Below are 277,632 nucleotides of genomic sequence, written 5' to 3' on the forward strand. Positions count from 1 at the left end.
AGGTCAGTTGATTTTATGTAATTCAATTTCTTGTTTTCTGTCCAAGTTTGTATGGAGAGTTCACAACATCAGCTTGGCCTTCAGGCTTCAGGCTTCCTGCCAGAGACAAAGCTCTGTGCCATCAGTCCAAACCTGCCCACACACACAGTGCGCTGCAGCGAAGTTAAAGTTCGGACAATAGACAGGAGAAACCAGGGCGCTTGACTTGCCTACACACTGACTGAAAACTTTTTCAATGCCACTGGGTTCATTCCATATCCTTCTTTGACTTTTCGTTAAGCTACCTGAGTTTGATGGCTTTTACTCTGAAATTTAATTATATTGAGAACAATATTCCCATATACAACACGTTTATGACTATGAATTTAAATCTTCATATTATAAAGCCACAGTGCAGCCGACCAGCAGTTCACATTTTATTTCATTTGATGCAGAAGTTGTCGGGAATTTTTGATATACTTGAAAACGAAAAGATGAAAAAAAAAACACCATCAAAAAATTCTACAAAAAGAATACTTTATCATTTTAAACTCTCACCTTTTGCTGTGAAGACATCAGACATTCATTCTTACTGTGCCTGTGTTAACTCATTACCCTGCTGTCTCGTCTTCATTATACCGCTCACTCCTCAAGGGCTCCTCGAGGAAAAGTCCTTTACATTCTGTCGCCTTGAAACTGAATCACTGTCCTTTGTCATTAAAACGCATCACGAAACAGCCAGCAGGAATCCATAACCACGTTTGATAATAAGAAAAAACCTTTGCATCACCATTTCCATCATTTAAAACACCACAGTCTCACAGAATGATGAGAGAACAGAAAGAGACACTGTTTCCAGATGACACAGTTTTAAATCAAGATATGGTGACATTTTATAAATGGGTATGATAAGCATCTTTTTCTCTCGTGTCAGATACCAATTGTTCATTCATTAAAAGTGGTCACGTATAATGAGAGAATAACAAACAAAAAGAAAGAAGTTAGTCAAGATTCACCAACATTGCAACACCTTTCTCTCTGTTTTTTTTCTGTATGAATTCACTCATAGCATATTAACACTCTGATGCAGTAGAGTCAGTAACAGCTCTCAGCAGAGTCTTTTGTCTGGGTTAATGGTAAAGGTGATTGTCTAATGGGTGCAGGATGGAACCGCTTCTCCCAATTCCACCCTCAGCCAATGAGCTGCTCCGTTCTCTGGTATGCAAATGAGAGGCACAAGGGCAAGCAGGGATTGTGAAGGACACAGTCTTCGGACCAGGAGGAGACAGAGCCACCCTGGAGGACCAAGCATGCCTCATTTAGATTCTACACTATCATTTCACTTGGGCAGGTGAAATCTAAGTGCGATGCTCGCTCTCCATACAGTGCCAAGAAAACAAGCAGGCATTTCTTGAATAAGCTACAGAGAAAATTGTGTGTGACCTGTTTTCCTTTTCTTTTTCCTACAAGTCTTGTAGAGGCTATCAACCCAGAATTTAAAATGCCTTACCATAATGTGCTATCCATGCTGTAAATGCATATAACTCAGAATGGCCAACTCGGTTTAGCAAGTCACCGTAACCTCGCCAAAAAAGGCACACAAAAAGGGGCAGAAGACCTTCCTTCATCTAAGTGGCTGGGATGGCAAAGCCTGCTGCTAGAATGTAATGTTAACATGAGCATGGTGCAGAAATCAATTTAGATGTTATTCCCACGACAGCGCCCGGGCATGACTGTCCAGGGTTTTTCTATTTTGTATTACCTTCCCCATCTTGTTTTTCCCAAAGCTATCATCCCAAATAGAATGGTGTCTGTGTCTCAAGGCGATGGCCATTGATCCACATTGGAAGTGAGATACTACTGCCTGAGCCACCAGCGCAATGCATTTTATTCGTCAGACCACATTGACGAGTGCAAATAGACAGAAAGACCATACAGAGAAAGTCCTGCAGGAACACGTGGCTGTGGTACAAACCGGCTGCTACAGTATGCATCAAGATGCTCTGACAACACAGTCTGGTTGAATACTCGATTCTGGTTGGCTGCAGGGTGTCACTTACCTCCTGATAAATGGACACCCAGGGTAGAACTAAGAAAGTACTCGCCATGCCCAACAGAAGTAGCTTAAGTAAAGAACGGCAGCACTTTCAAGGCTTTAGAAGCGTTACAAAGCAAGCTAAGCTCTAATAATAATAGGGTTGATAACTCAGATCTTTGTGAATTAATCACATGCACACCCTATTCGTGCAAGGGTTTATGGAGGGTTGGTATAAGGTGGACAGCCTGGTTCTAATCTGAAGACTTTATTTACAACACGGAGTGTAATCCTCCACCACAACATCCACAGCATGCCGATAACACACAAGCTGCAGGAGGTCGCAGTCCCTCGGAACTTAGTGATATCAGGCAATCATCTCAAACCAGTTCACAATTCATTTAGGTTCCTTTTTTTGTACTTGGAAATCTTGAAATTGATTTGGGGACAATGAGCCAGCCAGTCTTGTTGTCAAACATGTTGTCATATCATCTTTACTGTTAGTCCACTAAATAAAAAGTTAATGACTTTGAAACTTGCTGGCATATCATTAGCTGTCAGGCTAATATCTGAGCCAAATTGCTTCTATGAGCTGAGTGGACTAGTTCATCTCCCTTTGCTAAGTCTGGTTATTTACTGGAGTAGTGAACAACATTTCCATTAAGAGCTATAAAGGATTTTACCAAACATTGCAGGTTGTAGTCAGACCCTCAGGATTTGCCGGGGAAACAGATATAAGGCTTTTGAAAAACACGACATTTTGATTGCAAAATGAAACTGACACTAGAAATTAACGCTCACGTTAATTTATTTTATTTGTCAAGTGCTCATGGTATTGGCAGGATAATACCTGATGAAGTCTAGTGGACAAGCAGATGATGTGGAAGCCAGAGCCGGTTGCAACCTATATTATTAAAAAGTACTGCAGAAACATACAAAATACGAGCTGTTCCTTTTTACTATGGTGTAGGTTAGAACTAATTCATTAGTCTTGATTACATCTCACAAGCATGGTATTCTATAGCTAACGCAGAAATGAAGTGGCAATGATGCTGAAGCTGATAGTATAAATGTATCAGCATATGAATGCATGCAACTGATGTCAAACACCCACAATGCAAAACAAAGAGTGCCCTGTTCACTCATAGTCCCTTGTGGATCTATTAGGGAGAAAATAGTTGACAGCCGTCTGGATAGATGCGGTCCACTAGGACGTCTCAATATGATCTCATAGCTTCAAATGCCAAGTAAACTTGTAGCACATGCACATTCACAACCAGTTACACTCACACTGCAACAAGACAATAATCATTTGCATTAGATCTGCCCAGAACAACTTAGTACAGTTGTTTTGCAATGCTACAAGATGGAAAACTGGTGACTTTGGACACCAAGTGACTCATGCAGTGTAAGAATTTGTCTGTATTAGCCTTTGTGTTAGCTGTCACAATGTTAACTTCCAATCATGTACTAAACTCCCTGGCAGAAAGCAAATAGAACACAAATAGGCCTTTGCATATGAGCTGATAGTGATAAACAAGCAAGCATACAGCAAACTGACAAACTCAATAAAGGCACTGCAATATAAACATAAAGGTGAGTTATTTTTTTCCCACAACATAAAGTATGCTTATTTGGAGGTAGTCATCCTTATTTGAGTGTTGTGGCTAATTTGCAGTGTGTGAAAAAATACAGAGTTTGTTAAAGAACACTATGCCAAAGAAAAGCTGCTTATAACAAACAGAGCACTTGCAACTTTTTCATCGGTATTGTAATACACAAGATGCTCCAGATGTTGTCTTGCAACATTTTGAAGTTAGTTTTATTTGTCTTGTCACCAAAGCCTCTCAGGCCATGATGTCTTCCTGAGACAAAGAAACTGAAACACACTTCCACAATATGCCTATGTGTTTGCATGTAGCAGAAAAGGTTTGGTGGGGTGCACCTTTAAACCCTGACAGACTACCTGTGTTAATAAATCAATCAACAAAACTGTATTTGCAAAACAGTTAACATACTTCAAAGTAGTATGTAGTCTGTGCAAAATCCATGTCCCCCCAGCACAAGGATACCCCCTAGGAGATGCCTGTGACGAAACAGAACGCCCAGCACCTCAGCTGCCAAGCATCACCGAAAATGTCCAATAGGACCGAGGCCAGCCAGGAGTCCCCAGGGACCTCCAGCACCCAGGCAGAACAAAGCCGCCGCAGGACAATGACCCGAGACACCCCAAAGTCCCACAAGAGGATATTAAGCTACCCCATCAAATGATCCCCTGGCATGAAATCTACTGACTGGCTATCAGATCGTGCATCATAACGTAACATATAATGCTCTTACGACAGCAACAACAATGCTTCACGGAAGCCATCTAGAACACATGAAAGCATTTCTGTCATGGGGCAGTTTTCAGTGCTGCAAAGCTGTAATGTGAGAAGTTCAACTAGAGCGAAACTCTTATCCCTGGACACAGTACACTGCGGGCTGTTACGGGGACGTCCCCTGCCACCGCTCTCATTTCATATAGCACTGGCACTGCATTTTCCCTCACTGCTCAGAGCAAAAACTATTTAAACTCGCTCCCCAAATGAACAACTTAGTAAATGAATGCCCGGACTGTGTCATCGATTAAACAGCACAGTCTTTCTCCTATGATTCATAGGCAGGGTGTGTGCACTCAGCCACATAATCTCTCTTTTTCATTTCAGCACCTCCAGAATTGCCTTCTAAACACAAATAATGACAGTGGCAGCAAAGCTCCACGAGCCTATCCACAAGCTCAGATGAAATGTGTTGATCATTTGGCTGATTCATAATTTTCCGCCACCCCGAAGCGCAGTTCGGTGCTGTAGTCAGATATTTGTTTCACTGCATGCTAAATAGCAATATTTTGATATAACCCAGGCTACATATTAGAGACAATGAAATTACACCCTTTAATAACGCTGTGGGACACTAACGAAAAGGGGAGATGGTGGATGGTCCAATGTGCAAATATGACTACGCAGCTGAATATAATCTTTTAGAATGCTTTAAGTCTGAAGGATGTGAGGTTGTCTTGTTTCAAGCACCACGGAGACCACAGAAAGAATTTATGTTTGGTCAAAATAGAGAGCTCCAGCTCCGTCAGAGGATCCATCTAAGACCTCCAGCTTGGTAGAAAACATATCAAATCAGGCAAAGATGGTCTGTTAGTATGCTTTTTTTTCCTAATCTGTGATCCAGTTTTGTCCGACATTAAGCAAACTAATGTTAATACAAATGGTAGCAACCATTCATTAGCCACACTCACATTGGCCCTAAAACAGCTTTTAAAACCTTACCTGTCACACAAATGATTTGATGCCGGAGTTCTCAGGTCTTGGCACTTTTTCTCTCTCTCCACAGGCCCATAGATGGGTTAGCTTTGTGTCTCCTGTTACAGTTCTGCTTCGCTTTCAGTTGTGGTACAAAGTCTTTATGCTAGTGGTGCATATTATTCATATTAAATCATTTTTGACTGTTTTTTCTGGACACTGAATAACTTGGACGGGCTCTATCATTGGGAAAAACTCTGATTTCTCCAAAGCTTCATCAAGCAGTTGGGAAAACAAAATCAATTCAAAAACAACATTTAATTTAGCTTTTGTATAGATGCTCATTCAGCCATTTGATTATGCTTTATACTGAGTGGTTAATAATGGTTTTGCCTTTTTGACTTATCTCTTACAAAAAGACTTAAACGGACTGTCTTTACATCTGGTGTGTACATGTTTTGTCAAAAGCTTCAAAAGGTTGGAAATATCAAAATATGTAATAATAATAAAAATAAGAATAAGAATATATTTAAATTAAAATGGGGGTAAATAGGAGTTAAAATGTGGTGATGCACTGGCAAAACAGTTCACAGAAGCTTATGATATTCATAACAAGCACATCCATAACATGAACTAATGTTAGAAAAGTATTCAAATAAGAAAGAAAAGTGATAGTTGCAAAATTATTCCTCTGCCACTTTTCAGGCCTCATTAAATGTCTGCTGTATCGAGCTCTTACATCTGTTTTTTTTTTCTGTCTTTTTTTTGGTTGATATTGCTGAATTCCACACAACCTCATACAGAAGCCTGATTTATTCCCCCGCACCTAATCCCCTCGTTATTTTACTTTGTATTTAAAGCCTGTGATGTTCACTTACTTTTTGTCGGTTTGTCTGTTTCCATCCACACGTCTCCTGTTCATGTTCCCCGGTCCTGGTGTGTCCCTCGTGTTCCTGATTTGGTCCTTGTGGTTTTCTGGTTTTGTCCTCAATTTTGTATTTTACTTTAGTTTTCTCCTCCATGGACATACCCACCTTTATTTATCTTGCTTTTCAGAGGTTTTGGACTTTGACTTTTGGATTTCATTGGACGTCAAAACTGTAAAGCTTACTTTTTGTTTCCTACCTGCCTGCCTCACCCAACACCAGCAACAGCTGTACCTTTGTTGTATCAAAACATACTTTAATTTTATATTTACTTTAATGTTATATTTAAGAAAAGTTTGTGGCTTGGGTTGAAATAACTTAACTTGACTTGACTTGCTTACATACACAGTGCATTTGATATAAATCAACTAGACTGCTAAATTAAATTTACTCCCCATTGTACTGGTTTAACACCGGTTGCCGCCTAACAAGATGAAAACAACTGTTATTGTACACATTGCTAACATACAGTATCAGTCATGAAGAAGGGTTCTAACCAAATATCCTTAATAGATTGACTATTTCAGCCATGGTGTGTTACACGGCGTGCACTGTAGTTTTCAAGCCTCTCCCTGACTCTCCGTTGTGTAGCGAATGTAAGACCTGAAAACCCTCCACCTGAACCCCCCCATCAGTATAACATTAATCACGCTCGCCTATATTAAATGAAATCCATTTAAATACCCCTGGTTGCACAAATAATTTGTGTAGCCAGGTTGAAAGAGTTGGGAGTCAAAGGCGGCATAATTAGACGGGACGATTCTGAAACCTAATACAAGATGTAATTAAGGAAATTAATAAGGTGCCAGCCCCCTTTCACTGGGTGCTCTGCCTGATGATTAATCACAGCCTGGGCTAATTTGATTTGTGACAAGGAAAGGGATGACTTGCTAAGTCAGTTAGGAGAGCCCAGTTCGACAGCATATGACATTAATAAAACATGAACAGTAGGGGCTCAGAGAGGAACGAAAATCCACTTGCGATCTACATGAAGCGATCAGATTAAAGAAGTCTTTGGATAGATAGCCCTGTGACAAAGTCACTGACAGGGGAGTGACTAGAATTTAATCAATGCCTCTGATGTCACATTATTGTCATCACTGAGTAATTGGACACAACACCTTTTATAAATAAAGGTGTCGACCAAGATTTTCTCTTCGGGAGGTGAAGACGAGGTTAAACCAAACTACATTCTAGACGTAATGTGAACTTTTAATAAGCCGGGAACAGTCTGTGACAGATCTGAGCAGCAGATGATGAGGGCAGGGCATTCATCGCTGCACCCCAGGCTTGGAGGACGGGCGGTGCAGTACCTCTTTCGGGAACACAAAGAGCCTGCCCCGTGGCTCCAAAAGGTCACAAATCCTTAGGCATCCACGAGCATGGAGATTAAGGTTAGCCCTGTCCATGTTGTCACTGTAATATGACACAATTCAACTCGTGCTCCCTCCAGGTGCTGCTGAGTGAAGCTTAGTTGAGGCAGGCAAACTGTACCTAATTCATTTTATCGACTGAATTCAAATTATGTTTGGGCCCCTAAGTCAGAGGAGAGGTGTGTAGATTGCTTATAATTGTGTTTACCCATGCAGAGTGTAGCCATAACAGAAAACACCTGTATTATGATGCAACAGCCTCGCAATAAACTCTATCTCTGAATGGCATTTGTGTTTAAGCTCAGTCCTCTGTGCCTCAGGGTTGTTAACTGACAGATGTTATTGAAGATCGGGGTGTTAAGGGGATAGTTCGGGCCTTCTGGTGCAGTGGGGTTTTTTATGAGGTACCTATCCCTGGTCAGTGTATTCCCCGCAGTAGCTGACCATCAGCTCTCTGCCTGTGTGGAGAGGCAAAGCGTGGAGCCGACAGGAAGCAGAGCATTGTACCGCTGTAAACGAAAGCAGCAGCAAGACGTATTTTAGCCACCTAAAATAACCTGAATAATATTAATATCCATTAAAGCGTACGCCTTTTTTTGAGCATCTTTGGCACACGTTGCCATCAAACAGCCTTCTTCTTTGGCACGACCACTTCCTCAACCGTACCATGTCCATATTCCTACAGCACAGGCACAATGTACTGAGGTTGGACTTATTTCAGGTGGCTAAAGTACATCTTGCTGCTGCTTTTGTTTACAGCGGTACAATGCTCTGCTTCCTGCATTACGTGCTGGCTCTCCACACAGAGGGAGAGCTGGCAGCTGTCTACTGCAGGTAATACACTGACAAGGCACTTCAGGTGTGAGTGAGTGCATATGTACTAAGCATGGGTATCTATGGGCATTTAACGATTTGATTTGGCTCCGAGGACTACTATGTGATTACTGATTGCCGAGGTATGTTGATGCATCAAAATGTTCTGACTTCTGAACACGACGTATTTTTCTCACCGCGTGACTGCCTAAACAACTGCGTAATTGTATGTTTCGATAGATAAAAACAAACAGATTAATTGATTTCCATTGTCTTTCAGATGCTCATGCTCAGCCATCATCTCCAAAAGAAGTATCCTAGATTAGAATGTAAACACGATGTTACCATCTGTTACATTTCACCTTCCAGTTGGTTCAGCCGCAGGGAACATTCAGCACATTCAAACGATTGTTACAGGAGATTGTGTCAAGAATTTAGAATGAATTATTTCACAGTCACATTTTTCTGCATTACCTTTGATGTAACAAACTAAGATAACGTGCTACTTATATTATTATCATTACATTTACAGCATCAACTTAAATGTTGCAACTCGACTTTGTTGTTAGGGAGGTGTATACAATGTCAAAATATGTTGGGGAGGACGTAATAAATATCTCTGGAAATCTGCATGTTAGTTACAGACTGCTGTGCTAACAAGGTCTTCGGTGCGACTGTATTTCTTTGACCAGCTTTGTAATCCAGCCTTGAACTGCAGTGCCGCTTCAGAGACTTAAAAGGAAAAATGAAATAAACAAAATCGATCCGTAATATTAAATCTGAAGTCGAATACCTTCTGTAAATATTGATCCATTTTTCATGTTGAAAACAGAGCTCTTATTGTTGCTGGCTGACCACTGGTAATCCCACGATGCATTGGGTTTAGACAGTTGACGATTCAGAGGCTGTGTTAATGACTTGTTGACCAATTGCTGGCAGAGTAGAGTGGCTCTTGCAAGAAAAGCAGTAGAGTCCATAATAATGCAGCTTTGTATGGAACATCACCCTCCATTTTATTTAAAGCTAGATATAGTGAAATGGTGCATTGGTGGAGTTAACTCTTGTGGGAGTTAGCTCATGTTCCCGCTCTTTAAGCACGTTCATTCAAACCACTGCTGATTATTGACTTCAATAAGAGAGAATCAAAATGCCTCAGAGAATCGATTTTTCTCCCCCCTCCTGGCCTGCACATTAACACATTATCTCCCAGGAGTCTTCAGAGTCCTACATTGTTGCCAAACCTCAAGTCCCCCAATGTGTAATCCTCCAGATTGACAAGGTCATGGCCTGACCCATGAATGTGCACTAGGCCAGTCCTCTAAGGACTCCAGCGAGACCAGACACAGAATGACAAATAGTCCCCAGCCATTACAACAAAGTCCCTGAAGACTGTGGTGACTTGGGGAGTTTGTCATACACACTTACCGCTGTGATGCAGCGCAGATGCTGCTAATTAAGGTGCCATAAGCAGGGCGCGTTATGCGCAGCAACATCGGCTCTTTATCCATTTAATATATAGGATGTCATGTATGTGCTGAGACATGCCTACAGTGTGTTGTAATTGCATATTCATAGGTATTTATAGAAGGGACATTTACCAAGGTTGAATCAAAGCTTTCTGCGATCCAGACAGGAAGTGCATTCATTGAATCATAGCAATACAAATACAATACTCTTTCACAAAATAATGTCTTTCACAATGACATTATGATTTCACGCTGTGTCTGACGTTTTATTAACTGGTTAGTTTGTGTGCAGGATTGCCCAAAAACTACAGAACATATTTCCACAAAACTTTACTGGAGGATTGGTCTCAGCCCTGAACAGATCTCAGTAACTTTTGGTCTGGACTGAGATAAGATATGGACCTGCACATTTTTCCTCACTTTCTTTAAAATTTGCGATTTCTGGTATCTATAAGGAGCATGACTTGATGCAGGTCCAACTTTAAATCTGGAAATCATCTGCTGTGTGCCATTCTAGTTTTCCTTTATCTGTCATAATTCTACTAATTCTATTGATGGGATCATTTAAGTCATCGTTTTAACTCTAAAATATGGGGACAGAGCTTTTCAATAGCCTGCAGCACAGATGAGTGTTAAATACATACATGATCTGTATTTCATGATGCCTGTCCACTGATTTGTAAAGCCGTGTCTGCAAGTCTTTGCATATTTTAGCAGTAAAGCTGCCAAAGGAAGAATGTTATCTTATGCATGATTGGTGTGGCCTTAAAAAGCCAGATTGGTTCAAACTGCAAATCTAAAAACATGCACTGAAGGACTGATTTGGCCTGGTCAGATATCTTCTGGACCTCTCTGCAAACTTTGGAGTGTTTGTATAGCCTTGGGTTGATGAGATGTGTGCAATTCATTCACCTGATGTACAAATAATTTGAAGAGATACTGTATGTCTTGGGCTACTTTACCCATGGCCTTGCCAACCTCAGTGAAATAAGCCACCATGTGGGCTGGCACTGACAGGTTTGAAATAATGGCAGGACCTGTGGGGGGGAAAAAAAATAATGGTGAGGTTATATAAAGAAAATGTTGCTGGACATAATTAAATGTATTGACTCGACATGATGATACATATTGTACGTCTGTCCACATATTTTCCCCAAGAAACAGATGAAGCTGGAGGTGGAACAGGGCAAGCTGTCAGAAATACGGTACCTAGGATGTGAGTGGGTATAAATAGCAGTCAGGCTATCTGGCTGAGTTGTGTCGTGCCCTGCCAGTTGTAATAGAGATGTGAATGTCCTGCTGACAGCCAGTAGCTACCTGGCTGGGGTTGCTCATGAGGGGAATATTTACTTTAGTTTGAGGGAGATCTACAGCATCAGTCAAGCATAGTCATAGCTCTAACATTTACCCTGAGCAAACGGTGAAATATGTCCTGTGAATGAAAGTCAATATACCTGTCTGTGAGACAGACAGACTGGCAGACATACAGTCGGAATCTCGCCATGACTCAGTCCGCTGCCTCCAACAGCTTCCTGCAAGTGATGCACAAGGTGCGCTGGCAGACACTAAAAGGTCGATAGAAGTAATGACTTCAACTCATTTCATGCAGTGAGGAGCACCGGTGCCTCCAATAAGGATGTAAGTGAGTGAAAATAAACTATGCATTAGGCTACATCTGTTTTACCTCAGACTGTCTGCGAGCGTGTTCGGGGCCGAATGTGTTCACCTGTGCTGTCTATTTTTTCCTCTCTCCCAGATGCCAGACACCGGGGCTGCTGCTTGGCAGTGGATGCAGATGCTGCCATTGACTCGTTGGTCACTGCCGCCAGCTGAAGCTCTTCATCAACACAGTGCTCTTCCTGGCAGCGGCTGCAGTCGCTGCCCTTACTGATGTGTACAAAAGTTCTTTCTTTTGCCAGACTGTGCGGCGTTACACTGGAGATGTTGTTCAGGTGAATGTTGCGCCGCGACCTTGTCAGAGACTCTTTGTGTTTGTTCTTCTCTGTTACTGTTCATTTGCGGATCTGCTGCACTGTCATATTACGTCCTCCTTTTGCTTTTTTTTTTTAATTCTCCTTATGAAGCACACTTTTTTTTCATGCGTACACTGATTTTCTCTATTTCACTGTCGCGCCCGAGTTGTCTTCAGGTTATGTTTTTCTCACCCTAGTGAAAGGGATTTGATTTTGTTTCCATGTCCAAAGCCAGCCTTTGAAGACCTTTGAGACTGTAACTGTGATGAAAATAAACTTGACAACTCAAGAGTCCTCAATTGAAATATTGAATCCAACAGTGTACACAACCCAGACCAAAGGCGTGGGCAGGCCACTGGAAAAAAGCTCTCCTGGCAAAATCCAGCCAACTATTGGTCATTGTACGTCTCAATAATTCTTACCAGTATCAGCATTATACACAGAGGTGATTCAATAAATCCATGTTCAGTAATTCAAGATAGTTGGTGGATGCTTAAAGGTGCAATATGCCAGAAATGGTCCCCTGTCAAACTCATTCTATGAACGACTCCAAACATAGCCGCTAAGTGCTCCTGCTGTAGCTGCCATTAGCTAGTAAGCTCAGTCGACCGTGCAGCCAGCAGTCTTATTAGCTGGCTCAGCCTGGATTGGGAGCTCAGAGCACTGGCGAGTGTTGGTGTTGTGTACTAGCGATATGTCATCACTCAGAAAAGAGGTTGAAAATGGCTAGAGGCCAGCTGGTTAGCATGCTAACTTCAATAGATGTCTCTCCAACTTAAATCACAGTCTCTGACATGATTTCAAGACTGTTATTTCTTCATATTCTATTAATGATTTTGCTTTTTGAGCATTTTAAGAGGGGATTTGTAAGAATTTTAGTTTAAAATGTTTAGAAACTTAACAGAATGTGAAAAAAACATATAATAATGGGTCTAAAGAACTGTGTTGCAGAGCTATTTATTGAAGTTAGCATGCTAACCAGCTAACCCTGAGCCACTTTGTACCTCAAGAGGTGATGAATAACACCCGCACTCCCCTGGTACTCTGAACTCCGAGTCCAGGCAGGCACAGCTAATAGGACCACTAGCTGCACTGGTAATTGACCTAATTAGAATAACGTCAGTTACTCTTTGCAGCAGTTAGTAGTTACTTTGGTGATGTGCTGCCCCATTTTTGTTTGGAGTCGGAAAATGTGGCCAGTTCTTAGATATTGCATCTTGATGGCTACTCAAAACTAAAAACGTGAAAGTGTTTGGTTTGTCTGTCCTGGGTTACTGTAGAAGAATAAACCCAAGAGGCTTTTTAATTACTTTTTAATATTATATTCCGTTTCTGTTCTCAAATCTTACACACTGTACCTTTGAGCGTCTTGTACCTCTCTGTGTCGCTCTTTCAACCATCCTGCACAAGAATTATGTTTTGCATTGCTTTGTTCCTACAGTACATGTTGCTGCTTGTTGCTGCAATGTGTTTTTTAAAGGCCACATCGGTTTTCACATTAATAGATGTTTTCATAGCTTAATTGTCCAAATAGTATCACATGTAGTATATATATGGAAATGACCTGCTTAGGTCTATGCAGCCAACTTTATCTCAAGCTAGAGTCCATTTTAGTGCAGTCACGTAAAAATAATGAATTCTCAACTATATCAAATCCTTGCTTGTGAGAGTTATTGTGATCCAAATACCTTTTGGGTATTTTCATTCATTTCAACGGTGTTGGTCAGTGTCTAAAATCTAGACTTTGATGCATTTGCTCTCTGAATGTTTAAAACTACAGCACCATGGGTGATCAGAAGCAAACATGACAGGCTTTTCAAATAAAGCCTCAAACTCTCTGAAGGACTCTTCATTTCCTACAGCTTACATCATATACAGCCACATATCCCCCGACCCACTGGAGGTTTACCCAAGGACAATCGTTCACATGTTGACATCTGTCAAGGCAGCTGAGAACAGGGCCGACAGTCTGATCCCTGGGGCTTTTCCCACATTTACTCTGCTGTGGACGACACCGTTTCACACAAGCAAAGGTGTGCAGGAGTAATAATGAGGAGATGGTTTATGACTTTCCCTGTGGACATCTTATGCTATTACACTATAATGAGCCTTTATAGTTCCCTTGATCACGGCCCAGGGTTTCCTGTGTTCTACCTGCCAAGCCCACAACAATCTATTAGAAAGGACCCTCCTCTCATGGGTTTAAATTACCAGCAAGATGGATACTACAGAGTGGAATTCATGACGGAATGCCAAAACAAAAAAAAAAAACAAAGATAATTAGTGGCATCTATTATAGGATTCATTTTTGCCACTTCATAAAGAGACATCAATATGGCTTCCTGTCATGCTGTTATGTGGGCTTTAACATCTTGCCTGGGACTGCTCGTTAATGAGATTGTGATGGCTGTGGGGCATCTGTAAAACAAAAAAAAAAAGCAAACACATGGACTTGGCTTTAACTCCACCAATGAATCTTTATTCCAAACATGTTTTCATGTACACTTGTGAGTGTGTATATGTACATGAATGTAGTTCTAAAGCAGAAATGATACATAAGAGGAAACAGATCACTTCCACTGCATCGATGTTAAATGAGGCAAATTGCTGTAACAGCCACTGATACATCTGCTAAACTTAAATGAGGCGAAACGGCTGCATGTAGCAGGTAAACACATGAGCGCTTAGTGAAACAAATGCAAAAAACTTGGTAATGTAACTGCAGTTCAGCTTTTAGTTTAACATCTGTATCTCTCATGAACTAAGCAAAAACAAATTCCTTAAATAATATAAATAACATTCAACTTAACACTATAGCAAAACTGGACTTATAGCTGCCTGCACAATATGAGGAAAGATCAAGTCTGTTATAAACAGAACCCTCAAACAACTTGTGAAAGAACATCCTTGGCTCAATCTCCAGGCAGACAAAAAGACTGTGTGCTGCCTCTGCACAGTCAACTCTCTGTAGCTCTTTACAAGTCAATCCAATATGAAAATGAAGTGTGTTGGCCCATTCACTGTGAAAGGATTGGATACATAATACTCTAGTATGCGGTATTGAAAAACAAACCTAAAAAATTAAACTAATGACCAATTCAGAACCTATTGGTACTTCCTTGATCTTATACATAAATATATATTGATACTGCAAACAAATAGGGGCTTGCTAGTTAACGCTGGTGATAGATGGCACCCTAACTTCAGTAGATGTCTCTGCAACATGAGACATGGATGTCTTTCACAAATTGTAAAAACTGTTTCTTCACATTCTGTACAAAGCTTTAGTTTTTTGGGGGTTTTTGCTTGTTTTTTTTGTATCTTAATCAAAAATTCTCACATATTGCCCCTTCATAGGTACAAACAATGATCCGGATGTAAACATAGACCCGCCACCATTTCAAATTTGACAGTTTGGTCAACACACATGCTGAGACTAAACTAACTCAGTAATTATTGTCCTTTTTGCCACAGACTTCATTCTCTTTTGTTTCTCTAAACACTCTCCCACTCTTTACTGTGCCGCAGTCCACTGAAATTTGCATGTACTAGTTTGGCCATCAGAACAAACCCACCAAATCCCAGCCCCGTACCAGCTGTATAAACATCTGTTACACCTACAGATGGGATTTTTTTTTTCAGCCTAAAGAGCAATGCAACAACTAAGATGACTTACCTGAAGCCAAGGATGACCTTGTCTTCTGCCCGAGTCTTGTATGACATCCACAAGGGATCCAGCTTCATCAGTAAGGTGCCTAAAGGGTCTTGGACTGATGAAATACTTTGCAGGCACAGACTAAGACAGAACAGTTATGGTAAATATCATAAAATACATTAAGCTTAGGAAGTTATTGGTATTTTTCATTCCTAATCACTAACATCAGCATTTAGACCAACTCTACCTCTCAGATGGCCCAAATTTTCCAGGTCTGTCATCTCCCATTACAGAATTGCTGATTGTATCAACTCAGTAATAAGCTATTAGCTGATGACTGTGTTCTCAACACTCCTTTTGTTACAATAAGTGTATTAATTATTGCAGATGTAATTATCAGCCTATTGTTCCACTGTAATTAGGCTGTCACTAATGAATTTTAAGAACTTCACCCAATCCAGAGCTAATTGATTCCTCTGACTCTCACTAACCTCTTTAACTGAAAACATTGCCTTTGTCGCGGCTGAGAACATTCTCCAAACCCCATCTGTCTCTGCGGCTCTACAGTGACAGCAGCCTCCATTTTGTCATGAGCTCAGCTTTCACTTTCAGTGACCCAGAAATGTTTCCAGGCAGCTCAACGGCCTGAGCGACAGTTGTGTTTTTTGTAAACCGACCTTGCACTTCCCCATCATCACCACCGAGGTTAATAAAGGATGTTCATACTCATCGGAAACACGCCAGCAGCAATGTGTGAAACATCAGTCCCTTAGATATTGTGAGGGCTTCTCTCAAGTTAATGTTATTGCTTGTCACTAATTTGCTGCCATTGTGTCAATTCCCTGTGAAATTCTCATTTTGATTGGGTGACTCTGCAAATGAAGGTGAGGTTTGATGAAGACTTTCTTGTCTGCTACGTGCTTGACGTCCTTCACTGGCTGTGTGCATGTTTCTTTGAGGACCCGGGCTTCGATGGAGCCTCTCTGTATGAGCATAGTTCTTGTTAATGAGTCTGGCTACGGCCAGTTAGGGAAATGAAACAGATGCTTAATTTTCTCTTTCTCCTCAGTGGATTGGCTGACTTTGGGATATTACACCCAAATTAGCACTGTGAAGTGACAGTTTTTTTTCCTCTCATTAGCTCTGTGTCAAGTGTGAAACAAAGCCTCCACGAACCCTTCTCCCAGTTTTATCCCGAAACACCTCTCTACACACACACATACACACACACACACACGGATTGTGTGTCATCTGACCTTTGGCTGGAGGTGTGAGCCCTTTCATGCAGATTCCTACTACCAAGCTAACCTCTGTGTATACTGAGTCTGCAGCACGAGCAGCCCGAAACGGCCACAGCTCAGATATCCTTGTCATGTAACACCTAAAGACAGTCAAAGGTCAGGTAGTGAGGGAACAGAAGGGCCACAGATGGAGCTGCACCGAGTGGCCCTGCCCTGCCCCAGCGCTGTCACATCACCACGCGCCTAGCCCCCAACCATCCCACCATTCCACCCCCTGGGGGGCCAGGCCAACTTTTTCATGCACACACAAGGACACGCCAGACCATACATGCACCGATAGCCACACACTATCACATGTAATTGCGCACAGTGTCGCACACACTTGCTGAGTGGATTAATGAGAGTGAACGTGCACTTCAGTCAGATTCCAAGGAGTTTAACTGGAGGTCTGCTGAGAGTCCACAGTGACCCCCAGGCAGGATGGCAAGGAAGGAGGGGAGAGCAGGTGGTCAGGGCTCTGGATAGCATGGTCTCTCTTGCTAGCTCGCTCTCTCATAATGTCACTCCTCTGGCTCTCTTCCAGTGTTAAATGCAAAGTCCATTACTACACCTGTCGTCATGACATTTCTGTGTGACAAAGAGAAACGTTTTGTTCATTACAATTTAACAGTGAAACAGTTTCAAAGCAAACCATCAGTGTGAAGACTGGCTATTCTTATATGATAAAGAGAATTATTCCTAGAACTATAACAGCCAGAGTACTTTACTGAAAGCTAACGTTAGGCCGAGGGTGTGTACATCTGTGTTTAAACTGCGGTAAACTGTCAGTGAATGCACTCACCAGAGACTCTAGTTCTGTCTCTTCTCCTCTCCACTCTTCTCAGTAAGGTTACGTTAATGAAGTAAAGCACATTTCCCCTCCAGCTCCAGTTAGCAGTCAAGATTATAGAGGGTCAACACTGGACAGTGGAGGTCAGCTCCACAGATCATTGCTGCAGTCAGGCTGATAAATAGGAGCGAAGACAAAAAAATCCACTTTTTAATCCTAAAAGTGAATAAGTAATCTCTGACCCCTCCTCCCGTCAGAAACATTGCTCTGGACTGGATCAGAGCAGAGGCCAATATGACTCTGGGTATATCCTTTCTCCAGAACGTCTGGCTCGGTGCCCGACCCTTTAGCCGCCTATGAGCAGCTGAGCATCTGAGCAACAGCTTTGTTATCTAGTTGTACGTATGGCAGTATTTGCTTCATTATGTTACAGCTCTTAATATCATATAACCACAATGCATCCTGTAAATAGCTGTATCTTTAGACAAGAGGCCTCGCAAAACACCAGACTCATCACAAAATGACAGTACTTTGTAGATGCTTGAAACTAAAAACTTGCTTAAAAAAAATGCTTCAACACTGGAGTACAATGTCCAGTGCACAGCAAAACACTTTCCCATCATTCCAAAGGAACACTGAAAAAAAAGCACATCTGTCATGGCATGAATAGTAGTGTTTATCATACATTGTTAAGAAAATGTTACTTATTAAGGTTTAGGTTCTCTTCTGTTTGCATAATCCCAGAGCGATTAGTCAGCTGTCAAAACAGTGGTCAGCTGAGAAACTCTCCAAGGACATGGGTCTCTGTGCGGGTGGTCCAGGGTGTAAATGAATGATACATTAGCGCTGGCCACACTCTTATTTTGAAGTGTGCTCTGGACTACATATGTCAAGTGCATTTATCATTAGCAGAGGGCTTAGGCTGTAAACAGGCCACATCATTACCAAGTCTAATTACATTTGGGTCCGAGGTCTCTCTGCAGACAGACACAGGCACTCATACAAGGACACACTTCTAAATAAATACACACAGTTGTCCAGGGCAAGAAACGGGGCGAGAATAGGCAGAAAAACAGCATGGCACTGGAACAATGGTTTAAAGAAGGGTAAACTTGGTTGCTGGGGTACTGGAAGCTGCTGCAAATATGATCTTTTGTTACATTTGGACTGCTGATGCTAATCTTATAGTGATAAAGCAGATACATTATACTCTGACATCATTCAGAGTCCCATGTTGCAACTGGGAGCCAATCGCAGTTTCGAGCAAGAGATCGGAGTGCAGCAGTGCAAATTCAGCCGGTGTAACACCTCAGCATGATGCTCTCACATCCCACTTGCAGCGCTGACTCTCTTGGCAGGAACTATGATCTCCAGTTCAAGCGGGTGATGCCATCAGAACCGGGGGCAGGCTTTGACAGGACCGCCCTGTATTACACCTCAGACCTCATCAGAGTGAACGGTCCGGATAATGATCTGATGCACAGTGATTAGCAGCGCCGTGATTAGCACTGACAGCCTGATGACAAGATCGCTGTGACAGCTAAAGTGTTGGTGTGAGACAGGAGAGGGAGTTAGGTAGACAGAGAGAGAGAGCGATAAGAAAGAGGGGGAGGAGTGGAAGAAGTCTGTAACAAGCAACAAGAACAGGCCCTTTAACAAAGTCGGACACGAAAGCATCTTAATCAATGAGAAAAAGTGAGAGGAAGAGTGATTGGTGGAGTTGTTTGGGTGGTAAACACGAGCGTGCGTTACAGCAGAGAGCATAATCAATATGCCCCATAGAGCAAGCTAGCACACAGCGGCTTGGATAATGCCACCCAAATTATTTTCCCCCTCCATTTCCCTTTTTTCTTTTCAGCCCCTCTCCTCTGTTCCCCATCTCATACACCCTCGCCGCGACAGTATGTCATGCAATGGATATAATTGTAATAATGCAATTTGGTTTGGAGGCGGATTGAGAGAATAATTGGACTCAACCCCAACGAAGTGACAGGCTAATGATTTAGCATGGCCACTGGCTATTGTGAGAAGCGAGCGCTTTCAACGCTACTGAGCTAATTTCCTCTGATGATGGTCTTAGCGCGTTGTCTTTGTGTCGGCACAGAGGAGCGCATGGCCATGAGGCGGACAGCTAGATGATGTAACCCACCCACCCAATGCCAAACAAACACATGTCTCTTGTCTGGCAGAAGCCACCCACTGTTCTCAGTTACTTCATGCAAAAAAAAAAAAAAAAAAGGTGGGGGGGGCCTCATTTGAAGTAAAGATAAAGCAAATCCCGGAGCAAGAAAAAGTCCAAAAAAAGGCCTCATCTTTTTTTCACTTTCCCCAGACAGATGAGCTCTGTAGGAAACCAAAGAGAGATGCCAAGAGGAGAGAGAGCATTAGCATAGCCATCACGGCTAATTGCAAAGTGTTACGGTAAGGCAAGGCGAGGATTACTGCAGCAACTGCAGTCACTTGGGCACAGCGACAAATGCGAATATGTATGACTTTGAAGTTGAAATGATTCTGGTGTCCTACTGTCCACAACATTTGTGATGTATTCTGATACAAAAACAGGCAATATATTGTCAAAGCACCTGACGGTACAGCTGTACAGCTTCCTTCAAAGAGAAATTTGCATTTGAATGGCGCGAGTACCCGTCACTTCCACAACAATAACAAGGCAGCAGTGCTTTTACCAGTGACCAGTGTGGAGAAATGTCACATCTTGATACCTTTTTCTCTGTTAGATAAGACGAGAATGAGACTTCAAGACATTTTCTCCCACTTCTGCAAAGTACGGCTCAAGTGAAGCAACCGCAGATAAGCTTGTTTCTCCGTCTGCGGACATGATGGGAATGTGAAGTGTGCAAAGTCAAAAGAGGCTGCGAAACAGTGCGTGCTTGTGTCTGCGTTCGTGTGCATGCGTGTGTGCGTCCGCGCGTGTGCGTGTGTTTGTTGGCAGACTGAGGCTTGAAACCAGGCTGGTGCATTTATTTATATCAGCACGTTTTTTTAGCCCTGCAGCTGGCAAGATGAAAGGGTTACCGCAGTATAGACGACGCGTGTGTCTCTGTGTGTGTGTGTGTGTGTGTGTGCGTGCATGTACATATGATTGGTGCGTGTGAGAGCGGATTATTAATGACTTTCATCCAGGTAACGTGAGGCAATCTCACACACTTACATTTGCTGTTTTCTGACATTTTGTGCCAGAGGGGGACAGAATGAAATGTTTTGCTGTGACAGTGTTCCTCTCTCTACCCTTTTACTGACACAGATTTCTCCTCTCTATCCCTCCATCCTCTTCCTGCGTATCTGTTTTGTTTCCTTCTTCTTCTTCTTCTTCTTCTTGTGAAGTCTGTCCTGCATCTTTCTTATTTTATCTTTTCTTTCTTTTATGTCTCTCTCTTGCTCTCTCTGCAGCCATCTGCTCTTTTGTTTCTCTCTGGCTGTGTTGTTGCCATACACTGGCATGATGGCTTACCCTTCCATTCCGCACAGAAAAGCATTACAAGAGGAAAACATGGAGAGTGGCTGAAAGGGAATGGAAGCCAGCAGGGAAAAAAGAACTATACCTGGCAAGTGTTGAATCGCCACGGCTGGCCGAGGCGAGGACTGAAGGAAAGAGAAAAGCATTAATAAAGGTTAGCACCAGGAAGGCCTTCCTCTCCCCCCCCATGTGCTCTCACTCCCTCTCAGCCAGAATCAATGCTCCAAAATCCCCCAAAGCCAGATCCTCTTACATCCTATCAATTATTCAACCTGCCTCTTTTGTACAACCACTCCTGTTTACAAGGACTGCCTGGCCAATTGTAAATGTTTGTGTGCCCGCTGAGCCCCCATCACCTCGCAGCCACACACGTTGATTACACAGTGATTTAGCTCCACTCTGCCATCCCCCGCCGCCCCCTCGCCACTCACATCTGTGCTGACGGCGCATCTGTCAGGCTGGCACAGCGGCAGCCGTAGAGGCGGCTAGCCCTGGGCGCTCAGGGCAAGTAGGGTAGAGCGGCACGAGAGACGCCAGTCACCGCCTGTGGAGCTTGTCGTCTGGGCTGGGGTCTGGCTGAGGGCACGGCATCTGGCTGCCAGGCCCAGCAGATGTGCTGCCACGCTCAGGAGGCTCTGAAAATATGCGTCTGGTCTACAGCACCCGCAAAATAGCTGGTGGACAGAAAACAGTGCCATTTCCAGAGAAATGCCTTGAATGCGTAAAGAGAGGAAGTCGTCCATATAGCTTGTGTTTTGTATTGTTATACTTTTTAAAAAGTTTGAACACGTTCTTCCGGCTTTCTGTTCATATCCTAAGCTCAATGGGTATCTACTGCTATACAGGAGGGTTGCTTTTGAGTGTCTGTTATTTCCATCGCTCACGTATTGTTTTGTTCGCAACATATCCAACAACCACAGTGGCACAGTGAAAACCATCAGAGAGAGCTGACGTCCTGATGTCGTTTCCTCTTGCCTCTGTAATGGCTGTGTAAAGCTGTCTCTTTTACTGAGGGTTTCTTAAATATCCATTTTCTGAAAAAGTCATATCTTCTATACAGGACTTGCTCTTAGAATTAGAACTCTTTTGTAATTCAACAAAAAACAATAATTCATTTTGAGAGCATGTAAAAACTACAGCTGCCATGAAAAATTTCCAGCGTGGTTGGGAGGATTTCTTTCCACCGTATCTACAAACACCCTCGTGTCATTTTTTCCAGCTTCTTCACAGTAATTTCTGCTGTCTTCAAAAACTGCCAGCGGTCCTGTCCATGGCCGAATTAAACCATGGATGGCAGCTTCATTATATTTTTGCACAGAGACTCAGACACCAACCAGCACTCCTGTACTGATACACTATTTAGCCCTAAGGTTTTCTGTATGCCAGTTGTGGTTTTAGAATAAAACCTTGCGTTATTTATGAAAATTCATCATGTGGGCACAATTTAAACAGGATTCTCTGCGGGGCAGAACATCTACTTACACAAGACCCCAGTGATGTTTTTTTTTGTTTGTTTTTTTAACTAAAGTGAAGCAAATTCTGAAACAAATTTGCAGTTAATTAAATTAAAAATGAAGTGAGACCTGTTGAACCTGGAGCTTTTGACTTTCCAGCCTTGTCCGTCCTCATGTCTCATCATGGATGGATTCAGTCTTCTTGTCGCTGAAAACTGAAATATTAGACATACATTTCATGTTTCCCTTTCAGTAATATTAGGGTGTTTGGTTGTAGTTATATCCCAAGGGGGTAAAAGAGATAAGCAATAGTGTTGCAGGGATGACATATTTGTGTAAGCTTACCCAGATGTTAGCATTGTCCTGATTCCCTCAAAATAAAGCCTTGCCGCAGCGGCCCCAGGTGGCCCTTTACTGCATGTTATCCCTCCCTTTTGCGTTTCCTGTCACTGAGTGTTTCCTGACGCTCATCTATTTTATGTTGTGCAACAAAACTTGAAAATGTTTTGGGGATCTCACCAGAAACCTGTTAAAAAAACAACAACAACAACAACAACAACGCTGAGACTAGGAGCAGTAGAGCAAAAATGCTAACTCATTTCTTAGTTTTAAGGCTCATTCCTGATGCACTCTCATAGGGTTAGTGCCCCGTTGGGTTCAGGTTGAAGCTCTTGAATGCTACCACTTACTGGAACAGCCTTAGCATGGCCATGGCAGCATTTTATGATTTGAAAAATAACAATGTACTCAAGTTTCACTGTCCAGTACGCTAGCTGAAGTCCATTAAGCTTAAAATGTGAACAAAAAACCACTGAAAGATGTTTCAGGTTCGCAGAAAGATGAATGAGAGACAAACTGAGTCACAGGTGCGAGCGGGAACAGGGCTTTTATGCCAGAAGCACCTCAACAGTGTAGAACTTGTGGAGTCTCTCCTTGTAACTATTTTAAACGTGTAGCAGCGGGCCACAGACACAGCGGAACTAATGGTTTCTGTGTGTTTGATCCTCCCTTGTTATCTCTCATCACTCTCTCCGTACCTCACCTGCCAGGGAAATTTATGAGGCCGCTGTTTCTCCACCCAACGCACCAGACAAGAGATACTTCTCAGGCAAACAAACCATTAATTTGGTAAATAAGGAAGGAGTAGCACATTTGGATAATTAATTATGAATAATGCATGCAAACTTAGCTGCTGTTGTCATTGGCATAAACACTGAAAACACTTACTAGGTCATTTCACCAATTAGCATAAACGGGGCCCGTTTGACAATTAAATTCATATGTGTCATCTGAATGTGTCTCTCTGCTCGCGTGTTCCCACATGTCGGGGGGGTGCTCACCACATTGTTGGCGGTAATACAGTGTGACAGTCAAGTAAATGCAATTTCTCCAGATTAGAGACAGGCTTTAAATAGCGCTGTTCCCATACCATATTTGCTAGCTGAGAGCCACAGGCCACGCGCCACACTGCAGTCGCTATAGTTATATCCTCAGCGGCGACGGGCGAGCAACGTTTTGTTCCCATAAGCATGGCGACTAATCACGCTGTCATGTGAGTGAGTGTGTGTGTGTGTGTGTGTGTGTGTGTGTGTGTGTGTGTGTGTGTGTGTGTAATCTTATAGCTTCAGTACTCAAAATTAGATCTGTCACCTCTGCCCAATGTAATGGAGATATTGTGTATTGAAACATATATTTCTGCCGTCTGATAGCGGCATTACAACATCAGTGTAACGGTGAGATTTTTTTGCATGGCGCAGCATAAAGGCAGACGAAAATTGAATTTACATACAAATATGAATTGCTTACATGGACTGTTCAGTTATTCACACCCCCTTGTGCAAACAGGGATACAGCACACACACACCCTATTGCACACAAATACAAGTATGGAAGTGCTCAATAGAAATGGTAGCTGTCAGTTAAATGCATGTATGTAGGTCCTGTACCCTCCCAAACACACACACACACACACACACACACACACACACACACACACACACACACACGTGCACACGCACACCGCAGGGCTCCTCTTTATCAGCACCGCTCACATTGGCACCGACACATGCATTGCCAAGACTGCCAGGCTACGGCCATGCTAATGTAGCCCGTTAGTCTAACAAAGGCTCAGGTCAATGGAGCCTCCAGTGGCTAATTGCTTCAGAGAGATAAGTGAGTTTGACGACGCAGCAAGGAATGGCTCAGCGAAAGGAAGCAGTGAGGGAGAAGATGTTAATGAATCCCCTGTTCACTCCACCATCAATATCGGGCCGTCGCAGGCCCGCTGCAAAATGAATATTAAAGACACTTTTGATTGTTTGCCCTTTTTTTCCCATCGGTTTCATTGAATTTTAATGGGCTGTGTTGTGGTGTTTTTGTCACATATTCTATGCTGGGTAAGAGAGTGGAGCTAATGCAATTAATCCCCCCACCATCACCTGACGGCTAACCAGCTGCGGTAGCCAATAAACTCACGTGACCGTGTTTCACTAATCCAACGCGCCGCGCCAGAATACTAAATGAAGGGGACCGACTTCATTGTGTTTCCGAGAGAGCTGAGTGATGATAAAAACGCCTGAGTACAATTAGACGGAGTTTGAATGAGGTATTTTTTTCAAGAGCGTTTTTGCACATCTGATCCAATTTGTGTAATTACATGTCATGGTTGTCAGGAGAAAGATTTGATCTATGAAGGGAAACATTTTGGCTTGAGTTGATTCGTTTTCCTGTGAAGTGACAGTGACAAGACCAGTGGCTGCCGTGTGGCGCCGATAACCCGATCAGATCTTCTTCGTCAGCTAATCTCCCTCTGACGTATATTAAATCAATGTCAGTTCCAGACAGTGGGACTTGGAGCCCATCTCCACTACAATGGCAAAGCTCTCTTCTCCTAGAGCCGACTCAAGTTGTCACACATCTCTCTGCCTCTGACAGACTCACTTCATCTGAAGATTACCGTTTTCACTGAACATGAATCCTGAACCCATATTTCCTGAATATGGCTGGAGGCTAATACAAATTGGACTTGACAAAAGATGATGCATAAGCCAAGACAACGGTGTTTCATCCCTTTATTTCTCCCTCTCCAGGTACCGACTGTGTAAATTGCCGACGAGTGTGATGATGGACTATTGGAGGCGTTTGGTTTGACGATGCAAGTGGCCTCTCGGGAGCCACCTAGGCCTAGCGCATAAACAAAGACGTACTTAAAATACTCTTCACACACGCCCCCTCTCTCAAACGCTACAGCCGTACCTCTGTGTCTCTGCTTTTTCTTAAAGGTGGTTCATTGTTCTTCTGCTTATTGCTCTCGCTCAAACTGCCTGGCCAGTCTCATTAGCATGTTCTTCTGCAGTCTTGTCCTGCATGCTGTGTGTTTGCTTTCTTGCCCTCCAGGTCCCACCAGTTCCCATCGAGATCAAAGTAGCCAGTCTCCGTGGGATGTTTGGGAGGTTAGAGGCCTGTTGACACACTACAGACAGATCCGCTTCAAGTTAAAAAGAAAATTATATCTTACACTGAACAATGTTTCATACAGGGAATACATAGCCTTCATTATTTTTGAGGGCGACTGGTAAACAGGATGTTAGAGGTGGTTTTGAGAGTTTTTTTTTATGCCAAGAATGGACCGTGTATTAACTCGTGGATAGGCGTTTATGCCCGCTAAATTTGCACACTATGTAACATCTCATTAAAGGTGAAAATGGTAATTCAAAATCCCTCCAAGACACCTTGAGGCCTCTAGACGAGTTCAGTCGCCTTCCCTCTCCTAAATTGGCAAAGGCAGAGGAGTGTGTATCTGCTCTGCTGCAGGGCTGGCCAGCCTGCACAGCAGTGGTAAATGTATGTGCGGTGCACTTTGCAGATTTTCTTATAGTGGCAACCTGAGATGAGCTGTGAATCTGTCCTTAGCAGGTCTAACTGTGTTTGGAACTGAAGGTGGAGCTGCAGCGTCAAACCCCAGCCACCAGGGAGCAGCGCAGCGCAAATTGTCCTCAAATATTGATTCTGCTGCAGAGAGTGATGTAGGACGGAGGGAGCGAGGCGCCAGGCTTATCTGCAGAACACCAAACCTCTGGGGGGGGAGAGAGAGAAAGAGGTGGGAGGAGAGGGAGGGAAGGAAGGAAGGGAGGAGAGAGGGCGAGGAAAGGAAACATATCCCTCCTACGGTTTGATGTTGCACAGCTCTGGAGCGATTTAGCTTCATGTTGGCTGTAATTAAGAATTTCACTTCCTCTGCTGATGCCAGTGTGTGCACGTGAGTGTGAGTGGGCCCGGTGGGAGGCCGCTCAAAGTTAAATGTGTGTTCATGTAGGTGTGTTTGCTTATGTGCCAATGCAGGTGCTGAATGTCATCCTATCCCCACTGTAAATGGACCGTTGTTGCTGAGACGCTGCTCAAGGAAAGAGGGCACTGTGGTGTGACTGGCCTAACTGCAGCGCTGCACTGTAGGCCTAAAAATATTCCATGTCAGCGGTCCCGGGAGAAGCCGAGTGCTATCCAGGCCTCTCAGTAATGAGAGAGTGGAGCTGCCTGCCACTGGTAGCCCTGCTGTCCCCCAGCTCCCTCCGGCTCAGAGCTCGGCACTGGAGAGGCAGCGGCTCAGCTCCCACAGATTTATCATAGCTCACAAAGCAGCATGTCTGAAAGCGGAGGCTCTCGTTCACAGAGGAGCAGCCCCCCGGCGGGCTAACCCCTGGGCACACTGACCCAGCACACTCACATATCAGAAGGGGCAGACAGATACAGTTTGAGAAAGACTCACACTTGGATGTGGGAAAAAAATGGATTTGGAAAGCATGAGAGCAAAAAGGCAACACGCTTGTACAAACAGCTGAGAAATAAAGATTTAGTGTGGGACAGAGTGTGTGAGGACTAGTATGACTGTGCCTCCTTTTGTATGATAGGCACAAATGGGCAGAAGACAATGCGAGAGAGGGCCGGAGAGATTCAAAGTAAAGGGGAGTGTGAGAGGGAGAATGGACAGAGATAATTGAGAGATGTAAGGTGGTTGTTTGGGGCACTGCGCTGTCGTACTCTGTGCAGTAATGATCGAGCCCTGAAGGGAAAAAAAAACATGTTTGCAAAGGGTTGAGCTCCCATTATCAGATGCAATTATTTCAGTATATCTCAGTGAAGAATTCAGGGGGATTGTGGAGGCAATCAATGGGCAATGTGTGCACAAAAGCATACTTCATCTCTCACTTAGGGTAGTTAAAAAGGCTCCTATTCATGAGGTTTTCTTGCATTTACGGTGTACTCATCGACTGGGAACCTGAAAGTTTTGATAGAATAAAGTGAAATAATAACATAAAGACAACTCAACCTCCTTGTTAGAACATTTTATGGGCCTCCTTTTAACAGTTAACATAAGAGATGTCACAGACTGAATATAATAGGTCAAAGATATATAACTTTGAAGGCTGAGCTTGGAAATGTTTCTGGGCAAAAATGAGACGGATGAATCACACTTTGCTAGTTGATATCATACCAAGCTGCATATAAGCAAGGCTCAACAGTCTGAGCCGTTTTTACCAATAACTACTCAGGAGTAATGGGGCATGATTATATATATATATATATATATATATATATATATATATATATATATATATATATATATATATATATATATATATATATATATATATATATATATATATATAACTTCAAGTGTCAGACATTTTACAAAATGCTCACCTTCAATTTCATGTGACATCCACAGCAAAAGATGGGAGATATCTAGAAAAACAAAACATTCCCAAACGGTTTCAGCTAGTGCAAATATCTTACATGAATTTTTAATATGTTGTTATGATCCTACACTGCAGTTCCTAATTAGAACTGCAAAATGACTCCCGCAAAACAGTCGTCATGGTAGTGACTTGACCCACAAGAGCAATTTGATGCTAATTTGCTATTTTCTAGTTCTGAGCTTGCTACCCCCTTTTCATGTCTCCCAAATCATCTGAAACTGCCTCCATTATAAGCTCTAAATATTGACAGCAGGTCAGCAGCACTCTAATAACAGCTTTTAGTTCACATCTCACGCTCATCCACAAATGCTTTGTTGAAATATATACTTTGAAATGCTTAATCAGTAAATGAAATTGACCAGTTTTTTGATCAATCCACACTTTGTCCATTGTGGGAAAATAAGAGTCCATTTGTGTCCAGATGTACCCTGGGCGTCCATCATTGTAGGCCATTGGTCTCACCAGCCAGCATACTGTATATGCTTTACGCGTGGCTCCATGTAGACAAGTGTACAAAGTTTGCGATGAGTACGTTTTATCCCATTTTTTTGATGGATAGCCTGACAGTGGTCCTTTCCTTGATAATTTCCCCTTTGTACGGTAAATATGTGTGAGTCATCCATCCTTTCCACATGGAGAGTTTCAGGTTTCCTCGTGGCACAGTGGCTCCCTCGCTATCGTGTGACCTAAAGAAGAAACAATATCACAGATAAGAGAAGCCAATCAGCGTCATGGAGACATGTAATCACAAGGCGTGACCTCTGTGTCCCGGCTCACAATCACTGAGTGAATTCTTCCCATTTGACAGCGCCAAACAGAGGTCAGAGACGAATATTCCAAACCAAATCGAATCATTTACTCTCTGTTTTCTGTATTTATTTATTTTTTTCAATGTCTTTTTCATTGGATTCAAAATGTTTGTTTGCAGTCTCGCTGGCTGACTGATTGCAGGGACCAACGGTGTCTTCACATGTCTCAGAGCCAGTAATGGTTTGTTTACGCTTTGGCAGCGAGTTGAAGGCGTGTATGTATAGAGCTTGTTTTCCCATCAACAAACTCTATCCCATGTGCACTTATAATGAATAGATATGCCCATGAAAAAAAAAAAAACCTGAAAAAGCTGTAAATGTTTTCCCATAAAGACAGACGTATGAAACGGGATATGTGAAAATGTGTATCTCATGGTGCGGCGTCTTTGCTCTCCCTTGTTAAACAGTGTTCCAGTGCCTCTGTAAGGCAGTCTATGCATCTCTCTACTGCACACCTACGCTGTGTGGGAGGGAAACAGATGGACAGATACAGATCATCATGGTGAATGAGACGCTGAGGTGGAGAAAGGAGGTCATGGGTAGAAAAAGAGAGACGCAGGAGAAAGAAAAAGAGACATGGGGGGGGGCTGAGAGTGCAGGGCCGCTCGAGCAGTTGCCAGGGAATCGATGTCTCGCTGCAGCTGTCTTCGGTGACATCTGCTACGAAGTCTCCAAGTAACTGCTCGCCGCTCCTAAAGCACCTTGCAAAGGCACAATTAATGTCCACTGATGTAGTCAGCCAGCGGCTCCTCATTGCACTCTCAGCTGATCGGCTAGTCAGACAACGGCGGAGGAGACACAACAAAGAGAAGAAGAGGAGAGAAGAGGAAGAAGAGGTGGGAACATGCAACAGAATGGGTGTAATTGCACCTATCAGTCCCAGAGTTTGTGTTTGGCCCAGGGTCATTAATTCCACTGCCTGCAACTGAGCGCAGCAGTGCCTCAGTTCCTCAGTCTATCCCACTCACCAATTTAATTATGACTCTTAATTGTAAAGCCTCAGTGGAAGGCCCCAGCCATAATGCATTCTAATGAATGCGACAGATGTTGTGCTGTTATGCCATCTCTCAAGCAATTACTCTTATGGCGCCTGCACCGCTTCCCTCGCAACTGTTTCAGTTTTTTTTAATTTATTTTTTTTATACCGCACCTGTAAATAAACTGCACCTGCTGCATCCTACGACATGCACTCTGGCGCATACATACACACACCCCGGTCGTCAGTCCCGCAAATTAACTTTCACACTTCAACAGCTTACAAAGGGCCATGAAGGACCCTCATTTAAATCAATTTATCTCATCTGAGCAGCGTCAGTTTACACGGCGTCACACGGTGGTTGTGTGGGGTGTGCTGTGTACAGAGGTCTCGTGCTTTCACCATCAGTTGCCTGAGAAGATACAGTCGCAGCAGATTAACAAACAAGGCTCACAGAGGTGTTGGTATGTTGATTAGCTCCGTATTTTCTTTGCAGTTTTGTACTGATGTTTGAAATAACTCCTTTGACTACTCTCATCTGTGGGTGTCTTGAAGATCCAAACAACCTTTGTTCATAAGATTATTTTTTAATTTGCTTGCAGTCAGTACTTCTAAGAGCGTTCTTCTCATATGCGGTTATATATAATATGAAAAACACCAGACGCTAATTGAGGTAAGATGTATCATGACAAAAAGGAAATCTATTCAAGGGAAGATCATGGTCATTTGTAGCTACATCAAATGGAAGCTCCTAGGTAACATATTTTATATTATTTCTGGACATCCTTTATTTCTCAGCAGACCCTTTAATGTGAACATTAAAATGTTTACATGCTTTCTTATTGCTTAGAAATCAGAAGACAGTGATAATTCTGGTTGACTAGATGCACATGTAGGCTAGTCTTCTCACCTTGGTGGTTTTGACTTTGTTGCCAGTGCTGCAGGACCAGCCGGTCAGGTCAGGCAGGACCTTACACTCCTCACCATCCATACACGGATGCATCTGGCACCACCACTTCTGGGCTACAATGGAGGCTGGAGCAGCAAATGGAGGTTTGGAGGAAAAGAAAGACAGCAGGTTACTAAAGGGGCGTAAGGATGTGGTGAAGCGCACTGAATTACCTATGTGCAGAAAGATGGGATACATTTATAGTGAAGAGGAAGGGCACCCTAGAGGGAACTTTATCAGGTTTTGGCACCCTGAAAGGACACCACACAACATTAGCTCCTGCAGCATATTCTTAGTGGAAATGTGACGAGCGCTGTCCATGGTGCTGATCATAGAGCTGGGACCATCAACACCATGAACAGCACTTATGACTCTCGCTCTGTTCAAGCCTCCTGTATGTCTCAGCACTCATATGTTTATCCATCTGTAATGTGGTTACTCTGAGATTCACAGGAGCTTAAATGTATAGCAGTTGCCTTTTTAAAAAAGAAAAAAAAAACCATGTGAATAGATTAATGTAATCCCTCAACATGGGATCCTAAAGCCTGCACAGCATTGGATAAGTCTGTCATCCGCAGGATTAAAAAAAAATAATAAGGTAGACAGAGCGGGGGAATACGACACAACATCACATGGCTACCGTGTGGATTTGTATCTATTTTTGCTTTTGTGCAGATGTGTGAGTCACCACTTAATTTTAAATGTATCACCTTACTTCCCAATTGTTTGTATTACTCCGGTTGTATCATACAGAGTAAAAGCAGGATTATGATGAAGCAAGGCCATCAATTAAAACAGTGTGCTCTCATGCGATTGACACTCAAGTTTATGATGTAGCGTAAGATTTGTTTTGTATGATGCAAAATGCAAAGTGAGTGAACAAAAGAAAAATCTAAATCTAAATCAAATCAGTATTTGGTGCTACCGTTTGCCTTCAAACCAGCATCAATTCTTATAGGTACACTTGCACAAAGTCAGGGATTTTGTAGGATTACTGTTAGGTGTATGATCAACTAGTTATACCGGTATATACACGTGCTATATGATCATCAGTTTCATATGGAGGCTGAAACACAGCCGTTAACTGAAACTGAAACAGCTGTGTAGGAGGCTAAACACTGGGTGAGGAGCAGCCAAACTCTGTTCCTACCGAGACAGGGTTGTGTAAGACAGTTTCATATCAGAGGTCATACGCCATGGCAAGACCAAGCACAGCAACAAGATACAAGGTAGTTAAATTTCATCAGCAAGGTCTCTCCCAGATAAAGATTTCAAAGCAGACTGGGGTTTCACAATGTGCTGTTCAAGCTCTTTTGAAGAGGCACAAAGAAACGGGTAACACTGAGGCCAAGCAAACTTTGTGCAGCAGATGAAAAACAGATCAAGCTTATTTCCCTTTCGAAATCGTAAGATATGGGTACAACCATCTACTGTCCATGGAAGTCTGGCCAGAAGTCTTTATGGAAGCAGCCAAAAAGTCATTCATCCGACATGAAATCAAGGCCAAGCTACTCAGCCATGCACAAGAACATAGGAACTGACGTGCAGACAAATGGCAGCAGGTGCTCTGGACTGATGAGTCAAAACTTGAAATGCTGGGCTATAGCAGAAGGCAGTTTGTTCACCGAAGGATTGGAAAGCGGTACACTAATGAGCGTCTGCAGGCAACGATGAAGCTCGGTTGAGGTTCCCTGTGAGTTAGGGTCAGCATTTCTGCAGCCAATGGACTTGGAGATTTGGTCAGGACTATTGGTGTCCTCAATGCTGAGAAATATAGCAGATACTTATCAATACCATCAGGGAGGTGTATGATTGGCCCCAAATGTATTCTGCAGCAGGACATCCAACCCAAACATACAGCCAATGTCATTAAGAACTATCTTCAGTGTAAAGAAGATCAAGAAGCCCTGGAAGTGAAGGTATGAACCCAACAGAGCCCTGATGTCAACATCATCCAGTCTATCTGGGATTACATGAAGAGAAAGGTGGATTTGAGGAAGCCTGCATCCACATAAGATCTGTTAGCAACCTACCAGCCGAGTTACTTCATAAACTGTGTGCAAGTGTACCTCAAAGAATGGATTCTGCTTTGAAGGCAAAGGGTCGTCACACCAAATATTGATTTGATTAAGATGTCTCTTCTGTTCATTCAATGTATTTTGTCAATTGATAAAATTATTAGCACTTTTATTTTTAAAACCATTCTTGGTTTACAGCATTTTTTTTACACCTGCCTTAAACTTTTGCACAGTACTACATATAAAAAGAGTTCGACAGAAATCAAATTTCCCAATTTGTGTCTCATTTTTTTAAAATGAAGTACTGATTTGTCGTGTCTGTGCCAGAAAATGGATATTCAAACACAGCTTGAGAACTGGGCCTGATCTACAGTTGATCCTGTGTCAAAAGCCAAAGTTTTCTCAGGTTTTAGCAGCTGACACTCAAATCTTCCAGATCATCTGACCCACTGTCTAGACAGGAGACAGCCCCGACAGCTGAGAATAACTCAATTCCCTCTCTCCTAACTCATCAGCCATCCGTCCTTCTGTCTCAAGTGTGGAGGCAGGGAGGGATAAAAGAGCGCACACATTTCTCCAACTTCATTAAACTCTTGGATTGATGGTTCTCAGAGAGAAATTTTGATCTCTAGTGACTATTGTTTCTAACAAAGGGAGATGATGAGGAGCTATTGGGGAGAAAATGGGCTTTCAACTGCATAATGCAAAAGAACACGGACGAATCGTCTCAAGCATCATGTAGGAAGAAAACACTGAAAGAAAGGGAGGAAAAAGAAGTGGGAGAGGGAGGCTAAATAAAAAGGTGTTCACAGAGAAAAAAACTTCTTTAGTGTGGAAATGAGCGGCGAGGGGGGAACGGGAGAGGCAGAGAGAGAGAGAGAGCTGGGGGTGGAGAGAGGCTGTTTGAGGATGGCTATCACTGAGTCCAGCAGAGAAAGAAGCCGATTAAACAAAGGGAACAGAGAGACCTTTGTTTAATCGGCTCCTTTCTCCGGTGGTGCTTGTAGCGAACTGAAGCAGAGCGGAAAACAGACAGCACAAGTGCAGTTACAGACACAGAAAGACGTGAAGGGAAACAAGGAAAAGCCAAGTTGCCAAGTCACTGCAAAAAAAAGTCACAGCTTTCACGGGGCGCGATGTTGAACACATTGTTATGATGCATGAGCTCAGTGGCAGTAAGCGGTTCTAAAAACCAATGGCTGTGTAATGCTCGTTAATGTGGCCATTATGGTGTCGACGACGGCGCTTTGCACTGCAAGACTGTTATTTAGAGCTAATGGGCATGGCCTCTGAGTGCTATTATGGAGTTAGCGTTCCCCGCAGCTTATCTCACTCTGTACTGGGAGGGCGGGGCAGGCGTGACACAAAAGCACCTGCCTGTCAAGTCACAGAATGAACGGGAGCCAGCACGAGGCCTGTGATGTCATGGGTGGTTCAGATGTTAGACAGCACTCACAGACAGGTCTCAACAGGTCAATGATAAAAAGATTACCTAGGTACTTAGTGTGTGCAGTAGTTCATTCTGAGCTCACTGCCTCTGGGACTATATGTTCTTCCAAGCCCTACTCATAGTAAATGCGCAAAGGTTGGTGGTGGGAGCTGGTCGGATTCGTCCCATAGCTGTGATACCTTCGAGGTCTGTTTCTGCTCTGATGGCAGACTTTATAAGACTACGTCTAAGTATAAACATTTAATTTCAAGTGTGAATGGATGTCTTTCAATTCCATTTTAAAGAAATAGTTATATAGTTAAATAAGTTATTCAAAGTGCCTGTTACCCTTACCTGTAGTGTTTTTTTTTATCTATCTAGATTGTTTTGGTGTGTGTTGCCAGGTTTTAGAGATACTAGCCACAGAGATGTGTAGCTTCTCTCCAATGTAATGGTACTCGGCACTCCGCTTGTGGTGCTCAATGTGACAATAGGTAATAACGTTTGGAAAAACTAGACAATTATGGCTCCTTTAAAATGATTCCCAGACCTTGCTGTGAGCAGTTGTCTGGAGGGACTTTTTTTTTTTCTACAGAACCATGGTCGAGAGGCCAGCTATCTAAGCCTGCTAACATGACAGCACAGCCAAGCCATTAATGTTTACATCCTGTACAGTCACTAGCAGGACCTTTGATTTTGGGGTGAACTGAAAAGTTTGATACCTCCCTCGTAAGCTAGTTAGCACGGCTTTGTCCAACTCCCAGCACCTTTAAAGCTCATTAAATGGCGTGTTGTATCTTGTAATTGCTTGGGATCCGTACCACAACTGAAGTGTAACAATTTGAAGCTGTGGTTTCAACACAGAACCTCCAGTGAAACACAACTTACCATTTTTACATTTTTGGCATTGCATTGTTGAACTACATATAAGTAAAGTAGTGGCCTACTGCTCGTTCAAGCACATTTATATAAGCAAATTGATTCCAGTTGTTGAATATGTGTAGTTAACTAGTGAAACTACAAACTATTTTTTAAAAAGAAGGGAAACTTGTATTATGGGTCAGTTAATCACATCTTATGATTACTTATTTACAGCAAATATTCAGAGAACTTTTAATTTCAAAAGTTACCTTTCTGAGTTGTCCTGCTTGATGCAATACTCCCAGCTAGGTAACCCTAACCCACAAGAGAACATCACATGCTCACATATAGCACATGACAAAACACAGAACATCTGTGTTTATTTCACAGATGTATGTCACGTGAACAAGCTGGCACATGTAAAGACTTTTTGCTCAGTTAAAGCTGTAGTCTGTAACTTTTTGGTTATATTTGCTAAAATTGTTATTATAATCTGACAGTATAAGAATCAGATATAAGGTCAGCTGTGTCAAAATCCACTCTGTGTCGCCACCCAGTGGCTGTAATTTAATTTGCAAGAACGTACCACTGCTGGCTAAATACAACCAATCAGAGCCAAGGAGAGTGTCCGAGAAGTGTCAATCACTCTCAAGCATACCCTCCTGGCAGCCCCCCTCCCTCACGCAGCGTACTGGGCAGTGTTCCTCCCCCACGCAGGTGCGGTGCCTGCTCTTACCTTGTCAGATACCTTCATGCCTAAATTATAAACAATGACGTCGAACAGACAACAACAACAGAGCAGAAAAATGCCCCACCATTGCCCATGTCAAAGAGAAGAAATGAGAAAAATGACAAAGAAAAGCAGTGTAAAAACAAAGAATTGGACCAAGCCAGAGAGAAAACAAGGATAAATATGGGCGTGTCATTTCAGAGGTGGAGGGAGCTGCGGGATTTGTAACCACTCAAGAGCGACCCAGAGTTAGCTGTTTTTCTCCTGGATAAGTAAGGACCCCTGCTAAATATATGTTTACTTCTCTATTTAACATCAAGGCTATGGTGGTGGCAGTTACAGTAATACTCACAATATCGCATATCGTCGTACAATGTTGAAGCCGAGCTATGTAGCTTGTTGCTAAATCTAGCTTGTTAGCTTGTATGCTAACTCCGGTGGTTAGCTTTGTCTCTATAGCTACTGGTTAGCAAAAGTGTCTTTCAAGTGACTGGGCAGTTATAATGACATTAGTTTGTCTTCAGGACACTCTGAAGTGGTTGAATTGAACATTACTCAGGCTTTAGAAGGCAGCATGGTGATGATGATAACCTGAATGATTAGCTGGTAACTCCGTCTACCGTGATATGAGGAATAGCGTTTGTTACTTGGAAGGGTTATATGAGGCACTCGTAACTGTAATTCAGTTGTATTGCATTGGGCTTATGTTTTATTATACGATATATTATGTTATATTATACTTATATTTTGAATGTGCTGTCTTGGTTAGCTGGCTTCCTCTGTTACCATGGTCACAAGCCTGCTCTGCCCAGCAGGCTCCTCTGTGGGGAGGGGCTTTGAAGGCATGCAGCAGAGAGGAAGGAGGAGGGACCTGGGAGCTGTATCATTCAAATAGAGAAGCCCTGCAAGTCGATTACCGAGTGCAGTAGAGTTCCGCAGCTCAAGGATGAAAATGCATGATTATTACTCCATGGAAATGCAATCAAAGTTCATATGTGTCTTATCTTCCAGTTTATAACAGTTATTATCGACAGCAGACAGGGAAAAGAACAGAAGCATTTCTAACCACACTTGGTAATCAACTCGTCAGGGCTTCCCCACAACAGGAAACTTTCAGGAGAGCGGAGAGTTGTGTCCACTTTACAATTACAATTCGGTCAGTGGAGGTCGGATGCTGAGACCGTATTTGTACTGTTGCTGAAGTTCGGTGCTGTTCTGAGCATTATTTGTGGCTTTTTGACTGTAGTTTCTTGTTGGAGGCGTATACTGCAATGTATTGTTATCGTGCGCTCATTTCTGAAGTTGCTAAAACTACGTAAGCTAGCGGTCTGCAAACTTGATCTCTCGAGGGTCTTACTCGGTATCACAGTGTGTTAGACAATGGATTAAACATACACCGGAATATCCCTTTAACTCACAGCTGTTTCATTTACATCGGCAATTACATTTGGGGCATTTGGCAGACACTGATGTCGGTGGCTGCAAGCAAGGTGCCACATCAGGAGCAGTTTGGGGTTCAGTATCTTGCCCAAGGATGCTTCAATATGCAGACTAAGGGACTCGAACCAGCAACCTTCCAATAACAAGACTGGCTCTACCCATGAGACCACAGCCACCCTGTGTTTCCAGTGTTTATGCTAAGATAGATAGATAACTTTATTAATCCCCGAGAAGAAACCAGGATATCATGGCAGCACTTATTTTCAAGTAAGTTACAAATACTATCAAAATACAAGGGCAAATATAGAAACAATAAAGTACTATATACAATATATAAAAAACAATAAAGTACCATATAAAAAAATAGAATGATTAGTAGTTAAAGTAGTTAAAGAATAAAATAAAATACTGAAGTAAATAAAATTAAATGTTGATATTATGCTAACCAGCTTTCCATAAACCAGAAACTCATGACTGTGGTACCATAAATGTCAGAAAGAAAGAACATAAGTATTTAATGTTGAGTTTTCTCATCAACATGTTGTCATGACTCATATACAAGTTGTTTACTATCCATGTCATACTGGGCGACTCTCCACAAGCTTAAATACTTGAAAAGCAGTATTAGCTCAGTTGCCTTTAAAAGGATTGAGCTAATTTATTTTCTCTGCAAAAAACGCCCTATACAGAACTATAGTATACTATTTTCAGTTGAACATTCAATGAGTAGGTGTGAAAATGAATCCCTGCCAAGCACTTGAAATAGAAATTGGATGCATATTCGCCAGGAAAAATGTGTATAACACACGAAGTATCTCTCAGGCTACCAACTCTAATTGGATCAGTCTCATTAAGAGTCTACATTTATATTCACAAAAGGTGCACATGCTAATTAAAACAGGTTTGCAGCTCAGGCATACATTTCATCACAGTTACTATCAGCTCATTACGACAGAGTTTTCACCCAAAATGGCTCTCTTTCAAGTTCTCTCTCCAACTTTCAGCGCGGTCTCAGCTGAGGGCAAACGTCTAGACGGTGCTTTGCTTAAGGTGCAGGTGATTAGGCAACGCGGGGGACTGAGGCTATGTTATTCCCCTGGTTCCCACCTAGTCTCTGGGGTTCTCTAAATAAGGTGTGCAGAGGTTTGACACTACGAGGCTGCCTACAGCTCTGTCTCTCCTTCTGCTGATCACAACACGTCAATCTAACACACACCTGAAAAATGTCACTCATCCATATGCCTGTTGTGGGTACAGCTTTTCATTTCTGTGTGTGTGTGTGTGTGTGTGTGTGTGTGTGTGTGTGTGTGTGTGTGTGTGTGTGTGTGTGTGTGTGTGAGAGAGAGAGAGAGAGAAAGTATGCCAGCTGTTTGTTTCCTCCTGCAATGCCGCCTGCATTGTCATTGTAATGTTTGTGACATCAAGTGGACAAAGCTGAAACTGCAGGTCCCCTCAGCCACATGTCAGTTGTGTGACTTTACATGAACACATAACTGGTGTATTGCTCAGACTCCTGTGACCAAATATAAGCCTGTAAACTGTGTATTATGCCTTGCTCTAGGCCACTTAGCACTTTGAGGATGTTGCCTTCAGTTGCTGATAAGTGTTGATGAAGAACACAAGACCTCCCCAGGGAAAAACTGCAAACTTGATACAGTATATAGCATTTTGTGCAGTGGGAGAAAATTGCTTTAAAATTAAACACAATAAACAAGTTGACGCTGTTCATCTAGGGATACAAGAAACAAGTGTAAATTAAACTCATGCTACATTCATCAGTACTGGAAGAAGATCCTTTACTTGAGTAAATGTACTTATACCACACTGTGAATGAATTTGGGTGATATAGTATCATCAGATCTACTTTGCTTTAAATACTCACTCTGCAGAAAAATGGTTTACTGTCACTGTTTTAGTATTATATATATTAATGCGTTTTTGTATTAATAATACTGCTGCATCATATTATACTGCTGTGGTTGTTTAAGGTTAAGCTCATTTTAACTACTCTGTTTAAAACCTCTACGCACCCACCCGCCCGCCGGCGGGCGATTTCAGATAACTGACTGTTTTCTATACTGCGCAGTGACGTATCTCGCTTCAACTTTCATCATTACGGACATACTATACATCGTTGGAAAGGGTAGAATCTCAGCAATTCATTCATCCAGTTGATTTTGCAGAAATCATGAGCACTAAACCATTAATCATTGATATTTACCAGCATGGTAAACGTGAGATACAAGAAACGCACGGCGACTCCCTACCTTTGATGCGGCCATAAAGCCGTAATATGTGTCCGATCCTCAATTATTTATATTCCAGTTGTCCGTAAGAATCCACTGATAAAAAGCATCAAAATGGTTTTTCATAAAATTATTCCAGCTTGTGAATATCGTCCTGTAAAGTCCATTTGTTTACCGTCTACCAACTTTGTTTGTCAAATAAAATCCAGACTTCGCCGGCCGTATGTTTATTTTCTCTAATTCCTGTATGGTGTTGTTGGGTGTGCTTGTTTTCATCACTTTGCTGGCTACAAAATAAAAGTGTCCCCATTTTTCTCTGTTCAGTTTTCACCCCAGCACAGCCCGTGAAGTACATGGAGCGCTCCTTGTTTAAAGGGCCAATCGGCTTTTTTTTACTGTTATTTGCCGCCTTAGTACAGGGATAGCGTTTTGGCTATCAACATGTCAATCACTCAGGCTTCTAGCCAATTATTTTACCTTTCCAACGATGGTAGGCGTGCCCAGGTCCGTTATGTACGAGCCGAGTAATATCGCTGCGTCTGGCAGCTAGCGGCTAACTTTGCGCAGCAGACGCACTCGCACCGGACATTTAAATTTTTTTTGACGGCAGTTTTCACAGTTTACAATGGCGAAAGCCACAAAAAACACTAAATATGTCCGAGAAGAAGACCTGGAATGGATCATGGCATCATCTGATGAAACTGTAGACAGTGAGTAGGACTCTGAGAGAGAGGAGATGTTTGCTAAGGGCCTCGACGACATCTTAGATCGGTGAGTACCGTTATCTTTGATGAAGTTTGATTGATTTATTTAGCCATGAGTGAAATTTGAATGAAAGTTAGTGGGAAGGGGTTCTTATGCTTACAGTGAACAGTACAGTTTACATTAGCATTTCATAAATGACGCTAAATGTTTAGGGCCCCAGGGGCTAATTAGCCTAGCTAGCTAGGCTCAACTACTCAACCAAAGCTATGTAATCCTTGTAATTCTGTTCTATGATGTAATTCTCTTTGAGCCTCTAATTCCTTTTTATTTAGATTTTTTTTTTTTATCAAGCTTGTAAACAAATAGAATTAGATCTTTTTCACTGACCGGACACTGGGAATATTCCCCCAATTCTGTTTATTCTGTTTATGTACGGCTACTTTTCCTGATGTTTTTGTGTAATATGTAATATCATATATCTGTGTTTATTTATTTCCTATGTAAATAGCACCCTATTAATTGCATTTATATATTTTTTCATTATATTTTTTCATTATTAACATTTGTGCATTGCATTGTGTTTTGTAGGTCACAGTCTGAAGACAGTGATGTGGATTGGGAGCCTGAAAGTGAGGCAGTCAGATGCCCAACCCCCTCTCCTGCTGAAGGCGGTCATCAGAAGTGCCAACGATCCTCCTCTGCATCCACCAGTGCTACCTCCCCCGCTGCATACATACAGTATTAGTATATTGAAAGATAATAAAATCCTTGTTTGAAATTCACTTCAGTATGTCATTTTTGTATAATGCTTACTATTCTGTAGTGTCTTGTCGCATGACAATATCTCAATATGGCCACCTAGAAGTGTGTGGAAACCCCTCCGACCACCCATCAAATGAATGTGTGAAAACATTATGTTTTGAATCATGGAGGAAGGCTTTATAGTCACCAAAATGCTTCAGTAATGTTTCCAGTGTCACAGAAGTGAGAAAAAGCATTTGGCACAATTTGGCCATTTGGAGACGTTTTGGAGAGGTTTGTGGACGCCAGTGACACCACAAACTAAAAACTCCATAACTCCCATAAGGTTAGGCCTAGAAGTCTGAAATTTCATCCAGGTGTAGTTGACAAGATGTAGAAGGCATGTGGTATATTGCCATATGCCTTACCCAAAGCACATCTGAGTTATTGTTATTCAAAAATGACCTATTTTTTTTCGAAGAAAAAAAAATGTTTTAGAGCCATGTTTGAACTGATGTCATTTAGGTTGTGTGTATGGTACATGCTGGCACATTTTCAGAAACTAGAGGTTCTCAGCTTTCAAGTGAAGTATCATACATCCATCTTGGACTTGTAGTTGTTGTGTTATAAGCTTTTCCATTTGAGTATGCTAATTAGGCGAAAATTACCAACAAAGGTGGGTGTGAAGGGGATAAACAGATAATCTAATCTTGATTTCCAGCATTGAATTATATACTAAAAGATCATCACATGTTTCTTCATGTCTTTTTTGACAATGGGGCAGCTGTGGCTCAGGAGGCAGAGCAGGTTGTCCACTGATTGGGAGGCCTGTAACCTGTGGCACGACTCCCAGATCCCCCCAGCTGCACGTCAAGGCAAGATACTGAACCACAAGTTGCTCCCTATGGCTCTTCCATCAGTGTGTAAGTGTGTGTGAATGACTTAACCTGGAAATATTGTGGGACACTTTGGAAAGGAGTTGCTGTATGGCTACCTACCTATGAGCAGGTTGGCACCTCGCATGGCAGCCTCTGTCATCAGTTTATGAATGTGTATGTGACAATAGGTGAATCTGAAAATCACCATTTTATCACCGCTGATTATTTCAGAACTCTGAAGACTGTTCGGAATGTGAGTCAGTCTGCTGTTATTAGTGATAGAAGGGAAATTGCCTCCTCTTTTTTGTGAGCCGTTGCTAGGCGAGTTACCCTACAACCTCACTGCTCTTTCAAAAATTGAACCCGCTTGTTATCAAACATGCTCACAAGAATTTTTATCCCTTGAAATTCTGCGATAAATACTGAGCTGGCAAAATTTGCTTGAAGTTTTTCACACCAAATAAATGGATCAACTTACAAGAGCTATTCAAATTAGCCACATACATGTTGGTTGTTCATTTACAGGGTTTACGAGATGCAGTGGTTGTTGTGGAGCGTTACTGCTATCTATTTTATTGTTTTTTTATTGCAGTTGTTTACTATATCCTCCCTGCTTCCAGACTAGTTTCAAATTCCTTTGTTGTTGTTAACTTTTCTTTTCCCTCCTTGTGCTGTTTTTATTGTTGCACCATTAGACATGTTTGCTGATTCTAGCTTTTATTGAACTATTTGCTCTTATTTGGGCTTGTTAATTTCTTTATTGCTATTCTGTATTGCCTTTATTGCCATGTTTGTGTCCTTTCTAGCCAGTATGAATGTGATTTTGGGCATTGCTGTAAAATAGGTTGATGATCATCTTTCCCTTATAAAACAGTGGTTAGTGAAGAAGAAAAATACAAATGTAAAAAAACTCAAAATTACAAAATACTTCAAAGTGTGACATGTAACTTAAGCTGCTGTCAGACGAGTAGAAAGTCATGGTTATACCCAGCATTAAGGTCAACTCTGTATAAAGTCATAAAAGTTATCCAATAATTGCCAAAACAGAACTCTACTTGAAATAAGCAAAAGCATTTTAAAGTGCTAAGATAACCGATTTTATCATCTGACCAGCGGCACCAGAATAATGCCAGTGTATTAGCCTACATATAGAGAATATCATTTTAGTAGCCTCCGAATTAAAATAGTGGTTAGTAGCCCCATTCATACTGCCGTTTGGATGCAGGGATCATGCGCCGATTCTCCGCCTCCGCCTCTGTGTGAATGTCTCGGAGGTGGCGAGGGGTTAAATTTCACTCCGTCGCTGATACGCCTCTGGAGGTAGTATCAGGTAGTGTGAATGGATAAGCCGGCTGCACGTATCAAGGATGTGTTGATCAGAGAGTCTAAATTCCTGTAGTTGCAGGGAGATATTGATATGGAATTCTAACCAACTAACCTTCGTTTTGAACCACTTTGTCCATTCAGACTTCATTTCCTGTTATTTCACGACCTGATAGATGGCCCTTGGACAGTTTTGGAAATAGTTTGGATAGTCTTGGACTGTTGAAAATCCACATGAGATGCACACGAGAGCCATCCACTTAATTAACAGTATGATGATCAAACTATATCCACTTCTTCCTCTGTTTCCTGGCGGGTGGCAACCAGCCAACAACCAGTCAGCGTCAAGGTAAATTACGTAGGTGAAAACATAGGTGCTGATTGGCCAAAGAGGAGTCCTAGTTATCTGCACTCGATTGTTCTTCCTCAACTACCCGGATGTCAGTCACAGTAAATTGAAACTGAATTGTGAGAACTGAATTTGAATTGTGAGAACTGAATGTGAACATATATAGAGTTGAATTTTCCATACTAATAAATTCAATTTCAAAATATAATATTCAGATTCAGTTTTTTAATGCAATGATTCAAATTTAACAATACACATTCAAATTATGTGATTCAAATTCAGTTTTTTTTTGTTATTAAACTTTTTTATTCATTTGAGAGAACAAGAGAGGAAAAACAGAACAAAAATACATGTTGCACTTTTGTATACCTGACAAACAGAAAGAAAAGAAAGGCATATATACATTTTTACTTAAAAGTCATTATAATGGAAACAATTAGGCCACACGACAGAAAGACACCTCAGCTTTAAGATCTTTTAAATAATGATATATAAGTAAAGTAACAAAGGTATCAATCTACAGACATATTAATTATAATGTCAGTACACATTTTGTGCAAAAATGAAAAGGCATAAAGAAAAGAACATAAGAGAGGAAAACAAATACCAAAAAACAAACAAACAAAAAAAAAACAACTGTGAGTGGAGTCTGAGATTTTTTCTTCTTTTTTCTCTTTCCCCTTCTTTTTTTCCTTCTTTTCTTCCTTCCTCTTTTTACCCATTATTTTCCAAGTGATCCTCAGTGTAGTTTGTCCAGGTTTTCCATAGACTCTCAAACTTGTCATTTTCAAGTCTAAGAATGAATGTTAGCTTCTCCATGTCAAATATATCTTGGACCACCTTAATCCAGTCCTTGGCTGAAGGAGGATCTTTTGTCAGCCATCTCCTTGTAATAAAAGTAGAAGAATATTATACATATATTTATTCTCCAACCCCTTTACAGCATCTGGTCTTATCCCCAAATATAAGGTCTCAAACTCTAGGGGGATCACTACTCTCAAGATTTTTTCCATGATAATCTTGGTGTCTTGCCAATATTTTGAAATTATAGGGCAGTCCCAGAACATGTGGAAATGAGTTGCCTTGTTGTTGCCACAGAGTCTCCAACATGATGTATTTTGAGAGATCATTTGAGCTGGAGCTCCACCCAAATTCTCTCCAAGAGATTGACGAAGTACTTTTCCATTGTTGTACAAATATTTTTTCCCATGTCTCCGGGTGTATTGTTATACTACTCTCTTTCTCCCATTTCTCCTTTATGTATACAGTGTCCGCCCCCACTAACTCTTGTAACACCTTGTATATCTTTGATATGTTTCCACGGCCAGGGTCTGACCTAAAACTGAGTAGAAAAATCTTCAGAATACCCCATTTGGTTGTTTGCCACTCTTCTCTATTCATTTTTTTCTATACATAATGCCTAAGTTGTAAAAATGTATAAAAGTCCTGATTGGTTAAACCAAAACAATTTTTAAGGTCCTGGAATTGTCGCAGTGTGCCTCCCTCATAAAGGTCATTGTATTTAGTTAACCCTTTGTCTGCCCACTTTTTGAAACCTGTGTCTAGTCTATTTGGTATGAATTCAGAATCATATCCTATCCATCTCAAGATCCAGTATGGTTCTTTAGCTTTATTTTCACTGTTTACTTTGTGCAAAATATTAGTTGAAATCCTTAACCACGGATTAGTGTCTTTAAGATGACAAACCAGCCCATTGTCCATTATAATTGCTTGTAACGGTATATCACTGGAAATTTGAAGTTCTATCTCTTTCCACCTGGCATTATAAGACGGATTACAAATGTCAACCAAAACTTTAATTTGTGCTGCTCAGTAGTAATTGTGGATGTTCGGGAGAGAGAGGCCCCCTTTGTCTTTGGCTAGTTGGAGAGTTGAGAAGCGAATTCTTGGCCTCTTCCCCTGCCAAACAAAACGTGATATTAATTTGTCTACTTCCTGACATTTTCCCCTTGGAATTTCTGCAGGTACATTTTGGAATAGATAGAGTAATCTAGGAAGCACATTCATTTTTATTGCTTCCACCCTCTGTCCTAACCCTAAGAATGGCACTAGGTCCCATCTAGTCACATCAGATTTAATTTTAGAGATTAGGAGGTCATAATTTTTTGATACAATCATGTGTAGATCTTTTGGAATATTCACACCTAGATACCTAATTAATTTTAATTCCCAGTTAACGTCGAATTCCGCTCTAATTTTTTGACTAGGAGAATAATTAAATGTCAAAATTTGAGATTTATGGGTGTTGAGTTTATATCCTGAGAATAGTCCATATTCCCGCAGGGTTGAGAGCAGTTCTTGAAAAGAAGTGGATGGGTGTCCCAAGTATATCAAAATGTCGTCTGCGAATAGGGCAATTTTGTGTTCTACCTGAGCCACTCTGATCCCCCTTATCTTCTCGTTCTGTCTTATCCACTGACTGAGGGGCTCTATAAAAATAGCAAATAAGAGCGGGGAAATAGGGCAGCCCTGTCGACATCCCCTTTCTAATTTAAAAGAATTTGATAGTCCTCCGTTAATCCGTATTCTAGCACATGGTTTGTCATCTAAAGTTTGTATTATCTTCACAAAATTTTTATGAAATTGAAATCTTTCTAATGCCTTATAAAGGAAAGACCAATTGACTGAGTCGAATGCCTTTTCCACATCCAACCCCACCAAGACAGCTTCCAAGTTGTATTTATTTATATGATTAATTATGTGTAATGTCCTCCTTACATTATCCTGTGTTTGCCTTTGTCTGATAAAACCTGTTTGATCTAGCTGTATAATATCTGGGAGTATGTTTTCTAGACGTTTTGCTAAAATTGATGTGAAGATTTTGTAGTCCTGATTCAAAAGACTAATAGGGCGGAGATTGGAACAATCAGTCTTATCTTTTTCTTCTTTTGGAATTACAGTGATAATTGCCTCCTTCCAGGAGGGGGGCATCTCTCCTTTCTCTAGGACCCAATTGAGTGTTCTCAATAATACTGGGGATAAACAGTCACTAAATGTTTTGTACCAGCCTGAGGTGAACCCATCAGAGCCTGGGGACTTATCTGGTTTGAGCCTTGAGATTGCCTTTTGTAGTTCCACCATGGTCACCTTAGATGTTAAGATTCTATTCTGATCTTCAGTAACTGTTGGTAGGTTGAGTGAAGCAAGCATAGAATCAGGTGATTTGTCCCCTTCATGGACCGTCTGGGAGTATAGGTTCTTATAATACTCTTCAAAACAGCTACAAATTTCCTGGAAGTCATGCTTCACTTGTTTGGTTGTTGGGTCTTTAATTTTATGCACAGCTCTCTCTGCTTGTTGTTTTCTTAGTTTGTATGTAAGTTTTTTGCTGCTTTGCTACCCGCTTCATAGTACCTCTGTTTCAAAAATGTTAATTTCTTCTGAATATCTGTCTCATAAATTTCTTTTATCTGGTTTTTAATTTCACATTTGTTTTTAGTAATATCTAGTTGGGTATCTTTTTTGTGTTGTCTCTCTAATTTACTCAAGTCCTTTTCTAGATTATGCAATTTTTCCTGCCTGAGTTTCTTTTGTAAAGCCAATTTTGCAATGATTTTCCCTCTTAAAACAGCCTTTCCAGCATCCCATACCATGACTGGGGATACTTCCCCATTGTCATTCTCAGACAGGTACAGCAATATTTCGTGTTTAATTTCTTCCTTCAGTTAAGTATCCAGGTAGTTCTAGTTTTATTATTTCTTAAATTAAGATCCATATAAACTGGGCTATGGTCCGATAAGTATATTATTCCAATTTTGCATGTCCTTACAGAACCGATATCTTTATTGTACATAAAAAAATAGTCAATCCTAGAATATGTTTTGTGGGGTGTGGAGTAAAAAGTATAATCCCTGGATGTTGGATTGAACTCTCTCCATACGTCACAGATACCTATTTCTTTAATCATCTTTCTCATCTTTTTACCCACTGTGGTATTCTGTGACTGAGTTGGTCTGGATACATCCCACTTTGGGTTTAATCTCAAATTAAAGTCACCTCCACAGATGACCATTCCCTGTGCTTTTGTAATCATAAGGTCTAAAACATGTCTATAGAACCCCCATGTTGCACCAGGAGGTGCATAAACATTAAGTAGGGTAATTTCTAGTCCTTCTAATTTACCCATAACCATATTATATCTTCCCTCCTTGTCTATGATTTCTGATGACTTTTCAAAAATTACTCTTGTAGATATCAGCGTTGCCACCCCTCTTCTGTGTCCCTTCTCATTGGATGCAGAGAATACCTGATTGAAGCCCTGTCTTTTAAGTTTAACATGTTCAGAATTAGTTAAGTGGGTCTCTTGAAGGAATATTATGTCTACCTTGTCTTTTTTCATTTTGCTTATAATTTTACTTCTTTTAACTGGATTAAGAACGCCTTTCACATTGTAAGAAGCCAGTCTAAGTGGTACTTTGGAGCTTTCCATCAAAGATCATGTAGAATCCCTTGTTTTACAATCCCCCCTCCACTCGAACTCTGAAAAAACTGAAACATCATAACTAACACAAACAGAACAGTCCCAAAAAAATATGAACTTGGTAGTTTTCACCATTATCTTGCACCATACTTCCTGCTTTGAGGTCTTGTTCATGACCCTGATGGAGCCTAGATCTTCTATTGGCTCTGAGGGAAAGCCTCCACATCTCTGTGAAGGGCCCTCCTTCAAGTGTGTGAAGTGTTGCATGTCCATGGAAGGTCTGGTCCTCCTCGATCAGACACGTAATATTCCAAAAGTCTTTTGCTCTTGCCCAAGTGTCTCACATAGTAATGTCTCCTTAGTCCGTGGAATCCGCCGTTAATGTGAATCTGGTTCAGTTGTGTGCCCGTCTGAAAACATCGAGTTTCTTCTTAAAGTCATCCCGCTGCGCCTCAGGCTGCTGCTCCTCTCCTCTCGGGGGTCGGGTTTTATGCCACATCAAGTTCTTAACTCTGTCTATCCAGCTCGTGGGTGGTTTGTATATCGCTACGGGCAGACCTCTTTTCACCATATCTTTAGTAGCCTCCTGCGCCGAGTTGTACATGCACGTCTCTCCTTCGTAAAACACTCTCATCCTGGCTGGGAAAGGGGTCTGAAACCGTATTTTGTTCTCCCTCAACACTCTTTTAGCCTCAGCATATTCCCGGCGCTTCCTCAGGGTCTCTGGAGCATAGTCATGATCCACATAAACTTTCTTTTCTTTGTACAGAAACCCCCTTTTGCGCCATACCTGCTGCAGGATTTCTTCTTTAGTTTTGCTGTGGGAGAATTTCACCACTATGGACCTCGGGGGGGGAGTCTGCGGGGGGTTTAGGACCAAGTGCGCGGTGCGCGCGCTGGATGTTGAGTTCGGCATCGGGGGGCAGCTCCAGCTTTTCCTTCAGCATATTCTCCACAAATATTAACATAGATGCTGAGTCATTCTCCGACCCCTCCTCGATGCCATGAATTCTTATATTATCCCGTCTTGCTCGTCCCTCTTGGTCCGTTAGCTTGTCTTCTAATTTAGCCTGTAGCTTCAGTAGCTCCCTCGTAGCCTCCTCCAGCCCCTGCACTCTTTCCTCCGTCTCTGCAATTCATGTTTCGGCTTCGTCAATTCTGTTGTTAGTTGCCTTAATGTCACCTCGTATGTCACGGAGGGTGTCTGCGTTTTCACGCCAAAACTCTCGTAGTTCTTGCAGTATCGTTTGCAGGTTAGCCATATTCATATATCCTCCTGTGGTTCCTCAGCGTCAGGGTAGCTATCCGTGTCACCTTCGACTGACTCTTCCTCATCCAAGCATGTTTTTTCAGTCTCTGAAATGCTCCTTAAATTTGATCTATCTTTGTTTAGAGACACTTTGAGAAAATACAGCGTTTTTCCAACTGATCAAGGAGCTCTGTTTTTCTGCTGCCTACCTCATGGTTGCTAAACCGGAAGTCCCCAAATTCAGTTTTTAAATACAATTATTCAAGTTTAGCAATTCAAATTCAAATATTGATGATTCAAATTCAGCTTCTAGTGGCACATATTTCAGCCCATAGAAAAATGTAACTTTGACACTTTCCAGGATGTTTGGTGGGTCAGGATCTCAATCACAACCGATTATAACATCATCCATATGATTGTAAACTGTCTGCAGAGGACCCTGGGGAAACACCTTGAAGACACAGAGTTTAACAACTAGTTTTCACTAAATTCCCCAGAAGTCATCATTTAAAGGGTCATTTTTCACATTTTTCTTTCGAGGGGGCATGCTCCCATCCTTCCTAGCATGAGTGGTGCCAACATTTCTAGTACCCGCTACTACATAATTCTACATTAATTTTAAACCTCAGTATTTATAAAATCCTGCATACAGCCCCGGTGAAGAAGATGTTGTTGTCTGACATTTCACATGTTTCACATGATAACATACAAATATTAATAAAAATGATGGGGTTTTTTTCTTTTTGTTCTTTGAAAATGTTTTTAGAGGCAAAACCTGCTTTATGAATGTGAACACATACAGGAAATTGGACTGAAATAGACACACAGCTCAGGAAAAGGACAACAAAGCTTACAAAGACAGGTAAAAAATAAACAAAACTATTACGTATGATCAACATAAATGTAGCTACATGGATTAAAATCAAATCATACTCTAATAATTAGTATTATAAGGTGTATAAGTGGCTAGCTGTCTTATCGTTTCATTACTGTGAGGTTGTGTGGTTCCTGTAGTTGCCACGGTGACATGACCAGCACACACAAGAAAACCTTCAAAGCTCAACTTTTAGTGGCAAAAGACAATTACTGTTGAAATCTTAAAGAAATGATTGATTTATATATTGACATGTCACTTTTCAACAGTCAGTATCATGAGTCGTGGAGGAAGTACTCAAATCCTTTATTTATGTGCAAATACATAGAACTACATAACACTTTATCACAAGACCTGCATCAAAACTTTAGTTACCTTAAGGATTTATCTGCTGGTACTTGAAGTATCCAAAGTAAAAGCTCAGGCTCTGCAGTGAAATGACCTCTGCGTAGCTCAAGTGTTACAACAAACTTTAAATTCTCAATAACAACTGACAAACATGACATTATTATTACTATTTATTTATTTATTTAACTATCTATCTATCTATCTATCTATCTATCTATCTATCTATCTATCTATCTATCTATCTATCTATCTATCTATCTATCTATCTATCTTTTTAAGGCTGTTTATCTAATTGTATTTCATTTTTCATGCAATTGTTTTCGTTATGCCCAAACGTGACGATGGAGGACCTTGCAGACCCAGATCAGGAACCAGTACCCAGCCCAAGCTCTCTAAGAAGACGAGGAACAACTCCCCATGAACCTCGCAACAATCTTGAGAGGACACGGGAAGAAACCTCGGGAAAGGCAATTCAGAGAGAGATCCCCTCTCCTCGGACAGCTGGGTGTCTATGCGCATTTGTTCTGGTATGTTAGTGATGTTTGTTTTACGCACTATTTTTTTTTTTTTAATTTAAGAATTTCTTCTTAAATCAAGGTTGGCTAACCGGAGCACCCGGAGGAAACCAGTTGTTGCTCAGGAAGAACAAATGTGTGTTCTTGACTGAGTCTCAGTTCCTGAGCTGTTTATCTAATTGTATTTTATTTTTCATGCAATTCTTTTTGTTATGCCCAAACGTGCGCATTTGTTTTGGTATGTTGGTGATGTTTGTTTTACACACCTGAACTAATTATTATTATTATTTTAATTTAAGACTTTCTTCTTAAATTAAGGTTGGCTAACCGGAGCACCCGGAGGAAACCAGTTGTTGCTCAGGGTAAACAAATGCGTGTTCTTGACTGAGGCACCTGAACTAATTTTTTTTTTTTTTTTTTAAATCTAAGAATTTCTTTTTAAATTAGGAAACCAATTATTGCTCAGGGAGAACAAATGCGTGTTTTTGGTTCAGTTTCAGTTCCTGAGCGTGGATCAGGCCAAACAGAATAACCTTCTGAACCAGTTCCTCTTTCTCTTCTTCTTGCTCAGGAGATCTTCCAGCTGGGACTTCATGCAGCTTTCTTTCTCCTCCCACTCCTGCTCCTTTTCCTGCAGCGTCTTCTTGAGATCCTCTGTGGCCTGAATGAGGGAAGTCTTTTCCTCCTGCCACTCCACCTGAAGACTCTCCACCTTCTGTTCAGCATTCCTCAGAGCAGCTGTGATGGTTTTGTTCTCACATTTCTGCTCATCCAGCTGGGCCTCACAGAAGTCTGTAGATTTCTCCATCTTCTCCAGCAGGGCAATTTTCTCCCGTAGCCAGCAGAGGCGCTCAGATTCCAGAAGATTCTCTGCCTTTTTCAGGGCAGATGTGATCTTCCTGGTTTCCTCTCTGTGCTCCTCAAGCTGGGCTTGATGGGAAGCCTGAAATCTTTCCACAGCCTCCTTTGCTTCCTCTTGCACATCATGCACAGTCTGCTTGAAGCCTTCTGTGGCCTGAATGAGGGAAGTCTTTTCCTCCTGCCACTTCACCTGATGACTCTCCAGCTTCTGCTCAACATTCCTCAGAGCAGCCATGAGGGTTTTGTTCTCACATTTCTGCTCATCCAGCTGAGCCTCATAGAGAGCTGTAAATCTCTCCATGTCCTCCAGCAATGAGAGTTTCTCCTGTAGCCAGCAGAGGTGCTCAGTCTCCAGAAGATCCTCTGCCTTTCTCAGGGCAGATGCAATCTTCCTGGTTTCCTCTCTTTGCTCCTCAAGCTGGATTTGATGGGAAACCTGAGATCTTTCCACAGTCTCCTTTGATTCCTGTACCATATCATGCACAGTCTTCTTGAAGCCTTCTGTGGGCTGATGGAGGGATGTCTTTTCCTCCTGCAACTCCACCGGATGACTCTCAAGCTTCTGCTCAACAGTCTTCCGAGCAGCTGCGATGGTTTTGTTCTCACATTTCTGTTCATCCAGCTGCGTCTCAGAGAGAGCTGTAGATTTCTCCATCTCCTCCTGCACGGGAATTATGTCATCGTCCCCAAAGAGAGGTTCTCCTCTGTCATCCCTTTCCAGCAGGGACATTTTCTCCTGCTGCCAGCAGCGGCGCTCATTTTCCAGAAGATCCTCTGCCTTTCTCAAGGCAGATGTTATCTTCCTGGTTTCCTTTCTGTGCTCCACAAGCAGGGATTTTTTCTCCTGTTGCCAACAGAGGCGCTCGGTCTCCAGAGAATCCTCTGCCTTTTTAAGGGCAGATGCGATCTTCTTGGTTTCCTTTCTGTGCCCCTTAAGGAGGGAGTTTTTCTCCTGCTGCCAGCGGAGGCGCTCTGTCTCCAGAGAATCCTTGGCCTTTTTTAGGTCAGATGCGATCTTCCTGGTTTCGTCTCTGTGCTCCTCAAGCTGGGCTCGATAGGAAGCCTCCACAGGGTCCTTTGCATCCCGTTGCATATCCTGCACATACTTCTTGAAGCCTCCTGCGGCCTGAAAGAGGGATGTCTTTTCCCACTGCCAATCCACCTGATGGCTCTCAAACTCCTGCTCAACATTACCCCGAGCAGCCACAAGGGTTTTGTTGTCATGGCTCTGCTCGTTCAGTTGATTTTCATCGAGAGCTGTAGATTTCTGCATCTCCTCCTGCAGGAACATTTCCTCCTGATCCTCAAAGAGATGTGCGGATTCCTCCTGATCCTCAAAAACAGGTTCAGATTCCTCCATCATGTCCATTGACCAGGTCTCTCGAGTATTTTCCTCGTAGTCCTCCACGTTGTTGCTTTTCTTTCCTCTCATGGCGATAGTCTGATTAGAAATGGCCTAAATCTATACGTCAGAGCTTCTATAACATTTCAACATTCTAGAATTTATGACATCACTGTGGCTTTGACACGTCTTCTTTGATTTCCTACTTTGATGTTCATCTTTCTGTTGCTATAGCAACAATAACAATGTTTGTTATGGTTTAAAATAACTTGAAGGCCTTTTTTCTTTATATGTTACTTCAAAGTGCATATATTGACATTTTTTATTCATTGACTGATTTTCATCTAAATAAACAAACTATAGAAACAAACTATATTTGTTTTCATGGCTGAATAAACAAAGTGACTCTAAATTGCACTTATCCATGACTTTGATGAGACAGAGAAATTCAGTGACACTCATTTTAAAAATCAATAAAGTTATGGCTCATAATAATAATACATTTAATTTATATAGTGCCTTTCAGGGTACCCAAGGACACTTAACAAAGAGGAACAAACAAAACAAAAAATAAATGTATGCCTGTCAGTCCGCACAGAGGGAATAACACTGTACAAATAAACATACATGAGTCTGGAGGCTCCATGCAGACAGCGGGGCAAAGCAGGAGACCGAGAGATCCAATCCCAGCAAGTAAGCCTGGGGTGAAGTGACAATAGAGGTCCAGGAGCTCCTGCGCTGTACACCTGAAGACCCCGCCAGCAACAGCCGAGCAGCGACCATCCAACATCGCCACAAGCCAGGGGAGACCACAGCAGCAGAGGAGAGGGACAAAGGAGCCAGGCAGTGAATAACCCTGAGGTTGTGGTGGATGGAGGAGGGAGGAGCAATGATTGACAGCCCACAGAGCACCGGGCAAGTCAATTTGAAAGTTAGCACTGCCAGGCTAACTGCTGATCCGCGAGGCTAACAGCTGATCGGAGAAAGGTGAGTCCATGGAGCCAATTGTTCAGGAGTGCAGCTTAGTAGCACAGCCCCAGAGCTTGTAAGGACAACTTGGCTTTCTTTTTTCAACAGAAAAAAAAAATTTCTTCTCTTCATTTTCTTCGCATTAAAGATTTCAAGATTTCCAAATCTTCTTATCTTAATATTAACAGGCATGAGCAACCAGTCGATGAAGCCAAGAGGGCAAAAACCTTCATGGATGCTGTGTCAGCTGCACCACTTGTTTTTCAAGTTTTGTAGTCTAGCTCCCCTTGTCCTCAACAAACACATGCGGTGTGATGTAAAGTAGTCCTGGCAAGTGGTGGGGCTAAAGACGAGGCTTACCTAGCCTCTTACATTACATTTTATGGCATCCATCGAAAAGTATGACCTGGGCCGCTGTGGCTCAGGGCCGTGGCCGTACCCAGCATTGAGGTCAATGATGTCCGGACCTCAGTAATTTTTTCCAAAGTACACATCGTAAAAGTTGCCCATTAATTACCTAAACAGAACTCTACTTGAAAGATGAAAAAGCATTTTACCACGCTAAGATAATCGATTTTATTATCCAACCAGCGGCACAACATTAACAGCAGTTTATTAGCCTACATGCACAGAGAGAATCATTTTAGTAGCCTCCAAATCAAATGCTGCAATCAGTGAATCAAAGTACTACTTTGTCACATCTGTCAACTGACAATGGGGGGCAGTGCAAAAGCAAACCAACCACGAACCTACCTAAAGGCAAGAACAAGAAAAGAAAATAATAACAGATCAATACCAGTGTTCAATAAGGGCAGAGACACCAGAATATTTGTAAGTCATCCCTCCCAACCACAGACTGATAAACTATGAAAATCAAAATGGATGTATGTTAGCAGGGAGCCTATCCACTGGCAGAGTTTACGCTTGAGTTTTGTGACGATCCAGATCCACATAAATACTTCAGAACCATGGCTGGTGTAAGGTTAGACTCTAAAAGTGTCTTAAGTTCGACTCACCAATAACATATGTATGATATGAAATAAGTATTCAATCTAAGAAAAAATGTTGACCGGCCTGGTTTGATCAGATGTTTTTGTAAATGTTTATTTGAATCAGTCAGTCCAGCTGGCGTCAGGTAAGTGGTTTTGCCAGAGGAGAGGCAGAGACGTACTTATTAACTCAGTTTGAAGAAGACCAGTGTCTATACAACATCAATCAAAACAGGTATGGTCATAAAGCTACAAAAGCAAACGCACATTTACTGACTGTTACAACAAGTGGTGTAAAAATGCGTTGTTATGGAACATTGGTGCTTTTTCATTCAGTAGCCAGCCTTGGTATCTTCATGACTTAATTCCAGCAGACTGGGGATGTAAATAGCCTTTCAGTTGACCATGTGTTTACTTTGCTCACTGACGGATGAAACTGAAAAGACTATGTCAGGCAAAGCTGAACTTTTGTACTGGAAAGGACACTGACAGAAAGAGAAAGTGAAAGAGACGTGATGGAGGTGAGAGAAAGAGCAGTGTAATTGTTAAGTTCCACTTTACATCTCGCCACTATATGGTTCAGTCTTGCATATATAGACTAGTTTCCTATTATATAAATACGTATATTATTTCAATGTATCAATTAATTTTCACAAAATTAAAAACATCATTTCTACTACATACATATTTTTTTAAAATTTTGGAATCCAGTGTTTCTAAAAATGCTGCATACGGCCCTGTACAAAGTACAATACTTGCCTCCGAGATGTTGTGAAGTAGACACATTTGATTGCAGTACAGTACTTGAGTACATGCAGTTAGTTACATTCAGGCAGGAAATGTAACGCCAGAACAGTCAGCAACCATCGAAGACGTGGAAATGTATTTTGTGTGGTGAAACTGAATATGTCGCTAATTGTGTAGGTTCAAAGGGACTTCCTTCACCTCTCACCCTTTCATCTCAAGTCATCCTATACCAGGTGACTTGATAAGGAATAATACATTAGCCTTTGATGTAAAAAGACCTAATTCAGTGACTGCATATACAATTGTATCATTGGAATATAGCCTATTTGATGTCAGGCAGGGCATGCTAATACAATATGTGCACTGAGGCGTGTATCTGTTAGAGTGTTTGCCCATTAATACTTTACAGAGGCACCGGCTGAACTCGCTCGACGGAGCAACGCAAGCTGCAACAGGGAGTTTACTTTTACTTTGCGTCTGTGCCCATGTGTGTGCACACACAGACGCCTTTGTGTGTTTTGTGTGCGTACATATATGCAACCCCGACTGTGCAGTAAGTGTCAAGCGTAAAAGCACAATCACAAGCAGTCCCGTGCCCTTGCTCCCAGGTCATTAATATTTAAAGGAAATATGATGTACCTTTACACACACACACACACACACACAGATGGACCCAGAGGTATGGATACCCTGAGGCATTGTAACTGTTCCACTCAGTGATCCTGGAGTGCAGAGGCAGTTGGAGAGAGGCATCCATCTCTTTCTACAGTGATTTACTAACACACTGTATCTCTGTTGCCGTGGCTCACACAGCAGCGCCAGCACACCCGGGTATGCATGACGAGAAAACAAAAAGTGCAAAGGTGCAGTGGAAAAACGGTCCGAGAAATAGATTATACACGGCGAGCGGTGACACACATACACAGGAGCGGGGTGACAAAATGATAAAAGCGCGACGCTATCGAGCCGATATAACAGTAAACAACAGCAGGCTGATGTGCGCCGAAACGCCAAACTTGATTTCTTTGCCCAGTAATGAAACACAGTTTGTCCGTCGCTGAGTTTCTCCAAATCAGACACCAAACAAAATCCACTCAGCCCCAGTTTTTATCAAGGTGCTGTTTGTCTTTCTCCACCACCAAACACACTTTGATGACAGAGGTGCCTGTGAACAGATTAAAAACTCAGCAAGTGTGTGTAGGATTTTGAGGTATCTAGCTGTGAGGTTGCAGATTACAACAAACTGACAACAACAATTCTTATTTCCAGGTGATTAAACTAATGAAAACCTAATTATGAATACTGTATTCAATTTCTGTCTCTGAATCACCCCAAATCCTACACACTGTACCCTTAAGTACAATTTGGAGGGACTCCTGACCACAGATGAATGCACCAAGGCTCATTTGATGTGTCAGAGGTTGAATAACGCATCAGAGAATGCAGTGGTTCCAATCAGCTCTGCACATCACACATTTGACACTCCATACTCCATTCAAGTGCCGGAGTTGTAATAGAGGATTTTACGCACTGTTGTATTGATAGTGACATTTACATGAGTAAAAAATATGAGCATTTTAACAGCTGAGCGAGGCGTAATAACCGCATAGTTTATGCGAGGATAGCATTCTTCTTTTTGCGTTGCACAGTCTTACATTCGCTCCCTTGAGGTGCACGCAAGCTCCGGCCAAAACCAGCACATTCCTAACTAACCCTGTGAGCTTAACGAAACTTGGCAGAGCACAAATTGAGACAAAAAAACAAACACTTTATTTATCCTGAATGCTGCTGCAGTGAAACCAAACAGTGGACACACATTTTGTGTTCACTTCGACAAGCTAGTTTGCTCTCCAAATTTAAAATCCACAAGGCACGGACACACAAGTGGAGCCGGTGCAGTCCTCCCACAGAGTAATATTTTAAAGAACGACTTCTGTTTATCAGACATTATTAATTACCCCTCCAGAAAGTCCTCACAGTCTGATTTAGACTTGTCCAAATCGCCTTACCACAAATACTCGCCCTTCGTTCACACATGGCACTCATTCTTGTATAAAAATCGAAACAGAGAGAGCATTCCTCAAGTTTTCTCCCAGTCGCTCATGTTTCGGGAAAAAAGAATATTTGACAAATGGAGCTCACTTGAAGAAGTTAGTCTGACAGTAATGGGCCCCACCGTGCAGCAGTAATATGACCTGCTGCCATTTACTCCTCTTTCAGCCAGCATCAATAATGTAACTCCATTTACACTATGGCTTCTCTACAGAGGCCGGCTACTGAGAAGGGGTTTTGTCTCTTTGCATCAGCGCTCCAGCCTAAAAAGGTGAAAGCGGCATGCGTGGACGTGTGTGTTTGTGTGCCTTGTGCGGTGTGTGGCGAGGTGGGATCTTTTGTAACTGGGAGCTCAGGGGTCAAGCGTGACTCACGAGATAAGTGCTGCTGAGCGAGGGATTTAGAAGTGAGAGGTGATGAGACACAGAGGTGAGATCCGAGTAGGAAATTAGAAAAACCTCCTGACTGGTGTGATGGAGAAACCAAGCTGTTTGTCTGTGTGTGTGTGTGTGTGTGTGTGTGTGTGTGTGTGTGTGTGTGTGTGTGTGTGTGTGTGTGTGTGTGTGTGTGTGTGTGTGCGCGCGCGTCATTTTCAGAGGGAGAAAAAGAAGAAAGCAATAAAAAAGTGATTAAGACGATGAAAAGGAGTTTATCACTGATCGACATTCAGTAACACGGCAGTAAGCGTGAGTCTATTAGCTCCTCATCAGTGTCGTTCATCACTCTTAGCAAACTTATGCCGAGTCTTTAAGGAGAGGAGAGCAAACCAAAGCGTCGGGGCAGTGCCTATTCTGGAAGGGTTAGCCAAGTTTCTCATGATTCCCTATTTATCCCAACTTTCATTACGAGGGCAATCATCTTTGCTATGGTTGCCTGGTTTCATCATTATCAAGCCGATTGTTCCTATCGAGGAACTCATCAAAGAGGTGAAACAACAAATCTACTTTTTCTTATTGGGTGAAAGTGGTGCTGAAATGACCTGGCAAGGTATGCTGCTGGCCGAGTCATTTGAATGGGAAAAGCACCGTCTACTGGCCACACGCAGGAACAACAACACGCCGGATGGGTGCCCAGTGGAGAGTGAACACAGCACAGCACAGCAGGTTGAACACGTGAGGGGTCGCTTGTTTGATTTCAGAGGGACAAAGTCAGTCACTTAAAAAGTCAGAAGCACGTGAAAGTGGACCGATTAGGGTGCAGATGGAAAACAGGACGGAATGATAGTCAATGATGCAAGAAGAGTAAATAACCCAAATGTGAGCCCTCATTTACAGCAAAAAAAACTCACACTGACTATTGTTCTATCAGCTTTATTTTTCTTAAATGTATGAAAATTACTTAAAAACTGTCCAGAACAGAAGAACCACACATCTTTTTCATGAGCCAGGTGTGTCGGTGAGGGAGGAGTGGACCAGAAGTTGTAAGCAAGCTACCGCACATTGTCAGACTTGCAAAAATGATTTTTGTTGATTTGCAACATTTCTGCACCAGACCTTCTAATATATAATATATATATATATATATATATATATATATATAATATATATATATATATATATATATATATATATATATATATAATATTATACTAAATGGTTTGTTGAAGTACGAAGCCTTCCTTAAGTGAATCTAGTAGCAAAACATTCCAAATGAATGTATTTTTTTTCTGCAAGTAACACCGTGTGTGGGAGTTGTGCTTGCAACTAATGAAGTCCACAAAATGCTACAGAAAATGATGCATTAATTCTGCTCAGGGTCTCAGACAGCTCAGCGGTAAAACACTCCTCTTAGAGTTGTCATAACAGTTTGCTTATAAAAGGCTCAACGGCTTGATGACTCTGGTGGATAACATAAAATGTAAGAGTCTTTGCATGCGAATTACTTTTTGTCAATTTTATATATATTCTTTACAAAAAGGCATTCTGTTGATTTGTAGAATATGAGGCTGTTTTTTTATTATTATTGTTTTGGGGGGGTATAAAATCTCTTTAACTATGTATGATCATGATTTCTTTATTTATTTCACAGCTGGACCACAGTAGGCAGAGTGACACTTTGCACAGAAAGTCAGCCAATTAAGGGAACTCAGGATCTGAGTTTTATCTCGCACCTTAGCAATCCAGCACCATAGGTTTCTGCTTTAGTTTTTCAGTTTTGGCCCTCCAAGGGAAAAAGGTGTCATATGTGGAACTTCTGTGTTTTGATGGAAGCTGGTTGTTTATGTTAAAAGAATAATCTAAACTAAATTACTTTGAAACATTGCGGAGAGAGGCGTTCGGACGTCCTTCTCGGCCGAGAAAGTCAGAACAAAAGGTTATTTGTACATGTAAATTGCTACTAATTGTTACATTCAGCCCCTTTAATTTTCTCTTTTTACTGTTCTATATTGAGCCTGGCAGCCAGAGTGAACAAATTAAAGTTGGGGCAGTGTGAATCAAGATTTTTCTTTGTTTTATTTGCCTCCCCCTTGATAATTACCGTATCATGAATCTATCGTAAATAAACCAAAAACTGTGATCAGGTTTAGAGGCTGAGAAAAGAAAATCAGGTCATCATCTGCCCACAAACCTCATCAGCGTCTGTATTTGCATTGTTTTATCACTTATTCAGGCCTGCGAGTGTTTGAATTCAGTTTCCAGACCCTCAGGCTGACCTTAACAGTGTGAATGACCCGTGTACTCCGGAGATTTACTGGCTCTGCTCACATATGAGACAACTACGTTCTTTTCCTCTGGTAGGGGGCTAATACAGCGTGATTGGATCGGGTTGGCTGGCAGTGTGTGTGTGTTTGTGTTTGTGATGTCGGCGGAGCGTCTGTGGATGATAGGGGTCAGTGACACTGCTTGTTTCTTGCTGGGCGGGAGCTCGAACGGTTGGAACAGAGGCCAGTGAAAAAAAATACCCACAGCTTTCATCTGTCTATCATCACTGCGCTCCCGCGTACACGGATAGCATTAACAGGCGCAAACACACACCTGTATGTATGTGCTTGCTGTGTGTGTAAGCAGAAATCCTTGGATGATTAATTGGCTCGATACTGAGAACAGCATCGTGGTTTGATGTGTCCCAAAACTTCCCTCTTGCTAACGCTGGTTCTTTGGTCTTTATCATTTTTTTATGTGAAAACACTGTCTTTATCACCATCTGTCGTATACTCGAGTGGCCCCACTAGATATGACATGGAATGCCGTCCCAAATAAAATCCTGCCTTTTAAACTGGGTTTGAATTTCCATTGTTGAGGCTGAGGCACTGTTGGCTGACAGCTGTTGTGTATTTGCTTCTCCTTTCATACAGCACATGGGGAATAAGGAGGCAAGGAGACACTGGTGATCGGCCCACCAGTACCTGCATTAGTGGCTTTAATCTTTCATGATCTTGTATACAGTGTACACTAGAAAAATATGCATTTTTAACCACTTTTCAAAGTCAAATGGTCAAATATATTTACTTTTTCTTTTACAGAATGAACAAGCTGTTCTCAGGGGAAAATGAGGTCCTCAGAACACTGTTCGAAGCTGGGAGGAAAGGTGGCAGGGTCCGCCACATATAAACAAAGTAAAACAGTACGAAACTGTGCTCTCCTTGAAGGTCAGTTTGTTTATTCGGTTTATGCAGCCACAGTAAAGAAGGGAGTTTGTTTATTTACTTTGTTTAGACATAAAAATCAGTCACTGAAGAACCGTCTCTTCTGATTAAAATGTCCTCCTCCAAACTACACAGTGCACGTCAGAAGTGCTCCGGTGTATGCGTATTAAAATAAAAATAAAGCAAACTCTGACTTATTGGTGTGATTATCATGAACAAAAGAGAAAACACAGCACATGTTTCACGGTGTGACTTTCACCTCCACGCATTTCGTTTCTCTCTTTTGATATTTGTTCCTCCTCTGCCTGTGTTTCTTTCTTGTGTGGCTTTGCTGCGGCAGATTGAAGGGCTGTGTGCCACTTTCACTTTAGCTTTTCATGTCTTCAGCCACCTTAAAAAGGTTTAGCTCTTGTTTGTGCCAGAGCGAGAGCAGATACCCCATTTGTGCCATAAAAAGAAAAAAAAAACTTCTCACACAGAATCCAGCCTGAAAGCAGTTTAAAATAAAGTGCAACCGATTAACCTCTCCCGCAGTGGACTTCTCATTTATCTGACTAATGTCTCAAACTGAATATGTTATGTGAGGTGGTTTCATGTAGCAACTTTAATGATGCAAAATGCTTAAAAACGGGACACTGTCGGATTCAGTCGCGTGTCAAACATTACAAAAACAAATCTACACAACATAATTTTGTATTCCAGTCATGTTCCCAGGGTTTGACAGAATTGCAGAGGCCTTGCGGCAGAGTTGTGGGAAAACGGGTAAAGAATGTTGCACAAGACGGCTTGAATATTTCTGTTTGATTTGATTGTGCAGCACTTTGGGTGAGAATATTTTCCGTACTGTGTGTGTTATATAGCTTTGGTGTGGTGCATGTAAAACCCTCTGTGATGTCACCCATTTGTTTGTGGACTCGAGTTTGGCATTTTAGCCACCGCCATCTTGTTTTTTGTTTTTTAGAGATAGATAGATAGATAGATAGATAGATAGATAGATAGATAGATAGATAGATAGATAGATAGATAGATAGATAGATAGATAGATAGATAGATAGATAGATAGATAGATAGATGAGTTTGCTGAGTTTGAGTAGACTGCTGGTCAGTGAGCAGCTCATCAAGAATCAGTGTCATGTGGGTGATTCACTGAAGGAAATAGCTGAAGTCCTGTTTTTACAACTTAGTTTCGTTATCTGCTGGACATTTTTTTTCTCTCACATGTATACAAATTGATATTTCTACAAAAAAGTGAACAGTGCTGGCACCTATTCTTACTGTGTGGATACATTTGTGTTTGATTAATGGTCCAAAAAGTGTTTACATCCATACATCCCCTTCGACGGGATGTATGGATGTAAACATTCACACACACAAACAAAGACACAGGGTCGTGGTGTTTTTTTGTTTTTTTTTTTACCTTCCACACAGGAGGGTCTGGCTCTGGTGGTGCCCGCCACCTGCCCGGGGAAACAGGAACACTTGACGGTTTGAGAGCGCTCCTCAATCTTATTCTTATTACAGCAGCGATGGATGGCCACCACCTCACACGTCCCCTGCTTCACCTGGTATGAGACTGAGAGAGACAGAGAAGGAAAAACTGAGCAGCGGGGACTGCTTCAAATAGACTTTTAAGATGACTTACAGTGACGGTTTCTTTCTCCACAACATTAAAGTTCAAATTGGAATGAATGTGCACCGAAAACAACAATCAAATAAACACCACGGTGGCTTCTCCGTGGATTAAACAAATCTGCTGAATTATTTACCTTTGCATAAACCCCTCAGTTTATTCTGGTCTCACACTCCTTGATTCATAAGTAAACACTCTTTAGTGATACTTTGCTTTTATTCTCAGCCCGATGCCCTCATTAACTTAGACACAAGAGGCGGCTCTGCTGCTGCCACCGCGTGCGGGAGAGAACAACAAGACGAGCGGGGGGAATGCTGAAAAAATAATAATTTCTTTGGGCTCCTTTCAGTCACAATAAACCTTTTGATCTGAGCAAAGAACAGAAATGCACATTTTATGAGGGAGTCACGCGGCAGAGCAGCAAAAGGATTCACTCAAATCCTTCCGGCCTGAACTCATCGCCACTAAGTGTATCTTTGTGTATGTGTGTATGGATGGCTGCACCTGTATTCTCGCTGCATTTTTATTTTATTTTTTTAATCTCTGTGTGTATGCTTTTGTCTTCCCCGGGTTCGCGCGTCCGCCTGTGTGATCCTGAGAGTCGTAACTCATACGAGGATAATTGCTTTTCACCTGAAACCGCCAACACACAAACAGCGTCTAATCTCCCTTGATTATCTCCACAACTCCCCGGGGACCTTGGTCTGGTTAATTATAACATTGTCTTGACAGTAATGGGACAGAAGGGCACGCTTAACTTAAAGTGAGTTTGAACTCAAAGCTCTGTGCCAGGTGGTGAAATGTGTTTTTATGCGTGTGTGTGTGTGATGTCGCAGGAACAATAGGCTTTTAATTAATTATTTTCTGTTCTATTAAAACGTTCTTTATCTTCCAGGCTTGTTCCCACATGCATGCAAGATGAATGTAGTTTTAGAACCACACAAGGAACATGCAGGCGCAGTCGCAGACATGCTCACACAACAACAACAGTGCGAGGATGCTGTGTAAAAGGCTTATGTTTAGAAGTGTGTCCTGCATAATGTCGACGCTAATGTCACATTTCACTCAGCACATTTAACCAGTGAATCTCTCTGGAGCGGGCTTTTGTGGCCTCCGAAAGGGGGAAAAAAAAAAACCGCGCCAACCACAAATGTTGGGTAAAATGTTCACTATATCTAATCTTTGCTTATGGCTTCTGAACAGATTCCAGACACCTTATCGTCGCTCTCAAAGCTTGTTGTGCACTCCTGAGAGTCTCTGGCAGCGTTTCCCGAGCGCAGCAAACCCTCCTGGCGACATTACTACCTATAAGCCTCTTTACAGCCCTGGAAAAAACCTTGGTTATACTGTACCATAAGCCCAGATTTCATTTGTGTATGTGACTTTACCCACACGCCAAAACTTTTCATGCTCAGCTCAATGAGCTTTGCAGGCAGACACAAAAGTGTACACACATACACACACACACACAGAGCTGCAAACACACAAACACAGGGGCAGACAAGGAGCGCGCACACACACACACACACGCACACACACACACACACACACACACACACACACACACACTCTGTTGAGGCTTCCATTTCTGCAGGCCATGGCCCCTCTCATCCTTTCTGATTTAAAGTTTGTTTGTTCTCTTCTCCAGAGAGCCCCATCAATGATCCCCGGCTCTCTGAGGGCGCCCCTCCGCTATCATCCCTCCACTTTCATTTCCCTCACTCTTCTGTCTCGGGCTCTCCTGAGGCGGGAGCAGCTGCTGGATTACGCCTGCGCGTGCACACGTGTACTCGCAAACACATATCGCCTATATCTATTGATAAAAGGCCTGGAACATAATGGAATAGGAGGAAACTCAGCAGGAGAAAAAAAAGAGCCTTCCGTGCAGCTGTAATTGCAAGAGTAATAATCGCTATGAAATCAACGGGTAATGATGTTTAAAAAGAAAAAAAAAAGAAAAAAATGAAAGCCTAATTCAAACACAATCAAATTGCCTTTGTTCTAATGGGAAGCGCGCCCTCATTATCATTACTCTGTACTGAGAATTAATTCCTCTGTTAGTGCAGAGCGGGGACTGGTCACTGGACTGCCCCTATCTCAGATACAGGCAGCTTGTTAGCTAGAGAGAAAGAAAGAAAGAAAGACAGACAGAAAGAGAGGGAGGCAGGGAGGGAGTCATACGGGAGGAGAAGTGGTGTCACAGGCAGCGGAGAGAACAAAGAGTGGATCTCCTCCTGCCGACATAATGAGGTCAGAAGGTTCACAGGTCTCCTCTCTTAATTGCCGACATCAGACCTGCACCGGGGCTGTTTGTGTTCTAAAGCTTTGAGGATGTTGGTGCGAGCAGCGGAGGATAAACCCACCCGAACTTCGGTTGTGCTCGTTTTATGTGTCTGTCCAGCTCTGTAGGTTAATTTGAAATCTGAAAGGAGTAGTATATTAGTTTGAGGTGAAGTAAAGTATACATGAGAAAAGGCTACGTGGCTGTCTAAAGAGTTCCGTGGTTTAAAGAAGAGAGGTTGGAGGGTCTCCGCTGTGGTTTTTCACGTGGTTCACTGTTGCAGCTGAATGAAAAAAAGAGAGTCCAAGGTGCTCTTCAAGCAAATATTTTTAAAAGCCTGTCTTTCAGTGCCGGCTCAAAGGGACACTCCAAACGACTTCAGTGTGTCTCAGATGTTGCCGGCGCGGCCTTCATCGGTGAGCAGCGCAAAAAACTGCATGCAGAAACACCCTTTTCACACCGATGACGGTATGTTGCCCTGTAACTGGAGTAAAATGAATGAAATTTGACAAACGTGGTTCTTTTCACAGCTGGCAAACTCTTTCTAAACACATCAATGTAAACGTTCATGTGGGAATGAAAGCCAAGGAATGTACTTCAATAGGATTTTTATCAAACTGAAAAAGTTCAAGGGTAAGGTCGCCCAAAAATGAAAATGCAGTCATTAGCTACTCCTCGTAATGCCGATGGAAAAGCAGGTGAAGGTTCAGAGTCCATAAAACATTTCTGAAGATTCACAGCATAACAGCTTTGGAGCGTTCTACTAAACAAATGAAGTAGATGGGCTCAAAAACAGCTCAAAAAGAAAAAGCCTAAAATGGTTCCACACAGCTCATCCAGCATGAGCCAAGTCTCCAGGAGTCCCGAGAGAAGCCAGAACCTTTACTGTCGCCACTAAGCTAAAAGTGTTAGCGTGCACCCGGTCTTTTCCAATCAACTTGGGCTTCTGGAGACTTGGATTACATCAGAATCCAATCAGCTGAATGGAACCATCTTACGTTTTTTTGTTTGTTTGTTTTTGTTTCTTCAGTTTTATTTACATTTAGGAGAATACCTCAACTCTGTTTTGCTGTGAAGCTCCAGAAATGTTTTGTAGATTATGAAACGTCACCTGCATTCCATCAACATGTCGGCTGTAAAGATAACGGTATGTAAGATTATTTTAGGGCAAACTCATCTTTTTAAGTCAATCATATGCAGCTTTAAGGCTTTAAAGACAGTGTTTTATTTTACTAGCTGAGTGTGCACAAACTGCACAAATAAGCTACATTCAACTGATGTATCACATAACCTTGTATCTCACACTACTGACCTCCATGTTTCTACTGGAGAATACATAAAAGTCTCATTAGTTTGTGGTTTTGCTCCTTTGAAGGAAGAGGAAACGTCAGACTATTGGACCGTGAAAAACTGAGTAAAAAATGAAACCATGGTGCGAGTTACATTAGTGTTTTTAGTATCAAATCCTGACCTCTGGCATTTTTCTCCCTTGCCGAGGAAAGTTTTATCATAATGCACCAATAATAATGTGCTTGAGATCAAAACATCTAAACTAGTGTCTGAAATATGCAGTAAAAGTAGGCGGATACGTCAATATGCGCATGAATTTAGGCCGCCTGTAAGTTTAAATGATATGTTTTGAGTCTGTAACTGGGGCCTGTTTGTGAGCAGAGCTGTACGTCTTTGAAGGAGCAGCGTAGCTATGAATTGTGCCCTTGAGCATCCAAGGTATATAATCAATCAATAGAGGTTAGAGCCATACAGCCAAAATCTATTTAATGTGGGAGAAATGAACTCAAAACATCCCACTCTTGTTGCTCAGAAACAAGAGGTTCACAGCAAGTTCTTGTCTTTTATAGCAAACAATCTGGCAAGACTCTCAAACTGTAATGCTGATCTTTTTTTTTTTCTTTTTTACTGCATAATAAAAACATATCCCTGTATTGTGTTTGTGGTAAAGTAAAGATCACAGATGTGGCTGGAACATTTTTTTTTATATTCAGCACATGACACGGGGGGGTCGATGTAGGCGACAAGGCCAGTGACCACCGTTCAAGACCGCGTTTCAACATTTGCTAGAGTGAATTTGCTAGATATTTTCAATATTTCAATGGAGACCTCGGAAATATATCCAGCCGTGTTTGTGGTGGCATAAACATGATAATTTGGATGGAAAGTCGATACATCTCCAGCAGAATTAGCGCCAAATTAAAACAGGTATTTTCAGCTTAAAAGTGATGACTTTCTAAAACAGAGTTGTCACAACATAAAACTGAATATTGGAGTTAGGCGGAAAACTTGGGCTGCACTGATATACACATCACGTTCCCCACTCGCCACAATCGTCGACCAAACGCACCCTGTCCTCGACATCTCTATGTAAATATATCTGCGGGGGAGCGTTGAGGTCGGAGCCTGGACGCTAAACTCTAAATATGTTTTGCTGCCCCAACAAAACATGTCAAACCTGAGTTGTTTGACTGCGCTGTCACTTGCAGACATGTTCACTGCGAACACTTATTCGGGCCACCGGGTTGTTTCAGGTGACACGCGTTCATCGACAGCGCTGCAGTAGTCACTTTTTTAGATTGTCCTTAAATTCAGTGTGAGTCATGACATTTGTATTATGTTTCTATCACTGCCAATCAGAGCTGGGGCCGATCAATACAGTCATTTCAACTGGGAATGAATGCCCTTTCCCATTAAAAGCAACAGCCAGGTTTAAGTGGGTTTTTGTGCAGTGTGAAAGAAGTAACAGACTGAATAATTAATAGAAAATGTCAGCATGCTAACAATGGCAATGGTAATATGCTGGTGTTGAGCTGGTCAAAAGAGTCTCCGTTTTCAAGGTGCTGCACAAAGTAGATTTATTTAATTCAGAACATTTCCCACAAATGTGTTAGTGAAGCCATATACTGTATGTTAACACAGTCAAATACACTATATGATAATCTGCAGTGAAACGTTACTGGGAAGTGAGTTTTCGGAGCATTTTTATAGTTCCAGGGGTGAACAGCATAAAGATGGTTCAATATCAAGGACAGCTCTGAATCGAAACACAGCTATTACAAGTTCCCGACGTGAGAAACCAGGTCCAGAGTGCCGACTTGTGTTCAGTTCTGTCTTTCCTCCGCTGGTCCCTGTTCGGGGCACCGCTGCCTCTCGCCCCTCATCTGCTTACTATTCATGTGTTAAGCAGTCAACCTCCAGCTATATACACATAATAACAGTGTATCTAATGTCTCAATGTTGCCTTTAAACCGTTCTGTTATGGCCATCTCAATGTAATAGAGCCTGGCGCACACTGAGATGAAAAGACTTCTCAAGCATGGCTAAATGCTTCTATTCCCACGGCAGGCAAAGGGGAGGTGGGGGGGTGGCACGGGAACTGGGCAGCCAACAAACCAAGCTACCTTGAACTGATGGGTTAGTCAGGCGATTGATGTAGTCTGACAGACACAGGCAAGCAGGAGCGTTGTGCAATTTATCAAAAAGCTGTGTCTTCTCCCTGTCAATACCTGACAAGCATGTCCACCGCTATGAAAGGGCAGATATCTGGCAGATCTGTCTGAGACAGCAAAGTCAGTGTGGCGGGGACATGCTGCATGTATCAGGAACATACTTTCCAGACAGCACAAAGTGAAGCAGGGTGAGATAGCATGTCGAACATGTCATCCTCTCTAATCTTTCTAATGCGAATCAACATATTTATATATTACACGTTGATTTTTATTTATTTCGTACCCTTTCTCCTTCCTCTCCTCATTTCCCCTATTGGATCACTCGCTGCCCTTCGTGCCCCTCCTCCACTTTGCTCCGTCTCCCTCTCACCCTGATCTTACACCACCCATCAATCCTCCTGACATTATCGGTGTTTAACAGGCCCGAAGGCTTTATGCTAATTATCGTTAACAGGTCGCCAGTGCGGCTGAGCGTTCCTGCGCAACAAATCTATCCCCAATAAAACTTGCTCTCTGGGACCTCACCGGTGCTGTTTATTAAGGGGCTGTCTTTTATAAGCGGCCTCAGACGAGAACATGCAGACTGGTGTGCAGAGTGCTCAAATATGAGCACGGACGCACAAGCACGCAGTTGTTTCTAAAGAGTCAAAAGTGACACTTGTGACACACCTGAAGTGCGTGAGTGTGACAGAGGGCTTTTTCATGCAGAGATGAGGAGGACACACAACATGTATCTTTGTGGACATTTTTAGATATGATTTGTAATCATCAGCACATTCAGGGATTAGTGGTTAGTCCAAGAAACAAATTTCAAGCCTTCAAAAAAGATGAGGTAAAGGCTTTTTATGAGAATCTCGGTGCCTAAAATATAATTATCAGATACAGGAGAGAGTTGCTGAACTCCTAGAATGTAACGTTTTTTCTGTGACTGTTTATGAATCGCTCCATGTGATTGTGATGAAATGCAGCAAAAGAATAAATGAAATACATCAAAGATCTTGTGTGTGCGCTGGAGCATTTGTTTCTGCCTGTTTGGCAACAGATTTAATATTCTTTTCTCCACAGCACTGATCTATTTGTGAAAGGGCCAACTGTAAACAAAAAAAAAAGGCGGTAAGAGTAATGAATTATCTGGCTGATCATGTTTGTGTGCTGCACGTTTTAATGTTGAGATGTGAACCCGGAGAGGGAAAAGCTCTTTTCTGTGTGTGAGATTTCTCACAAGGTGTCTGTAAGGATGTTTACGGTGCTTGCCATCCGCAGGTCAGAAGAAATGAAACAATAACTGTTTGTTTTCAAGGACCTCATGTGACACCTGCCAGGTGGTCATGCGTTGGAAATATAGAATCCCGAGCAGAAACACATTTGGTGGCTCAATCTATGTCTTGTATTCCCACAGGAGCGCTGCCAGGAAATAAAAAAAAAGGAAGTTTCTTTTTCTTCCCCACACTTATTTGAAGTGACAGTTGTCAGTCATCTAAGCTCCGCTTGGTTAGTTGACATTCATCACTTCCTTTTCCAACTATAGATTCTGAGTTGTTTTTGAGGTGATTTTCTGTAAAATGATAGAATAATTTTACATAATATTATTGCTCCTCTAGAAGTATGTTACCACATACTTCGAGAGGAGCATTTTTTGACCTCTAGAGCCACCATGTGGCAGCAGCCGGTACACCAGCAGCAGTGCGGATCAAACGAACACCTCTCTGACCTGCCAACAAAAACAGCACCTTAGTAGAAAACATGGAAAACACATCTAACAGTCACAACGTGCAGCCAATTATTTTTCAGCCTTAAACTGCTGTGTGTGTGTGTGTGTGTGTGTGAGAGAGAGAGAGAGAGAGAAACGTTGGTATTCAGAGCCAACAAGTCCTAAACTTCCACCAATTAAGAGTAAGCCCTCTAATAAAAAGCACCAGTCAGTTTGGGAGCGACTCATCTTGTTCCACAGCGCGAGGGTGAAGTAAAAAAAAAAAAAGGGGCGGGCACCCACGCTGACCTTCACAATACACAAGGCCGGCAATTAGCGGTGTCCCCGCCGTAAGCAGGCTGCCTCCTCTCCATCAAAAGGAAACTAATACAATCACTCAGCACACAGGCTGGATGCTGGTAGCATTTCTGTGGCACATAAAGGTCACCTTGCAAAACACAACGCGGAAACCAAGAGATAATTAAGGAAATTGTCGCAATTAAGCGCGAGGATGAGGTGACTTGGGAGGTCGTCTCCAAGAAAGTTGAGGCGCAAGATGCTGTGACTCAGCACCACGTTCCCAATGAAATATTAATAACACTGTGTTGGTCATTTTTTTGGTTATGTGTTCATGACATGGAAATGAAACACAGAGAATAGATTTAGCTTGTGGGCCTCAGTGAAGTCGGAGCTGACGATGGTTTCCATCTCGTTTCATGGATTGCTCAGGGAGCAAGTGAAGTGGTTGAAGGGGGCACTGCAGAGCTATGCATATTAATGTAAGCATTATGAGCCGAAGAATTAAAAGTCCTCTCCGCCCTACTCCATGGCAACCCTAAACCCGCTTGAGAACAAAAGCATCAGGCCTGAGCTGCTGGATGGATCGGATCACACCCACACTGATCTATTTGTGTTGACAGCTCCTGACAGCTTAAGTGCCATTTGTAGCTGTACAGACTTGATCACTCAAACAGGGGTGTGTGTTTTCATCCCAGCCCAAAACGAGGTCTCGTCTACATTACATTACGTCACGCTGAGGGACCGAGACCCCGCACAGCCCACTCCTCCTGGACCGGGACGACTCAGGCAGCGCCAGGCTCAGGGAACATGTGTTGTACCTCTGCAGTGACAGTGTAATTAACCTCTCGTGGTGTTGGAAGGGGGGTTTCAGAGCAAGACCTGGTGTACCTGTCGGTCCCCGATGGTTACGGCTGCCGGAGGACACCGGGTCGACGCAGAGCATCACCAAGGCAACAAGGAAGGCCGCCTGCAAAGGCCAAGATGACCTCCCCCACAGTTTCATCCTGAGAGGGGGAAGGAGGAGAGAGAGGGCCAAAGAGGGGGACAGGAGAGAGCGCACGAGAAGAGGTTAGAACCGCACAGCAAACAGGAAATATTGCATATGTGAGAGGTGAGTCGACAAAGGTCAAAGGAAAAAACGACTTGCTCGAGAGCAGAATAGACCGCAGGAAAATATTCTCCCAGCACGGAGACACAGGAAACGCAAAGGCGGTGAGGCAATGCTACCAGCATCTTTTAATGCGTGTTAGTATGTCATTAGGATTAACTCTTCCAATTTTCTTCTGGCAGCAGTCAATTAGAAAAGAGACTTCATGAGCAACGACAGGTTGCACAGAAACATGAGCCTCAGAAATTATAACATGCAGATCTGGACTGCAACTTATCATGATTCTAATAAGTGATCATTCTGTAGATTATAGTCTTGATTAGTCGGTTAATCAACATTGTCTAAAAAATTACTTTCCAACTGACCAACAGTTCAAAACCAAAATCATTCAGGACCAGCAGTGAGTTATCATATTTCAGCCTGTCAGAAAAATTACACATTTTCATAACAGTTGCTGACTTTTTCTCTACTGATCAGCTGGTTCAGCTCCACTGTGGTTTGGATGTTGATGTTGCTGGGACCATTATCTGCTTATTGGATTTAATTTAACCAGAAAACTAACAGACAGTAGTTGTTGTAATGGATTCATTGTTTAAGTTACATTTTCAAGCACAATTTGGTGGGTGTTATTTATTTGGGGCTCTGGCATAGACTAAGACTCTTCATGGGGGTGAAACAGTCGGAGACCAGGAAGTGTCAGAACCAGCATCACACTATGTAACTACATGGACTGTTGGGCCCATTTTCCTCGACCTAGCGTCATTACAATACTTCAACATAAGGCATCACGTCTTCTTAGTCTCTTTTCTCACATGGGTTGAGTTCACATGAAGAAAAATTCATCAACAGGTTTGAGGTCTTACAATGTGAAAATGTGCTGCTTTTCTCTGTTTTATATCCATACAAATGCTGTATCTGTGGGTTTGAGACTGTTTTTTTTGGACCAAACAAGCTATTTAAAGATGTCGACTTCTGGGAACTTGCGATGAGCATTTATAGTTGAAACAATGAATCATTTAATTAAATAAAAGATGGATGATGATAATAATCGATAGTTGCAGCACAAGGGCTTGTTTTTCTCTTGGCTCTATCTTTCCTGCCATCAGGATGTCGTCTCACCTGACGCTCGTCTTTGATCTCTCTTCCACTCAGTAGCTCCTCTATGGACAGGGTGTACAGGCCATGGCTGCATTCACGCGCACCTCAGCCCTCCTCCTCTTCTTCTTCTTCTTCGTCTTCTTCCTCCTGCTTCTCCTCTTCCTCACCTCAAACAGAAAAAGCCCCTGAAGAGAGGAGGTACAAAGACATTCGGTCAGAGAGGCCAGCCTGCCCTGGGGTTCCTCAGTGGCCTCCAATGGCCTTGTATGAAGGTCTACACACACATAGACACACCTACGCACACAGACAGACAGACAGACGCACACACACGCATACACACACACACACACACACACACACACACACACGGGTAGAGATGTGAAGGCCTAGATTCTGTCAGATCCATTGTTTACAATAGGTTCACCTACCCCCAGGCTGAATGTGATCCCCACTCTAGACATCACACACAGCTCTCCCTCTTTCTCTCTCGCGCAAACACACACACACACACACACACACACACACACACACACACACACACACACACACAGGTGGACACACTAAAATAGTGTCCATAATAGAAAACTTCAAGACTGATTCCAAAATGGGTACAATAGAATAAACCTGCAGAATATCCTCATAGCGAAAACATTCACCAACTGCAATCAGATGGTCACAACACAACCACACGCACACGCACGCAGGCACGCACGAGCACAGTGTTTGCAAGGTAAATTCAAACACTGTCGGAGGACGGCAGCAGAGACTCTCCCTAATTACAACTGAGTGACAGCTTCTGATGCGTTGGCACCTCTACACACACTCTCTTTCTCTCTCTGCACACACACACAGAGTAAATTAACATCTCCCTGTAATGGTGTGTCAACACACCTCTCTTGACAAAGGGACTAACTCCACAAGCTAAATGAAAGACAACAGATTCACATTAATAACAAAATGTTCTCCCCTCCTCGAGCCTTCATTATTCATCAGGACTCATTGATATGCGGCTCAGTTCACTGTTATGATCAGGAACTTCCTGGGAATGTGTCAGCTCCAACCAGCCCTGATGCAGCTCCGCTCAGCCATCAGTGTAGTGCCACTGCCCCCTGGTGGGGAACAAGCCAACAGCAGCGGTCACGAATGAGCCAAAGATCGAGAGGAGATACTTCAAGAGCAAGAGCTTATTTCTACAGGTCAGGAACCGGCAGGTCAATGACAGTGAGCCAAAGTTCATGGAAGCTGTTTGTGATTATTAACAAAGATGACCAACCTTTCAAAAAAAGAAAAACATCAAGAATTGTGACACAGCTCAGAGAGTTAAAGATCAGAAAGAGGGCAAAGGACAGGGTGAGATAATGAGAGGGCAAGGAAAGACTGCTTCTAAAAAAAAAACAATTTCAGAGGCAGTGGGGAAAGTTATAGATAGTACATTATGTTTGCAGAATGTGACACACACACGTACTGATGTGTTTGTGTATACAGAGTGCCTCTTCTGTATGCTCTCCTGCAGAGAAAGTGGAATGCAAATGCGGATGTCAGAGCCATCCTGTACAGCAGAGTGTTGAACCCACATTGACATGCACAGGATTTATATAATTGTGCAGTTCAAATTTGCATTTGTGTGTTTATTTGTTTGTGTGCAGCATCTATAATATGTCCATGAATATGTGTGTGTGTGTGTGTGTGTGTGTGTGTGTGTGTGTGTGTGTGTGTGTACTGGGTACAGTATACGGAAGTATGTGCGGTTCATGTGTGTGCAGTGTGATTAGGCATGCTGCATGGCAGCACTGTAGCCCATTTCTTATTCTCTTTTTAAAGGCTGGGCTGTGGTACGCATTTTTATCAGCTTTGTTCTCTGATACACTCATTAAAAGAGCACAATAGTGCATACCGGTGTATGAATAGGTGTGTGTGAGTGTGCGTGTGTGTGTGTGTGTGGTCTCCGGCTACAGCTGAGTCTCGTTAGGACTTCAGGGACAAAACGTCCCATCAGTCATAGCAATGTTGTCACCTCTACTGGGTCTTACACACAGATTGCGGCCTTATAACAGAGCAATAAATAGATGGAAATAAATCTGTGCTGATGTGCATGAAGACACAATTTCACGCACACACATTTAAGTCTCAAGGGTCCCGGAGGACATTAGGATGAAGGAAGCAGAGGTGTGTATGTGTGTGTTTGTGTTTGTGTTTGTGTGTGTCGTGGGGGGGGGCTCAGCTGGTCGTCAGCTGTGAGGAGACGTTGGATCTGGCAGCAGTGAGGACACACACACTCACACACGTGGACAAACATGTTCAAGATTACCTGAGAAAATCACGACTCTAAGCTGATCCCTCCTCCTATATCACCCTCTCCACCTCATCCTCTCCGTCAGTCTCAGCGGGCTGAAGGGCTGATTCATGTCATTTTCTTGGAGTAATCACACAGGAGTGACACGGCGGCTCATTGACATGCAATGAGACAATCCCACCTCGGCCACAAATATAACAGTGTGCCCTGCATCCAAACAACATCATCAGCCAGAGCACACAAACACGCTCAGATGAATCTGTCAAATGACTCATGGAGAAAAACTGTGACCTTATCTGACACGTCAGGGAACATGTATGACATCTGAAACTGAGAGGTGAGACACGTTCTGCATGATGGGGATGTCACTGACAGTGACAGAGATTATATGATTGGTCAGGACAGGACAGGAAGTTCAACAGAACGTAGCTCCTGCTAAAAACCGAAGCGTTCCCTGATAATCTCTGCGGCCCTCGTTTGGTGTGTAAAAGTACTCTGCTGTGGGATTTGGTGAATATTTGCAGTTTATATCTAACATCTAATCTATCTATATCTAATTTGCTATGACAGTGATGACAAAAAACAACATCAGCTTCATCGACTTAGGTTGATCCAGGTAACACTTTGGTCCGGAGCAAGATTTATTAACAACTGCTGACCAAAGTGGCAGATTTCTGAAGGTCAATCATGATCTTCAGTGACCTTTGACATTTTTTTCCAGCACATGAGTAGGCCAGAATTTAGACCAAAAGAGGAAATACGGCATGAAAACAAAGAGTTCCTGTATGATACTTTTTTTTTTTTAACTTGTCATTTGGTGATCTTTTGTATTGTTTGCCACATGTCATTTTGTTGGGCAAGAAATTACTAAAACAAAGTGGCCAGGATAAAATGAGCAGGAGAAATAACTAAGCATATACTCACACTATGGTCAACCCTTTCAATAAGAATGACCCTGTTCTCTGTCTCCTCAGGCCAAGGACCCCATGACTGATGAGAGTCAGAGCAGATACAGATACAAATATCACATAGAATTCTGTTAAATATTAAAGTGTGCCTGCGATAACGTGTGAGCACTATACAGTGTTGTGTATAAAAAACAAACCCTATCTCACAATGTAAAAGCAAGTGAGAAAAAAAAAATCCTGGATCCGTCTCTTTATCTGGATCCGCACCTAAAGCTTAGCTCTTGTGTAATCCTGCTGATTGACCAACCAACCAACATATGGACATGAGTGACAACATTACCTCATGGGCAGAGGTAACAGTGATCTGGAGTGCTGCTAAAATAACTCAATTCTGTTTTGGAGGCTTTACACTTAATAAGAACAGTCTTCCTGAATACTAGTGGATTGTATTTTGAATTAAAATCTTTTCACATTAAATGAAATCAATGAAACAAGTCACGAAAAATAAAATAAATGTATGGCTCCCAGATACAGGATCAAAAATGTCAGTATGAGTTTTGCTCGAGCTGCGGTGTGCCTCTGTGTGAGTGTGTGTGCATGTGTGTGTATGCGTGTGTGAACAAAACAGAAAGGCAGCGAGATTGAAGGCCACACAAGCATCTCACCAGTCTCTCAGTATGCTGATTTTCTGTGCCCAGACACAGCCCGAGCAGACAAAAAGCATATCAGTGTAAAACAAAGCGCATCTCCCTAAGGCGGAGAGATATTGAAAATGAAACGGGCGAGAGCACAAAGCCCGACGGAATCTGATGTGAAGCGTTTCAGATTTCTGCCGATATGCAGAGTATTAACATTCAGTTAGGGTGTGTAATGTTCTGCTTCTATATATTTGTCTGCCTCCGACTCGAAACCATTACAGCATTCTGCACCTCGCCATTTCCTCTGGGTCGCCGGGCAGATAGAACAGTTGACAGCGATCGCACATTTATATTACTGAACAACGTTATACTTTTGTTGTTTTTCATACAAGAAAAGGTCAGAAGTCATCTGAGGGACACACAATAACACTGCACCCGTCTACTGCCATCCATCTGCCCCCCCACAACTCCGCCACTGTATTGTTTCCTCCAATAAACCAACAAACAATAAAGTGGAGGATCCTCTGTTTGGTGAAATGGCCAGGTGGGGAGAAAGAGAGGAGAGAGAGTGTGTGAGTGAAAGTCTGAATTCAGGACCATTACCTGGCTCTGGTATTGACTGCAGAGTTCAGAGAATGGCCTTGACACTAAGGTACCATTACAGCTCAATTGATCGGCCTGCACTTAAGTCCAAATCCCACCTTGTTGCACAAGCCGGCGTCTCAGGATCCGGTGACCACGGTGTGTGTGTATGTGTGTGTGTGTGTGTGCGTGTTTATTTGTGTGGGGCTTGGTGTGCGTATGTGGAAGTGGAAGTGCTCAGAAAATGTTTGTCTCTAGTTTTGTGCCATTTTCCAAGGTTGCATCCCCTCATCTCCTCATTCTCCCTCTACCAAGTCATTCTTTTCTTACCTCCCTCCCCATATGGATAAAAAGACAGAAATGAGTCCCAGTGTGTGTTTCATGTGTCAAAGCAGGGTGTCTGGACCACCTCTTCAGCTGGTGCATGCCAAAACACAATTGCAGACTCATGCTGCATTCCCGCAAATATCACACATCTCATGTACCTACGCACTGACTAATAGAAACATTTCCACCTAGACTCACACGCCTATACAGATCACTCTTCTTTCCACAGAATGAAGAAGAGCGTTTGTTTAACAGGCGACCTTTGCTGGATGTACCTGTCACATACGCACACTGTGAGCAGGTCTCATTAAAGTCTCTGAACAGCTTCCCCCACTGAAGCAGAGAAGGTGGAGAGGTAGATGTAGGCTGTAACTTGTTTTATGGAGAAGGAAAAAAGCAGACGCTAAAAGGCTAATAAACATTAGCTCGCTAACGCGACAAGTCTGCGGCCCCAGCCCTGTCCCTGTCCCCTCTTTACAAGTCTGCCAGCATGTGAGGATCAGAGTGAGCCTCCTCAGAGCCGCTGACAGACGGAGGCAGGGCCCAAGCCGTAAATCCGGCACACTCTAATAAAGCAATAAAAGGCCGTTAAAAGTCAGTGTCCCTCAGCGCTGCAAGATGGATGGAAAGGTGGAAAGCAAAGGAGACACTTTCAGACGGCTGCACACACCCACACACGTTTTGGCAGGTTTGTTTCCCCTCTCCGCTCCAGACAAACTACGGTAGGTATCTGCAATATTGATGCCTTTTTTTCCTGCCGTTACTCCGCTTTTATCTTCTGCTGGCTGCGGCTCGCTTTTGGTGACGGGGGAAGAAAAGCAAACACTGTGATTTAGCATGGCGAAGCGCGATCTTTATGTACTGCTCTGTTCACTGAGTAAGCTTTCTGTCTCCGTCACTGATCTTCCCTCCATCCCCACGAGGTCTGCCGCAAAGTTTCCCCACTGTGATGATTTCACGCACCAGCCCATGTTCATACAAGCTTATGAACACAGACTTAGAGATTTCACTCACATTGTCATGCACAATCGCAAGTTTAGTTGCTCCTCACACCCTGTCGTCACCATTTGTTACGGGGTCTGAAGTAGCAATGCTAGACTTTCTTATCAGGGCTGGGATTATGTAATGGAGACATATTGTGCAAATTTTCAGGTTAATCAGTTTATTTTGGATACTACAGGGATAGGTTTACATGCTTTAATGCTCAAAAGTCTTCTCATCCTGTCCGCTGCAGCAGTGCTGTTATCTCCCTCTGTCTGGAAGGCTCTGTTTTACTCCCTGTCTCTTTAAGGACCCAGTCTGCTCCGATTGGTCAGCTCTCGCACGACTGAGCCACCACCACTAACAACAACCCCGAAGCGGCCGTGTTAAATCAATGCTTCTGTGCCAAACTAGACGCTAGGCATAAATTATGCAAATGTTTAACATGCTGGCGTAGTGTGATGTCTGATGTATGTGTGATGGGAATAAAGGCGGGACTACTGACGACGTGTTTCAGGCACTTAAGGAGCCGTGTCATCTGTGGGAGAGCGGCGCTTCTGTTGGTGCAGACATTGGCCTTTTTAACCGGCTAGATCTTTTACTTGCACAAGAGAGAGAAAAAACCTAATAGGTCTCTTTTATTTGAGTTTCCGGAGGGAAACTCTTCTGATAATGGGAAAGCGCCCCTTTGTCCCACTTCATGTTTATTTCCTCTCCGTCTTTATCTACCCACTCGTCATTGTTTCACGGCAAGCATCTGTCCTCCCCAGTTTTCATTCTGTCCCCAAGCTTTTCTTCCCTTCCCCACCTGTAGATGGATCCAAAGGAGCAGACAGTTAGATGAGAGAAGCGGTGAACCACAGCAAGACGGGCGAGAGGATGACAGCGCGACCAGGCCAAGTAAAAAAAAAAAAAAGAAAGACATGGTTTCCACACACCCAGTCACTGATCCTTGCTCCTTTTTTTGGAGGCCTACAAAGGATAAGAAAAAGGTGCGCGGGTGCACATGTCTGTACGTGAGTGTGGCTGGGCCCTTCCTCAGTGGCTGCTGGTATCGAACGGCGGCCCGGAGCCAAACAAAAGCAGGCCGAGGCCCTGACAGCGAGTCTCCGGAGAGAAGCGGCCGTTCATTGTGCTTTGTGCCCAAATTATGATTAATGGAAAATAAACAACCTTGATGTGGAGCCCACTTTGATTTTTTTTTTTTTTCTGTGAGCCTCGGCCTCGGCTCGAGTTGTAGCTACTCCGCCCAAGAGAAAAGTGCCGGACGGCCGCTCAGTGGAGCTCAACTCTGGGCCTCATGGCACTCTCACACAACAGCTTTAAATCAATGGACTCACAGATGAAGAAGCTGCTTTCACGACCTCCCCTTCTGTCTCTCTCTCTCTCTCACACACACACACACACACACACACACACACACACGCTGTCTTTCGCTATCTCCGCACATCCGTATACGCACGGAAACTCGTATATGCAGACAAACCGACATCTTGATTTTATCAGTCCCCTCAGCTGCTAATGACCAGCTTGCGCGTAATTATATTAATTACCGTACGTGCGACGCCTGTCAATTGGCGAGCCGGAGCAAAAGGAGAGCTTGATACTGATAGGAAGGAGAGAAAAAGGGCATGAAGGGAGAAACCTACAAACGAGGGAGTTGGAGAGTGGTCAGGGTGGGGAAATGGCAGAGGAGGAGGGAGGAGAGGAGAGAGGGAGAGGTCAAGAAAATAGAGTGAGAGAGAGGAGGAGAGGGAGAGAGACAAAGACAGAGAGCGGGGAGAGAGAGAGGAAGCCTGATCAATTGTTCATTTTACAAAGTCACTGAGACGTGTCAGCAGTGTCAATAAGTGAATTAATTTGTCTGTGGGTCTCTGGAGCATGACACCATATCACTCTGCTCCCCCGAGACAAGCAGGGCCTCTAACCCTCGCTCTAACACACACACACACACACACACACACACACACACACACACACCTGCACAGTCTTACAAAGCAATTCCATACAAGGATCATCTGCGGATATCAGAGAACAGATATGCTGATACAAAAACCTTTTTCATATAAATGTTCTCATTCTTGTAGATGCATGTTCTCAGCACACATGCGCTTTGTTTTTGTCATTTGAGAGGATGTTGCAGTGACTTACCCACACCTTCAGTTTAACCACCACATACATAATCCTACACCAGGCATTCTTAGTTAAATTTTGATGACTGAATGGCAATTAAGGGAGCCAGCATATGATTGAGGGCTGCACATGAGAAGCCATGAACTTGACTGGTCTCATAATAAAATCATTCCTGGAGCAATTCACCCGCTTGCAGATTTGGCAGATTGGCCAACTGTCCCCCAAAGTCTGACAACATAAAAGCTGATCCATTTTTGCTGCAGCCTCCTTCTCTCTCCTCGACCGTTCTTCTCACTTCCACATTAAAAACCGCAAAGGTCCTCACCGAAATTGGTAGCTTTAACTAACAGCACTAGCAGCGATGACAGATTAAGAAGCAATTCCTGTGACACTGAAGAGGTACAGTAGTTGTTAGTTGCCATGCAACCAGAAGTTTTCGACAACTTGTCATTCTTAACCTGATAGATGCTCGTTCAAGGGGGGCAGTTTGATGGAGTAACTGTCTAGTGTATTGAACGTAGGCTATAGGAAATCAAAGTATTGAAATGGACCATGGATGATGAAGAAGGAGAAGAAGAAGAAGACAAAGAAGAAGAAGAGGATTCCCGGGCATCGTACATTGCTGGCTTAAAAAACAGAAAAAACTGACTGCATTGTATGTTGTATAATTGTATGTGATGAATAAAGATTATTCTTCTTTCTCTTCTTCTTGAATCTTATCCCCACAGTGTAATTAATGCAGGAACCAGTTCACCTGAATTCAAGTCTAAGTAAAAGCTGTTGCTCGCTGGCAAACCATCACATTTCACTGTGGATAGGATATACATTAAAATGTAAAATTCTTTCGCTGGATGATTTACAGAAAAGTTGAATTCACTATAGATATATACACACAATCCAACACACACACACACACACACACAGTCCAACAGAAATAATGATTCACCCTCGTCTGAACAATCATCCCTAAGGGAGGCAATTGTCCGCTGGTGACTGACATCAGTCAGCCACAGAGAGGGGCCCTCGACCGCTGGCTGCCTGCTGTTTTCATTACAAAGCCATCACCTCCAGCACACACACTCGCACACACACAAGCTGTGCACAGGCATACACATTTACACACGCTGCTGACAGATCTCCCCTCAGTCCTGACTACCCGTACTCCTCTCTGTTGAAGCCTTTCTCTTACACAACCATTCAATCCAACTCTTCCGTCCGGCGAACCCCCACATTGGGCCAAGGCGCCCTCTCTTCCCTCTCTGGTGTTTTCTATCTCTTCCTCCACCCCTCCACCCCTCCACCCCTCCGCTTTCATCCTCTGCGTCCCATGGGGTTGAGCCCTCTTCTCCCCCCTCGTGAGGCGCAGTGTTGTTTTGAGGGCTGCTGTGATGACCGCCCCAGGATACGCCACCACCACACCGCCTCCTCGCCGCGGCTGCACAGTGGACGCACGCTGCAGAGCATGCTGGGAGCTTTTCATAATCCCACAAACACACTAACACTCCCACACACTCACACTGTTGCTCACAGATACCAGCACATCTGCCAGCTGCCGGAGGGGAGCGAACAGGGACGCACACATGGATACATACAAGCACACACACACACACACATAGTGGAAGCAGCAGATTGTATCCAAGGTGATAGATGGAGCACTGTGGGAAGGGACTGAGCCTGTTCAATTACAATCATTACAATCACTTTGGGAGATTTGTCATGGTCAGAGTGAGTCGGAGCTGTGGAGGAATCACCTTGAGGTCCGTGAAGTGACGTTATTTTGAGCTCCCACAAGATGGTCATGACGTCCTCAAAACTCTTCCCCGATCGAAAATGACTTAAATTAAACATAAATTAATTACTCCAAAATTTCTAACAGATGTTTTAAAAAAAAAATCCCTCAACGGGACAAGACCGACTCCAAAAAGCACTTGGCACATGAACACCAATAATCCACTAACCTGGAACCCGTCAACTACTTTTAAGACACGATGAGTGCAGTAAGTTTGGACGTGTCTGCTGGTGCCTTTGACTGTCTTCTCTGGGTTGGACGAGGGGGAGGACACGTGGCCGGGCGGGCTGTCAAAGCGGGGCCCGTTGGATGGAAGTAGAGGGAGTCTGCAGGGTGTGAGGGCGCCACACAGGGGAGCGAGGCCTTGCTGTCACCGAGTGACTGACAGAGGGGAGAATGGAAGACACACAGCTGTGGAGGTCCAACACGAGACCTCCACTGTCGATGGAGCAGGTGGAGGCAAAACGACTGCCGTGCGAGGGCAGAGCTCAGTGCTGGAAACCTTTGCTCAGAGGAAACTTTAAAGAGTGGATCAGCTGAGGTTTTTTAAGTTCAGTTTTGTGGATAGGTACATTGATGTGGCTTTGACAGGATAAAGATTTTAAGTGAGCTCACGTCCCTGTTCCAGTTCCGCCAGGTAGGTACGATAACAGGAGGATCCTGCTCTCTGCCTGAGGACAGGACCGTCTTTGGATGAAGTTTTCATTCCTGACTGGATTAAGTGGGCAGGGATACCCGAAAATGTATCTTCTTTACTCATGCAGGGGCAGGGGGAGGAGAAACATGGCGCAAATAAAGGAATAGGAGCACTAGCTACTACAAGAAAAGAGAAAATATGAATTACAAGGAAATTTAAACAATAGCACGACAAATACTGTTTTTTTTATTGCAATTTTTAATATTTAAGGATTTTTAAAAATCTGATAACGACATGTAAGCAAATGTTTTTTTTTTTTTTACAATCCATCATAATCCATTTAGTTTTTTCCGCATACATATTAAGTGGGACATTTCACACTAAAACTGTGATGTGATGAAAACACTCTAGCGAAATTACCTCAAACCTAAATTGGAATCTCTGCACTCCAGGTTGTTAATTAGCAGCCAGCGTGTACATTGATACTTCCATGGCTGCAATAAGCTGATAACGAGGGATTTATCGGCCTAGCTTTAACTCTAAGACATTAGTGTCATCTGTTTTATCTCCTTTGGAACCACTGTTTAATCAGGGATGAAAATTATGTATTCATTTATTTATTTATTTTGTCATTACTTTTGGGGGTTTATGCCTTTATTTGATAGGATCGCTGGAGAGTTGACAGGAAAGGGGATGACATGCAGCAGAGGGCCACAGGTTGGATTTGAACCCTCGGCCACTGCAGCGACAACACAGCCTCTGAGCACATGGGCACCTATACACAAAAACAGCATGATTAAAATTCTTACACTATAAGTGGTCCGATCTCTTCCTGAGCTGGTAGACTTACCTATAGACTACAGGCGAGAGGGTGTGTGAGAGTGAAAACCACAGAAAGAAGTTTATGGTAATATATACAATATTATATGAGACTAAATATCATCTTAGATTTTGGATATCAATATATTTTGATAAAACACAACTGCAGTCAATTCCTGGGGGGGGTGGCATGTGGTTTTTTTTTTTTGTTTGTTTGTTTTTGACATTATATCCACATTACTGGTGAGTACTGATAAAAAAAAAAAAATCTCATTGTGTGTTTATGTCATGTAAAACTACCGATATTGCTGCAATACCAGATTCTGGTTGAAAACATTGCGATATTTGAATTTGTCCCTTGGTCCTAGTGCTGTGGAGGAGATTTACAAATATCAGGACATATATTGTGTATCATGTAACATTCGGATATTATCCTGAGACTAATCTAATGAGGTATCACATGTTTCCACTCCGGCCTGTCAGCATCATCTGACCTTTACCCTTTTTTATTCGACCGGGGGTCGTGACCTCTGTCCAGCTGTGGTTTTGTGGTTGAGACAAGAAACAGATACAGGCTGCCGCGCACACACTCGCTGATCTAATATCTCCCTGTCCTCCATTAGAGTCATGGATCTCCTGTTTGAGGAGACACGTCAAGTCCCCAAGTGTATTTCCTCTGAACCTGATTTCATGAGGATGAGTGAAGGCGTTATTGTCCACTGCTTCCGCATCGGGCCTGTTCATGCTCTCCGACTCAGTACACCCAGAAACTGCCCCGAGATGAAAAGCTGTCCAGGATGCAGTCGTTTACAAATGAGAGGCCTCCCTCCATCTTTCTGCCCATGACATGAAAGAATGCCTCTCCTCCTCTCTTCTCCTTTCTCCTCTCCTCCTCCTCCTCTCAGTCGGGAAGTATCCATTCATCACAGTCAATCTCTTAATGCCAGTGCGTGTGTGTGTGTGTGTGTGTGTGTGTGTGTGTGTGTGGAGGTGATCTCCAGTCTGTCGTGATGCTGTCACCTCACCAGTCCTACATGCCTGATCCCTGCTTATTCATCTTGCACGCACACACACACACACACACACACACACACACACACACACACACCATCATCATCATCTCACAGTGTTTCCTCACCGTCACACATGAACAAGCACACACAGATGCACAAGATCCCATTGTGCAGAGTTCCCCTGATTACTTACACACAGGCACACACACAGGTCATTTCACATATAGGCTGCCTCTTTCTGTCTCTCTCTCTCTCACACACACACACACACACACACACACACACACACAGACACACACACACACTACTATCTCCTTCCCTCGCCTCATCTCTCGCAAATATTTTTCCTGGCTCTCCAGCTCATTTCTCTCGCCTCCTTCGCTCTTCCCTGCTCCTCGCCGCCTGTACGTCGCTTCGCCGCTTGGCTGTGTCCTCATGCGCAATCACAAATGCACACAATTCATTCCCCCTCATTCCCAGCCAGTCATCCTCAACAGCCCTCTGTGGGGTAAGTAGATAGGAGGCTGTTGAGACATACAGAGCCAGAACGGCCCTCTGAGGATGCCGGCTGTCCCACCGCTGGGAGCTGCTATAGGAGGGAGGGTGAGGAGGAAGGGTCCAGATGAGACTGAGCCTGGAGAGAGGAGTAATTGCTAAGCGTGGGAATGTGTGTGTGTGGGAATGTGTGTGTGTGTGTGTGTGCGTGTGTGTGTGCGTGTGTGAGGGTGTGGATCTGTGAAAAGTGCAGTGGGAGCGAGGGAGGGGAGGGTGGGTGTGAGGAGATGGAAAGAGGTGACAAAGACAGAGGAGAAGTCATCCACTGCGGACAGGAAAACCAGCACAGCCAGACGTCAGAGGAGTGCCACCCTCACACAGGTGTGTGTGTGTGTGTGTGTGTGTGTGTGTGTGTGTGTGTGTGTGTGTGTGTGTGTGTGTGTGTGCGGAGCACGGCTGGGTGACAGGGGGTCAGGTAGGAGAGAGTAATCTCCGCAGGATTAAGAGTGCCGCTCCTGTGTTAATGTGACTGTCAATGAGAATTAAGTCCCCGGACCGATCCTCTCCAGCAGGCCCTCCTCTGCCTCTCTCCCTCCTCTCCTGTCCGCCCCTGTCACACTAATGACACCACTCTTCTTGTGGAGTGCCGGTGCCGGCGCGCTAAAAACAATGGGGAAATAATTACACTCTCTCAATACAGTACAAATTGCAGACCTGAGCAGCGGGACAGCGAGAGATATCAGCAAAAAGGGGAGAGGGAGGGAAGGGTTGGGGGAGAGAGAGAGAGAGAGAGAGAGAGGGAGGGAGGGAGGGGTGGAGACAAGGATGACTAACAATTACAACACGATAGGGGCTGGGTCTCATTACTGCGCCCATTAACATGCAGCAAGTAATTTTCCCCTCTCAGTTTGTGCGTGTGCGCAAGAGAAAGAGAGAGAGGGAGTGTGTGTGTGTGTGTGTGTGTGTGTGTGTGTGTGTGTGTGTGTGTGTGTGTGTGTGTGTGTGTGTGTGTGCGTGCGTACATGCGTGCTGAGTGCGCGCACCCAATAGAGTGTGCCCATTTGGTTCTGCAACACACCTCCCTGCCTCCTGTGCGCAATCTGCCTGGAGAACCCGGCGGCACCTCATTTCTCCCCCCGTATGTCTGAGCTCCGTGCGCTCCCCTCTCCTCTCCTCTCCTCTCCTCTCCTCTCCTCTCCTCCATTCCCAGCCGATCACGAGCCATGCAAAGCGATTAGAAAGGCGCGTGAAAAGAGCCCGGTCAGCGGATCAGCCTCGCAGATCACTCAATAGATACTAAGCAGCGGCGAGCTCCCGACCGATGGCTTATTTAACCCCACAGCGGCGAAACGCTGCATCAATCTCACCTCAGTCTCCACCCGGACCGCCCGCGACACACGCGCTACACACGGTCAGCGGAATCGGTAGGCAGTGAATCGGCTCATCATCGTGTGTTTGATTTTTACGCATCACTCGCCGAGAGGGAGCGGAGTCACCTGGGGACCGGGGGAGGCTTTCAGAGGAAATCCTGTGTTCGCTGCGCTCCGAGCCAAGAGCATCAAAGTTGCTTTCAGCTCGACAGTCGTTCAGTGAGTGTGTCCGCCCGTCACCACCCCCTTCTCACCCTGCTGCCCGCGGAGAAAATGTTCCACATCTCCACGAGCCAAAGTCCCCCTCTGACCCCATCCTCGTTCCATTAGCCTATTGACCGCGCGCCACGGAAACACACAGGGAATTAACATGTGAATGTATTTCAATTAAATGAAAAAGAAACACCACCTTACCCAGATCTAAAAACTCGATGGCATGATCGCGGGGAACTGTAAAGGATCCAGGCGAAGTAGTAGAGCGCTTTGCCACTTTCCGCTTCAACTCCACTGACGTTGCTTCCCGCTAAACTGGGCAATCCCTTTCAGAGCCTCGCGTCCAGCTCCCCGGAGCTCCGCGCACAAGCGCACCGAGGCAGGCAGGGGTGAGGAGGTGCTACAGCCACGCCGGAGCACCAGCCCTCCGGAGCCGGGTGAGACAGCAGCACTCGCGCAGTAGCGACGTGGCCCAACGTGCCACGGTCTCCCCGCGTCCCATCTCAAAACCACACTGAGGAGAAAGTCATGAAAAGTGCGTAATTCCCCCAAAGAGACGCCGGGCGGAGGTTTCTGGCGAACACTCCACACAAGTTCATCCCCCCCTTGCGCCGCGGCTGTCACACAAAAGGCGTTATAGTCGCCGGAGAGACGCTGATGAGAGTGATGGTATAGTGATGCAGGAGTGATAGTTGCGCTCCCGTCGCTCCTCCCGAGCCGGGATCGATTGGACATGAGAAATGCGATGCGAGCCCGTCTTCCCCATTCAGAACACGTGCAACAGCGCCCGCCCAGTTCACCAGCTCCCAAGTACACCCCCTCTTTTTCCTCACTGATGTCATGTAGTTTACAAGTGTGCCTGGACTATTGGGGTGATGGAGGAGGAGGAAGGTGGGGGGAGATTATGTGTTAGTCCAAGGAGAGATGGGGGACATGACTGACTCATGTTAACAAGTCGCTCAGTGTCGTTTTGTCTTCATTTTGGGTCACAAGACACATTTTCACTTGTGCATGACACGAGACAAACTGCACAAGAGGGACAGATACATGATCTTTTTTCCCCCGAGAAATAAGAGAAATGGCCCCCCGCAGATGGACACATTCTTCCAAAGTTCCTGAGATCTGATGTTCAAACTGGCAGCAGTTTTCTCCTGATAGGGATCACAAACTGGAGGCCCCCTCAGGAGGGGCTCTGGTGACTCATGGCCCCCGACTGACTGACTGACTGACTGACTGACTGACTGACTGACAGGTACGCGAGTCAATGAACTCCTCCCCATCACACCAGAGTCAGCCTCGCCTCTACACTTCGATCATGTTAAAGATGGTGTATCAATACATACAGTCGGCTGTATAACCCCCCCAACACACACACACACACACACACACACTCAGCCCCCGCCCTCAGCGAGATGTTAAACAGAATTTAATCACCGCCGCCTCTCCGTTACGCACCAGGAGACAGCCTATCAATTATTCCATCCCTAGAATATTCCAGCGTGTTGATGGCGATTGATTGCCTTGCGCTGTATTTGCAGTCGTTAAGACTTAGAGGAGGTCGATGTCTGCTAACGACCCAAGTTGAGGAGTATCCGATACATTCAGATGTCTTCCTTGCGGCGAGCTCTGTGTCGGTGGAGGCATTAAGATCCGCGCTGTCTTTTCCCTCGCTTTCCTTTCTTTTTTTCTTTTCTTTTCTTTTTTCTTTTCTTTTCTTTAACTTATCCAAGCACAAAACAAAAGAGCCCCGCGCAACGAAACGTGGAGGATCTCATGCAGGCCTTCAAGACTTTTATCTTCGCGGCAATCTCATGCGTCCTTGTCTGGCACGCTCCTCCGCCCCTCGTGACCGTTTTGTCACCTGTGCAGGAGGGGAGAGCGGGTGCCGCCTGTTATTTTCAACCGATTAATTAATTAAGCCTCCAATCTATTGCAAATCGATCCGTCTGACTTTGGACTGAGAGCAGATTAGTCACTGATGAGGGCTCGCCAGGAGAAAAGAAAAGAAAGAAAGAAAGAAAGAAAGAAAGAAAGAAAGAAAGAAAGAAAGAAAGAGAGAGATCCTAATTTCAGCACCATGGACAGAGCCAGGTGCGCCGCGCATGAATCCGGGACGCTGCGCTGCTCCACAACTCTCGTGTCAGCGAGCTTTTCTCTGCTGCCACGTCTCAGACGAATCAGACAAAGTAGCTTGGCTGCGTAAAATTCTAAGTGAACACCAGAAAGTATTCAAACCCAATAGATCCTGTCTGCAGCACGTCTACAGTGCGAGAACCTGCGTGTCGCAGTGGGGATAGGAGGCCTTTTATCTTAAAGTGAGGCAGCTAATGGATGCAACAGCCCGTAGCACTTATCTCATGTCGGCCTCCTCTGAGGGCGCAGATAGTATCGGAGGAAACACATCATGTGACGTAAACACCGACTTCAGAGTGTGAGGCTGATCGGTGATGTTCTTCATTCATACTTCCCATTACTCGTCGTTGTTACAGAGCCACCGGTTATTTCCCAGCACGCTTCATTCACCGTGTGCGCCCACGCAGAGACATCCTGCCGGATTGTGGAGAGGGTAATAAGAGTATATAGGCTGAGGTGGTCCCGGAGTGTCGTGTGTCACAGCAGCGGGGTTATAGGATCTCCTCCGGGAATACTCCCCCCCAATAATCATCGCCCAGGGAAAGAAAAACATTAAGGAGGTATCCGCTCATTACTCGAGGAATATTTCTTTCTCCTGAATCGATATTCTGCTTCAATCCCCACGAAAGACATCGCCTCCCCTGGCCCTGGAAAAGGGTAAAGTGAGAGGGGTTTCTGATTGATTCTGTCTGAGCTCAGTGGCGAGAAAATGTTTGTCTTTTTCTGAGATGAATCAGATTATGCTAACGACCACTTTGTAAAACACAAACAGAAGTGGACGCACGGTTGGCTTTAGGCAACAGCAGCTTGGAGAAGTGGCGCCGACGCGCGCTGCTCCGGGCCGCGCGGCTGCGTGAATAACGGAGCAGAAAGTTCAGAACATATCTGCCGATCCTGTCGCTCCGGTGGAAAATGTCAGACAAACTAGAACGGGACGCGAACAGTCAAACAAAAGCAGCTAGTGAGGCTTCTCGTGCCTGGAAAGCGGAGCGCGTTAAGTGTGAATCTCGGCTCAGGCGCGATCTCATGACTTTACTCGCAGCTTCAACCTCCAGTGATTAAACCTCGCAATCAGCTCTCCTCTCCTGTCCTGATGCCTCTAAAGCCCATTTCTTCTCTCCGCCAGGCCCGCATTAAGGGCCGCGGAGATAAGTAATTTAACATTTCTGGAGGAAAACCACACGATTACTTAAGGCACGACAAAATAAGGCCACCCAAAGACGGCTGCTGAAGACGTGTGTGTGTGTGTGTGTGTGTGTGTGTGTGTGTGTGTGTGTGTGTGTGTGTGTGTGTGTGTGTGTGTGTGTGTGTGTGTGTGTGGTAAACTTCCAGCAGCCTGCGGCGGTAAATGTGGAGCCTGCTCCGAAATGATAGGTGAGACGAAGTGTGCCTGCGACTCCACTAATTACACAAGTGCACATAACGCTGCGCTCTGGCGGCCAACGAGGCAAGTTAAAGGTGATACCGTGCGTAAAAGAAAAAAAAAAAAGAAAAAAGAAGAGACCGAGCCACACACAGGAGATGCTTTTGCACTTAAGACTTTGTGCACTGTGTTTTCTTCACGCTTCATACTTTTAATCGAAAGGTGTGGGGAGTGATCCGATGGGTTTCTGACGTCTTCCATTTTGGATACATCCAGCAGTCAGGCAGCTTTGCGCAAAAAAAAAAAAAAAAAAAAAAAGCCTGGGTCATCGATTTGGAGCCGCCATGAAGGTTAATGAGAACAGACATCTTGGTTCCTCTGCTTTTGATCCCCCCTGCATAGAGATTCTTCATTTCTTTACGAGGTCACTGGCAGTAACCCGAGCAGGGCCATAAATAGTGTCCATCCCAGACAGGCCCGGTGTCTGTCAATACTCAGAAAGTTCAGACACAACATCCGCAAAGAGCGTGCAGGAGGAGCACGGCTGCTGACAGCAAACTTGTGATATTGGAAGGAATACATTTAAACAAACACTGTCTTCTTGTGACCCATTTGATATATTTGTGAATAAATTGTTCTCACTCTCTGCACTGTTTGGAATAAGTCTGTCAGGGACGATCACACCGCGCACGGTGACGATCTGGCCTCATGTGCGGTCTTGCACTGCCCCCATGTGGCCACGATGCGTCACTGTTAACTTGGGCAGCCTTTGAGGTCATCCAGATTTATTATGGTGACAGTAAAAAACTGAACCAGTGCCCTTTCGCGAGGAGCCCTTTCCCTCCTTAGACCTGAACTCACTAAAATAATGAAAGCCACAGCAAAGAGCTGTCTGGAATCAGCAAGAACCGGCAACACAGACGCTTCAGTTTTTTCCCCTCCAAGGTCATACTTCAGAAGATGATTGATTAAATTAAGATGAATTAAATCTCTGATGTTTAATGTGGCCGGTGCAGACGAGAAGACTTGCTTCAGCATTTTTGAGAATTATTTATTTCAAAATATTACACAGCTTCTGAATATGAAATTGCCTACAAGTCTAGCGCAGCCCTGACCAAATAGGTCCGGCCGAGTTCAACATGGTTTCAACTATAAATAAATCATCAAGCTCACTGAGGGCCAAGAAATAAGAAAAATTATCTTCTTAGCACCCCAGATATTCTTGTGCATTGCACCAGACGGCATGCATATTGTGCTTGTTCCTTTTCAGACTAGTCTAATGTAAAATATCTGACTTACAGTATTCAAAAGGCTTAAGGAAAAGTAATGTACATCAGCAGTAGCTCATACTTTGACCATCTTAACAAAGCAGTTCCTTTGGGAAAATGCAAAGGAATGAATAGTTAAAATAGACATCAGTATCAACAGCATCAAACCAACAAGACAAATACACACTGTATGTTTAAATACCAAATGTTAGGAATGTAAACTGTAAATACAGATGCAAATATTAAAAGGTACATATAAAAAGCTGCCAGGTATTTTTGATATTAACATTACTGTCATAGGGTTGCATAAAACAATGGAGTGTTCAATTTCACTGACAAAAAGTTTTTCATGTGTTTCACTGTACTTGGTATCAAATCATTTTAAAAGTGTTCCTGAACTTGCATACACAAGCATGCTAATACTGATAGTAAAGGGATTCCTCTCGGTGGCTTGAGTGTTTTACTTTCTGTCTCCTATTTTTAGAGTTATTTTTGTTAACACTTAACATAAATGAAAACTACACGAGTTCACAAATCCAACTTCCTGCAACAAAAAGTCGAAGTCTGCAATTCAAGTTGTGAATCCAGCATGTGAGCACTGCACCCGTCATATTAGACTGTCGTGTGCTGGATGTGTTCAAAAACTCTGGCGTTGTGATTGTCAACAGCTCTGAAGAGGCGCGCATCAAGGTGACTCTGATCAAATGTGACAAGATGTCGCATGTGAAGGGATGCCGTAACAGCTGCTCATTAGCTAACTTTGTCGGTGTAGAATGAAGTAGACGCAGCGGAGGTAATGAAGAAACATAGGACACATCTCATCGCTCTCCAGATGCTTCAACACTGCACTCTTCTCGTCCTTTAACTGATTTGACACTAATGGAGCTGGTGGGAGCTAACCTCCAACTTGTCCACCATACTGCTTTTGCCCATCCTGACCTATCAAAGCAGCAGACAGGAGGTGACTCTGCCAGACCACTGATACTCACTGGTGGCAGAGGTGACTTTAAAAACAACGGCAGGTTCATGTTAAGAGTTCCTCAGCAGCCTGATGTGTGTGTCCCACATTCACAGAGACTCTAGAGTTCATCATGAAGAGCCCTGCGCTGCCATTTGGGATGGTGTCTGACGTGATCAGCTGCCTCCAGCACGAGACGCATGAACTCCGCCACATCAAAGGAGTAGTTGGTAAACTTGGGATGGTCCCCGAGGGTTGGATGGTGACCCTGGGAGAAGTGAGAGAACAGTGCCCACATTTAGATTAGCTGACAAAATACAAATTACACTTAATCAAATGTGTGTGCATACATATGTAGGATAGGCGAGATATATTGAAAAAGCTCACACCGAGGTGCTGGAGAGCTAATGGCTGGTACGGGAGTTTCCCCTACCTTGTCCTGTGGGAGCACTTTGTCCATTTTCTGCCAAGTCACGTATCGAATGCCCCGCAGCCGAGCCAAATCTCGATAGCAGCTCTCATCCTGACAATTATATCTGGGAGGGACAGATGCAGCCACTTTATCTCCTGCTCTCCTCGGTCTGCCTCACTTTCACTCTTTCTTCCTCCATCTTAACCACTCTCTCGCTGTATAGACACTGTGGTGCTCGCTCGGTGTCACTCACAAAAAATCACTCTCACGCACAGAAACACTTTCCAATCAACTCCTCGGCCCAGGGTAGCGGCCGTGATGAATGCCTGGTTAATTAGACGGTATTTCACAGTCATACACCAAGTGTCTGAGGGGCACTTTGGGCTCAGCGCCCTGCCAAACCCATCGCTCTTCCCTGCTTCCCTCTCTGTCTTCTTCTGTCTGTCACTCTCACACATGCTCACACAGGCAGACAAAAAGTGTCACTCACAGCTCAAAGATGACAGCCCAGTCAGGGAGGAAGAGGAGGTGTGTGAGACCAGCTCCGTGCATCCCTATAAAGATGTCAGAGTTGTGGGTGATCCTCAGCTGCACCAGGAAGGGAACATCCCTTGAAAGACACAGGGAGTCACATATCAATCATTTTCAGTGTGTGAACACTGTCGCTATTACACAATTTAAAAGGCTACACACTTCCTTTGTGCTCATACAGCACTGTTACATCCTTAACCAGTGCTAAGCAGCACTGAATAGCTCATGTAGTAATGTGGCAAGTGCTCCTATAACTCACTTGTATTTGTAGTCCACCACATTGACCTCCAGGGAAGGCACAGTCTTGAGGGCGTTTACCAGCTGTAAAAACAACAGAGGTGCGTGTTCTCTGATCAATGAGAGAGCAAACAAATATCGGCAGTGACCATATAAATCACAAGCCTTTTTTACTTGTACTGTTTATAGCGAATAAGATTTTAAATAGGCACTTAACAGATGTGGGCAGTAAATCAATGGTGGATAGGAGGAGCTGCGGGAGTGGCAGAGCCGCACAGCACGAGGGGAGAGACGGAGAGGGAAAGAGAAAGACAAAGGAGGACAGGTGGATGGAGGGAAAAGAAAGTAAGAGGCAAAAAAGAAGAGAGGGAGGGAAGAAGGAAGGAGGGAGGGTGGTGCTGCTGGACTCACCTCCACTTGGTTTAATATCCTTCTGTATTCTGTGCTGCGAGCCAGCAGGGTGACACGAACACGCCCCTCCTGAAAACAGCAATGCACCCAATAATCAATCAGCCAAGGACAGAAAAGATAGGCGGCTGGGAAAACATGATGCTCATTCAAACTAACTACAAAGCCTCTACTTATAATGTCTCTTTGAAACAGGCACAGAGGAGAGGACACATTAGTTTAAATCACATTACAAAATATTTTTGAGTGGAATAAAAGGTTTTCCTCTCTGAGGAACACAGTACACAGATGCTTCTTTTTTCTATGTTCTCTTACTGCCACCTTGTGTTCTGAAAGAGAATTTAGACCTCTGTAACATATGGGAATAAACACTAATGATCACAATGTCACCATCCTGAAATCAAAGTAATGACACTAACAGCAACTCAGCAATTTACAACCTGGATGCAATAAACCTGACAAACTACAGCTAGGCACTGTACTATAAGCAGTGGACATATGAGTATTCAACACAGGCCTAATTTCTTCTCTTCCACTTCAAAAACATCTTAAACAAGTATTTAAAAAGACCAGACCGGAGCCAATTATGACGAGGGGAAGATAGGAGGAGAAGGGCGGTAGAAGCGGATGAATAGGACACAATAGAGGAGAGCAGCAGTGTCAGTCTCTGGCTGTGCCATTAATCTGGGGATGAAAGGAGGAGCTGGAGAAAGGGTCAGGGCCGAGAAGACCTCTCATTCAGACGCCGCCCTGCTATCGCTAGCAGCCCCATGTCTTGCTGAAAAGCCTCTTAGCATATTTCCAGTGAAGGCCATGAATACCCAATGAGCTGCTCCGCGGGACGTAAGAAAGTTATCGGCCATTGCTGCTCATAAAGATACAGTCAAGCACTTGAAACCTGGGAGTGTAAAACACCTGTGAGAAGCGCCGCTGAGTTATAGGTGTAGGAGATGAATGAGGTGGCAGGAGCATGGCAGTGACAGTATGTAAAAGTGTGAGCGCACAAACAGTCGTTATTCATGTACTCTGTCAAAAGCTAGAGGGCTACTTATATCAGTGAGGAGCTCTTTCTCTGAATTTATGGTAGTAATGAGATGACCAGTAAAGTCAGGCTGAGTGTACTTAACAACTTAACAACCTCAACAACAAAAGATGGATACAGTAAGCATTTGATTTAAGCCTCAAAAGAATGGATTGGTTGTTTTGGTGGATTGGTAGATAGGTAGATGTGCACTTGTGATAAATATACTGTGTGAACTGGCATGTTTGTGATTTGGGGTGATATTTATTTATATTAGTTTTTTGTTGTTTTGATCATGGTTCTTAATATGTTGAACAGCAGTATGCGGATGTGCTATGAGATTGGTTATATTGATGTTTAAAACACAGAAAAGTTAGGAGCAACAAAAATTTGTCACATTCAAGTGGATAAATTATCTGTTACTTGATCTAAATGAGCTGAAAATGTGTATCTATGCTTGCAACATATGCAGAAAGTGGCCAAAAATATACTAATAATATGGCTGCTGAGGAACAAATGCTTTGCTTCGAGTCAGAACCTTGACATCACTTCCTGGAGATAATGTCAGTAAATAGAGGTGAAATACAGACATTGCTTATCCCGTGTGAATGCACCACACAAAACACAAACGTGGCGGTAATGTCTGTCAGGTGAGGTCTAATGGTAATACTACTTCTGCGCAAATAGAGCTTTACCTTGACTTTATACATAACTAACTGGAAAGTAAATAACTTTATAATAGCAATTCGAATAAGGATCACAATAATTGGCTAAGGCACTACCCTGGTTATTAACAAGATACCTGCCAGAATAGAATAGTAGATTTGATTTAACTGTAACAATCGATTTGAAAGAACAGGCGCTCGAGTAACAACAACGTAATTACTTTGAGCTTTGTAATCAAAACATTCAAACATGAACGCAGTAGGGTCAACAATAATTAACCTCTCAGTTCCAGTCTGCCAGTGTAAAATGTCCCAAAAAATGTACCATAAAAGTCCTCTTCCTTATACTACCTAAACCTGTCTCCCTAATGTGCATGTTAGAACACTCTAGTAGGAGTACAAGATGCAAGAAAGAGTGAAGGATTGACATAAAAGTTGAGGATATTAGATAAATTTAGCAAGCAGAGACAGTGGTGGAAAGGATCAATTCCCTTTTCATCACACAGTTAGCAGCTGTCTGCAGTACTATGTTAGAGGAAGAAAGGTGGAAAAAAAGCTAGATTCCCTGACCGGGAATCGAACCCGGGCCGCGGCGGTGAGAGCGCCGAATCCTAACCACTAGACCACCAGGGAGCTGGACGGCAGCCTGATTTCACCAAAAAAAAAACAACAAAGTATATATAAATTGTATATCCAGAAAGCCCAACATACATCTACCTAACTTCTGACCCTTTTCAAATGCAATGATTTGAGCTCACAAAGATTTCTGTCTTCAGGAAGGAAATCCGTGCAGAAATAGTCTACTGCCTTATTTGTCAGTGTACTGCATAAGTCACCAAACATAAATAGAAAACAGACAAATTAAAGAAATTATACAACAAAATGTCTGATTAGATGGAGAACATGTACAGATACAATGACACAACAGATGTGTAAATGTAATGTCAAATGAGATGCGGAGACTACGTTAACGTTATGTGTTATGTCTATGTAGGGGATTGGAGTGTCAGTGAAGTGTCAGTGTGGGTCCCAGGACTTTCTGATGAGGCCAGCTGCACTCTGTGCCAGTTGCTCTTTTCAATCTTGCTATTTTGGTACATGTGCTGAAGGACACACACTTAAAAGAAGACAGTCACTGCTGAGCTAGTGATTAGGTTTTAGTGTTTCTACATAACATGTTTGCAGTGTGTGGAATTGCTTAGGTCAACATGATAATGAGATGTGCAGCCTCTTTCATAAATACATTTACAAGTAATCTTTAAGTCCCTTCGGTAGGATCCATCAATCTCGACATAATGAAATGCAAAGTAAACTGGGAGGCATTCCTGCACAAGCAGGACTGGACATGTTCTACGATTTATATCTATTCCTTTTCGTAACGTGGTATGGCACACTGAATCTCACTGTAAATCTGTGAATTATTCACAGTTAGGACACCCACACAGGTCCCTGGTGGTCTAGTGGTTAGGATTCGGCGCTCTCACCGCCGCGGCCCGGGTTCGATTCCCGGTCAGGGAACTCTCACTTTATGTGCATCTTACAAACTGTGCAAGTCAGTATAAAGTAACTGTTCATCTCTGTCAAAGATAATGAAAATATCATGAAATTTACCATCAAGAACAGGAAAACTATTCAGACAGTTGTGTCTGCTTGACATCACAAATACTATAACCTGGAAAGTTCAGGAGAAATTAAAAAAATGAAAGAAAAAAATATATATATATCAACGACTGGATAATCAGGGCTAATTTTTAGGCCTATTCTATACGTATACATGTATTTTTCAAAACATACTTTTAAAACAAAAACAAGCTCCACCCACCAAGTATTTTAGCACCATTTCATAAATACTTTTGAGTTCACATTTGCTAACAATGCTTCATATACTACCATGTCTCAATCAGGAAGTGAACGTGGGTGTCTGCATCATCATTTCCATCCATCTACATTGCTGCCCATCCAAACGTAAACACAGAGAACAGAGTTCCTGAATATCTTCACCCTGGAGGGAGTTTTCCAAAAGGTCCAATTTCAATGACTAATGCCATTTACGTGTGTATTAAAGGCCAAACTAATAGAATTAGCCTTGTTTAAAGAATTTCCTGAGTGGGCAGGGCCTCAGCACCTAAATTCTACCATATCTGTGTTTAGTCCGTCTTTGATCCGCCACAGCAGTGTGCTGATAGGTTTCACTCTAGTTTATTTGTGTACTTCCGCTGGATCCCCTGCGTTGCGGATCTACTCCATTGCAGCTCCGGCAGTCTGAACCCTTTCATAGATACATAAGGATTCTAATTTTGCCGAATGCTGGAGCACAGCACATCAGTTCAGCCAAAGTCAGCACAAAGCAGAAGAAAGTCAGACCCCAAAACAGCATCATAATAATCCCATAATAAAACACTCAAACCGAGACAAATCCAAGAAAGTCCACCTTTCTGTCTTTCAGCTAAGGAGCATTGCAAAAGTCAGATTTAAAATGCATTTATTTTTTCCTGTCTTGACTAATGCAACTCACTTTTTACTTGCCTTCATCACACTACCCAAACTCTTCTGCAGCTCATTCAAAATGCAGCAGCTTGGCTATTAATCAGGACTGGTAAGAAATCCTACATCACTGCAATTTTAAAGTCGTTGCACGTTGCCAGTCTAGTTTAGCATTGATTATTTGACTCTTTAATTGCTTACAAGGCATTACATGGCTTAGCCCAAGCTTATATTTATGACTTACTGACCCCATGCACCACTGACCAGCCTCTTAGATGAGCTAACCAGAACCTCTTGGGTATCCACGTGCTTAACTTAAAACAAAAAAGGAAACTGCTCTTTTGCAGTCCTGGCACCTTGACTTTCATGATCACATGGCATTTTCTGTCTGTACTTGAATATGTTTTGAATTGAGTGTACTTTGTGCCAGGTACACAGTAATTGGTCATTCTCATGTAAATTACTTTACTTTGTTTTGCTACTGATGTAAGCAATTTGTGAGGTTAGTTTAAAAACGTGCTCTATCACTCAAGTTTTACTTACATAAATCAAGAATTCCCTAAACTAGAATCAAACCGAGGCTGCTGCAATGAGAGCATGAACCCCAGCCACCAGACCACCAGAGAGAAAGTTGTTAAAAACAGATCGCTGACAAAATATGGTCTGTACTCTTGGTTAAATGACAATTAAAACAATATTCTTAACATATAAAGGTCTTGCTATTCATACACTGCATTCAAGCGCTGTCAAACATTCAGTAAAATTAAAATTTCATTCACTCACAAATGGTAACTTCAAACTCACCTTCATTTTGATCTCAACTGCAAACCTGTGAAGTAGTGATGTAACGATCCACCAATCAGGGTTTATATTTTTATTCAATGATCAAAGATCCAATGTAATCAATGCAATATGAAATCATGAATCCACATCATAATTTTTAAGAAAAAACTTTATTTTACAACTACAACCCTATTTTGTGTGTTTAATAATGCAAGACTGTTCCAGGTAGGATTGATTATCTCAATAGAAGGAGGTTCAATGTTGGTGGGAGGGCCCTGCGATGAGCTGGCGACTTATCCAGGGAGTACCCTGCCCTCGCCCTGAGACAAGGCTGGGATTGGCTCCAGCAGCAACACCCCGTGACCCCATGGAAAGGGATAAGCGGTTACGGACAATGACATGACATGACATGACATGTTGGTGGGACTAAAGATAATTTTATGCAATTTGCAATTATTACCATTCACACAGCTCCCTGGTGGTCTAGTGGTTAGGATTCGGCGCTCTCACCGCCGCGGCCCGGGTTCGATTCCCGGTCAGGGAACTCTCACTTTATGTGTCTGACACAGTCTTAGCTTATGAGAGTAAGCACTCGGAACAATTACGGCTTCTGGCCTGCTTCTTTGCCATGATGTGGCAGAGGTGGTAAAGAAGAAATGTTGCAACATCACAAAACAGCTTAAAATGAGTGACAATACGTCAAGAATTTCCAAATGTGTTCATTAATAAAATATTGATACTACTTTCTACCGATTTCCAATTTCTCACTGTCAACTAGCGAGGTAAACGAGGAAATTCTAAAGTGAAACTCTCGCCAAAATGCAACCTAGGGTCTTTTGTGAATGTACCTGAGTCAAATGTTCTTTGAAAATCATAATTATGACAAAAGAGCCACTTTTAAGATTGACCATATTTTCGTTTTCGGGTCGAAATAATTTTCAATGGAGTGCTCGGGGCAAATACTATGTTAGCATCAAAATAGTATTTTTAAAACACTAAGAAGGCTCAATACAACATGAAACATTGCTCACAGTATTACCAGGGTCTCTTCACATTAACACAAGCATTGAGAACATTGTTTGTGTACACAGTGTTTACGAAAAAGAAAGTTTTTGAACAACTCGCGTTACCCATTTGGATTTACTCCTGTTCAGTCTGGTGGTAGAACTTATACCAGTACTTATTAGGCAGAGGGCAGGGAGGCACCTTAGAGAGGCTTCAAGTCAATAATAGTCACTTTTAAATGCATTCACAACAGATGGGATGAATGAATTAGGGGTTCTCTATCTTTTCTTTTCCCAATAAATAAAGAATAAACTTAACCATGATAAAAGGTGATATGTTCCCACGATTTCTATGGCTGCATGTAATAGAGGTGACCCCTTTATGTGTTACCCAAACAGAAATTTTGGCACAAGCAGATGGGACTGAACTTGTTCCGTTAGTATTTACAATATTAATCAAAAACAAAGCTGGTGGTCTACTTTTTGCAATCTAGATCATGTATCCAGTTCCCTGGTGGTCTGGTTGTTCTCATTCTTGGCTTTACCTACTTAATCATTATATCTCTATCACTGACCATGATTTGTAAAATATCCCCCCTTTCAGCTCCCTGGTGGTCTAGTGGCTAGGATTCGGCGCTCTCACCGCCGCGGCCCGGGTTCGATTCCCGGTCAGGGAATGCCAACTTTATGTGTGTCTGTGACAGCTGGATAACACTTCTGCCCAGTGTACCAGCATTTGAGAATGTCATTAAGACATTCGAAAATTACTTTGGTAGAGAGGAAATGTTGCCACAAATCTTGATTTACATAAAATGGAACATTCTGATTGTAGTCAAATTAAGAACCTAGACATAATAAAAGTGCTTCATAAAATCACCTCAACCTGAAAAAAGAATTTGAGGCAATTCAAACCATTTCATGGATGAAGGATGAGGAATGCACAACGTACCATCGCTTTTGCACATGTCACACAGCTGTTATAAATCTACTTAAATTCCCTGCATGCATGTGTGTGTGTGTGCGCGTAGTAAATAGTATAATTTCTATAAGGTAACATTAGAATTCTTCCTACCTTAGGCCCATCTTGTGGGATGTTCAGTCGATGGAGGACATGCTGGGAGAATGCCCTGAACATCCCTTCACTGTAGCAGTCCGAAATCTGTCATCGACACACCACACAAAGTGTAAACTTCCCTCACATAAGCTTTTCATTTTAGATTTGTTCAATTCAAAATATCATATTAAAACTATAATTTTGTTACAACCTGCACATGGTTGCACATAAAGTTGAACAATATTTGTATTTTTTAGAAAATCAACTCTCTGATTTTAAATGAATTGAAGGCAAACAGAATCTGGTCACGCTGGACTGGGATATGATGAAAAATAAGTAACACACAGGGAATCTGACAAATGAAAACATATTTCCTGATCTCCCTCGAATGAATATCATATGAGTCTAAGCATTTCTCACACATACGTCGCTGCTATGCAGCTGTAAATGTGAGCACATGAATATAAACATGACATGTGCTGCAGGGGCAATCAAAAGCATCAGCTTGAGGCTGACCTATCAATATTTCACACCTCAAGGCTGGAACAACGGGGCAACACATATTTACATGGTATCATCTTTATAGTAATCTCCTTGGAATTATCATTTAAATAACGAAAAGCACTTGCTGAGCATTTGAATACATCACATAAATATTTGACCTGAACTGCATCTCTATGATTAAACCGGATATCACTCTGCATGTGGGGAGATAATGGCAGTAAATGAAGAAAACAAATCTACCTCAACATGAAATAAAAACATCTAAAAATGAAAATACAAGCAAGGCAGCATTGAAATTATGTATGAGACACTGCTATTTGCTCAGAGCACATAGATACGTGAAGTATGTTAGGTTAGTGGCTGTACACAGTAACATACACACATAAACATGAGGGTAACTTACGAGTGGAGTGTTGTAAAAGAGGCCATATCTCATTCTCGGGAGGAGGGAGAAGAAGGCGTCTTTGAAACACACCTATGGACAAGTATGAATAAATAAAGTAAGCTACAGTATGGCACATACATCAGTTTGTGCATATGTAATGTGGTATTGTATGCATACGTATTTGACATCTGCAAGTGACTTCAAAATTATTGGAAGGATGATTGGATGTAAATTAACAATTGGGCAATATGCTATTCTCAGGAATCACCAAAGTGCATTTGTTAAGACTATTGTTGCTGTTTCTGGATACAGTAAACACAAAATGTGTTGTGTGCCAGAAGTTCATTCCTTAAAAGAACAACCCAGATTAATTAATAGTTTATATTTCTAAAAAGCCTGTCACCAACGATTACTTTCATTAATGATTGATCTGCTGATTATTTTCATTAATCGATTAATAACTTGATGAAAAATAGCTCATCATAATTTTCCAGAACCAAAAGTGACGTCTTCAAAAGCTCCTTTTGTCCATCCATCAGTCCAAAACCCAAAGACTCTTCATTTACTATTATAAAGGACAAAAAAAGCAACAAATATTTACATTTAAGAAGCTTGTTTAGAAACATGTTTGGTTGAAAAATGAATCAAAATAGCCAATCTTCTTTCAATCAACTTATCAATTGATTCACTAAGCGTAGAAGCTCCAATTCCAAAACAAACATATTTGAGTAATTGATTAATTAGACATCTTTACAGTCAAGGAGCACGCAATGACCATCCCATAGATGACATTAAACCTACTCTTTTTGAGTCATAGGTCTTCAGGTGGATGATGTCATACTGTGAGAAGGCCTGCCATGTTTCACTGAACAGATCTCCATAACCATAAAAACTCTGGAAAAAGCCATAAGAAAGAAGGGGACAAATGTTAATTCAATTAACGTTACACCTTAAATGAAAAACAAAGCTGTAAAATTAAAAACAACTATAGCCTTTAGCAGTGCCAGAGTCAGTCATCTGTTTTCAACCCTGCTGGTTGTAATTTTCTGAAGTTTTGGTTTTGTACAAAGTACAAAGTTACCACACTACTATGTGACAGCCTGCCGCTGTTTGGACTGCAGAGTGCAGATTGTGCTGAAAGCTGAAAGGTCACTGTTTTCCTTCTCCCTGACAGTTTTCTCTCCCTCCCATTTCTCTTTCTCTCTTTCCCCCTTCCTCCTTACCTCTGTGCGAAGCGGAGGGAACAATGGGCGGATAAGGCTGTCCGTAAATGCACTCTGTTTTTCAACTGGTGTTTCCCCTTGATGTCTTCATGAGGCACATATGCCTCTAGCTTGTTAAACAAATCTTTGGCCATAGTGCACTGCTGACAAACTAATACTTGGCCAAAAGCAGAAAAGTAGCCAACTAGGGAGGTCTGGAGGAATGTTTTGGCCACAGAAACACACATTTTACCAAGTTTGCCTAACCAATTGCAACCATGTAATTAATTATTGTAAAGAACAATCAGGCTTCAGACACAACTGTACACTATGTACTGGTTTAGCTTACACAGAAACATTATACTCAGAAATATCTTCATCTTTCCCATCACTAAGGCTGAGGTAGGAGGCATCAGGTACTCACCGTGTCCCACATGATGATGTTGATATCTGAACTGAAGGAGTTATTGATGTGCTGGGAGATGTAGAGGTTGACAAAGTCACAGAAGTGGTGGTACATGTTCACCCCTATTATAAAACACACAGTTATTATCTTTGTCATCATGTCACAAGTATTGCTATCACATATTCTATCAACAACTCCATATATTATTACATGACTTTACTGCAGAAATATCATCATTCAGTGTCAATGTGCAGGAAAGACCATGTGTTTTCTACAATATTAAAATGTAATAAAAATAAAAGGTTTTGTAACTTGGTTCAATTGTCACATAAATCCATTACTTACCAGCATCTAGTTTCATGAAAACTGTGGGTTTTTCAACGATGATGTCACAGTGTCCATCCTCTATGGGATCAAAGTCTAGCTCGGTGTATGTCTGCAGCTCAGCATACCTAAAAAAAAATAGCACATCACATCATCATGATATTGTAAATATAATTGCACACATTGTGCATTAACATGGCACAGAAACAAACCATGGACACTGATACATTATATCATATACTGGTATATTAGGCCTGATAATAACTGACAATGTGGTATTTTGGGTGTGACTATTGATGATTTTATATAAAAGGTCATTTGAAAACTTTAATACTTAATAAAATGCATCCTTCAAGACAAGGTAAGCTTAAATATAATATAATATGAGGTGCAGGTTGTCCCAGGTCCCTTTGATTATTGTAGTCAATTTGTTCACAAATGACAAAAATGCAACTGAGGCAGACAGAAATCGAACAGATAATCTTCTAATTTTAAGTCAAACAAGTTATCAATAGCTCCACTGAGAAACTATTAAGTCCTTTGCTTTACCTAACTCATCATTTGAAGATCTGACTCGGTAAACATGACACATATTACAATTGTTCCTTCTCTAGACAGGACATTAGCCGCTCCTAAGCAGTACAGAACATTAATGCCTGCAGCACAAATCTTTCTCAGTGGTGTAAAATGCACCACCTAGTGATAGTCTGTGTTGCTACATCCAAAAACGGCATGTCCTGCCAGTTGTGAGCTTTGCTATAAAAAACAGCAGTAGATGTATCCCTGGTGGTCTAGTGGTTAGGATTCGGCGCTCTCACCGCCGCGGCCCGGGTTCGATTCCCGGTCAGGGAACAAACATTTGGGCCAACTACACAATCTACAGTCTTTCGTTCGTAGTCCTATTCTTGTTTTAATAAACACGCACAGGGCAAATGTGCAGACCATTCGGTCATTAGTGCCTCCATCAATTTCATCAAGGACAATTCAGTAGATACAACAATATCAAAACTACAATAGCCAACAATATACCTCCACCAAGGCACAACAGTCCCCTTTGATTCAAACAAGCCTAATCCAATATCAAACACGACAGCCCTGTACTCTGAATTGTAAACCATTCATAACTGCTTAACCCAAATTTCTGATCAGATCTATGATATGCATCAAATTATAACAGCCACCTGATTTTTTACCTCCAGATCCATGCATTATTGGCTGAGAAATGGATGTCATTGATTCGGAAAATGGTGCTCAAAAGCTACTATCCAGTATCCACTATCCACTATTTCCAGGTGGTCTAGGATGAAACACAATGTTAAAGTCAGAAAATTCCAGGTCCTTCCTTTCATCCAAATCTGCACCCCAAGTTGATGGGGTCTGTTCTGAGCCAATACCTTTCCTCCATTACATTGTCATGGAAAATCCATTCAGTAGTTTCTGTGTAATCCTGCCAACAAATCAACTAACCAACCAACAAACGGACACGGATGAAAACATAACCTCCCTCGCAGAGGTAATAAAAAGGTGAGACACATTCTACATGATGAGGATGTTGCTGACACTGCACTCTAAAAATCATGGTCAAATCGTATCAGAATATGTGTAGCTCTCCAAGTTCTATGGACATGCAGACCATTTATTCATCAGTGTGTCCAAATAATGAGGAATATGCAGATGACTGTAATTAGGATTGAAAAACACAAACAATTCCCTGGTGGTCTAGTGGTTAGGATTCGGCGCTCTCACCGCTGCGGCCTGGGTTCGATTCCCGGTCAGGGAACACTATTTTCATTTAAAGGGTGACATTTTAAGGTGCCAGGGGTATGATGACATCTTGTCCCTCGAGATGTTGCAATATCAAAACTTGACGAAATTTCTCCTCCAAAAAAATTGTGTGGGTTTGCACTTTAAGTATTGAGTATTTTGGGCCTGTTTAGTAACTAAAACAGGATCAAACCTGGAATGTCGTCCAGATCGATGCATAATTCACGGAGAAATTTACAAAAACTTTGAAAAAAAAGACAATATTAAAGAAAGTGAGAAAAAATTCTTGGGTCTCTTGATCAAGAACCACGCCCCAAGTTTAAGATGTCTATTCTTGGCCAATAGATTTAGATTTAAGGCATTTAGCAGATGCTTTTGGTCAAAGTACACCATTACAGTAACTGCTAAGTAAAACCGGAGTCTCTTCACAGCATTACGTTACCCTGGAAATGCAACATGCAGAGGGGTCTCCTGACCTTTGATCTCTGAGCGACGTCATGGGCATCCTGTTGGCATGCATGTCATTCATCTTCCAAAATTGTGCTCTCGCACTTAATTCCCACTCCCTGGTGGTCTAGTGGTTAGGATTCGGCGCTCTCACCGCCGCGGCCCGGGTTCGATTCCCGGTCAGGGAACATAATTTTATCCCTTTCAGTGGCAATAAACCTATGTTTTCTCCAGTTCCAAATAGACAGTCATTCAGTGCGTTTACATGACACTTAAGAAAACCAAATTACTGGTTTAGTCCGACTGTGATCAGAGAAAGAGCATCATTGTGCATCTAGTTTGTGTAATTATTATGTATACCATATATGAAGCGTACAAAGATGTAGCTTCGTCTCGCTCTTCTTACACCTACTTTCTTGAATGCCAAGGCAGCTGGTGACATAAAGAGGCCAGTCGGGATGTTTCTGTTACCACTATTTGAAATGGGTACAGCGCCACCTAGCCTACCAGGGTGTGACATGCTCCAGCCCAATAATCAAATTTTCTCACTGGCATGTATACTCGGATAATTGCAGTTGTCTGATTGAGTGGCATAGTCGAACTATGGCTGTAATCCGACTAAGATGTGCATGTAAACGCACTGACTGACTTAAGCTCTGTAAGTGAATGTGTGAATGTGTGTGTCACATCTCACCAGGATTGTAAGGGGCTCTTGTGCTCTCCCTCAGCCGCAAGTGCTTTCTTGTTCAGTCTGCAAAGACCACCAATCTCTCCCCTCTGAATGAAGTCTTCCCTGTATCTGCAGCATGAACATGGATGAGTTTTAAAATGTTCCTATCTATATAACTCTTGTGCATTATTATGTACACGTCCCTTTCAAATAGACTGACCTCTCATGGCTTCTACGTGGCTTACGCAGGTCCAGATAAAGGTTGGTTGCCTTACAGAAGCGAGTGTGGCTGCTACATTTTAATGATGAGTCCCCCTGGGAAAAATGTTATGAACAGAAATATTTAGTCTAGAAGTGATAATAATAAACCCTGTACCTTAGAGATCATGAGGGTAGTCTCTATACAATACTCTTCGAATACTACTGTTTTGGAAATTCACATTATGTTCAGGCCTATTGTCTGTGGACTCATTTGTTTACTGCTGTTTCTTTTTCTACCTGTTGTTTTTTTCCTGTTGACTCAGCAGGCCCGTGGGAACTAAGGAAATGAGCAGACTTACTGGCTTGCTGGCCTTGCAGAGTGTTTTGAGCTCAGTGAGACGCTCCTGGACGTAGCCAAAGTCAGCCTGCTTCCAGAAAAGCTCCTGGGCTGCATCCAGTGAACGGGTCCTGACAGGTCAGAGATTCAGGCCGATCAGACCAGCCGAAACCATGATGCTTCATCAATGATGCATGCTTTGAAGGAGTACACTTTTACTTTGTAAAAATTATGGAGGCTGTGGTTCTGTAAATACAAAACTCATGAATAAAAGGTTACTACCATTTGTTATATTTAAGATTACTGAAAACCTGACACATCATGCACAGCCTAAATGCGTGATGGCATAAATTATGTAAACTGTATTATACTTCTGTGAAGGACCAAGTGATAACATAAAATGTGTTAAAGGTAAGGGTTGTAAGTGACAATACCATCCAGAGTCAGCCTTGGTACACACAGGATAGCTGAAACGCTTCCCTGGATCACAGTTCTTCTCATAACCCCAACAGAGTGCCAGATCCTGCAGTGCATCCTGCTGTCAAGACAAGTGTGTATATATATATATATATATATATATATATATATATATATATATATATATATATACACACACACACACACATGCAACATCAAAGTTAAAATGGTAGGGGTGGATTCGATGTGTAACTAACTATGACCAAATCATCAGATTCTGTGGACATGTTATCATTTTCATATGCTAAGAAAGCCAAATCAAACTGATAGAGGATCAGGAATATTTTCAAATCCAGTTCATGAGCTACCTAAATGAAGGACTTGCAACATAGGATACAGATAAAATTTAACAGTAAGTGTCTATATCATTATTTACTCTAATGTTATTGTAGTAATTTCAAGTATAAAGTAAACCCCACTCAATGGTGTAAAACAAAATGCTAGTGCTGTAAAGTAAACAATCGTAACATATTCTTATAGCAGCTTTTAGACATTGGGCTTAAAGTGCTTTACAGTAAAAGAAGAATAATGATCATAACTATGGTTTAAAAAAGTGGAAAATTTAGGTAAAGAAAATAATCCTGATGTTTGAAAAAAAATGTCATAGCCATTTTCAAACTTTTCTAAATCCATCTGAGTGTACCAGTGTGATGCCACAGACAAAGGGCCAGGACAACTTTTCTTGTTTTCTTACTATCCACAGGAGAGCATAAACATGACCATTAACATGAACAGAAAAAACATCTTAAAAAAACTGCATCTGAGTGCAACAATGACAAATCAAACACAGTGTAACCATCTTATTACAACATTCAACAAATTTCATGTTGTTGTTAATCATTGATTTAAACTTTGAGGGACTTGACAGTCGATTAAACAAAAGTTTTGTTCAAGCTTTTTTACAGTGCAGCAAAACGTAAAGGAGCGTGCTTTGTGCTAACACTCTGATCACACTGAAAACATCTTTGAACAGTCACAAGTTGACACAGTGAATATCTTACTTTAAAAGGGCAGAGTGGGTCCAGGCGGCATTGCTTGGCAACCTTCTTGTTGTTGTAGAGGAAGTAGGGTATGTGTTCTGGTGGCAGAGAGATCCAGCTGTAATTGAGCGGCGGTGATGGTGGTTTGTGGTTGGTGTTCTCAACCCTCTCGGTGGTGACCACAGTGAAAGAAAAAACGATACCCAGTGCTACCAAGAGCAGCATAGTCAGAATCACCCAGACATATGAGATAGTCGCCTTCTCTTCACAGCAGCCTGAGGAGAAAGAGAGGGGAGGAGAGACACAGACACAGACTCAGACTTGTTCTCTGTAATCTTGGTTGAAAGCCTAACACCACAGTATACAAGCATGTGGGCACAAGCAAGTGTGTGGGAACTAAGCAGCAGGCGGATCTGAGCGCCACATATGGAAAGGTCCTGTCGCAGGAAGTATTCCTGACCCTTTTTCCGCCTGTTGTCTGAGCAATCATAACTGAGGCTGACGGGTAAGTGTAAACTGCTGGCTGGCAACAATGTGACCTGTGCAGCTCCAGGTGGCCAAACCATTATTTACACACAGCACAGACAGTCATTTTTCCATGAGCCATGTGAGTTTGTGAAGTCGGAGCTTTGAGTGTGCTTGCACAGCCCAAAGCCACTGGCATACTTCAAACCCAAAAATCAATGATCATAGGATATCAGTGTGACTGCTGTTAATGCAGTCACCACACTGTGCTTCTGTACTGTGTCCCAATTGTCTGCACATCTGAAGGTGCTGAGGACGACTGATGTCGCCGTGTATTACAAAATCATAAAACTTTCTTCACAGTGAGTTTGGTGACAGTTGAGTCATCAAAAATCACTAATTACAAGTGTTCTCAAGGAGCAACAACAAGGCTTAAATAACAGCGAAAAACAAGCTTTGGACGGAACACGCTTGATTTGGATGGAAGCAGCAAGTTGTAGCTAAGTTAGCGTGAATTATCATAGTATGGCTTTCATTGTTTCTTACTTACTAATTACTTGACTTAATTGTGCTTGTTTTGAATAGCCATACCCCTGTGCCTTCCTCGTTTTGTCGCACCCGAGCTCTCACAGAAGAAGCAAATTTCCAGTTGACCAGCAAAAGACCTGTGTAACTATTTAACTTCAAGCTAGCGACAAACAACTTAGCTAGCGGTGATTTAACTTGATAAGCGTTAAGATAAGCCGACAGACACTCGGTGACCTGGACATGTGAAGTGAACCTTCACAGTGAGTCTACGCGGAGGTAATAACACCTTACTTAGTCGTTTTTTTTTCTTTTTCATAGTGTAAAATATGTCAATGTTTCACTGTAGGCTAATGTGTGAATTATACTGATATGGTGGCTAACATGTAGCGTCAATTCTTCACAAAGCCAAAGCCCCTTAACGCTCATTTTAACTGTACCAATGTGTCCGCGAAAGCCTTGACAGAGAAAACATACTAAACATGTCCATGGTGAAAAAATTTCGGACGGACAACAAACTCGCTATCACTAGCGGTCTAATGGCTATGAAGATGAGTTACTGTGAGGGGCAGTTCACCTGAATACACAGCTCGCTGTCCTCCACACTGAAGCGAAGATGTTGCCGGTGGTCGCCATAACACCGGAAACCTTATACCGGTCTGTAATATGGAGCTGCAGGCACAAGATGGCGCCATGTGCCTCTCTTTTTCCTTTAGATTACACTCACTGCTAACCACTGTGGGTTTTCTGGAAACTTTTTTAAGGATCATTTTTACACTAACTTTTAAATCATCATAACGTTTTTTCACTTTCATAGACATTTTTTAATCCAAATGTGATGTTTCCCTTTACAGTAAGTAAAACACCTGTTCATGCACAAGCTATGCAGTGTATGTTTTGCATATAAAATGTTTGTCACTATCAATGAAATTAAATTATACCAAACCAAATGTACTCTTTCATAACAACATAGATTGGACGACAATGTGAAATTGTTCAGAAAATCAGCTTTATTTGAAGAGTTTTGTGCACTGATATGAAAATGCAATATTTTCTGTGAATGCATGAAACTCCCATTTCTACTTCCACCGTGATTCCGCACAAGTTAAATAAGAATAACCATACTTTGCACCATCCAAATAAATGTTTATCAATGTACATATGTATATGGTTTAAAATCCAATCATAGGACTTAAGTCACAAACTACTGTGTCTCGGTCTGTGATTTGTAAGGAGTTAAGAACAATACATACATTTTTCTGTACAATATCTTTATATATTTCTTAAATTCTATAATGTATTAAGAAATAAACAAGGGTGAATTTGTATAGTGCAAATAACCTTCACCATCTCCTACAGTTATACTGTCTATACAATACTAAGTGAAAGGTTTTAGTCATGAGAAATAATGTCTAAAGTTGGTACTAGATCCCAAAGATTTCAAATGGACACCCAAATCACAGCCGTGGCAATCCTTCATACTGCCTCAATAATGATTCAATGTATGTTATGCATAACCCCAACTCCTCCACTTAAATATATTATGTAAAAAATATTTAAAATAACATAACAGATAAAGATAAATGGATTTTCTTTTGACAGTGATTAAACTCAGATTTCTCTGCCCTATATTTCCTGTGAATGCTTATATGCCCAAGATGATCAAATGATTGGTTTGTGAATGTCCCAGAAGTAACACAGTGTAATAAAAAACTGTTTATTTCTGGTTCTGCAGCAGTTCATCTATCTGGGTTTTGTACATGTTCTTCACATCTTCAAGATCCAGTCTCAGTTCCTCTGCCTCTTCAGCTTTTTCTCCGTACATCTGCAGGATGGTGTTGTGCCTCTGCTCCAGATCCTGAAATGTACAGGCACACCAATTAGAGGAATCTCTGCAAACACAGGAACATTCAGAAATAACATTTTTCAAAGAACATCCTCTACTACCTTAAATAGCCCTTACCTTGAGCTGAACCTTCAACTTGGGAATCTCCTTCACCTTCTCCTCCATATCATCGTTTTGATTGGTGAGTCGGACCAGCTCTTCTGCCATCACTGAACGACTCCTCTCGAGGCCGGAGATCTCAAGCTGCAACAGCATGAGGAACAAAGAGGTTGTACAAAACGCTGGTGCATAGCTGCTTCTCAGAGCAGGAGATGATTCATTTTTTCTGTGAAAATATTAATTTGGCTTTTGAGGCATGCTGTTTTTTCCAAGACATTCACTTGTAGATTTGACCAACCTTTTGTCTGTACTCAAGTGGGGCTGACATTTATGAGAAAGTAGCTTTATGTGGGTTTGTTCTGAATTCCTACCTGCAGCTGTGCTATCTCTCCTTCTCTGAGTTTGAGCTGAGACTGGAGATTCTCTATGATGTTGGAGCCTCCAGAAAGCCTGGCAGCTTCGTACAGGTTGGTCCCACTCATCGACACAGACATGGCCATGGTACTGAGTGAATGGTCTAAAGAGTCATCCTGTGGACAAATAAAATAACATGTCAGGCAAGTCAAGCTACACATATCCATGCATATACCGGCTAATTTTCATTTTTTAGATTTGAGTATTTTTCTGAGTGTTTACCTGGGAAAGAACAGAAGTGTGCAGACCAGCATTGTCTGCCCCACTGATTGAGCTGGAGCGAGACAGGGAGGGTGTGGAGGATGCTGGGGGCTCGCCAACAGGGTAGGTCATGGCCTTCCGCTCCTGAGAGGAAAAGATTTCACAGCTATTAGGGAACGGAAACATTTAAAACATCTTAACCATTTAAATTAAGACATTTTGATTAAACCAAACAAAACTTGGTGTTAATAATCTCTAAATCCTCCCAAACCTTCTCCTTGAGTGCCTCTTGTGCCAAGTAGCTCTTCTTCTTCTCCTGCTCCACCTTCATCTTCTCCATCTCTAATTGATTGGTCAGCAGCAGCTGGAGGTAAAAGCAAATAGATGCACATGAGGAAGCTGTTTCATAAGAAGATAAAAACAGTAGAAATGAGCATTATTGTACCTTCTCTTTCTTTGCATCCTCTAGCATCCGACTGTGTTCTCCTCGCAGATTTTGCAGCTCAGCGTGCTCCCTACATTGAGAGAACAAGCATTAAGTCTTTACAATGAACAGTTTCAAACTCTCAAGATGAGTGAAATACCTTTCTGACATGCTAATAATTAAATAAAATCTATATCTATATATTTTGATTATTATAATGGCAGCTCAAAAGTCATGATATTGTATTACTGAGATGCATTTTCTTCTTTTGTGTTTCTAAATGTAGGCACAGTACACCATACTTCAATTACTTTACAGCATGAAATAAAAAGCTCTAAAAAGCTTCCGAGCCAGCCAGGAGTCGAACCTAGAATCTTCTGATCCGTAGTCAGACGCGTTATCCATTGCGCCACTGGCCCGTTGCTACCATTGAGCCTTTGACAAAAGATCACAGCATCCCACAAAAGGCCATGTGCACATGCATGGCTGCCTCTGATGGGGGTTGGGGGGGGATTCCCCTGCCTCTTCTTCTCAACCACAAATGCATTTGTTGTGAAACAGACACTCTCCAAAAAGCATTAGCATTACCAGGGAGGATGTGGTTACAAACTCTACCATTTAATCTTACACAGAAAAACTATGCCACTAATTTTCACTTGATATTAAGGATGAAAATCTAGACAGACGGAGGAGCTTTAACGAAGCATAAAATTAACAAAGTTGTGTACTAATGTTGTTTCTGGTGCTTCTCGAAACCCGAAAAAATATAAACTGTAGACAAGACAAAAAAATGCTATTTAGTAAAAATACATTGCTGTCTGCTATAGATTATTATTGATGTTCACCCCTTCTGTCCTGCAACACACTTTGTGAATGGTCTAGTGGTCTGAGTACAATTTAGTGGCATGACATGACTTTTATTTGCCAAACTAATTAAAAGTCGTGTCAAAGTTAAAATTAAACTAACTCTCCCCACACGTGTTAGTCCCAAAGAATATATAACTGAGCATAAACCGTGAAGGCAGTGATGATGGTGACAGCTAGATATACTGTATCACTCAGCCTTGCAGGCTTGAGATTAAGTTAATATGTTACCTGTTGCTCTCATCCTCCAGTTTCTCTCTCTTGTTCTTCTCAGCCTCAAGTTGTGCCAGCAGTCGGGCCTTCTCCTGGCGGACCAATGAATTCTGGGACTCCAGAGAGGTCAGCTGGGACTTGATAGAGAGCAGTTCCTCTGTCGCTGAACGTTCCTTCTCAACAGCAACTGCCAGCTGTGTCTGAGCGTCCGCTGATGAAAGATTAAAAGGAGGACAGATGTAAAGATTTTTGATCACATTGCGCAGTTCTAAATCTGTGTGATCCAGTTAAACTCCTGCCTCTCACCTAGCCTATCAGAGATGTTCTTCTCCAGTTTTTCCCAGGATGCCGTCTGTCCACCCAAAGAAGCTTGTAGGTTCTCAATCTGTCGCAGTAAGGGCCGTGTTGCTGAGGTAACACTCTGACTGAGTTCCTGGTTCCTTGTCTCTGCTTCCTGAAGCCTCTGTGGAAGATGAGAAGAAAAAAAATGGCATGCATCAAATAAATCTCATCCCCAATCCCAAGATTATTTCTGCCTCTAGTCAAACCATCATATTATGTTACCTGCTGTAGCTCACTAATCTCCTCTCTCAAATAATCTTCTTTCCTCGCTTGCTGTTGCTCAGCCCTCTGAAGAGCCAGTCTCAGGTCAGCCACCTGTACACAGCATTGGAAAGGTATCAACCGAATTAATTAATTCAACCTTTACTTACATCTCGAGGAATCATCGAGGCACACACTCATTTTCAAGTCTACACTTAATACAGAAAATACACAGATATGATTGGGAAGAGAAAAAAAACACCACCAGAACAAAGTTTAAGCATTTACATTCAAAAATGGAATAGTTTGTAATCAATGCTTTGAGTTCATGTTTTTATGTATAACTGTGTTAAATTTAAATGCATCTTGTAAAATGATTCACATGTGTGCAGTAAAAAATATAAATTGTTTCTACACAGGAATTCAACCATAAGCCACTTGAGCAGGTCAAATAGTATCTATGGGAGTAGTGTAATGTGGAAGTGATGTATGGTGGTATGTATGTTTCCACTAAGGGCTCTGTAAACAATTAGAAAACCAACACGTGTGTGTCACTGTTGGAGATGCCCGCTGAAGAATATCATACAAGATGTCTGTTGAACCTGGCAGTTAATAAATTAATGTCTAGTGTAGAAAATTATGCAAGGCTGGGTCAGACATTGGTTGCCTCTTATCTACTGCATGTGTAAAATTAAATAAATGACCGTGTCTAAAGGAATCATTACCTAAGAATGTCTATCTGGCTCATGTAGTATTACCAACAAAACGAAGAATATACTGTAAACATTCACTACATGGCTCTTCCTGGTCCTATCCCACTGATCGTGACGTGAATATAAGCAGATGGTTGAACCCAGTGGGACTGATTATACTTCAATATGTCACGTACAATCATAGCAAACACATTTCTCTGGTGCATGTCTGAGCCTGTGTTACCTGATCAGCCAGGGCCTCCTGTTGAATCCTGGCCTCCTCCTGGGCCTTCTCAAGAGCCAAGCTCAGCTGTTCCTTGGCCTGCGTGTTCCTGCTAAGAGCTGCTTCTTCAGCCTCACTGGCTCTGCTGGCATTCAACTTGTGAAGTTCTCCCAGCTCCCTGGCAACAGATATGTAGAAGTAGAGCGTCAACATCATTATAGTGCTGTTCCTATTTGTAAAAACAGTGACGTATTTGTTATTGTTTGGATTTGACCAACACAATGGATCTGAAATTACACAATGATGAAAGAACAATGACAGGTATTTACATATGGTTTCAAGTATTCTATTGTGTTTGTTTGTACTTCTGTCCTATTAAATCTGGTGGACTATGCATAAAATCGCTGTTCACCCCATGTAGATGTAAACACCCTCAAATCAAAGGTGTAAGTCAACATATTAACCTCACTTTGATTGCATCACTTCAAATCCAGTTAGCTGGTGTATTACACAATAAATATGCAACTTTTTAAACACTTGGTCTGCGCCATGTGCTCTGTCAACCATTAACTACTATGATGAAATGAAAGTGAAGTACAATACAAAACAGAATCTGGCTTGTGAGAATGTGACATTTAAAGTAAGTGCACTGGCTGGGAGGATCTGTTAGCAGGGTGCGTCAGTGTTTACTTGTAAGAATTGTCCAAAGCAGCCTGCAGGCTCCTGTTCTTCTCCTGCAGCTCCTCAGATTCAGTCTGCAGCCTGCTCAGCTCCTTCTCCTGACGCTCTACCACAGTGTTCAGCTTCTTGATGTTCTCCCTGTGCTGTTTCTCCACCTCCTCCTTCCCATCTAGAACCTAAACACATGAAACATGGACAGAGCTGTCACCATGATCTTACTTTACATTGTGGTCTAAGTTACCAATAACACTATAATCATGAAAAGTAACAAAGGAAGGGAAAGGACATGAGAAATCCTGTTTCAAGAGATTTATGATTGATGATGAGGATAACAGTCATGACTTGTGGCAACACAATAACAAAGGCACACGTACACAACATTTAAAGGCCCTGTATTATCTAGTGTCCCTGAACAATATCCAGTACGACACAGCAAGAGAGCAAAGGATTTCATCATGTTTTTTCAAGACATATCAAGACACTGTGCTGTGGATTTGTGTTTGTGACCCACTTTTAACTTAATGTATTATACACTCTAGACTCTAAAATGAATTATCTTACTCCACCCAACTTCATATTAAACCTGTACATCTACCATAATCCTTTAGAAAATAGCACTAGCTGCAAGTTTTCATATACTTCACCCAGTGCTAAGTGGTACTAAGTGTCATTAGTATGGTTATAATGGTTGATTCAATTCAGAAGGTGGCAACTTTACACAGAGTGAAGAGCAGCTTTTGGATGATGTCAAAGTCCCATCTGGTGACATTACATCCTGCCTTTTCTAATGAAAAGCTGAAACCATGTCAACCAATGGACCAATAAACTGACTTCAAAGTCATTTTATTGCACCTCCTACCAAAACCGATCCCTGACCGGTCAACCTCACGTCCTCTAATTTTATCCTCCTGAGTGGAGACTTGAGAACTCAAATGCTGCCAACTGAAACAATCTAAGTTCAGTTTGAATATCTTGACTGGACTCAGACCTAAATTGCCTGTAAGAAAAAATGAGCTGTTAACTTCAGATCCAACCCCTCAAACCATTGATTAAGTCTCTACGACAAATTGCTAATCATACTAAGAACGTTAACAAACTGACTTTAAAATTAAACACGAAATTTAAGTCCAACAACACTGAAAATATTAAAGTAAGTCGAAAACTTCAATATGATTACATTTGTAGAATAGTTCCTACTACCAAGATTCTCCAGATCGAAGAACCTCTCATAAGGCAGTCCATCAAAAATAGCCGGGTAAAAATGTACTGCTGTTAAACTGACACTTTGAACACTGTATGTTGTACAATCAGACCTGCTGCAACTGCCTGAGCTCCTCGTCCTGCTCCTTGATTTTCTTCTGTAGCTTGGTGATCTTGGTGTCACTCTCCTTCTCCTTCACACGCAGTTTCTTGATGATGTTGCTGTGCTGCAACTGCTGCTTGGACAGCTTTTCACCTATCAGTGTTAGGAATAAACACCTACTCAGACAACTTAAAGATAAAAACAGATGCTGAGATGATGCCCAGTACATCTGAGCAACATTTCAATAACATCATACAAAGTCACCTGCCATTTATAATATGCACACTCTACTCCATCAAGATTGACGAATGGAAGATTTCTCAAGTTTTTCAATATTCTCAATATTTTTAAATCAGTTTGCAGATGTTCTTTACATGTATATATCATGTTGGTAAATGACCTGTCTTCTGTGCTACTTTTTGCTAGGTTGCACTTTCTGAAAGCAGCTGTATTACTACTTGAGCCCTATTCTGACAACTGGCTCCATGTTAAACACGTTCTTCATAGTACAGTCTTTTAAGAGGTGAATTTTGTGGGTTGTTAGAAGTGAAGAACAATTGTCTGCTACCTCAACTAGTCTTACCTTCTTCCAGCAGGCCTCGGATCTGCTCTTCCTTCTCTCTGATGATCTCCATTGTGTCACTGGAGTTAAGTCTTGTAGAAAGCTCTTCACGCAAGCCCTTTATTTCCTGCGGCAAATAAAAATGTTGTCTTTGATGCACACACTTTGGACATATCACATTTTACTATCAAAGCAGATAAATGGCTTGTTGTAAAATACATATATACCTAACAGTATAAGTAGAGTCTCTGATCATAAACATGCAAGTTACCTTCTTGGCTATGTCTCTTTCTTTGCAGGCGAGCTGAGCCTTCCTCTCTGTATCTGCTATGCGCTGGGTGAACTCATCCTTTAGGGACTGAACAGTGGAGCTCTCCTCCTTCAGGCTTACCACTTCACTGGAGGATGAACAGAGCCATTACTGTGAGAACCCATTGCCAAAATTTATATAGCCTCAAGGCTGAGACAGCTTATAGACTTATAATCTCTCTCTCATATATACATATACTGTATATGCACACACACACACTCATATCACATACTTTTAAGCATTCATTAATCTAATGAAAACACTGAACTAGGTTTTTAAGAGGCTGGAAGAAAAGACAATACATTTTTGTAGCTCAATTTAAGATTTCCACAAATTTGTGGCATTTACTAGTTTCATAAACAACATGTACAGTAGTACACAATGCCTTGGCTGACCAGGAAATCAACAAGAGCATCAGTCTCTTGGTCAACACAAGTTTCTTATCAGGATTATTGACAGTGCAACTGTTAAAAAGGTGTGTGTGTGTGTGTGTGCGCGCGCGCGCGTGTGTGTGTGTGTGTGTGTGTGTGTGTGTGTGTGTGTGTGTGTGTGTGTGTGTGTGTGTGTGTGTGTGTGTGTGTGTGTGTGTGTGTGTGTGTGTGTGTGTGTGTGTGTACTATATACTCACTCTTTGAGATTGTCACACTCCTCCTCCAGCCTGGCCTTGTCTTTGCTGACTGTCAGCAGCTGAGACTCTCTCTTCTCAAGGCGGCCTGACAGCTCATCAATAATCTACAACGACCCCACAACATTTTTCTGTTAACAAGACTAGATGCACAAAAAAGCCTAAAAAATAAGACAGTTACTCATACAGCAAAAAGTGTGGGATAGTTCACATATACTGGTTTCCTCCCTCATATCATGTTAGTATAAAATATACTGGGAGTTATGGGAGAAATACTGATCTTTGACCAAACTTTTTGAATGAAATTTCTTACCAAGTATTGTCAGATATTTTAAAATGCTGGGACTAAAGCTATTAGACAAGATGGAACACAAAGGATTTCTCTGGACTATCAAATTGGAAGGATTTACATGACAATATGAAAATATCATGTGACAGTCTCACAAAGCTATCTAGTTCAAGTTTGCCTACCAACGAAGGCTATGCAAAGTGCCAGCTTTGTGACTTGTGCACAGTTATAAAAGTTATTTTTCAGTCAATTATTTGCTCAGATATGGCACGACATTCACAACTAGTTCATAACAAGTATCACTCATATTTGTTTAGCAAAGTGTTGTGGCAAAGACTTTCAGTAAATACTGGAGGGTGGTTGTTTTGAAGTTGAACACCAAACTCTGGTGTATTCAACATGACTCGAGTAGCACTGTAGAATTTTTAAACATACATAAATATACATTCAGTGTGTACATATATAATAAATCTTAAATAGTTTTTTTTTTCACAAAAAATTATAATTGTGATGCAAAAATGATCATTCCCAGCAATAGTGACTCATATCGCAATGTCTAACCAAACCAATCTCGATGTGATCTTTTTAAACTACCATGCAGGCCTAATAGGAATACAGTTGCTACCTTTTGAAGCTCCAAAATCTGAACTGTTGAGAAACCTTTCATCTCTTCTGTGATTGGTGGAGTGATTTGTTCTTCAGTTTTGGAGGCGGAGTCACACAGTGTGATGTTAGCCTCAGAACCCTGTTCCTGCTCTGACAGCTCCTCAGGCTGCTCGCTATTAACAGGCGTCGCACTTCGTCCACTCTCCTCCATCTCATCCAACGACTGCTCCCTCATTGTTTCAGTAAAGCCTTCCTCCTCCTCCTCCTCCTCCTCCTCCTCCTCTCCAGCCTTCCCCACCACTCCATCTTCCTGCTTCTGACACACTGATGACACAGTTAAAGGAGCAGGGCCTGCGGTGACAGATGCTAGTGTTCGACTGCCGGGGATGTCATCATCCGAGTTAACCTCGCTGACACTCCGGCTGTCCAGCGACTGCACACTGAATGAATCTATGCGCTCAAATGCATCCGATGAGGAGCCGCAGCTCTCTGTGAGTTTAGAATAGTCCTCCAGACGTGGGAAGTCTCCACAAGTGGAGGCTGTGAGGAGCTGGAAGGAGCCCTGCATCAGGTGAAGACCAGCCTTGCCCTCCCCTGTTTCTTGTCTGGAGCTAGCTGAGCTCTCACTTAAAACAGACTCATGGTCCAGCACTTCAATGTCACTGGTGGTGGAGGTTCCTGAGGAGAAAGCACTGACTGGAGGAGAGGGGGTATCATTTTGACGGTCCTCTACCTTTGAGTCTTTATGCTCTGTGAGTGCTTCCTTAGAGGACGGGGAGGGCGAATGATCAGAAGGGGTAGAGCTCTTGGATTTTGAAGTAACTGCAGTATGTTCAGAGGAATCTGTGGTATCCTGCTCAACCTGGTTCTCAGATGGAGTCTGTGACTCCTCTGTTTTTGAGTCCACAGTATCTGTGGAACCAGCATCTGGTTTTACACTGCTTATTTTGTTGTCAGAGTTATTAGGAAGATCACTGGAAGGAGAATCGGCAGGAGAAACTGGCTCCAGGATGATAGTGTCTGCATAAGGAGCTGCCGGTGAAGACTCCAGCTCAGCTGGCTGGCTCTCAGCAACCATCTGACTCTCATGAATTGTATCAGCAGGTGCTGACTTTAGGGTCTCTGCTTCCTTTTGGACCACTTCCTCTCTGTTTATCTTTTCCTTCTCCTGAGGCCGCCTTTGAGACTTTGCCGGGGGCACAGACACGACCTGGGATTTGGTCACTCCTTGTACGTCTCCAGGTGGCAGAAAGGCACTGAAAAAGTTTTCGGATTCATCCACAACTGTGCGGGTGACAGGAGTAGTAATGGCCTCAGAGGAAGGAGGAGGAGTGGTGGTCTTTTCTTCAGGTGGTGCTTCCCACTGCGTCAAACCCCAACCTCCACTTAATGACAGCTTGCCAGGTAAGGTGACATCTGGGAGAGAAGCAATAGGACAATTTGTAGCAGTTATATGACATTTGAATATGACAACATTGGCTGTCATATTGTCATATTGGCTAGCTGTGTCAGTGCGTGACTTTACTCACCATCATAGGGCATTACAACTGTGTCACTCCACTGGTCCTCTTCTTTGATGTCCAGGACTCGGTCGATTGACTTCTGAGCTGATGTTAAAGCTTGTTTAGCGAAGCTGGACAGGTGAGATGCGTTGAACCAACTCATTTTGACCAGTACGCTAGCTAGCTATCATCAAGTTTATAAAATGTTACGCGGATGTTAAAGGGGATACGGCGTTACCACACAAAGCTCAATTACGTTGACTGTCCTTGCATGTTTCGCTATCAACGAAACAACATCCCGCAGTGTCAAATAACCTTCTGTCCAAGAGAGCTTTCTGGACAGCTAGCGACGGCTTAGCTAGTTAGCAAAGCTGTAAGTTAGCCAAAAGCATAACGTTGGTGTACAGGGACAGCATCCAGATACTGTTACAGCTCACCCTGGCTAGTCTGCGCTGAAGAAAATCACATAACTTCTCTACGATTCAGTCATGTAGAAACACAGACATCTCTAATACAGTGACTACAACTCTATAGCCATCAAAGCGAACGTATTCCCATGGTGAATCCAAGCTGTTTGAAGCTCCTTTGCTCGACCGTCATCGTTTGTTTTGGTCGCTCTCAACTTGTAGCCCGACTAGCATTAGCACGTTCGCTACTTCCTTTCCACGTAGCACTATGACGTCATGATCCGGTCTGACGGGGCCGCTGTGGTGCCAGTCCAGTCAGCAGAGGGAAGTCCTCCAAAATACACAAACCTGTATGGCAAGCCGTTTTAATGTTTAATATCTAACTTAGACTGGATATGTATTGCTGCACTTCTATTCCTAAGTATTTAACGTCCCGATTACAGGAGTGTGGATGTATATACCATAGCCACATGATTTTTGAGCACACTGATTTTCATTTAATTGAATTGTAACTCCACCAATTTCAGACATAAAAGTGGTTTTATAGGTCTTGGAGAAAAGTTGTATAAATCCCTTTGTGGCTTCAGAGAAAACAGCATGTCATCTAACAAGTCATCTAACATGTCATGTCATCTATATATATATATATATATATATATATATATATATATATATATATATATATATATATATATATATATATATATATATATATATATATAAACAATCTTGCCTCCAGTGATGTCACCCAGTGCCATGTTGCATTTTGGGTAATGTAGGCACCAGCTTTTGAAATGGAAGAATGTGTGGAATAAAAACAGCATTATCTTTGGTTATGCTGTATTAAGGTGGTTTGATCTTGTTCTAAGGCTGTCCATAATGAGACCAGAAGTGTTGTAGGAAGTTAAACCAGTGGAGTGCTTTTCAAAACTGCTATCAGCCTTACCCACAATACAAGTCAAGACCATCAGTAGACCTTCAAAATTACATTACATCCAGATTCCTCGAATGCCATAAAAAGCCTTATATTACTTTCCTCACATATGCAGTGGTACTTCCCAATACCTGTAAACACACTAATGTTTTTTAAAGTTACCCTTTAAAGGCCCCACTGTCCATTTTGGTACATGTACACAGACAGCCTCTAAAGCAATGTCTTACTCAATAAGGATTCTCAATCCTAGGTTCGAGACTTGCAAGTAAATATTATTTTGCTCGAACGTTTTGCATAAAGGTACATGAAGAAAACAGAAACTTTGTAAGAAAAAAAATGTTTTATTCCAGTTCACTCATCATTATCAGTGTCTGCTGATACCACGTCAGTGGTTAATGCAACTAAAAAACTGTGTCGGAATAAATAAATATTCAAAATATTCAAAACCGCATCAAGTACATAATAATCTTTTCCAAAGTAACAAATGCTTGTCTTATTTTGCACAGAGCACACTTAACGTTGTAGTGCAGATAACACATTAATGCAATAATCTTTCATGTTAGCAGACAATGTATCACCAAAACATGACAGGTTTTGAACTATGATTTGGCTTTTCAGTGCAAAACATTAGCTTTCGTCAGAAAGTACATTAAAACAATTAAATTTACACTGTGGTTAAATACACTGTAAACTGTTCTAGTTTGTAGGCCATTTTAAATATTTTGTATCTGCATCAAGTCAAGGTTGGCCAAGAAACAAGAATGACATCGACTGGTTGCGGGAGTGTTCATCCTATGAGGTAAAGCAGAGTCTGAACAACATGGTCTGGGGTGTGGTGACATCAGCTACAGCCAACTCTTGCCCGTCAGCCAGCCCCAGCTCTGGAAAAAACACATTAATAACGTAAGTGAGTCAGTATATTCACTGTGGAGAATCGCCATTTCTAGGAGACATATTCAGATGATAAATCATCTCACCCTTCAGCGTTTTTGACAGATTTGGCCGTGTTCTCTGCTCAATTGATGCAACAGACTGTAAAACAAAATACCAAGTAAATCTCAGTTTAAACCACAACTTGCACAATTGCCCAATTGCCCAATCTCCCAGTTTTATAGGGACACACCTCAGACTTGCATTACTATGAGACTTGAACTGCAAACACAAAAACAGTGGGAAAACCAGAGGTTGATTACCTGTAAATATAATGTTTTGTTCTTTCCTTCCACCGTTGCCGTTATTGCCGGTGATTTCATTTGTCTGAAAAATACATTATAGTTGGTTGTTAGTCGATGCGTAATGCACTACTAAAAGTCAAACATTTAGTTAATATATAACCACACACAGAACTTGAGTAGGATGGAAGAGTGCAGTCAGTAACAATATATAATCGCAGACTTACAGAGAGGCACTCTCAGTCAGGTAGTCCAATACCTCCTGGAGTTTGGAAGTTGGAGAAAAGTGCATGTCCAGAGGTACTTGGCTGCAGGCTGAACAGTTTTCCTGCATCACAAGTGAATGAAAAACAAACTTATCAAAAAGGCAATTTTATCAGAGTAGCAAACAAAATGATAGATTCAGGGACAAACCTTCCGTTCTGCTTCAAACGTGTAGGTGTACAGGCCGTCAACATCATTAAAGACCATGTAGTTATTAAGGGGTATGAAGGCACTGCAGATGCAAAAGTTAAAATCATTAAAAAAGGCCTGTGCTGTTTAGATAGATCTTCATTTTGAGCAGATGGCTGACAAGCACACAGGCTCACCTTGATGCTATTTTGAAGACCTCGGTTGCGCAAGCAGCTGAGTCAATAAATCAGAAAGAAAACTGTTAATGTCCGGGAACACATTTCTGTTTACATGTACATAAAGTCAATATACTCAGAACTGTTTGGAAATGATTAACACTTATATTGCAGGGCATGCAATCCCATAAAAGAAAATAAAAACGTCAGGTCCACAGGTTTGTGTGCCATTACACTTCTTTAGTCTCAGCCACTCACCAGCTATGACAGCATTTGTAGACGCTACAGCTGGAATTATCCTCTTAACAACACCTGCAACATTTACAGAAGATCCAAAAAATAAATGTTTGATGCTTACTTCTAAACTTAGACAGTTAGGCACAAAGAAATAAAAGCTCTAAAAGTCTTCTGATCAGAAAGAACATCAATCAGGTATGCTTGCAGTGCTGTTTTACCATCTGTCTTACACAAAGAGAAAAAGTGTTCCATAGACTCTGGCTTAGTAACGAGCTTCTATCATCATCCCGACAGTAACAGCTTGCTGTGTTTTATGTACTTTGGCTCATCTCCCAGCAGAGCTGTGAGAAAAGTAGCTGCGTTCTGGCGTTGACAGACAGATGTGCTGTGTGTGCTCACCCTGGGTTAGTCTGTATGTGACTCCTGTTATGTTGAACTCTGCTGCCCTCTCCAGAGATCTCTGGTACACCCACTGGATGTGCTCTGGGTCATCTCCATCCAGGACAACACCATCTAATCCACATACACAAGGGCTTCTGTTTACTTGAAAAGGTCTCATAAGTCAGTCTGCAGGGTTTATTGCGCCTCAAGCCATGCAAAGTCCATTTCTACAGAAACAACTGTAACTGCAGTGTGATTTCATACCTCCGAAGGGTTTCTCCTTGGGCCACAGCAGCATCCGGGCATACTCAATGCAATGTTCCGGCAAACGAGGCATGGAGGCGATTGTGCACATCGGGAAGTTGACCTGCAGAAACAGCTGTATTTTAGCAACAACAAACTGACCATATACTCTTACTGTGAAACCGCAAAGTAATGGTCGCAGGAATTATTTTAATACGTTTCAAAAATGCAGCCTCACCTGAGGAGGATAAAGCTCAAGTGTACAGTCGATGCAGGCGGTCATACCAGGGAGAATGACTCTGGCGTTGCCTTTAAAGCCCTCAGTCCCACCATCAATCAGAGGAATGATGGAACCTGGGTCCAGTACACCATCGTCGTACACCAGCAAAGACAGCTGCACAGAAACACAGAGGGGAACGTGTTCCTTCAATGCAATACATATCTAATTGAGCAAAAACAGTACACCTGAGCACTGAGATAAAAGGACTGCGATAAAGATCACAGTGAAGAAGAGTAACTTACCAGCATACCATTCATCCACCTCCTGGCAACTACAGAGTCTAGTCCACACACAATTATATGGAACTCTACATGAAAACAGAAAAGATGAATGAATTTAAATCTAATGTCTGATAATGACACAGTTTAAGCAGTGGAGGTGTTATAAAATGCCATGATGCAAAAACCTGCTGATAGAGCAGAAAAATGGAATGCAATATAATTTGAATCGAATCTGTACATCGGTACAGAGTGGGAATGGATTGCCATAAAGACTCTTTGGCTCTTGTTAACTGCTGTTTATAGTGTTTTAATTTGTGTTTACTGGTCACGAATAGTTCAAGTATTGTGAGTGTACCTGTTATGGGCTGCCAAAACATAATGAAGTTTATGCACAATGAAATACATCTGAGAGTGACCAAGGACTAGTGATATTAAATGAAGATCAGAGCCCTTCTCACTGTGTCTTTGTGTGGGTTGTAAAGAAAACAGCCTGAAGAGAGGCTCTTTTCTTTACAGCTCATTCGTGATTGTCTCGTGGGCATCTTTCCTGGACAGATATGGAGGCTCTTGTTTGTGAACAATAAATTATCTTTTGGAATAAGAGACAAAGTCTGACAATGTGTTGCTGTCCTCAATTGCTCTTTCTCACCCTAACTCGCTGCAACAGGTTTTATGTCTGCCACAAAATAATCTGACTGAATATTACTGACTGACTGAAATGTTGTATCCATTAAAACCAGATATCAGAAAGGTTGAAAGAATAGTCCTTATGATACTTACGTCTGTAGAATGTTTCATCTAAGTCTTGAATTTTCTTAAAGTGTCTACAACAAGGCATTCAGGAAAAGACATTCACAAACTGTATGGTGTCTATGTCATACATTCCTAAACTAACATTCCTTACATTCAAATCATGGAAATTGTGATGTGGGTACTTTAACAACTGCATTTATGTCAAGCATCTGAAATCTTACAATAGTTGGTCAATCCAAAGGATACGGGACTACACAGCATCCAGGTATGCGGCTGTTGATGAAATCAGCTGCAACGTCTGCCTTGGGCCGACCCACATCTTTTCCCCTGTTCAGCATTACACACACATTAGAAGAACACATCTCCTCCCTTCGAACATAACACTGACCAATAAAACAGGTCTAAATTCATTCCAGTGTTCCACTGACCTAAAGAGAAACTGTCGATTCAAGTTTGAAACGTCAATGGTGTCCATGTCGACAACATGAATGTTGCGAAAGCCAGATAAAGCCTGAGCCACAAACAAAAAATTCTTTCAAAATTCATTCAAGCACAAAACAGACCTTTCAATTATTCTTAATAGTAGTTAATGCTCATACCAGGTCTTTAAGAAGCTCACATCCCAGGCCACCAGCACCAATGATCAGGATTTTGCAGGTATCTAACATAAACTGCAATGACTGTGAGAAGAAATAAAGATATTATACATTACAGCAGAACAAGATGGCAGACGGCAAATGCAACAAAGAAGCTTGCATCATTTTGCTGTTGGTGTTACCTCTGTGCTGGGTTCAAAGTCAGGATGCGTGAAGGGTCCCGATCTTTCCAGAAACTTTTTGATGTGGTTCCATCGACCCTCCCACTCACAGTTGCGTCCATGGCCTCCATCAATCACCATCCTGAGAACAACAATATACACATTTATAATCAGCAGCATATCTGACAATCTGGCTGGCAAATATGACTGGATGGTTTGATATTATACAAGAAAAGATCATGCAATAAAACGAAAACAAAAACAGACAAACAATTACGACCTTAACTTAACACTGTGATAAAGTATCACATTGTGTAGAGGCTATTTACAATTCACAGCAGATCATGCAAGACTCTCAGAGGTCTAAGAAACTAACTACGATTCGTGTATTCAGATTCACTTGTGTTCTGGTGTCTGCCCTGTGTCTGCTCTAACATGTGTAACCTCTAGCTGTTTAGTTACTCCAGGTGTAAAACTGCATATTTCTGACAGGTGGGCGTTTCTATTCTGACCCCCTCCTTTTACTCCCTTGCCTAAACAGCTCCCGGTAGCTAGGCTAGGTGAGCAGCTAGCATATCATCAGTGAGAAGGTACAGTAAAGACCTCTAACTTTACATAGAGGTGAATGATAGTACATCACTTTTACTGTACAGACGTGTAAGCTACTGACGACCAACGTCAACGTTATTTCTATCTGCAGCCTAGCTGTCAGTGTAATTTGTTGATATCAATATTAGGTTAGCTTCCACAGCTAGCTAACGTTAACCTTCCTCCTGTAACCTCAAACCTTCCGCCAGTTCTACCAATTCATCACTAACTTCTCAGTCAGCTCCACTACTCTCCTTCTTTTCTTCTCCCTAAAAAGAGAGAATAAAAGAAGGTTCATTCATGCTGCGCTTTCGTAGATTAATGAGATTTGAAAGCATCTTTCGAGCAGTTAATGACTGTTTCTTGCTTGTTTTCTTCGGCTGCTACTTACGGCTCATCCGCGTCCGCCATGTTTGGCTACTTATTTGCCTTCAAATGCCGAAGTCTGCGGTTGTAAATACAAAAACTCTCCGGCACTATACAAGATACCCTTTATGAAAAAAAGATCTGCAAACTGTTTTAATCCGAGAAAAACGGTGTACCGTGCCGCTAGGGTCTGAAGACGATAAACGTTTGTAAGCTTACTTGGCATTATCGGTGTAGTTTTAGTTGATTTGTGTTTTTTCCGATAGTAATGAAGGCAGCATTGTCACTGCTAAGCTTTACAGGCTGCAATACACCTCGCATCTGACAGGTGGCAGCATTTACACATATTTAAGCCTCAAATGTCCTACAGTGCAGCCACCGCTGTGAATATTTACTGCAGATAATGTCAAACTGTGTTTCTGTCACAAATGAAAATGATCAGAGAGTGTATTTATCACAGTTGTCCAAGTATTGACGCTTTTTCATGTACGAGTTTGGGCTCTCTCAAGAAATGTAGGGGACTGGAGCAGTAGCTTTAACAATGGCAAAGAGAGTTAAATAATTGACTCTGTTAGTAATTATTTGGTAATTGCTTTGCACAGTGTGTTTCAGCACTATATCTTTTGCAATTATCTATAAAACCAGTTAACAATCAAAGAGAGCGATGAAGACAGAAATGGCATATTTGAGTTAAATAAATCTGTTTCCAGAGTTGAAATTAGTCTTATTGGGCTCATTGGCCTGATCTGTAGCTGGGTCAGTAATTCAGTATCTAATATTATTTACAGCATTTCTTTCTCATGCTTTTATTACGTCCTTGCAAATAAAAACCATAACAAAACAACTGCTAAAACGTCGTAAAATATGTTACAAATGTATTTATTTGACTTGCAGTCATGTGCATTCATGTGAATTGCTGCATGAGGCACTTACCATGAATAAGGCATAAAACTGAGATCCTGTTAGTAAGCTTAACGACTTTAATAGTGAGGACATTTCCCTCCTGTATCTGATTTACTGTGTCCACATTGTACTAATGAATCCTGGTGTTTAATCTCTCATTATAGAATGATTAATAAACCTTGGATGGACTTCTTCTTTGCATGTTAAGAGACCTGCCCGTGGGAACATGAACATAATTAATCCATCTGTCCGCAACCCCCTGAAGGAAATGTGGTGGAGATACCTTTTGCAGAGGTCACCGAAGATCCGCCTAATGTATACACTGAAAGCCTGCCACTCAGAGCTGTGTGTGTGTGTGTGTGCTTGTGTGTGTGAGAGAGGGAGAGAGAGCGAGCATGCACAGCAGGACGTAGAGTTTTTTTTTTTTTCCTCTGACTTTCAGTGATTTGAATGGTTTGATGGAGCATCAAGACGTTTTTTTTTTTTTTTTTTTTTTTTTCTGATTTTTAATGAGATGTTCCGAATGACAGCCTCCGAAAACTGATAACTAAAAATAACTGCTGCGGCCATGTCCTTCATAGCTGACTGACTGCCTGCCATCTCAGCCCTCCTCTCTCTCTTTTTCTATTTGTTCTGTCCTCTGTCATTTAACCTCAGTGACGCTCTTCGCGTTAAACAGCAGGGAAATGTAACGGAATTTCAGCAAAAAAACAATGATAGCTGGAAGCCCAGAAGACACTTAAATATCGCTCATATTATGAATGAGGACCATTGCTGTGGGAGTGTTGCTCATGGGCACTCGAGTTAATTGTGCCCCTCGGGTTGAAGCACGTCTCCTCCATTGGTTTTACCCCCAGTGTTATTTTGAAGGTCTTTAAAGCACTGAGTGATGTTGAAGGTGCACTGGATCTAAAGTAGGGCAGGCGAGGACTACAAGTCAAAACATCTTCCAGTGGTGACACATTTTTATGGATTCCATTGAAATGCCATCTGTCATTCCCCCACCTTAAGCAGGGACGTTCTGAATGTCACTACCGTGCCTTTGAGGTGACCCAGCATGCTGCCATCCATCACAGCCAACCACAGTTAACACAACCATGCAGAGACTGAAGAGTTGAATAGAACATTACTAGAAATACTTGATCATAGCAGCCTGTCAGTAACGTGACACTTTGCCAGGAGGAAAAACCTCAAGAGGTGCTGCTGATGTTCCGTGTCTCTCCCCATCCAGCTCTCCAGAAAACAGAGAAGGAAATCTGTTTTGTTTTTTTTCCGTTCTCAGATTTCCTTTACATGCATTGACGTGGCAATCAGGGTTTGTCAGCTCTATGGCCCCATACATCTTCATATCCATTTGCCATCTGATGGCTTTCCGTCAGGACGTCCAAAGTGGTGTTGATTGTGCTAATGATAATGTGTCACAGCAATATGTCCCATGTTAGGCACGGAGCAGGGCTGCCAGCCAGGAGACAAGCAGAAGCTACAGGCTGATGTTGTGTGTTGTGTAGTAAGTGATTGATGACTCTCCCTGTTGCAGTGCTTTGATTAAGACTCTGGTGATTTATCGCCATTGCTCACAATGTAATTAGACTCTCTATATACACTCAACAAAACAGCTTCGACTTGCTGTATGATCCCAATGTGTGTGTGTGTGTTCGTGCACACGCTCCTGGGGTTATCTTCATATATTATTACATTATATTGTGATGGCGTTCAACTAAACACTCCCCAAGTCAGTCTGAGCAAATTCCAAAGGAAAAAAAACACACCCCTCTGTTCACTTTTTGTGTATTAAAGCAGGAAATGTATTGCACGTGAGCGCTTTTTTCAATTACATAACATGTGATGGATGTGTTTACCTTTAGCTGAAATTGCCTGGAGTGTGTTCACTTCACTATTGCCAAGAAGCTCTATGAATAGATCTTATTTACTGTGAAAATGAGCCCATGCTTTGTTTAAAGGTTCATGGCTCTGGGTTTTGGTTTTGGTCACTTTAGTTTGACTGAAGAAGAGGAAAAACGAGCAAATGAGGGCCAGCGTGTCAATGTAAAGTGTTTTTATCCCAAATTTGAAAAAAAAACAGGCTTTTTTGTGTGTGTGTGTGTGGGATGGGAGGGGGATCTTTCACGGGGTCGCTGCAACATCACCAAGGTGCTCAACAACACAATCCATCTTCCAGGCATGATCGGGTGTGCCGTCACTGCTGGTTTGCACTTTGTTCTTCCTGTTTCTGATGGGCACGGCCCCACAGACGATTTGTGCGCGGCACTTCCTGCCTACAGGGGTGGAGGACTTCATGATTTTGCTACACATAGTTTTTTTTTTCCCCACTGATATTGGTCCCTATGAGTTATTTCTACAATGGAGAGGAGCTGAAGAATTGGCCCAGAAAGTTTTGATCCTGTGACGGCTCTGAGGCAACAGGTCCCAGTGCATTGAGTGATACATGTCCCACTGTAGTCAGATTGTTATTAAACTAAAAGTACATCTTAGAGCTTCAAGGTTGATCCACATCCTACAGTTATGTTTCACATGAATACATTTGTATTACTTTCTGACCATAGTTTGATTAAACCTTAAAGGTCTGGTGTGAAGGATTTAGTGTCATTTAGTGGTGAGGTTTGAGATTGGGACCAGTTGAATACCCCTCGTCTCACGATCCCCTTCAAACCTTGTAGGAGAATCTACAGTGGTAATGCCCTCTCTCAAGCCAGTGTTTGTGTTTGTCTGTTCTGGGCTACTGTAGAAACATGGCAATATTGATTCTTATTTTTGTGTAACTACACACAAATGAAAGCATAATTCTTAATATTGTGTTAAACCTCCGCCCATAGTCCGCTCTAACTAAATCCTACAAACTGGACCTTTATAGGCGACATACCTTTAAACAGATAGTTCTCACTATCACTGTAGCTCTGTATTACTCCTGTTACGACCAAAAGCAGGCTGAGCCAAAACGTGCTCTTTTCTGTTTATATTTGAACTCATATTAGATTGCCGATTACAAGTGAGAATGTCCTCATTCTTAGCAAACCTTCCAAACAATTACAGTGAACAAAATTAATATCCTCCAGCAAACGTGTGTCAGGTTCTCAGGCGGGACTTGCTGTCAGGAGGGGGAGAGATACACATGGATGCATGCAGGGCAAAAAGCTGAGTAAGAGAAAAACAATAAACTACACTGAGATGCCAAAACACCGTGCCAACAAAGACTAATAAAAATACACATCTGATTTTAATTTCCATCATCTGTTGTCAAGATTGAAGTAATAATTCATTCTTTTGGGGGAAGAAGGCTCATTTGCTTTCTCGCTGGATGTTAGATGAGAAAATTGATACCACTCTCATGTGTCCATGGCAAATAGCCTATGAAGCAACTGCCAGCAGGTAATTAGCTTAGCATAAAAGACTAGCAGCTGGGGGAAACACCTATCAAACAAGAGACAATATGTGAATTAGTGAGCTTTTAGGTGTTGGAAGGCAGATATTTTTGTACCTCTGACCACACCCAGGCTACCCTTTTTCCAGTCTTTGTGCTAAGCTGAGCTAACCAGCTGCTGGATCTCAGCTACATACCTAGAGTTGACACATGACATTGGTATCCTTCCAACTACGGGCAAGAAAGAACAAAATGTCAATCTTTTTCCTTTAAGTATCTCACAGCCACATCACTGGATTTGTTCTTGTAGCAGTTTGTACAGTCTGAAAATCACTGCAAGTAGGCCTGGTCATTACGTATATTGCTCATGTGAATCAAAGGTCAGAGTAAGAAGAAATGCATGGACCCATGTCTCCATGATGCTGATTTGTATCAGTGGTAATATCAGCTTTGATATATGTTCCTTCTATCAGATCTCTCATCTTTGGGAGGGGCTCGCTCTCTGTGTCTTTTAAGGACAGCAGAGGAGTTTCTTGCAGCAGAGCCTTAAGACAGCGCAACGGAAATTTCCCTCCGGCTATTTCAACAGCGTTTATTCCTGCTTGCGCTTCCTATTTCCTGTCCTCCTCAGCACGCTTCCTGCTCTGCCATTCCTACTGTTCCTCCATCACCATTGTCCCCTTCTTGCTAAAAAGAGACATTGCGCATTATGGAGACAACATCCAGTCTGTCAGCAAGCACCCAAGAATTTCCTCACAGGAGTGAAACACACCTAGTAGTGAAAACAACAGACACGACAAGGTTCCGAAGTTCCATCTAAGCAGGATACCACACCTGACAGAGACGGTACACATCAGAAGGAAAGTTCCCCTTATTTTCTAAAGTTTTGGTGCAGTGTAGTTTTGATCCAGTCGCATCAGTTGACCGAAGCGCGATGAAAATACAGTGCAGAAGTGCACTTGGCCACAGGGGCGTCCACAACAAGGTCAAAAGTGGAAAGCTTTCTAAGGCCCAGCCACTAGGGGGCCAATGGAGGCTAGCAAGAGTCAAATTCAGCTGCATTGATGACCAGATTTAGTTCTCATCCAAATGAGTCACTATTTAGTTTCTTGAATGTCTTGTTGCTTTAATAAAATGCAGCCTGTTTCAAAATAAAAACCCTCTGTCTGGAAAATGCAGTCAGTTTGAGTCAGACAAGTCAAATGAGATTGCATAATAAAGCATCATATTATCGAGCGTTCATGTCATCAGAGATGTTCATTTAGAGCCAATGCTGATATGTCATTTTAAAGTCTTTATCCACCAATACAGATAAAATGCCAATATTCATCACACAGGCCCAGTCAAATTTGCAATCTAACAAACTGCTAGCTAATGTTGGATGCTAATGTTAATGCAGTGAATTCCTTTGCCGTGCCAATATCCGCAAATAAAGCTAATGTCAGAAAAACAAAGGGGAAGAAAAAGATTGAGCTGGCAAGAGCTTGAGCCCCAAATTATAATGTAATTAGGTGTGTCATCAGTCAAACATTAAACTAGGAGGTAAGAGGTAGTCAGTGAGGCAACCACCACCACCTGTGAGAAGGAGGATCATGTCCATTTCATGGGACCCAGCCATGTCTGTGGCAGGCCTGCTTGGCCAGTAGCACTTTGTCAGCCTGAACACCCCTACAGCCACCTCAAGTGTGACTGGTCATGTCAGCTTCATGCAACAATGACCTAAACCATAACCCAACTGTCAAATTATCATTCCTGTCGCTGCACATGTGAGCACGCATGCACGCTGTGAGATTCCTTTTCCATCAAAAATGTCAAACCTCCCATTGATCCAGTACATTCTGGCTTGACAAAGAAGAGCAATGACTCACTGCTGATCTCATTTGGCCAACGCTGTGCACACATTGAACACTGCTTCAGAGCTTTTCTCTGACGTCTTAATTTGTTGCAGTTAAGTCAAAGTCAAAGCGACAAAATCAAACTCAAGCTCACATTAAGACAAGCCCCACATCATACCTTATCATATAAACCGCCTTGATTTATGATCGAGAAGCAGTCTATGTCATTCCCACCCTCAGGTTTAACCCCCAGGGAGTTCCTTCGCCCTGCATTTTATGTTCTCCTCTTTCCTCTGCAGAGCATGGGGCAGGGTGGAGCTTTAGGAAGTGGGGTATATCCTTCCTCTCCACTGAGAACATGACTGAGGAGAGAGGCTGCAGGCTGGGATGGCTCGGGCTCCGAACCGGTGATAGGACTACAGATACCACTAGAAACTTAGAGTTTATCTCCTGTGTCAGCGGACTCAGGTGTTTACAGGTAATATGCATATGAAACAGTCACAGGAGATAAAGCATCCTGATGTCTTCCACTATCCCCACTCAAGTAATAAACGGCAGTGCACCTGACAGCTCGGCAGCCCTCAGAGTTAAATTGCCTGTGAGATTTGTATTGTAAAAAAAGTGACAACTAAAAGAAAACAGGCTCCTCTGTCACAGCGACTTCATTGCAGCAATATGTTTCCAAGTGTGGTTCAGCCTTGTAATATCGCCATTCTCTCTGGCAAGATTTAAATGTCAAGTCCACGCAAACCATAAGTCTTGTTTATATGCGCGTGTGGTATTTAAGATCAACTATAACACATAATGAAAAGAGCAACGTTTTTATTCATATTTCACTTTGACTTATACACAGTCCAGCCATAATCGTAACTGCACAGACAGTTAGCTTTAAGATCGCAGCTGCACAATATCACTCATGTTGACTAATCACGTACATTAATGAATCATACGCTTATTCATTTGTGTTTTATTGTTGACTTTTAATCTTCATGCTGGATGTAGAGCTGCATGCAGTCTGTATTGCAGGGCATCATTTAATTCATGAACACACTCACAAATTTATCACCACATTAAACAACCATAATGACAATATGATGTGGCCGTTTGTTTGTTACCATCTCTGAGTGTTGGGGGACGCTCAAGGCTGTTTTTGATTTTTAATTCTGCTCACAAATGAATACCACGACAACAGTAGCGCAGTTTAAAAGACAATTCCTAGTTTTTTATAACTTGGATCTTATTGTTGGTGTTTTGGTGATCATTCATGTTAATGGTACTGTACAAGGTTAAATGAGACGACGTGGGAGCCCCGACACAACATTCATTCAAATGATCAGCTCAGCATCAAACCTGATAACCTGTTTAGTTTGAGTGAGGCGTGTTGGGGCAGGGAAACATCTTAAACACACTTGACAGGAGTCCCCATGGAACAGAATTGAAGAGCACCGTTTTAGCATCTTTTTGTTCATTGTTTTGGATTCACGGCCACAGCTTTACTGTTTTGGTTCCCTGTTGACACTCTCATCAAATCTGCCCTCTATGCAAACAACTGAAGACACCCCGTGCACAGCAGCGCTTCTCTCATGTGCGCTGCTACATGGTAAACCCCAGTGGACCAAAATTAACAATATTCCAGCGCACACAAGGATTTGACTGACACTATTTTAATAACAATTACATTGAAAACGACAAGGACCAAACGTGTTCCGCATGTTTGCTACATCAGATTTGCTTTAATTGCCAACAGGTGTTCTTTGAATAATCAGGTGCTGATCAGTGGAGGATTGCGAGGCACTTCAAGGAAACATTGACAGTTTCGCTCCTACGCGAGCTGGTGGCAAGAAGCATATTGGATATACACGGTCAACTCCCTGAAGCCGAATGGGCTTAATGAGACATTAGACATAAGTCCTTCTTTTAAGTATCAAGAATGTAGACCTGTATTCCTTACTCATTTTGTCTCTTTGTTCCTACAAGTGATATATGTAGGTAAAGTTAAGCCACTAAAACCCCTCCTGGCCCAACTCCCTGCCCTCCCCTCCCTTACAATTAGTTCTACTTATGATCTCCTGATTTTGTTGGGATGTATTATCACTTTTGTTTTATAACCTCGTTCTCCAAATATTTACGCTACATTTCTCTGTGCGTCAGGGTTCTTCAGTCCTGGTCCTCGGGCCCCCTGCCCTGCATGTTTTATATTTTTCCCTGCCGTAACACACCTGATTCAAATGATGAGCTCGTCATCAAACTCTGCTGAAGCCTGATAATGACCGTTTCATTTAGATTGGGTGGTCAGGGAGGCATCTTAAACATGGAGGGCAGGGATCCTTGAGAACCTGCATTGAAGACCATTAAATAAGACTTACCTTATTATGCATTTCGTTTCCTGATATTTTTCATGGAACTTTATGTATTCTGTATCTATTTGACCTCTCTAGTATTATGGATGGATCAGGCAGATTTCTGGTATATTTTCCTTATCTCATTATCACATGTTTCAAGTGGAATTTCAGTGGCTACTGACCTTTTGATGTTGACTTTTGTAAGTAGTTTTAGTGGGGAATGTGACTTTGCAAAACAAATTGTCCACTAAAACAAATTGGACACTAAAACAAAGCTGAAAGGACAGTGAGTCTAAGGCAGGTGGACACAACTCCAAATGAAGACTGATATTGGTGCTTGTCCACTGTTTGCCAGTTACTAAGAACTTATTGCCAATACTGCAGCATTGCTCACTTTTAGTTTTTCCTCCCAGTGTAAACCATATGTGGAATTCTGGCTGCTCATTTTTTTATGTTCTGACTGATGCAGTGATATCATAAGTGGCAGAAAAATGCTATGTACCACGGAGAGTGATGGAAATTTTGAAAATATATATTATCATTGAACCATCAGGAGATTCATTACAAAAGTGCAATTTGTGATGATCACTGATTAAGCTGTGTTTGGTGACGCTACAATGGATTCCCTTAAGCGGATGCAAGCAGCTTGCGAGCCGGCACTGGGCGCAGTGTTCTCCCCAAACCGCCATAATGAATTCATTAGAGCGCAACTAAAATGAGATCTTGATTAAAAACAATTTGGGTGCTTACTTATTTATTAAGGTGCTGGCCGAGTGGTGCTTATCTGCTCCTGTGGGCCACTCAGCGAAGTAATGGCCGTCACATGACTCAGTGTACTGTATGTACTATACACACAGAAACACAGGCGCCAACAAAATCATGTCCACGCAGCCTCTTTATCCACAAAGGCTTACGCTCTCTCTCACTCTCACTTTGTTTTTCCACCTCTCTCTCTCCCCCCTGTGAGTGTGATGACTCTGTCGTATGTCACTGTCTCCCAGCATCACCCTGAGTGATTGCCAGTCCTGACGCCCACCTACTTGTGCCACTAACCCACCCCGAATGCCCGGGAAATTAAATGCTCCACTGAGGTAATAAAGAGAGTAAATCCTGGTTGTGTTCTGTGCTGATGGCCAGGGTGTTTTGGGGGCCAGGTATTACCATATTAAGTCCCGGGGCAGACGGGATCACAGCCCAGCACTCCCTCATTACACCTCATCTAGTGGGGATTTACTGCTTTTCCAAAAACAGCTTGCCTACAGCTGTCGTTTTAGCCTCTGCTGTGTGGGTCGTGGGTCGTGCGTCGTTTGAGCACAGATATTCGGATTCATAATCTATAGAGATAGTTTCATACATTTTATTGCAAATTGTTGAAGATTTGGTTAAAGCCCTGCTACTCAAAAGGCGTGTTGGCTTTATCTGTGAGTGGTCTCTCTGGATATGAGATGGAGCAGCCTATTCGCGTCATTAATGCTCATTTGAATCATATGTGATGTCTAAAATGTGTCTTTCTCCTACAGGATGTCGCATATTTGACCATAAAATCCAAAATAGTGGACCATGTATTAAAAAAAATGCAAGTATGGATTTTTCGTGTCAAGTTTTGGAATTTTCATGGTGTCATCATATCACTGTTGGTTAAGTACGTATTAGGCAGTGAGGCAACAGCTTGCACGGCTTCTGCAACGAACATGATAAAACCATTCGTTTTGAACAGATTTTCCCTCCTGATAACAGCTGCCGAGGAACAGATTAATAATGAAGTAGAAAATGAGATTATGCTGAGTCATTAAGTTTATAACTCTCTGTAGAAGTAGATAATGATTCTGCTAGTGATCATAAATGTTGCCACAAAGTCACCAGAATGCTTGATTATAAATGAAGTCCTTGAAATCTTACGCCACTGGAGGCTGGAAAACTTTTCTTTTATTGAAGTGTAAAGCCAGTTTGTCACCAGCAGATGTTTGTGTCTTCAAGGGGAAACAGTAAATGATATCTTCTAAAAAGTTAGAGGCATGATGCGCCTAAATCTGCCACTAAGATATGACAAGAATACATAAATAGTGGATAATTCCTAATAATTATTATTCAAAATAACATAAATAATAATAAAATGGCATAAATGGCTTTCTTCTTTGTGTCTTGCATGTGTAGTTCATGTACTCTACCTATCCCATTTCCACAACAAAGTGTGTGAGTGCGCACAGATATGTAGAATAGAATTGCCATTTCTTAGACAACTGCTTTATTGTCCCTGCAAACACTTGGCAAACATGTAGCACATTTGCATTTTTACACATTGTCTTCCTACAGTTGATCAACCTGGTTGATTTCAGAGTGAAGTAATCTATTGGCACAGCAGGGGACAAATGGTTGTCATTAGCATCAAGCTATATTTTGAACAAATTAATTTACCTGAGAAGATGGGAATTCACTTTTGGTCGTGACTGCGGTAATTGTACTTTCTTTTACAGCAGACCTATTATTCCTCTTTGTTTATTTATTTTCCTTAAGTGTTTTATAAATGTTCTTGTGTGCAAAAAAGATCTTAAAAGTTAAAAAAGGTAAAGGTCCGCACCAACAGAAGCTCCTCTCTCCCATAGAAAATGCTGCTCATGAAACGCCTCTTCAGTGGTCCCACCTTTTTTTTCGGTGACTTTGTGACATCACACTATGACACAGAGTACACATTTGCATAATCAATACATAGCAGCTAGTATGGCAACTGAGAATTGATTTAGCACAGCTGCTGTGTTGGCACGTGTGAGCTGACCAATCAGAAGAGACCGGGTATTCAGAAGGTCGGGCCTTACAGAGACAGGAGATCAAAAAGAGCATGTCAGACAGAGGGGGAATACAGTGCTGCTGCACTGGACAGTACGAGAAAACTGATCAGTTTTGAGCACTAAAGCATGTACACTCACTCTAGTGATGTCCCAAAATAAAATTATGCATCTGAAAATTAGCATTATGTGTGTCCTTTAAACATATGACTACCGGAAAATGTACAGCAACAGCTGTCAAAAATGGAAAGCTTCTGGTCTAAAAATCCCATCTGAAAATTTCAGCTAATTGCCTTGTCAACAAACTGGTGCACATCTGTGCTCTAGTACCCACGCTGCGGCAGATGAACTTAATAAATTCATATTGTAATTCTAAATTTGCATTCTTCAAGCACATGACAGTTTTTGTTCATGCATGTGGCATTTTTAGAGAAAATTGCCTTTTTTATTTAAAGCCATTTCCACTACTGACAATTTGCTCTTTATCACACACAATCCAGTCCACAGGCAAATATCTGTTCAGTGTTCATTCCCTGTGTCAAGATGAGGATTTATCATGTGAGGTGTTGATGGAGGATCAATATAGCTCCGTCATGGCTCCATCACCACTTTATGATGTTCCTGCATAGACTAAATATGGATAAATACATGGATTCAACTCAGAGGGGTGCTTCTGTTTTGCACACTTGGGATGTGATCACACACTTCACAGTTGCTCATCTTGGGATTTTTTTTTTTGTCCGCCTTAAAATATCTCCAACATTTGACGCCTTGCCTGCAGCTATTATCAGCTCCATATCACTGCCATGAATTCAGTGAGTGTTGAACTGATGCATCCTCTGCTGCCATATGGGAAGAACAGTACTGTACATGCCTTGATACGGATGCTGAGAAATCAAATAAGAGCAGGTGCTTCAGTGGCATATTTTTTCGTAATGTGATCATGCAAGGTGTATATCTTTTGAGTGCAGGCCCTTGCTGAAATACGGGAACCCTTAAGCTACTCTAAGATAAAAGCCGTATATCTGTCTTGGTTATATTCTTCCCATGGTGATACCGAGGTTGAAAAAATCCCCCCACATGTTACAGGGGAAGCAATAAAAACATAAATGGGGTAAAAAGGAAAAGATCATTGTTTATTGTGGTTTCGAAATTTTCATATTGCCTGAAACCAGGAACATAAACAGAGATAGCCCCCCGAGATTGCAGGTTAGTTTAGATGAAACAACAGTGTCCTCTCAGGTGGGAGGCCAGAGCTGCCTGTGAGGCCAGCCTCAGGTTGATCCGCACAAGATTGGATTTGTATTTTGATTCAAAGTTGACAGCCATATACTACATTCCTACTCCAACCCCACAAAGAAGCAGCACCTTCTCTAATCCCGTGTGTAGAGAAGAGAAGGTGAGAGACTGTAGCAATTAAAAGACGAAAGGAGGAGCAAAAGAGAAAGTTGCCGACATGAAGCAAACGCATGCATTTTTTTTTAAAAGAAGGAGGCAATGGAAGGTGGTGTTGGAAGAGGGGGGTTACCATCTGTCTGTGGACAAGGTAGGACTTTACTCTTGCATTTAAGCACATGCTCGACTGATCACACATACATGAGATCACGAAGCGAATGTGCTGAGGTGGGATGTTCCTGTGAAATGCTGGTGGCTCACAGGATTTACACCATGTGCGTGACTGCTGCTCCCCTCAGCAGAAGATTGGAAGATCCAATCAGTGGGATGTCAAGCAGATAGAGCATTGTTATAATGCGCTTTAAAAACTCACACTGACTCTGATTAGCCACGGAAATTAGCATAGACTTGCTGTGTTGCACATGTAATTCCAATCCATTTAGGGTTATCTGATTAAAATACAGCTCATCCTGTAATCAGTGTGTGTATTCATATCATATTAATGTGATCAAATGTATAGATGAGGGGATTGTTTTATTGTTTTTATTGCTTCATCTTTCTATTCCTAGATAAACCGAATGTCATTACATATCCTGAGTTGCACATTGTCTCTATGGATGCCATATGCTCAGTCCTTAAGGTAATAATCTCGAAGGAATGAGGTTACACAATGATGATTGAGCCTATGGCCCACTGATGAAAGCCCTTGGATTTGCTGTAATTGCAAAGATGCACAATGGGTGTCGCATTGGCTGGTCAGCGAGAGAGAGGAGAGAGTTTGTATACGACATAACAAACTGATTGTCCTGGTCTCTGCGTTGAATGGTCATGGCAGAACAAACAACGAAAGGACTGATAACAACGGACGATGACATTTCTTATAAAGTTGCATCTCCAAAGAAAGAGAAAGCAATTAGACGTTCAGAAGAAGGCATATGGTCTCTAAAGGAAAGCGACCGCCAGTGAAAAAACAATACAATTCTAATCAAATTCACATGTTCTAGGCCTACGTGCCAGTGATAAGTAGAAAATGATAGAATGCTTACAATCTAAACAAAGATAATGAACATTGCTTGCTTAGTGTATGCATACATGTAAAATGTTACACAGAGTTGTCCCAATGAGCCTCTTTAAGTGGATCCTCACAGAGCTACTAGCATGACTGTCAACTCTTTGTCTTGTTCAATTACAATTCAGGCTCAGGCCTATCACCACCTTACATAATTAAAAGCATTATTACTATTTTCGATATATTTTTCATGTCAAGCCAGAGGAAAGATCTTAGTTTTGCTCCGTGCGGGTTGTCATCAAAATAGGAACCCTTTGGGCCTGTTTAATATGAAATACATCCAGCCGCTTCACAATTTCCATAGCCCAATTACAGAGATGGATGCTAGAAATATCTGCCACAGGTCTCTCACATATAAAACTGTGATTCTGGCTAATTACATTTGCTGACAAAGTGTAAACTGAATGTTGGCATGATGTATTATAGCCTGCCAAATCCCCCCACCCCCAACTCCATGCATCACAGTGATTGAATAGCTTTGGAGGTATCAACAACATTCACCAATCGCTTGTCTGCCAGAAGTGAAAGTCAATGACATTATGTCTATTTATGTGTTTTGATTAATTGTTAGGAATTGCGTTTTCGGTGCGCATCTCCCTGGCGCTTAGGGGAGTAGCTGCTGGCAGTCATTACCATAATCATGTTAGTGTTTGGCTCTGCCCTTGTAGTGGCTCTGTCCCATTATCATTCCACACAGTAATGGATGCACACCGGAGATGAGACTGTGACAGCCTCGTCCTCTGCAGGTGAGGACATTGGTCACGGAAGCATGGAACAAAATCTGATATAAATGAATGTGCTCTAATCGCATCAAATTTGATACAAAACACGCATGTTGCTGATGAAAATGTTTGTTTATGCGCACACCTTAAGCATAAAGTTGCCTGCCAGTGCAAATATGTCTGTCTTATCATTTACATTGTGCTCTGCTGACAGTCTCTGCAGGGAGCCCAGTGTCTCTGCTGTTAGCTCGCTGCCATCTATCTGACGGAGACATCTCCTGCTCCATCTCAACGGCCACCTAAAGCTTCATTTCCCTGCCTGTCACCGCCCGACCCGCTCACTGTCTGCCGCGAGGACGCGCGGTTTGATGAAAACCTCTCCGCCACATATTACATCTCATTTCGATGACACCAGTTGTGCAGCTACAGCTGTGAGACCCGAGCAGACCTCACCCCCTTGACCTCACCTTATGGGAGTAATGAAAAGTGCGGCTGTGGATTTATGTAGACCACCTCCTTGTGTGCACACATACGTTCACACATCCCAAAGGCTGAACGGGAAACTGCTGAAAGGTGATGTTGCAGAACGGAGCGGGGATTCGTTTAGCACAATAAGCATGTGTCCATCCTGAGGTGAACAGGAATCCAATAGCTAGGTTTGCCCCAAGGATGATATCTCCTGTTTTATTGCCTGTTTATGTCGGTGTTAGCACAAACTTTCTAATGGACCTCATAAAATGTGCATACTGCTTGAAGGTACAGATTTAGTCGCAGTGGGGACCGATCGCCGCTCCAGTGGCTGGAGCGCTGGTGCTCGTGCTCTCTGAGTGTTATTTTATCTCTTCACTCTTCATACAGCTCTGCAACACAATCGCAAAATGGGATTATTTTGGAAAGTGCGGCTTTCATAGCTACATTTTGAAATGCGACAATAAAAGCCATTCCAAAGCCAAACCACTCTGGCCTCATAACGTTGACATCTTACACAACTTATTCCGAGGTTAAATCAGTTTAGCGTGGGATGCAGAGAGAGCCGGCGGGACTGTAACGATGATAATGACAGCTGTGTTTCATGACCGTCCGCTGAATTCACTGACAGCGATGCCATTTGAATACACCGAGTCAATTCGATCAGCCACATTTCATTAGTTTAGTCTGAATTGTTGCCTCTATTGCAACATGTATTTCTCAATAACAGTCAGATGTGTTTTGCTATGACTCAGTACTACAGGTTGAATTTGGCTTCACTACAGAGGAACAAAGCCCAGTTGTATCAAACATAACAAAAATGAATGCTCCTAATTATTTTTGTCTGGTGGTCCAGCTTTGACCTCCAGGTGCTACTTAACCTCATTAGAGGAAAATGAAAAAAGAAAAAAAAAACAATTTTTGGTCTACTCTTGCACACATGAAATATAAACAAATATTTCAACCTTTACACACTGAACATTTAAAAGGACACTTTCTCTACAGCAATATGTCTTTATTACCTACTTAAGCTCAAAGTGGCTCCATCACCTGACGTTTAAATCTTGGTTATTGCACCGGCGCCACGGTGCTGGATTCATAAACCGATACGACGCAGCAGAGCCAGGGCCCGGCTCGCGATAACAAGTGCGGGTGTTACAGACAATGGCCACTGGGTCAATGAGGGGTGAGCAGAGAAAGTGAGTCCCGGGAGACGGAGCGAGAGGGATTTTCACCCCGCCAAATAATGACGACTCAGGCAATATCACCCTGCCAATGTGTGGCGACGACAGTAACGATTGATTGCGCTTCATTGTATCAAAGCTGACCCCTCTGACCTCCAGGTTGCCATGGAAACACTCGGCCTCTGTCGGAGTGATAGCTGTCCATTGGCATCAGCTGACCGGGTGTTGAGATTGACACCCATCACCCGGGGCAGATATTGCTTATAGATAATGTAATTATAAGTGTCTTCTGCCTCCTGAGAGACAGACGAGCACGCACGCCGAAGGTCTCCACAGGTCAGCGTCTTTTTTCTTTATCACCACTTTAGGCTGTAGCAACGTTGTGACCCATGCATTGTTGTCGTGCTACATCGTACGATTTCGAATATACATGCTGCAGCGTATTCCACACTTTAGCAGTTTTGCTGCTTCCATAAATGAAAATTGACCGCGCTGTTTCTGCTGATGTTGGTAGAAAAGCCTCCAGTTTGTACACGAAGCATCTGCCCCCCCACCGCCACAACCGTCATCCCCCCCGAGGCTCACTGCGCGTGAGGATACACAAGGGCCGGGCTGAAACCACCTCAGCAAAATATCTGACCAGAGACAGGACAGCTAGACCGCTCATGTCCCTTGAGTGCATTTTACTGTGTGTGTGTGTGTGTGTGTGTGTGTGTGCGTGTGTGTGTGTGTGTGTGTACTGGAGAGAGATAAAGAGAAATAAAAGAAAGGAAAACCATAACGTGAGAATGGGGACGTTACTAAGAATGAAAGAGAAAGAAGACATAGAAGTTCGCAGTCAATTAATTTCAAATTAGCCTGTAATTCCTGCAATAACAGCCTTCCACAGGGTCACCTTGTGTTTACAGAGTAGACATCAATGTCCAGGGAAAAATTGACCTGCCAAAGGAGAATTCACAATGACCTGAAGCAAACCTCAGCGTCATCAGCTGGCACGACATACAGTGCATACAATAACAGACATTCGTTGGATATGAAGACCAAAACCACTCGACAGGAAAGAAGTTAAAGATGTGAGGAGCTGAAATGAGATAGTAATTTAAATTGACAAAGAGTGTGTAAGTCTAGTGTTCATTATTTTCTTGTTTTTCAGTATATACCTCAACAACAAAAAAACAACAACAGTGACGTGGATCGCATTTCTTTATGCAGCAGAACTCTGTTGTCGTCCAAAACCTGTTAAAAAACACAGCAGTGAGCCACACTGTTACTGGGCGACATTTCCTTTTCCATCAATATGGACAGTGTTGATTATTAAGATCCACTCATACTGTCATGATGCTGAAAATACTTATTAGAAAAAAAAAATGTGTTTACAGCCACAGCTGAAAATAGTCCCAGACTAATCCATTATGTACTCCTGCTGTGTAACATTCACTAAAAAACTACAGTGCCCAGCTGTTATAAACATTTTAGACCCATACTGAATTAGTATGCCTTCAGTAAGGACTAATGGGCAGAATAACACACTGTTGGTTTTGGTCTTTTCATCGGATTTGTTGATGGTTAAGAAAAAAAAAAAAACAATAATGCCAGACTTATCCTCTGAGAAATCCCCTAAGTCTTATCTTTAATCACTCAAAAAAAAATCTACATGATCCAAAACTGAAACTGCAAATGTGATGTACAGTACAGATATGCACTGTGTAAATTCAAATACAACAGTGCGCGAAACAACACAACAATCCAAAGTAGAAGCCTCGAATTTTTCTGATTAAAAGTTTCAAACGAGGCTCAGACTTACGATCTGACTGTCCCTTTGACAGCGTGTATTGCAATGTGTCTCATGTGAGAGCTAAATATACACGACCAATGAGTTAGACAGGGTCGCATATTGTTTAAAAGACCACCAACAACCTCATCTTATTCGAATGCACATCTCTCATTTCCTGTCTGTTAGGGACACGTCTTGATTAGAAAGGACTTAATTATTCCAAAACAAAAGCCTGGTGGAGACACAAAGGGGAGGTCGTAATGCTGGCTGTTGATATTGTTCTATCAGACAGCTCGAAGGGAGGAAGTGGTCTGTCTGAGCTGCCAGGACTTGCTGTTTTTTGGGCGGGGGGTCCTGGGGATAAGAGACCGCCCTGTTATCTTTGTGTAAAAGGTCACATAGGTCTGGCGGAAGAAGCAAAAGCAACAACCATCTGTGTTTTCCACACACTCTGGTGCGGCTATCTCGACCACCGAGGGCCCGGCTGAGTGATCACACACATGCACACGGGCATCACATCGCTCACGTATATCTACGCACGCGGGCCGTATGATGAAGGATGCATTGTCAGAAGAAGTTGGAAAGCCCCCAGATATGTTTTCCGTGTTGTGATGTGTGCGTAGGAGTGTCATTGTTTTTGTAAAGCACACAATTTATGTACATGCTATTTCAGAATGAATGGCGCTGATTTATCAGAGGCTCGCCTTGTGGTTTGTGCTGGCATTGTGCAGAATGTTTCTTTTTATTCATGTTACAAACCTTCGAGAGTGATATTTATTTTACAACTCTGTCATATCACAATAGAAATAGTTTAGCCCTCGACACACTGTAGCTAATGAACAAATTTAAAGGGACAGTTTACCACCAAATAAAAAAATATTTTGAGTCTTACTCGTGGTTCTGTTTATCCATCTGGATTGCTTTTGTGTGAGTTGCTGAGTTTTGCAGATGTCTGCGATGGCGCTTTGGTTCCTGACGGCGCTGGATGTAAACATTAATGGTGTCCACCTTGGCAGAGGTGTAACTTTAGCTAGGTTTGTTAGCGTAGTTAGCGAGCCTGTTGTCCATGTCTAGATCCATGTTTCCTTCTGCACGGTGATGTGGTTAGCGGCTCAGTCGCCAGAATAAAATGTTGGCAAGTAACATTTGTAAATCTGACATCACTCGATTTATTAAGACGTCCTCAGAACTATTTCCAGCCATGTTTGTGGTCACAAAAAACACATTTCTATCGGGAGGTCGGAATTCTTCCTAACACTAACCACGTGGCTTTGGTGCCTAAACCTCACTAGACCATAAGCACAAGCGTAATTACAACTTTGAAAATGTTACCTAAAAAATGTAAAGTTGCAATGTAAAGAAAAGTCTCAACGTCCGTGGTTTGCTTTACATTGTGAACATTTTTTTTAGATGAATCTCAGTGAATAAATAGCACAGGTAAGAGGAAAATATATCTTTGGGATTTTGGGGTGAACTGTCACTATAAGCCTTGTATGTAGGTTTATATGACAACGTTTCTTCCCTTGCATGTTGTTACATAAGTCATAACTTGTGCCTACACCTACTCAGCTAGACTTGCGTGAGACTACACAAAGGCTCTGCCAAAGACGTGTGTTTCACTAGCAGAGTATCTGCATCCTCCCGCTCTCCTTTGGCTGAGAAATATGAAAACACTCACAGTGGATTCTGGCCGCGGGGCTTTTTCCTCATGATCCTATTGTTTTTCCCTCCAGATCCTGTAGTGCTGTGCAAAAAAACAGAACGACGGTAGTAGAGGACAGCACACACACTCGCTTTCTGTAAACTCGTATTTATGCATGCACACTACACACCTGCATAAACACAAACACCTTGCATGCTCAGAGCAGGGAATTCATGTTATGCTACCACACGGGACCACGGGAGCGTTCAAGGCTATTAAAATGATAAACAAAAACCTGCAGCAGAGATTGAGGGAATATGTAATGCAATGAAACCTACAGAGACAAACTCAGCCATCTCTTATAATGACAAGCCGCGACAGCATTCATTAATCTGTGACGCCAAAAGTCAGTGTTTAATGTTTTGACTGTGCTATTGTGCTTTACTCAGAGAGGACATAAATGCTCCATTTTTTAAAGGGCTCCCTGAGAATTTAATTTGGGACCAGTAAATCATTGTTTTTACAGTGTAGCTCGGAGGATTGTCTGTGCAGCAATAGAGAAAAAGAATAACAAATTCATCTGTTATCAGAGTCTGACCTACTCTCTTGGCTTCAGGCTAATTAACGGCAATGTGACAGCTATTGTGCCGTGGCCTTCAGAGCTGGGCCTACAGGGCAATAATACTTTGTTTTTGCGAAGGGAGCCGTGCTGACACATCATCTCGGAGTAGGCTAGACTTAAGACAAACAGAACTTCTGAAATTACATTCTAATGTGACCTAATGAGACACCACTCAATCATTGTTTGGCTAAGTTATGTGTCATTTTTTTAGAGAAAGCGCTTACTGCAGTATTAAAACAATACTATACCTGCAACATTTGTTCTGTATTGCTTTTTCTTTGTTATTCAAATGAAAACACTGATACAGGCCAGATTCATTGATCTGCTGTGGACGTCTGAAGGCCCTGCGGGGAATTAAACCTGTATTTGCTGCTTTTTGATGAAGTGCTGACTTCCGTGGTCCACCTGTTCACATGCTGTGGTTTGCATGTGTGTGTGTGAATGTAAAGGCAGTCACTGGGGGCTGGAGGGAGAGGGTCCTGGCTTCATATTGTCAGGAGAGTGGAGCACACCCTGCTGACAACAGGGTTTTCTTATTTCACTCGGGTTACACAAAAACTATTCGTATGCATTGCGCATTTTATGTGGTTCTGTGTATTAATAATGCATTATCTTCCTTTGCCACAGTTGTTTGTCAAAAACAACTAAACTCTATTAATCCCAAAATAATGTCTGCACACTTCAGTTCTCTGACATTTTGATGAAGTCTGTTGTCCTGTTTTATATCCATATCCTCTGCTCTGAAGTCCCTTGATCAGAATCTACAGCGCGGGGCAAAGACACGAGTCTCTGAAGAGCGCTGCGGTCGTGCACAGCGGGGAATCAATAAAACATGTCAATAATGACTCGATCCATTACAGCAGTCAACCGCTTTGCCATCCAATTACAGAGGCGTTTAGGTCACTTTAAGGGGTGAAAGACCTAAGTCCTGATTGTACTTGATTACTGCATAAATCAATACTTGAACTTCATACATTACAGCCGGTTTGCAGAACAGCATGATTAAGGGCCTTCTTTTTTTCTTTTAAATGAATTTTATAGCAAAGCTGCCACCGTCATACATCAAAGGACACTGCGCCATAATGAGGCAAAAAATTAAAACACGTGCTTTCCAGTAATCAGCTGCTTTAACGTGTGATGTCACATAGCTGTAGTCTCGGAGGGTAGTAAAAACAATCAGCGTATCCATTCAGTCCAGCGTCCAGTCGCTGGCAAAGCAGGTGTTATGGTTTGTCTCAGCTCTGGGAACAAGTTGCTGACCCCTTTCCCTGATCCCTTTCCTGTTTGGCGTTGTGTGTGCAGGCGAGGTGAGGGGAGATAGAGTCGGTTTGTTCCCCGCTAGAATGGCATGTTTTTCCTAATAATCTCCATTCCCCTCCACTCTTCCAGTCAAGTCATGTTCCAGGTGGGGTGACAGAGCACAGCACGCAGCTACAGGCGGTCCAGGAAATTTGTGTCCTCCGTCCAAAAACATGTTTTGACCGTCTGTGCCACATCTGGAGGGATATTTACTCCTAAAGCCATTCTTCTCTGCGGCCACATGACACAATACTCTTGACAGGTTCTATTTGCACACCATGCAAAAGCAAAACATATTTTGCACAAACGAAACCAGGGGGGGGAAAAAAAAAGGTCATATGAAGCGATTGTAAGCGGAATGCTCTCGAGAGAGGCAATTTGGCACTGCCAAACGACCGGAGGGGAGCTATCTTTAGCCATCCAATTCAAAAACAAAAGGTTACTTTATGGCGGCTATAAATGTGCTACTACTAACACATTAAAAACTGTCTTGGCTTCAGCACGCCATAATAGTTATTACAGTATCACATTGTAGCGAGGGGATAGAAAACAACTGAGTCAGAGGGATTTAATTGTTTTGGTGATGTTGTAGCACACTGCAAAATACATTACTCAGCATCCTTTTAACACAAACAAACAGCTTAATTACTGCAGCAAACACAATGGTCGCATATTCAGCAGAAATTACTTCATATTTAATATCCTCTTTAGTGACTTGCTCAATAATTTAGAAACTTCTCTCCTTGCACACACCAAAATATTTATCGCTTAATGAGATGACCCTCATGCGAGTGCAAAGATAACATGTGGTGATCATGACATGAACACTCTCTAAGAGTCTGATGGAGCTTTGCACCAGCAGCAGAGCGTCATCCTTCCTGCACCAAACCATCTGGAATGGGAATTTTGCCGTGTGTATAATATATGGGTCTGTATGCCGCTGCAGCAGTCAGGACCGGAGCCCTGCGGTGAGACAGCGCTGCTAATTCTTTTATTGTTCTTTCATTATGTGCTTCAAGTCTGCAGTAAGAAAATCCCACAAGTATTCTCCATTGTTTGACCTTCAATGTGTGGGTGTTAAACCAGCGTTGGGAGCTGTCAAATCAAAGACCCCAAGTGGGCGACGATCCCAGCCTCCCCCTGTGATGCACAAGGTGCCTCTGTCCTTGAAAGCACGCCACGAGTCCCTCACTGAAGCTGGTCAAAGTTTGTCTGTTCCTCGAACCATCAGGCTCAACGCAGCACCGCTCAATCAGCTCTGTGAGCGGTTACCTAAGGGGTTAACATCGCCAACCTTTCCCATCTGTTGCTAAGGAAGTGTTGCCTGTTGTGCAGGAAACAGGGAGAGCCGTTTCCTGTTATGAAGAGAGGTTTTTTAAAGGGGTTGCATTCATTCAATCATGCAACAGATGCCGGGCCAGGAAGCCTGGCCAAACGCAAAAGCTTTGGTGTCCTAGAGAAACTGTATTTGGAAACTGTTTTTAGGAACCTTTCTATGCGCAGCCCTTGTTCAGGAAACAATACATGAGCAAACGTGCTGGAGAAAACACAAGGAAGAATCGGTGCTTGAGTATCTCATAGACCTGCACTATATCTGATCCTCTGTGATGTTCATCATTCAGAGGGTGACCGGTGTGCCATATCTGAGCAGCTCATGAAAGTGAGGGTCTTGCCTTTCCAGCTGTTATCAGCTGTATAAAGTCAAAGGACCCGTGCTGTGTGCAGATTTAATTTCAGGGAATAATATTCTCTGTGCAAAAATCAGTAGCTGTAGCTTTAAAGCTGTCTGACAGCATAATGAAAGATTGGAGATGAAACGTGGCTTACATCTCTAGCCTAAATCTCTCATTCTGAGTGGATTTGGCCGTTCCTAACTCCAGTCTAGCAGTCCGCTGCCTTTGGTTCATGGCACCGTTCCACACATCTGCGGAGCAGCCCTGCAACAAAACATGACCAGATGCGAGCATAATAGCCCCACGATGCTCCAAGAACTACAGTAACACAGGTATAATGATGAGCATTGCATACATGAAACATACAGAGAGTGGGTTTGGTTGGCGCTCCGTGTCGGCGCGCTGCTGTAGTCCTGCCTCAGGAAGCGCCGAGCAGCACCTCCCGTCTCCACACCAGAGCGCAACACTTCACTGTGGCAGCAGCGCAGGAGATGCACGCCGACTGAAAGCTCAGCTGCGACTCTGCGAACACACTGCGCCTTCCACAAGTTGATTTTCCGCTGGAGGGAAAGAAACAAGACAACATGTTCCGCAGCTCCCCCCCTGCCAGTTGATTTTCCCGCACCGTGTTTGCATTTGGATCTAAGTTCCCACGTCATTTCGAGGGACGCGGTCGGCGCGCCGGGAGACATGAGGATAACTGTCGGGCGCTGTGGATGATGATGTCCCACAATGAACGCAGGTTGGTTCGTCGTGTTTTCCTACCAGGTCAAGAGTCCAGAAACCAAAGTTTAAATGTTTTATGTTTGAAGTGATGGCAGCGTGAGTGTGTGTTTATGTGTGGAGGGTGGATGCGGTGTGTGAATGAACGCAATTGGTTTATTCTGTCAGAAAATATTTTCATATGTTTCACTACAAAGTTATATGCAAAGTGATGGTCACAGTTTTAGTGCATGAATTGGGTTATTATCTATTGGTTAGATGAGATATCACCCAGTTAGATTAATCACACAGCAACAGATTTCCCCCCATAAAGAAACAATACAAGTGGGGTTAGTTATATATACAGAAATTTGGTGTGTAAATCAATATCCATGGATAAAGTTGCTTTCGATGAAAGTCTCCACTTAGAAAAATGCTCTGTTCTGGGATTAGTTATGGAGTTAGATTAAATTATAATCCATGGTTGTGAAAGTAGACAAAGCCATCATTCTGTGCAGATGGTCACCTGTCTTGCAAGTGCAGTCTCCTGTGAATTTATTAAATAGTAGAAGCTGAAAGTTGTGTAGTATTTTGTATCTCTTTCATTAAAAAAGGATCCCTATCTTCTATAGTCTTCACTCTGTGGGGTTTAGACTTCATTTCATGATAGGAACACAGACTGAAATCATATCCTGTGAGCTGGCACAACCAAGGTCCCAGTGTCTATCTCTTCCTTTGTTTTTCAAACATTTGTTTTAATTGAATTCTTGTTGCATAATTCATATCCTGTTGTTTGCAGTTGGGTGCTTTGTCAGACTGGGACCCTTGTTTTTTCTCCCTGTTTTATTGTTCTTTGACGCACTCAAAGGACCTTTTAGGCAAAAAAAAAAAAAAAAATAGTGTGCATGTTTCGGTGTGAGTAAGTTTCGTGAGAATTGGGGGAAGAATGACGAGAAGGAAGTCCATTTGTGTTGTGAAAATCTGAACTCCTACAGAGGCTCATGGAGGAGTGATGGGGGGCCGTGCTGTTAATGCCTTTCCCCCCGTGGACATCCTGTGCGGAGACCTTCAAGGAGGCTCTGCTGAAAAGCTAATGAACCTGGAATTGTTAAAAGATGGAGCGTGGTGACATTTATCAAGAAAAATTATGTATAAGTGGGGACAGAAAGCGAAATATGGCAATGAAAGGTACTTTTTTCTTCATCTTCATTAAAAGATAAATAAATAAAACATATTGTACTGACATTTAGAGAGTGAGAGGGACACAATGACAGTCAGAGAGAGAGAGAAAGCAGTCAGAGATACCAAGAGTGCACACAGGGTTTAATAGGATGTGCGTCAGGGCAGGTACTAAATAACAGGAAGAGACAAGGGGTGTACACACTTTGTTAGGTATGGGTGTGTTTCATGACAATTCACAAGCAGTTCTCTTTAATGACTTTACAATTTTAACACTTAACTGCAAGTCCAGATCTGAATCCATATAAGGATGTTGTGATTTCAGATTAAAGCGGCCTGATTATCCCTCATGTTGCCATGTTAAATCACCTTCAAGGTTTCAATGAAAATGAGCCGATAAATTGCTAAATCTGATTCTACTATAAGCATCCAACCTGCATGTGTCATTTCCCAGACAGGGAGATGTTATTGTTCCTCCTCTAAGTACCCTGTGGCTCTGTTGTTTTTCCTGCTGATAATGTCCCCTGCAGCCTTCTGCATGTCACTGTGACTCAACTTCCTCTCAGCATTCTGTACCACCATATCATGTAAGCTTAGATATTGGCAGAAAAAGAAAATACATAACTGTGTTATTAAGCAGTTTTTATTTACTTTTACTCTCTTTGCACAGATTTTCAAAATCCACTGCAAGTCCCTCGACCAAAGGTCCGAAGTCATCTGACCATCAAAGTGCAGTCCAAACTGATGTCGAGGCCTGGTCCCCCTGTCCATGGTCCAAAACCTCCTGTCGCCCCCAAGCCCAGACCCCTTTATAAGCTTCACAAACAGGGGGAGCCCTGCCCCCCACAGAGCCTGAGTAACGGAGACCTGGCTCACTCAGATGGAGAGACGGAAGATCTCCATGAATTGCCTGAGGAAAATCAGGACAAAGAGGAGGAAAGTGAGGCAGAGGATGGCGTTAATGACAAAGAAGACGTCGCAGAAGGAAAAACCGAGGAGGAAACAGAGAAAGAAGTGGACATATTCGATAATGATGGCGACAGCATTTGCTCTGAGGACACAGTCAAAGCAGATGATGGTTCGACTGTTGACACTACTGAGGACACTGATATTGACTTGAACCAGCCCGAAGGTGGCAATCACACTGATGATGAGACTACATCAACACCCTCACCTCCTGCTGACATGGAGGATGAAGCAGGAGAGGAGGTGGAGGAAGAGAAACAGAGCTGTAGTGAAAAGATTGAAATGCTTTGTGCCTCGGATGAACATGTAGAAGAAGAAAACCCTGATCAAACACAGTCACTCAGTCAGGGTGATAAGGACACTGATGCTGGAATTATTGAAGAGGACGGTGGACAAAGAGAGGACTGCGCGCACTGTCCCGATGAGCTGGAAGCTGGAGGTTTTGCATTTGGATTCAGCGTGCTGCCGACAGTGACTGAGGAGTATCCCTACGATGTGATTGGCCCCACAGATGATGCTAGTGATACATGTGAGTCATGTGACCAAGCTGAAACAGAGGTATGGCAACCAGAACGAGCCACCAAGGACCTCTCTGGCTGTTTCCGATTCACCTCCAGCACCGAGGACGTGTTTGGGCCTTATTCAGTCATTGAAGCTCTTCCAGGAGATATGTCTGACACTGCTGACCCAGAGTGGAGTCAGGATGATACTGATGACAAACCCTCAAATGAAATGCAAACAGCAGGTGCTTCCAACCAGGAACCTTACTATGTGTCATCAGATGATGTGGACAAGCTAGACAACAAGCAAGCCCTCTTGGAACAGGGGGAGACCGAGGAGGGCACCGATCAGTCGAATCAGCACAAAAGCAAAGCAAAGGACATTGAGTCAGCAGATGAGTATGCAGACATTGACGACTCGCTCTGCACTAAAGCAGATGACTTTGAGCAGGGTGTCTCATCCGAGGATTACGTCGAGATAGGCGATGACGATGAAGAGGAGGAAACGGAAAAGAAGCACATCAAAGGAAAAAGTGCAAAAGAGAGAACAGCCAAACGTGAGCAGGCGTTCAACAGCCAGCGAGCGAGCTGCCAGCCTCGCCTTCGGCTGTGCAACATCACCGTGCCATCAGACCTAGACCTGGGCCGCACCCCGGAGCTCACCAATAGGGTGGTGTTTGCCCACACCACTGAGGCCTTTGAAGAAGACATTGAAGAACTGGACTGCCATATCGTGCCTTACTATGAAGACACAGAGTCAGACAGTGAAGAGCATATATATGAAGAGGCAGGGTTTGACTCAGAAGGGGAAAACTTTGTGACACTTGATCGGAAGACCATTGTCACACGATCGCGCTCTTATTCTGGGAAAGTTCCAGGCTACGTACCAGAAACTGTACCAGAGGAGACAGGGACGGAGTACCAGACTCATGACTACTGCACGGTGGGCTTGGATAAGACCAACGAAGCTCTTAGCCATTCACAGCAGCCTGCAGTCAACTGTTTGATCCCGTCTATGAAGTCCCGTCGCTTCCTGTTATATTCCCGGTCAGCAGAGGGTCCAGAATTGTCCTTGACATCGCCCACCGAGATCAGCAAATCTTTAAAGGATGACTTCAGGATTAGGAGGAAAGATGATACCCTTTCACTCCCATGTGTCATAACTTCCTCTGGAAGCTTCTCTCAGCGCAGCCATCAATCATCCAGTGGTGTTTCCACGCCAACCTCTCTTGTGGACATCCCACCACCCTTTGAGCTGGCATACATAACGAAAAGACCAGTCACCAAGAGTTCCCCATCCCTACTGATCCATCATGAACCCAATGACATACCTAAGAAGAAGAAGTCCTCCTTCAAGCGCTTTCTGGCCCTTAAATTTAAAAGAAAGACAGATTCAAAAGGTTTCAGTGATGGAAGTGTCCGCTCTTCACGTTCTTCCTCTGAGTCCAGCCACCATGGCCCAGTAAGAGTCATAGAGCTTGATCGCAGAAGCACCGGCAGCTCTCCTCAGCTTCAGTCCCACATAGTGAACCCCCAGCAGCGTCCTTTAGACCTGCCATCCTCCTTTATCCACCAACAGAGGAAATCTTACGGCAGAGGTGTTTCAAGAGTGGAGTCCTTCGAGGAGCGCTCTCGGCGCTCCGCTATGCCGCTCCCTTTGACCAAACCCCGCTCCATCTCCTTTCCCAGTGCGGACACCTCAGACTATGAAAACATCCCAGCCATGAGCTCAGACTATGAGAATATCCAGATCCCAGGTAGACCCACCAGGTCCCACACTGTGACTGAGTTTTTTGAGGACCCAAACCGCACTACAGTTACCTGCAATGACAATGACGGTTATGTGGATATGAACAGTTTCCCTGGGATTGACAGCAAACCCCAGACATCAAAAGCAGACACTGAAAGGTACAGTAAAGTTCAATAAAGTAAAATGGCTTTGTATCATCTCAAGCACACAAACTTGGATTTAAACTCAACTGTCAGTGTAAAAAGTATTATCCACCAACATCATCCATGACTGTGATTACAGCTTATACAATTAGTCAAATGATAGCTTGGTTGTAGGAATTCGGTTGGCAGCTATTTTTGATAGTAGTTTCATTATGATATCATATTAGATTGGATTGCTAATCCTCGTAGTATTAGAGTCTAGAAACTATGGACATCCTCTATGGTCATTTTGCAGGTTTGAGAACATGTATTACTGTTCATCTCTGTCTTAAAATAGTTCGTTCGTAGCTCAGTTGTTATCTTGGCCCCTGAACAGCTAACAAATATTCTTACACTGTATCTCAGATGAGCAGAGGGCACCTGGCTGAGTAGAATCGGATCTCCCTCTTGTCGGGAAGTGTTCAGTGAGAGATGAGCAGCCTGCTCTGTCAGGCATCGCTGGCTTTGGGAAGATGGACAATGCTTGTGGGACAGCTTACTCCTGTTTTTCATTTGGTTGATTTAGAGGTCACATCTGGCGCCACTGCTTCCTCTGCAAGTCTGAGGTGATAGAACAGGTAATGGCAATTGGGTAGCTCACTGTGCTCAGGTTATTCACATTAGAGATAGTCATTATGGGCCGCAATTAAAAGTGGTAGAAAGTGTGGGGGAGTTCCTTTCACACAAGGAAGCTGAGAAGGATGTAGAAAAAGGTGACAACAAGGGGAGGGGATGTGTTAATAGAAGGTTTAGAAGAGACAAGAAACGAGTATATAGCGATAAAGTAGTAGAGAGAAGGAGGGGGAGGAGTAACAGGAGAAAGGGAGCAAGAGCAGCTCTGGTGTAATTGCTCTCCTGTACCTGACACTTATGGTTAAGTTTAGGAGGGCTTTTATTAAAGTAGCTCTCTCCCGAGTGCTCCTCTTTCATTGGACCCTTGAGGGACCACGGGATTTACTGCAGCGTGTGATAGAGTGAGGAATCACCGTGGTCAGACTGTACCAAATTACCCCGGCGTGTGCCACAGCTTCAGCCACTGTGGGCCACAGTCTTTCCCCAGTCTTAATAAAATAGTTGTGTTTGATGACCTGTGTGTAGTCAAAGAGACAGGCCATTACCAAGAGCTTAAGGCTTTGAATAATCTTGGGGGAAATGCTTCCTTCATTGCGATTTGTTTTATTATTCAAATGCAGCTACTGTCTTTCATAACTTTTTGCCTATGTAGAAAAGGGTTCAGCTCGCAGCTCATATGAGCTCAGAGGTTTTATTTTCCCCCAGACATTCTGTGCAGCAGTAGACATTATACCATGATTTCCAGTGTACTTACACTCTAAAGATATCTCAACATTTGAAACACGTCCATCTCCCATACAATGGTCCCTCAGTGAGGGCTCTTTTTCTCCCAGTGATGCTATCGATGTGGCTCATTGTTTGGTGGAGGTCTGTCCTGTCACCTAGCCTTCGTCGCATTCTGCTTAGAGATGCTTCAGTTGCCGGGGACACTATACAGACCTATGTTTATTTGAGTGTGAGGGTAAATACATGTGTGCCCACAATATAAGTCATGTGTAGTCAGTGTAGATGTTTGTCCCTGCCTTTGTGTGTACATCTTACGCTAAACTCTGTTCAAAGCCTGACATTGCCGCCGTCCCGGGCTGCCTTGCCGAAGATGGCAGTGATTTATTGAGAACACATTCAACAGTCAGCGTGGTTTCAGACCGGCGGAGGAAAAAGTAGATTTTTGTGGTGAGGAAAATGACCGAATGGCCCCAGAGCCCTGCACACAAAAGGACCGTGCCTACAGTAGCAGACACGCATTTTAAGGGGTACTCACAAAGCTGCTGTGCCACAGGCTTGGCTCGTTTCCACTTGTGTGATTAATGTATAGCACCATTCAGACACTACTTCAGCAAAAGCGTACAGGCTAAGCAGAGAGACAAGTTCATTAGCAAAATCCTGTAATGTACAATGGAAAAAGAAAGGGCATGCTAATGATTCATTGCAATGCTCACCGAGGTGTTTGTTTGTTGGTGTGTGTGTGCAAATATGCGCATGCACACTAAGTCACAACTCAGTGCTGCTTTATCTAAGATGAGGTTTCAGCTGGGAATGTCGTCTCAGCAGAACTGTCCTTGCCAAGTGGCTGTGTTGCAACAAATGAGTGTTGAAAAACTCATTTTTAGTGCACACAAAAAAGCCCAGGGTTTGTGATTGTGCTCAGCTTAGCGCCCCTTAACTGTTCCTCATGTCAACTTTAAGCAGTTCCATGTAGACCTGCAACAGTGATGCAGACATGTTTCTGTCCCATTGCACATAGTTAACTTTAGGGGGGTACAGCGATATGGTCAATAAAATCTTGCTTATGTATGCAAAATTACACATCTCTAGCTCACGGTTTGGCATCAGTTTTACTCCAAATAGTTCAACGTGAACCTCCTCAGAGTGATGACAAAGCTCTGCCATGGCCTCTAAAGCAGCTCCTCCACCCACTGTTATGTTAGTGTTAGTAGTGATGAGGGAGCCATCTTAAGTGCATTGTTGTACTGGGTGGTGGCTGTGTGCTGTGTGGCGAGGTGGTGGACAGGGTGTGTCATTGGCCCGCCAGGTCTGGTGCCAGGCACTCTGAGGTCATTGCCAGGTCATCCCCGGGGAGGAAGCGCCCAGCCTAGAAGCTTCCCACCCGCCTGTTTACAGGAAATGCAGGACGAGGGCGGGGCTCTGGCGGGAGGCAGGGCGGTGGAGGCAGGAGAGGACAGATAGGTTGATGGGAGTAGGAGGAGGAGAAGGGGGTCACCGTGGTGGGGCGGAGGTTCCCAGACTCTCCCTTGAACAACAAGATGAGGTGTGGTCCCCTCAGGAATGCCAGGTCTGCTGTTATTGTTGCTCCAGTTTTTTCAGGAATGCCTCCAGTCTTTCACTAGATACACCCCAAAGTACTCTCGTGGCACAGAGGATAAATAACTGAAAACAGAGGTGAGCAGGGGTTATAACACTGTTGCACATGTGGCCCAGAATCAAAGCTAGGGTTGGTAAGTTATTCGCATTATTCCACAAGGCAAGGCAGACGTATTGCTAGAGCTACAAGCGAGCTAGTAGTACAAGATTGGCAGAGAAAGTGGAGCCAAAGTTTCCCAATGCTAACATGCTAGTTGACAGCAGTGATTACTAACTATAGCCATGTTCCTTGTTTACATTCATTATGAAAAGGGTAGGTGTGTTCTTCCATGCGAGTGAGACATAGATTAGCTATGAAAATGATGTGCACTCACAGTACATAGCCCGTGAGCTTGTTTGTTCAGCAGCTAGCTGCTTGTAGCACGAAGCACACCGCCCCTAAGCCAAAGAACACAGCCATGGTGGTAGCAACTGCCTCCTTCAGTGGCTAACATTAACACAAAGCACACAGCCCCTGAGCAAAGCTAACCCAGTTAGCAAAAAACACACACCTTCAGCAGTAAAGAGCAACTGTCGCGTTGGTTAGCCTTTCCAGACTGTCCATTATGGCTAGTTTGCTTGCATTTACGTGACCATGGCATTTTAACAGAGATATTTATTCATGTGTTTATTAGTCTTACCAATTTAAGAGTTTGTGTTTGTGTAGTCAGGCAGTGTGTGTTCATAGACCCTATTCACATGGCGGCTATTGTACTGCTTAGTTTCAGGTTGCAAGTCCTATAAACACAGAGAATAAGACTAATTATTGTGATGTCACATTTCCTGATTTATCAGCACCCAAAAAGGCCAAAACCAGAAGGAAATTGGGCCATATTCCGTGACAGCTCATTGGCTACAGCAACAAAAGTTAGCATCCAACCACTACAGAGCTAACTTTTTGTGTTAGTGTGAGATGCTAAGATAGGTAAGGCATAAATGAACTTTAAAATCAGCCCTCATCTTTGACACATCTATTTGGTGGAAGTAAAACACACTGGACGTAATCCAGTGCTAATGTTAGCTAGGAAGTGGTTGAATGCTGTTAGACAATGGGTTATCAAATACATTGTTTTACACTGAAATATGGCCTGATGTCCCTTCATATTGTCACACTCCATCATCATCCATCATATTCATTACAATTTGTGAGATTCCCTACCTTTATACAAGTTGTAGAGTGGAAAACAGCAGCATAACATCATCCTAGCATTCCATTAATGTTATCCAAAGACAGTTTCCATCACATCACAGGTGAGGCAGCAGCAGTAGGAGTGCCGAAATCTTCCTAAATCACTTCATCACACATGTCACAACAGCAGCAGCACAACAGCCACAGGCTACATGTAATCATCATCAGTTAAAGCAGCAATCAACTTTAAACTTCTCCCATTCTCTTAATCCACCTCCATCAGTATCCCAATCTGCTATAGTTAGCAGGCTAATGAACCTCTTCAGCTGCTCCCTTTTCCTATAATAGTGCCATTAGAGATGGATAAAAAGCCTGTCGGATTGCAGCCAATATATATCTTAATACTCAGTGTTTAGCTCAATTAAATTACATATTACAAGCATCATCAGATCCACAGGAGATTGGGGGAATACAGGTTATTTTCTCAGTCATCGTGTCCTGAATTTGACACAGTAGATTTAACTTTGCCATGTTATAAAAGGCAAGGCATTATAATAGCATCACCTTAATGGTCTTGTCAAAGGGCTTCATGCATTACCATATTACAATATCACATATTGGCAGGTTTAAATATTGAAACCTAATATGAGCTGACTGAAGCCCGACAAAGGCATTTGGGGGATTTCATGTTGAGGAAATAGGCTGGTATAGAAAAAATTATGATATCAATGTAAATGTTTTTTGCCCAAGAAAATTTAGTGGCAATTTAAAGAAGAAAACATTCAAATGTAAATAGTTATGGTAATGTTTTTTAGTTGGCTGTTGGGATGTCCTCGGAGACATTATTATAAATTGGACAAAATATTAAATTACAGTGCAGACAGTGTGTTTTCAGACATTGTGCTGTTGATGGTGGAGGGTGAAAAGGTGAAGGTGAGAGCCTGCGGTGCATTCATACTGGACGGACATATAAAGGTATTCCCCTCACTCTTAGAATAAATCAGAGCTTAAGAGCTTAAGTTAAAAGAAAACCCATCACCCCTGTTCTCTTTCCTCTCCAACATCACCCAGGAGCCCAAACCAGGCTGACCTGTCTACTCTGAGGTCAACCATGAGTAATGGCCTGTAGGTGCTCTCTTCAACCCACCCAATAGGGCTGAATATTGTGTGTGTGTGTTTGTGTGTGTGCGTGGGTGCCTGTGTGGTTTTGCGTAACCCATCTCATGAAGTGTGAGTGTATCTGAATGAGATGAAGTCCAGCGGGTAACTCTGTTAACCTTTGCTCTTCTAATAGTCGTCTACTTTCTACACACACAGGGGGCTGTTTAAGACATCAGGACCAACATTCATTATAATCTATAAAATGCCAGACACAAAGGGAAAACAAATCACAATTTTCCACAATTTCCTAAAGCCCAAATGCTTGTCTTGTTGTCCAACAGGCACAAAGGCAAAATCTATTCGGTTGGAGCGAAAGGAGGAAAATCTTAAAAATTGAGGAACTGGAAGCAGAGAATTATTGGCAATTTTGATTGAAAATGAAATGATTAATTGCTTATCAAAATAGTTGTTTTTTCTGTCAGCTAATCAATTATTTAACTAATCATTTCAGGTTGTGTGACACGACAATCCGTCCAAAATGCTTTCCATTTCTGATACAATTTTTGTGTTTTCCTCATATTCCTGTGGATAATCAAGCAGAAACTTAAGGAATGAGACAACCTGTCATAGCAGAATTGTATTTTTGTCATTGAATATATCAGTCCAGTAGAAGGAAAGCGTAAGATTTTTTTCTTAGATGTCTGGATAAGAAGTCTGAGTGTCCTTGTAGAAGCACATTTCTATTCATTTTCTATCTGCTTCACTCTGCATCTCACTGTAAGTCTGTTCCATGTGACGTGTCGCACAAAGATTCAGCTCTTAAGTTTGAACTGCTGGTGAACTTTGTATCCTACATGTACAGTACAAGCTGTTCATAGCTGCCTTGAGAGTGCCTGCTATCCCGCTATCATCCTGGCGATGTCAATTTGGTCAACTGTCCTACAGTTTATGGGTCTTAATGGGCCAGAGGACATTAATTATTACCACAGGTAGCATTTAAAAGGATTACATGTGAAATGACCTAAAGCGTGCCCCCCTCAGGCACAGCAGCGCACAAAAGGATTACCAGTGTACGGACACAGCCGTGCCATCTGTGAGAAGAATGAATCATGAAAGGGGATTAACAGTGTGTCACTGGAGGACTCTATGTGAAGAGTGGAAATGTTCAGAGACACACACAGGAAAGGAAAAACATGTATTTACAGGGGAGTTGGGGTATTGCTCGGTGTGTTCTGAGAATATACTGGTGCAAAGATAAAACATCAGCTTTTTACTGTAAAAGCGCTCTCCTGAATGTGCATCCTCAAAGCCTCATTGTATTCCCACTTGAAAATATTTAGTGTCTTTATTTATGGTTTAAACAATGCTGATCCACTCATCATGCAGTGTAGATGCTATTATAGTTTTAATAATCATAGTTGCTGTAATTATTCTGCCTTTTCGTCCCCCTGACAGTGCCTACACGGAGCCTTTCCCCATGAACCCTGTCTCTGCTGGGCTGTCAGCGGATGAGGACCACGGGCGTACCTCAGAGGAGGAGGAGGGGGTGGCGGAGCAAAGTTATGACCGACAGGTGAGATATAGGCTACAGAGACAAATGGAAGCGATGAGCGAGTAATGCTCCATGGTCCTACTCAATGCTTTATGGCAGGACGTCACTGTTTCGATAACTTGCAACTTGACTTGACCTTGCCCAAGAAAAGAAATTCTTGAAAAGAAAGACTTGAACCAATAGACTTGAGTCTGAGTCTGCTTTATTGTGTTATTAGGTTCTTAATTTACTAATGAAGGATTTGGATTATTAAAAAAAAAAAAGATATCATAGCATAAAAATAGGACAGAATCAGATGTTGTGTGGGACAAGCAGGTCCAGAATGATCCATTTGATTGTGGGGCTTACATACTACAGATTCACTGCTGTGGCACTGCAGTTAAAATGTATCACCCAGACTTCCATACAGTAAACGGCAGCCATTTAACAGTAGCTGAGAGATGGACCACGCCCTTCCTGCTGCCACCACAATAATTTCAGCCCCCTGCTCCCATCATGTGGCGCACATTTCCTTGTTTTCTTCTTCAAATACAAAAAAGATACCATGAATTGAAGGAAAAACAGAGAGGAAGGGGACCAGAGAGACTTGGGAACTTTAATCTAATGGCACCTTGTTTTGGTTTTATTTCTAGGAAACGAGGATCCGTGCGCCTTTACTGTAGTATTTGTGAAATGCCCCACATAGGAAAAAATAACACTGATAAAGCGCAGGAGCTCTGCCGGTAAACCCTCTAAATGGCCTCAATGTTATGTTTTGGCTCGGATGTTTTGAGACCCAGTGATTAGCCTCTAAATCAATGGGCAGCATTGTTGTCACCACACGCAGCCTCTCATACATAATGCATTCAAATTTAAAAGTCCGCATTTGAGAAAGCCGTTGCGTCGACGCCGCGCTGTAATGAAACAATCAGTCTTATTTTGAGAGCAGAAATTTGACCAAAAGAGGACATTTGCTTTTTTCGCCACTCTCCTTGCTCTTCCTATTAATGTTTGAGGGGGATAAGTGCCTACAGAGAGCCTTTCAACATTAGCTGTGTTCATTCATCTCCCCTCTTGTCACACAGATTGATGGACGATCCCGAGCCTTCTACGTCGCCAAAGAGCTCGTCGACTCCGAGAGAATGTGAGCATCTGCACTCGCGGATTTTCCCCGTGTGCACGTTTCTCCCGCATGTCATCACACACAGACGTCCAGATTTTTTCTTCCTGTGGCCCTGTTCTCTTATTCCTTCCAACTGTATCTCTCCTGCTTGTGCACTGATTCACTGAGCTGCATGCAGAGAAGCTGACTCCCAATTACACGTGTCCTGTGTAGCTTATAAATACTTCAGCCTTGCCCTTGCCCTGCTACATACTCAACCATTGTTCTGATGTACTTTTCTCATCATGCACAGTCCAAGTAATTTAATAAGTGTTGCAGAGAGATTAACACAGTTGTGAAGAAGGCTGTCATGTCATGCCACAGTTTGATTAAATCATATGTTTCTCTGTTCTTGTTGTCCCAGACATGTCAGCGCCCTCAAGCACCTTCAAGAGGTAAGAGACACTGCCACATCCTCTGTGCGGCTTCAATTCCGATGAAACGTTCTTGAAACCCCACTGATAACATCACATCACGTGTGTCTGCTCCCCAGTCTCTGTCTCCCTCGTCTCCTCCCCCCCTGTTGCAAGGCTCTGCTCAGGTTTATCAGTGTTGTTGCAGCAAAATCTACTTCCTGGTCTTTACAAAGTTGACATGTTGTCCTCTGGTGTGGTCAATGTGCAAGATGACGCAGCAAGCGTCCGCCAGGCGCTCGCACTGGTGCTGTCCCTGTACCGTTACTCTACTGATATGCAAGCAGATCAGCTAGCAATCTGCCACCTAAAGGTCACGAAGAGGCCTACTGGCTACGTCGGATGTATGGTATAAGCTCCGTATGACCAGGTTGAACTTGTAATAGAGAATTTGCCTCTCACTAGTTACGGGTGTTGTTAGTGCAGGGCAGAGGATTGAAAGGTGAGCTGTGGTAAGCCTGTCGAGGTCTGCCACGCATCACAGCCGACTGTTGTCAACTGTTTCCATCATTCCTCTCTCACTGCCTGTCAAAATAAGAGCACATCCCTGCAGAATGTGGAACAAAAAAAAATGTTTACCGAAAAATACCACAGAAATGATATTGAAACAGCTAAAACAATGAAACTCACGCCGGAGAGTTCACACCTCTTAAAGAATGGTAGGTGTTAAGTTGATGGTTGCCTGTACAAATCTGACAGCAAGACTCATTGAACCCAGAGAAGCCCATCAGTCAGACTGTACCTTATAACCTTGAGTGAGGTCATAACCTGGATTTCTGACGTGCCCTCTCTGTGATTTATGAAAGCCTGCCGTGAGTACAAAAGCAGCAAATTTGTGTAATGTGTAATCTGATGCCATTAAACTGCAACAAATGCAAATATTATGCAATGGAGCCCTCTAATAATCATAAATCTGCAATCTCATCAGGATGCTCAATTATACTAATTAGCTGCCGCATGCCAAAGTACAGACAGAAACATATGCTGCAAGTCAATATGGGCATCAGTGCATCAGACGTGACATTTTGTCAGTTATATAGCCTGAACTATCCAATCTATTATTCTACGTAAATGATCTTTCCTCATGCATACGGAGTAACCTTGGCTTGCACCCCTCTTCTGTGTTGCCACAACCGTTAATTGAATCTTTTTGACACCTTTCAGAGGTGACATTGAGGGCTTTTTCATCACGCTGTTGCATAATGCATAAGCGCTGAGGTGTCTTATTGTTCCTTAAACTTCTAACAGTGATGCGTGGAGATATTAGTGACTTTTGGATGCAGAATGATGACATAATTAGCATGAAACCAAGTAATTCAGCTGGGGAACACTCCAGTAACACAAACACTCATTTTTTATTTTATGTTTTGTTGGGGGGTGGGGGGAGGGGGGTGGACACAGGAGCAGCGTTAAGTGAGAGGCACACATGAGCTATTGTTCCATTGTTTGATAAGGAATAACAAGAATACAAAGAATTTCCAGAGTCTGTCCCCACATAGGAAGGGAGGCCCTGCTCCTCTTTTAAAGGACTTTCCCTCCGACATATGACGCTCAGGCTTATTATTTTTTTCTTGTTGGCGGTAACACGTGACCTGGAGTTATGACCGAGCATGACTGGCGGCTCCGCCAACTGCTTAACGTTGCTTCTTGACCTGCCTTACGCGAGGAAAGCAGGGAGAGTAAAGCTCCTCTCATTCATGGATCTGAGTGTGTGTGTGTGTTAGGCCAAGTAGTCAACCACTGCTGTTAAAGTAGCTGTTCTTCACCCCGGCAGATGTGATGAATGTTAACTCAAACGCGATCGATTGTGCATGATCAACAGCATGTTCCAGAGCGCCCGGTGTCACCACATTATCTGACTGAGACAACTCTATTTGTTTTATGTCTGTGCTTTACACAGAACTTGGATAGATGGGCTCCTGAAGCTTATCCCTTACATGCACACCAAAGCTTTATACAGTGTATATATGAGCGTTGTTCTGCCAGGCAGGGAGAGCTGAGTTTTCTTTTAAAAGCGCGATGACACCGTCCATTGATTCACCCACTTTCCTCTATTTTTCATCTTCATTTGCTGAGTAGATAAATAACCTCTCTCCTGCTTTTTGCGCTCCCATGTGCCATAACTCCTCACTGTAGTCCTCTTAGTCTCTGGGACTACAGCCATTAATGCCTGTTGCTTATGTTTTATGTGCGCCGAATGGGCTGGAATTCATTGTATATCAGGGAATTTTTAGTTTAGACATGAAAAGTGGGGACTACACAAACAGTATTGTGTCACTGAGCACCAAGGTCATTATGCAACAACACCTGGTGTGTAACTCTTGTGCAAGCAACGCCGCCTTTCCTGAATGCCTGGACAGAGCCCAAAGAGGTGGGAAGGCGCTGAGGTGATTTGAAGGGAGGGTGGCAGGAAGGATGTTTAGGAGGATCTGACCTTCCTTCCTTCCTCCATTTTTCAGCCCCCCCCCTTCATTCCTCATTCCTCCATGCCTTTCATTTCTCCTGCTCACCCTCCCTTCCTCTCACATTCCTCTCTCTTTTACGTTCTTTTTCTACCCCACTCTTTTGTCTTACTGAAAATCTCTCCTCTCCTGTTTCCCCTCTCTCTCATGCAGGACTTTAGGTCGGCAGTGACAGAGGCCGAGGGCGAGGAAGGGGAGCCTGTGCTGGAGGAGCAGAGGTTAGGGGAGATACTGGGCGAACTCCCACAGGTGTACACCCTCCACAGCAGCATCCTCGCTGAGCTGGAGGAGCGCGTCAGCCAGTGGTGAGAAACGAGACGGAGGTTGCTGTTGTTGATGCTCAGTTTTCATTTTGGTGTGTCTCACAAATGTAGCACGTTCACAGTCTACTGCAGTACGGATGTAGAGTAAAGAGACTTCCACCATGGTCATAATTCATTCTCTGCCGAGGTCAAAATAATTATTCCACACTATCCTAGCCCTGTTTTAAAATTCATATAATAATTTGAGAGGTCATTCTTCATCCAAGAGGCCTCGCGTGGCAGCTACAGTAGCACTGCTGCACAGAAATGCTTTTCCAGGAGTTTGTAATATTGATAATTAACTTCTCTGTCCTTTAAAGCATTTGGTGTACTTTTCTTATTTTCTCATTAATAGGAAACAGCTAGGCGTTTTTTTAATATGTTTTGTATACCAATACTGGCTTTCATAATTTCAGTATTGTTTGATATTTCTTCACATCCTTAAGATAATGTTAGGTTATTTTTTAAGTAAAATTTTATTGAACCTTCAAGGGATGGTTTGACATTTTAGGACTTGGGCACTCTGATGTCTGTACACTTAATACAAGGCAGCTGGTCAGCTTAGAGTAGCATAAAGAAAGAAGCCGAAAACAGGAGGAAACAGCTGACCTGACTCTGGCTGAGGGTGAACTGTCCACCAATCAACACCTCTTGTGTTGATTGGTGGTTGCTTTGTGCTGCTAGATGAATATTAAGTGGACAACATTTTTTTGGAAATGTCAAACTATCTTTAAGACTAAATTATCTTTGAAATAAAACAACAGTTGTAGAGAACCTCAGCAGTAACTTCTTTTTAGGCTCAAGATTTTAAAATGGTTTACTATCACAAAAGGAACAAATGATGATCTTGCAGAGATCATAATGCAGCGCAGTCACCATTAATGTTGTGTTTTCTGTAGATGTCTTGATCTCTAATTTGTGTGTGTGTGTGTGTGTAGGGAGGAGAGCCAAAGGGTGGTGGATGTGATCCTGTCACGGCGGGAGGAATTTCGGGTGTTTGACACGTATATCTCGGAGTATGATCGCAGTATGTCCATACTGGAAGAGAGCTGCAGGAACAACCCGACCTTCGCCAGCATCGTCAAGAAGTTTGAGGTAAAACACTGAGCTGACAGACGTGAACCTGAGCAGATGAAGGGAACTCTTAATTGTGTCTCCCGCCAACATTAGTCTCATTGTCTGTTCCCATTTGTCTGTACGTGTTAATTACTTCAGTGAAAAATCCCCTTCAAAGTGGTACTGGTAGGAGTATTTTGACAGTCACATATACGAATCTCAGGTTCCATGTTTGCGGAGTGAAAGTGAAGCCTTGTGGGTGTTTGCAGGGAGCAGAGATCGAGCCGTGTATTTCCCTCGGCACCCACTCAGCAGCTCTCAACTTAGATTTTGTCACCCAGCTTCCACAGGGAGATAATGGCCTTTCTAAACCCTCTCTGTCCCGCTCCTCTCGCTAGGACTGACCTTTCCACTGTCATGCTCGCATATTTTATTCCCACTCAACACCAAATACTCATTCTTTGTCCATCGTTGATCTCTTCATCTTTTATCCTCCCTAGAGGCCAGGGAAGTGGGATTTGGGTGCTGGGATCAGGACTCAGCAAAAGCCCATTCTAAATCCGCCACAGTGGTTCACAGATTGTGTCCCTAGTCCACTTAATCAACACCATATCCTTATGTTGAATAGGAGAGGGTATAGTCCCAGCTGGCAACAATATAATTAGGTAGTTTAAACAAAAAGAAGGCATATTAAAGAGCCTATAGATAAGACCACAGAGATATGGAAGAAGATTTCTCTTTTTCGTGCAGCTGTGTCCTGATCTATAAAATTGATTCGCTTTTAACAGAGTTAAAACTGCTGTGTAGCAGCACATAGGTCACCATAAATAAAACAGTTAAAATGATTCATTCTAATTTGGTCCTTGTTGGTTTATTAAAAACAGTTTCTGTCCAATTGTAGTGTTTCATTTTGTGTAAGAATGCTCATACAGTCAAGTTTGGAGTTCCCAAAGTTACCTATTCAGCTCAGCTTTCCCCCGAATGTACGCCTTACTAGTTCCATGCTGTACTCTGGTTGACCGTGAGTGGTTCCAGGCGTTTCTCGTTTGATAAGAAAAGCGAACGGACAAGGCACCAACTGTCTCCGCTCATGAATATTCAACAGCAGCTGCCCCTTCCCCGAAAAACTTTGGCTCTGCCAGACTCCACTGGAGTTAATGTAAACAGAGAGGAGTGGAGGTGAGAGACAAAGACTGTAAACTGTCACCGTGTTCAGCAAACACTGACCTCTAGTATTTTACAGCATGTTTTCACACTCGGTCGATGCCAGCTAATAATTCAGCCCCTGATAACCTTGATCAAAGTCAATAATTTGCCACTTCGTTTCAGCATCATGAAGTAGATATTAGACACCGATCTCCCGTCATAAACCACTAATTGCTATCTGAAGTAGCCATAAATGGATTAATCTGCAAAGAAGGATAATTGTATGAAAGGATATCATCTCATCTACGGACACATATCGTCTTCCCACGTAGAGAGGTTGGTCAGAATAAAACTCAGCTTGTTGTGTCCATGTGATTCATCTTACACCTCTCAAATTAACACCCAGAGGCATATTCAGTAACCTTTTCTCAGTAGATTCACCCCACCTGCCACTGCTTATACACACTCCATAATGTGTTTATGTGTCCCATATTGCATATAAGGCTATAATATAGGGGTCTGTCCAACTCACCCTCCCACACCAGGGGCATTGTGTGTATGTATGATGGATGCTGTGTTGAATCAGAGGACTGCCATGGGAATAGCACGGTGTGTGAGACCCTGCTGTAATGAGGGAGAAGGAGGGCAGAGGGAGCGCCAGGAGGATCATGCAGGTCAGGGGAAGCACTATACCTGCTACTGAGGTCGTTGGCTGTGTGTGTGACGCTTCACAAGTCAATATACTTCACAGGATTGTAGATGCTCATTTGAGTGGTTTCAGTTTGCACATTTAAAAGACACGTTTTTAGCTTTTTTTGTTTTGTTTTGTTTTTCCATTCCCTCTGGGTATCATAGGTTTGTGTGCATGTAAATGATCTTAAAAGTTAGAAAGGTCAAAGCCGGCACCAACAGAAGCTGCTTTCTCCCACAGAAAACACTGTATCGCCTTTAATTCTGATTCTGTGAATCACAGTGTCTCTTGTTTGCATGATTTATGCCTAGTGGCTTGTTTGGCATGTAAGAATTGACTTAGCACAGGTGCTGGGTCAGGCATGTGTGAGCTGACCAATAAGGGCCTTAAAGAGACATGAGCCAAAACTGAGCATTTCAGACAGAGGGAGGATACAGGGCTGTGTTTATGAGATAACTGGTGTGCTTTTATGAGCACTGAAGCATGTTAACCTATTCTTATCTAGTAGTAACACAGAATTAATTTATGAACCTGAAAATTAGCACAACGTGTCTCCTTTAAAAAGGTTTAATCTCCAAGAATAGCTACCATTTTTACCTCCCGCAACACCTCTTTCTCCTCAACCTTCCTGCTCCTCCTTTTTTTTATTGCTACAAGCCAAAGTCCAGCAGTTTAAGTGGTAGTAATTTCATTGTGGATGTGGTGGTGACAGTGATGAAGTAGCCTCAGACCCTGATCAGATCAGAGCTACACCCTTACAGGATTAAAGCCTCCTCTCCACAGCCCCCTTACCTGTTTACCACACCATCTATAAACATTGGCCGACACGGTGAGGTGTGCATGAGTGTGTGTGTGTGTGTGTGTCTGTGTGTGTCTGTGTTTGTGTGAACATGTGTGCTTCTCTCTTTTTTCTGGGAGCGTTTTGGCCTCGGTGTATTTGTGTCTGATTGTTTTGCAAGGGGCATGTCCGTACGCAAATTGAGTGGATCTTGTGAAACTGGTTATGAAATCTCTTTCCAAAGCACTCCATCTCAGATTTATATTCATGTCATAGTCTGTGTTTGTGCAATGCCTGCGTGTGTGTGTGTTTCCTCATGTGCGAGAAGCCCAGGAGGGGAGTGGAGGAGGCTGTGCAGCAGGTGGACAGAGAGCGATAGAGGGGGAGAGCGATGGAGTGAATTCCTTGTAAAGGCAGCTGGGCAATGAGGCAGACAGAAGCTAATTAGAGAAGCAGCCTCCTTTACAACTCCCCAATTAGATCAGTTGTGTGTGTGCAGGCAGCAAATCAGCTGGCCGTGACAGAGTGTGAAAGGTGTGTTTTTTCTTTGGTCCGTGTGTGTGTGTGTGTGTGCGTGTGTGTGTGTGTACGTGTTTATCTCCCAGCACGAGGCGTCGCATGCTCCCTCTTCTCTCCTCCTCCGTTTGGCTCGCTCACCCAAACAAACCACACGCTAATTACCATCTCTGGAAAGCCACTTCTTCCCAAACAAGTGTCAATTGGATGACAATTTGCAAGCGACACTTGAAGAGAAGCGGATGTTCGGAAGCCAAGCGGGTTTAATAGTGGAGAGCGGGTTGTTATTGTACTCGATGCGGAGATCAGGAGAGAGGAGGAGGACAGAAAAGTGAGAGCAAAGTGGGTTGCTGGGGACTGAAGTTAAAGAGAGAAAAAAACAGAACAAGAAACAAAAAGAGAAAGTGAATATTCGTGAAGCCCTCCTCATTAAAATAGGCACCAATTCTCTCTCTTACTTCTTGACTCCTGCACTCCAGACTGTGGTAATGAAGACAAAGAGTGCTGTGTTTAACTCACGTCCCTCCCCTCCCCTTTACAGGCCTAATCGCCGTTATCTCATCACCAGCCCAAGGTCTGTCTGTGCCTGTGTGTGGAGGGCGGCATCAATAATATATCGTATGTGTTGGTGAATGAATCTGAGATGAGTAAAGTGTGTGTCTGCGTGGGTCCCCAAGTGTGTGTGCGTGTGTGCAGTGTAAATAAGATGAAAATGCTGTTCCCCGCAGGGTGCTATCTGTACCTCTCTAATGTAGGAGAGGACTTCATTGGATTAGAAAAGACTGCTAGTGTGTGTGTGTGTGTGTGTGTGTGTGTGTGTGTGTGTGTGTGTGTGTGTGTGTGTGTGTGTGTGTGTGTGTGTGTGCGTGTGTGTGTGTGTGCGTGCGTCCCTGTCCCCCATTGCTCCTTTCCCGCTCAGGGCATAAATACCTGTCAGAGACAATTAGATCCTGATTGATTTTCCAAAGCTCTCTTTGATTGTGCCAGTTTCTGTCCCCTTTCACCCACAAATGACTCGCTTGAGAAGAAGAATAGGAGGTGTTCAGGTTTTTTGTGTGCTGGAAAGACGTGTGAAGGTCAGCCGGTAGGACGGTCACTTGTGACCTTGACTTGCAGCGTCGTATGAAAGAGGTTACCCTCATTTAGAACACACAGAGTTGTGGTTTGCGCAGGCAGTTCAGAGAAACTGTGGGGTCCTTTGGTGGGATAACACATTACACCTTGCCTATATATAGTGACTGTGATGAGATAGACAGGAAACAGAGATAAAAAAAAAAAAAATGTGTGGCTAGAACTGAATTGCTGACGATTGTGGCATTATAACCATTTGGCTTCCAAGGTGGCCCCGTGGTGTACAGAGAGACGAAGGCCCACCACTGTACAGTGGTGAATGGAGGGAGATAAAGAATGTTTTAAATTGTTCCATGAATTTCGCATTTGACATTTGTCAATTCAAAAGATGCATTTTCAACTCAAGACAGATTGAATTTGTCATTAAATAGTTGAAGTACAATATGTAAGTAGAAAGATTCCACATGATGAAACAGTTGCATTAAGTAAACGGAGTTAAGTGCAAAACCTCTCGTCCAGCGTCCTCTTCATATTCAACAGCCTTCTTGTTTAACACTCCAAAACTAACGACTGTTTTAGCTAGCTCACAAACCGACTGACTCTCCTTTCAAATAACGACAGCTGTCAGTATAGCCATAATCTTACTTGACCAGTGACGGCCACGTTGGTGTCGGGGATGCATATTGGCGATGCAACTTTCTTGGCTTGCAAACTAACTTTTTGAATCAGATTATTATTATTAGAACACCTGCATATTAACTTCTTAAAAATCTAATTCATGTGGCTTTGTGTGTGTGTGTGTGTGTGTGTGTGTGTGTGTGTGTGTGTGTGTGTGTGTGTGTGTGTGTGTGTGTGTGTGTGTGTGTGTGTGTGCAGACAAGAAGCCCAGAGGAAGCTGAAGTCCCACTGAAACACCAGCTGCTGCAGGTTATAGTGAGGGTGCTTCAATATCGAATGCTGCTCACAGGTAACACTCAAACACACATGCATGTAGGCTAGTAAATTTTGCTGAACAGCAGCCGTAGCAGCCAGTAGTTACAATTATAACATAACAATAGCTGCCAAAACACAGTTAAACGGTACGAGCGCACTGATTTTGGTTAACAGCAGACACCGTTCGCTACTTTTCAGACAGCCTACCGCTCACGTAGCCTACCTAACCAAGTAAAGCTGTAGCAGCAAACGTATTTAGGTGAGCAAGAATGTGTGTTATTGCTTTAACAAACATATGTTGTCAGGTGTATGCAGTAAAATTGGTTTATTTAAACTAAAAAATGACATACACTCACTTTTAGATTCACAAATTGTAGAGCAGATAGGACTATTAGCATAATATTGTGGATTAGCTTTGTGCAGTGAACAAGCTGCACTTCACAGCCAGTTAAAAGATTGGCCCCATTTTTCCTTTTGAGCATCAGTTTGAGTACCGTATCTTTATTTTCCCATCTTCTCCAGATTACCTGAACAACCTCTCTCCTGATTCTAAAGAATACGAGGACACACAAGGTAAACCTGCAGAATGGATCTCTGTGATATTCATAACCACGACAATGACGTCTTTTCAGTAGTCAAAGACACATACTGACACATACACAGTGCAGCTGCTCGACTTGTATCAGGCCATAGTTGTTGAGCAACAGTCACTGAGTGTCTTTATTGAATCCACTTGTGCATAAATCTCTCTCTTTCTCTCTTTCTGTCTCTGTTTGTGTTGCAGCTGCCTTGGTGATCGTGTCCGAAGTGGCAGACCAGGCCAACGACAATCTGAAACAGGGGGTGAGTTTACTGTGCGTACACTCCATGTGTTTACGCCATTGAGACCGCTTAGCTCCTGTTGGGTCGGACATATTCACAGCCCAGCGTGCCGTCATTGAGACACGTCTTTATATTCCGCCTGGCAATGAAAGAGCAATTTTCGGATGGAGACGAAGCGTGAAGGAGTCAGACAGCTGAGGGTTTTTTTTCCTGTGTGTGCACCCCTCTTCTAAATCAAATGCTGGAGCGAAGGAGAGGTCTACCGCTCTTTGGCGCCGGCCTCCGCAGCTTGTTGATTAATGCAAGGGGCGAGGAAAGATGATGTCATCAGAAAGTCCCAGGTGTATCATTACAAAGGGAGCAGTGTGAGGGTGGACATTACTTACACTCCCCCTCCAACATGAGCAGTACATGGAGATAATTCACCCTCCCCCCACTGTCTCTCTCGCCCCTCGCTGTCGAGCCCCACTTTGGCCTGCCTCCTCAGTTTATCACACTCACTTTTTTTTCTCTTTCTCACAGCACATGGACTGACACACTCACACACACACACTCACAATGTGACAGACCGTGAAAACACAGGCTCCCTCTATCTCTTCCCCCCCGATTCACTTTTCAGTATCGCATCCTTTTCCGCCTTCCCTCCCTTTCATTCACAAACAAACAGGGACAGTTTCATTCTCTGTCTTCTCTTCCGTCCATCACTGGATAATCCCCCTCCATCTCTCTGCCCCCTTCAGGAGAACCTGCTGCGTCTGGTCCACATAGAGTACAGCGTGAAGGGCAAGAGGGACCTCCTGAAGCCTGGAAGGGTGAGCAGCATGGCCCACGATCAAAACACAGCGACACATCGCTCTTTTAATAACAGTCTTTAGATTTCAAGGCCTTAACAGGGTCTAAAACCTCTAGGGTCTAGTTGATGTGAGCAGAAATTTGATGGCCTAACAAGTCGTTCTCATGCCTTTTCTCTGTGTGTTTTTTCTTCTTTCTTTGGCAGATGTTTGTCAAAGAAGGCACGCTTATGAAGGTCTCGAAGAAAAGCAGGCAGCCCAGACACTTGTTTCTGGTAATATTTCTATTTCTTTTCCATAACTCTAACTCTCAAACACATATTTAGGCTGCAAAGTTAGTGAAGAATGTTTATTATCTCCCTTGGTGAGAGCTCGATAAGAGGATCTGTACTAGACTCATATCTGTCTGTTAGCTTAACATTGGATTGAAAGCAGAGGGAAACTGCGAGCTTGGCTCTGTCTGATCATAAAATTCAACCACTAGCAAGTTCACTCATTAACACCTTATATTTCATCTGTGTAAAATTTGGTTTCACAAGTTGTGCGCGTGCCATTTCTTGGCAGGCCTCAGTTACTTCCTGGAGTCTGTAGTTTTCTTGCCAACCTCACATCATAATCATATGAGGTATAACGTGTTAATGAGCATAAGAGGTTTTCGGAGGTGTAACTTTTTGAAAAAAGCCAGACTGGCTGGTTCTTCCTGTTTCCAGCCTCTCTGCAAAGATAAGGTGAACAACTTGTGCCTCCTTAAAGGAAAGGTTCACCTAAAATTTTAAAATTCACATATCTTTGGAAGTTCTGTGGGTTTGAAGAATTCTGGGATGTTTAACATTAGCTTGTAATGACCGTGAGATAAAATCACTGCTACATCGGTGATTGAGCGTCGTGCACCATAGTAGAAAGCACCTGCCATATCATTAAATCAGTGGTGAAAACAAAGTTAGCGGTGAAAATACGGGGGAATGTTGGGCGGAGGTCGGTCTGCAAGGTAGGTGAGGTTAGAAGGGCAGGGCGCGAGGCCAAGGCTCCCAAGACCTCCGCTTGGCACCACACCCATCAAGAAAAGGCCTCCCTCTCCGCTCTTCTCCTCTCCTCCCCTCTCAGGATTTGTTTTCCAGGGCCCCACTTCCTCGCAGGATGTTTGGTGTGGGTCACTGGATGCTGGCTTCCTGTGTACTGGGAGGGGACTGACAGCAAAGTGAAGGCCAGACACCCTGTAGAATGTGGGGAGGAGGGGGCGGTGGAGGCGGAGGAGGGGGCGGTGGTGCTGCACAAACACACAACGTGAAATAGTGAAGCCCACTCTATTGTTCCATGAGCAATCAGTGCTGTCTCATGTTGTGAGTTATGCTCGAGCTGCATATCCGCAGGAGCAGCATTTATGATTTTGGCTCATTCTAGTTGATCCACATAGAATGTAATGTAGCCGTGTGGATTTATTTGTCCTTTATCATTTATTTTGCTCTATTCCAGAGGTGATACTTGGGGTTATATAGCCATTTGCTCCCTTGAAGTGGACAGCTTCAGTGGGTCGGCTCTTATTTATGGGCTTTTAGAGAGAGAATCCAAACAACAGTGAAGATGAAAACCATCAGTCACCTCAGCGACACAGTGAAGCTACAGCCGTGTCACAAACGTGGCTCAAAGAAAAGAGGGAGATGGGGTGAATGAGTGAGAGAGGGGATTAGGAGGAGGATGGAGATACCGAGAGCTGCCGGAGGGAAGAAATAGTGAACGAAGGCAGGTGATGAGACGAGATGAAACTGATGAAAATTTAAATGTTTTACTTGCCAAGGGGTCAAGTAGGTGCATGTTGTGTCTCATCTGTGAAAGTCGTTAACTTGGAACTTGCTCGGTTTTCTGTGGAAGGAATCTCTGAGTAAACGAGCAGCGCAGGGTGGAGCACACGAACTGCGGTGGCTGCAGCCCAGAGGTCGGAGGCAGGCCTCAGGCTTGGCTATCATGCGCTGTTTTGTCTCCAGCCGGCGAGCCCGTAACTGCGACTGTTTGTGTTGTTGTTGTTGTTGTGGTGAAGGTGGCCGGTTCCACCCAGTCCTGGTTCTCAGCGTAGCCTGAGAAGGCCGGGAGGGAGAGGGGAGGCCTGGAGCCCGGAGCAGGGTGGAGAATTCCTGGATGCTGCCTTTACGGCCCCAGCGGATGTTTAGAGCACACATTAGGTGTGACCAATGATGTCACCTCTTTTGTCTGGGAAAAAATGGAATACCTCTCATAACACAATGGGCTCTCAGTGTGGTCTGGGGATCACAATACTTTAGGTCGGACAAGCAAATAAACACTTTTAATGCCTTATTTTGTTTCGTGCATACATGGGAATTTTTTTGCACAGACATGTGTGAACACTGAGACGGGAAACATAATGTAAGTAGCTGAGCCCATAAAGTTGCTTTCAAGAAAGAAAGAATAAACAAAAGAGGTGTGTGCTGCAATTTTGAGGTATTTTTCTCATGGCAACATCCCCACCTTGTGGACACTATGGGGTATTGATTTGTGAATTTGAAGTCAATTCTTGCAACCCAGAGGCACAGCTAAGATTCTCATGTAGCTGCTGTTTTTCCTTTGAAGAGCATGATAAACAAATAAATTCAACATCATGACCCCTCTTTTCCTCTTTATCAGATGAACGATATCATGCTGTACACCTACCCTCAGCAGGATGGAAAATACAGGCTGAAGAACACACTTTCTCTGTCTGGGATGAAGGTAAAGAAACTTTATCCTTCTCTGACAAAATCTTATCTTATAGCCAACTTGAATATTTTTTGACTGAACTCTGATGTGTTTTTGTCCTTCTCCCTCTCTCTCTCTCTCTCTCACACACACACACACACACACACACACAGGTGAGCAAACCTGTCCTGGACCATGTGCTGAACTGTCTTAGGATCGAGGTGTCTGACATCACTATTACGCTCTCAGCCAGGTGAGCTTCTGATGGCCAAAATCTTGAAATGAAGCGCGTGAATTTGATGATGACTGGCACAAGACTCACCTCCTCTGATCTGATCTAATGCTTTTAGGTCTAAAGCGTTAGAATCAGCTGTGATTGTGTGCCTGTCTCTGTCTTCAGTTCAGTCGGAGAGAGGGAGGACTGGTTCCACACGTTGAGTCGAGCCATAGCAGACCATGCAGCAGGACTCTGTACATTTGGTGGACCGTGCAGTGAGGTAGGAAAAGTTAAAACAGCAGCTGCGTGTCCATCAGTGTAGAGAAAAAAGAATTTAGCTTGCTTGAGATGGTTTTTGCCATTTTTTTAAAAAAAAAAGAGATAATGCACTTTTCCCAAACAAGTTATGACCTGGTGAACATTTAGCGATCAACTGTTTACACTCCTTTGTCTCCAGGCAGTATGAAACATGAATCGAAAAAAAAATCCTGAGTGTGTAATGTGTCTAAATGTGTCTCACATACAAGACCAAGACAACTGACTTTGTTTCTTCGTTTTCTTCTTTTTCCTCCTTGGGGTTTAATGTATTTGTTTCTAGGTCTTTACCTCTTCTAATCTTTGTATCACACCAATGCATAACATAACCTACACTTCCAGCTTCAGATGAAACTATATACGTTGATTGACCAGTTGATTAAGAGAAGCTTGATTCAAATTTATTTTCGGATTTTTTGGCGGGCTTTCAGACACTTTCTACAAGTTCACTTGGAACATAAGAGGAAAGACAGCTAGTAATAGTTCTTGTATTTTAGTTAGAATAGTGATTTACTATTGAAATGATTGCTGCAATAATCAGTTATATTCCTATAATTAGGATTGAAAACTAGATGTATGTTTTAATTTTCCAAGCCTCTTTTTGTCATATACTTACATACAGTAACACTTGCTGTCTAACATCTCAACCTTCTCACCTTGTCTGGTGTGGTGTATGTGTCCCCAGGCCAGAGAGAAGCTGTGGATGGCCCTGGGAGAGGCTGCTCCTGTGCTGGTGCCAGTTTCTCATGTGATGATGTGCATGAACTGTACGTCTGACTTCAGCCTCACGCTGAGACGACACCACTGCAACGCCTGTGGCAAGGTCAGATACGCAGACCTGCGCGAACTGGTTTGGCTTGATTGTGATCAGTCCTTACCCGAGTTTTGTTTCACTGTACTGGATGCCTGGTTTTAGATTACTGACCTGCACTGCGAGTACTTACACAAAAGAAAACTGCCATTTATCCAGTAAAACCAGTATCCAGTTCAGTCATTCAGTTCATGTTTTTTCTTTAATCCCCATGAAGTATTGAATTAAAGAGTTTATCTGTGCTGTTTGTTAATGTTTGTACTCCGTCTCTCTGAGCAGGTGGTGTGCCGTGCTTGTTCCAGGAACAGATACCCACTGAAGTACCTCAAAGACAGGGTGGCCAAAGTGTGTGACCACTGCTATGCCGAGCTCAGGAAAAGAGGTGAATCCCAGCTTTGCTTTTCCATTATGAGAAGTTGCGGATGGTATCCCGGGAACGACTTTATTCCATCACTTTTTGTCAGTACCCTTCCGTTTAGGTGCCTAGCACGCCAATCCTGTGTCTTCCTCTTTGATACGGTATTAACGGCACTGTGTGTGCGTGTGTAGGTGGCAGCGTGTCGGGGGCATGTGGCAACTCCAGCCCTCGGACTCACCGGGCCAGCCGTCCTCTCTCTGCTGTCTTCCAAAGCCTGCAGCCCCCGAGTTTGTGGAAGAGCAGGAAGAGCACCTCCTCTCTCAACCAGGTGGGCTACATCTCCATTTGCCATCAGTACCATCTACATCATACAGTGTTGATCTCGATGCATCACACATTTCACCGTGTTATTGAAAATAGCAGAGCTGCAACAATGAATTGATAAACCAATTAGTTGTTAATAATACTACTAATTACTACAATTAAATTAAACTCAACTAATTCAAATATTTTAATCAGTTTGAGGATTGTTTTTTTTAAAGAAACAAGTCAAAGTTATGTGATTTCAGCTTCTTAAATGTGAATTTTTATGGTGTCTTTCCTCTACTATGACAAAAAACTAAATATCTGTGGGTCAAACAAAACAAGACTTTTAAGGGCGTCATCTTGGACCTTGGGAAGCAAACATTTCATAGATCAAATAACTAATCAGGTGTGAGAATATCCTGCAAATATGGACATGGAGGCTAGTGATGTTGAGTTTTTTTGAGTAATTTGAGTTCAGTGTTTTGTCTGAATAGAAACACGCTCACTTTTAGCACATAATTGCCTACTGCAATACTATGTATTAATATGTAAAAATTTAAATCAATAGTTCTTTATCGTCTAGTAATCAAAAGTCTGTTCCCTGACCGGGAATCGAACCCGGGCCGCGGCGGTGAGAGCGCCGAATCCTAACCACTAGACCACCAGGGACATGTTTGCACCTGTTGCAACCATGTATTTGGAATGTCTGGCATCTGCAAAAGTTGATGAGCTGTAGATTCGGGTGTAGTGTAAAACAGCTGCCAGAAGGGTTCACTATCTACTTTTGACCCTTCTTGGACAAAATAACATGAGCATATTGCAGTGTATTATATGTGTATTACTGTAGGTGTATGTGCAATCTAACATGGCTCACATTTCATCAGGTGGCGCTTGCAGTGGAGGGCTCCACCATGAGCGGCAGCCTGCAGCGCAGAAAGAAGAGCAAGAGGAAGTGGAAACGGCTGTGGTTCCTCCTCAAAGACAAGGTGCTCTACACCTTCACAGCCCGTGAGGTGAGGGGGCACAGAGTCTCCCACACCAGCCCCGAAACTTCCACACACTCTCACGATCACTCAAAGGCATTTCCTCGCAGCCTTTACCTATCCTTTTGCTTCTTCATGTCAGGCCAGGGCAGCAAAGAGCTCTTTAATACTCACATTTCCACTGCTGAACCTTTCCTCCTGGGCACAACACTTTACGTGACTAATGAAGGGATTCTCTGTGCTCTCTCTGTTTCTTTTGTACACATCTGATATTCACTTTGTTCTTCTCAAAACACAAAATTCTTGTTATACAGCTGACAGCAAGACTGTTTTTTTAACTTGTGTACCCATGTTTGATGTCATCACTCCGGTTTCCTCAGGATAAAGTGGCTTCGGAGAGTCTACCTCTGCAGGGCTTCACCGTCAAGCTGACTGAGAGGCCGGAGGGAGAGGAAAGCAGCGTGTTCCATCTCTACCACAAGAAAACCCTGTACTACACCTTCAGGGCCGATGATCAACAGATGGCACGCAGGTCAGCACTGGAGCTGTTTATATAAGATGGATGCAGCTGTCTTTTACCCTTGCAGTGGAGCTGATGCGTCTTTGAAAAGTGTGTTCCCTGACCGGGAATCGAACCCGGGCCGCGGCGGTGAGAGCGCCGAATCCTAACCACTAGACCACCAGGGACCTGTGGTTTAAAACGTGGTCGACATTTGTGGTATAACCGATGGTAGGCGGGGCACATGAATTGTCAGAACTGTATATGGAGTATACAGGACTCCATAGTGCGCTATATTAACACCCTTATATGACATGTTTATCTGATGGAGAATTGCTGAACTAGGTGACAGTGACAGGGCCTCCATATGGATTTACATTATTAACTCCTTTTCAGTTAATTATCCAACTTCCTCATCCACCCTTTTTTTTTCATCTCAACCAAAAATGCTGTTATGATTTATTCTGGTGTTCTCATATCTGCTTTTGTATTTTCCTATTTTCACTCGCTGATTTTACCCGTACGTGTGTTCTTCAACGCAGAGATACTTTGATAAAAGCAGTGTTAGTCTGACAGCATTAAAGTCAGTATCTCTGAAAGATGACAACCGCCTTAGGCATTACACTGTGTGGATTAATATGTGGCATTGTTATGCTGCTGTTCACAATTCAAGTAGACAGAATGTGTTTATTAAAGGGCATTAGCTTGGTTTATCTCTTCCAGCTTAATCTGACCTGCACAAAAGGCACCAATTAACATAATGGCTGTTGACACTTTATTTTTATCCTCTCGGATTCACTATCTCAAGGTTTTTCTTGGAAAAGGGGTTCAAAAGAGAAGTGAATATTCTTATACATATGCACAGTATCAAAGGAGAAAATGTTATTGACTGTAGAGCAGTAGACTGAGAATGCATCCTGGTTGATATATTATTATTGCTATTACTGCTTATTGCAGATATATTAGTAGTGGCATATATGTCGACCAATAAGCAACAAGACATTTCAGAAGAGAAATCACAAACTAGGCTTGATGTTATTTAGAAACAGTTTCTTCACCACAGAGCACTGAAAAGTAGATAATTTTTAATATTTTATTTTACATTTTTAATTGAAGGAGTCCGTGTCAAGGCTGTTTGTTTACAATCGGTTAACATATCACTTATATGTCTTAAACCAAATATCAACATTGGTGCCAGGCTCAAAGCTCAGTGTCAGCTGGACTATGATTTGCAGTAAATAATGGATATATGCACAAAACGTAAAGTTATTAAGTAATAATGACAAATAAGTTTTTAAAGATGTGTACTGATTTTTATTTTAATTTTTTGGTAATATACTTCTGTGCACTGTTGTAAAAATAACTTAAAGGTAAAGATAATGTGTCCCATGTCTCCCATATGAATAGTACTTGAGTAAATATCAATATGATATCAATGCACTTAAGTATCAAAAGTAAAACTTAATTATACATACAGTATATTTACATTTATATATATATATACTGTATACTATGGGTATACTGATCACTGATTATCTGATCTGATATTCCACATTTTATAAAATACATTTAAAAATGTGTCGTGATTTAAAAATGTGTAACGAGATTCTTTGTTAAAGTAGCAATACCACATTAAAAAAGTTGGAAAAAAAAGGAGAACAAGAAAGATAAAAGTACAACAGTATTACTCACTGCAAGGAAATAGTACATAGTATATTTAATGATACACAAACATATACTCACACATCTATGTAGTATATTTTCATAAAAATTCATGTTTTAGCAGCATTTTGTTATTTCTTTTAAGCACATTATATTGGCCCACAACTCTTTTTAATAGGGATCAACCTGCTGCTTTTTTGATCGTGGTCAATCCAGTTGTGTTATACTGAAATATCAATTAAACGGCTCAATGTGTCTTAATTTGTCTTCAATTTAAGATGGACAGAGGCCACGAATAGTCACATTTGAGAAGCCTCAACTAAAATGACATTTTTGCCTGTGTTGCCACAATTAATCAATTATACAAACATTTGCAGATTAAATGTTTGATAATTGATGAATAAACAAATGAACTGATTATTTGTTTAGGCTCAACTTTATGTTTTATGCATGGTTTGTTTCTTAAATGCAAAATGTTTGAAAAGGTTTAGAATGTGTTTTATATTTAACTATAACTGTCAAATACAGTTATAGAGTAAAAAGTAGTAGTAGTGTTAGTATTGCCCAATGAAATGCAGTGTGGTAGAAGAAGAAGCATCATGGATGCATTGGAAGTACAAGTACTTCAAATTTGTACTAAAGTGCAGTACTTAAGGAAATGTACTTAGTTACATTCCACCTCTGTCAAGATCTCCAGAACACTGGATCCCTCATTTACTGTGATGCAGCCAGTAGTATCTTTTTGCGAGACTGTCCCTGCATGATAAAAGTGCACAAGGTTCAAACCCACCCCATGCTACAGGTATATAGTCCCCATGATCTGGTTGAACAAAGAGGCTGTTATGTAACTGCTTTCTTTGGCTTCACCGCGCTGTCCGTGACTCGCAGTGTGACCACGCCGTGTGAAATGAGTGGTGTGCAGTTTTAAGCAAACACCTCAAAGGTCTCATGTTTCCTTTTTTTGTGTTTCAGATGGGTCAATGCCATGGAGGAGGCTACTGTTTTATAGCACCTGCTCAGTTCAACGAACACGCCCTGCTAGAACTCCTCTGTGGAGCACAACATAGCTACCTGCTGCATCTGGACTCACACCATCAGTAAGGATTCATCCCGTCTGACCTGTCGCGGAACATCATGTCACAGTTTAATCACCAGGTGGAATCTTAGACAACGCTGCCACCCAATGGTGGGGAGTTAAAAGTAGGAGGGGTGCTGCTATGTAGAGAGGAGAAATGGAAACCTCTTGTTGGAGAATGATTAAAGGTTCCCCAGGTTTTCAGCTGATCCAGCCGTCTTCACAGGAACCCTTTAAGAAACATTTAATTCCCTCTGTTTTTAACTTTTTACAAGGACCACCCCACACAAGAGTCTTCACTACGTCAGCTTTTTTAACGTTGTTGTATTTTGATGTCTTTTTTATGAGGTTCCACTGGATTATTAAACCACTGTTTCGGTTCTGCAGGAGAACGTCACATCCTTAATGTTTTTTTTTTTTATACGCGTGAGACAGTGACAGCCTGTGTTCTGTGACGGATGAAACATCACTTTGCAAAGAAAATCCGAAACCAACTTTGCTCCACAGTAGTATTTGCAGCTAGAAAAAAAGGGAAAATATTGGTCACCGTTTTAGAGAGATATTTGGTATTCTGAATATATATTGTGAGGTATACACTGCAGAAACTTAAGTGAATTATATGGCTTGTTTGTAGAAATGTTGTGACACAATGTTCTGATTAAGAGGTCATTTTTAAGCATCATGGTGTGTGTACATTATATTCCTCGTCTAGTCTTGTATTGAAGCGACAAATCTGTGGAATGACCTCGGGCATGATAACCACTCAACAGCATTTCTACAACTTTCACTTTGTATTTGATTCTGTAGGTTTGTCATACGGTTTCTTAAGTGCCAATTGATTTCTTCCAGTTGAATGCAGTGCAATTTGCAACTGATGATGAATGTGCCTGAAATGGAATTGTACTCCTTGTTTTGTTATCACAGTACTGTACCACTGTCATGTCTCCAGAAGAGACCTTGATAACATTAGCTTTTTATCTACTCTTATATACTTAATCTTATAGTGTTTTAAGCTTGGTTACAGTCCAGTAACATAAGAATATACTATTGTGCCACTTTTATTAATACATATTTCATGCTGTATATACACTGCTGGATAAAATCACACTTTAACCACTTGGAAAACTGCTGAAAAAAAAAGCCACTGTCACACTACCTAAAAACTGTCAGTGTTAGAATCATCTGAGCCGCTCATGTCTTCGCTGGAGCTTCACTCTTCTCTGCTCACACGTGCATAGTTCAAACTAACCTACCTAGAGGCATTGTCCACTCCAGTCAGAATGTAGACGTACCACATGTGATCTGTCATCTTTCCATCACACCACACTGTTTCTAAAGCACACATTTGTTCAGTACTGTTCAGCTTTATCCTACGTGCCATACCTATAGTGTTATTATGGATTGTACTTCTTGCATATAGTCCATTGTAAATGTTTATGTATATAGATACATATTAAAATAAACTCCTTTAAAAAGTGCACTGAATGTCCTTTCACAATGCAGCGCTGCCTGTTCTCAAATGTTAATGTGTTCCTTTATCGCTAGCGGGAGACACTACAGGTGAACAGGATAATTTTCTAGACTTCACCATTAAACTTACACAGTTGAGCACTCACATGAAGACATATGTTTTTTGCATTATAAATTTTCTGAGAAGTTATATATAAAGAGGAACTGACTTTTTTGTGCAATCCTATGTCTGTAACAAGTAGTCAGATATAATGAATACTGAAGTAAACTTTTATGTAACACTGTGATCCTACCCTCTCACTGACGTGGTGCAAAGGTAAGTAATGGGGGAGGAGTGGCTGAGACAGAGACACCATCCACCTTATTACAAGACGCTGTACCATCACCATGATTTTGAAGCTGTTACTCTAAAATTACAGTTATATAAGGTTTCTTTGACTGTGCACATGAGACATGATGTGGTAAAATGACACTCATTTGCAAACATTTCCAGAGTAAACCTCTGCACACTGGATAAGAAGTTCAAATTTCTTATTTTGTTTTTTCAAGATTTTTACAGTGGGGGTTTTGTATATCTCATTTTATCAATCGATAAATCAGAAAATACTATCAACAAAAGCAATTTTAAAAATCTACTTTTGCCAGTGTTTAGGAACAACATGTTATATAAATTAGGCTATGACTGGTATATAAACAAACCCCTCAGCAAAAGCCCTTGGGAAATGGAAAGCAGTATTACTGGAAAGCTTGGTGTATGTTAGTGCTACTGAAGTGGAGTTTTTTGGTAAATAACTAATAGATGTCACCATAAAACTTCATATTACAAATTTTCTGGTATTTTATGTTTTATGTTTGAAAATGAGACTGTATGATTAAAATGAGCTTATTTGCACATACGTCCAGGACAGAAATCTGAATATATTAAACACCTAACTGTGAATTTTGAATATATCATGGAAGCAAAATAGCCAACTGACCAATGCAAGAAAGAAATTGTGTTCTAATGTTTAGTGTACCCCTTAGTGAACACATGAACACTTGTCCAGTGAAAACAGCAGCGCATGTATAATTACTATCTTTGTGGTATTGTTCCTCTTTGTTAAGAAAATGTCAGTGAGGTTGACTTTGCCCAGCAACTTTCAGGTCATAAATGACATGCATTGTATCCCCCTCAGTTTATCTTTCTAATCTGCCTCTATATCTCTGACTGTAGGAAGAGAGAGAATGACCCAAACATATTAGAAAAATATACGATTTTGTACAAAAACACTAGACACTCAAACTGGCCATACACAGTGGTTCAATCTGCCTTCACACAGGCCTTCGCAGCTACAATTATGAGCCTCACGAAAGCTGTACTCTTTGAAGGGTTGTTACTATGCATTGAATTTGTTTGTACAGGTGTTCATTTAATGTTCAGCCCCTCTGCTGAGATAAGTACTGGGCTGATGCTGAAATAAGTACATACTGTACTGTACCAGTGTGTTTCCATTGTTATTGCGTTATTGGCTAACACACTCACAGTGAAAATGTATCTTTCATCCAGCAGAGGGCAGCAGTGAATAATGCCAAACAGATCTCAAATGAACTGCCTCAGACATGTAGATGACTGGAGGGGTTCCTCATTTAAGATACTGTTCGTCCAACATTATACACTTGGTCTTGGTGTCATTAACTTAAAGCTCAAGCAGCTGTTTTTTTTCACTATAAAGAGAAACTTAATAGGAACTTGAAGTACAAGTCTTCATTCAAACAAGAGTGTGGCAGGAAGAGAAGGAGTGTTATTTTGTGTGAAGTAATGAGACATGTCTTCAACTCGGCTCAGCACCCCTCTTTATGCTACAGGTATACCAAGTCTCTCTACACACACACAAAGATGTAGGAGATATTTTAGAAATTTCAGTTAATGTTCTCCTCTGACTGCTTCATTTTTGCCTGGGAATGATATTGGTGAATGTAATGATGGCACTTCCAGGTGTAACATCGGTGTTGACTGAGTTTAATATCCAACCAGCAACATGTGTATTCAGTATATATTTTTTTAGATCAATTCATGAAAAGTGGTATAAAGAGGGGAAAAAAGAAATCTGTACAGCTCTTATTCAATGAGTGACAGTAAACTAACTGCCCTGGCACATCTGGAGTTATAAATTTACCTCATTCCGGACATCATGTGTTGTTTTTGTTTCATTTTTCTTCTTTTTTTTATTATATCTTGTTGCTATGATGTTATCTAATGGAAAAATTAGGGACGAGAGCGTGACTCCACATTCAATTAGAAAGTCCTGATTTACATCCTCCAACAATCAGTGTGTTGTGTCCATTAACAGTCATGTGTCCTTAGTGTACATCATCCATTATGTAAGAGTGTCAGCCAGATACAACGGTGATGTCCTGAGGCTTCAGAGTCTTTTGTCAGCACTTATACATATATTATTTAAAAGGACTGTGATGTTGGGCTGGGCAACATATCAGTATTATATCATTATTACAGTGTGAAACTATATAATCATCTGATTTTGGATATAAAACAGCATAAGTGTTGTCGTTGCCTGGTTTTAAAAGCAGCATTACAGTAAAGTGACGTCATTATCTTAACTTACCAGACTTGTTCTACTGCCTTTATCTACTTCATTCATTATATCAACATTACTTAGAGTTATTTATTAAAAGTTGCACTGTGTAAATATTTTGTGAAAGTACCGATAGTCATCCCTCCACTACCATCTGCAAGTCAATATCGAGGTGTTTGGTCAAAAATGTCCTAACATTTGATTCTGCCGCCCAGTTCTAGCACTTTAGAAGCGCTGTTGAGGAGATTTCAAAATATCAAGATACATGTTGCGTATCGAGATATATCCAAGAGAGGCACTCCAATTTTAGGTCAACCTCAGGTGACTTGTTTGTATCACCACAGAAACTATAAATAATTCACATTAAACATTGCCTTGTTGCAGATTTAATTCTGCCAAATAAAAAGGACCATAATCAGCCTTTCTTTTCTTCAGGCTTTTCCCTTCCCCTGCTGAGCCACACTGCTGGGTAACACTAGCCATCTCAGATGAGTTAATTAGTTATGCCAAAGACTTTCCCACAGCCATGACGACCAAGTCAGACAGCGGTGGACCACGACCAGGAAAGCAGTGGCTACCATAAATATTTAAAGACAAAGAAACAGCACAAAACATTTTGGCCTATTTCTTTTTCAGCGTCTGCAATATTAATGACTGCGAGTTAACGGGAGCAGGCCTGATTTAAGAGCGAGCTGAAGAAAAAAGGATGTGGCTTTAATTTATCGGACAGTACGGATCCTTTGATAACTGTAAACAAGGATTTCATTTGCTCATGAATAATTTTAAAGGCCCGTCTATACAGATAATAAGGAAGGAAGGGAGCAGGGGAGAGTGTTGGTGAGGACGCTGTCACTGGATACAGAGATCAAGACCAGCAGATCATTTCCAATTAGACGAGTGAAGATGAAGTGATTGCATGTCAGTCAGAAAGTAGGCAGAACAGAAAATAGGAAGATTGGGGTTGCTCTAGATACATGATCCCAGGAGTGTCAATGACCCAATACTTACTTGAAGTAACAAAAGCGAGAGAGAAAGAGAAGTGAGAGAGGCATCGGAAGCATGGGAAAGTTATTCATTTCCTCCGAGCACCTGAAAGTTGAAGACACCTTGTTCCACCGAGCGTGAACGTTAATAGCCAGGGAACCAGAGCTGCAGGAGTGATTAGATAACCTCCTGCATGTTTGGATCAATAGCCTTTTATTTCTGCAGTCTCTGCAAATCATAAGGAGTGGACCTCTATAGATAACAAAAAGATAGTTTTCTCCTCGGCACACACTCGAAAAGTTCCAAATCCACATCCACATCCAGGAGGCCAATAACAAGTCAGAAATTTGATAGCTGGCCTGTATTCTACAGTCAAAACACCAACCTACGCAGGCAAACCGGTTCAGAATAGAACATTTTAAATGAGCTTCAAGATCAGACAGTCAAAGTATGCCGGGGATTTTCCTTTTGCATTACTCCAGGGTAAACAGGTGAGCAACATTCCATGCTGTAATCACAAAATACTTTTCCAATGCAATGCTGTCGGTTTACAGTGCATTGAACACGCACGTAGCCCGTCAGATCTTTGTTCTTGTCTACTGCTCCTTTTCACGCGAGCATTCATGCGGACTATGTCGCACAACAAGTGATAAGAATGAAAGACAGCAAATGAGCACGAGTGTGTGTGTGTGTGTGTGTGTGTGTGTGTGTGTGTGTGTGTGTGTGTGTGTGTGTTATCCACTAAACATTTCAAACCAGAGACAAACACTTGTAGATGTGTTTCTTGGCAGTTTTATCGCAACTTTGACAGGGTCTAAAAGAGGAAAGTGAGGTTAAGCTGCTGACATCATGTAGCCACACAGTCTGCCTTGCAAACTGGTCTGGTTTACCTCATGGTAATTTGAATGAAGAACCTGTTGCACTTCTCTTTTTCGGCAAACAAGGACATGGCGTGGAGGAAAGAAGAGGAGCTGAGAGATCGGTGGAGGAAAGGCAAATACGTGAAAGAGAGTGGGAGCGGGAAATGAGGACAGAAGGGCAGATTTAGTCTGTGGCATGTCTCTTGATGAAAGGACCATTTCTCTCCTTATTTAGGGTTTGTTTTTTCATCTCTCCCTCCCTTCCCTCCCTCTCTCCGCGTGCCCGTTCCTCTCATTACTCACTGTGATGTTTGCCCTGGCACTGCTGGGATGGCAGAAATGGCCATCACAACAGGAGCCGTCTCAGTCCCCTGCCCGGATACAAATGGAATTCACACAGAAAATATGAAGCCAGTGGTTTTTTAAAGAATATGCTGTGTCAGTGTGTGAACTATCTCAAGCTGGAATTTTTACAGCATATAACAATTCCTCTAACTAAGTGCTAACGAGAAACGAACCCAGATGCCATCACATAATGTAACCATGCAGCCCTCTGTACTACTTTCCTTCCTGATGATAATGAGCAAGTCTTGTCTGCGTTCTCGTGTTGAGGAGAAAATCTTGCTTCCCCAATTTGATACGAGTTCCTGTCGAACCAGAATGCTCGGGGCGGGACAAGGAAGCACAGGAAGGGGTTACTCAAGTGCAGTTCCACTGGCTATCAGTTGGCAAACCAAGACGCAGGTTTATTAGATGGGAGGAGCAGGAAAGATCAAAAGTCTGTAATAGTTTTATTGGGTAAAATTTTGTTTACAACCACTTGTGTCACAAGAGGTCATCATTCAAAAGAGACAACAGTTTTCCAGGAAGTAGAAGTAATGGAAAAAGTAACGTCTTTCCTGCCACATGACTGAAAGCCCTATATGCTTGCCTGTGTTAAAGGTGCAATATGTAGTTTGGGGGAAGACATTTTGATAAGAATCATTGTGACTATTTCTCTATGCCTAAACAAACTAAATAAACACTTTATTTTTCATGACTGAAGGAACTGAATAAACAAACTGACCTTAATGGGCAACACAATTTCATACTGTTTAACTTTGTTTATATGTGGCGGACCCTGCCACCTCTCTAGCTTCAAACAGTGTTCCGGGGACCTTATTTTGCCCTGAGAGCAGCTCGTTAATTCAGTCATGGAAAAAAATTTCAATATAATTACCTCATTGTTACTTCAAAAATAATAATTCTGAGTTTGATTTTCTTCTCTAAAACTACATAGTGCCCCTTAAAATACTGGATACCTGGCAAACAAACAAAGTTATATGCTTGACTGAAAACTTGTGGTCATGTTGCCACAGTTTCCATGTGTGGACAGATTTGTTGTGATAAAAAATCTATTGTCCTTGAGTTGTTGTTGCAAGCTCCAAAAGATTGTGGGCCTGATGAGTCACTCTACAGTCTCACTCAGTGATCTCTATCAGCATTCAACCCTGGTCACCTATTATATACGTCATTGTCATACCGTTTTTTTGAGCTATAAATAGCCCTTTAGGAGCTGAGACACACAGTCTAAATTTACCGCTCCATTCTCTCTTATACAGTTTTGGTGGGTGGGGGCTGATGACTCAGCACCACGTGGATCTATGTGCTTTGTGACGAAGAGAACAAGTGGGAATGTGGAGGTGCTGTGGGCAGGGCCAGTATGGAAATGCATGGCTGTCTGGACCAGCCCACAAACTGTATTCACTCTAAACCCATGTTTTGTGTAACCAGACCAGTTGTGTGTTTCGAGCATACACATTGCACTGATTTCCTGGTTTGCTGGTCCCCCTGCCAAATTCACATTTTTTTAATCAAGTGAAAAAAGTGTTTCACTCGGTGTGCAACTGCAGTTTTCAAAACTGGGTTGCAAAACAATGTCAAGTTCAGGGCAAGGTGTTTTAAAGACAAACTCCTTGGATGACACGTCACTGTGTTTCCATTGTTGTCAGTCCAGTCATGTTAGTGTAGAACTTCAAAAAGTAAATACAGAGTATTGAAAAAAATCTTCTTTTATTTATTTATTCATTTATTTTTTGCAGCACTGGAGGAGGTATTTAAATCCTTTTCTTATGTAAGAGTACTAAATGAATCTTTTAAAAGTAAAAGCCCTGACTTAAGTTGTTATTTACTTATATAGGTATAATCAAAAAAAATCAAGGGAAATGTCCCCTGTGAGTGTTAAACTATTACATGTTATATCATTTGATTATCATTATTCATGCATCAATGTAAAAGCAGGATCTTACTGTTGTAGATGGTGCTGATTATTAACTACTTTGCGTGGGACTACAACTGCTGATAATTTTAAATATGGATTAATTGGGTGGCTTGTAAACATCTGAAAACAAAATAGAAAATGAAATTACAAATAGCCTATTTTTAGTCCAAGTGACACCTTTATCAGTCCAAATATCAAAGTGATCAAAATGATAATGAGATAGAATAAAAATAACACTCCATTAGGAATCCCTAACTCTGAAATGTGGCTGAGCAGGAGTATGTGTATTTGTAAGACTTGATGTCTACTGTGGCTCAGGCTGTCTCACCTCTGTGCTCGTGCGCGCACGCGCGTGTCTTTGGGATTTCACCTGGTTGACGTCACACGGTCACTCCTCTGCACCGCGCGCTGCCACAGAGCAGCAGCAGCAGCAGCAGCAGTAGTACAGAGCCAGGCAGAGAAACCGAGCCACAATCAACAGCAGTCCACTTGAACACTTCCTCAAACACCATAGGCGAGTCTGAAGTCGAAACCTCCGGGAGTGGAAGTGTGCCTCAACAACCTAACCCGGTACAAAGTGTCGAGCAAAGACACGTTCCAGCTAGGCGGAGGAGGTAAGTCACAGGGTGTCGTGAGGCGGTTAAACTTGTTAGCGGTTGGAAAACTTGAGTTCGGTGTTTGACAGTCGGGATACCAGCGCTTCTCTGCCGGCTTTCTTGTAAGGTTCATGGTGTCAAGAGTCGCCTGCCTTTGCTTCTACCTGGCTTTGGTTGATGTTTTGTGTCACAGAGAGTCAAAGCTCGACAACGTACCTCGGTTGACATCAGTAGTAGTAGGAGTAGTGGTGGGACTTTTGTGGAGCTGCTGTCGCGGAATGTCTCCCTCCCTCGCCTTGTTACTGTTGAAGTTACATAAGTCAAGTTAAGCCATGTTTCAGTGCTTGCAGGTCTGGTTAATGTTGCACAGCCGGGCTTGTACCATCAAATACCGGGGCAACAACATTCAGTGCAACACCGGAAAGTCAGTCAGTGTGCTTCATGAATTCCTCGAGCCAAGTGTTGTATCCTATGGTAACAGAGGCGTCTGTTCCTGTGATGAAGCTAGCGTTAAGTTAGCTTTCTTTAATAACAGAGGGAGTGTAAACGGTAGAGTACATCATGCTAACAACCACCAAGACGAAAAGATGAGCCCAAAGCTGACTCACAAAAAACGTATATAGAGATAAACTACTCTTTGAAACACAAATGTTATTTATTTATCAAATGTTTTTTTTACTGGGGTGGTTTGAATTAACCACTTCATAGTTAATTTGACCAAGCTGACAACTGAATTAGATTTTTATGTATCTATGCTCAAATTCAATCCTTAAGTAAATGTAATCCATGGTGTTTTAAGGTATATGTTAAGAGCTCCTCTTAGTGATCTGCTACAAACAAGGGGGCACTAACAATAGAAGTAGGAGAAACATTATAGAGTTCCACAGACTGATACAGTGCTGACTATCTAATTCATATTATAATGATTAACTATGTGCGCATTCATAAAATGTGTATATAACTCTCATTGCTTTAAGTTCAAATGTACATTGTACTTTCCAGGTCTCATGGTTTGGCTTCTGGTAAGGTTTGACAGAAAGGTGCCGGTGTCACAGTCATTAGGAAGACAAAACAAAGAACTTGGCACATGTGGTCTAACTCGTACCGAAGCCGGTTTGCGTTGTTCAACTGAGACTAAAGTCCATGAGCCTTAAAATGTCAAAGGTCCATCCCTCATTAAGCAAGAAGAATTGCCATCAAGCAACTCCCTTACCACCCTTTATCACCTTTTCTGGGTGAAGTCAGACATCGAGAAAACAGGCCCACATGACTACAACAATGTATCTATGGTGGCAAATATAAGTATCTGTGTGAAGATTAGCCTGCATTATTGTGGTTGTAATTAACTCAACCCTCTGAATCCACAGTAGCTGGCATGACTTGTCAGCTCCCCCACACATTATCTTATTTTGAAATATTCCTTCCATCACTTGCGAAAGTCTTGTGTCACACACTACAACACAGTTGTTTGGTTTGTAGCAAGACCCTGTATCCTGCTTTTAGCTTCTGGAGGGAATGCAGCTTTGTGACAGGTAACACAATCTGCCTGGGTCTAGCCCGCAGTTACCGGTGTGTCAATATTGGCTTGTGGCTTCATGTGCTGCTTGGTCGGGACATCTGCTCAGCGAGGATCTGCTCATGCAGCACTGATCCCTCGATAGTGCAACATACACACAAACACATCACTGACTCATATAATTTAGACAATGTTTGGATGGATGTTGGACTATATGAATAATTGATGATTTAATTTGAGCCGGCAGAGTTGGGTAAGCTTCAATAAGTACAGGGAATTAAAAGTCAAAAACAATCACATCAGCAATTAGTCAGGTTTATTTTTTAAAGAAATATTTTCAGATTAAAGTCATTATTGAGTTGATTTTATACTTTGTAAGGCAAGATTGAACTTCTGTTTATGGTGAGACAATGTTTAACACTAATGCAGTGTAACCAAAAATGTGGGTACAATTCATTTTACGTGGCATAAAATATGAAAGGTACAGTGATTGGTACATGATTCTAGTTAACAGAGCATCTAGCATAACCTCACAAACAGGCAGACACACAAACACCAGTGATTTACCTAACTTGCTCAATCAGCACTGGGTGATGATAGTCACCTCATCATTTGCCCTTGCTCGCTCTCTCTCTCTCTCTCTCTCTCTCTCTCTCTCTCTCTCTCTCTCTCTCTCACTGCCCCCAACACATACACACACACACACTACATCACTCTATCCCATGCTTCTTGCTCGAATGGTATTTTGTTTGTCTTAACTAAGGCTTTGTGAACTGTCAGTGTGGCAGAAATGGACACCGTTGTTAATGCATGTGGAGAAAAGTCTCTCTCTCTCTCATACATACAGCCACACACAGCCACACACACACACACACACAGTGGCAGGATTCATTCCATGGTGGTGTAGCAGGTTTGACACCTTGCCAAAGACTTCAGTGATACTCAGAGGGAAGGGAGAGAAGCTCAGAAAAGGTTATCACTCCACAATAGTTACACTGAAGTTTGTGTCAATGTGTACTCTCAGTTTAAACATCCAATAGACAGTTAGCTTTAATCCGGGTTTAGCCCAATTTAAGGCACAACCTGAAATTTTAGCAGTTGAGATCAGTGGAATAAATGTATCACAACAGCCACTGTTCATCTGACTGTGACCTTGAACCAGCAATCTCAGCTCTGGTCTCGTTCTTCTTTGCTCTCTGTCCTCCTCTGACCTGATCGCTTGGTGTGCATCTGGAATTCAACACCACAGAAAAGCAGTAAAATGCATATTTTCATGCCTTTTTTTTTAGCCTGTAGGTGTTTGTGTCTCCCCTAGACAGTATCTGTAATATACTGGCTGTTGACGTGTGTGTATGTGGAGGGAAGGGGGTGTTGGACGTTAACCTTGGTTAGTGAAAGAAAGGAAGGCGTTTCAAGCCATTCTCCAGTGAAATTCATTAAAGCCTGCTTTGTTCAAGGTTATTAGTGTGTGAGCTCACAAATACACTTCTGTGCTTTGGGGACGGTGTTAATGCGGTAATAATAATACATGCCACGTTTCCTCAGTGAAAGACTTGTGGATTAAGGAAAGTTTTTTGAGAATGGTGTTGGTTTAGTTTATAAGTGTGGAGCATGGAAAACAATATTTCAGCATATACCTACAATCAACAGTGCAATCATCAGAAAAACCCTTTTCTTTTATCAGTTCTTAATTTCCATTGTTGGTTGATTGTTTTTCTGTAATCTATCATAAAGACTAATATCATGATTTAATAGATGTTTAGACATACAGCTAAACAGGTTATTGGCTGTCAGCGTGAGTGTTGCCCTGCTGAGTCTGATCACGCTTGTTCATGTTCATTTTAACCATTTTAAGCATGTTTGTCAGTGTTTGTTCAGCCCTTGACCATCCCAGCTACTTCCCCTCTCTTACTCTGTCATTCTGTCATTTTCTGATGATCATGAAGGCTGCAGGTGCACTGTGTATTTTCTTCATTTTCTTCCCTCACATTTCTCCATATTTCCCGATAATGATAACAGAAAACATTAAACTATACACTATGGAAATGTGTCAAAAGACTTCCTGGTTTTGCTTGAGAGCACAAAACCTGACACATTCTCACAGTGGTTTAAATCTGTCATCGCTATGATGTCTCTTTAGTTAAGATCTACATGAATGATCTTATGAGAACAGGTTGATCTTTTACCTGCGTCCTACTTTTCATGTTATAGCTTTATTTAGCATTCTGTCAGGCTGCTCTGTATCACTTAAGGTCTTGTGCAGAAGGAGACACAATTTACAACTTGTACAGAACTCTGTCACAGCCTCATTTCACCCTCTGTCTTCATCGGCAAACACCAGCTGACATACCTGGATTGAAAAGAATATATTCAGATATGTTCACTATTCTGTGAGGATATTCAGTCAGGTCAAAAGATATCAAAGTACTGGATCATTGGGTTCAATCAGGACCGAAGCAGCCAAATGGAATTCAGCTTCATCTATTTTGCTTGTAGTGTTCAAATGTCTTCTGTGAGAAAAGAAAAGACCTGCTGATTTTGAGTCAGCAGAATTTTAACCTGGACATTTAAATATAAACTTGTTTCACTACACCGCTACTTCCCTACTGTGACATGTCAATGTTAATAATGGCTGCATTCCTTTTAGTTGAGACAGTTTCAAGGTCCTGGTGTTCTGCAGGTGGAATGACTTACTGGATTCATATTCACTTCTTGCTTGTTTTAGCGGTGTCATGCCTTGAGACTGTCTAGTGAAACACATACTTTGTTGGATTGAGGTCAGGTAACTGGCTTCGCTGTTCAGAGGACAAGAACATTGCTTGTTCTACCCCCCCCAAAAAAAACCTATTTCGTTGCCTGTCAACATGTTGAAGTTGTTGTCTTGCTGGAATGCCCTGAAATGGAGGGGCTATGTCTAGTTTAAAAAAAAAAGTCTACAAGCTCTAAACTGCAGGATGTAAACACCCATGTTTCTTTTGGTGTAAACAAACCTTCTTGTAGCAAAAGGGTGGCCTAGTTTGGGTAAGGGTTAACCATTTATAAACGCTGCTGTGGTGTCAAACATTCACAATGTAGACTTACTGTATGTTTGTGCAAGACTCTATGGTGGACAGAATACAAAGAATTTCCCTGAAGAGAAATGACAATCTATGTTAATGATCTGTCTCTATCATTGATTTGCAGACTTTGCTGGTAGCCAAATTCAAGGTGCTGTTATTTATAACACAAAAGGCTAACGTAATGGAACAATTCTTGTTGTTGTTCTTGTGTAATAACTCCCTTCGTTCAGCCCCATAGATGAATCGTTGACACACAGTACCTCCCCGAACCTGCTAGACCTGCTTGATCACTTCTTCCAGTCATTACCTTCTCCACTAAATCGGCACATACCAAACCTTTGACTAGTTTGTGGTACATCACTGAGCTTGACGTTGATGATAGTCTTATCTATTGCAGACACGTGCATCTCGGGCACCGCTATCGTGTTTTGTTAATGCAAGCTCCGTAATGGAAGACCGGTTTTATGTCATTATGATTAAAGATTATTTTCCTTTTGATGTTCTAAGTAGAGCTGCAACAATTGGTCAATTAATCAATTAGTTGATCGATTTCGATGACTGAATAATAATTTCAGTCATTTTCTTAGCATTTCATTGGCTTAATATGCTATTGATTAATCATGAAAATAATCTGCATATTTTTTGATACTGAAAATAATTGTTAATTGCTGGCCTAAAACTAATCTACTTCTTGGCTACCCCCTGAGATATGTGGTTCTACTTGTCCTTCTCATCACAGGATTACCTGCTACATTCATCAGTTTTTGTAGCTGAGGATGTGCTGACTCTAAGATTAATTACACTCAAAGCGTATTCTGTAGTTATGAGAATAGGAGCACTTCCTCAGAGTTTACATGTCAGGTGACAATAATTTTCATTGTCAGGTCAAGTGACATTGAATGGCTTTTCTCGGTTACTCAAATCTTGTTGCCATGTTTCCACATACTGTGCCCTCTTCCAGTTAGTCTATAATTGATACATTATTTTATGCAAAGTTAATACGAGCACCACAGACAGGCAGTCTGTGCATTTACTGGTGCTTGGCAGTCCTTCCGGTTTAGGACAAAAGCTAATAATTTAAACACACACGAACACAAAATTTTAAAAGAGTCATCTCAGTGGAAGTCAACCTCATTGTGGCTGGAGGTAGAAAGGCAAATCTGGTACTATCATTGAGTTGGACTTCTGTCCACTGGCCTGCCTTCCAGTGTTTCATCTGTCTTTTTTTCTTTCCCTCTCATTTGGTCTTTTCCTCTACCCACCCCTTCCCCAATTACATGTACTCATTTTTTCCACTCTCTCTGGGGAAACAAGGCTGTCTTTTCTATGTACCAAAGCGTGTGTGTGTGTGTGTGTGTGTGTGTGTGTGTGTGTGTGTGTGTGTGTGTGTGTGTGTGTGTGTGTGTGTGTGTGTGTGTGTGTGTGTAAAGTGGAGAGAAAATTTGGAATGGACTCAAAAAGTATGTCTTTGTTTGTATTTCCCATGTGACTAAGTGCATAACTTTGATAAATATTGTTTTTGTGTGTACATGCGTGGGCCCTAAAAGTTGCTCGACAAGGCTGATCTTGCTCAGAGACGGTCACTGGTTCAGGGGTCTTTAAATCCCCAACAAGCTTGCAGAGTCAGTCAAAGCCTTCAGCAACAGAGATGTGTAGGAAGGCTAGAAATGCACAGCTTACAAAATATAATAAGCTAAACGGTGTAAAAACATTCACATGTCTAGACACTGTCTGTTGTCGATGAATACATTTGGGTCTAGACTTATGTCTTGTATCTGAGATATACATATTAACTTTATATGCATTTATTTTGTGTATATTCACTTTTTTTTTATTCTTTGATATTTTGTTAGTTTTTTTTATTTGTTTTTATACTGTTTTTATGTGAAAACCATGTCTTTACTTCGACCTGTGTGTAAGATAGTCCTCTTTGGTGCTCGTCCATCTTGACCCTACGTAGAGCCGAGCTGGGATTTGTGATTTCAGAGCAATATAGGCTGGCAAGATGACTCTGTCACATCAGAACACAAAGGTTCTGAGATTGAGTGGACGGGCTGAAGGACTTTTTAGTGTGAGGATATTGGTCCCTGGGCTGTGTCGAGACCTGTCCAGGGTGTAGAAAAGAAAGACATGGATGGACTACAGAATGAACATGTGACTCTATGGCACATGATAAGTCTCATTTTGATATTGGCTTTTGATTTTATTCACTGACATTTGATAATGCATGCTGTATTTCTAAGCCGAAAACAGTAGTTACTATTGCTCAGTCCCAAAAACTAAGTGAAAGGTTAAAGTGACATTTTGGGTGTGTGCCGGCTATTAAGTTACATCTGACTTTTGCAGCCAGTGGGCTGTAAGGGGTTTGCTCAGAAGGCAACTTTGTGATGGCTACTGAGATGTCAAGTGTTAGTCATTTACTTCCCCATCCAGATGTTTCTTGCTTTGCAGAGATATCAAACCAGCTACTTCCAGAAAACAAGCCTGTTTCTGAAGGGTTGACACTGTCAAATAAACACTTTAGATCCTGAGGGAGCCAGATTATCAAGAATTGTGTGTAGTTACATGCATTAATACAAATGCATGCCTTCACAACTGAGACCTGTTCAGTGCAGGAACAGTAACATCTTCTACTGCTAAGCAGCTCCACATGATGACTAGTTAAAACTGATCTGGATCCAGCCAGAACTGAAAATAGCATCTGCTCTACCTTTTGTAGGCTGTGGCGCACACATGTACATCTGTCACACTAAGCATAATACATGACAATCAGCAATGTGAAAAAGAAACATGAACACAAACAAAGCATGTCTCCTTAAGAATGATTAAACATTTTAAGCAGGAACAGAGAGGCTGCAGTGTGTTTCTGTCCAGCACTTTAACGTGCATATTCATACTCACGTCTCAAGTCTTAACATATTTCTTACTTTTTTAATTACATTGTTCATTTTTTACTATTGTTATTGGGTTTTTTTCAGTAATTTTCCATCCTTTAGCCACTGTGCTAAACAAATATTGCCATTTGTGGGACAATAAAGGAATACTGATTCTGATTCTAAAGAGAGGGGCAAGTCTCATTTTGTGTCTAGATGTTATTATACAGCTCTACATCATTGTGTACTAAGAACTAGATTCTGTTGCCTCAAATTGAAACATGCATGCCATGCATAACTATTAAGTCAAGATTATGTTAATGCGCCAAGAGACTAAAGCTAAGCGATCAAGTAAAGGAATTTCAGAGCTCACAAAAAGTGCCGTGTGGGGGAGTTCTACGGGATTTTATCACCACTTTGAGAATTAGGATGTGGGCTAAATGCCCTCTGGGTCCTGCTAGTTTGTGACCTAGCATGTGTGTAACTCAACAGCCTCAAACATGGAAGCTGCAAGTATTTGTTTGTATAGTTACTTTACAAAACACAAGGTTCAACTGGCAGCCCTCTAAATTTAGAATAAGTTATAGTTATAAGAAATCCCCTTGAAGGGAAGCGACACTAGCTTCAGCCACTGTTTTTATTGCAAGAACGTTGAGCGCTGGGTAACTCTGGTCTACTGAGCTGTGTCCTATAGCTGAAAACACAGGAAAACTGTTTGTCCTCCTAACACATTATTTTTAGCTTTGTCGTGTCATACTTACACTGACTGCTTCCTCAGAATAAATGTTTTCCTTTCAAATGATCTCAAGGAATTTGTCATGCTATCATTAGATTAGATATAAAAATATTGTAATTTAAAGTACACACACACAAACAACCTACAAAAGTGCAGATAAATAAAAATTACTCCCTTTCTAAGAAAAATATGTTCATGTGACGTAAGGAAGCAGTCTTGCCAGCTGTTAAGTTATCAGACAATACATTTAGATAATTGTATCTTTGAGGAAACATTCATTAAAACTCACTAAAGGGTTCACCAAATTAAAAAAACACACAACATGATGATTATTGTGATAAGAAGTAAAGAAGAGACCGGGCCATGTGATTAGAAATGACTCTGGAAAGACTGCATTCAAATACCTTTAGGAGGAAGTGTATGAAACACATGCAAAGAAGTGATGAACAAATCAGTCAGTGGAGCAATTTAGCTTGAATGAAGCAAGTCGGTTTATACTTCTGCAAGCTGTATTTTCTGTTTCAGTTTTATACTTTCAGAATGATGTGGGTACAACCATATTTACTTGGAATGCATTTTAGCACAAAAAATATCAAAAGAGGGTAAATAAATGACACATATCTTAAAAGTAGGACATTTATCTTTTGTCTGCATTATAGTTCAAATACTGCTAATTTCAAATGTGGCCTTCAGATTGTCTCAGAAACATGGGTAACAGTACTAGATTACAAAATCAGCAAGACTTGTATGATATTGCAGTAGCGACAACTGGCAATAAACATCCAGTGTTAAACAGTATTATTGGTTTTGAGAAAACTTCCACCACACTGATACAAAAACAGTTACGTTGCAAAAGGACTTTACTACTTTGTTGTTTCCACCTAACACTGGGACTTTCCATTTGTCTTGGAAACACGAACCTATGGATTTTCTCTCATTCCCTCATTCTGCTCGCGTGTACAGACTGTGTCTTCTTTCCTCATTGCTGGCAGGTAGTTTCCAAAGTTGACTTGAATTGGAAACTTCCTACTTCCTCTGTAGCTCCCATCTGAGGACACTATTACCCACTAACTCTCTTCCTTCTTGTTTTAAGTCTTAACCAATCCAAGTACCAAATGTATGCATGTTTGTGCGTGAGATGTTCTAACTGTGAGTCTGTCTTTATACCAGGAGGCTGAGGTGAGCAGTAACCATGGCACCCTTCCTGCGTATCGCCTTCACTGCTTATGATGTGGGCGCACTGACTCCTCAGTCCGACTCCCTCATATGTGCCATCAAGATGAAGGAGTCTGTCAGCACAGGTATGAACAGAAGCACGCAAACATGTATGCAGTCATGATTTTATCTAGACAGTGGAGTGGTACATTATGTGGGGAGACCAGACTGTCCAGCATTGAATTGCCTAAACAGCCACCATCTGGTGAGCTCAAAAATCCATGAACTGACTTTCTTCTCACTCCAGACGCTTTGTGCTCTAGCCATTCCTTTGCTATGACTTTACAGAGATATATAAATTAAAAGAAGCTGTTTTCGTCAGTAATCATCCCAATCTTCTTTCTCAGAGCGAGGAAAGACCTTGGTTCAGAGGAAGCCCACCATGTATCCTGCCTGGAAGTCCACTTTTGATGCTCACATCTATGAGGGCCGTGTCCTCGAAGTGGTCCTCATGCAGAGCCCTGAGGAACCATTGGCCAAGGCCACCGTTGGTGTTTCTGTACTGGCAGAACGCTGCAAGAAGTCCAAGACTAATGGTTGCGCCGAGTTCTGGGTGGACCTTCATCCTTCAGGAAAGGTCCACATGGCAGTACAGTTCTTCCTGGAGGACAGTGATGCAGGTAAAATTGCTGCGTCCTAAAGCCTCTGAAAACCTGCTTTCAGATTTTTACAGTTTTTTTCTATAATATTAGATGTGCATGACTAAGTAACATGGTAGAGTTCAGGGAAAAAAAACATTCTTAGGTTTTTGTTTAGAGGTAAACACTCATCGTAATCTGTGTGGATGTGGTCTGATCAGATTTCACTGACAGCAGCCTAGTAAACAACCCCACAATTGTCATCTTATTTATACTCAATTACTGCTAAATCCTGGTTGACACCACATCATGTTTCTTTAACTGAGCCCATCCCAGTTCAAACTAACAACAGAGAGGAAAATCTGCCATGTCATATAACTCAAACCATTACAACTTTAGCAGACAATTGTGTGTTGGTGTTGTTGTATCAGTTATGTTTACACAGCCTTTAAAACAATGTTCCCTGACCGGGAATCGAACCCGGGCCGCGGCGGTGAGAGCGCCGAATCCTAACCACTAGACCACCAGGGAGTGGTGTCATCTGTAACCGTCATGGAAGACCCCCTCGCCCTCCCTTTTCCCCCTGCTCTCATATAACACAGAAATTAATTTTCTGTCAGTGTTGGTATAACTCCCTCTGCTGGCAAGAAGGATGTTAATTTCCCTAGACCTACAAAGAACAACAGCTTCACATGCTAATTACAGTGCAGTCTTTTGGGCCAACTACCCTGCAATAAACTGTCATGCCACGGAAATATCTGTCACTGAGCGTGTCAGTTGACTACAGGTGTAATCTGTCAAGGTTGCACAGGACTGGCTGTACTTTAAAAAAATAGTGAAGATACTGACCACAATGATAAACATGTATGTACTGTACATGGCTCAACACATGAAAGGAGACAAAGACATATTAATGCGTATTTCTCTTAAAACATTATTACATTATTATGTATTACAATATATTACTTTATACTTTATACTTTATATCATTGTGGGCTGTCCTGTCACGAATGATGGGAAAAATTGGAATCATTGGCTTATTTCGATATAAGGCCACTTAAACACATTAAATAGCATTAGCAGCTTGAGTTCAAAATCACGTTGCTTCATTATCATTATTGCTTTGGAAAACCTCTTTTAGCTTCACTTCAGCTGTTTGAAGCAGAGGTGAAGGAGAGCAGTAGTGGCTGGTAGTACTGTATTGAGCTTCCAGCTCGGCTGCGCAGACGGGGAACCCAGTCTGTGACTGTGAGATTTACAAACCGGATCCATTCAGAGGGAGTTTCTGCGTGGGAGTAGCATAGTCGGGGGCTCAGTATTGGAGAGGGTCATGAGAGGGGAGTGCGTCTACTGTTATGAAAGAGCTCCATTACTCCATCGGCTCCCTCCTACACACTCCACAGGTTTCCTGAAAAGCAGCCTGGGGTATTTTTAGGCATGTGTGAACAGCCTTCCACGCTGTCTGTCTTATTTCTCTTACCCTCTCTCTCACTCCCACTTTCTTGGCACAGCTCACTGAGGCGCTGTCCAAACGTAAACATCTGTCACTAGAATGGCAGAGAGGAAATTAGTTTATCTCCCTCACCTCATCACTCTTCCCACTCTTCCCTGTCTATCAATTGTCTCTTTAGGGGCTACTCCTTTTTTGAATCGTCCCTCCCTCTCTCCCATCCACCCACCTACCCTCTCTCTCCACCACAGTTTCTGCCTTCATTGTTTACCTCTCTCACGCCTTCTTTCACCGTCTTCTCTGGTTGACTTTTGACCCCACCCTATTGGCTTGCGTCAGTTGGAGCTACTTATCCAAAATGGCATTTGTTTACCCTCCATCTAGCAGCAGTGACTGTGGCCTGCTTTCTTTAGCCAATAGGGCTTTCTGACTAAATACTCCATGGCCATTATAGCTGTTGATTACTTTATGACAATACCCGCTGTGACGTCATTTAAGGAACATCAGTAAACTTCATTAGTGAAATTGACCCAGTTGGTCAGTTAAATAAATGATTAACAAGACTCCCACCACACTGCATTCCATTTTTATTTCTCAAATTATAAAATGTCTGTTTGTTATATTATTCACTTATTTGATGCACAGGACATGTTTTGAATAGACAATAATCTGATCTGCAAATTGATTGCTCCTCACAGTGGCGTCTAAGTCATCGGTGTCTAAGCCAACAGTGAAGATCACTCCAGAGGATGGAGTCACAACACTCAACAGGAGAAGAGGAGCTTTCAAGCAGCCTAAGGTTCACTGCATCAAGAACCATGAGTTCACAGCCACCTTCTTTGGCCAGCCCACCTTCTGCTCTGTCTGCAGAGAATTCCTATGGTGAGATGCTATGTTCGGGCTTTGTTAAATGATGTGGCTATTGTGTTTGTGTGCTTTAGCTCATCAGCATATCAAATACTTCTTTCAATTTGACCTTTAGTATGTTTTGACTATCTTGTGAATCCCAGGCAGACTATTGTGGTAATTTCCAGCACTGCTCTGTCTGGGCAGGATTTATCCAGAAGCAGCCAATTTGCCTGTCAACTTGTTTTTCTCTGCATTATTATTAACAATCACAGTGTTTTTTATTAAGATGCTACTGGCATAGCTTTTACAATGCCAGGCCATTTGTGCTGTCATGTACTGTATGTTTTCTGGATAAGAAGTTGTCCAATAAGAAAAGTCCATTCCCCCAATGGTGTTTCTCAAAAGACCAATTAGTAGCGGTTCTATTTCCTAAATGGAGCAGTCCTTGGGGGGTTGGTAATGGTAGAATCAACAGCAGGGCTGCTATTGTGAGAGTGAGTCACTGTCTTGGGAAGTCCCGCATGACCGTCATATTGTGTTCCAACCATGTCAGCAGCAATAACCTGTGGGCCAAGCTCTTCCCCTATATCCCAAACTACAGTACTATCCATACCCTTAAGAGGCAGGATGGAGGAAATTGATTTGGTCATTTGCTTTAGTCTGTGTGCATGTGTGTGAGTCTGGCGCCACTCATCTGAACATTCTATGTAAAAACATTAGGGATGTGCGATGGGGTCAAAAAAATTTAACAAATACTGCATGTGTGATGTGATTTTCAGTTAGTGAGAATAATCATTTTTACTAACAAAACATTTAAATCACGATAATGTGACATTTATTGGGGTCTGTACCTAACAACCATGTTTGTTACATCTGGCAAACAAGATTGTTAAGCCAGGGTATCTCTGTAGCACTGCAGTACTGCATTATAATGCTTTTTTGTCACATTTGACCTCTATCAAGAAATAGTAACTTTTGAAATTCGGACATTGCACTTGGCCATATTGCAACTGTTATGTTCAAATCTCATGGTCTTACATGTTAAAGGTACTGCATACCTTTCAGTTATGCTGTTAACAAACAAGTCATTGATGTGCTAACTGTAGGTCCCTCATGCTTTTCCTATGATTTTTGTGTTTGCTTATTACCTTGGAGAAAGATTTGCAGACAATACAGATGTGGTTTGGTAGCTGTTGCAAGAAAAGGAAATGGTCAACTTTGATGTAATGCTGCTGATTATCTGCATGCTAAATACAGAACATCGATGTCATTGCCACAATCCTAGTTATGAAAGACATTCTGAATATATTGATACCAGCGAGAATGTTTTTTTTTTTAATCTATATTCATTTTCTTCCATACAGGGGGCTAAACAAGCAAGGGTACAAGTGCAGACGTGAGTGTTTCGCTGACTGCTATCTTTAATTTTTAATGTTATCTTTCCAAATTCTTGAACACTCAACAACAACATTTGAACACAATATTTGGTCCTTTATTTCATTCAGAATGCAATGCGGCAATCCACAAGAAATGCATCGAAATAATCATTGCCAGGTGCACTGGAACAGCGGCCAACAGTCGCGATACTGTGGTGAGCAAAGTTAATGTTCTCCTACATGAATGCAAAAACTTTTAGCTCTGGAACAGACTATGAACTGAATTTTCTTTCACATCATTAGCTTTTATCACTTTTCCCAGCCATATTTCAATTAACGTTCAAGCATTTAATTTATCCTTAATTGAAGGCTCAGCATTTTTGGTACATCCAAACTTTACAAACAACATCTATGTTAGATTCCATATCTAAGTTACTAAAGACATTTGCTTTGCCTGCCATTTAAAAGCAATTAAAAATAGCAACATACATAGTTTCATTTGTGGCTTTTTTAATAATCATGTGAGTTTTCTGTGGGCTTAATGGATTTCTCTGTTTATAGTTCCAGAAAGAGCGCTTCAAGATTGATATGCCTCATCGCTTCAAGTGCTATAACTACAAGAGCCCCACATTCTGTGACCATTGTGGTAGTCTGCTGTGGGGCCTATACAAACAGGGCCTTAAATGTGAAGGTGAGTCTAATGTGTTCTTTTTTTCGCTTTGTCTCTGATGTTATATCTGTCTTGCTCATTTTAACATTTTTCTCTTTCATTGTATTCCTCTTCTCCCCATGGCCTATCCACTTTTCACACTTCTGACCAGACTGTGGCATGAATGTACATAGCTACTGTCAGAAGAAAGTGGCCAATCTTTGTGGAATCAACCAGAAACTACTGGCAGAGGCTCTTTCCCAAGTCTCCCAGGTTTGCATAGTAACAAACTGTGTTTGTATGGACTGTGTGTATATTTTTGTCAATAAAAAAATAAATAGATAATAGAGTAAATTATTAGTTGTTGAAGTAAAATGTCAAATAACGTTTCCCCTCACATTTTTCATCTGCAGAAATCTATGAAGAAGTCTGATGACTCCAATGCAGCAGATATTGGGGTCTATCAAGACATCCGTAATGTAACAGACCCCAGTGGTAAGATGTGTTGTTGTTGTTGCACAAACCAAAGTGGCACAAATTTGTTTGTTCAAAATCAAGTTTTATCTTTCGGGCTAAACTAGATGTCATATTGTCACTGATAGTCTGGTTAACTTTATTTACTTTCTCAAATCTTTATTCTTTTTTGGTTGTTTGTTGAATTTGCATGCATCTTTGCATTTACGTTTGCATATATCTTAACTCCATGGTTGCAAATGTGTATTTATAGCAGATGGCAATGGAAAGGCACGAGACGGCTTGAGCCCGGCCCCAGTCGCACCTACAGTTTCCCGGGCACACCTCACCCTCAACCAGTTGGTATTCCACAAGGTGCTGGGAAAAGGCAGCTTTGGCAAGGTAGGAATCGTAGTCCCCATTTTGAAACCCTTTCCTGAAATGATTATGTGACAAAGAATGGAAGACACTGTAAAGTTAAACATTGTGCTAACTTGTTATGTCATGGATGTTGCACATACTGTATATGGCAAAAAAACATTCAAAAATCCTGTCAAAGTCCACATGTGACTGATGCTTTGTAGATGAACAGAACTTGAGAAGTGGGAGTAAAGTAGGGAAAAACAGTGCATATATTCATAACTAAGGTAGCTTGCAGCATTACTAAGAAAAAATAATATGCAGAGATGTTTTAAATGATTAATTAAGAATACATTTTAATACATGTGATCTTTGAAGGGAACACCTAGTGAAGAGGCTGAATATTATTACTGATTACTCTGTCATCAAGGTGCATTATTAAGGCTTTTTTCCATTTCTTTTTTTATCATGAATTACCATGTTAGCGTGAGTTACATTTTTTGATAAACTAGGCTTACTAGAGCAGTACATCTCCCTTTGCCTGTCAAATGACTTGAGTCATTGTTTTTTAGATAAGAGAAAAGCTTTGTTATCACCTATAACCCAACATATGGCTATTCGAGGAAAACAGAGAAGCCGAGGATAGAAAAAAGTTCTTATCTCTCCAGGCCATATGTAGTCTGTTGGCACTGCATTAAACAGCCACGGGCCTCTCTGTTGTATGGTATGTAAGAAAACCAAAAAGAGGAAGAGATAACAATACCTTTTATGATTGGAATAAGCCATGATTATGCTCCATGAAACTGGAGTGATCACACCGATGGTGTCCTCACTATGTGGCTCTGACACCTCAGGTGCTGCTGGCAGAGCTGAAGGGGAAGGGACAGTACTTTGCTGTGAAGGTTCTGAAGAAGGATGTCGTCCTCATGGATGATGATGTCGAGTGCACAATGGTCGAAAAGAGAGTCCTGGCCCTCGCATGGGAGAACCCCTTCCTCACACACCTCTACTCCACATTCCAGTCTAAAGTAAGCACTCACACATACTGCACGTATCTACTTGTAAAACATTTAAAAGCATGTTCCCTGATAGAGAATCAACGTTGGCTGCAGCGGTAAGAGTGACAGCTCCCAATTGATAAAGACTGACTATCCTAGCCCCCCTTATCTGAATCCCTCCTCTCTAACACACTCTTCATGTCTCATTTGTCTGTGACGGTGAGCTGACAATAATGTGTTGTTTGCACAGGAGCACCTCTTCTTTGTAATGGAGTACCTGAATGGAGGCGACTTGATGTTCCACATCCAAGACAAAGGGCGCTTCGATCTCAACAGAGCCACGTAAGAACACTGGGACTGTATTACTCATAGTGTAACATAGTTGCTGTATTACTATGGGTAATACAGCAACTACTATTACTCATATTGTAATACAGCAACTGTATTACAATATGAGTAATACAGTTGCTGTATTACTCATAGTGTAATACAGCAACTGTCATTTTTCCACAATGGAGGGTCTGTGATTTTAGCTCTTAATCACAGTAAAACTGTGTGTAATGGTTGTTTTGCACATTTCACCCTTCAGGTTCTATGCTGCTGAGATAATAGTGGGACTGCTGTTCCTCCACTCAAAAGGCATTATCTACAGGTAAGACCCAACAGCCACTCTGTACTGGCGTCTGCAGACTATATTCAACCCATTACTGGAACTGAATCCCTTTTTTGATTTCACTCCAAACCATCTTTAACTTAGTGTAACTGGTACTGGAACTGCCCATTGTTTCATATCTCTTCCTGTGTCTTCCCTCAGAGATCTGAAGCTGGACAATGTAATGCTGGACAAGGACGGACACATAAAGATAGCAGACTTTGGCATGTGTAAAGAGAATGTGTTCGGAGAGGCCAGAGCCACCACATTTTGTGGGACACCAGACTACATCGCACCAGAGGTAAGCTTCAGGGCCTGACTATGAGAAGCCTCATCCTGCCATGCATCCCTACATTCATTCAGTCTATATGCCCCCTAGTGGTCGTCAGGAAGTGTGGCTGTGTCTGCACTCACTAAACTAGAGTTTTTTTACTTGGTCTCTGCCGTACTGGTCAACAACATCAGAGTGCTTCTGTTTAGATTGTGTGTGTCCTTGTTCTCATTACTACCTTCTGATTTCTTTTCTCAGATCCTGCTAGGACAGAAGTACACCTTCTCAGTAGATTGGTGGTCTTTCGGTGTGCTGGTGTATGAGATGCTGATCGGTCAGTCACCTTTCCAAGGTGACGATGAGGATGAGCTGTTTGAGTCCATTAGGTCAGACACCCCTCACTACCCTCGGTGGATCACCAAGGAGGCCAAGAGCCTGCTTGAGCTGGTAATTGTCAGGATATGTATATGTTACTGGGCAAACTTTGTTCAACATGAGCAGAGACAGTGTTTACATCGTCCACGAGTGGCTTTGAATACATTCCTCCCAAACATAGTATTACAGGGAAATGTTTTGTGCCGTTTCTGTAATCAAAATCTGTCTTCATTATTCCAGTTGTTCGAGCGTGATCCCAGTCGCAGGTTGGGTGTGGTGGGAGACATACGTACACACGCATTCTTTAAAACCATCAACTGGCAAGCTCTGGAGAAGAGAGAGGTGGAACCTCCTTTTAAGCCCAAAGTGGTATGAGCCTGTGATTTTGCTTCTGAACAAACTACGTGGTTTCTGAAATCCATTTGTGTAACAATGATTGCATGCATCTGGTCTACCATATATTCCAGTGTAAGCTTTGTTTCATTAACCCTGACATGCCACCCACAGAAATCCCCCAGTGACTGCAGCAACTTTGACCGAGAGTTCCTGAGCGAGAAGCCACGGCTGTCCCACGCAGACAAGAACCTCATCGACTCCATGGACCAGGCAGCTTTTGCTGGCTTTTCTTTCATCAACCCCAGACTGGAGAGCATGATCAGCAAATGAAAAAGCAAAATGGCTGTCGTGTGAACCGGACCTTGGCCCAGCACTTTGGAATAGGCTTTTCCATTTGTCTTCATATGGTCTAAGCTCAACTGGATGGATAACAAAAACAGAGAAGGTTTCGGGCTGGACTATTTTTTTAGTTCTTCTGTCTTCTTCATCAGAGAAGATGAAACCCAGATGTGTGCTGGCATTGAAAGCAATAATACTGTTTCAACTATCAAACTATAGAGGTGTATAAAATAGTATAAAGCTCCAGGAAATTAAGGGAGATTTTTAGAAACTGTAATCAGGGGGAAATAGTCAGTGATGTCTTATTTTTCTTTTTGTAATCCAACTTTAAATCAATACAATTCATTTAATGTACTGAATCTGAATATTTAATAACTAAATTAATCACAGGAAAAGCCCCGACACCCTTAATTTGTTGTACAAATGTATACATTGCCATTGCATGTGTAATTCAGAAAATGTTAGTGGTACAAACCATATTCTTTGTCATCCTGTGTGCTTTGTCTACCGTATTGGCCTCTGATTACACTCCAGCTGTGTTTGTGCATTACCAAATGCATACAAGTGTGTGGGTTTGTGAGGGTATTTTTTAGAAGCAATTGATGCTACTGTAGTCAGTAACATTGTTGTTGAATGACTCTGCAGTTGATCTCTGACTGTGTGATGCCTGTATTTTGCAGACTGATTTAAGGGTTGTAGAACACATTGTGCTACAAAGTTGTTGAATCCCTCTGAACTGAAATAACGTTGTTGCAGGACTGAATAGTGTCCTCACTGACTGCACTGTCTTGAGAAACTGGAGGGGCTCTCAGGAAACCCCAGAGTCCCAAACATCTCCCAAAGAATTCATCTTTTTTTTTCTTTTTCTTTTTCTTTTTTTAAGATTCACACAGAATAGCAGTCCTCTAGTCTTTTGTGTGCCAACCTCATAGTGCATAGTGCACGAACAATTACTCCATACATAAAATTTATTTTCTGGGCCGCCGTCAGATTTACTGTGGTACATCTCTGTATATGTGTTTGAAGGATGTGTCATTTTGTGTGGGAGGGATAGGCATTTTACTGTAAACATAGGGTATTATGTGTTATATTACTTGAATGTAGGAATTTTAACATAAAATAATAGTGTTGTATATGGAAAAAGATTATGTATGGAAAACATGAGCTGTCTGTGAGCAGTGGGTGTACTTTTTTACTCTCCTCATCTTTTACATCTGATTATGAATAAATACATTGTAAACGCAGCCAGTGTCATTTTTTTTTATTAATCTACACATGTTGTACACTTGAATGTGACAAGGCTTCCTATGTAGAAGCTCTTACAAAACCCCAAATCCTTTTGTAAAGACTCACATACCATAGAAATTCCACTACTAATCATAGCATTCCTGCTGTTATGGTTTGTTCCTCTGGTTGCTGCTGCTTCACACTGATTATTTGCTATATATATTAGGTATCCTACATTGAACACTTTGGCATAGTTTCTGCAGTTCCTCACCTCAGAAAAAAATATTTTGTAAAGGCACAAAAACACATCGAAGTACCACACAGGTTTTTCTCAGTATGAGAGAGAGAGAGACCTGTCTGGGTTTGCTGCCATCTACTGGTCAGGTGCTATAATTGCACCTCCCCGTGTATGGTGTGGGGGAAAGACGAGGACACATTCCTGCAGTGCGCACGGCTCATGACCTGTCCTCGTCCTCTGTCCCCAGCAGTAATCCGCCGCCTGCTGCAGTATGTGGACAGTGAACAAATACCAGATTTGAACATGAACACGGTGACATGCACTGAGCAAAAAAAAACAAACAAAACCTGTTCAAGTTGATGGGAAATTTGCCTTTATGCATGCAAACAGCCTTAAAGCAATGCAGCATTAAAGTTGTAGACCTTCAAAAAATAAAATGACCCCTCACAATCGTCAGATTAAAAATCAAAATCCAAAAATAACATGACATTTTTTTCCCCTTCATACCCAATTTCCTTACATGAGTTGTAGGCTGCAGTCCTCTGCTGGAGAGCTTATAGAGAGAGCAGCTTCACTCTTAAATAAAATGACTGAATGAATTTGGGAGTAAATGCCTGCCCCCCGCTCATTTATTGATGGCTCTCCGATTGTTTCGACTATTCAGACAAGATCCGATCGCTTTTCCGTGGAAAAAAAGCCCACAGTTCTTGCGCTGTTTCCACCTCAGCGCATGCAAAACGCGGATATTTTTTTCTTTTGTTATAATAGGCATGTGAAGGGTTGGTCTTTTGTGGGGGATTAAGTGAGGCAGCAGCCTATGTATGGTCCAAATGAGCGGCAAAACCTTTTTTAGACAGGCTTCGGGTCTCCCAGAGACGCCTTCGCAAACGATAAATACGCTTATTTGACAAAGAAAGCACATTTTTAGTACGAAATACACGGACTTTGAGCCTCGCACTCACAGTATCAAGGCATATTTCCAGCAGTTTCCCCCTCCCTCTCCTCCAAAAAAGCCGACTTGAGCAGCAGAAGTAGGACTGTACCAGCAGTGACAAATAGAATTCCCTTCAGCATGTATGGTAGGGCGTTATTGTAATTCATTTAAAAAGTAGTTGCCCATTAAGCCTTTAATTGTGCATTATTATTTACTTAACATATATTGATAGGGAATAAAGCAACTCGAGGTCATCTTCAATAACACAATTCACAGGCTACTTCTTTATAGAACGAATTGCCTTTATGTGGCGGAAAAAAAAAAAAAAAAAAGCAGCCCACTTGTCAAAAGTGGGTCGATCGTATGTGCAATTAATTCCAGCTCAGCCAATAAGTAAGTGTTGATTCCGCTGGGGATACAAAAAAATAAAATAAAAAAACCCTTGAAGGACTGCTCACGTTAAGCCTCGTGTCCTTTCTGAGAATGAACGCAAACGAAAACTCTGTCGCTTTTCCCCCTCAAATTTCTACGCCTTATGTATTTTTTTTGCTCTCGATTCGGGGTTGTGTGATATTTTATTGTGTGTGTGTGTGTGTGTGTGTGTGTGTGTGTGAAGATGGAAGTCAGCGTGATGTAGCCGGGCTCAGAGGCATATAGGCGGCAGAACATGCGCAGTGGCCGTTTGTGCCATATTGGAATGAGGTCGTGAACGAGAACTGCGTCAAGTTAGCGAAGCGCTGCCGGGACGACACCGGAAGTCTCGCGACTTAATCCTCAACGCAGAAAAGTCTCGCCGTTGCTCGGGCGACGGGCGGAACTCCCGCGCTTGTGCTGAGCATTTTATTTTGAAACGCTCCTCCGGGGCTCTCGGTTTTCACTCACGTTGGCTTAACGCTGCTGCGAGCGAGCAGGCGGAGAGGAACGGCATCTAAAAACCGACTTGGAAAAACTACTTAGCGGTAAGGGGCGAATTTTAGGACTAAATATTCACATACTCTGTGTTGTTAGTTACAAACTCCTAGCGGTGTTTTGCATTATGGTGGCGCATTCGTCTTTTTTCCCGTCTCTCAAAAAGATGAGTCGGGTTCGGTCGAGTGTAAGCGCCCTTATTGCTCGTCAGCCTGCTCTTATTGCTCAAGCTGTGACGTTCAGTAACTTGACTCGGACACAGGCGATTTTACCATGTGTCCAGTGACTCCCACACGGGCGTTATCCATCTAGGACCGCGCGTTTATTAACAAGATAGCAATTTGGTAATTTTCTCAATCGGTATTTGTCATGTTCCCCTCACAGTGAAAGTTAGACCGTCGGCGCCGTAGTCCCTCTCTGCAAAGCCGTTGCGTTAATGGCCCATCTCTGTTTTCTGAATGCTGCGGTTGGTCCGTGCGAGCGGTGCAACCCTTAAGCTAGTTTCAGTTCAAGGATTGCGTGGAAATTTCCAGTTATTTGCCCTTGAATAACTCCGTATATTTATAATGTCGAAGTCTTACGTAATGAAGGTTGCACGACCTCAGCCGATGTGTGTGTTGTTGTTGTTTTTTTCTGTGTAGCTTCTTCCACAAACAGCTAAAGCGTTCGGCTTACACTCGCTTTAGTCTGCTTTCAGCAGCTGGTGAACGGGGGGGATGCTCGGGAGCTTGTCATTTTGTTGTCATATTCCACGTTGACTTGTTGTGGCTGTATTTTCCTCCGGGCTCCTCAACTTCCCCATTGTGCAACTTGAGTGACCCGCTGGCAGGCAGCGCTGCTCCGGTTGACGTGCCGCTATGCAATGAGACGAGCAGCGAAATGCAACTGAATGAAGCGGCGTTGTTATTTACGAGTGTGGAAGGAAGGTGGATTTGTGTCTTTCAGCACCCTGTTTGGACTCAAGTTATATGGCAGGTCGGCCAGCTGACAGAACTACTTTGACAGAGCTCATGGATTGACACCCACAGAGCAGGCCAACTCCTATTGCTTGGTCTTCAGTGTCAGCCCTTTGTTGGTGACCGTAATGTCCATGCAAATGACATTTGTGAGGATTTAAAGTTATTGAAATAGCTTTGGTAAGGGCAAGTCAACAGAAACCTGATAGGATCCTCCACAGGGCTGCACAGTAATTTGGTTCTCAAATGTGTCATGATATTGTCAAGGGCTGCCATAGAGTGAAAACCTAGCCCTACTTTGTTTACCAGGCTTTTTAAAAGGGTTTGTTTCACCTGATTTACAAAAGATCCCTTTTGTTTTCTCACTTACCTTTACTTCCATTGAATGCAACTAATGATGTTCACCCTATTTTCACTTTTAATGATTTAGTCTATAAAATGTCAAAGAAAATGTGAAAAATCCACTTTAAAATGTCCAAGAGCACCGTGTGACATCTTCACTTTGAATCTTCTGTTCAACCAACACTACAAAACCTGAAGACTTTTCATTAACTATCATCAGTGAAAAAGAAAAGCGGCAAATCCTAACGTTGAAGCATCTGGAATCAGCAAATATTTGACATTTCAGCTTGAAAACAGCTGAAACGATGACTCAGTTATCAGAATAGTTGAGCCCAAACCGATTTATTGGTTCCCTCCCAGTTCCTGGTTAGTTTACTCTTCCAGTGCACTGATGTTGTTTCAGCTGATAAAGTGTACTGTTCAACTTTTAATACCCTACCCTCTTTGTCCATGTTTGATAACCACATCTCAGGCATCAGTGCAAATAATGTGTGTGTATCGGCCGACATATCGATATCAGAATTTTTCAATCCTAATTTTTGACTTCCTAATATCAGTGCTGACATCGGCCTAAGCATTGGTCAGGCTCTACAAAATATTTAGAGATTCATTTTCTTCGATGGGCTAATCAATTTATTGAGTAATTTTTGCACTGTTGATACATCAGCCAAATGGTTTTGGTTTGGAGGTGCTAAGTCTTCAGACATCAGTCAGTAAGGTTTCGGCAACCACCACAATACAAAAGAGGTGAATTTAAAAAAAGACAAATATTCGAGAGCAGCATCTCTCTCCAGAAATGATGTACCTTTCAAACAAGATGCTCTACGACTTCACTGTGACCCAGTTTTAATTCAAACTACTTTCCATGAAAGAAATAGTTTCTATGAAAAATAAGAAGAAGAAAAAAACAGCTGATTTTCAAGTGTTTGGTGGTCACATAGTTGTTTGAGTTGTGAATATAATTTTTTAATACTGTTTAACCAAAAGTAAGTGAGGCACAATGTCTCCATACTTTGGTTGAAATTATTTTTTTAACCAAAGGTTTTGGCGACACAGATTTGTAACACACCATGGTGTGAAATCAATCCCAGTAATAGTTGTTAAAAAAGCAAATAATTGCTCTTCTGAAAAAGTGTTTATTTACGTTGGAAAATGGACACTAACAGGAGGACTTACTAATTGCCTTATTTTCTGCTACATTAAGGCTTATAATGAAATGTCATTTACTAGTAATCGGCAGGCACCATTAGATAGTGTTTGGGGAAATGTTTCAGCTGCATTTTATTGAAACTTGAATTTGATACTATTTCCTGGAGAAGCTGTACTGTGTTTGAATGTGGCTTTTGTCAGATTTAATTTCCCGCCCAGGGACCTCAGCGGTTCAGGAAGGCCTGTTTAGAAATACTCAATCTTGTGCTAAGTGCTGATCAGAATATGATTCACTAAGCATTTGTAAAGAGGATGTAGGGTGATGCTCAGTTGTCTGTGAGCGTGCGTGTGTGTGTGTTTGTGTGGATGTGTGTGTGTTTGCGTGGATGTGTGTGCGTGCTCTTTCTCTTTCAGGTTCAGTCAGAGTCTGGGGTGGTGCAGAAAGATTCAGGCAGACTGCTGCTTGAGCTGTGGTCCACACAGACCACTGGCTATGTGTGAAACAGGGGAAGTTGCATTTCTTCCTGTCTGGCTGTATGAGCTGAGGCCGTGCAGTTCAATGAAATAAGGTGTTGTACAAACACACAGGCAGTCGAGCAAGTCAAAGAATAAAAACTTGCCATTAGAAATTGTGAATGATAGCGCTCAGAAGTGATCAGTAAACCTTTTGGCGTTGGCATACGGATGTTGTTCCATTGTAAAAGACTGATTCAGGTCCATTCTGTGTAAGTTGCATCAAAAATGTTCACAAACACAGAGAAATCATGTTTTTTTTAATTCATATTATAGTCTGTTGTTGTTGTTGTTGTTGTTTCATGCCTTGAGTCATTTGGTTATTATTCCATTTACCTGTCTTGTTGATACTGTGTGATTTAAGTAGTATTTGTTGTAGTTAATGTGTAAAGTAGAGATCGACCAATTTGATGTTTTCAGGGCCCATACTGATTACTAGTAATCCAGGAGACGCATAACTGTTATTTGGAACCGATATACATTTGCAGTGAAAATAAAAAATCTTGTTGTCATCACTTAGAATAAGCAGTGAAGAAATGTAGTTAACTACAGTTTACTCAAGTACTGTACTTAAGTACAATTTTGAGGTACTTTGCGTCAGTATTTCCACTTTCTGCTTCTTAGTACTTGCTTTCCACTACCTTTATTTGATATTAGTTACAAGTTAGATGACAGATTTCTATTATTCAGTGTTGCTATGACTTGTGACTTGAAACCAATCAGATAGTGTTGTGAGCTGGCTATTAAGCGAATACAGTTGGTGAAAGGATACTGCATCAGTGTCAAAGAAGCACATTTCTGAATTGATTTATTTTGTTGGCAGTTACAATTACACAATAAACACTGATACCAGTAATCAGAAAAATGCAGAATAACGTCCCTGATAATCGGCCAGGGCCATAATCGGTCTATCTCTAGTGTTTAGAAAAACAGGAATACTAGCCAACATGGAGTGGAAACTAAGGAGTATCCTATTAGAGCTCCACAAATATGTGTTTTGTAGTAACTGATTTATAGGTTTGTGTAATTTTAAAGAAAAAAGTCAAGAATTCTCTGTTTCGAGCTTCTGAAATGTGAACATTTTGAGTTTCTTTCCTCCTCTTTGACAGTAGACTAAATATCTTTGGGTTGTGGACAAAACAAGGCATTTGAGGTCAACATCCTTGGTCTTCGGAAACACAGACATTTTAAGACATTTTCTGACATGGCCAAACATTTTGATTAATTAATCAATAAAATAATCAACAATAATCAACAGATTAATCAACAGTAAATATAGTATGATCATTAGTTGCAGCACTTTATCCTTTTAAATAATGAAGAATGAATCAGATGAGAAAGATGGTCCCAAGATTTTGTAGTCAGACGCATCAAAACAGAATCAACTTCAAATCCCTTCATGAATTTATTTATAATCTATAAGTTCAGCATCTAGCAGCTCCACTGCTCTTTTTTTTTCACTCTTATGTTTGGAGTGTGACCCCCGCAGACAATACGGCCTTCTGGTGTGTATGTAATGTGTCCGAGGGGAGGGGGAGAAAGACAGAAGGAGTCTGGGGCAGGGTCGCGGGTGAAAGGTAGCACTGATCCCAGCGGAGCACGGGGGTCGTGGTGGCAGTCGGGTCGTCGGGAGGGGGTCGGTTTCTGGTGGTGGCCCTGGTTTTAATAGAGACGTCAGATGTGACAAAGACGGGCCTGACAGGCCGGCTGAATGCAACTGTGGAGACATTTAAGCTATCCTCTCCACTGTCGTCACGCCCGGCACTCTCTTCTTTCTCATTCATCCTGTCTCTCTTGTTGTATTAACTTATTTCATCTGCTCGTCACAATTCTGGAGGTCAGTTTGATGTGTCAGAGCTTGATGTGTGTGTCCACATTCATGTCACGCCGCTGTTTGAAATCTTAACATCAGGGCAAGAAAAGATTTTGCGATCCAAAAAAAAAGACATGTCCAAATGGTTTTCACAAGTCGAGGTGGGACTGGATGAGGTTTGCATAGTTTAATATCTTTCCCACCAGTTGCGTTCCATCTGGTGTGTTAGGTAGGTGGTAGCCCGTGCCACCCCAAGTGAATTGCAAAAATGCAGCATTTAATTTGTTATTTCATTCACCACTTGTCGTGTTTGGTAATCAATCAAATCCAGGGCCAGGTAGAAGCACTTGCATAGCAGCGCCAAGGATTTTCTAAACAACACTTTGATCAAGGCTGAGGAGTCCTTGATTTTAGAATGGCTGAAAAACATCCAAATAAATGCAGATTAGCTTCAGTTTGGCCTTGATGCAGAGTTTGTAAATTAAGTCTGTCGAATTTGTTCTTCATGACTCTGCAGCTTGACCTGAAGGGGGCTTTTTGGGCTAGTTAAGCAGCTGTGTAGCTTTTGGCTGTCAGATGTCATGTTTGGCATACTGCAGTTAGAGGAAGTCTGTGTCCCACTCTTTTTGTCACTTTTGGCTGGTATGGTTTGGCTTGTGAACTGCTGAGTGGGCAGATACAAAACAGAGGAATCATCCGTCTTATTCATCTAACAGTTGTTGAAAACAGTTCAGAGATTATTGATTCATAATGAGATCCAGGGAGGGTGATGGTCACAGAGGAGGGCAGCTCAGCGAGACATGACTGTGTTTTGGACCGGCGCTCATTCGTTCATTTACTCTGGTTGGATGATAATATTCCTCCTCTGCTCCTCCTCAGAGCTCCTACTGTCGGCCTTGAGGGGGCACCAGCATGAGTCAGGAGTCACTGGAGTCTGGTAAGAGCTACTCTGTGGACAGCTGCGTGAAATGAGTAAGATGATATGTTTTTGGAAAGCAAGTTGGAAAGCAGAAATGAATTTTGTTTGTGTGTGTTCCAGATGGAGACTCTGCTCAGGATGTCTCCGACTTCAACTGGGACGACTACCTGGAGGAGACTGGAGCGCTGTCTGTGCCCCATCACGCATTCAAACATGTGGGTGCTGACAACCTGCACAGCTCACACACAGCAGCTGTTTATAATCCATTTCTATCAATTACTAAACATCTGTTTAAAGTCCTTTCAAGCCTTGTATTAAATCTGAAAGCATGACTCAGATTTATGGAAGGAGTCAGCCAGTAAAGCCGCTAGTAATGGGAACTGCTGTGAAAACATCCAGTCATAAAGTATGAATACAGATATCACTGTAACATCCCCAGTTATAAAGCTTCTATAGATTTAGTTTTATGTGATATTCAGCTGGGAACTGCCTGGTAGTTTTAACTTGAATAATAACAAAAAATATGAAGTGAATTGTGCAGTTGTGTAAGTCGTATATCTTTGTGGAAATCGATTCTCTGTTCTTCTTTCTTATTCTCAGGTGGACCAGGGTCTGCAGACTGGACTCTCCCCTGGCATGAAGCTGGAGGTGTGCGTGCGCTCAGAGGCTGACAGTCCTTACTGGGTGGCCAACATCATCACCACATGTGGCCAGCTGCTGCTGCTACGCTACGAGGGATACCAAGACGATCGTCGTGCCGACTTCTGGTGTGACATCATGACGGCGGATCTCCACCCGCTGGGCTGGAGCCGGCAGCATGGGAAGACCATGAGGGCCCCCGAGGGTGAGGAGTGGCTGGTGCTGGAATGTTTTTTTTGTTTCTTTGGGGTTATTTTTCTTTTGTTGTATGTTTGCATTTTTTTGTACTTATGTCTTCATATCTGTTTGTTTGGGGTTTTTCTCGGTCTGTTTTTCTTTGTTTATTGTTTTTTGGTTTTTTGGGGGTTTTTTTGTTTTGATTGTTTGGGGTTTCATATTTTAATTCACCTCTGTACGCAAGAAAAGTTGCATGGTGTCTGGTTTTCCTGGATAGTTATTATGTAAAGCATGGCTGATGTGCAGAGAGTCAACAAACTTAAGCCATATTGATCTGTTGCCAAATATGAATACATTTATTTTATAAACGAAATTCCCCCCTCAGTTGGTTTTGATGAAGAATTGCCGATGTTTCATTTAGTTGAATATAAAATGAATTCAACCACTTGTGGATTTTTCACTTTTTCTCTGTGACTGACGGGCTATGCGGTGGAGATGGCCCAGTTTTCTGTTTTGTGTACTTATTCTCAAAATTCTACTCAAATGTGGAACCCAACAAAGAAATTGCACTTTTGTTCAGCATAGCAGGGAGTAAAGAATATTTCTGTTCTGATACATTGGTGCCACTGTAGTCTCAGAGAAAACGCTTCTGTTATCCTCCTGATGTTCTAGTTGTACAAGAAATAGTTTGAGGAAATAGTCAAGAGCCTTTGATTCAAAGTCCAGTTGCTATTTCTCTGTTTTTTTTCCATTTATTTTTGCTGGCTGATTAGCACTTGACACCTAGACATGTACAGTATATATGTTAAAACAAATAAATATTGTGGAATCAAATACTTGGGAAATGAGATAGTCATTAGATGTAATAATCTGTTAACTTTCTATAAATTCCAGTAGTAGTTCTTATTTTATCACCGATGTTGTTATTCAGGGTGATGAACAGAGATCTGGCATAGTGGTGCATGTGTGATCCTTAGGCCCCCCTGGTTGTACTGTTAATAAAATAATCACTGTATTTGTGTGTATGATTCAACTCAGGTGTGCGTGAGAAGCACCAGGACTGGGAGGCTCTGCTGGAAAAGGCCTTGGCTGAGGAGTGCAGTGCGCCTGCCAACCTGCTGGAATTGGTAAGACAGGAGAACGGAGCAGCTGTCCTTCTTAGAAACATCTCACACCCAGGGAGGGGCGTAAGCGTTCTCTCTGTCTGTCTGCGCCAAGAACGGTCTACTCTGTCACTTCTGATTTGATTCCTTTGACAACTTTAAAGACATATAATGCAGTAAATAAAACTGTTGAGGTTATCATGATGAAGCCATACCTCCCCTGCTACTGCTCAGGTAGTGAGGCATATTCGGTAAATGCAACTTACATTGTCGGCACCAAGTTGACAGGTTGTACCCTCAGGTGATCGGAATCGTTAAAAGTAACTCTGCAGTGTCGACACAATCACACACACACGCTGTACAACTGTCATGTTTTGTTATACTGTTTTCTACGTGTATATATTGTCTTAGTAAGGATTCAAATCTCTTAAATGCTTGGTGTGTATGTTTTGAAATGGTTCTCACTTGTCCATTGGCATAAACACGAACTTGAACTAAACACAATTTTTATATCTATTAAGAAGTGCATGCCTACCCAGCGTGAATGCTCGAGTCTGCCACACACAAGGCCCTGAGCTGTTGTTAACGGCTCTGAGGCTGTGCTGCTGAAAGCAAATTGGCTATAGGAGCAGCCTGTGAAATTCTTTGGAGCCATCAGTTAGCTTTCAGTGACTGTGCTTCAGTTCTGCCACTTAGTCATGCGCTGAATTCTCTCCCGGTTACAAATTCCTCTCCTTGCCTAGGCGTGTGTTCGTTCGTGTTTGTGTAAGTGTGTGTGCTATTAGCTTCACAACTCACCACCCCTCATCCACCTACCCCCGCAGCCCCAACGTGGAAGAGACCCTGTGGAGCTCCTGTGTGCGGGCTGCTACGTGGAGCTCCAGGACAATAATGACCCGGGGCTGGCCTGGGCTGCCGAGGTGGAGGAGAATGTCGGAGGAAGGCTGAAGCTGCGCCTCGTAGGCACTGAGGGCCTGCCAGACACACCTACAATCCTCTGGCTCTTTTACCTCCACCCACGCCTCCACCCACCCGGCTGGGCCAAAGAGCATGGCTGCACCCTCAGGCCTCCGTCAGGTCAGTGGCAGTAGCAAGGGTCTTGTTTTTATATTTAAAAGCAAAAGGAAGAAAGGGAAGCTGATGTCTAGATCTTGAGGTTTACTGCCAAAGCACGCATGAGTAATAGTTTCTGATGGGAGGACAGCATTCACAGCATTCAGAGATGTAATGATGATATGTAATGCTCACTCCTATTTGCTCAATTGGATCTGCCATTTTTATTCATTTTTGGCACTATTTGTGAGTGATATTAGTACTTTACAATACTTTGACATGTCCTTAGCGATGGAACACAAGCAACCAATATTCAAAGTGTGATGGTATCCCACTCAACCTCGAAATTGATTTCCATGCAGGATTAGACATATCTTTTTTTTTATTTATTTCAGGGCCATTTGCTAATGCCCTTCAAGTGAATAAAGTTTGTTAGTATGCAAGATGTTAGAAGCACCAGAGGCTAAATCTCTCTCCTGACAAAACTGATCTACCTTGCGGTAGTGCTAGAGGGAAAAGGCTTATTGATATTTAATGCCAGGCTTATATTTGTAAAATTGTGCGTGTTTATGTCAGGGGTTTATGTACCTTGATACTGTGCTTTTGTAAGTTGATAACCAAAGTGAGCAGTGGTGTAGCATTTAAATGATCATAATCATAGCCTTTTATGTTACTTGTATTTTTGCAAGGGGGAAGTACTAAAAGTAATGGGTTTTTTGGAAAGTAATGAAAGGTAACAACCAAAGTTTAGCCCCATTTATTCTGCACATCATCTTGTTTTTAAGGCAGTCTGGGACCTAGTGCCCTCTGATAAGGAGTTAGTGTGTCTTGTGGTTATGAAATTGATTAGGAGAACATTGTTTTTTTTTGTTTTTTTTTTGCTTGTTTAGTTGATTGTAGTGACCTATTCTGAGGTGCGAAACAAAACATTTCTGCAAGTCCAGGTGTCTAGATTGAGGTATTACAATAAGAGAGAGCAAATGTAATCACATTTGTTATTTTCATTAAAATGTCTTGGTAATCAGATTATATACCAGTCATCAGTAAGTCAGGCTTAGCTCTTCCGATTTGTGTTTGTTGCAGACCTGCTGGCCCTGCGGACAGAGGAAGAGTGGGAGGAGGTGAGACAGCGCATCAGCGACCTGCCTCAGGATGAAGCTCTGACTGCAGAGTTCAGTAAGGTACTGCCAGCCGTGCTCTTATTTGTTCTCACGGTTTATCCGCTCTATTTGATCATTCTGTAATGAGCATAGACTTGTCACATTCAAAGATGTCTAAGAGCTGAGCCTTTTGAAATGACTTGGTGTGTTTGCTGTGTGTCTCAGGATCAGCCTGCCATTGCTGCTCATTGTTTCAAGGAAGGAATGAAACTGGAGGCTGTTGACCCTGCTGCTCCTATTTCCATCAGGCCTGCAACTGTCACCAAGGTAACAGACTTTCCTATCAAATCTCTCCTGTGATGCAGTATCTCTCTCCTCCACTGTTTATTGGACTTATTTGTTTATGTTCATTACCACGCTGTCTTTATTTAGATCATTCTTTCGCTTAAAAAGATATCTCCCGAGTCTTGAAAGAACAGCTCTTATCTTTGCTGTTTAATGCCAGAGTCTAATTGATCATCTTTACATTCGTGTGACTCGGTGAAACAAAATGGATGTTCAAACTGTACAGTTGTCAACTTAGAGCATCAGTTGGTTTCCTAAGATGACCTCCTCTTGTCTTCAGGTGTTCAGTGAGCAGTACTTCCTGGTGACAATGGACAACCTTATTGAGGAGTCTGGGGGTGCCGGAAGGTCCTTTCTGTGTCACAGAGACAGTCCAGGGATCTTCCCTACTCAGTGGAGCCTCAAAAATGGTCTCGCTCTAAGTCCTCCACCAGGTCTGTTCTGTCGAACCTTTTCTCTGCATAGCTCATTGATTTATCAGCTATCAGTAATATCAGAACTTATGGAATGGCATTGATTAGATCAAGCATGTTTTCTCTCTCTCTTTCCGTCCATTGTGTCTTTATTTAATCACAAACAGGATACCAGGGTCCAGACTTTGATTGGGCAGATTACCTGAAACAGTGTGAGGCCGAGGCAGCTCCTCAGCATTCCTTCCCAACTGTAAGTCGACCCCTGTTTTACCCCTTTCACACCAAGTTCACACTGGTCAGGCCTCAGTGTAAAGGGCTGTCTCATGCCCAGCGACTTGATAACATACATGGTCGTTCAGTGAAATTACAATTACCAAGCTGTCAGATTTAAAACCTCCTTCCTGTTACTTGGGTCGCATTAACCAAGAAGCAATTGAGGGTGATAAAGATATTTTTTTTACTAAGGTAAAAATAAACTCTTAACTGTATACCGGTTCAGTTCATGTTGTTTCATGGCATAGACAGGAGATAAATTAGATGGCATTCCTCTGAAAGCTTCGCACTATAGCAGCCTGTAAAGTGTGACCCTCTGTATCTCATGGCCATCTCTTGTGTAAATGGCTTGTCACGTGGATGGGTTTGATTCAGCAAGAGAGGTTAAATGGATCAATGCTAAAACAAATAGTTTCTCCACAACACGCATGTGAGGATATTTTCATTCTGTTTGCAATCTTGTAGCTGTTTTGTAGATTTTATATTTTGCCATCCATACTGTCAGAAATGTCTTTATTGTAACATGTCACTTGACAGAATATGGGAAATGAGATTGGGCCCATTTGACAGACAGCATAATTGAATGCCAGCGATGTGATCATGTTTGATGGGGCGGCTCACTGTGACTTTTCATGCCTATATTTATTTAAAATGTGTACATATGTGTTTTCAAAATGGAGTTACAAAAAAAACAAGACACCACCATTCTTTGCTTTGAAATAGCTCTTAAATGATTTTTTTTATTCCTCCTCTTTGTTTACCCGCCAGGAGCAGAGTGACCACAGCTTCAAAGAAACCATGAAACTAGAGGCCGTCAACCCGCTGTCACCTGAGAACATTCACGTGGCGACTGTCACCAGGGTCAAAGGGCAGTATGTTTGGCTCAGCCTGGAAGGTGAGATAGGCTACTGAAGGAATGTGTTTATTTGAGAGGTAAAAAAAAAAAAAAAAAAGTGTCCCGCAGGCCATTAACAGCCATGACATGAAGACCTTGTGGGTATAATATAAATTTGCTGGCTCATTAGTTGAGTATGTGCCTCTCTATTTTTTCGAGAGGACATGGTAATGTTTATTTTATATCAGTTTTTTACACAAGATCACTGCTTTGGAGGTTATACGGAGGCAGAAAGCAGTGCTGCTAGTAAGAAGCTGTTTAAACAGTACGTTTTCGGGGCCTTTATGTCCGCAAATTTGGATGTGTATTGTGTGTATGTGTTCTGCAGACAGTGTTTATCAGTAAGATTTACAGTTGTGTGAAATGTGTTGGATTTGAGTTATAGCTCTGACCAAAGTAAATAAGTTAAGTGAAACAACATAATGCAATGGTATAACGAAGGAAATTTGTGACTTTCATTTTCTCTAGCTAAATTTGGCATCCACAATCCACAATTGTAAGTGATTTTCTTATAGCCTTGCCTGTGTGTGCGTCTGTAGGACTGAAGCAGCCCATGCCAGAGCTGATTGTTCATGTGGACTCGCTAGACATTTTCCCTGTCAGCTGGTGTGAGACAAACGGCTATCCACTCGTCTACCCCATCAAACCCTCAGGTATGAGCATGAGTCACCACAGTAGACTCTCATCTGCCTTAACAAGACTGTTACTAATGCTGTGACAAACATTAATGCAGTCGGTTTCAGCATTAGCAGCATAATGTAATAGTGGGACTGGGAATCCATTAGTCTTTCCTTTGTTTTTCAGTTGAAAAGGAGAGAAAGATTGCCGTGGTGCAGCCTGAGAAACAGTGAGTATAAGAGGAAGGGTGGGTTGGTGGGTTGACTGGTTTGAATGGATCGGGTCAGTTTGCATTCAACATAAACATCGATTTTCATCACTTTACAGCCGAACTCCACCTAAGTCACCCGACACTGTCAAGCAGCAGATGGCCAGCCAGTCAGAGACAGGTGAGTGGTGTGTCTCAGGACTCATTAAAGGATTCCACACTGTGATATATGTCCCGTCACCTGACTGACTGTCTGTGTAGAATGTGGCTGTTTCATCACTTCTGTATCATTTGATGTGATGTGCAGGACAGGGGAATGGGAAATATTGCTGTCCCAAGATCTACTTCAACCACCGCTGCTTCTCTGGGCCATACCTTAACAAGGGACGCATTGCTGAGCTGCCTCAGTTCATTGGCCCTGGAAACTGTGTCCTCGTGCTTAAAGAGGTGAGAGGGGCAAGTCCAATTGTCCAACCAAAAAAAAGAAGCATCCCTTAAGCCTTAAACACAAACATGAAGGTTGCCGGTAATATAATTAGCTTTTTATTTGATGTGTGGAATTAATGAGACTAAACTTTAGCTGTAACATTTAATTACTATTAAAATGCATTACTTTTACTACAACACAAATAAAATGTATAGCTTTAAACTAAAATTCTTGCATATTGCATCTTTAATTGTTCCACCAGTTGCAAGTCCTTTTGAATATCTTCCTGAAACAAATGAAATCCACAAGTCCTGTTGCATAAAGAGAAAGAGGAAGGTTACTTTCTGCTCCTTCATGCCTCTACATAACTTCATTTTCTATCAGTGTTTCACTCATTCTGTCATGTGACATGTGTCAATTTGCATCAAAAGAAGAGCGCTCCCTCTACTTTGTATGGTAAGGTAGTGTCCTTTTACCATAAAGCAACCTTACCAATCATGTAATCAATGCTAGTCTTCTGCCAATCAACCCCTACACATTAACGGCATTGAAAGCCTAGTCTCAAAATTAGTATGATGACTTTGTGAAGTTAAAATGCTACTCATACTACCATTGAAGAATAAAATGTCCACTTCTCCAACCCTCGCATAACATGTAAGTGTTGCCACTCTATCCTTGTCTTGTACCCAGGTATTGGGTCTGCTGATAAACTCGGCATACAAGCCCAGCCGTGTGCTGAGAGAGCTGCAGCTGGACCAGGAGAGCCGCTGGCAAGGCCATGGAGAGACACTCAAAGCCAAGTGAGGGGAAACGCCATTTAAATCCTCCGCTCGACATTCTACGCTCTGTAGAAAACCTTCAGGAGTAGTATGAGTGTTCACAGCTGGCCTATTTTAGGACACATGCTGGATTAACCGTGTACTTGAATGCACAAGTGGAAATAAATATCTGCACACTGGAATCACCGTACAAGCTCCAGGCTGAAATACTTCATTAAAGCAACAAGTTAGCAATCGGCTTCTGGGTTGCTTTTAAGAGAGACCTCGCTGGTCGTAGCCACTTTGTAAAGTCAAACATGAATTAATTAGCTTTAATGATCGAGAGGAGTTGGATATGTTTTGACTTATGTTTGCCTGTAGTTTCTTCGGCCTAAGTAAGTCTGTTTTTTTTTATGATTTATCTTCTCTTCATCCTTTATTTTTCTTTGAATATTAGGTACAAGGGAAAGAGTTACCGTGCCACAGTTGAAGTAGTCCGCACTGCAGACCGTGTAGCAGACTTCTGCAGAAAAACCTGCATCAAGCTAGAGTGCTGCCCGAACCTGTTTGGACCTCGCATGGTTCTGGACCACTGCACCGAGAACTGCTCTGTCCTCACAAAGACCAAATACAGTAGGTGATTTGCAGAAGTAGAGACCGCTGACTGTTGAGCATTTAGATTTCAGATTGGCTGATCTGGGTCGGATGCTTTGTTATCAAATAAGAATCTAATCTCTGACTGTTGTGATTGATTTATAAGAGCTCAGAAAACAGTTTACTTGCTTGTCATTCAAACGTACTTTCATTCGACGCAAAGCCCATTTCTCCTTTTTCAGAAACCTTCACTTCTTTTCATTTGTGTTCGTTGTGAATAGAGATCATCATTGAGTACATAAATGCCAACCCTGATGAATACAGACTTTCTATGTAGCAGATGGATAGAGTTTGTGATTTTAGAAATTGCAATAACCTTCCACAAGCACTGAATGAGCAGGTGCAGTTTGCTGAAAATATGTGTCAGAACTGGCGTCTTTCATCTGCTGCTGAATGAAGCAAAGTCACTGATATGTTGATATGTTTACTTGCTGCTGCACTGCAGTGTTGGGGTAAAGAAACTGATGCAATTTGATAGCAACAGACGGATGATTACACATTCTCTTTTGTCTGTTCTGCTTTCATATCACTCCAGACAGAACATATCTTCCGCAGACATGCTCCTCATGTAAAGAATAAATATCATTAGGAAATACAAGTATTTCTGATTTTATCTTATCTTATTTCTGTCTCAATGATGTAAAAAAATCTTTCCGATCTGTCAAGTGCAACAATTTACAATAAGCTGCTGTCTTACCACCAGCATATTACTATGGAAAGAAGAAGAGCAAACGTGTTGGCCGTCCACCCGGTGGCCACACCAACCTGGAGGGTGGAGTGAAGAGAAGAGGAAGAAGGAGGAAGCGGAGGAAGCAGCTCTTTGTCCATAAGAAGAGACGCTCGTCGGCTTCAGTGGACAACACCCCTGCTGGCTCTCCACAGGTACCCACACGTCGTCTTTACTATGCATTTTTATGAAAGGATTTATCACTGTGTTAACTTTTTTTCTTCTTCACACTTCACACTAATCTGTGCTAATAGACTGTTTGTTGTCCTCATCTTTGGCTCACAGGGCAGCGGAGAGGAAGAAGATCTGGATGAAGACGACTCCCTTAGTGAAGACTCTGGCTCAGAGCTACAAGATGATCTCCAGGATGACTCAGAACAATCATTTGGGAAGTCTCAGCCCACCACGCCGTCCCCCTCCCCGCCAGCGACACCAAGGCCCACGCGCCGGCGCCGGAAACCCCGTTCCCCATCATTCTCTGATGATGAGAACCGCCCTCCATCACCAAAGGTGATAAAGGTCACAAATAGTACCAATGAATACTGAAACAATTTGGAAGTATTTATCTTACGGTATTTATGTTATTTTTCCAGACAGTGTGTTTTTAATGAGTACTCTCATGCAGGGTTTGACAATTATTGTTCCTAGGGGGCACATGAGAAACTCAAGTTGCCAGGGCCCAAACAAATTGTGTCATGTCTTAATGAAATTATGGAAAACATTCTGTCCACACTCATAACATGCATACACGGTCGAGGCAGATGGTCACCCAGCGTTCAGTGGAGTCTGGTTCAGTTACAAATTTTCTGCCTGTTAAAAGGCAGTTTTTTCTTGCCACTGTCACCAAGTGCTTGCTCATGGGGGAAATGTTGGCTCTCTGTTAATAAGTTTTGGAAAGTCCAAAAAATTGGAAAGTTTCCAGTTGGAAAGTATCATGAGATTACTTTTGTTGTGAATTGGCCCTATTCAAATAAGTCTTAAAATGTCTTAAATTCATTTTCTATAGTTGTATAAAAGTCAGTAGTCTTAAATTGTAATTCATGGGGTCCTAAGTGCCTGAAACATTTTATGTTTTAATTTATCCATCATTAAAATGCCAAATTTGGCCAAAATAAGTCAAACTACTCTACCCTCCCATCATTTCTTCGTGTACCTCCTCCTTCTCAATAGCATGAATGTTTTCACTGTGACCCAAACTTGCTCTTAACAGTTCATGAGAAATGAGTGTTTCTTTTACAAAATGTTCAGGTCTGATTTTCTTTATTCTCAGCATCAATCATAAGGGTTAAAATGAGCTGTGAGACTTTTCACTTCAGCCAGGAGATCTCTGTCTGACTCACTCTGTCTGTGTGTTTACAGACCTCAAAGGCTGAGCCTCCTCAGAAGTTGTGTTTGGACACCAGCCCGCTGGAGTGGAGCGTTACGGATGTGGTTCGATTCATCAGGACCACTGACTGTGCTCCTCTTGCAAGGATTTTCCTGGATCAGGTAAGAAAAGCTCAGGCTTAACTCTACCGCAATAAGTGCATTATAAGCTTGTCTTGTGTCCACGGACACAAATACAAAACATCACTTTCACAGATAGTTCAGCCAAAGCAAATTTTAGAAAATGCAATTCAAATGAATCTTGTGTTTTTATAGGAGATTGACGGACAGGCGCTGCTGCTGCTGAACCTCCCAACAGTGCAAGAGTGTATGGACCTGAAGCTGGGACCAGCCATTAAGCTATGCCACCACATTGAGAGGGTCAAGCTGGCGTTTTACCAACAGTTCGCCACGTAGTTAATGGGGAACGATGGACATTACTACATCCTGTTCTGTGTATTAATCCTGTGAAAAACACTGTATTTTCCCATTCTGACTTTTTGGACACTGGATATCCTTTAGAATCCTGCATATACCATGCTGTGTAAGACAAGCATGGACATAAAATTGACAAAGAAACATTTCTGACAATTGAAGAAAGGACAAAGAAGAGCTACAAAAGGTCCAAAATAGTTCAAGTGCTTTTTGGGAAGGCACCAGTGTGGACTTAAAGACTAAAGGTTTCAAGGCATTTCAATCCCATAAATAAGCATAAAAGCCTTTATTAAATTCAGCATGTTTTGCAGGGGAGGAAAAATGCAAGCCATCATCAAGGTCTTGCTTTTAAGTTGAAACAGTGTTCTAGCCATGGTTTACTAAAGGCTTTTAACCTATTTGTGTGTTCAGAGTGCCTCAGACTCTTCTCTTAGTTCCTTTCTTCATGAGGCAGAGTGAATGAGCACCTGTGTTATAACTCCATTGGTTTGTTGTGTCCAGTCTTGATTTCCAACCTCTCTTGCTGTCCCTAAAAATCATAGCGTTTACTTGTCATATGAGAATATTTGGAGTCTACTAGCCCTCATCTGTTGTCAGCTTGCTGGAGTTAAGAAATGAGGTGCTTCCTGATCTGGTGATTTCCCCCTGAAGTCAGATGTCACTGAAGACATGTCCAATGTTTTTGGTGTGGTTGAGGGTACCCATGACTGCCCACTTCAACTGAAGCACTTAAAAGCAAACACTGGTTTTCACAATACACCGGTTTCTTGGAGTAGAGACTGATTGAGATCTGGAACCTTTGTCTTATGGTTTCTTCAAATGATCAGAGATAACTTTGCACATTGGTTAAGTAAAGATAAAAAAAATCAATGGTTTGAAAGACAAAGATTTGGTCTCAGTATAAACACCAGATACTGTTCTAACACCATCCAGCAAAATTAAGATATAATCTATTCAACGTTATATGTAAAGGGGAAGGGTTTTCATCTCAAAAGATCTTTTCATTGTTCAGTTTACAGTGCAAGGATTCTGTAATGCAAGCACAAGCAAAACTATGTACTGTATTGTGGTAACAAAATATGACAGTGCATGTTTGTATATAGTGTATATAGTGAAATACCTTCTAGTGCAACAGGGTAAAAGAAAAAAAAGACTATTGAGGAACTGACTTCTGCATAAGCAATGTCTAAATGCCCTAAATATACAGTATATTTGCACAGAATAGGCCTACAATTTCTCATGAGATGTATGGTTTAAATACATTCACATGATTATTTGAGCCATTTCATATCATTGAATAGTAATTATTTTTAACAACTAACTTGATAAGTGGGCAGTTTTTAATTAAGAAATTCGTAAAAGGCTTTTGTAAATCATTTTCTCCCCTATTTTACCAGGTCCTGTAGTGTGATTTACTGTAATGTGCTTCATTTTGTGCGAGTAAAACCTCTCTGGGTTCTTTGTTCCCTTACTTGCTTGTATTTTTCGCTGTATTCGAAGAAATGAAACAGCTTTTTATCTGATGTTTCAAGATATAACTGCTATTTAATGAGGAGACTGCAATTAAAACGGTGAACAACGATTTTAGACGCCTCTTGGCCTTTTGTCCTACATTTCCCAGCGTGCATTTCGTGGCTACGCAGGTCACATGACCTTACGTCTGTCAACATGAGTGGGCACTGCCGGGCAGGGAAGCAGCTGGATGAACGCTAACCGTGACCTGCAATTATTCATATTCTGTTTTTAATATGCAGGCAAGCCGGTTTTTACTGGCGTTAAAGTTAATGCTAAACGGTGCACACGCTGTTTTTAAACGCCTGAGAGGAAATATAAGTTTGCTAACTTAGCGTTAGCTTAATGCAAGTAAGTAGTTAGCTTGGGGGCTAGCTTGGTAGGGGATAGCATCTCAACCGCTGCATCTCTTGTTTGCAATGGACGTTTGACTGTCGCGAAAATTTCACTACTCATCGACGGACGCTTCATTACAAATGTTAAATCAACTATGACAGTGAATTTGTCTGTTCGAGCAACATGGCACAGGTTTAAGTAGCTGTGGTGTTTGTTAGTAATGTTAGCTCGCAGAGTCCAGGTCAAGTCAGGAAAGGTTTTCACCGCTGCACCGACCCCCCAAACCAGATACTGATTTATAATGTTACAATTCGGTTTTTAAGGAGTGCAAAAGGAGTCAGACAGCGCTGCGTAGGACCCAACCGGAACTTCTAGCAACCTTTTTGTGCTTTACTTCTCTCGTGACACCAGCTATGGCTGTATGGATGCCTGAAGGAGAATGAGAGTGCGCTTGGGAGGCAGAGGATGCCACCATCTTTCACGGAAGACTGTCCAGCTTAATATATCGATTAGCTGACCAACAACTACTGGAGAGGACCGGGAGTCTGTGTGAGAAGCTCCCTGTCGACTTTTAAAAATATTGTTTCGTCCGGCTCCTGTGTCCCATGGATGTCGTTAGTGGTGTAAACATGCTGCCCCAGCTCGGAGACGTGGCACTGGCGGCTCCAGGTGGAGCAGGGATACCCGCTGTGTCCTTTACCAACACTTCGGTGTCATCCAGCCCGACGCCAGGTACGGATAACCGGGGGTGCGAGAATGGCGCCCTGATGGACTCGTTTGGGATTTTCCTGCAAGGACTCCTCGCTGTGGTGGCTTTCAGCACGCTGATGTGTGAGTATGACCCGAGGTCTGCCGTGATGTGTGTCAGATATTTGACTCCAGCTGCTGATTGAACCGGACAATTATCCAATAGCCTCCCTCAGTTAATCAGATGCGCTATTGATCTCAGCTGGGCGGCCCATGCACGAGTCTGTAATGGTAAAAGGTGACCAATTGTAAGATAGAGAGGCTTTGTGTGTCTAAATATACATTTAGAGGTTTCTCTTCGCTATAACACTACAGCTGGTGACTTCTGCTCTTGTTGAAATAGTTGTATGTGGTTATGATAATAGCTGCCTACACGCTACACTTGCTAGCACATGTTTGACCTTTCCTGCTGTTCTGCCCCTCTCAGGTTAAAACTTAATCATGAAAATCCCTGACAGGAAACTGCTGTGGCTCTCACAAAATGTTGATTTTGTCGAAGGAGGCAACCTAAGTCTTCTGTTCTTTATTTTTTAAAATCATCAAGTAAAGGGGGAATAGACAAAGGACAAGGGAATAGACTTTTTCTTAGATTCAGTGTGTGTGTTGGAGAGTCAAACTGCTTTGCAGGCAACAAAACAAACCGACTTCTGTTCAGTTAAACTAGTTAAAGCGACTGTTCCTCAATATAACCTGCAGCTGCTTCCTGGTAATCTTCATGCTAATTTCTCTTTACTGCAAGTATTTTGTTGGAGATAGTGTGTGTTTGTGTATATTTCAAAAAAGTATATTTAGATTGAAGGGACACATGGCATGGAAAGTATATTTACACTTAGGGTTTGGCCATGGTTCCATTCAGTCAGTGTCTGGCACAGCGATGACGGCTGCATGACCTAATGAGAGCAGTCTCACTTTTGTGCGTCCCAGCAGCTCTGCAGCAGCTTGGAATCAGAGGCGTTTTAGTGCTGTTTTTTTTCCTGTGCTGTTTTTCATTTTTGCTGGAGGCAGAAAGAGTAGGCCTCCGCCTGTGTTAACATCTCGCCCAGTTGCACACAGGGTGTGTTAGGTCTGAAGTCACACTTGTGCATAGAGCTGAGACTGAGGTCAAGAGCTTGCATCACAACTTTTCGGCATGAAAACACAAAAAGTCTCGAGTAGATGCTCAGGCTGCACATCAGTATTTTTAGTGCAAGTTTTGAGAAGTGTTTGACGAGTTTCCTCTTTGAATCAATAAAGGGGCTTGTGTAGAAAGTAATGGCCCAGCTGAAACATCCGCACTTTTGAACAATACATTTAGACGTGGTGTTTGATGTTGGGAAAATAAATCTGTGATATAACTTGTTGAGGCTCCCCTCTCGTGCAGCTCTGTATCACAGCAGTTAAAAGAAGAGGGTCGTGGGGGTGTCGTGGTAAACAAGACACTATTGTGAAGAACAGCAAGAGCTTTATTTGTGTTGGAAATGTCCCTGCTTTCAATGTGGAGCCTTCTTGCACAAAACCCCATGACTGTATTACACAGAGGGAATAATTAAAGTCAGCACCCAAAGTCAGAATCATATAGACACATACAAGAGTTAGAGTGTTGGTTTGTACACACACTGAATATCAGTTTGATTAGATACAAATGGCCTAATCTTGTCACTTAATTACTACTATTTCTTAACTTGGTCTGGTGTAATTACCAAACACCGAAGAATTTAGCATCTGAGCTACTTCTCCCCGTTGGCCATCTTAAGAAAAACATTTGTCTGTTTCCTTTAAATTTAGCAGTGAGCTGAAAATAATGTATCTCATTAATAATTTTACAGCTGCTGCATGTGGAATTAGGAGATTTTAGGTCATGTTTTTGACCATTAATTCTGCTTTCTCTGTGGCCAACAGCATGTTGCCCTTGCTCAGCTCTGGTTCTTCATCAGACTGAAGTCTCACTTGTGCAGTGGTTTAATTGCACAGAAATGGATGTCACCTCTCATTTCCCAAATCATAGATATGTCAGTACAAGACAGGATTTTCAGTTTGACTCATAAATCAAATAATAAAGATGCCTACTTGACCTTTGACTGTTCACATCAGGGTTGTAACTTGGTTAAATGAAAACAAAGAAGATTCTGTTAAATTCAGTCTGTGTTCATTTGTGTTTGTATAAGTGATATGTTGTAGAAACCCACTATCTTTGTGACACACTCTGTCCTCCACAGTGAAACGCTTCAGGGAGCCAAAACATGAGAGGAGGCCTTGGAGGATCTGGTAAGGCAGCTGAGCCAGCTTAAATTCATTTCTCTGCAAAGGCATCAAATGAATCCCACTGGGAGAGCCTCGGAAGAATATCAACTATCCTGTCTCTCTGCAGGTTCCTGGACACCTCCAAACAGGCCATTGGGATGCTCTTTATTCACTTCGCTAACGTGTACTTGTCAGATCTCACAGAGGAGGATCCTTGCTCACTGTGAGTCAATCCTGAATTTGACCCTCCTCTGCAGAGCTTCCTAATAGATTTTCAAGAGACTGTGTTATAATATAGTAAAAGCTCCCCCTGCGGTTTAGTTAACATTCATTTTCTGTCACTCCCAGATACCTCATTAACTTCCTGTTGGATGCTTCTCTGGGCATGTTGCTGATCTATGCTGGGGTGAGAGCTGTCAGTGCTATTGTAGAGTGGAGGCAGTGGGAGTCTCTGCGTTTTGGAGAATATGGTGAGGACCTTGTGTGAGTGGTAAGGTGGGAGCTGTAGCACATTCCTAAAATGCCTGCAATGCCCAATGGAGGGCAGTAGCTGCCATCAGTACTGCATCGCTGCAATGTAATTTCTAACATTGCCAGTGCCTTCTTTTGTCCCAGTGACCATTTGTGTACCTCCTGAAGCAGTGAAATCTATCTGTGTATCTGAAAACCTAAGCAGATTTTTTAACTGTAATCTGTCTCTGTCTCTGTGTGTGTGTGTGTGTGTGTGTGTGTGTGTGTGTGTGTGTGTGTGTGTGTGTGTTTAGGAGAGCCAGTGCAGTGCACAGCGTGGTTGGGCCAGTGTATCCTCTACATCCTCATCATGATGTTTGAGAAAGTCCTTATTATGCTGGTTCTCCTCATCCCCCAGTGGAAGAAGGTCAGAAAAAAATGATTTAAGAGATAACAGGTGAAATTAGTACCAATTAATGCCACACTGGTGTATTTTTCTAGAGATATTCTCAGTATTAAAAAGGTGTTGCTGCATTCTTCTTCTTCTTTGACCACATCGGGATTAGTCAAGTAAAAAATAGCGTTTATAAAACACATGCTTTACAAGAGTTCTACAGAGAAAGAGAAGAAATGGCAGGAGAAAACCAAGATGGCTCCTACAGTGAACAAGGACTGATAACTAAAACGCATCAAAAGTTTTTGCAGACTAAAATGATGTGTTTTGATGCCTGACTTCACACAGTCAGCTGGTTTCATATGTAGCCCTTTAAGTCTAGTACTTCTACAATAGAACATGTGACACATGATCCCTGATCAGGAATTGAACCCAGGCTGCCGCAGTGAGAGTACCAAATCATAACCACTAGACCAGCAGGGATGAGTACATCTTGAAATGGCATGTCGTTGTGAATTTATGGACTTTATAAAAGACAATTGTTGCAGTCCCACAAATGGCCTCTGGTGGTGGCAGTATCACCCAGAAATACTAGAAATTTTCCAGTGAAAAACAGTGTTTGGGAGGCCTGTCCTCTCTAAGTCCTGTTGCCATCACACTTTTTGCTTTCTCTTAACGTTGATACTTTGTCCATATTGTGATTCAGCGGGAATGATGAAGTGATTTTACCTCACACTCAAATGATGAGGTGGATTGAGTTGGGGTCCAGTAATATATAGGTTCAGCTTCGATATGGCAGTAAACATGAATATCAGCAATGCTTATCATGTAACCATGCCTACTTGGACTTCACATATTACATTATGGCCTCTGTGGAGCTTTCTGAGTTATCTTAAGGCCTAGTCTTTAATTATGCTTAATTCTGTTTTTATCAACCACACTAAATAACAAACAGGGTGGTATATTTTGTTTACAGTCCAATCATCTCTAAAATGCACGCCATTTTTATGTGATGGTACAGCCGGGATTAAGCACAACACTAACTAGTGGAGTTTTCATGTTAATTTATATAACAAGCAATCAGTGTAACACACCAAAACACATTGTCTGTCCTTGAGCTCAAACAAAGGTGCATAGATACACTTTTTTCCCCATAAAACATTTACATAGGACTTTTTTTTTTTTTAGGAGTATTTTAAACTCAGCATTTTTTACATCCATGTTTACTCGCTAGCTGCCTTCTTCTTCCTTGCTGGGGTATTAGTGAGTTGTCTCCACCTGTAGGTCAGTGTAATAATGTGAAACTATAGCCAGGAAAGTGTAATGGGTCACGCTTGTTCGCACAGTCATGTGAGTGTTGGGACTGAATAGTGTTCCTTGTCAGTGGTACAGAAAGTGACATAAAAAGGTGTTCCCTGACCGGGAATCGAACCCGGGCCGCGGCGGTGAGAGCGCCGAATCCTAACCACTAGACCACCAGGGACACTTATGTGAAGCAAACGATAACAGTTGTCCACACAGGTCCCTCACTCACAACAAAATGAAGAGAAATGTCCCACAAGGCAACTTTATAGGACCAAACAAATGTAACATGGTAACTGTAGCTGTCAACCAGTATGAGGAAAAAAATACTACTGTATGTGGGGAAGCATCTGTCCTCCTGCCTGTCCTACCGATTCTTAATCGTATTTCTGCCCAAAAAACAGCATCTGTCGCCGGCAAAAAAATTCAACTCACAAACTGTTTGTGTTGACAAAAATGACCTCCAGACCGTGAATTTTCCCCCAGAAAACAGCCTCCATCCCTACAAGTGAAGAGAGTCAGTTTACTAATGGCGATAATATAATTTAGAGCACAAAACGTAACTTTGTCACTTTCCAGGATGTGTGGTGGGTTAGGATTTCAACCACAACAAATTATAACAGCATCCGTATGATGATAAACAGTCAGCGGGTACATGTTTAGGTTAACAGGGGGAACACCTGGGGAGTCACCTTTCAATAAAACACAGACGTCATCACCATGAATGTAGCCTCTTTAGGAGCCGCAGCGCTGGCTTTAGTGTGAGTTACACAGCGGTTCGTCTGTAAGGCAAAGATACTTCACTATGTGTGAATCACCAACGGTGGAGCATTGGCGACTGCCGCTGTGGCAATAATGTAGCATCTCTCTGTGAGAGGGGTGACTGATACATTTTCATCTTTTTATCATTTAAATGTTATCAAATGGTTTAGGAGTTATTTTATGTTCATGAGAGTCAAGTGTAAGAATTGTTGACGCAGGCGCTGCCGATAGATTCATCTGTTTGCATATTTGAGGCTGACATAATCAGTGAGTCCTTCCTGTTCTCAAGTGCACGTGTAGGTATGCATGTTTTATCATCCATTCATTATCACTCATCATTAACCAACCATTTTCTTTTGTTCAGTTGATGCTTTTACGTTTCATCTTGTTCCTTCTTGTAATCAGAATATAAACCGGTGACAGTCTAAATGCTTCATGTAAACATCTCAGTAGGACGTTAATGAAGGTTGTCAGTCATACAGGTCAGGGTAATTCTAAGTGCTGTATTGTAGGCAACTGGACATGTTTCAATTCCTTGAAAAGGTTTCACCTCTTATCCAAGAGGCTTTTCCAGTTCTAACCAACTGGTGGGGAGTTGCAGACATTTCTTGTGACCTACCTACGATGCAGTACTGAGGTCCCTCCCCAGACAGCTCAACAACCATTCAAACCAGGGCTCACCTCAAGCTAGCGACCCACATGAGGGCTGGTTGGGTCAACAACCCACAAGTGACCCTAATGACTCTGAGGCTCCTACATAGACTGCACATAACCTGCACCTCCCCTCCCGTTAGTTAGAACTGAAGAAGCCTCTTGGATGAGAGGTGAAATGTCTTGAAGAAACTGAAACCCGTCCAGTTGCCCACGATACAGCACTTGGAATTTCAGTAGGAATAAACAGCTCATGTTGATTGAAACCCTTCAAATTCCCTTCAAGAAATTTGTTTAGATTTACAGAGCAGGTATACCCTAACCCTAACCATTTCTAACGATGTTTCCTAGCTTCTGGCAGACTCAAAGTTGTGGTGGTCCAGGGGACAATTCTTCTATTTAAATAGCTGTAGACTTTTTGTTATTGCCCCCACTGATTTTACTACCCCTGCCTATAGTCTAACCCCGGGATTCCACCAGATACATGTCCACTGCGTTACGACTCTGCCATGCCAGCAGGGCTGATAAGTTTCACTGTAGTCTATGTGTTAACTTCCCCCAGGTCTGCTGCGCTGCGTATCTGCTCTGTCCCAGCTCCAGCAGTCCGAAGCCCTCCGGAACAGATATGCAGGACTTTTATTTCTGGCAAATGCTGGAGCATGACTCAGCAATTCAGCTGAAGTTAGCATCAAGCAGACAGAAAGTCACGCACCAAAACAACAATATGACATCCAGTTACTTTTCAAAATAAAACACTCCGTGTTGTCACCAGCACACATAAAACTTACCTATAACTACGCTCGCGAGTGACTATGTGATTATCGTGGGAACTCCTTGGTCTCGCGACGCCAGTTGTCTACAGTACTGTGCCATGGCAACCAGTGGGGGTTGCCAGTTGCTGGATGGCAGAGCAAAATCGGATCTGAGCTGTAACGCAGTGTAAACATATCTGGTGGAATCTCGGGGTAAGGCTAGGTGTGCTGTCTGTGTTGCTGTGTATGCTTATGTGTGTGTCCTATGTGTTTTTGTGAATCACAGCTGGCCCTCCTCAACCCCATAGAGAACCCTGACCTGGAACTGGCCATCGTCATGCTCATCGTTCCGTTCTTCGTCAACGTAAGTCTTCTGTGTTTTTCTTTGTACGCTTACTTTACGGCTCAACAGTCATTGGTTTCTATTCCTGTGTGTGTGTTTATATGTAAAATAATAATGATGATGATAATCAATTATATATAGAATCATGTAAAAATCACCTCTGTTAGTTCCCCACGTGGAAACGCCATTTGCAACTGTGTTTCCTTTAGGCCCTCATGTTCTGGGTGGTAGATAACTTCCTTATGAAAAAGCACAGGACAAAAGCAAAACTGGAGGAAAGAGAGGAGGACTCACGAGGGAACAGCAAAGTGCGCTACAGACGAGCTCTGTCCCATGATGACTCGGAATCAGAGGTAAGTCGAATCGTTGCACTCAGCTTCTCTTTCTTTACCTCCAAAGACCTCTTCTGAGCTTCTGAAACGTTGTCTCAGTATGACATACTCTGACTGTCATCTGTTCCTGGTTTCCAGTAATTGGCATCCTTGTATGGACAAACTGACTTCGTACTAATTCATCATACAGTCTGTCAGAGGAGGAACATGTCCTAGATCATGGTGGCTTGTAAAGCATATGAGCCCAACGTAGCTCTGCTACACACACACACACCATTCATACGCCCACAACTAGGGATGGCGGTAATAGTAGGTATTTTTAAAATGTCTTCAGAATGTTAAAAAAAAACACTGATACACTGATAAACTGAAATAATTTCACTATGATTTATATTTAAATAGATTTATTATATATTAAACTAGTCCAAATCCAAAACCTTAACAAAACACTGTAAAATCAACATTAAATAAGTGTAAAAGAATGTATCAAAACTGTGCAAAATAAACCTTAAATACAGTAGAATGAGATGTAGCAGCACTCGATTAGCCAGCGAAACCTCTCTGTGAAAAAAATGAATAGAACATGTCATTATTAATTATTACTGTCATTGTTACTTAATACTAAGGGTGCAGCCAACACATCACAAAACTCACAATTTAGATCATATCACTTTTGTGAGAAACAGGTTAGATACTTTTTTAGATCAAAACAAAAAGGATTATTGTTAAGTTGATTATGAATACTCTATTTGGCTCTTTTCTCCATCTAGACACTTGTTATATTCACCATTTGTATTATGTTTTTATGAATAGTCTATTCTACAAATGATTTCTGATATTACTAATAGATATTGGCTGTCTGTCTCTGTCTGCCTGCTCATCTTTTGGTGCCAAATCACAGATCAGCTTCATTCAGTTATACCACTATCTGGTCAGTTTACATTAGTGACAACAGCAAATTAGACAGAGAGAACTTGACATACACATATATCATGCACCCGAGCTTAAGGTTAGCTTACCTTGCATTCGCTGAACAGCTGAGGGTGATGGTCGTGTAAATTGGATGTGTTGCCGCCCCTCCCAACAACTTTCTTCTTACAGCTCCTGCAGATTGGGCTGCCATCCCCGACCAGCTCTCCCTGAGCATTCTTATAAAAAACAAAATACGCCCAGACTTCAGATTTGGTTTCTTTGACGGCGGAAAAAATGCTGTGAGGGCCGCTACTATCACGTCCTCCCTCCGCCATGTGTTCTTCACTACATAACAAGCGCACATTGCACGCTGCGCGTGTGTAGGGAGACTTAGGAAGTATGTTGCGAGTTTTCCACACCATGGTTATCGACTGTGGCGGATACCATGGTAATTAAAACTTAAACAGTAACCTTCACCGTTGAGAATTTTAACGTGACACCAGTAACCGTTACATCTCTACCCACAACGTAAAAAGTAATAACAAATCAATTTAGGTGATTATAGAAAGTTGTGTGAATCAAATTTTGGCCTCTGAACTTCTTCTGAGTGATTCAGATGACAGCTGGTGACTTTTCTGGGCCCTTTTTTAATAGGTTTTTTTGATACACCCACCAAACACTACAGCGTTAAAGTCTAGAGCTTAGCATTAATCTGGAAGAGCCCATTATTGATTTGAATAAGTCAGGAAAGTCCCTTAGAGCCATTTAAAATCAGTTACAGGTCCAAAGATCAGCTGTACAAACAACAGTTTGTAAGTGTATGGCACAGTTGTGTAACTGCAACAACCATGATGAAAATGTGTGAACTATGTTGTTTGGTCACAATGAGCAGCAAAGACAGCAGTTTAGAGGTAAGAAGGTGAGGCCTTTAACCCTAAGAACACCATACCTATGTCAAGCACGGTGGTGTTGGTAGTATGCTTCAGGGCTGTTTTGCTGTCAGTGGAACTGTGCTGTAAAGAAAGTAAATGTAATAATGAAGAAGGAGGATTATTTTGAAATTCCTCAGAAAAACCTAAACTCAGCAGCCAGAAGATTTGTTCATGGGTGCAGTTTGGTGTTCCAACAGGACAGTGATCAGAAGTGTTAAAGGAATGGCTAAATCAGGCTAGAATTTAATTTAAAGTCCTGACTTGAAACCCATCAAGAGCATATGGACTGTGCTGACAAAACAAGTCTGTGCCTTTTTTTAAAAAAAGGGACATTTAACCAAATATTATGAATTACTATATGTATATTTTTAAGGCAGCAGATTTGGTCACATTTCCAGAAGACCTATACATAATTCAGATTTGAAGCAAACTTCAGGAATGTCTTTTGTGAGCTTGACGTGTTGACTGCCATGACCAAAGAAGCCTCTTGGATGAGCGGTGACACGTCTTCGAGAAACTGAAACAAGCCCAGTTGCCTACAATACAGCACTTAGAATTGCCATTATAAACATAAGTGTACATAAACATGTAACTGTATGTGTGTAAATTACCACTATTTCAGTGAAATTGTTGTTGCATTAAAACATGTTCCCTGACCGGGAATCGAACCCGGGCCGCGGCGGTGAGAGCGCCGAATCCTAACCACTAGACCACCAGGGACTGCTGTAGGGAATGTAAAAGCATCCTGGCTCCACTTCATGTCCTTAGAACAGGACAGTGGTGGTGTTTTTTTATATATTGCCTTTAGTGGTGGTGCACAGATACACTTGTTATGTTCCGTGGCTCTCTGATCTCTGAAACTGATATCACAGTTGTCACAAAAGATCATTGTTGTTACAGAGGAGTTCAACAACTAGCAGAAATACTCTCCATTTGAATCAACAACAGGCATAGGACACACCAAAGTTTTTAATGTCTTATTCACATCTGTGTTGTGAAGGCATTTTTTCTGATATCAGAAGTGAAAGGCATAGGTGGAGGGGCACCATCACATTGTTTCAGTCGATGTTTCAGTCGTTTACTTATCATCGTCATGGGCTCATCTTTTTTTAGATTTATCAGACCAAAAAGACAGTATATATCAGGCCGCTGATTATCATAGTAGTACATGGTTAGGGCTGTTTCGGACAAATACAGGCCTCAAGTGAAAATTGTATTCATTGTGGAGATGTGGTGATAAAATTAACTGCTGTGTTTTATTTTCTGCATTAGGATTTGGTGACATTTTTTAAACATCGAACCAATGAGGAAAACCCCTCAAACTGTTGGGGGAAGTAGAACATAACTGTTGATAATAAAATGTTATTTATTAACAAAAACTAAGGTAGTCCTTAAGGTGGAAAAAGGCTTACTAATTTAAAGAAGGGTTTCAAATTCACATATAAAAAGAACCAACTAGTTGCTGGAGCTGGCGGCAGCTGGTAATACACTGTCTCCTCATGTGTTACCAGTGATGTTGATTTTATAACTCAAAAAGGCTTCACTTCCCTTTTAACTGCTGCTGAACAAGCTGTTCGACATGTGATATCTTTCTTCCTGCTGCTGGATAATGAGGCATAGATGAGAAGTAAAGGTGAGACAGAAGTCAAGAGGAAGTAATCAGGTATGCAGGTTTGGTTTTGGCTAGTGATCTCTGCTTTCTGAGTGTGGCACAACACAGTGGGCCAGTGGTGCAAGGGATAACAGATCTGACAGTGTAGCAGAAGATCCTGGCTGTGCCACCTTGCTGAATCGTGAATAACTTTTTTTGTTCATCTGCTGACCCAAATTACTGAGTTGATCTGAAATGGCTGAAGCAGACAGAAGCAAAACACCATCCATGATAAGATTCATCAGAATTGTTGTTTTTGGCTCTGTTGAGGTTACTCAAATGATTGCCACAATCAAAGCCAGATTATATTCTTTGGACATGTTCCTGCACTCAGTCCAAATTTTTTGGGCACATTGAGCTTGTGGGTCAAACTGCATGAAGACCACTTTTGTGTTTGAGGAAGTACAGTGACTCCCCAGCTTAAAGTGAGCAGAAGTAAAGCAGGACGTGGCCTTTACCCAAGAAACTCATGTTTCATTTTCATTTTGTTAACAGATAACAAAAATGTAACCGCCATTTTGAATCTATTGTTCTTTTAGGGATCAGGTCTTGATTTTGTCACAGGTACCATTTGTATTTCTTCTCAATATTTTCACAAACAGAAATGTGAAGCTACCACTAAAGTTATTTCGACATCTGAACGGTTGAAGCAATGCAGACAAAAGCCAACGCCACAGTTTGTTTCACTACTTCTGTGCGTGCTGCAGCTGGCCTTGCAGAGTGTGCCTTCAGCAGAGTGCTGAGCTGTGGGGGATGGGCTGAGCCTTACGGAAACATGTAATCCTTTCAGCTGCAGCAAGTATGCACAGCGGGCCAGTGGCGCAATGGATAACGCGTCTGACTACGGATCAGAAGATTCTAGGTTCGACTCCTGGCTGGCTCGTGTATCTTTTTCATGTGATCCTGTTTTTCATCAGATCCAAAGTACAGCAGAATATCCAAAAAAAAATACAGCTTTTTGATACACTTTATCTGGCTTTGTTGAGAGGAGTCTTACAGGCAGGAGCAGTTTCACTAACGAACATCCATGATGAAGACACAGCATAACTTCATATACAGCAAAAGAGATACGACACAAGACCTATTATCTCCATTAATGATTTAATTCATCTTTGTAGTGGTTTCTATTTCACTACATATCTGTTATTCATTTGGGGCTTAGTAATGGAGTATTACTGAATTATTATTGAGTAGTTGAAGCCAAAAATGTTGGAATTGGTACGTAAAAAAGATTTGTACATTTAATGTTTGGTTTTTTTTCCCTTCACCATGGTGAGGAAAGGGTTGACAAAATCAAATAAACTTCCATTTAGAATAGAATAGAATCACTTTATTGATCCCAGACATGGAAATTATTTTGTTATAGCAGTTTACTTGTAAGGATTAGGTAAGTGTATGCAAAAAGAATTATGGCTTTTAATCTATGAGAAATTTCATTTTGTTTTACATATAATGCTTGTGTTATATAAACTGTGGCTCTGGAGGGAGCTTTCTAAAGCCTGGAAATAAGCTTGATGAGGTCATTAGGGTTATTTTGGCTTAGGCTTGAGACTTGACATTTTTATAAGACAAATGCCAGTGCCTTACAAACTAAAGGGGCTGGGTTTGAAAAACATGAGCGTTTTCCATGCAGGCAGGCAAATGACTAAATGTTGGGATACCTGGGCATTTTCCATGTATTTATAAAATATGTCTCATCAGACGTTCGGCTTTAAAGAGGTTCAAAGAGCTTGACGCGTTCATTATAACGTGTCATATTCTGTGTTGTCGCTTTGTATTGTACTCTAATCCAGTATCTGAGAATTTAGGATGTGCACACCTGCGATTCTGTCTAATAGTTGTCTGTCTGTCTCTCTGTCCTACTTCTTTTAGATCCTTTTCTCAGCAGACGATGAAATGGATGAGTCTGATGAGGATGATGTTCGTCGACTCACTGGGATGAAGACGGTGAAAAAGAAGAAGCTTCGCATGGGGATCCCTGTTTGACCTGCGTGCCTAGCTAAACTGCTACAACTTCCTCTGGTAGCTGTTCACCTCACAGGCCCACAAATACATTCCCCCATACCTCCACAGACTCCTTCTGCCTTAGGAGATGACATGATCTTTTCAAACATAGGATGCCCTCTGATGACAGAATAATATACTGTAAATTGAATTCCCTTCACTCTCGATCACTGGAGGACTTTTTTTGTAAGTTGTGTCTCGCCTGGCATTTAACGAAACACACGAGGAAATATTTGTACTGTGAACCAGGTACTGTGGATCACTGTTGCATCTCAACGTGGCGCTCCTGGGGTGAGTGTTGACGGTTTTGGGAATAAGAGTCCCCCACTTAAATGGACAATATTAAATCCTTTATGCACGTTTAACAGGAAAACAGTTACACTGGTTTTATACAGTTTGGACTTCAGTGGCAGTGTGTATGGGGGCAGTTGTCCAGGATCAGGTTGGTTGGACAAATCTAAACAGCCTCAGCAGACCAAAAGTCATGTAAGCAAAACTGTTAAAGGAGTTGGTTCCCTTTGTTTGTCTAACATGTCCTCTAAAGTGATTGTATTCCTGATGTAGATTCCATGTAAACTTTGTCCTTTGTTTTCATATGTAGCCGTGCCACCATGGCCTGTGGTGTGTGTGTGTGTGTATGTCGTTGTTTGTGTGTGTGTGAGGGTGTGTACTAACTGGACACACTGAGGGGCAGCATTATGTGAGTGTTTGGATTACTGTATCGATGCAACTCTTAACACTTTTCAGCACAGTTACCCACTTTACTACTGCATATCTTGTATGTGATGTTACTCGTGTCAAAAGGAGCACATTTATGCTTGCAGCAACCTTCCATTTTTATCTTTTGACAGAGTCCTCTCAACTGTTGAACCTACAGGACTGCAAGCAGCACACTGCAACATCCTTCTAATATCAGCTCAGCCATTGTTGTCGGTCTGTAGACACAAGACTGCAGTCTCAGTTTGTTTGTGACTGTTTTACTGATGTGATGCTGACTGTGTGTTCTTTGTCTTTGGTTGTCTTTTGTCTAATGTTAAGTTATGGGTTTTTTTTATGTTTTGAGTGTTGTTTTCGGGCCAAAAAGGTGACTATGCTAGTTCCAAAAGTGTTCTTTATTCCTTCAATCCAACGGGGAGAGTAGATATGGGAACCATTTCTTGCACAATTTCCCATTTATCACAATTTTCATTTTTCCTGTTGTATTTGAGTGATTAATTCAGTTTTTTTGTTACTATAATGTGCCTGAGTGAAACTACCAGCAGGTGTTTTGATTTTTGTCTGTTTGATTCATTCTTTTTTTTCTTTAGCGGTTTTATCCAGAGCTCCAGATCTTCAGGCAAGAAGCAGCATTCAGCAGGCTCTGATGTTAAGAATGTGACATGCATAGACCTCTAAACTGTTAAGTGACTGCGGACCAGACAGTCGGGAGAAAGAGTGTGTGCGTGTGTGCCAGTGTATATACACAATATTAATGTATGTACTGGCCAGTTGCATGTTTCAGGTGTGCATCGTTGGTGTGACTGCTGGTTCTCTTTAAAGTAAATGGAGAGTGACATAAACTGTGATTGTGATGATTATGGTAAAGTTGATCATTTCTTTATGATGTTTTTGGCATGTTGGCAAGGAATAAATGACTGTGCATTTTAAAGGAATAAAGTTCAGTATCTCGCAGCAGTAATGGGAATTCTCAGCTCAGCCAGGACAAAGAGGGCTTTTAGTATTTTGCAAAGTAAAACTACTAGATGGTCACAAAGGTGAAGATGGTGGTAAATTATCATTATAAATGCTTTTCCAATAAAGGATGTGATATACTATCTTCATAGTCGCCTGATCCTTACTGTAGCTTATGCTTGTGAGCAAATTTCAAAACACTGTTCCCTGACCGGGAATCGAACCCGGGCCGCGGCGGTGAGAGCGCCGAATCCTAACCACTAGACCACCAGGGATTGTGGTGCAGTGATCTATCGTGACCAAACCCAGTGTGGTTGACACACACCTTTGCTGTGAAGTGAGTTGTTGAAATGAAACGCTTACAACTAGACGCAGCCCTTCGATGTGTCGTCTACACACAGATTTGGGGAGAGGTGAGGTCACCGTTGACACCACCCGAGGTAGACTCATGATTGTGTGTCCAAAAAATAGATCCAGCACCACAAATAGCCCCAGGGAAGACACACATTAAGTGTCTGGATTCATTGTCACCCTCCAGTAGCTCTTTAAAAATACATCACATCTTGTCTCATCAGCTTTAATTAACACACAAACAACAATTTTCCATCTATTACCCAGACTGCCTGGCGTGATTCCACCTGACACAAGCATATCATTTCTTCACCTTGTTGTTGTTCTCCTCCATCCCCACGCACACCAATTAGTTTTTAAAAGCCACTGGTGGAGACCCAAGTACAGTTTGTGATACCATGAAGCTGTTAGAGGAGGTGAAGAGAGATGATTAAGCAGTCTGAGTAAGTAAACACGCACACACATGCGCAAAGAGATGCTCATTAACCTCAGTCTTACCCTCGGAAGGGCCTAATAAGCAGCTGTACACATGTTTTTATTTTAAGAAGGTGGCTAATATACCAATGCTGACCCTGACAAGACTCAGTGGGACCAATCATGTACGTAAGGAGTCAGATTGTGGATCTTTGCATTTGTCAGTCCTTTATAAATAAACCTGTAAACGAGGACAGAGGCCATTCTCTCAGATTGTAAGAATATACTCGTACTGTGATGTGACTGAAGCTGGCTGTGAGGTTCTCTCTGTGTCGCTGACTTTGTCATTTTGAAAGAGTGAGTCAGTTCATCCATCACCCCACGGTTAACTCCTCAGATTCAGAGTATGGTGCCAAGACTCGTGACTATTTCCTTAACTGTGTGCTTACTTGTTCCAGCCTAAATGATAGAAAGAAAAAAAAAGCACATTTATGTAAAAGACAATCTGAAATTGACCACCAGGGAATTGTCCAGTTTTTATTGATTTCAGATGGTTTCCAGTTTTGCTTTTTATTTATTTGTATTCTCTGAGCAACTAATTACGGCTATTGAATTGTAGATTAAGGTTCATTATTTATCATAGCCACCAAGTTAACAACAATCTAATCGGGCTTATGTACTGTAAGACCAGATTTGACCCAAATAGACTCCTTGTTGCCCATGATTGGCATAGAATTTCACCAGTGGCACTCCTTTGACACTAACAACCGATTGGGACGGTTCTCCTCTCTCCCAGTTTGTTGGTTCATGTGGTAACTGCCTGGAAATGCTTTTTACAAACACCCAAAAAGACACTCCCTCAGGATTAAATCAGTCTGTAGCCCGAGTCCCACTGTGAAGCTCCTGGGTGGTAGACACTCCTGATACCCGTTTTAGTGCCAAGTCCCACCAACATTTTAAAAAGCGCGTATCTCTGCCAGGGTCTGCAGGAGAGGAGGGGGCAGCCAGCCTCTTGAGTTGTGTACGGAATGATCAGCTGTTGGCCTGTAAGCTTATCGTAAAAGATGGGAGACCCATTCCAGCTGTACCATCCCTCACGTCACACCTAATTATACCCACTGACAACAGGCAGAGTGGGACAGAAGGTATGGGGTCGGACTGACTCACTGGGTCCGGACCAGGACTATATATAATCTCAGGCTCGCTGGGAGACAAAGAGGCACACCAGAAAAACAACCAGCAAATCTATCACTGTGGAAAGAAGTGTCTTTGGAATCAATACACAGACCTAATCACCATGTCACAGGTAAGTTACGTCTGCTCAAATCTGCTGTTTCTGTTATTTACAGAAGCTGGACACAGCTCTTAAGGTGTGACGACAGCGTTGGCACCATTTACTCGCCTTTCTTTCTTTCACCCTTGACACTCAACAATCTCCCCCTCTTTCTTTATTTCATGCCAGCCTGGTGAGGTGAAGAAGAAGAAGCGTCCCCCGATGAAGGAGGAGGACCTGAAGGGAGCGCGCAGTAAACTGGGACTGAAAGGCGAGGTCAAGAGTAAGACCTATGAGGTCATGGTTGAGTGTGGTGAGTAAAGCTTTTTTTTTTCTTAAAGTTGTTTCCTCTGACAATGAAACACGAGAAGAGTGACGTAAAGTCACGCCAGACTTAACGCGAACATTTTCTCTCTATCCTTACAAATGTGATTTTTCTCTGATGAGAACTGGTTTTAGTCCCGGCATGTGACCTCAAATACCATGCTTCTTGACAAGCAGCTTGAATAGAAGAGTGTATGTAATATTGAGGTGTGTGGGATATGTGACTGTTTCAGAATGCTGTGGTTGTTTGGCCTCTTCCAAGAAAAAGAAAAATATACTTATTGATCAATAGATAAATTAACACACATATAAAGGAATGCTGAAATTACCAATAGCGGACTGTCAACATACATTCAGGTACATCTGGTCGGCCTTTATTCCACTGTTTGGTTACAGCCAAGTTGACCAATCAGCAACAAAACACTGTTCCCTGACCGGGAATCGAACCCGGGCCGCGGCGGTGAGAGCGCCGAATCCTAACCACTAGACCACCAGGGAGACATGCAGAAATAAGCTGACACACTTTGTTTTGCATTGTATGTACCAGTGAAGTCAGGCCAGTGGAGTATGTCGAAGTGCTCTACTTTTACCGCTCTTTACAGAGTTTCACCGTACTACTTTTGTGGAGCCTATTTTGTATCCTTTATGGCGAGAGCTAACATACTGTGCTCCAGAGCAGTGCTAGCTACCTTACGTTAGCTAACTTTGCGCACGTCAAACATTCCCTCTGGCTTTCATGAAAAGTCAAATGATTCACCGAGCGACAGGAGGCGGAGTGTGTTTGGTACGACATTCCACTGCCAAGGGAAAGCTGAAGACATTTAGGTTAGCTTATAGTCTCTTCGATTTGACAGCTACATTTACATGTTCAGTTATTAAAGCCATAAAACACATTCTCCCTCACCTAACTGTTATACTTTGAATAGCTTTAGCTGATAATACCTTTATATATATATATATTGAAGGTGTCCCTTTTACTTTATTTTTACATTGTGACGTTGCTACTTTAATTTCAACCACTGTAGGCTGCTCCACAGACCATGGCCACCTAGATAGATAGATAGATAGATAGATAGATAGATAGTTGACTTTAAATTAGGTCATCATGGCAGCTGTACAGATACAATCAAAAAGTAAGGGCAAATAAAGATATAGAAAAGTACTGTGCACTGAAGGTGTGATCAGTGATGTGAGGTGTGAGGATATACAGTCCCATAGATGAGCCAGGATATGACCATTTTGTAAGCATTTAGGTCTTCAGTATACAGAAGGGTATTGTATATTGTGCGTGTATTTGGACGAATATTTTAAAAAAAAAAAATCCCCATTCAGATTTTATTGCAGTTTCGATATTAGACCATTGTTTCATGACTTCCATGCCAGGAAGGATTTTATGTTGATGTGTTAATGTTGTAATTCCTTGAGGGTTTTGAAGACTTGTTCCGACAAGTTTAGCTGCAAACACAGGTACCACATTCAACTGCCAAGTGAAAGGTGAAGTTTGTTTTACACCCACTACTCTAACTTATTTTCCACCGTATTTCATTTCAATAATGGGCTCACAACATTTCACGTTGTCACCTGACATTTAGGTTAGCTTATAGTCTCTTTGATTTGACAGCTACATTTACATGTTCAGTTATTAAAGCCATAAAACACATTCTCCCTCACCTAATTGTAATACTTTGAATAGCTTTAGCTGATAATACCTAATGTATATATATATATATATATATATATATATATATTTTGAAGGTGTCCCTTTAACTTTATTTTTACATTGTGACGTTGCTACTTTAATTTCAACCACTGTAGGCTGCTCCACAGACCATGGCCACCTCTCTGTCCAAACTCTTAACCAAACAGAGCCAGGGTCAATATAGTACAAAGACTGAAAATAGATAGATAGATAGATAGATAGATAGATAGATAGATAGATAGATAGAGAGTTGACTTTAAATTAGGTCATCATGGCAGCTGTACAGATACAATCAAAAAGTAAGGGCAAATAAAGATATAGAAAAGTACTGTGCACTGAAGGTGTGATCAGTGATGTGAGGTGTGAGGATATACAGTCCCATAGATGAGCCAGGATATGACCATTTTGTAAGCATTTAGGTCTTCAGTATACAGAAGGATATTGTATATTGTGCGTGTATTTGGACGAATATTTAAAAAAAAAAAATCCCCATTCAGATTTTATTTCAGTTTCGATATTAGACCATTGTTTCATGACTTCCATGCCAGAAAGGATTTTATGTTGATGTGTTAATGTTGTAATTCCTTGAGGGTTTTGAAGACTTGTTCCGACAAGTTTAGCTGCAAACACAGCGAGCATTCTTGGCTGTATTATTTTTAATCATTTCTTAATCAACTCCTCGGTCAGCGCTCCAGTGCTAAGTAGTTTTGAGCTGTATTTAAAACTGTGCCCCTGCTAACAATTTCCTCACCTGCCTCAGGTTTGTTTCGGTGCCCTTTCAACTTAATCCATCCACACATAATATTGTCTTACACTCAGAATTTGTTTGGGCGGTAAGAGTCAATATAGAAAGCAAACATTAATTGTCTGGCGCTCATTAAGTATAAAGTGCACCTTGAGTCCTGTGTACTTGGGACATATTCACATGTAGTAATTCACAAAACCTGCTCAGTTGAATGGTTTCAAGGGGTCATGTGAGCTGGAATCAAGAGGCAGTGTTTACTGTAAAGACATGATGACAGTCCCTTTTCTAAAATTGGGAATCGAATCAGAGCCGACTGGAAACACAACACAAGACCAGTGAAGTGATTGAATAAAACATAAATGCTTGTTTCAGACATTATTGTTCCCGTATTTCCCCCAAAGTCACCTGAACGGAATTTTTTTCACTTTTTTAGGATGAGCATTCACCTGGTTCAAACATCTGTTTTTCTAACAAGATATGTCTGTGTCTGTGTTTAGAACGAATGGGCAAAGTGGCTCCTTCTGTGTTCAGTGGGGCAAGGTCAGGGACAGAGACGGTCCTGGTCAAGTCTGCTCCTGCCAAAGCTCCTGGAGCCAGTGTGTTCAGCAAGTAGACGCCCTGCAGGATGAACCGGACAGCGCCGAAGAAGCTCACGTTGTAGTCTTCATGGTACTTGTTGTGTTAATGTGTCAATGTTCTTTTTAAAGTGGGATTTAAGTGGGGTTGAATGGGCTGATTCTGTTGCAGTCGTGTATGTTGACATAACTGCTGTGTAATTAGTTTTGGCATGTTGCAGTTTGTTCAGTGAAATACACTTGGCATGATGTGGCTGATAAACAGTAGATTAATTATTTGTCAGTGCCTCCAAAGAGTGAAAAATATTTGCTTACTTGTCCATTTTGTACTTGATGATTTTTCCTAAATAAACTATTGTTGCCTGTATTGAATTAATCTATATATTTTTTTTTTTATTATTCCTTGGTAGCAAATTACAAAAGAGGGTCACTTCTGCATAGAATTATATATATTTAGGGTTTGAAATGTGGCTTTGTTGAAAATGTATACGTTTACCTCATCAAGTACACTCAATACTACATTCACTTCAAAGGAGGAGAAGAGCTCTCAGAGAGCAGTGAATTAAGCAAACGGATCTCATGTTGATGAGTACGTTTTATTTCCACATCTGATTATTATTCACACATGTTCATCAACAGCAAAATATCCACCAGTGTGTTGCAGAAACTGAAAGAATTATTTAAACATATTAAACACCTGATATATTTTCATATTTTTACTCTGGTATCATTAATTGGTGCTTTCATGATATTTCCTATTTGAATTCAACACTGTGGCGTACAAACAATCAAACACGTTCATCCTGAGCGCAGATGATCTTTGAGCTTTACAGGTTCTTGTGTGCCTTTGCCTCCTGCACATGGAGCCCAGGTCTGTCAGTCAGTACCCAAGGACAGCACACACACCCACACACATACTTTTTGTCCCTCCCCCCTGGGCAGAGAGCTGTTTTCTCAGCAGTGAAGTCAGTCACTGTTCAGTGGAAGTTTGATCATGTCTGGACTGCAGGGTGTTGGACTGCTGCTGCTGTGGGGCAGCGCCTGCCTCTGGCTGCCCGGCCTGACCAGGGGGGCTCTGATCATCTCCGGGACCAGCGAAGCTCTGCAGGTAACTTCACATACGGGCGTTTTTGTGCTCTCGTCTTAATTTGACTTACTAACTTCGCCAATATTAATTTTATTCTGATGGTGAAGGATTTAGCCAGGCTTTTCTTTTCATATGAATAATCTGCTTTATGTAGTCAGTGCTTAATTAAATGCTTTAACCATTACATCTCCTCTTTGTATGTACATATGTGACACTGAATGTAAAGTTCTTTTCTTTCAACATAGTTAATACTGTATTTTGCCAGCATTTTTTCCCTAATATCTTGGCGCTGTATTTGTGTTTCAGGAGACAGGAGGAGCTGCCAGATCACTTCAGGTATTAGACAGACTGTCCTTTCATGTTACGGTGAAAGTACTGTTAAATAACTTGCATCTGCCTGCTTGTACATTTATGGCCAACTTGTGTTCATTGCCGAACAACACCATTCATTACCAGTTACTGAATGTAAAATCCTCCTGAAATAAAATAAATAAAGGTGTATTCGGAGTACGGAGGGATACTTAAGAAATGTCTTCCCATACAGTCACTAATTACCCCGTAAAAATGTAGTCAGTGAGTGTCACAATATGAAAGTAATGTAACTTGATTACTTTCCATCACATCTGGATTACTTCAGTATCAAAAATTGCTCTGCTCAGTCTTAAATTGAGATCTTCCAAGTCTTGAAAGAATGTCATCGTCTTTTTATCTGTTGTTTGTTACAGAAAAGAAGTACCAACGAGCTCACGGTGAGGAAATAACCTTTCTAATATCTCTTGTGATGATAATGAGGAATCAATTCGATTGATCTGGTGCAGCAACTCTACATGAAGATCAGCAAAAACACACACACACACACACACACACACACACACACACACACACACACACACACACACGATGGATAGTAAAAAAAAAACCAAAAAAACAAAAAACATTCATTATTATATTACCTACTTCAACATATTAATCACCAAACAAACGACTGAAATGCCTATAAACTGGGAAAACATTTTTAAAATTGGTGATTAATGTGTAGATAGATGCATAATTATAGAAGACAACAAGCTAGAGACTATATGTAGGGTGTACAAAAGCATAGAAAATGACCTGTGTGGATTTGAGAAGTTGGATATCAGAGGGAATAAGGAGCGGAATAAGGAGAACTGAAGTGACTGCAGAAGAGTATAGTTTTCAGATTCTCACACTATTCCTGTACACAGCACCCAGGCTGACACCCAGTCTGTCTCATCACAACACTCCCAAAGTGGAGGAACTGACATAATGTCTTTTTCAACATTCTTCCAAGCTGTTACAGTTTTCTTTGGCACCAGTCAGGCAGGACAGCGCACTATGGACAGGACCCAGCTGCAAAACACGATTCGGTCTGAAATTAAATAACAGATCTCACACTGATTCATCTCTCTCAGGTGGAGGTGTACAGCGTGACGGTGGACTGCACCGTGACGTCTCGTTTCGCCCACACCGTCATGACCTCCAAGGCTCTGAACAAAGCGAACAAATCGCAGGAAATCTTCTTCGAAGTAGAGCTGCCCAAGACCGCCTTCATCAGCAACTTCAGCATGTCAGTCTGTCTCCACTCTGATCTCCACATTCCCACTTGCATCATGACTGTTTGTGTGTGACAGCGTTAATCCCTGCTTTCTTTGCCAGATTTTTCTTAATAATACTGTTAGCGCGGTTTCCTGAAGTTGCATCACAATGTTTTGCATCTTTGTTCCTCGCAGGGAAATTGAAGGTCAGGTGTACATTGGGGAGGTGAAGGAGAAAGAGAAAGCTAAGAAACAGTATGAGAAGGCCGTTTCCTCTGGACAGACTGCTGGACTGGTCAAGTGAGTAGATCAAGAGGAAAAATATATAAACCTAGTATTGTGAGCGTGTTCAAAGGTCAATACTGTACCTCTAGGTTTCAATCTTTCCATTAGAGGCCGTCAGTAATATCTGTGTTATACCACAGGGCTTCTGGAAGAAAGATGGAGAAGTTTTCAGTGTCTGTCAACATTGCAGCCAAAAGTAACGTGACTTTCGTTCTGACCTACGAGGAGCTCCTACAGAGGAAACTGGGCCAGTATGAGATTCTGACCCGAGTCAAACCCAAACAGCCAGTGCAGGACTTTCAGGTGACTCCATATTCATGCACCAGTTCTGTAGGCTCTTGCTGATTTCAGGAAGATTATCTAAATGAGTTGCTCATCTTGCAAATAATCGCGTGTTTGTGTGTTTTTCGCCTGTGTGGAGACAGATTGTGACGAACATCTATGAGCCTCAGGGGATTGCTTTTGTTGAAACCCATGCAAACTTCCTCTCCAATGAACTGCTCCCTCTGGTGGAGAAAACTGTCACGGACAAAAAGGTACATGACAAAACCGGCCTTGTAAGAAGCTGTTTCTGATTGTCTGTCTTGTCTTGTTTCCAAATCCCAACCCTTTTTCGATTCTTCATAATGCTCCTCGTCTCACTTCCTTTTTCTGCAATAAAATCGCTAACCCAAGAATTAAGTGTATGCTAAACTGATGATGTTGCATCCCACTGTCAGGCACACATCTCTTTCTCACCAACTCTGGACCAGCAGAGGAAGTGTCGAGGCTGTGATGAAACAATCATCGACGGAGATTTTATCATCAAGTATGACGTGAACCGAGCACACGGCCTCGGGGACATTCAGGTCACCAAATAAATTCCAACAGATTTACTTTCATGTTGAGTTTAAAATAAAATTAAGGAATATGTGGTGAGATTGCCCAACAACATGAAATGCAGTACACATTTTGCCTATTCATTCTTCATCACTGCTTGCTATGATTTACTTCCTTTCAGATTGTGAACGGATACTTTGTGCACTTCTTTGCCCCTCCGGACCTGCCCAGAGTCCCGAAGAATGTGGTGTTTGTAATTGACAGGAGTGGATCAATGAGTGGACACAAGATGCACCAGGTGAGAGGATGTGAAGACTGTTAAAACTGCTGTGTTTGTTTCATCGCGTCATTGTTTGAGCTAACTTCCCTCCCATTTTGCAGTTTGCAATCCCCTCCCTCCTCTCTACATGACCACACATGGTGCATGATCACAAGCAGGCAGGGACGCCTCTCTCTCTGGAGTTCTCTGTCCTGATTGGATGAAATGACATGACTTCATGAGAGCGATGGACTGCATTAAGAAACTCTTCTTGTGTCTGATTCTCTACACTGATAAACACATTTGGACCTCTGACCTTGTAACTCTTCCCAGACACGAGAGGCTCTGCAGGCCATCCTGAAAGACCTCCACGAGGAAGACCACTTTGCCCTCATCCCGTTTGATCATTCTACTGAGGTCTGGCGGGAATCGCTCACCAAAGCGACCAAAGAAAACTTGTCTGAAGCTTTAAGCTACGTCAGCAATATATACAGCAGAGGATGTAAGTGCTGCTATAAAATACTCAATGTTCATGCACAGTTGATAATCGATTCATAATCAATTCTAGAATTTCAGTTGATAAATAAATAATTAATGGATGTAAGATTAAAATTCATGTCCGATGTTACTAAATAGATCTGTCTCGTACACTTCAGGAATATAGTGATGTGTAACAGGTAAATTAACACATGAGTTTAAAAGGGTCGCGGCAACTAGTGTACTAAATTTCATCAGGAGTTGATTTTCTCCCTAAGCTCTGTTTAAATTGTTGTGTTATGAAGAGAGATTATATAGATTAGGTTAACGGAAAAAACAATTGAATTGACAATTGAAGTGTTTGTCTTTATTTCCTGAATGATAGAAATATGCTCTCTTTTACATTAGTTCTGTTTTTCCTTTCTAGCAACCAATATCAATGATGCAATGTTGAGAGGCGTGAACATGCTGATCAAAGACAGGCAGGAGAAGAGGCTCCCGGAGAGGAGCATCGATATGATCATTTTACTGACTGATGGAAATCCAGATGGGGGTGAGCATGCAGAGTTTGTGCGTACAGAAGGATATACTGCATATCTAAGTGAGGGCAGTTTTGATACATGTTCAATTTCTGCATATTGTGTCTGTGCGTTTGAAGGAAAGGCCTCGCTCCCTGTAATCCAGAGGAATGTTCGCACTGCTACTGGAGGAAACATGACAGTGTTCTGTCTCGGATTTGGGAACGACGTGGATTACCCCTTCCTGGATGTGATGAGCAGAGAAAACAAAGGAATTGCCCGCAGAATTTTTGAGGGCTCAGATGCAACACTTCAACTTCAGGTGGAGGATCTGGGGCACTTTTTTGACTCAACAGTGAGATTTCTGTAAAAAGTCATATTCCTCCACAAGTATGTGATAACAATGTGTGTGTGCATTTATTCCAGGGTTTCTATGACGAGGTGGCCAGCCCTCTGCTTTTGGAGGTAGATCTGCGTTATCCTGACAATGCAGTGGACTTCCTGACCACCAATCACTTTAACCAGTTGTTCAACGGCTCAGAGATCGTAGTCGCCGGTCGGCTGACTGACAATGATTTGGATAACTTCCTGGTAGAAGTGTACGGCCAGGGGGTGAGGATAAAGAAATAGCAGACTTTAGAGACAGCACTGCAATGGAGAGAAGACACGTGTTTGTAAGTGTTTTCCTAAACCATTTCTTCTTCCCCTCCCTCTCTCTCTGTTGTAGTTTGAGGAGGACTTCAATGTGCAGGGTCAGGCCCGTGCTTTGGACTGGGACGTGATATACCCAGGAGAGGAGTACATCTTTGGGGATTTCACAGAGCGCCTGTGGGCCTACCTCACCATCCAGCAACTGCTGGACAAGAGGTTATTTTGATTTCATTTCACTCAAGCTGAGACATGAATGCCTTTAGCAAGGAAATCTTCTTAAAAGTCAAGAACTTTTAGCTGGTTATGAAACAGTTATACAGTTAGTATAAGTTTCAATTTAATGCTGATGCTTTTATGTGACCTACATAAAAGCAAAGGAGACTATCAGCGATTTTTTTTCTGAATAGTTCTTCTTAATGCCTGCTACCAGACTGGGTTCTGAAAATTAAAACCATTTTTTTTATCGAGGAAGTGCTGAGGAGGATTTAAAGCATCTCACAGCCTCTCATAGCTGCTCTGTAGTCAGATGGTATGGCAGCAGATATTTCAGAACAACTGGTAAATTACATGACATTTTATGTTGGCTTTGCTACCGACCTATGATATATAGGTTTCCTGGTAGTTTTCCAAATGCCAGTTTCATGTGCATTTTCTGTCTTGCAGCAAGACTGGCACCTCAGACGAGAAAGCCAACACCACAGCCAAGGCCCTGGACATGTCTCTGCTTTACAGCTTTGTCACCCCCCTCACCTCCATGGTTGTCACCAAGCCTGAAACAGAGGACGGTCCAGAAAGCCCTCTCATCGCTGACAAGCTGACAGAGGGTAAGGGAGGAAAGAGAGGGTTTAAAGGGCAGTAAAGCCGAGGCTATTCTGAAAACACCTGCAGTCAAGCCTCCAAAAATGAAACTTTTAGTGGTATATTCACAAGCAGTGCTCACTGATGAATTCATGACTTCAGCATATTATTTCTCTTTACCCGACTGCACCAGGAGAGGCTGTTGCTCGTGTTTCAGCTGTTGTTGAAATCAGTTGTTCTTTGTGTCTATCTCTTTTTTGACAGAGCAAAGACAACTGGCAGAAAGAACGGGTAAGACTCTTGTTTTTTTTTTTTTTACCCCATACAGTAGCATAAAAAAAGATTTCAGGGATGATTCCTTATATTTTCAACTTGAATATCGTATTTCCCTTTAAACAGCACATCGTTATATACCGTCGCAGGCACACCCAGTAATGAATTACCTGCCACCAACACAATATGGTAAGTACAAGCAATGCTACAAAAGGTGGACCACCATGTTTTTTGTTACACACTTTTCCGTACCCCTCAAGATGAACTGAATTGATTTGGCGGTCCCTTTTTATTGAGCACCATCATGTGTCCAATACCTTAGCATATGACTATGTGCTTGCAAAACTAATGACATCCACTCCAGCTGTACTTTGTTTTTAGTGTTTATTAGCAGATGCATATGCCAACGTGCTAAACTGAAATGGTGAAGGTGATAACTAAAACCCCTGTGAAACATTAGCGTGTTGTGAGCGTAGCTTGTGGAAGTGTTGTCATCAGCGCTGAGCCAATACTATGGGTGCATTCATAAAACTATTCTGATGCTCTTATCGTGTCCATTTTGTTTACCCATATATTCATACTGGTGTGTCTCCTGCAGTGGACGGAGATCCTCATTTCATGATAGAGCTTCCAGACAGAGAGGACGCTCTGTGCTTCAACATCAATGACAAACCAGGAACTATTTTTAACCTGGTCAGAGACCCAACATCAGGTGAGCTCTGAGTTCTCATTGTCAGCATGACTTTCTTACTGCTTGACAAGTATAAGATGCAACTCATGGTGTCCTTTAGATCCTTGTCTCAGCTACATACAGCATGTATACTCCTTGTTGACCAAGATTTTTGACCGTGCCAGCTTAACATTCCCTGATCTCCTAATCCCATGTTGTTTCCTCAGGTATTTTGGTCAATGGCCAGATCATCGGAGACAAGAAGATTCCCCCTGATGGTAAAATTAACACCTACTTTTGGCGTTTTGGCATCGTCCACAAGACTCTGGGGGTGAGGTTGGAGGTGACCACTGAGGACATCTGGGTGTTGCAGGATGGCAAGCAGGTGAAGCTCCTGTGGACTGATACAGCTGGTCTCAAAGGACCCAAGTGAGTGGCTGTACCATCATCTGTATCTCCTGCAGTCAAAGAGAACCATCCTTTAACATGAGTGATGAGAGATATAACATCTAGTTCAGGATGAATAATTAACATCTTCTCCTGCAGTGTGGATCTTCTCCTGACCAAGGATAGAAGCCTAACAGTTACACTGAGAGATTCAGTCAAGTTTGTCATCCTGCTGCACAAAGTGTGGAAGAGTCACCCGTACCACCGGGATTACTTGGGTTTCTACACCCTGGACAGCCACCTCTTGTCCCCATCTGTTCACGGCCTGCTAGGTACCACATGACACGCATGTCAAAGTGTTTCCTAAAGCACAATTTGATATTCATGCTCCTTTGTGTACCTTGTACTCTTCTTAATACACTTGGTAAATTATAATCGTGAAAATAAAAGATGCATACTGCAGTGCACAACCCAGGCAGAATGAAACCAGATGGGAGACAGACAAAGTTAGGAAGAAAGGGACACATCAAGTATCTGAAGAGGCAGGCAATTCTCTGTTGATTTGGTGAAGAGGAAATTGGACACACATTCATCAGGTGGCCAGAAACACAACTACAAAGGGCGCACCATCTCTATTGGATGTTTAAATAGGCAACATATAACTTACACCATTACCATGACTTAAGGTGATAACATGTCAACGTTTACCACTTGCTGTGCTCTACTCAAGTACCCCCAGTCACTGTGTCAGCCATTATTACAGCACAAACAGGATAAGATTTAATATTCTTTAAATAAAATGAATGACTTTACACTAAACCAAAACCAGATTTTAATAATTGCCTTTTGCCTCATTTTCACATATCTCTGTGTTCGTAGTAGAGGTCAGCTTATTGATCTGTTTGGCCGATCAATCTAAACTGATAAGACCTTTTACAAGCTATTGTTATCGGCTGAACTTGGCTCTGATTGTTGCCAGTGGCTACGCAGCCTCCCGACCGTGCGAGGGCGTACATCACCATTTTGCTTGGAAGGTTCAGTGGATCAGTCATCATTATTTCAGGGCCACTTCAGCTGAAAATGTCTAAATCATTTACCCTCTCCCTCTGAATCTAAAGCAAACAAACAGACACAGACAGGTAACTGCTGTACCTTAACGTTAGATGTGCAGCAGTCATACATGTGCAACAGATTTTAGTTATTGTTACATTTTTCAATGTAGACTAATGTTACACACATTACTGGTTAAAACGTCATTTAACTAATCACTTGGCAGACCAACCTCCTAAGGGATATTTCACCGTGCATTATCGGTCCTGTTTTTGTCTCAGTTATGCTGCATGCGCATATTTAAACAGAAAATTAGCTTCTCTTTCATGTTATCGGTGTTTTTTCTTTCCATCCATAAAAGAAAAATGCATTTCACAAGGGGCGTGTGTCTGTAGTTACGGACTCAAGAACAAACTGTGTGGAGATGAGACGTTAATCATCTTTCTTCATATAGTATAAATAGAGAGATACCTAAACATAAAGGACATGCAATCCTTCTGACCACTCACTATAATAGTAACTCAGATTATATCACTGCGCTTTGCAGTTATCACTAGTGTAGAGATACAGGGCCAGAATGTTCATATTTTAAAATTCTATTCACTTTAATTGGTGACTCGTCCTCCAGGTCAGTTCTACCATGGGATTGAATTTGAAGTGTCAGAGCTGCGTCCAGGTGAAGTCCCAGAGAAACCAGATGCCACCATGTTTGTGAAAGGACAGGAGCTCAATGTGACCAGGTACACTATGCGTCTCAGTCAAGAGTTTTCATGTTTTGTGAGTGCAAATGAATATGTGCTCTTAAAATATAACTTGACATGTCTACATGATATGTCTGTCTCCGTCCACAGAGGCTGGCAGAGAGACTTCAGGGGGGATGTGAAGAACGGAGAAAACATTCCCTGCTGGTTCATTCACAGTAATGGAACGGGGCTGCTCGATGGAACTTTTACAGATTACATTGTGTCAGGCCTTTTTAAGACTGTCTAAAAATAGGTCACACGTCGATGTCCACCATAGAATTGATCCAAATCACTCTCATACAATAAATATTCAAATCTGCCTGTAGGTACTCCATGAATACTCTAACATCATGCAGCCATGGGAAAGCAGGCTTCATTCGCAGCACTGTATGGACAATTTCACAGTTTTTCTATCAGTGTGATAGCTGGAATTATAAGAACTGGATGTAGAATCATCCCAAAATAGTGCTCAGAGAAAGCCTCAGCAATCACCTGTATGGAAATAAATGGGATACAGTTAGAAGATTGACTCAGTCCAGATTGACTAATTTCCTTTTTAGCTTTGCATCGTCTCAAATGTCAAAAAAGTCTGTTAATTCATGTTTTCATGTCTTTGCTTTGATTATTCTTAATTTTTCCCAAAGGCTGACACTTTGGACACATTTAAATGTTTGCTGATGTCAAGAACTACTCTGATGAAAAGCTGTGTAAGAGTTTGTGTGGAGTCCACTGTCGGGCCCCTGAGCCACATGATACTAAATAAACGATTGGTGACAAATTGGTGGAACGTTTCTTCATGTTCTAACAGTCCAGAAGGAAAAGTCCTCTAAAGACTGTGATTGTTGTTTTACCACAGAAACACTTTAACCAACATTAAAGAATGCCAAATTGCTGGTTCACACATTGTAGTGATGCAATCAACCTCATTCAACATATCAGCATGCGGAGAAGAAATAAATGCATTCTGGTAAAATCCCGCGATTTATGTAACCGTAAAACACGACTCACCCTTTGCATGCATACTGACATCAGTGGCAAGTTAGGACAAATTTAATCCCCCCCTAAACACACAAACACACACACACACACACACACACACACACACACACATATACACACACCAGTTTACGGGAAACCACATGTTGGCTCACATAAACATCACGCAGGAGTCGCAGAGGTTCCCTCCTTCTGCAGCACAAAGTGTGGGCGGAGTTCAACTGTTATGGGAAGACTAGATCCCCACATGCCTTGAATTCCCTCCACACTTTGTTTCCAGCCATGCTGAAGGAGAGGCTCTTCTGTTTCCCAGGCATGCCAGCGGTGTGGAGAGTCCTGCTGCTGTGGGTCTGCGTCTGCATCTGGCTTCCAGCTCAGGTCCATGGAGCTCTGGTCGTGTCCCGCAGAGATGCTTTGACACAGGTATTTCAGCTACACTGGCAGAACTTTCATATAAACGAATGCCCCTTTTGTTTTTGTGGTCAGCTGACAGCTCATTAGTGATCAGCCTATACACTGTTTATAAAAGTTGGCCAAAGTTCTGTTGATCTTTCCCATGAAAAATCTCCAGGCTTGCAGGATGGCGATGTGCTTTGCATGTCTGGCAGCAGCAATAGTGTTTTTCCCTGAAATGGGAATAAAAGAAGATCTGTGTAGAGGGTATGAATACAAAGGCTGTGCAGAAAAACAGGAAAGCTCCATAGAACATTAAATCCCAAAGCAATGGTGACCCAGTCATCTCTGGCAACACCAAAGCATTGAGAGCTGAGAAGAAATATCCTAACCTCTAAAGTCAGGTCCACTCTTGAGCACGACACCGAGTTTCAAGTCTTTTTTATTGTTTAGTAATTTTTTTTCAAATTTTATTCACAAATGTTCATTCATGCTGGAACTCATCCGGGCTCAGGCTGTCTCTTGTCAACAAAACTCCAAAGCAGATGCTGATGGAGCTGTTTCTCAATACGATCTAATGCTACCATTTGGAGATTTTCTTGGACAGGCCAAAATAAAACACAGCGGAGCCTCAAGTTCAACTCTGCAGTCAACAGCTTTGTTTTTCTCGGAGTCAAACACAAGTAGTAAGTTTGGTGTCATAGTAAGACACCAGTATGCAGTCTGTTCCTCCTTTACTCTTGCGGCCTCCCCGCCACCTACGCATCAGTTTGTTAAACTAACCCCGGCCTGTCATTTGAGGCCTTGCCATAAACCACTCCTCGACTTGTCGAGTAAATACAAATCCCAGTTCACCACTTCAGTACACTAGATTTTCTATAGGTTTACCACCAGGGCTGTTTCAGAATACTTCAAAATGTAGTTACTGAATACAAAGCACAAGACAAGATAAAAAGAGCTCCACTAATATTTATTTTTTCTCTCTTAAGCGTCTCAGAACTTTAATGCATAAAACCATGCACTTTGCATATTCAAATATGTCCAATCAAATTACCCTTACAGAAAAAGTACAGGTACAGGAGTACTGTTTGTATTTAACATGTGGTCACTTGGAGGACCTGGGTTGTGAAAAAGGGGCACCTGTACCCAAGATGTTCATCTTACACTTTCAATGTAGATAAAAAAGAATATAACCCACCAGTACCCACACCTCCTTCAGACTGCATAGACAGTAACTATAATCAAATTACACGTGTTTTTCAAGGTAATGTAATATTTGTAATCTGATTACATAATCCCATAATCAGTGATTAATCACAACCCCAGCCCAGTTTGCCACCTCCATCGTCTACCTGCTGCTGCCTGTTAATTCCTGTTGCCTCGTTTGACGTGTGACTTTTGCATCCGGCACTCTTTTCCCACGCCTGGTTTAAGTCCTACCTCCTGTTCTTGGTCCCACCTTGTTTTCAAGGCGTGTCACTGCAAAACTTGCTTGACAAACATGCTCCAAAAGTCGTTTCGTGAACCATAGAGGTGGAATGTAAAAAAAAAAGTTTTGAAGGAATGAATGCTGCAGATAGAGACATCTGAACCAATGCTGGTACAAATATGTTTGAAAATCTGTTTTTTGTTTTCATGCCAGGATGTTACATTTGATCATCATTAAGGGAAATGTCAAGTTTAGTTATGGCAAATAGTCAGACATTAGGCGCACATCACTTTCCAGTCTGGCCTGTCATTAATATTCATGCAGTCGTACGATGTTCTGTTCCAGGAGTCCAAAGATGCTTCGGACAGCAGGTCAATAAAGGTACAATTCTATACTGTCTTATGTGTGTTAAATATCAAACATGTTTGGTCCCTCTATTAGACAGAAAGAAATGTTTTGATTGTGAAAATAAATGCAATTTTTTATCTCTTTTTTCTACAGAAAAGAAGCACAAACTCTGCAAATGTAAGGGGAAAAATGTTTCTTCCTAACAGTGTATCATTGGCAGATTAATTGTGAAGCCTGGATGTCTTAATTCAACACACACAAGGCCATGGTGACGAGGACTGGTAGCTTTCTCCCTCACAGTAGCAGTATTGTTTTTGTTTGCAGAATCAAGTCCACATTTTCTTTAAACTTCATGGCTTCCAGATGGCACTCGCTCAGTTTTTTTCCTTCCTGGTGTCCACAGGCATGTATTTATTTTCTCTTTGCACGGGGACAATAAACAGGAAGTGGATCCTGGAAGTGATTTGTCCATCTGTCTTTTCTTCTATTCTGTTCAACAGCCACTAAAAGTTTCGTCTGACAGTGTGTTTGCAGAACAGTGACCTCTCTGTGTGTTGTGACATGAATCGTTTGGGGACATTTCTCATGACATCTGATCCAGAATTCAGTAGAGACAAAAACAGGCTGCCAGTCCTCTCAGCCATTGGTCACGCTTGCCTGATGTAATATGACACGTTTGACAGGTTTTAAAAATGTGTGATTTGTCAGCATTGCAGCCCCAATTTCTCTCCCCATGTCATCCTCTCAGATGGTGGAGGTGCACAGCGCGACGGTGGACTGCACCGTGACGTCTCGTTTCGCCCACACCGTCATGACCTCCAAGGCTCTGAACAAAGCGAACACCTCTCAGGAAATCTTCTTCGAAGTAGAGCTGCCCAAGACCGCCTTCATCAGCAACTTCAGCATGTCAGTCACAACTCGGTGCTCGTGACTGTGAGCACAGATCTCGTCTTTCTCTCTGTTTGACGAATGCCCTTGTGCCCCACAGGAGAATTGACGGTCAGGTGTACGTTGGTGAGGTGAAGGAGAAAGAGAAAGCAAAGAAAGAGTATGAGAAGGCCGTTTCCTCTGGACAGACTGCTGGACTGGTCAAGTATGTTGGACTTAATCACATACAGTATGTTGGTGGTGCAGCCATCACATTAAAGTCATACATGTCCATCATCACAGGGCTTCTGGAAGAAAGATGGAGAAGTTTTCAGTGTCTGTCAACATTGCAGCCAAAAGTAACGTGACTTTCGTTCTGACCTACGAGGAGCTCCTACAGAGGAAACTGGGCCAGTATGAGATTCTGACCCGAGTCAAACCCAAACAGCCGGTGCAGGACTTTCAGGTTGAACACACTCGCCTCTTTTACTCTTCTTCATAGAGACGCACTGGTCAGGCAGAGCTGAAAAACTGCTGGATTGAGCGTTTGTGAGGAATTTGTGTCTACATTATTGAGACTTTTATGTGGCAATGATTCCACACGTGATCTGCCTCTGTGATAATGTGTGCATTCGTGTGTGTGTGTGTGTGTGCGTGCGTGTGCGCGTGTGTGCATGTGTGTGTGGAGACAGATTGTGGCCGACATCTATGAGCCCCAAGGCATTGCTTTTGTTGACGCCACTGCAACATTCCTCACCAATGAGCTGCTCTCCTTGGTGGAGAAAACTGTCACAGACACAAAGGTAAAAAGATTTCTATCCATCTTCCGTTTAAAGGAGCAAATATGTAAGCTATGGCCAGAATTTGAGTTTAAAACATTCACACTCATCAAAACTGCCTTGAGTTTGAGCTGAGCCCGGTTGCATCACTTAGCTCACTGGCCAACTGAGCTACTTGCTGGCCAAACATAGCTACTGCAAAGCATATAGGAAGCGGTTATGCTGCCCCCACGTAGTTTTGGTGCTGCACTTTAAATTCTGGCCATTTATTTTAACTTTCTGATGTTTTTTTTTTTTCTTCGCTTGAAATGAATATCTTTTTTTCTCAGGCACACATCTCTTTCTCCCCAACTCTGGAGCAACAGAGGAAATGTCCAGGTTGCGAGGGCACCATAATTGACGGAGATTTTATCATCAAGTACGATGTGAAGCGAGAGGAGAGCCTCGGGGAAATTCAGGTCAGCGGCCAAGACTTTGCAGCAGCACATAAGACTTACCTGGAGCACAGTGTTATATTCTTCAACTGCCTCACATATGCTCTTGGAAAGGATTTACAACACTAATAAATTAACTCCACGCTCAACTATAGTAGTTTACTCCGCCTGAGTTGTATTTCAGTAGCTGTCTGAAGGTATGCATAGTCTTAATCAGATGCTGTTTTTCCCTTCAGATTGTGAACGGGTACTTTGTGCACTTCTTTGCCCCATCTGACCTGCCCAGAGTCCCAAAGAATGTGGTGTTTGTGATCGACAGGAGTGGATCAATGGCCGGTAGAAAGATTGCACAGGTTAATGAGTTTGTGTGTGGATAAGCTTTATACCATCTACATCACTGTATCTTCGTCTTCATGTGTGAATTTGGGAACTTTTGCAGACCCGGGATGCATTGAAGGCCATCCTGAGAGACCTCCACCAGGAAGACCACTTCGCTCTCATCCTGTTTGACAGTGACATCGTCACCTGGAGGGACTCTCTCACCAAGGCAACAAAGGAAAATGTGGCTCAAGCCATTGCCTATGTGACTAAACTGAAGGACAAAGGAGGTTAGAGGAGAACAAATTTATGCCCAATGTTTTGTGCACTTACTTATTCAGATGATGAGACATCCAAATTAAATATATGTGTTTTATAATTTGTCAAACAAGCGTTGAGATAATGAGAATCCAGGAAATAACTGCCTGACAAACTTGTGATATAGCTAACTAGCTAATCATCATGCTCACATTTTCTTTTTACAGACTAAACAAGATAAAGTGATAATCAGTGGATATTTAGACTATTGGACTGAGCCAAGCTATTATTTTCCTCCTGCTTCCCATTTTTATGCTCAGCTAAGATAACTGCATGATGGCTGCATCTCAAATGAGAGTGAAATCTTCTCAACTAGCTTATGGCAAGAAAGCATATTTTGCAAAATGTTGAACTTTTAAAGATCTTTAAAGCTTTAAATAACACTGAGGAACTGTTTGGCACTGATTCCCTCTATCTCAAGAAATGTTCATGTTTATCTGCTCTTTAATTCATGGCCTCTCAGCCACCAATATGAATGATGCTCTCCTGAGAGCAGTGAGGATGCTGGTGAGGGAAAGAGACGATGGTAACCTTCCACAGAGGAGTGCAGACATGATTATTTTACTGACCGATGGGATGCCAAACCATGGTGAGCTGTCACATTTTAAACATTGTAATATTTTGTTCTCAAAGGGCCAAAGTCACTTTATAATTCAAAGTTTTCAAGCTTCGTATCTTAGATAATCTTAGCGGTATGCCAAGTAGCTTCCTCTTTAAACTGTGAGGCTTTGCCCATACATAACACATGTACGCCTACATGTCCGTGCGATTGCAGGAGTGTCTGACCTCAAGAGGATCCAGGACAATGTGCGTTCTGCTATTGATGGGAAGATGTCTTTGTTCTGTCTTGGATTTGGTAATGATGTGGCTTACTCCTTCCTGGACGTGCTGAGCAGAGAAAACAAAGGACTGGCTCGCAGAATTTTTGAGGGTTCAGATGCAACTCTTCAACTTCAGGTAAAGGGAAAAAATACAGATTTACTCCAAAAAGATACGTATGCATGTGGGGTGATATTTATTTGCACTTCTCAGAACATTTGGTAAAAAAAAAAGTAATTGCATGATTTGATGTGTTTCTTTGTTGCAGGGTTTCTATGAGGAGGTGTCCAGCCCGCTGCTCTTGGAGGTGGACCTACGTTATCCTGACAACGCAGTGGACTTCTTGACCAAAAATCACTACAACCAGCTGTTCAACGGCTCAGAGATAGTGGTATCCGGTCAGCTGACAAACAACGACCCCGATAACTTCTTGGTGGAAGTGTTTGCCAAAGGGGTGAGAAATAAACTGCAATATCTAAATTAACATGGATAAAATGGCATCTAGTCATGGTGGTGAATAGACAATTATGTACTTGTGCTCACATGAGACATATCATTTGGCTGAATATTAAATGCTAAGAGGGATATTATGGTTGAATTGAGGTGAACTATTTTGACTTATTAGCTATTTGGCCCTGAGACACTATTTCCATACTGTCTCAGGGCCTTAGTGGGGATAAAATCAACACACCCTCACACCTAAATGACTGAAGAGGCCAACTGCTACAATGACCTGTCAGACCTTTGTCATGCGCTTGTATTTTTCTTAGGTTTAGCCAAGAAAACAACTTGGTCATTTTTAGTAAACATTGTTTGGGCTTGAAGAACTATATTACAGTTACGTAGCAGCCTCACTTCAGAGCGTATGTGCATTATGTACGTGACTTCAGTTATGTTATGCATGTGATGTGAACTACTTCACTCAGCTGAAACATCCCATCATTAACTCTTGGTTTCACCCTGGACACAGACAGTGGTCTTCTTCATGAAAGTCCTGTGCATTAGGGATCTGAGTCCATCACTTCTCAACAGCTATTACGTGGATTGCGATGAAATTTCACACATGGTTCCCAGGGGATGAGTTCTAATGGCTTTAGTGATCTCTTATCTTGTCATCAGGCTTCATTTGCCTGTAATACCTGTCATTTCATCTCTCCTCTTTCTTTAGCCTGAGGAGGACTTCTTGGTGCAGGGGAAGGCTCGTGTGGTAAACTTGGACTTGATCTACCCAGAAAAGGAGTACATCTTTGGGAATTTCTCCGAGCGTCTGTGGGCCTACCTCACTATCCAGCAGCTACTGGAGAACAGGTTTGATCTCCTGAATTGTGTTTGTCAGCTTTATTTTTTGCCATGAAGAAACAACCAACCAACTAACACCGCTTTCTTTTTTTATCTCATAGTGACATTGGGTCTCAGCAGGAAAAAGACAGCAGGACAGCCAAGGCCCTTGACATGTCCCTGCGATACAGCTTCGTCACCCCTCTCACCTCCATGTTGGTGAAAAAGCCTGAAACTGAGGATGGACCGAGCGGCCCTCTCATCGCGGATAAACTGACTGAGGGTAAAGGAAATGCAGCCAAGTCATTGTTATCTGTTAAACTGATCAGTACAATAAGTTTTCATTCTTGAGAAATTGTAGCACAAACCTGTTGAATCAGCAGGCCTAATGATACATGCTGCAAACATCCAACTAACTGTTTCACTGTTTCACAGACCAGCGACAGAAAGCAGAGAGACATGGCGGTAAAACGATTAATATTTTTTACTTCATTACATGACATACTTTATGAATCTCATTTTGGGCTGAAAACAACTTCACTGATGCATGCTTTCATCATTTTCGAAAACAGGAGCCTCTGGGTCACATGCTGCTAGACCCCATACTCCATCAAACAGTAAGCTTTTTCATAAATCATCATTTTTTATTATTATTCCTGACACTTTTTCTTAAATGTGTTTTTTGTATTTAATTTGTAAGAATGGGAAAAAAGTGAAGTGATCTGCTCAATTGAATATTAATTGACTAGTCTTTCATCTCAGATGTGTTGCACATTGTTACATTATTGACCTGTTGAGTGTTTTCTCACTGTTGCCCTGTTTCTCAGGCCCGATACGCAAAGCACAAATACGCAGGGGTACGAACATTTCTTTTTACTTATTTATATGACATACTTTAGGAATATCATTTTAAGCTGAACAGCTTAACTGATGTATGCTTTTATCATTTTTGGTAACAGGTTCCTCTCGGTCATCTTCAAATGGTACTGTAAGCTTTTTCACACAGCATTGGTATAACTGATACATAATTGTATCATATGCATGCTGCCATTTTATTGGTGGATAGAGTACTAGACTCTTCAAAAACAGGAAGAGCAGATGTTTTGCATTCTTCTTCCTAAATTCAACAGTTACTAGGGCAATATCATGTACCCTAATACGACGCCAGTAATAAACTGATGTGTTCAGTTTATTCTGCTTTGTTCATTTTCTATCAGTGCAGTTGTTATTAAATGAGACTGTTTTCTTTTAGATAATTTTATTTAATACTGAAGAATTGAGTAGGCTTTAAAACCGCTGCGCTCAGGGACGTTGCACACCACATAATGTTACTGCTGCTGCAGATTGTGTTTTAACATCATTTTAACACCCCTGTGACACTTGAGTTTGACTTTTATGAATGTTTTCTGTCTGACATACTTCCCAAATTCTTGTGCAGTGGACGGAGATCCTCATTTTATGATTGAGCTGCCAGAGAGAGATGACGCTCTGTGCTTTAACATCAACGACAAACCAGGAACCATTCTCAACCTGGTCAGAGACCCAAAATCAGGTCAGCCTGGAGTCTTTTTTTTTTTTTTTTCATTAATTTATTTTGCAGGAAAAGTGTGAAGAGACAACAAACTCAGGCCTGTCATCATTATTTTAGGCTTTGTGGTGAATGGCCAAATCATTGGCAAGAAGAAAGTTGTTCCTGATGGGAAAATTAACACCTACTTTGGCCGTTTTGGTATCATCCACGGGAAGCTCGGGGTGAGGCTGGAGGTGAGCACTCGGGACATCTCAGTCTTCTATGATGGCAAGCAGCTCAACCTGCTGTGGTCTGATGCAGTTTCTATCAAAGAAACCAAGTGAGTAATGCCTCTTTAAAAATATTCTTTACAATAATTGGACAACAACACATGTTTTAAACTGAAATGATTGAATAATTCAAATAGGTATTTTGTCATTTGTGTTTGGTTAAAAATGCTGTAAAAAAATAATTTAAACAAATTTACACAAGTTTACAAAGTTACACAATGAAGTAACAATAGTAAAAATACTAATTAAAGTTCTATTATTATACAGTAAAGTCCTATTAGGCTCTTTTTCAAGTCTAGACTTTTATTCTGGGAGTCTCCTTGAATAGGTATTTATGCTTTATTGTTTAAATAACACATTATTTTTCTAATACTGTCCATTGCCATTTTAGTGTCTCTTTAAGGCCTTAAACCTTATTTTATTCAAATTTTTTCAGCCACTGCTTTGCTAGGGGCACGACTTAGAATGATGACTTTATTTTGAGTCACAGATTCTACTACAGGCTGGGTGCATTTCTCTGTAGCCTGACCAATTTGATGGTTTCACAGTATTTATTAAGCTACCTGCTTTAGACTAAAAGAAGACATCGAAATCTCACTTTCTATCATTTTTGGGCCTTTTAAAAATAACAGAAATAAGCGTTATATGAGTAAATTAAATCAAACCTGATTAAACAGCAGGCTCAGAAAAAAGTCAAAATTAAAAACAAAAGTTCAAATCTGACCTAAGGATTTAGTTAAACTACACTTAAATCACATTTTACATGATATATCACAAAGAACCAAAATAATCACAAGTTTGCTGTCCTGCTGTCTCCTTCTCCAGTATGGACTTGAGCCTGACTAAGAACTGCAGCCTGACAGTGACACTTCGGCACTCCATTAAATTTGAGGTCATTAGACACACAAAGGTTTGGAAGAGACGCCGGGACCATCAAGACTACCTGGGTTTCTACACCCTGGACGGCCACCACCTGTCTGCTTCGGTTCATGGTCTGCTAGGTAGAGAAATTTTCTTATCACAATGCATTTAATGTGTAGCAATTTAATGCTCACACGCTCAGTTTTTGTTGATAAGTTAAAAGTTATCAAGCAAGCTGTTTTCCTCCAGGTCAATTCTACCACGGGGTTGAGTTTGAGGTGACAGACCTGCGTCCAGGTCCTCACCTGGAGAATGTAGATGCCACCATGTATGTGAAGGGACAAACGCTCAACGTGACCAGGTGCACATGCCTCTGAAGTTTAAACACACTTAATGTTTAATGTATCCATGGTGCAAAGAGCATTTCTTTTGGCAGGTACACACTTCATCATTGTGTTTTTGTATTTCTTCTGCAGGCACTGGCAGAAGGACTTCAGCAGCCGGGTGAAGGATGGAGAAAGTATTCCCTGCTGGTTTATCAATAATGATGGGGCAGGCCTTATCGATGGGAGAGCCTCAGATTACACTGTGTCAGGACTTTTTAAGACTGTTTTTTAAGTTGTAAAAATTCAAAATGTTAAATTGCACGAGGGCCATGTCACTGTGTGAGAGTGGTATGTCGTGAGATATGGCAGATTCTAGTAAGCTGCAGCGTGTCTTCATTCAAATTTACACACATGCGAAAACAAACATCTTAATAACCAGAATAATGTCATTTTTATGTAACAGCAATAGAAAATAACAGCTTAGGAATCAAAAATGACAGCTATATGTTTTGTGTATTTAACTGTGTGCAGTTTGCGAATGGTAAAGCAAAATGTGTGTTTACTGTTGACATAACATGGCAGGTAAAGCATTCCAATATTGGGCTGTTGTCAAACTAGAATTAGTTCTATCAAATGAATGCTTTGCTGTAAAGAATATTTGCTTTCTGTCAGAGCAGGAAGGAAACTGGATGATCTTTGAGTGCAAAACTTGGTGATAAATAGCGGTGCAGCGGTGGTTGTGCTTGGTGTCAAAGTTCAGTAATAAATCTCTAAATCATTTTTAGAGCATCATGGTATCACTACAAACATTCTAGGCCATTTCAAAGTGTCAGAGGTAAACATTCATTGTTTGCTAATGTTAATGTCTGATGTAAAGTACAGTTTGACCTCTGCTCGATGTGTTTCACAGCATTATACTGTATGTGTCAGTAATAAAAAGATGTAACTTCTTTTGCAGTCAATTACATAACAAGGTAGCAAATTATCTGTAGATTTGTTCATTTATTGTTTCAAGAACTGTATTTTTTTGTCAGTCATCTAAAAAAATGTCATGTCTCATATTCATATTTTGCAATATACATAATTTGATTATATAAAAGAAATATCACACAGGATTATGCACAATTCTCAATAATCTTCTTCCTCTCTGTGCATATATTTGTTATTGTGATTATTTCTGTTGATGTTTTAACTAAATTTAAAAATAACTCGTCCCTATTTGTAATTTGGAACTCTTCCAGGGCCCATGCAAACTTTTAATCACAACTCTGATCAACACACAAGACTAGCGTAAAGTAGTTCCCTAATGTTTTTTATTTCATAAACAGAAGGCAATGTAATTACACATCAGCTTATTATGGCCCTGCACTGGTTCACTTCCAGTTAGCACGGGTGAAGAGTTGGACAATAACTAGTGTCTATAATATACTGTGTAACTGTGGTGTCCCCAAAAAAGAGGCCTTGCACCACAGAGATAAATATTAACAAACATCACCCTGTGGATGTACATCTTGTGATTTCACGCTGTCTAAACAACATTAGATTCAAAGCCGATATATGTGAAAAAAGGTTTTAATGTGAGGTCAGAGTCATGCGTCAGTAGCGCAGTGGGTTGACTTGCTTGAGGCTTTGTGGTTGATGACCTACTGAAGCAGCCTTGTTCAGAGTCACAGAGATTGAACTCTGAGTGCTAATTCTATTGCTGGGTACCAGTATCTCTCTTTCTCTCCGACATCATAGTAGTGGCCAGATGTCTGTAAATAAAGCTGGCAACAACGCCAGCTCCATTTATAAAAACATGGTGAGAGCTGGTACCTTGAGGGCAAGGGTGGGTGCTTTTGACACGTTTACTTTAGCAAATGAAATATCCCCCCCCCCCCCCCAGAAATCAAGTGTTCCGACCGCTAGCTTATGTAGTTTTAGCAACCTCGGTAAAGACCGCATGAGAACATCACCATACTTCAGTAACAGTTGTAGGGAAGCCCTGCGAGTTGATTACCAAGTGCAGTAGAGTTCCGCAGCTCAAGGATGAAAATGCATGATTTTTACTCCATGGAAATGCAATCTAAGTTCATGTGTCTTACCTACCAGTTTATAACAGTTATTATCGAGAGCTGACAAGGAAAAGAATGGAACTGAGCATTTCTAACTGCACTTGGTAATCGACTCGTCGGGCTTCCCCACAATGAGCAAGTTACAGGAGGAGAGTGGTGAGCTGTGTTCTCTTTTCAGTAGAAATCCTGCAAAGCTAGCAGAGGTTTGATGCCTCAAACTGTGTGCTGGGACCCTGTTTGTGCTGTTGCTGAAGTTTGGTGCTGTTCAGAGCATTATTTGTGGCTATGAGTGGCTTTTTGATGGCGGTTTCTTGCTGGAGGCATAGACTGCAGTGTATTGTTACCATGCTGTCTTTTCTGAGGTTGCTAAAACTACATAAGCTAGCAATTGGAAAACTTGATCTCTCGAGGTGGGGATCTTACTTGGTGTCACAATGTGTTAGACCAAGTATTAAACTTATGCCGGAATATCCCTTTAAGTATACTTCAGGGAAACTAACTGTTGTCTTAGTAGTTTTTCTTATTTTCCCCAGTGTACATGCATTTTAAAAAGCATATATAATTTGCCCCCCGCGACCCTGCAGAGGATTAAGCGGCGTACATATAATGTGTACAGATGATGGATGGATGATGGATATAATTTGCCATCTGGATACAAGTAGGCAAAATAATATGTTCACTCTGGACAGGAGAGACGTGATTTTCTCTGGAATGAGGTGGAAAACATATGTGCATCATTGGTATCAGTATGGACAATCAGCCAAAATAAACTGG

At 42.1% G+C, this 277,632-nt stretch overlaps 11 protein-coding genes and 16 non-coding genes across 32 annotated transcripts; 14 read left to right on the plus strand and 13 right to left on the minus strand.

The window, feature by feature from the left end:
* Positions 1-28,535: 28,535 nt before the first annotated feature.
* On the minus strand, positions 28,536-88,061 carry tafa4b (TAFA chemokine like family member 4b). The gene is made up of 6 exons (XM_037101642.1): positions 87,666-88,061; positions 73,288-73,451; positions 71,949-72,064; positions 63,116-63,271; positions 30,967-31,091; positions 28,536-28,957 (listed from the first exon to the last, which is right to left on the minus strand). The coding sequence occupies exons 3-6, from the start codon at positions 72,061-72,063 to the stop codon at positions 28,946-28,948; spliced, it is 408 nt and encodes a 135-aa protein (XP_036957537.1). The 5' UTR covers position 72,064; positions 73,288-73,451; positions 87,666-88,061; the 3' UTR covers positions 28,536-28,945.
* Positions 88,062-91,994: 3,933 nt separating this feature from the next.
* Positions 91,995-111,201, minus strand: eogt (EGF domain-specific O-linked N-acetylglucosamine (GlcNAc) transferase). 2 transcript variants are annotated; one of them, XM_037100708.1, is made up of 16 exons: positions 111,050-111,201; positions 109,504-109,757; positions 108,460-108,560; positions 108,048-108,156; positions 107,708-107,802; positions 107,512-107,616; positions 104,628-104,734; positions 104,301-104,404; positions 103,476-103,568; positions 102,693-102,764; positions 101,804-101,890; positions 94,778-94,846; positions 94,389-94,450; positions 94,089-94,208; positions 93,620-93,722; positions 91,995-93,454 (listed from the first exon to the last, which is right to left on the minus strand). In XM_037100708.1, the coding sequence occupies exons 1-16, from the start codon at positions 111,165-111,167 to the stop codon at positions 93,308-93,310; spliced, it is 1,746 nt and encodes a 581-aa protein (XP_036956603.1). In that variant the 5' UTR covers positions 111,168-111,201; the 3' UTR covers positions 91,995-93,307. The 2 variants fall into 2 exon arrangements, with proteins under 2 accessions (XP_036956603.1, XP_036956602.1); XM_037100707.1 differs by having other exon boundaries at positions 108,460-108,563.
* trnae-cuc lies at positions 97,022-97,093 on the minus strand. The gene has a single exon. It is a non-coding gene; the product is annotated as a tRNA-Glu (tRNA).
* Positions 97,907-97,978, plus strand: trnae-cuc. Its single transcript has one exon. It is a non-coding gene; the product is annotated as a tRNA-Glu (tRNA).
* On the plus strand, positions 100,200-100,271 carry trnae-cuc. Its single transcript has one exon. It is a non-coding gene; the product is annotated as a tRNA-Glu (tRNA).
* On the plus strand, positions 101,337-101,408 carry trnae-cuc. Its single transcript has one exon. It is a non-coding gene; the product is annotated as a tRNA-Glu (tRNA).
* trnae-cuc lies at positions 105,387-105,458 on the plus strand. The gene has a single exon. It is a non-coding gene; the product is annotated as a tRNA-Glu (tRNA).
* trnae-cuc lies at positions 106,315-106,386 on the plus strand. The gene has a single exon. It is a non-coding gene; the product is annotated as a tRNA-Glu (tRNA).
* trnae-cuc lies at positions 106,934-107,005 on the plus strand. The gene has a single exon. It is a non-coding gene; the product is annotated as a tRNA-Glu (tRNA).
* A 258-nt stretch (positions 111,202-111,459) lies between the features above and the next one.
* Positions 111,460-122,540, minus strand: tmf1 (TATA element modulatory factor 1). The gene is made up of 17 exons (XM_037100706.1): positions 121,897-122,540; positions 120,387-121,783; positions 119,476-119,579; positions 118,809-118,935; positions 118,559-118,664; positions 117,986-118,128; positions 116,682-116,848; positions 116,013-116,169; positions 115,098-115,190; positions 114,840-114,996; positions 114,552-114,744; positions 113,478-113,547; positions 113,304-113,396; positions 113,054-113,176; positions 112,789-112,947; positions 112,436-112,561; positions 111,460-112,330 (listed from the first exon to the last, which is right to left on the minus strand). The coding sequence occupies exons 1-17, from the start codon at positions 122,030-122,032 to the stop codon at positions 112,190-112,192; spliced, it is 3,492 nt and encodes a 1,163-aa protein (XP_036956601.1). The 5' UTR covers positions 122,033-122,540; the 3' UTR covers positions 111,460-112,189.
* Positions 113,803-113,875, minus strand: trnar-acg. Its single transcript has one exon. It is a non-coding gene; the product is annotated as a tRNA-Arg (tRNA).
* A 991-nt stretch (positions 122,541-123,531) lies between the features above and the next one.
* On the minus strand, positions 123,532-128,936 carry uba3 (ubiquitin-like modifier activating enzyme 3). Of its 4 annotated transcripts, XM_037102492.1 has the most exons (18): positions 128,803-128,898; positions 128,642-128,680; positions 127,845-127,965; positions 127,666-127,746; positions 127,495-127,577; positions 127,313-127,393; positions 127,094-127,137; positions 126,335-126,399; positions 126,051-126,206; positions 125,834-125,936; positions 125,588-125,701; positions 125,210-125,263; positions 124,973-125,009; positions 124,797-124,878; positions 124,610-124,710; positions 124,404-124,467; positions 124,188-124,242; positions 123,532-124,091 (listed from the first exon to the last, which is right to left on the minus strand). In XM_037102492.1, exons 1-18 carry the CDS (start codon positions 128,820-128,822, stop codon positions 124,003-124,005), a joined length of 1,389 nt encoding a protein of 462 aa, XP_036958387.1. In that variant the 5' UTR covers positions 128,823-128,898; the 3' UTR covers positions 123,532-124,002. The 4 variants fall into 4 exon arrangements, with proteins under 4 accessions (XP_036958387.1, XP_036958388.1, XP_036958386.1 ...); XM_037102493.1 differs by lacking the exon at positions 128,642-128,680 and having other exon boundaries at positions 128,803-128,936; XM_037102491.1 differs by lacking the exon at positions 128,803-128,898 and having other exon boundaries at positions 128,642-128,783.
* A 22,873-nt stretch (positions 128,937-151,809) lies between these two features.
* On the plus strand, positions 151,810-186,378 carry fgd5a (FYVE, RhoGEF and PH domain containing 5a). 2 transcript variants are annotated; one of them, XM_037102090.1, is made up of 21 exons: positions 151,810-152,609; positions 154,419-157,122; positions 163,766-163,883; positions 164,927-164,985; positions 165,368-165,398; positions 168,032-168,183; positions 169,119-169,275; positions 174,315-174,405; positions 174,894-174,944; positions 175,156-175,214; positions 175,934-176,005; positions 176,191-176,259; positions 178,622-178,705; positions 178,846-178,925; positions 179,073-179,169; positions 179,890-180,027; positions 180,295-180,397; positions 180,565-180,701; positions 181,564-181,692; positions 182,043-182,194; positions 184,796-186,378. In XM_037102090.1, exons 1-21 carry the CDS (start codon positions 152,600-152,602, stop codon positions 184,830-184,832), a joined length of 4,530 nt encoding a protein of 1,509 aa, XP_036957985.1. In that variant the 5' UTR covers positions 151,810-152,599; the 3' UTR covers positions 184,833-186,378. The 2 variants fall into 2 exon arrangements, with proteins under 2 accessions (XP_036957985.1, XP_036957986.1); XM_037102091.1 differs by having other exon boundaries at positions 181,564-181,665.
* Positions 181,277-181,348, minus strand: trnae-cuc. Its single transcript has one exon. It is a non-coding gene; the product is annotated as a tRNA-Glu (tRNA).
* trnae-cuc lies at positions 182,278-182,349 on the minus strand. Its single transcript has one exon. It is a non-coding gene; the product is annotated as a tRNA-Glu (tRNA).
* Positions 186,379-193,436: 7,058 nt separating the features above from the next.
* Positions 193,437-212,970, plus strand: LOC119021420 (protein kinase C delta type-like). Its single transcript, XM_037101708.1, has 17 exons — positions 193,437-193,659; positions 202,996-203,126; positions 203,388-203,660; positions 205,767-205,950; positions 207,282-207,313; positions 207,423-207,508; positions 207,855-207,984; positions 208,115-208,215; positions 208,356-208,437; positions 208,670-208,797; positions 209,610-209,783; positions 210,004-210,095; positions 210,343-210,405; positions 210,568-210,706; positions 210,935-211,123; positions 211,292-211,420; positions 211,559-212,970. Exons 2-17 carry the CDS (start codon positions 203,018-203,020, stop codon positions 211,715-211,717), a joined length of 2,070 nt encoding a protein of 689 aa, XP_036957603.1. The 5' UTR covers positions 193,437-193,659; positions 202,996-203,017; the 3' UTR covers positions 211,718-212,970.
* trnae-cuc lies at positions 204,078-204,149 on the minus strand. Its single transcript has one exon. It is a non-coding gene; the product is annotated as a tRNA-Glu (tRNA).
* Positions 212,971-214,925: 1,955 nt separating the features above from the next.
* Positions 214,926-233,498, plus strand: sfmbt1 (Scm like with four mbt domains 1). Its single transcript, XM_037100133.1, has 21 exons — positions 214,926-215,084; positions 220,687-220,744; positions 220,847-220,941; positions 221,327-221,570; positions 222,581-222,669; positions 223,470-223,722; positions 224,782-224,879; positions 225,024-225,125; positions 225,424-225,577; positions 225,724-225,806; positions 226,598-226,724; positions 227,264-227,377; positions 227,529-227,571; positions 227,670-227,731; positions 227,858-227,997; positions 228,668-228,777; positions 229,193-229,368; positions 230,093-230,271; positions 230,402-230,626; positions 231,476-231,604; positions 231,758-233,498. Exons 2-21 carry the CDS (start codon positions 220,720-220,722, stop codon positions 231,896-231,898), a joined length of 2,589 nt encoding a protein of 862 aa, XP_036956028.1. The 5' UTR covers positions 214,926-215,084; positions 220,687-220,719; the 3' UTR covers positions 231,899-233,498.
* Positions 233,499-233,594: 96 nt separating this feature from the next.
* On the plus strand, positions 233,595-249,030 carry stimate (STIM activating enhance). Its single transcript, XM_037100134.1, has 9 exons — positions 233,595-234,595; positions 236,707-236,755; positions 236,859-236,954; positions 237,080-237,201; positions 237,496-237,608; positions 241,329-241,406; positions 241,595-241,738; positions 247,085-247,234; positions 248,068-249,030. Exons 1-8 carry the CDS (start codon positions 234,370-234,372, stop codon positions 247,196-247,198), a joined length of 942 nt encoding a protein of 313 aa, XP_036956029.1. The 5' UTR covers positions 233,595-234,369; the 3' UTR covers positions 247,199-247,234; positions 248,068-249,030.
* On the minus strand, positions 238,987-239,058 carry trnae-cuc. The gene has a single exon. It is a non-coding gene; the product is annotated as a tRNA-Glu (tRNA).
* trnae-cuc lies at positions 244,210-244,281 on the minus strand. Its single transcript has one exon. It is a non-coding gene; the product is annotated as a tRNA-Glu (tRNA).
* On the plus strand, positions 246,023-246,095 carry trnar-acg. Its single transcript has one exon. It is a non-coding gene; the product is annotated as a tRNA-Arg (tRNA).
* A 60-nt stretch (positions 249,031-249,090) lies between the features above and the next one.
* trnae-cuc lies at positions 249,091-249,162 on the minus strand. The gene has a single exon. It is a non-coding gene; the product is annotated as a tRNA-Glu (tRNA).
* A 1,635-nt stretch (positions 249,163-250,797) lies between these two features.
* On the plus strand, positions 250,798-254,640 carry mustn1b (musculoskeletal, embryonic nuclear protein 1b). Its single transcript, XM_037100135.1, has 3 exons — positions 250,798-250,958; positions 251,115-251,238; positions 254,191-254,640. Exons 1-3 carry the CDS (start codon positions 250,950-250,952, stop codon positions 254,304-254,306), a joined length of 249 nt encoding a protein of 82 aa, XP_036956030.1. The 5' UTR covers positions 250,798-250,949; the 3' UTR covers positions 254,307-254,640.
* Positions 251,676-251,747, minus strand: trnae-cuc. The gene has a single exon. It is a non-coding gene; the product is annotated as a tRNA-Glu (tRNA).
* A 574-nt stretch (positions 254,641-255,214) lies between the features above and the next one.
* On the plus strand, positions 255,215-264,620 carry LOC119020640 (inter-alpha-trypsin inhibitor heavy chain H3-like). Its single transcript, XM_037100132.1, has 22 exons — positions 255,215-255,376; positions 255,662-255,691; positions 256,081-256,104; positions 256,786-256,940; positions 257,104-257,208; positions 257,334-257,496; positions 257,619-257,729; positions 257,913-258,041; positions 258,194-258,310; positions 258,605-258,773; positions 259,176-259,301; positions 259,407-259,588; positions 259,693-259,878; positions 259,994-260,133; positions 260,581-260,741; positions 260,980-261,006; positions 261,115-261,177; positions 261,587-261,700; positions 261,886-262,087; positions 262,205-262,377; positions 263,724-263,835; positions 263,947-264,620. The coding sequence occupies exons 1-22, from the start codon at positions 255,263-255,265 to the stop codon at positions 264,083-264,085; spliced, it is 2,742 nt and encodes a 913-aa protein (XP_036956027.1). The 5' UTR covers positions 255,215-255,262; the 3' UTR covers positions 264,086-264,620.
* Positions 264,621-265,118: 498 nt separating this feature from the next.
* Positions 265,119-275,919, plus strand: LOC119021930 (inter-alpha-trypsin inhibitor heavy chain H3-like). Its single transcript, XM_037102534.1, has 24 exons — positions 265,119-265,257; positions 267,002-267,037; positions 267,158-267,181; positions 267,753-267,910; positions 267,993-268,097; positions 268,175-268,337; positions 268,564-268,674; positions 268,980-269,108; positions 269,321-269,437; positions 269,524-269,692; positions 270,184-270,309; positions 270,496-270,677; positions 270,808-270,993; positions 271,708-271,847; positions 271,940-272,100; positions 272,253-272,282; positions 272,390-272,434; positions 272,645-272,674; positions 272,777-272,800; positions 273,256-273,369; positions 273,466-273,667; positions 274,443-274,618; positions 274,728-274,839; positions 274,955-275,919. Exons 1-24 carry the CDS (start codon positions 265,150-265,152, stop codon positions 275,094-275,096), a joined length of 2,790 nt encoding a protein of 929 aa, XP_036958429.1. The 5' UTR covers positions 265,119-265,149; the 3' UTR covers positions 275,097-275,919.
* The last annotated feature ends 1,713 nt before the right edge of the window (positions 275,920-277,632 follow it).

Source organism: Acanthopagrus latus, chromosome 6 (genome assembly GCF_904848185.1).
Source record: "Acanthopagrus latus isolate v.2019 chromosome 6, fAcaLat1.1, whole genome shotgun sequence".
Taxonomy (NCBI): Eukaryota; Metazoa; Chordata; class Actinopteri; order Spariformes; family Sparidae; genus Acanthopagrus; species Acanthopagrus latus.

Bases quoted from the DNA above. Each gene is read 5' to 3' on its own strand.
- uba3 (XM_037102491.1), bottom strand. From the start codon at position 128,709: ATGAACCTTCTTTTATTCTCTCTTTTTAGGGAGAAGAAAAGAAGGAGA. The intron at 127,138-127,312 runs GTATCCTTTGGA...GCCTTGTTGTAG, and splicing joins CCTGGATGCTGTGTAGTCCC to ACACTTTAAGAAAATTCAAG. The intron at 124,092-124,187 runs GTGAGATGATTT...TGTTTTTTCCAG, and splicing joins TCTGTCAAAAACGCTGAAGG to AGCTGGGGCTGGCTGACGGG.
- LOC119021930 (XM_037102534.1), top strand. From the start codon at position 265,150: ATGCCAGCGGTGTGGAGAGTCCTGCTGCTGTGGGTCTGCGTCTGCATC. The intron at 271,848-271,939 runs GTTTGATCTCCT...TTTATCTCATAG, and splicing joins CAGCAGCTACTGGAGAACAG to TGACATTGGGTCTCAGCAGG. The intron at 272,435-272,644 runs GTAAGCTTTTTC...CCTGTTTCTCAG, and splicing joins ACCCCATACTCCATCAAACA to GCCCGATACGCAAAGCACAA.
- fgd5a (XM_037102090.1), top strand. The intron at 163,884-164,926 runs GTGAGATATAGG...CTTGTCACACAG, and splicing joins AGCAAAGTTATGACCGACAG to ATTGATGGACGATCCCGAGC. The intron at 175,215-175,933 runs GTGAGTTTACTG...TGCCCCCTTCAG, and splicing joins ACGACAATCTGAAACAGGGG to GAGAACCTGCTGCGTCTGGT.
- LOC119021420 (XM_037101708.1), top strand. From the start codon at position 203,018: ATGGCACCCTTCCTGCGTATCGCCTTCACTGCTTATGATGTGGGCGCA. The intron at 205,951-207,281 runs GTGAGATGCTAT...TCTTCCATACAG, and splicing joins GTCTGCAGAGAATTCCTATG to GGGGCTAAACAAGCAAGGGT. The intron at 208,798-209,609 runs GTAGGAATCGTA...CTGACACCTCAG, and splicing joins GAAAAGGCAGCTTTGGCAAG to GTGCTGCTGGCAGAGCTGAA.
- stimate (XM_037100134.1), top strand. From the start codon at position 234,370: ATGGATGTCGTTAGTGGTGTAAACATGCTGCCCCAGCTCGGAGACGTG. The intron at 237,609-241,328 runs GTCAGAAAAAAA...TGTGAATCACAG, and splicing joins TCATCCCCCAGTGGAAGAAG to CTGGCCCTCCTCAACCCCAT. The intron at 241,739-247,084 runs GTAAGTCGAATC...TACTTCTTTTAG, and splicing joins ATGATGACTCGGAATCAGAG to ATCCTTTTCTCAGCAGACGA.
- tafa4b (XM_037101642.1), bottom strand. From the start codon at position 72,063: ATGAAACTGTGGGGGAGGTCATCTTGGCCTTTGCAGGCGGCCTTCCTT. The intron at 63,272-71,948 runs GTACACCAGGTC...TGTCTCTCTCAG, and splicing joins TAACCATCGGGGACCGACAG to TCTCATACCAGGTGAAGCAG. The intron at 31,092-63,115 runs GTAAAAAAAAAA...TTGCTGCTCCAG, and splicing joins CAGACCCTCCTGTGTGGAAG to CCTCCATTGTAGCCCAGAAG.
- mustn1b (XM_037100135.1), top strand. The intron at 251,239-254,190 runs GTGAGTAAAGCT...GTCTGTGTTTAG, and splicing joins TGAGGTCATGGTTGAGTGTG to AACGAATGGGCAAAGTGGCT.
- LOC119020640 (XM_037100132.1), top strand. From the start codon at position 255,263: ATGTCTGGACTGCAGGGTGTTGGACTGCTGCTGCTGTGGGGCAGCGCC. The intron at 257,497-257,618 runs GTGACTCCATAT...GTGTGGAGACAG, and splicing joins AGCCAGTGCAGGACTTTCAG to ATTGTGACGAACATCTATGA. The intron at 261,178-261,586 runs GTAAGTACAAGC...TGTCTCCTGCAG, and splicing joins CCTGCCACCAACACAATATG to TGGACGGAGATCCTCATTTC.
- tmf1 (XM_037100706.1), bottom strand. From the start codon at position 122,032: ATGAGTTGGTTCAACGCATCTCACCTGTCCAGCTTCGCTAAACAAGCT. The intron at 118,936-119,475 runs GTGAGTATATAG...TTCATCCTCCAG, and splicing joins GAGTGTGACAATCTCAAAGA to TGAAGTGGTAAGCCTGAAGG. The intron at 115,191-116,012 runs GTAACACAGGCT...TGCTGTGTACAG, and splicing joins AGGAGGCCCTGGCTGATCAG to GTGGCTGACCTGAGACTGGC.
- eogt (XM_037100707.1), bottom strand. From the start codon at position 111,167: ATGGCGCCATCTTGTGCCTGCAGCTCCATATTACAGACCGGTATAAGG. The intron at 104,405-104,627 runs GTAAGTAATGGA...GTTTTATAATAG, and splicing joins TTTCATGAAACTAGATGCTG to GGGTGAACATGTACCACCAC. The intron at 101,891-102,692 runs GTAAGTTACCCT...TGTCGATGACAG, and splicing joins TCTTTTACAACACTCCACTC to ATTTCGGACTGCTACAGTGA.
- sfmbt1 (XM_037100133.1), top strand. From the start codon at position 220,720: ATGAGTCAGGAGTCACTGGAGTCTG. The intron at 227,378-227,528 runs GTATGAGCATGA...TTTGTTTTTCAG, and splicing joins CTACCCCATCAAACCCTCAG to TTGAAAAGGAGAGAAAGATT. The intron at 230,272-230,401 runs GTACCCACACGT...TTTGGCTCACAG, and splicing joins CCCCTGCTGGCTCTCCACAG to GGCAGCGGAGAGGAAGAAGA.